The sequence below is a fragment of the Poecilia mexicana genome, unplaced genomic scaffold, assembly GCF_051168715.1.
Source record: "Poecilia mexicana isolate PSO_F unplaced genomic scaffold, ASM5116871v1 scaffold_22, whole genome shotgun sequence".
NCBI lineage: Eukaryota > Metazoa > Chordata > Actinopteri > Cyprinodontiformes > Poeciliidae > Poecilia > Poecilia mexicana.
Genome location: NW_028263391.1, coordinates 10,882,323 through 11,170,680, shown reverse-complemented (window position 1 = coordinate 11,170,680; position 288,358 = coordinate 10,882,323). Strand labels below are relative to the sequence as shown.

The 288,358-nt window shown below is 39.3% G+C and overlaps 5 protein-coding genes and 1 long non-coding RNA gene across 8 annotated transcripts in view; 5 read left to right on the top strand and 1 right to left on the bottom strand.

Moving 5' to 3' along the window:
- The window catches only part of cdin1 (CDAN1 interacting nuclease 1), a 66,648-nt gene extending 37,237 nt beyond the window's left edge, over positions 1-29,411 (bottom strand). For 2 of the 3 annotated variants that reach the window (XR_015761918.1, XM_088002391.1), the window contains exons 1-8: positions 29,312-29,411; positions 28,940-29,050; positions 16,361-16,406; positions 14,563-14,627; positions 13,710-13,770; positions 9,704-9,776; positions 400-479; positions 1-36 (exon numbers count right to left, since the gene is read on the bottom strand). The exon at positions 1-36 is cut by the window's left edge and continues 14 nt beyond it. Coding sequence is in view for 2 of the 3 variants with exons in the window: in XM_088002391.1 (XP_087858517.1) it covers positions 1-36; positions 400-479; positions 9,704-9,776; positions 13,710-13,770; positions 14,563-14,627; positions 16,361-16,406; positions 28,940-29,040 (462 nt within the window). In the remaining variant the exon portion in view is untranslated. The remainder of the gene's footprint in view (positions 37-399; positions 480-9,703; positions 9,777-13,709; positions 13,771-14,562; positions 14,628-16,360; positions 16,407-28,939; positions 29,051-29,311) is intronic. The other variant, XM_088002392.1, reaches the window with a different exon arrangement.
- Positions 29,412-138,164: 108,753 nt separating this feature from the next.
- dph6 (diphthamine biosynthesis 6) lies at positions 138,165-205,249 on the top strand. Its single transcript, XM_088002394.1, has 15 exons — positions 138,165-138,339; positions 138,593-138,684; positions 140,701-140,885; positions 156,265-156,338; positions 157,650-157,768; positions 165,895-165,956; positions 167,013-167,107; positions 167,190-167,283; positions 169,125-169,275; positions 169,625-169,750; positions 171,124-171,253; positions 171,329-171,503; positions 189,560-189,808; positions 196,073-196,460; positions 202,774-205,249. The coding sequence occupies exons 1-15, from the start codon at positions 138,317-138,319 to the stop codon at positions 202,890-202,892; spliced, it is 2,082 nt and encodes a 693-aa protein (XP_087858520.1). The 5' UTR covers positions 138,165-138,316; the 3' UTR covers positions 202,893-205,249.
- A 2,966-nt stretch (positions 205,250-208,215) lies between these two features.
- Positions 208,216-253,882, top strand: aqr (aquarius intron-binding spliceosomal factor). The gene is made up of 36 exons (XM_014971710.2): positions 208,216-208,316; positions 208,571-208,663; positions 208,876-208,932; positions 209,319-209,359; positions 209,464-209,499; positions 209,594-209,714; positions 209,865-210,005; positions 211,349-211,417; positions 211,548-211,648; positions 211,755-211,831; positions 213,231-213,295; positions 214,690-214,806; positions 215,487-215,600; positions 215,757-215,860; positions 219,206-219,308; positions 220,221-220,341; positions 220,596-220,737; positions 221,049-221,227; positions 221,630-221,797; positions 224,068-224,237; positions 224,631-224,872; positions 225,025-225,174; positions 226,248-226,317; positions 227,749-227,859; positions 228,232-228,341; positions 230,919-231,054; positions 233,519-233,728; positions 236,030-236,167; positions 236,260-236,331; positions 236,573-236,760; positions 236,849-237,020; positions 239,639-239,809; positions 247,142-247,227; positions 251,800-251,974; positions 253,108-253,212; positions 253,421-253,882. Exons 2-36 carry the CDS (start codon positions 208,580-208,582, stop codon positions 253,682-253,684), a joined length of 4,410 nt encoding a protein of 1,469 aa, XP_014827196.2. The 5' UTR covers positions 208,216-208,316; positions 208,571-208,579; the 3' UTR covers positions 253,685-253,882.
- A 1,156-nt stretch (positions 253,883-255,038) lies between these two features.
- On the top strand, positions 255,039-258,309 carry LOC106906438 (uncharacterized). Its single transcript, XR_001415362.2, has 2 exons — positions 255,039-255,562; positions 257,678-258,309. It is a non-coding gene; the product is annotated as an uncharacterized LOC106906438 (long non-coding RNA).
- Positions 258,310-264,893: 6,584 nt separating this feature from the next.
- On the top strand, positions 264,894-269,341 carry LOC106906445 (actin alpha cardiac muscle 1). Its single transcript, XM_014971727.2, has 7 exons — positions 264,894-265,093; positions 265,790-265,928; positions 266,137-266,461; positions 266,955-267,116; positions 267,404-267,595; positions 268,796-268,977; positions 269,059-269,341. Exons 2-7 carry the CDS (start codon positions 265,800-265,802, stop codon positions 269,200-269,202), a joined length of 1,134 nt encoding a protein of 377 aa, XP_014827213.2. The 5' UTR covers positions 264,894-265,093; positions 265,790-265,799; the 3' UTR covers positions 269,203-269,341.
- A 2,595-nt stretch (positions 269,342-271,936) lies between these two features.
- gjd2b (gap junction protein delta 2b) lies at positions 271,937-276,126 on the top strand. Its single transcript, XM_014971736.2, has 2 exons — positions 271,937-272,427; positions 273,894-276,126. Exons 1-2 carry the CDS (start codon positions 272,357-272,359, stop codon positions 274,735-274,737), a joined length of 915 nt encoding a protein of 304 aa, XP_014827222.1. The 5' UTR covers positions 271,937-272,356; the 3' UTR covers positions 274,738-276,126.
- Positions 276,127-288,358: the final 12,232 nt, after the last annotated feature.

The following is a 288,358-nucleotide window of genomic DNA, read 5'->3' as shown; positions in this document are numbered from 1 at the left end:
TACCAGCGGTCCATAACAGCAGTCATTTATTGTGCACTGAAAAAGAGGGGAAAAATATTACGGCACACCAAAAGACAGAAAAAAAAAAAGTGATGGTATAAGGGAAGTAAGGAAAAGCCCATACAGTGCTGAGAAGAGAGGGAAAATAAAATAAAGTAGATGCTGGCAGATTGGCACACGTGACCGCTGGCTGCCAAGTGAGTTCATCAGAAAACATCAACAACTGAGTGTTTCTTGATCAGGTGCAGAAGTAACATTTAAAACCCCTTTGTTTATGAGCGAAACGGTTAAATAATGGGGCAACAAACATAAATGTACTCTAAACAAATATGTATTCTTTACATTAAGATGAATTAAACTAATCTATTAGGATTTGTTGAAGAAATGTACAAGCCTTACTTGGTAGATGTTATTTGCCAGAATGTGGTCCTGGATGAGTGACGGCTCCTTCAGCATGCTGTTTAAGACGGTTTTGGAAGCTGAAATCAAGATGAGAAGGATAATTAGGAGAAAGTAAACATAACTCTTCATTTGAGATGCACCAAATCTCACAACTTCCTATCTCAGAAATCGACATTTTTTCTTTTTTAGTCAGTGCAATAAAACAGATTTCTTCAGTGGGGCTGTGTGGCGTAGCGGTTGTGCAAAGGTCCCATTTACAAAGGCCACCGTTTCTTGACCTCGTCGTGCATGGTTCAACTTTTGACATTCCTGTCTGATCACCATGAATAACAAGGTCAGCAGTGCCTAAGAAAATTCAAAACTACCACCATTTTCAGTCTACGAACATGTACGTCAACTAAATGCACTTTGATGTATTTTTTGATGTAGCATAAATTGTGATTATTTTAAAGGACTACAAACTACACCCAAGGGATCTACAGGACATTTGTCATCTAATACACCAAAAAAAAACGGACAAAATTGGTGGTCAGGTTAGAAAACTTTAAATCTGTATCAGTAGAGAAAAAATTATCTTTGCATCTTTATCCCATCTATTGCGTCACAAAATACGCTTGCAAAAAACAAAAGAAAAGAAAAACTCTCATTGTTGCCTTAAATAGAGAAAAGAAAAAGTCCATATTCCATCACACTGAGCAAATATAGACCGCAAAAGCAGCCTGAACACAGTGCATGCAGTTAGTGTCGTATATCTCCCCTTGTCTATTAGAGAGCTCATGCAGATTTTCCGTAGATAAATGTTTCAGTCCACAGCACAGCCGCTTCATGTAGTTTATCTTTGTTATGAACGCGCAGTATTCTGCATCTCTCATCCCATTCTTGCTTGACTAACATTATAAATCAGGAAAAGAGAACATGCTGGATTGACTTGGCGCTACAGCAAACGCTAAAAAATTCCTTAAATCACTTCTTAAAAAGACCTGAATTAAATGGATTGTATCATTGTGTGACGAAACGGCTGAGGCGTGCCATTTCAGTGATATATCTATGGAGGAATCTGACAGATGTGCAGCTTTGCAGACAATGTGATGGGATGTTTCTATTCACATTTCAGGCATGGATGGTGTAGGCACCAATACGGTAGAGATTCTCTGTATCCACCGGAGAAATGAAAACACCATGAAAGCGCTTAAAATGTTATGGTAAAAAAGAGGTAAATTATATAATTATTTAGTGTGCTAAAAAATAAATAAAAATTATACATAACTAACCAATGTCAAATCATTTTTTGCCATCAGTTTTTACGATAAATGGACAGGGGGTCATAGTAAGTTATTTTTTGTAAACTGCTATCCAAATGCTGTCATACTATAATTTTTTAAGTCGGTCTCAGCTATTATTATGATCCCCAGATATGAAGGCAATTGCTTTAAGCTCGACAGCTTGTACCTATGTCCGAGACTCTTATTTTGAAGTAAAACAGGAAATCGATCTAACATCAACTAAAGATTTTGCTGCTAGCTGGCTGTGAGCATTTGGCAACAACAGCAGTGAAGAAGCCTCAACCACTTTTGACTCGTTTGTAAGTCTGACTAACTGTTACCTACTAACAAGGCTACAGTCGGCATCCGTTTGGTAGTTTCCAGTTTAATAGGCTATTTAGCTGTTTTAGTCCTCTCTACACTAAAGTCCAGAATACATAGATCGATCAAATACCTCAATAGTAAGACACAAAAAATATCCAGTATCCAGTAATATCCAGTAGTAGAGCTGCACAATCAGGATTTTTTTTTTTTTTTTATTTATGTTGTGCCATTTGTTCTGATTACAACAGAAGCGATGATAAAAACTAATTTGAAATCCCAAGTTATTGGTAAAACAAATCCATCACTACTTAGATTAAAAAAATAAAAATAAAAACCTCATCAATCATCAAAAAGTCTACTTCATGACACCATTTATGTTCAATTGTGCAACTGTGCTGCTAAACAATCCACAGTAGCTATACTCCATCATACTTTATTTTAACATTTATCTGAGTAATAAGGCAGTTTGATCAGGAAAGGTAACAATCCCAAACTTACCATAAGTTTTTTGGGTGGGTTTGCAAACATATTCTATTGAAGTTTGTTGTTAAAGACACAGGATGATTAGCTCTTACGATATATTTCCCACTCCGATTATAAGTAATACGATAACCATCTCTAATATAAGAGCATAACCATGGCTAGAATATTCTACACACATTACATATTCCTTAAAACTGTTAGATCTTGTAACCTCTGGGCTCCCCCAAAAAGTAGGTTCTTAATTTTACCCAAATTATTGCTAAAGTCTCATCTTGTTCTCATGAGTTCAAAACCGTGCATCGTTTTGACTGGTGAGCTGGGTGTATCGTTAGCACCCCCCACAGAGTGAACAAAGACAGATGTGATCCCTTCCTTCAAATAAAAAGTATGGAGGGAGGAATGAGAACAAAGCCTATTTAGCACATCTCTCTTCTGTTTCATCTGCGTCTTTGTCTCTCCATTTTCCTGCCAAAGCTTTATCGGGGTTTTTTTTTTCTTCTTCCTATTGCAACCTGTTTTCTATCTCTTCCAGCCACGACGCTCCACCAACTCACCCCGTCTCCCCACACTCCCCTCTAAGAGCTGCAAGGCACAGGGGCTGTGCTTTATTTCGCTGCTCATTTTTCTCAGAGATTGGTACCTTCACACTCGGATCCATACCGCGCTCGTGTGCAGTGCAGGCCGCGGTGAAGAGGGTTATATTTTCCCCTTGAGTTAGGACACCTCTTGACAAATGATAATGGATAATCAATAAAGTGGGAAATATGAGGCAGCAAACTTTATGAAGCCAGGAGACATATTACTCCCCAACAACACTGGTTTCCCTTAACAAAGTCACTACTCGACTGTGCCTAATAATCTGAAGGAAAATCAAAGGACCTGCAACCACATCAGCAATATTGGCAACTTATTCCACTTTAATGGCATTTTGATTGATTTTTTTCCCCCCTCTTCCTAATGGTCGTTTTATAGATTTGACGCTGCTTCTGCAAAACAGTAGCGTGTAATAAACCTCCCTGAAGGCAAGCCTTGGCCATTACAGCTCTTGTCTTACCAGCACTCATAATTGGAGGTTGACCACCGCCACATTTTGGTCTCTCGCATAACGCCTACACACGTCTACAACTAGACCTCCAGATCTCGTGTCTTTATAGCTCTTTGGTATTTTTCGTTGATGGCCACAATAAGTGATCCGAAATTTTTTTTGAGCGACGGGGTTAAAAATAGCCATTGATAGGTGACCTTGGCTCTGACATTGTGGGATTTCAGCCAAGCATTGACCTGATGAAAATGGAAGGCCAGGCTGCTAATAAATCAGGATGCTTTTAAAATGAGTTTACCCTAATGCTCATTCATCACAGGCTGTAATGCCATTTGCAGGCCGGGGATTCGCTGCTGCGCACAAACACAGCAGTAAATAACAACAGGGCCCTTCGCATCCTTCGCATCGTTGCAGCCTCCGACATCAGCATACATTTATTAAAGACGCCCCCGCCTCGCACAGCAGCACACCTCCATGACACCCGGAGCTCCTCTCTACTGCTATACACACACACACGCACGCACGCGCGAGCGTACACACATTCATTCCTTTTCAAACACGTGCATAAAAAATGCGCTGGAAAATAAGAAAAGGATAATCCTCAGGAACAGCAGGCACAGAGAACAAAGCCCTGCAGCACAACTTTGCACCTTGTAAACATTCACCAAATTTACTGTAATTGTCCCATGTTGGTATAAATTCTTACTAAGGCACGGTATCACACCGTCAACATCTGAGCAGGAAAAGAACAGAGGAGAGGAGAATAATAGATGTGAAACGCTACGCCTCCATTGGGATTTGCTAAAGAAAACAACCAGTGTAAACAAATCACAAGTCTGTTGTCATGTGCAACTCCAAAGCAAGATAAGCCATACACTGTGAGGTAAGAGTCACACAACAATGATGTTGGATTCCACTGCCTACTTATGTGCAAGCTTCTTTTCTGAAGAAAGTCATTATCTGGAAATCTAAAAATAAATAAATAATAAAACATAGGGAAACCTCATTAAATGGCAACATTTGTTGAGGGAGGACCCTGATAAACAGTAACGGATGGCAGTTGTTATTGCCCTCGACACTGATGAGCTCCTCTGGAAGTTTGTTTATTAATTAAAAAACCCACTTCTTTCCATCGGGCGGGGCAGGTGGGGGGCAGCTACCCATGTTCGTTATATACCCCCCCACGCTCTCCCCCCTCCAAGCACAACCCACTGAGCTGTGGAGGGGCGCTCGTTCATCAAACTTCACGGAGCAAGGGGAGAGACAGGTTCTGATAATGTGCGCCGCTGAAGCTGATTTTCCATGATGAATCTCGGAGCATATAAATTGGCTAATATCTGAAAACATTTACAGATACTAGAGGAATTGACTACTTGTGGGACATGATGGATGAGGCTCTCCAACACTGGCCGACAGCTCCGCAAATCTCTGCGGCTGCCTAAAGCCCTCATTTGATTTTCCAATTTACTCCTTTTAAATTTATCCTCCCGCACTGAAAAAAAAAAAAAAAGCCCTGAAGATTGGAAGGAGGAAGAGAGTCAGAGATGCACAGGAAGGGGGGGGGGGCATGCTTTTTATTTTTTATTTTTTTTAAACTGGTGGTGTGTGGGTGTTAGATGATAATATGAGGTAGTATTCTCCTGTGCAGGAGGAACCCAGTCCCTGAAGAGGTTACTGGGGCAGAACTGATCTCCTTCCACCTGATTCTGCTTGATAGCAGTGAGATGAAACTTTACATTTCAATGTGTGTGTGGGTGTGTGTGTGTGTGTGCGTGTGTGCATGTGCAGTTGTAGTAATATTAGACCTAGGGAGGCTGTGCTACGAAGAGAGGCTTCCCAGGTCAGGCCATTAGACTGTGGCAAAGGCTGACTGGAGCTCCTATACAGAAAAGGAGTAATTAGTATACTTGTCAAGTGAAGTGCCATGGTGCTGCTTACCTCCCTCGCTCACACACGAGCGCATCCACACAGAGTTGCATTTGTGCCGACCGCTTCCCATTCTCACTAATGAAGAGCCCTTGCTCTCATTATTTGAAAAAAAGGCTGCAATTACACAAACACCAGCTCCCCACAGCGGAGGGGTGCGAGAGAGAAGAAAGGAGAGGTGCACTCGAAGAACAATAACAATCATGGTGAACGCTAAGAGATTTTCACTGGATAAAGCGGGAGTGCAATATTCAGCTCTCGGTGTGCTTTTTTTTTTTATCAGCAAAACACTGGAGCCATTATGAATTCTGTCAAGGAACTAAAAAGATCATGGCAGACACTAACATTCTCACAGTGTTAACATCAAACACGGGACATTTATAATGCTGCGTACAAGGCTTCTGTAAAGGAATGTGACAATAAATCTTAAAGGCAGCCGAATCACATAGTTACAAAACATGGAGTAGCAATCTAATCTGGAACTGGGCCTTGGGAAAATGGAAAAGGTCAAATAGCTCGCAAAATTGCCTCCTCAAAAAAAAAAGAAGAAAAAAAAAGTCTAAATCCAAAGGCACATCAGCTCCTGTCAAAAGAGGAATAGAAAGAAAGATGGAAAGATAGCAAGAGGAGGAAAAGGAGAGCATGAGCTCCCCCAGTTTGTCTGCTGGTGACTTAAGGGTTTTCTACAAATCCAGAAATACAATGTCAATAATGTGGTTAATGGGGTATTTCTGTTGCACAAAACAAAGTAAGCCGAGACGAGATATAACGATTATAACGTTTAAAAGATGTTCTGTCATCATTCTGCTCAATGGCATGCTTATTATATTTATATACCTAAATACATTATTAAAACTGTACCACAATATATCCTGATATTTATTACTATGACAACACAACTGATGATAAAAATATTAAAATGTATTCTTTCTGGCCAAAAACACTATCAGTTCACACAGTGTAAACGCTCATAAATATTGCTCTGAAAGTTATTAATGCATGCTGTGCTTCTTCACAACATACATTTGGTAGTGCTGCTGTTCGTTTAAGACGTACACAAAAATGACAATGTTTGATGATACTGTGGAGTATAAATCTGTCATTTGTTTGTGTCACGCAGAACTGATGATAAAAATAGCAGAAGTAACAACGCAGAGCAGTTTATGGGTTATTCAAATGTCAAAGTTGTCACCGGATGATGAGTTATGATCTAAATTTTTGGTTAACCATAAATTATAGACTGCAGTCTATCCATAGAGCCAATATTATTTCCTTTACTTAAGATTTTTTTTCTTCACATTGTTCAACTGATTCTAACATAACACAAATGTAGTATTAAAAAGGATTTAAAATGGCAATAAAAACATAAATTTTAAATAAAGCATTGCGTATTTTGCTCACTTTGAACTGCTCTGCACATTTTTAACCTGTTAAACTATAAACACAATCAGATTATTTTAATTCCCAAAATCAGAACGAAATAATGTCGCAATCATTGCTGATCTAATTTATTTTAAAGAATAAAAAAAAAAAAAAAAAGTTGAAGCGTCATCAATTTATTCCCCCAAATGTTTTTGCAACGAAACCCCACGAGGAGTTTTCAGGCATTCACTGGGATTTTCTCGACTGAGTGCACATGACCTTTCTCAGCCCAGGTGTCCAGTCCATTTTTGTGAGCCAAAAACATTATGGATGCTGATATTATATTCAATACACAATAAATCTGTTTTGAATATATTGATTCAGTCACGAGCGACATCAGATAGACTTTCATTCTGCGTGACTGATGCCCTTTCCAATACCTTGAGCTGCGAGGGGAAGGAGAGGCAGATTGTTGGTGGTGTCATCATGTTGAGGTGTGGTGGCATCTGCAGCTACTAGGCAGGAGGGGAGTGAGGGGGGCGCGGCAACAGCAGCCAGCAAGCAAAAACAAAACAAGGACGGTACAGAAAACAATTTAAAACTCTCTATTGATCCACTGCTGGTGATTGTACATATATTCTATAGTCCCAGAGGCCCCATTCCTGTTTCTCTTAAATGCAAGAGAAAAGAGTAAGGGAATAAAAACAACAACGGTGCTAGGCAAAGGCAAGCCACTCACCCAGTCGGGGGTAATGTCCCTTATATAGAAGTCTATTGATCTTTGCAGTGAGCCTGCCTGCCCTCCCTGCAGACTTCCACTAAAACGCAACACACACAAGCATATGCACGGTGAAATGCGGTCTGGGGATGGAGGGGGCATGACAGATATGCCTGCCAATAGCACTGAACCAACCTGTTAGCTAATCGCCAGCAAAGACAATTATCCTTGCATTGTTTCATGGTGGAAACACATTACTGGGGCCTAATATACTCAGAGGGAGATTCGACGATTTGGCCGCAGCCTATGTGGGAAGCAATTCATGTGGAAAGGCCGAGTGGGTCAAAGGGAGACTGCAGTGAAACTCAGTCAAAACAGAACCCCCTCCTGCATAGTCACTAGGTTAAAGAAGGCGACTGGGAAAAGGACGACATGAAAATATAAACTTTCCTAAATCGTTAATATCTATGCTCTAGGCAATAATAACAGAGGACAAAGTATTAAGCATAAACAAATTAAAAAGAATATACTGTTTGACAACCATCTAGTCCTACAAGAGACGCTCATTTATAACCTGCATAAGGTGAGTTTTACATTTCTTCATGTTCCTACCACAAACTTTTACACTGTGTATTGGGATTTCATGTGATAAACCAACATACAGTAAGTGTGTATAATTGTCAAGTAAAAAGAAAAGAGTACATTGTTTTGAACAAGTATGGCATGCATTCATATTCAAGTCAACACTTAGAACAAGCGTTTATGACAACGGCAGCAGAAAGTCTTTTGGAATATGTAGTAGGTTCGCATACTCTTTCCATTTTTGAGTAATGCTTAAGCGACGCTCCACATGATGTTCAAATCATGGGATTTCGTTCTGCAGATTAACTCCATAAACCTCTCTACCCAATTAAATTAAGCTACAAACACACACACTCCATTTATTCTTTAGGTAGTAACTGAAGGGAAATTTGGTTGTGCTACATTTTATTTAGATGTATTAAAACTTATCAGATTTTTACAGATTTTATTGAATATTATTAATTTTTTTCCCTCCCCCATCACAAAAAAAAACCAAACAAAAAACTCCAAATAAAATTTCTGTAAGTTGCACTTACTCCGAAAGACAGGTTTGGATACTTTTGCTAAACTCTGTGCTTCTATAAATAAACTACCATCCAGGATGTTTTATAAGCTCCATCATCCTCAGCAATTAAAGTATGCTTTTACAATATGGAGATGGACTGATGCAGAATGCCATTATGTGCGGCGACTAGCTCTCCTGGACGAACGCCCTGTTCTACAAGCTGCTCAGACTGGTATTTTGACAGGCAGTGGATAACATCGGGTCCAAAGCAATCACATCTTTGACTTTGACAAATGGCTGTGCTGCGGTGAAGTTGAAAATAACACACATCCAGTTTAATCTCTTTCTTGATTTAAATTGGAAGCACGACTTTTTTTGACATCACGCGGTTCTCTCAAAAGTATTGACTGCCCCGCAGACAAATGCAGCTAGTTGACGGAAAAACTGAAACAACGAGGAACTATATCGACATCATATTTTTAAGTTAGTAAAATAAAAGGAGAACGGGAAAAGGTTTTTATTTTTGCGCGACAAAAATTAGAGAAAAGCGGCAGAAACGACTATCAAGGAGATGAACAAACTTTACATCTGTATACGCATTTCTGGAAATTCTCTTCGACAAATTCAACAAAACATTTGCTCCTGGAGCTCTGCTCTCCTGTGGTGCTCCATCAGCACTGGCGGGCAACAGTTCGCCTTTTCTGTCACGGTTTTCTTCAACTCAAATTCCTAGGCGCACAGCGGTAGATACAGAAACAGGAAAGAGACGGTCCAGAATAAAAGGATGCAATCGGAGGTTAGGGTGAACAGAGAAATAATTCAGAAGTGTTAAAAAGAACACAGATGAGGCGAGGAAGCATTAATCCACGCGGCCGTGGAAAGCAGAGTGATTCTCCAAAGACTTAACTGCCATTCATGTGCCCCTGGACACGGCCACCACTAAATGTTGTCCATCTCTTATTAGAGTTGGACAGACTGAATATACGGCTGATAGACTGCACCTCTGACTCAAATGAAGAGAGGTTCAACAGACAAAGTCCTACAATCAAGACTAGACAGAAGACTGCCGGAGTGACAAATGGAAAGGTGTTACTCACGCATTCCGCCGTCCATGTCCTTAAGGAACCGATCCAGGATAATACGAGCCATCAGAGCAGGAGACAGATCCACCTTTGGACAAATTGCACAGCAAGAAAAAAAGAATGGAATAGATTTAGAAAGATTATGGTCTCAAAGGTGATTTATTACTATTTTAAAATAAAGGCAAACAGTATCTCATCATGCACCTTCAACTTGTTCCCATTTTACCAAATTACATATACAAACATTAGTTTTTTATTGGAATTTTCTATGGACAGCCCAACACAAAGTTGAGAGAAAACAATGTTTTTTTTATTTTAAATAAAAACCTAAAAAAAGTGGTGTGAATTTGGATTTGATTTAGGTCTTCACCAGCTCTGCACATCTGGACATTGACATTTTTGCCCGTTCCTAACAAAAAATAGCTTATGTTGCCATGACTACCAATTTCAAGTCATGTCATTGATTACAAATCATTTATTAATCAAAACTTGGAGCAAGTCTAAAACATGTTTATGCTTTGACTCAAATCAATACCAAGTTTTTATTTTTTCATAATGTCGTTTGTGCATCATTGTTCTCCCACAAACCTCTAAGGCCTTCCCAGTACAGATGGATTGATACTGGAATTAGGTCACACAGAAATTAACTTCATTTAGTTGTTAAGATGACTTCTGAAGGTCTCATTTGTGTTGGTATGTCACACACAACCTAAATAAAATAAACTGAAATTTGTCACAACAAACGTAAAAATGTTAAGGGGGTATGAATACTTTTGCGAGCCACTTTGAAGAAACTGCTAAACCTCAACGAAGATCTGGTTTGTGTGAAAAACATCAAAGTTGCACACATTCTGAAGTGCAAGGTTTTGTCAAAGAGGTTAAAAATTTCAGCGCTGACCTGACACCAGCTGTCTGTGTTTTAGTGATGTCATACATTATAATGATCTTAATGGCTCTAAATTATATTATTGTATTGCTAACCTTTGACCTAACTTTTGACAATCCCCTTGCAATCTGGTTTTTGAAACCCTTGCTTTGCAATAACCTTTCGAAAAAGAACAATAGCTTGACTGTTAGACAGCCGAGGCAGCTGCCTGAATCGCCTTAGCCTCCGTCAGAGACACATTCCCAGCCTCTCATCTTGTAAGGGAAAAAGCCGCACATGCTACATCCAGGCAAGAAAAACAACAGAGAGCTTTAATCATAGAATGATCACCGAGGCAAAACAGCAGCAACTAATAGGACACACCTCAGGGACAATGCGAATTGAGTCCCTAATGGGAAGAATAAAATCTATGGCTCTAGCACTCTTTGAACACGAAGACACCTTATAGGTGAGCGGTGTTTTGGTTTGAGTGATGAGAAGCCCCGACAGGTAGGAGAACACTAATGATTGATGCTGAAGGTCTCTACCAGACCATATTTTTATCTGCACACTGCATTCCATCAAATTTCAAACATTATCATTGCAGTGATCTGTTCACAAGAAAGAAGCATGTTGTTAAGGCAAACTTAATTAGACAAATACAGTTGAATGAATGAATAAAACATATATATATGAAATAGAGATGTCGGCTTTCCTTAAGCTGCAGTTGACCTTTATTTAAACATCGTATAGAGTACATACAAGTACAAACGCATTCAGTCTCCCCAGTGTGGAGGGAATTAAAACACTGCTTGGAGACCAGCTTGTTATAAAGCAACATTCTTACAGCCACTGAACATTTTTCCTCTTGTTAGCATAATTGGAGACCAAAAGTGAATTTGCACTCAGCTTGCTGCAGTGAACGGAGTGTTTCATCTTTCCTCAGATGCATTATGATAATGCTAGAGGCAGAGATCCTTCTGTCTAAACAATGTCTTTATACCCACTATGGCATTTGGTAACATTTCCATAATATTGCAAATAGGAGCTTGTAAAAATTCCTAACATGTCTGTTATAATTAGGGTGTGGCTTTGCGTCTTTATTAGGTCCCCTGATAAATTTTCTGCCTCTGTGTTTGCCACCCTAAACTGCAGCAGCCCTTTTTCTGGTGTTATTCGGATCATCTCTGCTTTGCTTCTCACCAGCCTTTCTTCCTTTTATTGGCCCTCCTGACCCCTCACACCGTTGGATAACAAGAAAGTTGCAGATTCTATGAAACTGACACATGAAAAATGGCAGCATTACTTCTGCCGGTTCAGCCTGAATAAGTACCACCTGATTAGTTCAGGTACTTGCATCTCCTTAATTTTCATATTAATCACAAGTCCGTCTCCATTCTCAAGCCAGTATTCTCCAGTTTAGGAGTTTAACATGTGTATAAGATTAACAGAACTCAAGAATCCAGCAAATAAAATAAAGATAGTTTAAAAAAAATACTCTCATCATTTATCCAAAAAAGCTAATGGCTGTCACATGAAGTCCTCCGCGAGTGCACCTGTACTAGAGCCTACGTGTAACATTTGCATAAAGATCCCCATAAAGCTTGAAAAACAGTGAGTTAAGATTCCCTTATTCATAGACTCTCTTCTGGAGACAAAATACCCATAAATAGCTTTCATCTCAGTTAATCTTTTTCCTCTTTTGAAGATATATTATCTCATAAAGACATGAAACTACATCAATTAGCAGTCTGGGAGGGTATGAGTGCTTGGTTTAAATGTTAAGTAGCATATTAAAATGACAGTTAAATGGTTCATAGACTGCTATCTATGTGCTTTCCAGGAGAAAAAAAATAATATTTCAATTAAGAAGAAAGAGACTAATAGCTGTTAACTTTCAGGGCTCCGATTAAAAAAAAAAAAAAAAAAAAAAAAAAAAAAAAAAGAAACCTCTACGTTGGAAGAACTAATAACATTAAGTTCTAAATTTAAATGATAAAATTGATTATATGGTTTATTTCAATGCAAAAATAAGAGGAGACTGAAAAAGGAAATGTACATTTAAGTTAGGCATGTGCTTTTATGAGTTTCTCATATTCTGGCCCTATTGAAATTCAGTAAAATACTATTTAAATACAACCTTGTATAAATAAAGTGGCTGCTTTAATCAAAAACCACAAAGTCAACAGTTATTCATATTGAAACAAAACGTAACAACTTAACAAAACAAAGAATTAACAACCACTAAATTTAAATGTTTATAGGTGCTTATTGTGCAGATTATTATACTGGGATATCACACCTTTTTGCTCCCCTACTATCTGTAAAATTATAGCCACCCCAACTACCCATTAGAAATCAGCTTCCAGAACTGTGGTTGTCCCCATTTTCTACCAAATACTTAAATTTGAAAATTAAGACTGGAAAGTAGCTTTCTTCAAGCCAGCTGGTTGGAAGTGTGCAGCAAAATGTGTGAAAGCGGAAATGCTGTGACAAAAATGTTAGCATTTTAAGCTACTAAATATTTAAAACACTGGTTCACAATGACACAATCATAAATGCAAGAATTAAAAACTGAAAATGCATAAAGTGTTTAATTCTTCTTCTTTAGTAACACTTTCACCAAAATGCTGCAACTGTTGCAACAACCCAACACTCCAGTGCAGAAATATATGTAGAATAAAAAGCTACTTAGAGTACTAATCTCTCCTAAAGGACAAAGTAAAAAATAAATTATATAGCCTAAGTAGAAGCCTATCCCACATCTACCATACAAATAACTTACAAATACTATTTTAAATGTGCAGACAACACTCAGCTTCTAAAGTAAACTACTACGTGATAAAGAGAGGGATGAACCACTGACCCTTTTCCTCACCTATCCACACTTTGTGGCACCTCTGTGTGAACTGCAATTTGGAAAATTACAAAATAAAACAAAACACTATTTTTACATCTGCCTAATGGAGCTTGAAGCTAATTACATTAGATAATTGGTAATGGAGAGAACCATTTTCCCAATTTTGATAATGACTAACAGACAAGGGGAGAAAATCTAAAAAGTGAATCAAAGACATCTTTATCCATTCATGCCAAGAGTATTAACTGAGTTTGTGTTTTAAAGATGCGTAAATAAGTTAAACTAAGTGTTGTTACCTCATTTGCCAACTCCAGCAGGACAGGAGCAGTGGGGCGAACCTTGGTTTCACTCAGATACCTTCATTATAACAAAAGAACAGCAGAAGTGGTTAAAAAAGGGAGAAAAAAAAACAGCTCACAAAGAAAGACAGCAGGGTAGAGGGGGCTAGATCAGGCTAGCCAAGACATGCTAATGTCCCTGATGACATTGCCCTGGGTGGCATATGGCAGGCTCAGTGCGGTTAAAACAGCACTGCTCAGAGGGCTTCAAATTTCCTTCAAGCCAGACAAGCATTTGATAGTTAGTTAACCCCTGCCGCCCAGAAAGCCTTTTTTCCCTTGCCAGCTAAAGCAGAAACTCCCCTCAGATCTCACCAAGATCATCTCTGAGGTTTGCTCCTCTAAGTGGATTAGAAGTGCATTATCCAGGCTTATTTTCTCCAGAACAATGGCTTAATAAGCTAGATAAAAGGCTAATTGCAATATGCAAAGAGGCTTTTCCTGTTGGAGACTTTTTTGTTGTTTTTTCAATTTAGCTACATTCATTGAATTACACATAATCATCCCATCATAAGCCTGCGTAAGGCAAATCTCTAATGTTTTTTCTCTGTTCTTAATATGACAGTGAGAACAGAACTGTGGCTTAGCAGGTGCAAGTAAGAGCAGGGAACGGATTCAGTGTAGCGATTTGTTTGGTTGGCTCATGATCCTGCATGTAACTGTGGCCAGATCTTTTCTCAGTCATAGAATGTCTGGATAAAGATAAACCCACAATTAGGAGAGAGAGAGAAAAAAATAAAGTAAATACAAATGGCAGAAACAAAAATAGGAAAGGAAGGCTTAGAATCAATTGAAATGTGTAGAATAATACCTTTGGTAGTATCGTTCCATAACATCTGGCACATGATGTCTTGACATTGTTCTTTTAGTTCGTTTCTGCCACAATAGAAATAAATCCAAGTTAATGTATTAATAAAACATAAATAAAATTTAAACATTGAAAAACGTTTTTTTTTTCTCCTCTGGTACAACTTACCCCATCAGCAACTAATTTATTTAATATTTGCATGTCAAGATTTACTCAGCACTATGGTTATTCACCAGCTATTTGATTTTTTTCCCCCACTGGTGGATAAATTATCTTTGGTATTAAGCTCCAGTTGTTTTTTTTTTTTTTTAGTTGGAAGGTCTCCTTACCATCACCCTCATCTTTTGCTCCATGCACATATTCTCTAGCTGGGTAAAGTAAGGACTCTGGCTGGGCCACTAACATTACCTATAGTGTGGAGACTCATATCTACTATCTCATATCTTGATCCAATTAAAATATTACTTTAAGCCTAAATCTGCCAGGAATATAATATTTGGTTTTAAATGTAGTTAAGTATTTCTGACTAATTGTGGAGATAAATAGTCCAAAATTCTCAAGTCCATGCTAATTAAAAATGATATTAGTTTCTGAACATTGTCTGTCAATCCATGCAATTTGGGGCTGGTCTAATTTGGTCCTGTTGACGATTTGTCAAAACTGGCTGTTGTTGGTAGACCACAGCATAAAATAAGTAGACAATAGAAAATTACATAAAATCTGAAGTTGTCACAGCAGCTTTGAAATATCCCTGCCTTTCAAACTGATGCAATGTCCTGTGGCGGATGGTTAAATTTCCATCCTAGCTATAAAAGTCACATACAAAATGGAGAAAGGATGAAATGACCAGATCTTTAATAATACATATTATCATTATTATTGGTAGTAGACATAATTCAACCCAACCAAAGCACCCCCACGTTAAGCCATACTCTTGCACTCTCTTCTGTGGGAGCAGTAATTTAATTTCAATAGGTTTACTGGAGGTCAAGGTGTGCCAAAGCAGCCTTGTTCAAACCTACGCCCTCCCTCCTCCTCCTCCTCCTCCTCTACCTGCTTCGCCCGAACCTTGTATTCATTTCCTCTTTTTCGATCAATCCCTGACATTATACACATACCGCACTCTGACATTTTCATGCAATTCAATTGCCATCCTTTGCGGAGAGGCACGAGGACAGGGGATAAAAGAGGAAGAGCATTGGTTAAAAACAACTTATTTAAAAGCTACCACACACGAAAAAAAAAAAAAATGTAATTCCACAGAGACGGGCAATGTGACTGACACCTGTCAGTGGGATGATAAATGACTCCATTTTCTGCCTGTGCTGCCTTCTGCCACTGGCGGCAGTGGCCATTTATCATCATCCGCTGTCAGCCGTGGAAAGCAGCAGTGACAGTGCGAGTCAGCAAACATTTAGCACACACAGCCGCACTACACAGGGAAATTATTATTGTCAGAATAATAATGGTTTAGCATAATTTATTACAGGTCCACCAAATAAGCAGGGGCTAGATGTTATTAGACAGATGGATGGGAAGGTTTGGCAGACATCCACCGAGGCTCAGGCAGGAAAAGGACCTCAACGTGAACGTGAAGTAGGAGAGGACAGAGGTGTGCGTGCGTGTGTGTGCGTGCATGTGTGTGTGTATGTTGGGGGGAATAAATGGGGTAGTGAGTGAGGGGAGGTGGGGGTCTTCCAAACCAATCAGAAAGCTGGCAGTTCAATTACAAAGAAATAAAGGGACATTCATCATTCAATTAGGCACCTGTCAGGGCTCACAAAGGAAGAAAACTTCTAACCTGGTACTCCAGGGAGAAGATGCTCAGAAGAGTGGACTGCGAGTGACTGGAACAAATAAAAGAAGGACAAAGTTAATTACCAGAGTGCATTGCACAGAGACAAAGGGAGAGGGGAGCTTCAAAGCTGGGGCCAGCTGCCCTGTAATCTAAAAGAACATGAAAACAAGTGTGGCAAAGTTGTTCCAGATGAACACCTCTGACAAAGAGTTCCTGCCATCATGACGTGGGGGGAGCTTGTGTGTGGTATGAGAGATGAGAGACACGAAGCCTGATTTTTGTTTCTATGCAAGTCCATCCTACACTCTTGTTTGGTTCTGTCATCAATATATGCAAAGCTGCACCCATATTAATCAGCTTATGTTGTTATAAATTGGACATCCACTCAGAGCCCATCTAAACACGCCTAATGTTGAGAGACATTTATCATATTTATGCAAATCATGTGAAGGGTTCTACAGCAGTTGTTGATAACAATCACACTCTCCCAGTTTACCCAATTTGCAAATTGGATGACCACAATGAGATTCTGTATTTGACTGCTGTGGCAGTGCATGCAGAGGCAGAAAATGTTCTTTTTTTAATATACAGTGTTAACATATGGACAACTCGGGAGTCATTCCCTGGAAACTGTTGGGCTTTGAGAACAGAAACTTTCACAGCAGGAAGCTGTGGATCTCAGGAGCCAGTCAGATCCATAACATTCATCTTCAGCTTCAGTCAATGTCAAACACCTGGCAAAGAGGCAAACCTGGGGAAAAAAAAGGAGCTGCAACTGGGACGCAGAGTCCCTCCAAAATCCCTTCACAACCCCCACAGCATCCGCTGAGTTGATGTTATTTACATGCATGGAAGATGCTCTTCTAATTGGCTGGTGCACACCTTCTCTGTGCATGTGCACAAAAGCAATTAATAATTTTACACATACATGTAAACAGCTTTGCAATTGTCCCCAGTGGTTTTTGGTAGCTGTGCAGTTTGGCTGAATTTAAAATGGCTTTATTTACCACTGATCATATTTAGACTGGACCCATCACACAGAGAACCCTCATCAGATACCAAGTTATGGAAAATCGCCAGGGACCGAAAAGTTTCATCTCAAGTACAAGATGGGAAAGCTCTCAGTAAAAGAACCTTCCAACTCAGTTTTAATTTCCAGTGACACTCAGGGATGCAGGGGCCACTGCAATTAAGTAGGCCATTAAATGGTCAACCGTCAACATGTGGACACTAACTGCAGCAAAAAAAAAAAAAAAAAAAAAAAAAAAACACACAACTCTCCCACATTCAAGCCTTGCACCTGAGTATTTCAGCAACATTACATTCCTTATTGTTGGCAGGGGACCAACCCGATTCCCCTGTCAGAATGCACATCTGTTAGGTTTTAAATGGATTACTCTTTTTAATGAGCATGATTACTGCTTAATTGCTAAATCTTTAACTTGAAAGGGACATTAACTGCTCTTAATATCCATGAAAACATATCCGTTCTAAAAACAATGAACTTTTTTGAAACATTAAATTGTTTTTGATAAAAAAAAAAAAAATGGTCCACAGGTGGGTCAAAAGAACCAAAAGCATTGTGCTACAACATAGAAATGGTGTGATGAAAATGTTCTGTTTCCTGTTTTCAAACCATTACTCTTCAAAATCTTAGCATACCTTAATACCAAAAATAAATAAACTAAACCCCACTGAAGTCAAATTGTTTCCTCAGTTTGACAAACATCATTCTGATTTGTTCACCTCCTTTCCTTATAACTCAAGATTACTGCATAAAAAACAGCAAAAACTTAAGATGATGCTAAATAATTTCCAAATGTTTTTCCTGATTAATTTAAAAAAAAAAATCTTACATAATTTTCAGGTGAAGTAATTCATAAGATTTTTGAGATGCTGAAAAATGAAATCCCTTTTAATATTAAGCTTTCTAGAAGACACCTAGAGGTTTTAGTTAAAAGCTGACAAGATGTGGAATTTCATTCTCCATTTTTTCTTTTCTTTACAAAAGAAAAGAAAAAAAAAACATCTGAGTAAAGAAAAAACTCACCACATGATGCTGCCACCTCCATGTTTTCCTGTTTTAGTGATGCACAGAACATTGAGCTAAAGGTTTCATGTTTTAGTCTAACCATGTTTCAATATTTTTTTAAGTCTCAAAAACCTGACTTTTATTTATTTATTTATTTATTTATTTATTTTTTACCAGTGGTGCATGCACTTGAGAGGCACAGTTTGTTATCTTCATTACACATGGCAAGAACAATCTGTAACACCCGTGAAGAATAGAAGACAATATTATTTCAGAGTTTGCTTAAAATATTTCTTATGGCAACACTTCATCAAATTCATTCAAATGAAAATTGACATTGCGAACGCTCTCTCTATCTTGTTAAATAATAAAACGGACAGAAACGGTTTTAAAAAGTCTTGAGACTTGCAGCGCATCCTCCCTATATTTTCAAGAAGGAAAATTTAGGATATAATGTGAACGTGGAAGAACAGAAGGTTGGTAGACAGAAGAGCAGTTAGGGAATCATTCACTTTCAACCTAATTACCCATCCTTACAACAGAAGACAGAGCATTAATATGCACTGGCACCAAAAATAGTGAAGCTGCAGATTAAATTAAAAACAATTAGGGACTTTCACTCTGTCATTGAGCCAGTGTGGGTGTCTGGTCAGTGCTTCAGGCTCTTTTAAGCTAGAACATCCACTAGTGAATCTGAAAAATTCCAAGTTAAAGCAATAGCTTAGTAGTATTTCCCTCTGCATTCACAGCGTAATAGACTCTCAAGCATAACAGGAGAAAAAATAAATAAATAAAAACACTGAAAAGCCTTGAAAATCCCATCAAGCTAATTAATAGGAGATGAGGGAAATTCAAGCCATCAATTATATTCAGAATCTTCCTATTTACAAATAATTAATTATAAACAATAGCTGTAATTTGGGTAATGAAAGCCACCTGGCTAATGGCATTGGTATCATATGCTGTGACAGTACTTAGCATTTGGTGGATCCGCATGCAGGGAGTGTGATACGGAGCAGCTCTTCAGGGCATGCAACTGTCTAATTGAGGCATTGTACATATTTTTTAAAATGGCACCGAAACAATTTTCAGAAGGCATAAACACGGACGAGAAGGTTAACTTATATGAAATACAAAATATTCTAATTTCACATTAATTGCTTTACTCATCTCCACATCTACATCTATTTTTTTTTAATTATAGTAAAGCTTTAATAAGCATTTAGGAGTCTCATTCAAGAAGTCCATGAAGCACTTACTTGCTTATAGATTAATATTTTATAAAGTGAAAACCAGCTTTATGGGGGTTAAAAAAAAAAAGTAAATATGCAAATGCTACTAATTACACATGCTGACAGGCAAAATGCTAACATCTGTTTCTCAGCAAAGTCGACAATCAGTAGCAGTGGAAAAAAATGTTGGCAAAAAAAATAAGAAAAATCTTTATGGATTAATGTATAACTGGGATATATTTTGACAAGAAACGACCACAAATCTCAGTGTGTGCTCCAAAGCTCCAAACAAATACTTGCACAATAGTCATGCTTGTTTACACTTCAAATTAGTTTTATATTTTGTTTTTCTAAAACAAATGTAAATTATCCTATGTATGAAAAAGGACTCAAAAATGACAGCAGATGTGCTTTTTGAAATCCTTAGTCGTTTATTTTTCATTCCTGAAGGAATAAAAAAATATCAGCAAAAGACATTCCTTACATTTTTGGCACTCGAGGTCAAATAAAGGCAACAGCATCATTTTAGATTGGAAAAACAAACAAAAAACTTTAACTGTACCACATTTATTTAGTGAGAAGGAAAAACTTCAAAGTTAAAACTGGTTGATACAAAATCACCAACACCACGATTAAACTGCTGTAAAATTACGCATAATTTACTTTTTATAAAGATTAGAGTATTCAGGAACTTTATTGTTAACTCAGCACTTCTTTACCTTAGCTACTCTTCAAAATAGGGAAGACAGAGAGCATGCAATTCAGGTAAGGCTGGACATAAATTGCACTATTTTTTTCAGTTGTGATCAGCTGCAGCTCAAACTGTATGATTACATTGGAGGTTTCAATAATTTACAGCTTATGAATTATGTTCTCACACTGTACGTGCGTTTACGTCATGTCATAGCTGAAAACGGCCAAAAAGAAAACAAACTGCACAGTTTAAGCCCAGCTTGAGGCAGATGTGTGTCGACCTTCATCACTTAATGGCAGCAATAAAACAGATACTTATCTAAAGATAATGCAAAACTACTTTCAAAAAGTTTAAAATAACTAGAACTGTGAGAAATAAAAACATTTGAAAAAGACCCAGGTTTATCTTTCCACTATGCACAATGAAGGAAACTACTTAGTAAAAATAAATGTCTTTTTAATGCTGTTCAACTGGGATGATGCAGCAATACAAGATAGATTTACTTTAGGCTTTTGCAAAATTTTTCCCCAGTAAGGCACTATAAGCTCACCTCAATACTACAATACAACCTTGTTCATCATCTTTCTCCAGAAAGTTACACAAACCTAAAGTCCTGAAGGGGACAAAGGATAGAAACAGTTTAAACACAGCTAGACAGAAGCATCTAATTGGCAAAAAAAAAAAAAAACACCCACCCAACCCAGACCTCTTCACTTCATTACGATCTTTAAAAATTCTGTCTGCTTCGGTGTCTGAGATGTCAGGATTGTTTAGTAATGGTGGTACAAAGAACGAAAAACATCCCCACAATCACCGCTGTAATTGTGATACCAAATGAAAGCTGCAGATATTCACAGCTCTTTCTGCGAGAAACATGCTAAATGTATTAGGGTTTGAAGTCGTTGCCATAATGCGATTGCTGTCAATGCTACTCCCGCAAAACTGGGGTGAGTGTCTATATTATCCATCAAGTCGACTTGCAAGTGTCCAATGGTCTGGCAAAGACGACTGCGCTGGCCAACCTCCTTTATTCTCCTTAAGCATATTAGCAGAACTTCGACAGTTCTGCGCAATTTATTATATTTTCTCACACCACTAAGATTCCTCTGGTAGAAGAACCTCACCACTGGTGTGAAAATGTCTGATTTAAAAATCAGGTTTTCCTGAATGACTGATCTATTTTGAGGATTTGGAATGAGAACTGCAAAGTTAAAGTGCTCAACATATATGCTGATATTATTTAAAGTTCACATTTCTCAAGTAAAAATTTATTTTTATTTTTACGTTACAGAGATGATAGGGTCCCCATCATCTCTGCAAACCACATCACATTTGACGAGGAGCTTCTTATCCCATTGTTTTCAGCTCAATGAGCCAAAAAGGCTTTACAATCTTTACGGTGTGCTTAGACAACATCCCAACGATATGAGAAGGAAGTGGCTGTTCCTGAACTTCCTAATCAAGTAATTGATTGCATCTATTATTCATGACCTCCTTAGCCTGACATGAAGTTGTAAACTCAGCACAGCTTCTCTCCTTTCTACATCCCTCCTCTTTGCTTACACTTCATCCTTCCCTCCACCCTTCCAACACTCATCTAACTACGTAAGGCTTTCGAATTAGTTTGCCAGCCTCTCAGGCTTCAAGGCTTGTGCCCCTCAGCCCCAACTGCCAGTTTGTGTTTTGTTCAACGTGAGCAGCCAGAAGTGTAGGGGCCACGCACTGCGAGCCGTAGAGCCTGGCCCCTGCAGGCTCTGCACTTGATCAGTGTCTGGGTAATGTTGTCGCCACTTCCAGCCAGCAAAATAGCAACGCGTCTCTACTTTTGTGAAGATTTAAAACGCAGAAGCAAGAAATAAATCAATTCCTGAGCAAGCACAATGATATGATGTTTAAAATCTTATAAGCTTATTTTCTGGGGTGATTAATAAGTTCCAAGTGAGTGAATGAAATGTAAAGATTTACATCCATCGTTGTGGAAATTGTACGAAAAAAAAGTCATACACGAATGTGATCGAATAAAGCTAATTTTAAAGACTCAATCAATTGGGAGTGAGAGAAAAAAGGTAATATTTCTGACAAGTGACATGTGAGTCATAAAGAAGAAAAAACTTGTAAGTTAAACATCAAAGAAAACCACATATGTCAGCAGTCAAGAAAAATTTGAAGTTTCTCTACTAGTTTTTCAGACATGGTTGAGAACCTGGCTATCGCTGGGTTAATTTACACAAAGTGTTTAAAGATAATGTGAACAAATAAACGTTTAAAACTGAAACTGCTTCATCAACTTCTACTTTTTAAGGGACTTTTTTTTCCCAGAGCTATAAATGCTTTTTTCCCCCCATAAAATATGGATAATCTATTGGATTTAAAACTACTATCAAAAAAAGAATAGAAAAGAAATATCCCTTAATCTCCCACAGTGGGAAAAGTCAGGTGTTACAGCAGCCGAAAGTCTGGATCTTGCAGCACTTTTTTTTCCTCTTTTAGGTGTTATGAAAATAATAATAAAAAAAAAAATCATTCGACCAATGGAAATTGGTATTGACCAGGGAAACTGATCGGTGCATCTCCAGTCAAAGTTACAGGTTTTATCCAGAAAACATGTAATCACGATAGTATTAATATTGTCATTTCAATATACAGGAACTAAGTTTGTTCATACTCTTCTTTCACCACACTCTCCACACCACTCTTCATTGAAAAATGTACACCAAGTGAGGCCATAAAGAGCAGAAAAAGCCTGTCCAAGAGGCCACATGCATTACTGGCATCCAGGATTTGCATGCACTTTAAATACATCTGACATAATATCTCTCCTAAGCAGTCCTTCACAATTGTCATACTGCAACATTAAGATGACGACAGCAGTCTAGTTCAAGTCGAAATGATGGAATAAACATTCCAGGGTTCTCTTCAGGCTTTAAATTAAACTGATTATGTATAAGTCTTGTGAATTTTAACAAACTCTGGTGGTTACTAAATCCTCAGATTCGATATGCATGTAAAAGGCATGAGACGTAATCAGAGATGAAAAAGTCTGATTTTCACTTTGTCTCTGAACAATAATCGGCAATCGGTCTTTAATAGAAAAAAATTCCTCTTATTGTATTTGTAATGGTTTACCATTCAATCGAAGATCAAACAGCACCTTTTCCCCCATGTTTTTTAGTTAAAATTTTTTTTAAATAATAATTAGCAAGTCACACCTCAAAGATAACAAAAAAAAAATCAGTATTAACCAGGAGAAGCCTGATCAGTACAACTCCAGACTGTATCACAGATTATGCAATCCAGACTTTTGTCAGGATTTATAGTAAACTAGATATGTACAGATCTTGCCAGATTAACACACCACCCCTTTTACTATACCTACAGATTTCGCCTGAATTAAATGGACAAAGAAATTCTACTTCCATTCAAAATAACCAAGTGACTAAGCCCCTCTATGGCTGCGATATTACCATCAAAACAGTGTCTGCAGCCAAGAAATCAACATATCAATGGCACATGCCAAAACAACCCTGCCCCGCACTTTCCCTCCAAAGATCATGGCAGATAAACCCCGAATCAGGGAGAAATTAACAAATGCTTGACATTTGCTCAACATCCATTATTCTGACACTTCTTCAGAATTTCAAAAGGCTGAACGCATGCTTAATCAACATTCATATTCCCAGAGCGAGCTCCAGCACCATATTGCAGCCCGCCTCAGCGCTGATGAAAACGGCACATTAGGGCCCGATTCGAAAAGCGTTCAGGGCCTCCTCACTGGGGAGCTGTGTGTAAATGTGTGTGTGTGTGTGAGCGAGAACGTTTGGAGGGGAGGGATGCTTCACTTTACTGTTTAAGCCTTTTTTCCAAAAACAGGGAAATCTGCAATGTTTTTCACTTCTGTTACCGTGAAAGGAAAATTTAAAAAGGTGTTTGTGCGTGAATTGTGAGTGCTTGTGTGCGGAGGTGAGGGTGGAAGGGGGGGGGGGGTAATCATTACGTCCAAATTCATTCATAATAGCACAGAAGGACACAGAGGACTCTCACTTACCCTCCCTCTCCATCTTACCCTCCTTGCACTGACGCTCTCTGGGGACAAGTGGTGGAAGGACTGGGGGTCCCCTCTGGACCTGAGGGAAGTCAGGCAAAGCCTCAGAGGGAGGCTCATCATTTCCAATTCTAATATGAGGACCTGATGGGACTGATGTCACAGCACTGCGTTCACCGGCCTGCTGCCTAGCCACAGTCCAGAAACTAGACAGGACATCAGGGCTGGCTACGAGGAGGGCAGGAAAGACGGAGTGAGAACGGGAGGGGTTGATATTTGCATGCCCCACCATTGTGAGTGGGGGTAAAAAGTGACAGCACCGTGTCCAATTGTTTTCCCCTCAGAGCAGCTCGGCCCCAGCAAGAGAGGCCGGGCTGACAGATGACTCCCAACATCTGTGTTATGCAGCCGTTACAGATGAGGGACTCCACATCGCAGTCGTCCTCTCTCTGTCTGTCTATGGGACACTCCCTCTCTCCTCCCACTATCGCTTTTCAGGGAAGAGCTAAAAGACTGGCAGACCATCCATGGAAATTACCTTGAAATGGTCTATAACAATCATCTTGTTCAAAGTTTAAATTTTCTTCCCTTTGAGCCTCCAATCAAAAGCAATGACTGTGAAATGGGTTTGAACTCAACTTGAGCATAATAAGAAGAACCGTTATTATTATTCTTTTATGCCAAGGGACACTTCACTAGATTTATTTCAATACAAAAAAAATCCAATTAAGAGTTACATTTTTCAAACAAAATAAATGTATACAGATTGCAACATCTCAAATACAAAGATGTTATACAGCACTCCATTTAAATGTGTGAGTTGCAGGAGGAAAGTACACAGAAGTTAATTCCAGCGGAGTAACACTGGTGCACATTTTTAGGCTTCGGCGAGATCCAAGTTTTACATCAAAGTTTTAAAAACTTGCTCTACAACTTTGTTTTTACAGCTGAAATTACTTTTACACTCGTTGCAGCATATAGCTTGTTGGCTAGCCGCAAGGTGCCTACTGCATCTTCTCCATCGCCAAAATGCAATGAAATGTAGTTGTTAAAGCAGGTAATAGCTGTAATACATTGTCATAGCAGCAGTTAGAAATACTACTGCTGCTTTGTTTCAAATAAATGCAATTACATCATGTTAAACTCTTATAAAGTGTTATGTTAATAAGACTAATTTATGTGTATTGATGCAAAAAAAAGTCTGGATCTGAAAAATATAAAACCCTGCACTACATAGGATGGGACGGTGATATTATTTCTCACCAACAAAAAAACACCTTAACTGACTGGACACATTTTTTCTCCTACTCTTTAATTTAATCATACTGTAATCATCATATCCTTTCAATTCCGGCTTGCCAGAATCCTAATAAGAAACAAACAATTTGCTGATACTGTTATTTCTTACACTGCATTATCACATTTTTTGTATTGCAAATCACTGAATGCCATGATTTAATGCCTTAATACCTGCCCACTATAACCAAACTATTCTTTTGCCCATCATTTTATTGCAGGGTTGTCCACAACAAACCGCCAGCTCACTCCCCTCATCCCCCCCGGCCAATATTTACGCAGTGGCAGGGCTCCCACACGGTCCGAAGGGACAGGAGGGGGTGTGGGGCGCGGGGCGGCTGACTGCTGTGCCTGAGCGCATGCTAAGAGATGATGGATGGCCTAGTCGATATGTTGTGTCTTAAGAGCCTGATTTCCTGCCAGTCCAATCACTAACCCTCCAGAGCCCGGCTCAGCTGATTGGACAACCAGAATAATTTCGCAGGCTGTGAAAACACTGCTGCCGTGCCTGTCTGTCAGGCCCGGTGACGAGACTCAGGGATTTTACGGAGCAAGGGCCTCCCAAGGATTGGTTATGGTGAACGAAATAATAACAATAACCAGCAAGACTAAACAAAGAGGCAAGCACCTCTGGGAGAAAAAGACTGCGCAGAATTACTGTAGCCAAAACTGTCCAATATTTTACTTTCATCATTGCACCCAGCAGCAATGCAGTTATAAAAAAAAAAAAAAAAAAAGGTATTTGGACAGTTAAATGGCTCAGGAAATAAAATGAAAAAGCAGAAAAACAATAAGAAGTCTCCAACTGTTGTTGCCTAAACAAGCACAATGCTGGATGCACTTTATACACATGACATTCTGTAAAACGCTGACAGAGAGGGAACAAAGGCAGAGTGAAGCTGCGCCGAATCCCCTTTGGGGAGCTGATACTTTCTTCTAGATTGGTGATTAGGACACAATGGAAGTAGGAAGCTCCAAATACATGCGACTTTGTAAGTGACCTCAACGGGATCAGCCGTGGTGTCCTGGTGGCCTTGGGGGATTACACATGTTACATTCAATAAAGTGAGGGCCCTCAGTGTCAAGGAGAAAGGCAAACACAACCATTAACCTCTCTCTTCGATTTCTGGATGCACAAGCGCTGCATGGCAAAACACCGCCTAATGCTAGGGCGGAAGCTAAAGCAGAAACCTGCGTGGAATTAAAGAGTGATCATAGAGACTACATTTAATGGGATTATAAATGTTTAACGGGTCTAAATTAGACATATAAAAGGGTGTGTAAACAAAATACAGACATGCAGCATGATCTCACACCAAAAAAAAAAAAAATGAATCCAACCTTTAACCCGAGTGCATTTATTCAGTCATAATAAATTTGCAAGAGAAAAAAAAAAATTCTCTCCATAATTATTGGTTCCCCCGCTGTCAATGATGTAACTCCTCCCCTCTTAGATAGGACACCACCTCCTCTTCTATGCAATTTCTCAAAGATGGAGCAAACAGATCTTTGATCGTTCCTCTTTACATAATCACATAATCTCCTTCAGCTCTCCTAACAGATTTTCTTGAGGATTTTCACCATACCTTACACTGCGCATGAGATGGGTTTTTTTTTTTAAACATGTTTATCTTTTTTGCCTATTGCAAACCTATATAAAGTATATGACGAAACCACACAGTTCCAGTGAAAGGCCCACTCAGTTGGCAAGCAGATAGCGTGGCATGGCAGTGTTTACAGCTAAATTGCACTGAGGAAAATGGTTGGTGACCAGAGTTGGCCAGGAACCATTTTTTATTTAGAATGAATACGGGAAATGGGAAGATCATTCATGTTCTAAACTATAGGATAGAAAAGGGGGTATGATTACATAAGTCAAATTTCGTCATACTCCTTTTCAGGAGTCATAGTCACCGAACAAGTAGTGTATTTGCATGTATTTGAGTTGGCATCTTTGGTAATAGGGTACTGTGTTTACACTTAGAAAATATGAAAGTTTTATTTTTATTATGTTTTGTTGACGAAATGTCTGTCTGAATAAATAAATAAATAAAACGTCATCGTCATCATAATATGTAGCTATTTGAGCTCCAATTAAATCCAAGCCAGATCTCAAAAGTCAATCGTTAAACATACTAAGCAACCAGGTCACAACACACTGTGTGGATGTTTATACTCAAGTGAGATGTAGCAAATTTAACCATTATTAGTAGCTTTAAGGTTTTTAAAAAATAAAGTCTAGGAGAGATGTAGGAAAGTATTAAAATTTTAACTTTACAAATCTTAGGATATGCCAAGACAAATCTGAATTTTATCCAAGGCTTAGAGAGCCTTGGATATGCAGAACACTGTTACCTGCAGGTAACAGGAAGGCTTTCGTAGCACAGCAAAGTTTTTTTGTCTTTAGAGAGTTCTGTGAAATACTGCTGTATTTTTTTCTGTGCTTGTAGGCTGACAACAGTTCCCAGTTAGAAATCCAGCAAAAAGAGTTTAAACACAGAACAATCAATGGCAGAAATGCCTGCAGCATCTATGAAGCGATGGGAAAATTGCATGTATAAACTACTTCTGACTAATTCTGTCATAGAGTACTGTACAATCTCTATTTGTAAATATGTTCCTTTAGAAATTAAACCCATATAATGCAAAGAAATAAATTGTTTTTGGGCTATACTTTGCAAATTGTAGTCATAACGACAACAGTTAATACATTTCTGTGTTTTTCTAGACTTGAAGTTAGAAAAACTAAAAATGATAGTTGTGGTGAACTACACGTGACCCAAGGAAATTCTTCTTTGGGTCTCATACAATCTTGATCTGACCCTAGACTAAGATGCTGCTCTGTGTTGTTTACCTGCCAGTGAGTTTTGCAGATTTTTTATTTTTATTAAAACCTTTAACGTCATGTTGTTTATCTAGTCTAGATCCCCCCGAGTCTTATCATTTCTATAGTTGCTTATAACCTAAGAGCTTATAAGAAAGTTCCTATAAACTCTGTTGAACTTTAAAAACACGATAAAAACATTTACAAAGGCATTGCTCCAGCTAACATGATTTATCCCTAATAAATATACTCAAATTAAAGGCCTGGGCTATACAGTGTGAGAGAAAGCTGCTGCAACAAACTACATTTGAATTACTTATGTCATGGCTGTCAATCGATTTGACTGTTTCCTCAGTGTGTAAAGGTATGTGGTTTTAATTTAATCATTATTTGTATGTCAAAGGAAACACAAAAGCAATAATAAAAGAAAAAAAAATGAAATATAGCATAGCGTGTACTCACTGAGGATATCTGTCTTTCAGCATCTTCATACATTGCCGAGTAGGTCTCAGCTGTTCAGTCCACCTCGCTATTTCTTTATACTCTGCACGGGACAGCCTCATCCTTCGCCTTCTACCATATGTATAAACACAAAGAACAGAGAAATTAGATTTATTCAGTCGGGAGCCTGGTGTTAGGAGGAAAACAGACACTTGTCAGACCCAGCTGAGCTGCTAACCGCAGTTAGCTTCATACTTTCGTCACGCACCAAAGTAAATGCCTCCCTCAGACATTTCCTGCCATCTGTGTAGAGTTATCACACTTCTCATGAATACGGCATGCAAGAAACAAAACTACCCCAGCAGTTTAGTAACAGGTAAAGTGTTTATTTACCTTCAATTCCTGCTGCCTGGGGGACAACCTCGAATAGCTTCTTCCCGCTAGGAAGTTGAAGCAAATGCGTTTTTGTGAAAAGTGAGCTGATTGGCTCATCCGTCCCGGATCCCAGTAAACCGCTGGATGATTGGCTACTTCACAGTAATGGGCGGTGTAAATCTTAATGGATTCAGAGTCTCTCTGCAGTTGCATTCGTGGGGCAATAATACTCCCATTTAATAAACCAGGGAAAGATCCTATCAGTCCAAATAACTACAGACCAATAGCTTTAACTTCGCACCTAAGTAAATGGATGGAGAAAATAATAGTCAGTAGACTAGGATATGTTCTTGAGCATAAAAAACTAATAAATGAATACCAGTGTGGCTTTAGAACAGGGAGATCAACAATGGATGCTCTAACTAGAGTATGTAATGATATAGAGAAAGCTTTAAAAATGAAGGAGGTAATGATTATAGTATTTTTTGATATTGAAAAAGCATATGATTCATTATGGAGAGAAGGATTACTTATAAAAATTAATCAAATGGGGATAAAGGGGAAAATGTATAATTGGATAGCAAATTTTTTGCTAAATAGAAAAATAAGAGTTAAGGTTGGAAATGATTACTCAAAAGAGTTCAATGTGGAAAATGGGATACCTCAAGGTAGTGCAATCAGTCCAATATTATTTAATATAATGATTAATGATATTTTTTCTGATACCGATAAAGGTATAAAATCTGCACTGTATGCAGATGATGGAGCCATATGGATAAGGGGGAAAAATGTAAAATATGTAGTTGAAAAAATTAAAAAGGCAATTAATAAAGTGGAAAAATGGTCATATGAATGGGGTTTTAAATTATCAGCAAGCAAATCTTGTTTTATGGTTGTTACAAACAAAAGAAATATTGATACAGGAACAATAACGTTATACGGACAGCCTTTGGAAAGGGTTAAAGAATTTAAATACCTAGGATTATGGTTAGATAGTTCTTATACATGGAAAACACATATAGGAAACTTGGAAACTAAATGTAAGAAAGTTATAAACTTACTAAAGGCTGTGGCTGGAAATAACTGGGGTGCAGACAGACAGTCATTATTAAACATATATAGGGGTCTTATGAGATCAATAATTGACTATGGCAGTTTTATATATGGAGCAGCAGCTAAAACAACACTGCAAAAGATGGATAGACTACAGAGTAGGGCGTTACGTATATGTACAGGAGTAGTGAAAACAACACCTATTAATGCTCTCTTAATAGAGACTGGAGAGACCCCACTGGAAATGAGAAGAATAAAATTAGCTTTAGTTTATTGGATGAAAATTAAAAGTAATGAAGAAGAAAAAGTAACATCAATTATATTACAAAACTGTTGGGAATATGCAAAGTTCAAAAGTAATGGATTTGGATGGATGATAAGTAAATGGACCAAATTGTATGGATTAGAGGATAAGAAAATAGCCCAGATTAATCCAATTAGTGTTATTCCTCCATGGCTATTTCCTGAGGTAAATGTAGACATGATACTTCTTAAAATGAAAAACGAATGGAGGTTAAGTGAAATAGGGGTAAAGACTGATGTATATTTAAGAAAATCATATCACAACTACCTCAAAATATACTCAGATGGTTCTAAAAATCTTAAAGGATGTGTGGGAATAGGAATAAATATTCCAGAGTTTGAAATTCACATCTCCAAAAGACTTTCAGATCACTTATCAGTATTCACAGCAGAAATGATGGCAGTTATAATAAGCTTACAGTGGGTAGAGGAGGTTCGACCAGACAGGGTGGTGATATGTACAGATTCGAAAGCAGTGTTAGAAAGTATCCAGGGAGAAGGAAATAATAGGAAAGAGTTAGTATTAGAAATTATGCATAGCTTATTTAGATTATATAGAGGTGGCATTAATGTCTGGTTCTGCTGGGTCCCAGCTCATGAAGGGGTTAAAGGAAATGAAAAAGCTGATAAATTAGCAAAAAGGGCGTTAGAAATGACAACGACGATGATAATTCCATTCGGGAAAGGAGAAGGGAAATCATGTATTAAAAAGAAAGAAATAGAAGAATGGCAAAAAAGGTGGAATGAGGATAAGAAAGGGAGAAAATTATACAAAGTGCAAAAATCAATAATTAGAAATATTGATGAGAGAAACAGAAGGGAAGAAATAATTATGACTAGATTAAGAGTAGGACACGCCTATCTAAATGACACTTTATATTTAGTAGGGAAGAAAAGTAATGATAAATGTGAAGGATGTGGAGAGAAAGAAAATGTAGAACATATATTAATGAACTGTAGAACATATGAATCTGAAAGAGAGAATCTGAAAAGAATTGTTGGAAGGACAGGAAAAGAATGGAGTCTTAAAGGAATATTAGGAAATGAAGGAAACATAATGGATATTTATAGAGTAAGAAAAGCAGTATTTACTTTTCTTCAAAACACAAGATTAATAAGTAGAATTTAATAAATGTAGAGAAAATGTTGCTACACACTCGTGTACAGTAGGTGGCGGTATGCACCTAAAAGTTACTTGCAATCCGCCATTAACGAAAAGAAGAAGAAGAAGAAGAAGTTGCATTCGTGCCGTGCTCAAGTGTGGAAGCCCATTTCGTTACAAAAGTGCTGTCTCACGTCACTTGCCAAGTATATTGTAGCCCTGAAGTCCAACAACTCTCGATATTCAATAACTTGAAAGGTAGGCTGTCATGGAGAATTGGAGGAGACACAGCGATTATTGTAATCTATCCAAAAAAAAATGTATCTGCTTCATAGCAAATCAAAACGTCCATTCCTGTTCCGGTAAGATTCGGAAATAATTTCACTAATAAATAATTTTTAATTATTTTAATTTTAACCATGCATACATTTCAAAGAGATTTAAGCAGTAAGTATTTCACCTAGGGGAATTGCTCTCAAAGAAATTGTGTTCTCATAATGAAAACTAAAACTGTGCAGTTTTATTTATTTATTTATTTAGTATAGACAGGATGTTCTGCTCATTTGTACTGATTAAACAAACTGTTAAATTTTAAAACATAATATTGGTGCAACAATTTGAATACAGTATTCGGTACATTTTATTAAATATTTCTGAGCAGATATAGTGAACTACTAAGAAGGGTTCTGGGGATATTGTGTAAGATTAACTCCTAAGAATGGTTGTAAACATCATTGTGGAGCATTGTGTGCAGAAGGTGGAGAGCTGGAAAGAATAGGAGCTTCTTAAAAAAAAACATGCCAATTTCAATGTATCAAATTGCGAAGTCAATTTTATTCTAAGTTATTTTAACTTAAGGCAACTTGATTGTGGTATAAAATGGGACAATGTGCCAGATAAGCAGATACATTTTTTATGCTTTCAATGGCTAATATTTAAAACCCTCCAAAATTACTTTTTATAGTGTTGCTTTTAATTTTCTAAAGCTCTGTGGGCTGTCACAATTCACACTTTTCACCTAACTAGTTATAGCTGCAGTAAGTAACTGTTTTAAAAATATATTTTTACACATTAGTTAAATGTTACTATGTTGTGACTCGTGACAGTACAATATGAGACAGATCATCTATGAAAATTGGAGTTTCTCTGCTTCCTCCCAGTGATCCTATTATGGAGTGCAAATGGCATATCCTACTGCCATTTGCAAAAATGTGGCTCTGATTAGAAAAAAACTAATCAGAGCCAGTGGGAAGGTCTTTGTAGTGTCAATCATGCTTGAGTACACCTTCCCTCTACATAGTACGTACAAGCTCAAGATTCCTGGTTTGCTACATCTTCCAATGGCAGAGAAACAGCCTAACGTTGCTGGAAAACAGTTTATTTGCCATCATTGATGGCTGTGCCTTCTAGCCTTTGTATCCCCTTTGGAGGAGGAGCTGCAGCGCAGGAGACAGCAAGAGCAAGGGAGGTACATATCTGAGCACAACTGACAGTGCTATAACCTTACACCTGGCTCTGATTGGTTAATTCTGACTGAGTGTGTTGTATTTCTGCAGATGGCAGTAAGACCACAAACAGAAAGATTTTCTTTCACAGGTTATGTCTCCCACTGTCAGGTCATAGTAACAGTTTTAACAAATATTTAAAAACAGATTTTTAAAAAAGTTACCTACCGCACCTTTAAGATCTGACTTATGTGCGGATGCAGAGTAACAGCATGTCTGAATAATACAAAAGAAAACATTTTTAGCTTAACTAATCAACATGTGCTTTACAATCAGTTGAAAAAATTTGTTAGCCTTTTTTTTTCTTCTTTAAAACGATTGTGTAGCTATGATGTAAATGTTTTCATTTCTTTGAAATGTCACATTTCTTCTAGCTGTGCATTTTAGGTGACGATGGGGTTAATTCATCCAGACCAATTCGTCTAATATATCCCTTGAGATCAGTATAATGTAAAAATGTCTCTCAGCAGCACTAAATTAGACTCTAATTAGGATTTCATATCAAGAATTGAAATTTATGGATTTTTAAACGCATGGACAAAGCTTCTTTTTGGACAGATAACTGAGGGATTTTAAACTTTAATTGACAGGATCGTGTGTGTGTGTGTGTAAGTCAAACGCTCTTTCACTTTCCTACGTTGTGGGTGGACAATGCACAGAAAGCTGCCATCTGACCTGTGTCACGTCAGAAAATAGAGTGCATTGTTGATGGGCAGTGTACTATGATGTCTGAGATGAGCTTGAGGTCTCGAGCAGCATGTTCACCGGCACAATCCGTGGGTCTGAAAGGGCTCAGCGCTCCATGGTTGCTACAAAAGGGGAGCTGTGTAGCGGGATTGCTGCGGCCAGATAAGATCAGGGCCTCTGAGGAAGTCTGCTCTGATTGCTACAAAGGGCTGAGGTCAGGGGCTGGAGAAGCAGTTTATTCATCTAGGTATCAGAGGATCAGGGGGCTTTGGTGGGGAGCCGCGTGTTTAATAGGTATAAAAGAATCCATGTAATGCAATGGTATAAAAAGATAAAAATCAGAGAGGGGGGTTTGAAGGCTGTGCACTGTAATAGCTCCAAAAGCCAGGGGATCAGAGATTTTGTTGCAGCGATGTCTACTCCATTTCTCGTGTGCAACGCTGTGCACTTTAGTGCACGGCCGCGTGTGTTTGCGTGCATCTTTGACTGCTTTAAGAGCCGTCCTGGACTGTGTTTGAAGCTGCGGTGATTGAGGGGAGGCAGTGAAATGATGAGAGCTTCGGAGGCTGAGAGTAAACAGGGCAGCGGCACACCCAGTGTCGCTAACCAGCTGTGAAGCCTGCTCACAGTAGGAGATGAATTTACAAAGGATGTGTCCCTCTGATATCCAAGCAGGGCTGCACTGATCTCTGCTTCACGGCTCTTGGCGCACTATTGTAGTGCCAGGCACTGAGCCGCTAATGGTACTTAGGTACCTTAATGGCAGAAAAACATTTACATTTTGCTTGTGGCAGAGGGGAATGTGGCTGCGGACGTGTGTATGGGATGAAAAAAAAAACAATTAAAAAAGCGTTTTCTTACCATTCTTTTATTTTGTTCACCAGTATATGCAGAGAAATGTTTAAATATGTAACAATGTATAATTTACTTTTCACACAACTGGGCACGGGCTGGGTTAAGATTCTCACAGTTTGATAACTGGTATTTAAGGAAAGATTTAAAACAAAATGTAATTTTATCAACATGATCTAACTAATTTCAATTTAACCAAAAACTATGTCCCTTTGTCTCCTAAAATGATACATACAGCACCTGTCTTTCATACACTGGCTTAAGCAAAAAGCCAGTGTATGAAAGACACTGGCTTTCATACACTGAAAGCCAGTGCATGGCTTTTAAATGCTTTTTATGCATTTAAAAATGCATAAAAAACATTAGCTGATTGGCTAGTTTATTAGCCAAGTAGCTGTTGTAGTTAGCTTTTTGACAGCCATGCCAATTCCAGTTTGCTATTTGTTATATGAAAACAGAAATATCTTTAATAAGAGTTTTGTGTGTGTTTGTGAAATGGGTAGTAGTTTTCTGTCAGTACAGCTGACCACCATTGTGCAGCAATGGGGAGGTTTTTGTCACCCTGTGCTTCATACAGCGAAAGAGAAAAAAATCTCTTTTATATCCTGAAATGGCTTTGAAAAGCAGGAATGATATGATTTAAACATAAGCAATTTTTTTAAAATCAAAACTGCCTAACCTTGGTTATCTTGGTACCTGTAGCCAGCCCATGCCTAAAAGAGCCAGACCTTTATCAGGGATATTACTCACCATGTACATATGATGAGCATTTAAAAATTCGGTAGTACCTCAAACTTCCTTTGTAATATTGCACTAATTTAAAAGTCGCACATCAGAAATCTGGCAATTTTGCAGGCAAGAAATGCTTTCCTGTATTAAGGTATCAAATTCACACTCCTTACTTCCTGCTCCCCCCCCCCCCCATAGAGGACGTTAACCCATGAAAAGCTCACATCCATATTTCATATCACAGTAGAAAAAAGATACTGTTCACCCCAGCTGTACAATCACAATTCTATCATCCTGTGTCTAAATTCAATTAAAGGGGCACACAATTAAATATAACTGTGCTTACCCTCTTAGCATAAGCATGCACACATTTTTAGTTGTAAACTGTTCAAGTCAAACGCATGCAGAAGGTGAGCAAATGCAGCTCGTTATTAGGGCGATTGATAATATTTTGAAACTGTATTTCTGTCCAAGTGGCTAGATGCAGAAACAAAGGCTGCAGCCTGAAGCTCATTAATCATAGTCAACGGGCTGTCCGGGAGCAATTTGCATGACCGAGGTGGCTGCACATGCTGCTGTTCAGATAGGCTGCTGGATCTGCCTCAGTTTGGCCAGGCCGTTAACTCTATGTCAATCACGGATAGCCCAGTAACAGTATGACGGAGGAAGAGGAAAAAAACATTTTCTTCTCATTACCCAACACTTCTTCTGTTCTCTCTCTTTCTTTCTTTCTTTCTCTCTCTCTCTTTCTGCTTTTATTTCAGCTCAATTTCCTATTCTGAGCTGGGGCTGACTTCGTTGTGCTGCACAGAAGATTGTCAAAGATGTGCATTTCTAAGGCAACAAACTTTCTCATGCACTCATTTGTCTTAACATTTAGCATGACTGTATTTTGTATTGTACGTGTCTGGTTTTTCTCATAACGGCTGTCGACGATCTTATCCTTTTTGTCGATGAGGAAAAGCTATTTCTACCATGATTTTTGTCGTCTTTGATCAATTTTAACTGCAGATAATTGAGTTGAGGTGCGATGCGGAAAAGTTCAAAAATGAAGCACAGTTTTACAAAGCTGTAACCTCCACGCTGGGTCGATGCTGTGAATGCTTCTAATTATCTCACTGTGAACTTTCAAAAAAGAGGGGCTAATTTTAATTCTTTTTTATTTATTTATTTTTTTTACTTCCTAAATGTGTGCTTTCAAGCCTGTATCGGCAGACAGACATTGAGGTGTATTTTTGTGTGTCACCCATCCACCATCACCACACACAGACATGTGAGCGCAGCCCACGTCTGGCCCCTCACCGCTTGCTGGGGATCATGCTGTACCCCCCCAACATCACCCTCCTCCCCTCCTACCCCCAATCCCCTAATATCCCGGAGGCATTTTTCTCATTATCAAATATTGTTTGATGTCTTTGTTTCTTGATGATTAACCACGGTCACCAAACACCGGTCTGGATTGTTTAAAATTTAATTTTGGGAGGAGAGGTGGGGGGGGGCTCTCAAGTACCTGCAGCGGGGCCGAATGACTGGGGAGGGAACACCCGTGTTTTATGCATTCCATTTTCCACGCGGACATGCAAGAGGACTCGTTTTGAAAAAAAAAAAATGAAAAAAAAAAACACAATAAATCCTGGAGAATCATTAATGGAGTTGTAGTCCTTTTTTATTACCATTGTTATTCAATGTTGTATTGAGACGCAATAAATTAAAGCGGTACACATTGAGTCAGGTTTTTAGAATAATTATGAGATTGAATATTACTGCTTGCCTGGATATACGTGTAAAACAAATATTAAGGTTGCACACATTTATTTATTTATTTATTTTTTTCCAAATTATGCTTATTGGAGCATCCTCTGACGTTCTTGACCATGCTTTTCAATGTAATTCTCGCATCATGAAGACAAACAGCCTGAATCGGGAATCAAAGATTTATGATGGAATAAACTTTGTGAGCAAACAAATAGGGAAACAATGCTCTCCCCCTAATGCCAGCATGTCAAAACTATATTGAATACTTGAAATATCTGTGTATCTGAAGCCTGAATAGCAACCATTATATTGGTGTAATGATATTATCCCCTGAAATTTGGAGTGAAAGAAAAATGGCAGAAATGAGCAGTACCATTGTCTCCCCCGTTTTATTTAAACAAATTGCACGGGCAGAGAGAGACGGAGAGAGAGAGAGAGAGAGAGACACAGGCTGACGGAGGCAAAGAGAGACAAAAAGAGAGAAAGTGCTCTGTGAATGAAAGGTTATGCGTCGTCCCTTGTGTTTGTGTTGTCAATAACTGGAGAAGGCTGTCAAGAAAGTGGGGAGATAAAGGTCAATAACTCAGGCAAATGTGTTCGTGTTTGTTCGCTCCTGCTGATAGTGCAGCCAACGTCAGAGCCTGTGTCTGACACCGCACAATAACACAAATAGTGGGGCTATAGCAGCAGAATAGTCATTATTAGTAGTATTATTATTGCTGCTGCTGGGAGTGAGAAGGGAAACCTCAGCACATGGCTGTGACAGCCGGCTCGGTGTCACTCAAACATCACTCCGTAATGAAACATGCCAGAGATCTGAAACAACGATGATAAAGTGTAAACATGCAGAGATTAAGCTTCCGCATTGCTTTGACGTTTGCCATGCGATCTTAACCCCTTACAGCCAGAAATAAGAAACAATAAGTCAGGAAATTGCATATTTAAAACACTCCACTGCTTATTGGATGCTTTTAGCAAGGCAGTCTTTAAAAAAAAAAAAAAAAAAATCCCATCTGGCTCGTAACCGATACACAGAAACAACAATGATAAATTATAAACGTGCAGCGATTACGCTCCCGATTCAGTTTGACATCTTAACCATTTAAAGCTCGATGCTGAGCTGATGGATGGTTTACACAAAGCATTTATTCTAATCTGCTGGCTTTCTGATTCTTTGTTTCATAACTGATTTTTTTTATTTTTTTTATGGCCAAAACGATACAGATTGAATGCCTCAAAAACGCATGGCAGAAATAAAATATACACTTATAAAAAAAAAGAAGACAATTTTTAAAACGATTAAGTCATGTATGCCTGAAATCACATGCTTTCACCTCAGTTTTACAATGAAAAATGAAGTATTAGATTTTTATTTTTGTTGTTGTATGCCTTTTGCTGTATCTACCACAAAATAATTTTTTTTCACCTTATTTTCTGTAACTATTTCATGAGAACATTTACTTAATGAAAATTCTGCTTCTTTAGGAGGTGATTATAAAGCCACCCTGGACTTAGATCTCGTACCAGAGAGCAGAGGACGAGTGGAGGATTTGCTACAGCAGCAACAGAGTTTTCTGAATTATACAAAAATTATTATTTGGCATTTTTGGCTTAAATGTAAACTTTTGAAGGAAATGGAATATATAAATAGAAGTGATTTATTAATTTGGCACCTCTTTTTATAATTTTTTATGTTCTATTTTACATTGGAATATGATGTATTTATATCATTTTTACTACTTTCAACAGACACCATTTTTATTACTTTTAGTGTAGAAAATAATTTTGCTCTTGTTAGTCTAGCCATTTTAGAAAGGTCTTTAGTATTTTCAAGAGAGAATACAACTTTAAATAATATCCTATTTATGCAACATATTGTTTAGTAGTTTTGCTTCTTGTTTTCATTCTGTTCCTATTTAGTGCATTTTCGTTGCTTTGAGAGCAATAAACGCACAATTAACAGACTTAACTAATTCATGAGGAACATTGTAAAACTAACAAAAGGCGTAAGTACTGTACAGACACCACTGTCACTGGTGAATATTGTTATTGTGTTGCTTTTAATTGCAGACTGAGGAGGTGGCAGAGGAGGAGGAGGCCATGTGTTTTGAATATAGGTCTTTGGTTACCATAGCAAAAAAGAAACGCAAGCTTCCCACTTATATTTAACGTCAGAGGGTACGTGGAGGTGTTAAATTTTCTACTTTAAGCCAGTTGCAAAACTAATGACCCTTTTTAAAACACAAAGACAGCAGATAGTGAGCAGTAATTCCTCAAGCAGCAGCGTGAAATCCTCTGGCCATTCAGCTTGATCTGTGGTCAAAGAAAAGGCCCCACTAGTTTAGTTTCCCATTATCACACAAGCTTCCTCCTTCTAGTTATATTCCTTTCTGTCTATTTTCCACTTGTGTCACTTTGAAATCAGCTCTGAACGAGCTCGTTCTCTGTATGAATCTGTAGTAATTAAACCTATAAATCATTTTAAGTGTATTGCCCGAAAATGCAGATTAAAGTCACTGCCTCACATTCCCAGCTTTTTGTGTAAACTTGAGAGGTTTTACTCGCCACCGTCCACAAAATTTGCAAACGTGTCCCAGTGTTTTCCGCAGATGAAGCAGAAATGTACCTGTAGGAGGTGAATAAAGTCCATAGGGGAAAGCGGATCCCTGTGCCTTTTGTCACCCGCTCCCCAGTCAGTTTGTTTGTTGTTTGTGGAGGCTCGTAGTGGTTTACATTACATATGATTATGTAAATCTGGAGCTGTTCTTGTGCATTAAGGGTCGATGCATTTTCAAGATCTTTTCTATGGCAGTCAAGTTGTTATTTCGGAATGCTTTTATTATTTGAGAGTCCAACAAAGAAAGTCTTTTGTTTGCTCTTTGCCACACACACACACACACACACACACACACACGCACACACACACACACACACACACACACTCACTCACTTACAAGCATAGGCAAACACACACACTCAGAAATGTGCACTCTTCTGCTTCTGTCCATGACTTACTACTGTCCCCTAGTGGCGCTATCTTCCACAGCCTCCATATCCGTTTCCAACAACTTTCCATACTTCCATTCACCTGACTTCCCCCTGTCCACGTCATGCTTCCCATCATCCCCCTCCCTATCTTATCATACTCAAACATTTAAAGGGCTGATTTGTTGTATTGTATGACGGAAAGCTCCAATTATGCATTGCTGTGTCCACAGTGACTTTGCTTTCAATGGAGGGTTCAAACAAAGTCAACAAAAACAGGAACCCTGATGTTTTGTGGCTATTGTGAGGCCAGGGCTCATGTCAATAAGGTATTGTTTGGTCAGAGTGCCACTCCGAAAACTGCAGGGAGAATGTTATCAGACCTGTAGAAATTGGCTGTGTGTAATAGTGTTAAAATGCAAGCAGGATTGTTTGAGCAAGCACAACACAAGTGTACACAAGAAATAGACCTCAATTATGTGGTTTAAAAAATCGGAATTTTTTCTTCTTCTTTTTTTTTCTCAGAACAAAAATCACAATGACAAAACAAAGTGTTTAACCAGTAAAGTAATACATTTTATTTATGCAAGTTTAAAGATGCAGATACAATCATTTTTACTCTAATCTGATTTAAATTGTAGTACACCACTGTTTTCTCAAATCATGTTCTCTCTGTTCTGTAGACTTAAAAGTAAATGGACAGTATTTATTTGTGTATACTTTATCAAATAGCTATTTTTGCACAAATATAGATAGCAGCCAGCAGAATCACCTTCCTTAAACATTTTAAACCTATGGCTTGATGTGAATTGTTGTTTTTTTTTTAAATATATTAACACAGTAAAATTTTAAAATGTATTTATTTATATACTCTGTTCGAGAAAGAATGTTTTCTTGGTAGCTACATCTACGTCCATTCAAACACCATATTTGTAATTATTTTTACATTTTCTTCATTAGCTCATTTGTTTATTTTATTTTATTTTATTTTTTTTTGGGGGGGGTCACATTTAAATTTTTACTCCCAGCCTGTAATTTTTATCTCTGAAAAGTGGTATATTAATAAATTTGAACTTTTAAAATATATTTATATATTTTCTAAATTTTAGCATTATATATATATATATATATATATATATATATATATATATATATATATATATATATATATATATAGGACCTATCTTCATTTCTAACATTGAACAGATTTCATCTGTATATGTTTTACAATCTGTTTTTCTTTCCTGATTGCTGCTATTCCATATTCAATTGGCAAGATAACCTGGAACAGAGCTAATAAATAAATAGGTCAGCCTCCACAGGCAGAGTGCAGATACACACAGTCCAGTCAGTCATGTCAAAAGTCCAATTACACAGGTTATAGTGGATGGCACCTCTGTCTCCAGTGCCCCGTCCCTCCTGGGATAGCTTTTCAACGAGAGGGCTATCACTCAAACCCAAACCACATTCATTCATTAGTCTGTTAAGATGGGCATCAATTATTCATCAAGAAGGTGGCCAGTGGATTATTACTGTCAGCAGCAGGCTTATTGTATCAAAGGTTGATTATGGCTTGCTTGATTTAGCATGATCTACTGTTTGGGTCATCAAATATAAAAGACAACTTAAAATGCAAGGCGTAAAATCTTAAGGTGAAGTTTTGCTAAGAAGTTGTTTGTCCTGGTTTACTGACTTGATTTGGAGCTTAACATCTTTTCGTTTTGATTCTTTCGTAAAATAACCTTAACACATTCCTTTCACCTTTCTCCATTTTTTTTATTGTGCTCACAACTCCTTGTCCTTCTTTTTGTCCATGGCATCGTCCAAAAAATTTATACTCTGTTAAAAGGTTTTATTAGAATGTTAAGCAGTCCTGTGGGGATTTTTCTGTAAAACTATATGGGGTTAGCAGTTAAATAGTTGTTCCAGACCTAAGCATAGACAAAGGCCAGAGACGGCTGATTAGGGTATTGTTTCTTATTTTATCATTAAATGTAGTTATTTTTGTACTTATTAGATGTTTTGTAAAAACTTTAACTTCATTCGCACTTGGTTTTAGTTGCAAATCTAAATTAAACATGTCAAAGCATTTAAAGATTTTCTATTTCATTGTACATGATGATTACTTTTTCACCTTGGTTTTTCATCATACAACTCACAGAAAATACCTACAATAAGGTGTTAATATATTATCTTTCCATCAGTGAAGTCTGAATATTAACCTACTTTTCCCTTTCATTTCCCCACAGAACGCCTTTTGCAAACATACCCGATTTGAGTTTTTCTTTTAAGCAAACAGGCTGCAAGTGAAGCAATGTTTTAGCAAATACAGACCAAAGAGCTCTTTGAAACGAGCATCCTGTTACAACATTGCATTTTGGTTGCATGTTAGAAGGCCTTTTCCATGAGAAATTTCAGCTGGTTCAAAAAAGGTTTTTGGATTTAACAAACCACATTGAATATTGTCTGTGAATATACACCAAGGAAAAAAAAAATTCTCATCTACTTTTATGTGCTTGAACAATGCAAAGTAGTGCAACAAAGTGGAATGGTAAAGAGAAATGGGATCCCAAACAATCTTAAAAGTATGCATTTTTTTATCCAAATTAGTTGAATATGATCTAAATCATTTTATGGTAGATTTTTAACACTCAATTTTCTCTGAGCATCTCTTTTTTTCTATCATCTATGCACAAACTCCTTGTTGTGGATGGCTATCTCTATAGCATGATACTACCTCTGCCATGTTACACAGTGTGGGTGTTTCAGTTGATTCAAAGCTTTGACTTGGTTTATCCTATAAAATCCCTACTAAATACTGTGAAATTTATCATAAAGCAGACACTGGACTTGCTGCTCAGTTTGTAGCCACAGCCGACACTTTCCACATGGACATCTGTTTGAGACGGTCTAAAAATTAGTTCAGTCCTGCCCAGTGGAAAGACACTCGTCACAATAACAAATAAGCAACTTTCCATACGGATCAAAGTCGCCAGCTGGTTTATCTCTTCCAGACTGCAGGCTGTGCATCCACCCTGTTTGCAACTCTCTGGGGACTGCCTTAATGTTGCGTCCTCCCTTTTTACCTTGTCTCTGTACTGCACCTCCACGCTGGGACTCTTTCAAGAAGGTGTCTGATTTAGTGGCTAAGAGGCGAAGTTATACCTGGGCTAGTTATGAACAAGGCTGCTCCCTCGAGAAGCACAATGACTGTTTACGGGCGCCCTGACAATGCCTCAGCAGATGATGAAGCACCTGCCGGTCTTTCTACCATGTCTGCTCCATCCCTCTCTGCCTGTTAGCTCACCTTCATATACTCCGCTTTTGTTTCTTCTTTCACTCTCCCTTCCCTCCACTTCTTGTCGTGTCCTTCCTCTCTTTTGCCGTTTGTCTTGCTTTTTGCTTCGCCCTCCGCGAAGCCACACATTCCCTACTCGGGTTTGCATTTTACAACCGCCCTCACTGCCCTCTCTGTAAAGCAGGCCTGTCTACACACTACGTCCGCTCCTGAGAGTAAGAGAGCTTTCCTCGTTGTGTACCTTTGCGATACTTCTCCTCTTACACCATGCATCTGGGTGCACACACACACACAAACACAGATGTACAAACCCGCAAACAGACCTGTGGTCAGTTTTTGTTTATGATGGGGAAAGGCAATATCGAGATTGTTTCAGAGTAGTGTCATCAGGTGAAATGTATCACTGTCAGGAGTATGTTTTATGCGTCTGAGTCCTCAGCCGAAGCCATTTTGGGAAACAGAAAATAAAATATCATATGACCTGCTCTGGTATAAAAGTAAACTATCAGCTGTAAATCCGATACACAACCACAGTTGCCTGTGTGTGAGCAGGAGCGGAAATGAGCTCTCCTTGACAGAGAACTCATACTTGCTTCTCATGTGTTTTAAAAACTGTTAATCTTGTACACATGTTAAAATTTAGGGGGGTGGGGGGGAAACCACAGATTTTATTATTTTCTTCAATTTGGCGACAATAATAATAAGTTCTCTGTGATCATTTTTAGACTTGAGTAATGATTGAAACATATCTTTCTATTCTCTTTTTCATAATATTCTAAATTTTTTTTTTTACATATGTACATGTTTTATAAAACCTCTAATTTACTCATACATACAAAACAAAAAATCCGAATCGAAGGCACTGCCTCGCAGCTTGTTAATCTGGTGTGCTGTATGATTTTTGCACCTGTAATTAAATGTCGGTTTATGTAACAGACAAACACTAATAATAGCCAGAGCTTTTCTGGGGGAACCCAGTGGCAGCTAAAGCCCATCCATCAATGTCCCTAATGAGGCCACATCCTGACTAGCCAGTCGAGCCTCCCTGGACTGCTCTGTCTAATTTCCAATGCGTTATTATATGCTATATGATAAACACTGAAAAACACACAAATATGAGCCAGGGCAGTGTGTTGGACTAAGATTTTACTGAGTTTGTGCAAGAAATAGGATGATAATAATAATAATAATAATAAAAATAATAATAATAATAACAAAAAGACATGCAACTCAAATATCTTATGCTCCAAAAATCGTCCTTATAAGACAAAGGAAGGCCCTGAGTCTGATACAGTTTGCTTCTGGGACACAGTAGAGGAGCAAGAAGGCCACTTTTCCTCTCTTTGATTATTATTATTATTATTATTATTATTATTAATTTTAATTCCAATAACATTGATTTCTTTTTTTCCAATAATTTGCATACAACCTTAAATTGTTAAAAAGGGCTCTACTATCTTTACGCGCCTAAAATTCCTGTCTGCTACAAAAATGATTTGGACGCATCTCTAAGAAGATTATCATTGGAATGGGAATAGGATTCAGCAATAAATTGTTGTTTATTATATATTTTTCCACATTCCAGGTTTTGTTGGAGCAGGAGCCTCTTTTGTGTATCGATTTACAAAACCTTCCAGAAAGATTTGCCGCAATAAGCTACGTTTGGAGGGTAACAAACACTACGTGTCCCACCTGCGAGGGACAATCTCCACAGTGAGGTGTGGAGATCTTTTTGTGGCTTCTACGTAAAAGCCACAAAAAGGTGAAATAAAAAGGCAACGTGGCATATTCTTGTGTTGCCAATTGTCTTTCTCTTTGCCTCAGCTCCATATGAACATTGTAGCCCCGTTTAGCCGAATACTTGTAGGTGGTCTGAGATCCAGGCTGAATTTGAAGTGTTCCCCTTCACCTAGTGATTAGTGTGCGTTAATGTAACAATACCAAGAGCCCACTCCTAAATCACTTGATATTTTTTGCTGTTTGTCAGCATGAAAGCCACAGCAGTCAGTGTGTCAGCAAGTAATGACATAGGAAGTGACGTCTGACAACTACAGCCTGCCACTGTGGTTGTTTCCTTAAGAGCAAAAGGAGGTGGCCACGTCTCGATGCTAATGGAGGAGGAGAAAATGGCCGTGTCACTCCTGTCAACGTATTATGCTTTTAATCTAGACAGTTGTTGTCGCTCTTTCAGGCCCATAATTTTACGCCATTAAAAGTGCCAGGGGGTTTGCGGGGGACGTAACGAGGGAGGTGGTCTGTAAAGTGGAAGCAGTTGTTGGTTGGGGGGGGGGGGGGGGGTTTCTTTACCTCTTGCTCCTTGTTTTTTTTTTGTGCTGAAAACTTTTTGGCATTTCTTGAAAGCATAAAGAGCAGTTGGCGCTTTAAAGTGTTCATAAAGTCAATCATGTTGGCTTGAATTACCCAGCAATCTCTGTCAAGTTAGTCCTCCTTTAGCTGCCACGCCACACGGATGTGTGGGAGGGAGTGTGAACGCGCATTCATACATGCGTGATACGGTGTACGTTAATGTGCCAGCTGAGTGGGAGACGGGGAAAGTGAAAGTCTCAAACTTAAATTGAAAAGAGTGTGGCAGAGAAGAGCACGTTTCTCTGCTTTTGCTGCGAACACCAAAAACTCTGGGGCTGAATTTCAAAACCCTGCAGGCCGGAGCAACTCTCGACACCTCTACTTGAATCGCAAGTAATCGAAAAATGTTCTCAGCCATTACTGTCACTTGCCTGATTTGTATGCGTGACAACCTTTTTTTTTTTTTTTTTTTCTCGTCTCAAATAATACCAGACCCACAAGGTCTTTACATTATGTGCAAACATTTGCAATTATGATGAACTGTAGTAGCTTATCTAAAAAGAAACAGCTTCTTACTGATGGACAAGGAGACATTTTAATGAAATAAGCTGCTTTGAGCTGATGACATAAAGATTGCTTCACCTCGGGGCACACTCAAATGAAATGATCAAGATGACTGTGTGCCCGCTGCTCCCATTAACGCAGGTAGCAGCCAAATCAAACTGCACTTGTTACATATAGCATTTATGAACAACCTACTCTGAAGCATTTCTGGTTCTCGTCCTTTCCGCAAACGCCACAATCCTCTCTCGCTCTCTTGCACTTCATTCGGAGGGATGCACTAATGTTAAAACCATGTGTCGTCTCCAGAGGCCCAAGTGAGTAGACACTGCAGTTCATGCAGTTTTATGCGTTCAGATAAACATGACTCTGATGCCTCTGGAAGGAGTCCTCAGCTTTAAAACAATGTTGGTGTTGAGGCGACAGACTGACGGGCAATGGGAAACACCTGTGCGAGGGCGAGCAGCTTGGGCAGCACAGGGCAAAGGGGGGAGTGTGTGTGAGTGTGTGTGTGTGTGGGGTGGGGGGAGGAGGTTTGCACCATTGCTGGAGGAAGAAGGGAAGACATGAGGGAGATATAAAGCCGGTTTGAAAGGCCACTACATCCTCCACATTTGCTGCTGTGCCGAGAAGTGGATGTCTGAGGGAATTAGTTACACTCATGTCTTGGTTGTTGCTGCTTAAATTTTAACAGACTTGTGCCAGAATGGAAACTTTAGCCTGAAGGGCTGCAAGTGCAGCAGGCAACTGTAATGTCCTACAAAATTATTCATACCCCTTGAAATTCCCTGTTTTGTCAAAGTGGAAGGAAAATAATAATGCTGTTTGCACATAAACCCCCCCCCCCCCCCCATAAAATGTTGTTTTTTCTTACTCGTCTTTACTCTGAACGTTCTTTATAAACTCCAGTGCAACTAATTACCTCAAGAAGCCAAGCATTAGCAAACAAAGTGCACCTGAGTGCCATTTTTTTAAATATATAAATCCAGATCTCGGATAAGACCAAAAAGGAAGTTTGTGGCCTATCTATTGTGCGGAAGAAAAAAAGCACAATGCACAATTTAAGTCTGCAACTACTAGAATGCTCAAAATTGCCAATTTTAACAGTTCAAAAAAACCAAACATACTTTATTATGCAACACACTGCATGCAGTATGTGTCGGTCTGTTACATAAAACCCCAGCAGGATATGCTGATGCTTGAATTTGTAAAGGAGACAAAATGTGGAAAGGTTCAACAAGTATGAGCATATGTTCCTGTACTAATGAAGTACAGTGAAAAATTACAAGAAAAAATAATGACTCAGAAATATATATATATATATACACTGCTCAAAAAAATAAAAATAAAGGGAACACTCAAATAACACATCCTAGATCTGAATGAATGAAATATTCTCATTGAATACTTTGTTCTGTACAAAGTTGAATGTGCACACAAAAATCATCAATGGAAATCAAATTCATTAACCAATGGAGGCCTGGATTTGGAGCCACACACAAAATTAAAGTGAAATGTTCCCTTTATTTTTTTGAGCAGTATATATATATATATATATATATATATATATATATATATATATATATATATATATATATATATATATATGTTGTTTGGGATTTCTTATTTGAATCTATTGTGGTATGTATTTCAGTTTTAACTTTTCCTTATAAATTGCAGACAAATTTACATTAGAAGTCAATTAAGGTGATAAAAAAACATATAAATTGAGATCAGAAACAAACAAAACAAAGTCATACCATTAATACTGAAACAAAGATCACACATTTTTATGTTGTTTTTTTTCAACCACACACACACAAAAAATAAAAATAAAAACACATTTTCCCCTGCTGTACATCCATCAGTCTCCTCAGCGTTCCACCCTCAAGTTGGGATGATCATTCCATCTCCATCTTCTTTATCCTGAGGTGCCTGCTGCCAGTTTATAACACTCTTCCTTTTAATTTTGCACTTTCCACTGTGTAAGCATCCATCTCCGCTGTCTGCAGCAGCGTCGTCGGGGGCTTCACAGCATCCTGACGTGCGAAACAGGCTGACATGGAGTCTGCAACTGACAAGAAAAGCTAGCTGCAGCATCTATTGAAAAAGAAAACAAAAAAGAAAAGTGTGTATACTACAATTTTATTGATGATTTTACATCCAGGGAATTTTTTTTTATTTTTCCTCACAAAATCTGGAAAAAAGAAAAGCAAAAAAGAAAGTGTGAATTGATGTTTCGCTTAGACGTTTGCTTCAGTCAGTTTATAAAGTTCAGTTTTGGTAGTTTTAAACAACATATTGAAACAGTGCTCTGATGTGACATAATACATCTTATCTTAACCAGATATCCAGTTACTAACAAGGCGTTTCATGTGCAGTATTATAGTGAATATCACAGTTTCTGCACATTTACATTCATCTCTGGCTAAATCTGGCAGTCGTGTGCTCCTGTAATATCAGGGCTTCATGCTGATAAATGGGGATCGAGGTGAATTTCAAGACTCAAGTGTAAAATCGGTAGATCATCCTCTTGTTCGACTCCATTAGCTTCATTGCTCTTTCTCTCAAGATTCCAAAATAGTTTTTGTGCTGGATGTGACACATGAAATATCGCAAATTTAATCTTAATTTTGGACTCCGGGACCTTGTCTCCAGGAGCATCTTCCCATCACCCTCTCCTCTGCCTCTCTCTTTCTCTGCATCTAACAAAATTAATTACTGTATGTTTTATTTTATGAAGGTGTCAGGATGAAATGATGAATGGCTTGTAATATCAACAGATTAAAGGCACAATGTGGATGAAGGATGCTCAGTGATAGTGCTTACATGCAGACACGCGCACAGCATCCACACACTATCTCCGGGGCTATTGATATCAGGTTTCATATTTGATATTAACTACATGGGGGAGCGATTATGGCCACAATGTCATTACCAGTGGTACAGAGGCATAATGGGAGTGAACTTTTCAAAAAGGTCCTTATAATTGCTGCCAGGATCTTTCTTGATAAAATCCAATATTGATATGTACACTGGTCCCCTCATTATGGCCACAGATGAAAAAGAGCATTTCAGCATTCTTTAATGAGCATTGGTACCAGTGAAGGTCATCTTAATGGGGTTCAACTTGCTTTTGGGAGCCAGAGGTAAAATTGTAATGAGAAATAGGCACAGCTACACAGCTCTTGTAATTTTAGCTGCAGCCGCAGATGCCATTTTAGCGTGGAGCGTCACAGGAGTCCTCTGTTGTCGTTTGCAACATTTCACGTCAACTCGAGCCTGTTTTTTTTTTTTTTTTTTTTGACGCGCGCCATGCAGATGAGCGCTCATTATCATATTTCAAATCCACTTGAAGCTCAGTGCGGTGTTTATTAGAAAGTGCAGTTTATTCATTGCTTACTTCTGGATGGAAGGGCATCCGAACCACCTCGCAGAAACGATAAAAGTTAAATCCCAGACTGTTGCAGAAAACGAGGAGAGGCAGCGGTGTTTGCACATGCATGATTGGTTATTCATGTGTTGATTTCGAATTTGCACAAGCAGGGTTAGAAAAATGCTTCAAGCCAGAGGGTCCTCCTTTAAACTTGGACCTTTCCTTACTGCAATACAATGATGTTAAACTATTTACTTCCTACTATAATATTGCATCTGTTTATTTTTATTTTTATTTTTTTATTAGAAATAATGAATTTAGTTTTATGAGGTGACAAAGTTTTGACTGGATTTTTCCAAGGACGTTATTTTTATTTGTCAGTAACAGATTTTAGTGACTGGTGAATTTTTATGTATCATGACATAAAATTGTCATGATACAAGTGGAGATTTGCTTTGAACAAATTTGCAAGTTAAATTACAGAATATAAATTATATTCAGTCTACAAAACTGAATTACAGTATTTAGAAGAAATTTAAAGTTATAAAGTGCTGATCAAGGACAGAACTGCTGCTTTCCATTGTAAATGTCTTTTTGTAATTTCAAAGCTGCAACTTTGCTTCTACGGCAACAGGTGAAAATTGTTTCTCATCTACCAAGTGTAAAGAATTTGAACCGAACTTGGACCAAAGATTGAACTCCGAGGTCCAACCGCAGTGAGGTGGGAGTCCAAAGTGGAGCAAACATTTAAGTCATGCTCAAAAGTGTAGACTTATCGTTTTTAACATGCACATGATGGAGATATCTCTGCTCAGCCCACCATGATTTCAGGGCCAAAAATATAATATTATAGGTATACTGATCCGAGAAGTCATTGAAAAAAAGATGCTTACCAATTAGCTGCTTACATTTTTTGCAGCTGAAAAAGAAAAAAAAAAAAAAAGCCTGAATTGGACTGGAAGTTCATTTTTCTCCTGGGAAACTCATTGGTTTGACTTGACACTTATGACAGAATAAAGCCTCTAATTTGCGTCAAGTTTTATTTTGACATTTGATATTCACAATGCTTTATTATGATTTGACTTACTTTGCTTTGATTTCTTTTTTTTTTCTTCTTTTTTTTTTGCACTTCTGAGTTTTATCCTCCAAGAATGCTGATTGAAAAGAACTTAGAATAGAATTCAAGAAAATATATCAGCATTCTGAGCAAAAACTAACCTTGATACTACACATAATACAGAATGTTTTATTTTTTAACATTGTTGTGGGTAATTGTAGGTGCAGCTCCTGCCTCTTTGTTTCTAAGTACGGCCATGAAAAACCACACTTGACAACAGAACAGAGATTCTGCACCACAAAAAACAAACAAACAAACAAACAATTAGAACAACATACCCCTTAAAGATATAGGGGTAAACCCCACGGATGAGGGGACTGGGAGATGTAAGTTTGGAAAACAGAAAAATACCCCTGAAAATAGAAAACTCCTATTTTTATAGCTCCGACATAAACTAAATTAGCTGTCATGCTTTCTGCCCCTCCTTTCCTCTTTGCACTATTATTAACATTTTGTAGGTCATGTCAGTTTAAACAGGATCCTCAGATATTTTCACCATGACTTGTATGCATAAGGGAGATGAGCTCAAGGTTAAGAGTCACGCAGCTCTTTTCCCTTTTTGGCCACCAGAATAATTTTCAAAGTCACGAATCATCAACATTCAACTTCCTATTCAAAACAGTTTCGACTCGAGACGACGATGAAAAAAAGATTTAACCCAAACCGGCACAGGGGAGCTTAGGGGCATATAACCTTTGGGGAATTGAAATGAGCAATTTGTCAAATTTCATTCAAGGCAGTGAGGTGTTTAAAAGTGTAGATAAATTTCACTCAGTTTCCTTTGACTCAAACGGGAGAGAAGGAGAGCTGCTCCATCTGATTTAGGCAGCTATGTGAAAATATGGGGGAGTTTTAGAGGTGATAAAAAAATCCGAGGCAGTGAATATTATCTTGTAGATAAGACAGGCACCCCTTTTTTTCCACAGGCTACATCCATTTTATTACATCTGGCAGCAAATTAAGGTACGCGTAGAAAAAAAAAAAAAAAAAAAACGACTGAAAATGAAACCTGCAGCAAAGATTCAGCCCGATTTCTTTCTATTCTCCACACCGACATCAGACGGCACTTCTCACATGGGATCGGCAGAAGATGACAATGAACCATAAAAAATGATATAGCTCAATAAAAGTACAAAAAGCCATGAGTTCATAAAGCAGACCTGGGAGCCATGTTAGGTTTGGTCCCTCACAATTCTTTTCGTCTCCCTCGGCTGACTTTTAGAGATGATTACCTCGAATATTTATAGATGAAACACATTCAGGTTTGATGGAGTTAGTGTATCTGGATGCTTATGTTTACTGGCTCCTGATAGGCTGGTAGGATCTCTCTTTTTTTCCTTTACAAAAGACATGCAAAAGCTTTCTGAAAGCATTTATGCTCCCCTGGACTTTTTCACATTTGTTTCTAGTACAGCCACGAGCCTCAACGTGTTTTGTTGGGATTTTCTCGTGATAGATCAGCTCAAAGTATTATATGCAACTGTTTATGGGAAGGAAAAGGATATGTGGTTTTAATTAATAATTTTTCTGAAGAGTGGCATGCTTTTATTTTGTATTTGCAGACCCATTTTCTTTTCAAATATCCAAAGAGGGCATCTTTTGGGGTTCCTCTCTGCTGACTCCAGCTGTGTGTTTTGTGCTGCTGGAAGGTGAATCTTTGTTCTATTCTGAAATCCATATATTTGCCCATCAACAATGGAGAGCTTTACTGTGCCTGCTAAGGAAAAAAAAAAAAAAGCACCATGCATCTGGGCATCTGGGCATGTTGAGTTTATGTTGATGCAATACATCAATAATAGCAAATGCTCAGCATCATGGGCTGGAGCTCTCTCCAGCAGTCATTGGGTGAGAGGCGGGGAGCATCTTTGACCTGTCCGTCACAGGACAAACCACCAGGGACACACACAGTTTGGCACAATTTAGAGAAAGAAAATAGCTTAACAGTTGTGATTTTGGGCTGCAGCTTGGATGAATGCTCTCCTTGACTTTCTGTTTTGAACTTCCCCACAACTGACCTGTCTGGTCTAACAAACCCTCTGAGTCCTTCAAAGAGCATCTGGATTTATACTGAGATTAAACTAGACTGTGTTTCTTGGATTTTGGCAGGTCTATTACATAAAATGCCAATGAAAACACTCAAGATTGTAGCAAAGATTGAAAAATGTGAGGTCAGGAATACATTTGCAAGGCAGTGTATGGCATATTATCAATTTAAAATAAAGGCTCAGAAAACATAATTGCCATTACTAATAGCACTGGAAAATGTTGGACATAGGTTTATGATGAAAATGGGACATTTTTTGAGGTTTTGTGGTCATCTCAAAAGCCAAGCGGGATCCAGGTAAACACAAATGCCGGTTCATGTCGCAGAGGGACCATGCAAATAAATGAAGTTTTAGTACTAAACTCAAATCAAATTGAGCAAGCTGGTGAAGGCAGGCGCTGTGGAGCACCAACTCCTTCTCGCTTCAAGCCTCAGCGTACGACTTGAGCCGTGTGATCTCGGCGAAGAGAAAACCCTGATGCACACAGGAAATAATCAGGGCAGCGCAGGCAGGGCTCAGAGGAATGCTAATATTTTCAGAGTGCTTAAAAAACAATGCCACACACACAGACACCACCAAACACAGACCACCTCTCTACCCCACTCCTCATCCACAGTCTTCACACTTTAAACCACAATACATAGCCACGCATGTATCACACAACAGAGAAAGGAGAAACACACACGCGCACTCATAACCCCCTGACAAAACTCTCCCCCAAGTGCATTTGCATAAAACATTAAGCTTAACAAAATGATTACACCTGACAAGTTGAGTTGGAGGAAGAACATCGCCCGTGGCAGCCGGTTACTTGCAGATCCTGCAATCATTCTCTCGTCAAGCAACTGTTTCATGGCTGCCTTTGTAGGTGCTGTCATGCCACCGCATCGAGATTAATCCTTCCCTTTTGTTTTTCTTTTCTCCCTTCCACCCCTCTCTGTCCCTCCCACAAATCCAATAAGTTGCCCTTAAATCAGGTTACCCTGCACCTTGCAGATAGCGGCATTGTGATGGATATACCGCAACGCATGCCAGGCAGCATGTTTTTATGTGGAAGTACTGTGAAATTGCGCTGCTGTGATTTAGCATTATGGCGCTAAGTGTTTTTCTTGTAATGCAATTAAATGTGCATGTAAGCCACCCCCACACTCCCCAAACTATTGTGTACTCTATTTAATAATTTTATACGCGCTCTTTTGTGACGCTGCCATTTAACCTGGGGTAAAGTAGAATAATTTAGAGGAGTATTAAAAGAATAACTTTAGAGTGTTTGCTATGGAGAACACAAGCCGGATCATTTTGGGAAAAAAAGAAAAAAAAAAAAAGATGACAATCAAAACATTAATATCCTTCTCTGTCATATAAGCCTGCTGAAAATTCCGAGCTCAGAATACTTTGCTGAAGGATAGCTTGCAGATAAAGAAAGAGAGATTATTGCCTCCTTTCATTTCTGCCCTCCTGGCAGCGGTAGGTATGGTAATATGGGTTTTGAATATTTGCAAGCGTAAACTTAAGAAATGAGTGCTGATAAGGAGTGACAGCAACAGAGGCAGAAGATATCTTCAGCATGACAGGCGATGTCAAAAACCCCGGTGACGCTGTCACTGTGACAAACTTTTCAAAAGAACAATGCACACACGCACGCCGTCATTGAAGTGCGCTGCTGCGAGCCTCCCTGACAGTGTTGTCCCAGCAGTTAAAAAATGGAAACATCACCTAATTATGCATGCTATATTTTAAGCCAACGTATGTCAACATTCTGCCGACACACTGGGAAAATGAGAGATTAATATTGTAATGCAAACAAGTTTTATTTACATTTGGACTAACATGTTGGCTCGAACCTTCTTTTTCCATTTTTATTACAAATTTCAATGTCTTTTAATGGGATTTTGACAATTTAAAACTTTTCACATAAAAAAATAAAACTTAAAAAAAAAAATGTATTCCGAAAATCTATTCTGAAGACAAGCGTCCCCACATTCTGCCACTTCCACTATGGGAGTAATGTGTTTATGGTGATGTGTGGTGTAAGTTTTCCACCAAACAAGCGTTTTACACATAGGCCAAAAAAAGCCAGACATGCAGCAAAGGTCAACGGGCATCAAGAGTCCTCCGTATGTGGGTCGCGCACTTTACCCCTACGCCACCCCAGTGACCTCCAGATCTCTCTTTTATGTTTATTTTTGAGTCACTAGTGATCTTTATTTACAATTGCGAGACAGAAGAGAGGGGAAGACATGCAGGACCAAATTTAAGGGTGGAGATTCAGATCCAGGTGGGTAGTTATTTCTTTGTAGGTGTGCAGTTGTACCATATTATTTTCCCTTTTTTCAGATGATGCTTCCTGAGATGGTTTGAATATTTAATTTGTTTTATTACCGAACTCTTCTTTAAACTTCTCCTCAGCTTTATCTATGGTTTGTGTGGCTATATTTCTTGGTCTTCTGTCACTAATGTTCTCTGATGGATCTCTGAGGCCCTCGCAGAAAATGTGAATTTATTCCAAGATCAGTGTTATACGTAAAACATTTTTTTTAAATCATGTTTTTTTTTTTTCCCCCCAATTCACAATTCTGCACCACTTTGTGCCAACCTGTCATATGAAAAGGCAACAAAATGCAAGTTTTGTGGACAATTTTGAAAAAAACATTTGCAAAGGTGTCTGTTGAGAAGGGACAGTACTGCAGAATCCTCAGCATGAACTGCTCACACCCTACACCCAGTGTTAACCTCCTCCAAAACAGGTGCTTGCCAAAAAAAAAAAAAAACGCAGGCAATTTTATTGGCTTCTCCTTGTCTTTTAATGTTAGCCCTTTTGCTGACATTGTCACAGACCCTCATCACACCTCTGAGGGAGGCTGTGTGACGATCATTGACTTCTGAAAGAACCAGCTGGCCCATTGTTACGGCTCCGGCAGCTGTGTCTATTTTCATAACTCGATCTTCTTTTGTTCTGCTGCACCTTCGTATTTAAGTGCGGAGACAGGAAGACTGAGTTGTATTTCACAATTTTCATGAACTCTTACCCTCGCTCAGAAACTTTGCTGCGCGGCGCGTGCGCCTGCACGAATACGTGAGGTCGTGCGTGCTTTGCGCGTCGCTGTGCACGTCTGAGTGACTGAAAGGAGGAAGCTAAAGTCTGTAATCACCTAATCCAAACATACACCCGGGGAATCTCATTACTGGACGAAGCAGTTCCATTTGAACCCTATCTGGTTTCAATCAGCCGGTTCTGCTTTGTAGGAAAGTGCCGAAACTTGATTCCTTTTGTCTAGAAGTCTGCGCTATCATTGCTCTCTTGTTTGTCTTGTCCATCACTGTGCTTTATAGCTCACAAGGTTTTTAATTTGTTATTAGACCAAGTTTAACTTGTAACAAAGAGTGGATTCTTGCAAGTGGCTGTGTGTGACATTAGGAGTTTTCCATCTGCAGAATGGATGTGCTGCCACAGGGAACTCCCGCTCACCCCACACCCTTCTGCGCTAACCCCAGTACAGCTCCCCCCATCGACATTCAAACGGACATTAAAACGAAACCTGACCCCGGCCCTGGAATCTGTAAGGTGCTGTGTTCCCCCCCTCCCCCCCCCCCACACACACTTTCCATGATTTTTTGCCTCAAACAGGGAATCCTGTTCAGTGTGTGCGAGCGTGAGTATGTGCGCTGCGGCAGCGTGGATGTGGTCGGAGCGGGAGGTCATACAGAGGTGAGCGCAAAGCGACGTCAGAGGCTGCAAGTGAACTGTCGCAGGAATCCCCAGATTAAAAAACTCCAGAAGGTTGAGAGTCGGAGATAATCACAGGATCTGGAATTCACAATAACAAACCGACCATATATCTACCTGTCTCCGGCCTTCCTCCGTGAGACGGCCAAAGGGTCAAACAAATGGCTGCATTCCATCAACAGCTCCATTTAAAAAAAAAAAAAAAAAAAAAGTAACAAAAAACTCCTGCCTGGGTCCAAAAGAAGTGTTCAGTAGGAGCGAATATTACTCCTAGAGCTAAACTTTCTTATGCCTCTCGGCCTCTTTTTTTTTTCTTCTTCTTTCTTGAGGCAGGGGAGAAGAACATTAAAGGGATCGTTCAGGATTTTTGGAGGGAGGTTCAGTTAAAACATCATAACTCTTTAAATGTTTTTCAAAGCGCTTGTATTTTCTGACTTTTTACTTGCCGATATTTTTTATTGTTTTTATTGTGTTCTGGATTTATTTGTTTTACTTTGTAAAGCACTTCTCTCAATGCAAGGTATTTCCAGAAAGTACTATATAAATGAAGTTTGACTAGTTAATTCACTTGGTCTGAAACCAGATTAGTTACCGTATACAACCCAACCCCTGAAGCCTATTAGTTCTTTCTTTTGACCGTTTATTGATCAATAACTGTTGTGTGTATGTGTGTGAACAAGTTAAAAAAAGGTTTTGCTCTGTGTATGAAAGTTTGTGTTTTCCCTGGAATAGAAAACTCTTAGCATCATAGCCAAAGCTAGTAGCAACCAAAACTGAGTAATCCCTATTGACTTCCTCTATTAAATACACTGAAAGTGAGAGTAACTTTACATGCTCAGTTCTCAGTTTGTATTTTAAACCATAAGACCATTGTTGGCATCTGACTTAAATAATTACTAGCTTTTGTGTAAATTACAGCCTAATGTGAACATGAGTTTAAAACAGATGTCTTCAACTCCAGTCCACAAAGGTTGGTGTCCTCCAACGTTTAGATGTGTCCCTGGTCCAACACGCTCATATTAAACGGCTGAATCATCTCCATGGCATATTCTCCAGAGTCCGGAGAATGACCCAATCATTGTACTAAAGTGTGTTGAAGAAGAGACACATCTGAAAGTTGCAGGACACCTTCCCCCGAGGGCTGGAGTTGAAGATCCCTAGTTTATTTTTTGGATCAGAGTTGTTTTAAGGGGATCCGTGAGTCGGAGGTGTCATACTGGCTAACTTGTGATTGGTAGAGCAGTACTGCGGCACAAACGTGTAACATGCTGGTAAATAATAAAACATGCCATTTAATTTTACAAGACAACATATTCCACAACCAAAGAATTCAACTTTGTGGAGTGGTGACATGTACGAGTGTGGTTTTCACTATGCGGGATCCCAACTGTAAATATATGTATCGGAGACTTTCGTGGCCCGGGTTAAAATGCTTCCTTTGAGACAGAGGAATGGACTGCAGTGATTTCTGGGTTGAATTAACAATTGAGCTGTGGGAGCTGTGACTTTTGTCTGAAGGCTGGAGGGCTGAGGAGCCTAAGGCTGCGAGAATGATTTACATAGCTGTGAGAAAGTCCAGGATCTAACTCGCCCCAGATTTCGTCCTTGGGGAGATGTGTTGAAGGAGTCACAGCACTGTGATATTCTTTTGGATTTATGTTCCCCACTGAACCCTTCCGCTACTCCCTGACAACTTTGTTATTTATTTCTGACTGTTGTGATTATTTGCTTTAGCACGGTTACAAACAGGGTGTATTCCATTGCTATTCCGCACCGGTTTGCATCTCTGGGATTATCCTCTGTGCCCGTCTTAACTTTAGATGTCCTTGTTGTTGCCCATCCAGACACTGTTGAGGATAAATTGTCCTTTTGGTTCCTGCTCTGGTTCTCAGCGAGGGATATTACCTTACAAAGAGGGCACGAGTTGCCAATCGAAAGTAAGTTATTTCGTCAGAGAAAAGTGTTGTAAATAGCCCGAGGGCAGGATAAAATAATGATATACTGTTTTATCCGGAGGGAAACTCCATCATGAGGCAGAATCAAACCCTTGCAGAAAAAAAAAGAAAAAAAAATTCAAAAATGCTTTCAGAGGATGTATTTCATCATGCTGTATTACCACCGTGGATTGTACCACTACTGGATGGTTTTCATATTCACATGCTTCACATAGCGGACACTCTGTACCGATATTCCTTGAGGATGGCGCAGGAGGTTTAGGACTGCAGGGCATATCTAAATTCAGCTATTGATTAATGCTGCTGCATGGGAAAACAACCCCCGCCCCTTTAAAGACATCATCGTCTGCAGATCTACAGCAGAAAGTTTAATTCCCTTCCCCGCTGCTGCATTCAAATTATTTGCTTTCGCAGTCAGGAATCGAAAGGTTGTAAAAATTGACTTCCTTTTACAGGCAAAGGGAAATAAATTTCAATAGTATTGACAGCGGCCACGCAGAGAAGCTATTGCGCGGCATTTAATTATTGAAGAGATTGATCAAGAAAGTGATTTGTTTGCTGTGGTTTGGTTAAAAGACCTAATTGAGTCGCTATGTTCTGTAAAAGGTCCTTATTTGTCCATTTGGTCTTGATCAGAATGCATGATAGAGAGGAATTAAGCAGTTAAGTTGGGAATGATTTGACTTTATATAGTTATTTGTGAACAAAATGAACTCCTACAAAATTAACACAATATGGTTAAAATTTGAACAGTCACTCAATTGCTTTCAAAGTCCTTGAAAGTTTTTCTTTAGGAAAACAAGCAGAAGCCAAAAAGATTATGCTGAAAATCAAAAAGGCAAGAATCTAACTATGGCTTAATTTGCTGCTGATACTTATTGAAATAAATATGACATGTTTATTCATTACGTAGTTGGAATGAAAGCTGAAATATATTTGGTGAATTAGGTTCATTGTCTGTCTCAGATATGATTACACTTTAACGTTTGGAGATTACATGACATCGTATGAGCATTTTAAGAGAGTTTTAGTTTGTGTTCTGTGATTGTTCTGTTTTCTGGCATGTTTAGTTTCTGCTCTGCCATTTCTTCCGGTCTTCTGTCTTCCTTCTCAGGTTTCTCACTCAGCCACTGTCACTCGGTTAGTTAATCTCCCACCTGTCTCTTGTTCCATTGATCACCTGTCCTCAGTATATCTCTCCCCCCACCACCCTCAGATTTATGCTCATTGATTCATGTTTTGGATTATGAACTCTGTATTTTAAAGGTGTTCTTTTTCCTATTTAATTGGCCTTCTGTCTTGCCAGTAAGTCCTACAGACACAGAAACTGAAAAAATATATAAAGCCAATCAATCTCAGACAGAAACCAGGAGCTTCAAATTGCAGACACCAGTCAAAGTGTCTATGATGCATCATCCTACTGAAGGTGGTGCTGCGGTGTTGCCATTGAATGACTGTGCCTATTAAGGCGATTTTGGCTGGTGGTACATGTTAACTAACAACCATGTGAATGTGAGGACTCACGGTTTCCCAGAAAAATGTTGATAATTGATGTTCTTCACCTTTGCCCAGAGATGGGGACTCAAGTTGCTCTTAAGTCACAGGTGCTTGATCCATTGTGCCGTTAAGCTCCTTGTTAGAGAACAGCAAGTTGTCCAAAACGTACTGAAACTTTGAACAGTTGGACATTTGCATTCAAAAGTTTATAGATAAGAGTGAATTTTAGGTTCATCCTGAAATTTCGCCTGAAATAAGAACATCCCTAATTTTTTGTGAGAATTGACTATGCTCAGTTTCCTTTCTTTACATTCTAAGCTAAATCCTCATGTTACACAAAAGCACAAATAGAGGGCAGAAGTAAGGCAAGCAGATATTTTCAACAGAAAGTAGGTCTTAAATCTTCAACTTGGTCTGATTGTCCAACTTTTTGGGATTAATCGCATTCCAAAAGAAAAGCTGGAGCTCTACGTTTTTTTCTTCTTCCATAGAATAAGTCTGGAAGGAAGAATCAGACAGTGCAACTGGAAGAAATTATAAGATAAAGAGCAGAGGGAGATAAAAATAGCGGTGAACTATGGGGGAAATAGAAGTGAAGAGGAGTGTCAGTGAAGTGCACCACAGGGGGAAAAAAAGAGGGGGTTGTGTTCATTTTCTGGATAGATAGGTCAGATGGAATGGAACCATGCGTCACAATGAAGGCAGCTGTGCTTTTGGCAAGGACTTTGTTAGCGCACATGAGCCCAGCCATTTCTTCATCCAAAAGCCACATACACACCTTTCCTCACACACACACACACACACACACACACACACACGAAAAAAGACAATCTAAATAGTAGGAGTTTTCATGGACAGGTGATTGCTAGCTTTACTTTTAGCTTTTTGCTGCAGGCCTGGATGAGCTCAGTCAGTGGTTTCTTTTTCCTTAGCAGGGATTTAGGAAGGGGAGTCATGCTTAGCAGAACCTCAAGGCACGGGGCCATATAAGCAGCACAAAGTCCTGGAAATGGTTCAGATTAGCCGTGATGTTCTTTTCCAGATAACACTGTTGGCCTCTGCTTGTGTATTTCTGTGCACTGTAGGTCCACAGCAGGTTGTCTTTCACTTAAGGCTTTCACAACAAAACGCTTTTCACAAATTGTGTTCCCCATAGAGGTCAGATGGATTTGGGTTAGCTTTGGTTTATTTAGATTTAGCATAAATTTAACCACTCAAATCAGTTAAAAACATGCAGAAGTTGATTGCTGTTGATTGCGTGTTATTTTCAAAGAGCACTGTTAAGCTGACAAATGAGCCTCATTGGGAGATATATAATATTTTAATGACCGTGACTGTGGTTTGCATGTAGGTCAGAAGGTTAAACTTTGGTCTCATCAAACCCGATCACCTTCTAACCATCTTCTGAGGTTTACACAGCACAATTGTATTTGTGTCAAGGTTAAAATATACACAATTTGACTGTTTGTAAATTAGGCAATTGGTTTCATTGTGCTTTATTTGGTAGAGTTACATAAAAGGGGGCTGAAACAAGTCTTTGAAAACCAAGTAGAACCTTCTTCCAACTTCACAATTCTCCAATTCTTTGTTTTTGGCCTGTCTCTAAAGAGCCCAACACAATGCAAAATTGGGAAAACAGAACAAAAAATTCCCATGCGTTGCAAAACGGAACACTTTTGCAATCCACTCAAAAACTTGTGTTTGTCGCATGTTATTCTAAACAGTTAACATTTGAGTTCATGGAGTACTCAGTGTTGGCCGGTACACTGACAAAAACAAACTGTTATCTTTGGAAGTGTCTTTATTGCACTTAGTCACATGTGCATTTATCATGAGGCAATAAATCTTTGCAAGTGAAGGATGTTTAATGACTCCGAGAGACAGTGGTGTAAGTGCTCTGTCCTCTTCGTTAGGCGGGCTGTGAGTCTAGTTGCCGAAGACAGAGCTGCGGCTGGTATTTTACTTTACCGGGCCCAACGCTCCCCTGGGCTCGCTATAATGGAATGCTCTGCATGATTGCAGGCCCCGGCCTCCTCTGGGCCTGTCTGCGTCCAGCGGTTTATGGAGCTGCCGCATATAGACTGACTCTGACTGACAGCGCGATGTCTGCCTGTTGCCTCGTACCTTCCTGTTTGAGACTGTTTAATCTTTCTCTATGCAACGCACGTTTTGTCAAAGTTTATGCTGCTCTTTGTCATTCTGTGTAAATATAGACTTAAAAGATACATGGAGCATGCTCTGTTACTATTATGTTTCCTGGATCTGTGTGACTTAAGTCAGAAAATACATCATTCAGCAGAAACATCAATGGTCGGCGGAGTTGTTTAATATTTCCTTTCCTCTGTAGACATAGACACGAAGGAAATATCCATCTCCTGGGATCCTGACCCAGAAGGAACTATCCATATTTCAGTCGGAACCCTAACAATGACATTTGGACAGGGGCGAGGGGGGCTGCTATTTGTAGAGTCAGTTCACTTCCAAGGCATTGGCCCCAGATTTTAGTCCATTTTTAAATAATCATCACTAACAGTTTATATCTTTAGAACCTTACATCATTTCCTGACTCCCACTTTTTTTTTTTTTTGCTTTTGATCATGCTCTCCCAATCTGCACAAACACAAGCTCACGCCACACTGCGACTCCTCCATTTTTCTCTATCCTACTAACACTAATGAGTCTTTCAGCTAAGCGATGATTGACCTGTATTTATTCTCCAGGCTGACAACTTTAGGGAGTGGATATCTGCTCTCAGTGCCTGGGGCCCATGCCAGGGACACATCAGCCATAGATCCGTGCAGCTAGAGAGGAATGGCGTAAAATTGTTTTCCAGCATCCCGGCTTCCTGTCCAATTTTACTTTAAATATCCACACCACGCATAACTTCAATTTCCCTGTAGGCACTGTCACTACTTGATTTCCCCCCCTCCATCACCCCCACCCAAAACAATTACCCTACGTTTACAGTTATGCCCATCCTCAAATGTATACACACGCAAAACTAATCCGGTTTGCTCATAACACACAAACAATGGAAAATCTCTGCGCATGACCCCTCCCCAGGGGTACCACTTACCTCCTGCTTTGGTAAACAGGGGAAAAACTGCCAAAATTCAGACAAAAGCATCACAGAGTTGAATTTTTTCTTTTTTCTTTTTTTTTTTCTTTCTGTTTTGCTTGAGATATATGTTGTTGAGAAACCTATGGTATGATATGCTAAGTGCTGGGCTGAAGAGGCGAAGCAGCAAAGTGAGACACATAAATCTGACATGCAGCATGTGAGCCCATTAATTCAACTTTGCAGGCCATGTAGATGAGAGAGCTGGGGGCCTATCCAAACACTGTCCCTCTGCAGCGGGGCTCCGAGCCCTCCGAAGCACTCACTATTTACTGTGGGCCTGTGTTTGGACTTGTGCCATGTAACACTTTGACCTAGCAAGAGGAGATTGCTCAGACTTGTACGCGAGAAGGAAAACAGTGAGCTATTGTGAGGCTCTGCACAGCAGGGTTTGGTTTTCTTAGACTTTATCAGCTTCTCAGCTTACTGACTTGTGTGATTAGTTGTTTTTCCAAATCTTAATCCTACTTTCCTGCTTGACCTTCTTCCATTATTTTTCAGGAAAACACCATAAATATATCAAATGGAAAAGTCTACGGGGATGAAGCAGAAGTTAGATATGGACTGATAAAACTTCTAATATTTGCTTTTTACTTATTAAGCGGCTGAAGGATGAAACAGTAAATTCCTGACACAAGAGTCCCTGGAGTGAAGGCCATCTGGGAGGGCATGAATGGTGACCTGTGTGGCTCAGTTTGTGCAAGAACATGCAGGACAAATTGAAGCAAATTGAAGCTTTGCATAGCATATGAATTGGCTGGGGCAAACATCACCATCCTCATTTAAGGCTATATGTCTCTAATTACTTTGGACATCTTGAACATCTAGTTCTTCATTAAGCTGTTTGCTCACCAATGTTCTCTGAGGTCTTCACTGCAGGGAATGGATTTTGATTTTATTTAGGGCTGTCAGGGTAGGGGTGGGGAGATACAAATGCACGTCACATTGTTCAAATTTTTATTTGTCCTTAGTCCTCCGCATCGAGGATCAAGGCCTCCTTATCTGGGGTTGTGCTTAACCCCTACGCCACCCAAAAGAAGCACATTTTTGATACCATTTTACAATAAGGCTCCTCGTATGGATAGCTAATAAACAATCTATAGATATGTTATCCATTCGACTACAAACAGTTTATAAATTAATAACTGTTTATTATGCATTAGTTAAGGATGAGAAGGAGACTAAATGCCAAACGGTTATGTTTACAAATGCTTATTTTGCTTACAAGGTAGATAAAATATAAAGATGAACATTCTTGGCTCACTGTTTGGCAAGAAACCAGTAGATTTGGTCTTCTTCTCATCCTCATTGTCTCCACAATAAACAGTTATCAATGATTTATAAAGTGTTGAGATTAATTAATAACACAAACTATTTATTAGCTGTCTATAAGGGCAGCCTAATTGTAAAGTGCTACTTAATATTCCTTTGACTCCACAAGTCTGTGTTGCTGTCATATAATTCCAGTAAAATACTTTGAAATTAAACAAAAAGTGTAAAACATTTTTACAATGCACTGTATGCTGTTACTATAAAAATATATATATATATACATATAAGAAATAGAATAGCCCGGGCCATGAGAAACAGCAATAACTTGATTTTTGTCCAGCAGTTTTACTTTTAGGCTAAAGTTTAATGTTATCTGCTTGTGGATGGTTCATGACCTACAACTTCCAAAGTATTTTCTCACAATTTGTGGCTTTATTAAAAGAAAACATTACATTTCAAAGTTTTCATTTCATTAGGGTGTAATGTACAGTTGTCCTTTGGCTTTGCTCCTCTCTGCTGTCACAATGGATGACAGGTAAATGACCTCTGAAAGTGCAAATACTGTCACTCCACTGTCATAAATGCCCCTGTACCACATAACGCAACATGCATATTTATGATGCTGCATAAACATGGCCCTTACGTCACACCAGAAGCCAAATGTGTGCCTTGCCATGCCACTCATCTCACTCCCTTCAGATCCCCCATGGCACGCTGCCCCAAATGAAAAGATGTTAAAGAGAGAACGCCAGCCTTTGTCAAACTCTTCAAGGTGAAACTGCACCAAGACAAAAAAAAAAACAAAAGAAAAAAAGAAAACGACAAGGAAAAAAAAAATTGTAATAACCCCACAGGCGATCTATTCCCCAAACATGTCATGAGTATGTGGCCATTCCATCCTGTTTTGATTTTGAGCAAATTCAGGTACATGTTTAGACACTGCTGCTGGAAGGTATCAGTCATCCCTACCTGTCAGGTGAGGGACTTCTATAAACTCTGATGATGAACGGAGGACGAGTCCAAACATGTCGGTGACTGACAGCTTCATTGAACTGCCAAGCCCTTAATTCCGGCGGAATGGCAGTAGGCGAGGCCGGTGCATTCATCTTGTGAGTGTTAACACCAATGGCATTCGAGTCTTTTCGCAAAAACTGTATCTTCTATTTTTCTACTGGAAGCAACAACAAAGATTAACAATTTTAACCTTTCTTGCTTGATGCTGACCTGCTGCTTTTTCAGCGAGGTGGGGTTCTTTAAACCACGGGACAAAGTTTGTGCTGAGCCTAAACAACTGGCCACAAGTGGTGTGAAATCCTTTCTGGTCTCCTGTGAGGTGCCCCGACCACTGCACCACACCTCTGTCCATCTTTCCTCTCACTACGGGTGTCGAGCTTCCCCTGGTAACGAAGCCAGACTTCCTGTAGTTTGAAGCCAGTAGATGTTACATAAAGCATGTGAGGTTGTTGGCAGACAGATCATCCAACCCTGCAATAAATTCAAGCAGCCGTCTAGCTGTTAAATGGTTTATGCCAGATTTGTTTTCCTTGTGGCTACTGTAGTAAGGGGGAAATCACATCCTTTTAATCTGATGGATTAGTATCAGTGTTGTTCAAATATACATAGACACAAAGTTCAGCCAAAACAAAATTGGCAAAGAGAGTGTTTAGTTCAGAGAGATAATGCTTCCCTATCTGGCTCGTCCTCATCCCAAAGGCGACGATCCCACCTCCAACATGAGCTGAAATTCATTCAGCAGCTTCCCACAGGTCAGACAATAGCTGAGCCATTTATGAAAGATACTTCCTACAAACTAATGTATTGAAAAATGTGTTTCCTCCCCGCTTCACATTTCACTTCACCTCTGTTCTTGCCGGTGCTTTTACAGTGGCCAAACAGAACAGGCCGCCAAGAGGATCCTCCTGTGCCGGCGGTGCCGTCTGGACAGAAAGTCACATGGTTATGACTCATGTCAACATCCGCTGCAGCTGCTTTTCTCAAGGTCCAAAATGGGGGAGCGAAGCCTTGATGGAAGAGGGTTTGATTTTTGAATTCTTAATATCCGTCTCAATATGTGTAAGTGGGAAAGTTAACAGTTTTCAGTTAACACCTCTCTTAGCATATTAGTTAGCTGAAGCTAATGGCTAGTTGGAGAGAGACAAAGACCAACTGCAATCTTAAAATTGTCATGGTAGTTGTGAGTCTATAAAACAGTTTTCAGGTTTGTACTGGATAGTTTAAGTATACAAAGAAGCCAATATTTATATTTTTTCACAGTGGAGATGAAAGTCGGAGGCGGTGCGCCACTGGTGATTGTCCTGCTTGAAATGTACTGAGAACAGAATATGTGAAGTGTTCCTGAGCAGACCAACTGTCTAGTATTTAAGTAAAGCTGTGTAAGAAAAAGCTAGTTTGCTCTGCCCTACTTTTATTTTAGAAAGTTTACCTATTCAGCTCATCTTACAAACTCAATGGATTTCCTATAGGAATAATCATTGTTTTTTTTTTCTGCCAATAACCACATTATTTTTGTAGAAATCAATATACTTGAAGTTATTTTGTTTTTTTAAGTTGGACATTTTAACCATCCCTCAGGACAATAAGATAGTGTCTGCAGAAGTTAAAATACCAACCTTTTAATAGAAGCTAACTTCGACAATCCTGAACTCTCCCTTCAAAGCAAACCATAATCCTCCAGTCTGTTCCCTGCAGGTAACTCAGTGGGTCAATTTGTCAGTGATGTTGATGTTTGTACGTCACAGTGTCAGCGGCGAAACAACACTCAGACGTGCAGCCAATAACGTATTTCAAAACATGTGCCTGGTGTGACTAAAGCAGCAACACTGCACTCATTGTAAAATGCGTTTGAAAGCGCCGCCCCTGCAGATGGATATTTATCCTCGTAGGTGTGAGCTGACTGACAGGTGCTTTGGAACGTTCCATGAAGCTGTTTCACAGTTCAGTGTCAAGGTTACGGTGCATCACACAAATCCGCGCTAATCGTAGCCCCTAGTAAGCTCCACCTGACAGCGAGGAACTCGCGCTGACGGGGGATTGTTGACATGTTTTCCTTAACCAGCATGCCCAGCACATTATTTTCCCTTAAGCCCATTGACAGTAATGGGGAGTGCTGAAAGGATTTTGATTGCCTGCTAAAGTATTTAATGCACACCAAATATTTGAGACACTGCTCATGGTGCGGAAACAATACACACAGTTTCTTGCATTCTTGATTAATCAAGCATAACAAAACAAACCAAGCCAGTGGGAAGAAACGAGACAGAAAAACGTTAGTTTTTTGGGGGGGGGGGTTTTCTGTGGATGGCTTGATTCTGATTCTGGAGAAATTGCTTTACTTCTTTCTAAGAGTCAGGCTTTCTAAAAGCACACTTTTTTTTTTTTTTGCACGAGACTATGAGCTTTTAGGCATTTAATAAATGATTAATAGAATCTTTCATCAATGAAACTCAACAGCATTACTGTGAAATGAAGTGTATGATTCTGCCCTGTGGTGTTTAAAAGGATTACTGGAAAAATACAATATCTTCTTTGTCAGCACTTAAGGTCTATATAGCCATGCCTCAGGATATCCCTTTCCCAAAAGGAAGGATTGCCCCATTTTTTTTTCCAAGCTTCACGCTGCTCATCATGTTAAAACCTCAGTTTTCCTGCAAAGCAGCCTCCCCTCTCATAATGGGATTAGTCAGAGAAAAGTTTCCACTTTCTAACATGATACAGACCTTGCCTTTTTCTCAAGCATATTTAGTCATTTTCAATCATGTGTAATAAAGTTTAAAGTAATGGTAAAAGACATTTTTCACCAATAGAAGCAGAATTCTCTGAATGTTTTTTTTTTTCCCCCTCTGAAATTCTGCTACTCTTCTGACACAAACCCAGACTTCAAAAGGATTATCTGCAGCACAATCCTTCTGTATCATCTATCATCTGAGGCCCTTCACGCACCCTTGTCCCCTTCCAGATGTTCTCTTTTGACTTCCACTCCATCTGCCATTCTCTCTTTCTCTGACAAAATCAATAGTAAGTCCATTTGCCGTATCATACGGCAGCGTCTCTGCAAACTCCGGATGGTAATGATGCGATGATAACCCAGGGGTGAGGTGCACGGAGGGGAGAGAGGAGGGGGTGGGGGGGATTTTGCTCTGATCAATACAGCTGGTTTACAAGGTAGTTTCTTGGAACATACCATAGTTTTGCAGCTTCCACAAATAACTTTATGTGATAACAATAGGATAATTTGCTGCTTTGGTAGAAGTAGCACTTATTGTGAGACTTCTTTATTTTTTATTAAGTCTCGTCAATCATAATTCACCAGTTAGCAGACACTTCAAAGAACTTAAATTGTCTCCCTGTCCCTGGACAGCAGCAGTCATACGAGCCACCATGACATCACTCCATTAATGTGCTCCTCAGCCAAAGAAGAGCCTGAGAGTCATGGCCTTTCCTTCGGGGAGATTGCAGCTAAAGGTCTTTTGTGCAAGCTAAAAAAAACCCTGCTCAAAGCCTGCCTTCTGCTTCCTAAACATGGATTTAATACCCTCATTAATGATATATGACAAGGGAAATCGATGCAGACTGCACGTTAGGGCCCCTTTCGCATGTGAGTTTGGGCTTATAAGTTCATGTTACTACAATTGTGCAGCTCTTAGTGCTTTGCCTTTAATGAGTACTTGGTGTTGAACATCATATACTAGGCTTACCTCTGGATACCTTACAATTCATGTGGAAGTTGGAGCATTGTGGATGTCCGAGGAGTTCCACAGGTGGATTCCTGAAAAGGCTCAGAAAGGGCAAATGCATGTATCTAATCCTCTTTGCAAATGTTTTTTTTTTTTTTTTGAATTTGCTTTGTTGTACTCCTGCATATTGTTCACATGCATGCTTCTCCACAGCCCAAAAACATGACTGTTTGATTAAATGGTCTCTCCTAATTGTCCTCGTGTGTGCTTGTGTTCTTGTTGTCCTCATCTCGACCCAATTACTTCTGCAGAAGAGTAACCCGGTAATCCTACAGGGACGACTAGTATTAACGGAGGGTTCTGTATAGGATGGGATTCATGCCATTGATGAGATCATGCAAATGTCAGAGCTGCACCGAGGAGGAAAGAGCAAAAGTAGTATAGTGAAACAGCTGAAACCACTTAGAGGCTAGAACGTATCAGTTAGAGTTCGTCCATCTGTAAAACTTTGTCTCCGACTTGCTGTTTTATTAAGATCAATATCTGCATCAACATTTCAATGTGTGAAGCACAGAAACTGCTGCTGGCCGAACTTCAACTATAGGATTGGATTCCTATTTACAGAACATCAAAGTTAAAGCCCCATGCTTTAAAATGTAAAACTAAAGTACTATGACCCTGCAACACTCTGTTTGAAGGAACTCACAGCTGAGGTGATAAACCCCCAAGATCAAAGTTTGTACTTGATATGCAGCCAGCATTGTCTAGTGGACAGCATCCCAACAAGCCCATCCCACAGCTATGCCAACCATTCAGTGCTTTATTTTCTTATTAGATTGCTCTCCCAGAATTCCATTTTTATCCACACAGATCTGGCCAGTGAATCACCATTAAAGGCCCCATCAAGCTGTCAGGCTACCCAGAGTCCAGGTGCGGCCAGGCCGACTGCGCTGTAAACAAGCAGCGCGAGCCCCTTGAATAATGGAAGCCCGGTTTGTTTTATGTTGTTCAGAGGACCTAAACAGATTCATCTCCTGCTGCTTTTGAGTGGGTTTGCTTCACAACTTTGGGCTGAACTGAACTGAGAGTGGGTTTTCAGGAGGAGAAAGGCTGAAGGTGCGTAGGAAAAATGACTTTCTACATTCATAGATGGTCTATATGACTGTCGTTGAGAGCTGGCATTAAACAAAATAAAAAAGCTCAGTGTTCCTCACTTTTGACAAATTTTCTTTCATTATAATGTCTCTGCAATTTCTTCAGTAGTTAAAGGGGCTGTAGTTTGTTGCAGAATGGCAAAATGACTGACTTAACTATTCTAGACACCAGACAATTGCCCAGTGGTCCTTGTTCCCTCAAGGTCAGGGAGACAGAATGGGAGGGCCCACGAAAAACAAACGCAGACCATAGTGTAGTTGTCACATGCTTCACTAACACATATGAAGGCTGGCTCCTCTTTTATCCTCAAATAAATTGCCCTGAAGAAGTGCTCACACATAAACGTGTCTCACATAAACTGGGCTGAGAGCCGCATTTTTCATAATTTGCGAAAATGGGCCTCAGATTTTGATCTTGTGTTGCTGACTTTGAGTGACATTGTTCCTTTTATTGTGTTATTAAATGTCTGAAGTGAGCAATGTCTTTTTTTTTTTTCACCTGCACTGATAGACAAATTTGTTGGTTTTATTTCTTTATTCATTATAGTGGCACAATCTCACTCAAAAAAAAAAAAAAAAAAAGATCCAGCTTCTAATTTGAGAAGATCTATTTAATGATAGAAAAGACCCTGTTCTGAAATGATTGTTCTTAATGCACAACCGATTTCCTGGGTGTCTGACCAATAGGCTTGAAGTATGACCTAACCATGACTGGTTGTCATGGAGGCATGGTGATCTGAAGGTGCTACTCTAAAGATTTCTTGTACTTTCCTTACCATTCTGATCATGGTGGCAAGATGGTGATGGGTGCTTCTGCAGTCTATGCTCTCTAATAGCTATAAAATAACTATAAATCCTATGTGTCATGTCACATTTGCATTCTAGGGAAATAGAATCCCACAGATTGCTAACTATATGGTCCAAAAAAAATTCTGATCAATTGAAAATCACAATGTAAAAATGTAAAAAAAAATCCTTCTGTCCCATTAATATCAGTGTGATTTTAGGGGCACCAATTTATAGCATCTATGTCTTAACATAGGTATTATGTTAAGACATTAACACAATAACATAATTGTTGGCACAACGGGTGTGTCTGAATATGAAATCTGACTAATCCAGTGGCAAAATCTTACAGGATGATTTCCAGTTACCTCGAAACATTCTTGAAAATCTGCCCCTTTTCTTTCTAGGTGGAAAACATGGCGAGGTAAATGTGTGCTAAACACAGCTCTGTGGGGTAGTTAACACCTTCGTCCCCCTGTCTTAGAGGGTGTCTGGTTGTCATTAAGGGTGATGGGCAATGGGGCTGCCAGGTGGAGATCAGCGCTTTTGGTGTGCTGACAGTTTTGCGAAACTGTAAGAGAAATTACCCAAGAGGAATGAAAACAGCACTCAGCCGCTCTGACAGAGAAGACAGACAAGCTAAAACAGATGATGCACGTCCCGATGATTTCCCCCCGTCTTTTAGTACCTTGCTGCACATGCAGCTGTAAGAAGCTGCCCGGGGTTGCCACATCTGGCCGGTCTTACCTCAAGGTGGAAGAAGGCTCGGGGGCCTTGAGGGACGGAGTGCTGAGACTAAGGGAGACCTGTCAGGACACACCAAACAAAAGCTTACTGGCTACTGACAGGTTACACACAAAGAGAGAGCCGAGTGCGCGGTTTCTGCTTGCGCCGTTAAAGATGACACCTCCGGCGAAATGGAAGGCTTTCGTTTCACTGTGTACAATAAGTGGGTTGCCTGTGTTTACAGTAACTAAGGGGTGATTTGATGGTCTGAGATACCTAACGGGGAGATCAAATGTAAGATATTAACATTGTAGCTAACAAAGCACACCTTTCATCCAGAAGAACTGCATTCATTTCTGGACTTTTTATATTGGCTAAACTCTCCAGAGGCTTTAATGTTTTCAGAAGTGTCTTGCTTATAGAGTTGCTGTAATTCTGTTAGCAGGTGTCAGATTATCTCTTCTTTTGTAAAATAATAATAATAATAATAATAATAATAATAATAATGGATTCAATTGATCCTATTAGCTTTAGAGATGGTCTAAAAAGTCCGTACATGTCCAAAAAAAAATCTACATGTTGTTGCGTTCTCTGTTAGGACGGTTTTCTGGTTCTGGAAACTAACATGTTCAGTGTGTGTGGGAAGTTAAGTTGCCTCCTCCGTTCTTCTCCAATAAGCTCAGATTTGCACTCTGTGGAAATGCACGTTTAAACTTCTGGGAGAAATCTGTAAAACTTTATTGTAAAATTATTCATATGTTTCCTTAACTAAATTTAAATGGATATTAACTAGGAAATATAGCTTAGTGTTAATAATAAATAGAATAAAGTATTTTATTACATTTAATTAATTTTGTTTATGCTAAATATTAATAATAATGTAAATATCAATCTGAGAAATATACAGAGGCTCTTTGCTTCTTACAAAGGTGAATACAACTTAACTGGGTAAAGAATATATCCTTTAGAAACAGTTTTTGATAGATTATGTGACTGATTATTTACGTACGCCAAGTTTAATGCGCATCATCTTCCACAACTTTTTGGCATTCGTTGCTTGACTTCCTTTCCAAATTGAATGATGCAGAATGTTACACACCATTGACATACTGTAAACAGTGTAGTGTTTCCAGTCCATCAAGCCGCTAAATTTTGCTTTCCACTCTGTTTAGGTCCAGGCTTGTGGCCTTTGGCATGTGGGGCTTTAGAGGAGAAGAGACCCGGGCCAAAGAGGGTGAAGGGCAACACGGGGTGACCAAAGGACGCAGCGTGGGGTCACGCTGGGGCTCTTCCTTCTCTGTGTGCTGCGTGCCCCAGTGCTCTGGAGGCCAGAGCCTGATTACTGCTCTGGGATCCAGGCGCAGAGCGTTTTCATTAGGGAGAGGGCCAAGATCATCCAGGAAGGTTCCGGCCCATTAATACATTTGAAACAGCGAATGAAAGGAGGGGGCTGTTGAGAGGGTTTTTCGGGGCGGGGGGCTGTATGGAGTTATTTTGAAAGAGGAGAACTCTGTGGAACAACGATGAGAGCTTTGGTGAATAAATACCCTGTGGATCTTCTTAACCCCGCTGTACTCTTTTTTTATTTCTTTTCACCCCCCCCCGCTCTTCTCTCTAAGATCTGTGGCCAATTTTCCTGTAATTTGGAATAAATTGTTTGTGAAATCCATGTCGATGCTTCCACTGGGAATCCATTCACAAAAGGTGGAGAGAGGAGGAGGAGGCGGAGGAATTGGCTGGTTGGGTAACTGCAGAGAAAATGAGAACAATGTATGGAGAATCCGGTTAATGACATCATCTGCTCCCTTCTTCCCAAATTTTCATACAACACGACACGGACACAGGCTTTTTTCATTCGATCTCTGAGGTAGCTCGGAGTGATCAAAGTATCTGCGTTCAAGTGAAACCAGAAGACGACACGGACAGATGTTTGCGCAAAACCATGTTATAATTCTGATAAATGTTTTGAAGTCTGGGGTCAGTTCAAGATTACAAGTGCAGGATCCAAACTTCCCAGGGTTTCTATTACTGGTCACTGAAGCACCTTTTTGCCTCTAATTGACTGACATAACATACAAGACAGCAGTTTGATCTAGTTATAACAGAGGTTAACTGGGTGTCTTCCATCTCCTTTGGTACACGTGATATTTCCCCAGCTAACTGTTGGACCACTGTAGGTGTTTATTACCCACAACCACATGAAGCCTCCACTGCAGGAGGAAAAGTAATCTCTTCAGGTCAGTTTCCAGACTAGTTAATATTTTATTCTGCACATGACAACTATTGATTCGTCATCATCACTTATTAATGGAGTCCGACGTTGCAGCAAATGTTAATCATACACAATTCTGCATTTTTCTCATGTATACCGCCCCAACCATATTTATATACGATGTGTAAATAAAATGTTTATTGCTGTAGCATAATCCCGCAATAATTTTTGATTTTATGAAAAAAAAAAACATCTGTGCATTTGTCTATTCGTCTATCCACAAAAAAACACTTTTTCTATTTTTCTTTTACCTACCACGACAAACGAAAACATATGTACATGCTAAACTCTGCTGGAACTTCAACTAGAAACTTGTGCTTTGACCAAAAGAGACTAAGGGTGGAAGTGCTGGACAATATCACTCTTACCTATGGTTTGATTCATCTTTCAGCTGCTCTTTGGAATGACTGAACATCACAGTTTCAAAAGTTGCTTTATTTGGGATGCTAGGTAGCCACCGAGTATGCTCAACAGGTCAGGCAGTGAGCCATCCTGCATTTTTTTGTCCGTATGCTTAAGATGAATGAGAGTGCAAGAGACTGTGACATGTTTGGTACACAGACGAAAAACATGGCAATGAAAGAATTTAAGTGTTTTCAGATCTCATCTATGTTCATAAATCATACACTTATGCCACTTCCTTCATATGTTTTGGTTAATTTTTCCTGCTGTAAACAACTCAGACCAGGGTTCCCTTTCTCCAGTTTTCCTCAGCATCACCTTTCAGATGAAGTTTCATACCTGCCCAATAACACAAAGATTGTCAGAAGAGACAAATTAGTTTCCAATTGAAGCAGACCAAGTAGCTCTGAAGTGAAAGTCCCCTAAAAACCCAGATTTAAACTTCCTGAATGCTGCAGATGAAGGCTAATTGGTGTCCTAAATGTAAAAGAGGGTTTAACTGTATAGCAGTTTACCAGTATCTGCACCAATAGTGATTTTGTTAAAAACAATTGTTTCTTAAAATTAAGTTTTAAAGAAATAAAAAGCTTTACGTAATAGATTTTTTTAACTGTCTGTACCATACAGGTGATAAAGACGTGTATAATGCAACCCATTTAAGTTGCTATGCTGTGATGTTTCTCTTCTTGGAAACACATAAAAGCAAACCAGCTCCAACCGGTGAAGGAACTTGCAGTGAAAGTTTTTGACTCCGATGATAATCCTGGTAGTCTAATAAATCAAGCTGAACAACAAATATGACCTTGTGTGCTCCTCTGGCCTGCCACTCACTTACAGATAACAATCCTAAGCGGGAACTGGGACCTCCGCGCCAGTGCAAAGTGAGCTGTTAATGCCTGTTTTGTCACTGCAGCGCGACGGGGGGGAGGGGGGGGGGAGACTGAAGGTAAGCACCAACCTCAGAGAGCAGCAGGGGTAAAAAGGCTCTGCAACTTGGCAGCAAGCATCTCTTTGCGTGCCAGCACAGCTGTCCGGCAGGCGTCTCGTTGAGGGCTGCTCCCAACATGCAAGCGACGACCAATCTATCACTACAACGGCCAGACGCACAAGGACACAAAGGTGTTAACCCAGCATGCAGTACTGATAGAGGGCAAGCGTTTTACACGTCGTAATTTTCAGTCTCAGGCTTGCATAACATGAGTTAAGTAGTTTGCACAGCTTGTTGCATGAAAAAAAAAAAATATATATATATATATATATATATATATATATATATATATATATATATATATATGCCTTGACAATTATATATTTTCAGTTTTTTTTGTTACAGCATGTTCCATACTTTACACAGCGTCTGTGTCATCTGCCAAAAGAAACATTAGAGACAAACTGACTCAAGTTCTAAAATAATAGGTAATTTCAGTCAGCTGTTGTTAACATGTACGGCAACACCTTTTATCAGACAGACAACAGTGAGAGGAGATTTTATGAGCAGGCGTTGTCTTGTGCCAGGGTTTTGTTGACACTTCTTACTCTTCTATCTCTGCTGTATTATCTGATGCCTACATCCTGACTTCAGCCTCATGGTTAGGTTTTAGTCTCCTGACGCACTCGGCTCTCTCTCTCTCTCTCTCTCTCTCTCTCTCTCTCTCTCTCGTTCGCCGTCCTATGACACACAGCGAGTCAGAGAGGGCTTATGTTACAGCACATGAATCAAAGCAAAATGAAATGCACTCCAGACGCTTTCAGATGGTTTTAATTTATGGCAGAAGCCTTTGGATACCAAAAAAAAAAATGCATTAAATGTAATCTGATCACTTTGTTCGATGCCGAATCTCGGAGCAATCAGGGTCTACTGGGCCGAATGACTGATTTAAAAATAGACATGGTGATGGATAATACAAACTTACCAGTGATGACTTTAACATGTGTTTATCCCCACATGTGATGACAATAATTTCTACTATGGTAGGAAAAAATGTAAACTGCTTACAGCCTCAGGTAGAAAAGAATGTAAACTGCTTACAGCCTCAGGTAAACACTCTTATTTGATGAGCAGATCTTCTGAGTTATAAAGTAAAATTAAAACTCGTTTGTACCAACAGCTGGCAGCATCCTCTTAATTTATTCAGCGTCAGATTCAGCGGGGATTGACTTTCTCCATCCCCTCGCTTGTGGTTTGTGTTCCATCGATGCCTCAATTGTTAAAATTATCCCTCATTCCACGTCCTCTGAGATCAAATCAATTTGTGAGAGCAGGATATCTGTCATTGGACCAAACCCATTAAGGTCAATCCAACCCGGCAAGACGTTTGTAGGCTCGTACATTAAGAGGTTCTCAGGCGTTTACAGTGAAGTGAGGAGAAGCATCAAGTTTTAATGCTCGAAGCCACAGAAACCAGTGAGGGATTAGTCATTACTTGCCACAGATGCCTTGTGGCGTTCAAGGAGAAGTGCAAAATGCTGTCAAACAAATCTTTTTTTTTTTCCCCACCCTTCCAAACAGAAGTGATCTGAGGTTGTTTTCTAATCTTTTGCTCTGTTGAGCACATAATACTTGGCCACGAGCAAAAGCATTAGCATACGGTCGCACCATTTGTTCTGGCATGTGTGTGGACGCAAAAGACTCAGGAAGTGCATCCATCAGCAGTTTTGGGTACATGATGAAAAACAAAATGGCCTCTTCCTTCCTTCAACTTTGGCCTCTTCCCTCAACTGGTGACACCTGGTTAGCGAGAATGTTCCCGTGAACCCAAAAGAACATGTCATTCAAACGCTCTTTCACTTGTGAAAGTTCAAAACGACTGGTTAGTTGCGTTTTCGACATTGCGCAGGGTGTTTTCATTTGGAGAGAAAGATGTTAATGATTTCGTGGAGGAAGCAAACATCTGCAAGAGGACGACTTTCTCATGCTTCCTCGAGCAATTGTGAAATTCATGTTGACATTAAATCTGGTGCTTGTTTCTATCTGTCTGTTTCTGTCCTGCAGCCGAGAGGGTCAAGCCTCCAGCAAAGGGCTTTGATGGAAGTAACATTTGTAGTGTAACATAGCTGAACGGCGAGTACAAGCCAAACTGATTTTGCATTTGATGCACAAGGGGTTGAAACTCTTTTGCCTTTTTAGCTTCATCATCTTTTACCATATAAGCATCCCCTCAGTTCTATGTAATCCCATTCTACTTCCATTCCAAATTCCTAAATTATTTATTTCTCTTAGTAGTAGTAATGTAAAGAATGTGACATCTGTTTTTTTTTTTTAAAGTACAGGAAGTTGGCATGCTAAGAGGCTTGAGTGACATCTGTTAAGCAACAGACTGCAGGCTAGCGAACCAACCAAAGGTCAGGCCCGCTTTACCAGCAAAGACCAGCTTGTCAGAGTCCCAGTATCATTCTATAAATAAATTTATATGCAATAAACACCGTTACAATTAAGCCGATTTTAATTATAAATATTTTGTGTTTTACCTTAGTTTTCCACCAGCGTGCCCATATGTTTTATGTAAAACGATCTTTAAAAACACGTGTCTGTGGCCACCGACTAAAAATGTAACACATTTCTTTTAACTTGTGCAGAATAGTACTCTTCTGTTATGTGTAAATTGTTGCCATTAGTCCAGTAAACAGCTGACTTAATTTAAACACTGACTCTTACACATTTTCTGTAAAAAATAAAAGAAGTCTGGGTCTTCCTTACGCAGGCTGCTGTCCCAGCAACCCAACACCAGATCAGAGGAGGACAACGGACGGACGGTCGGTCGGACGGACATTCTCACCTCTCCAAACGAACTGAATTTTTTAGGCAAACAGACTGGAATTCAATTAAAGCGGACTAAACAGGACTGGTGCAAAAGCACACCGAGTCTGGGGTTTGCTATTTCCTTTACGGAAGTTCACTTAAGAGTCCAAATTTTGCAAACTGTAATTATAATCCATTTTCTCAGCATACGTGCGCGCTGCTTGACTTTGACAAGTTTCTTCCTCCTCATGAAATACCTCACACTAAGTGATACAGCTAAGCAAATGAGCAGACAAAAGAAAAGTTTCAGCTTTCACCGTTAAAACCGCAGTGGAAAAAGTGAATATCTACAAATCTTCTTTTTCGGGGATGACGCACAAAGAAATAAAAATAAAGCCCAACGATGATGCAATAATTGTAAGGGGTGCTTGGGATAAATCTTTTCATGCTGTTGTTTCTCCAGCTGCACAGCACCTTTCTGAGAGTAATTGCTACAATTGTACCCTCAAACTGGTCTCACAAAAGGACCGTCTGGATGCAAACAGAACCGCGGCAGAGCAGAATCACAGGCAGCCATGTTTTGACAAGTGCATGATGAGTGTCCACACACTTTTGTGCTGGCTTACAATTAGATAAGCTAACTCTTTCCCAGAGTTCCTTTCACAGCCCGCCGCCTTGACATCCCGTCTGGCTCACTGCTCATATATGCTCTTTCTTTTAACGTCAAGTTCTAAAGCGCAGTTTTGCAAACTTTCTGGAGTTAAACAAAGAGAGACTACTACTGTATTCCATCTCTTTGCTTTCTCCTTTGCGAGTGTTGAAATGGTTACAGTGACTTGGCTCTGTAAAGAGAAAGATTGGAGAGAAAAAGAAAAAAAAAGAGAGAGGGAGAAAGAGAGACTTTTGGATCTCGGAGAAATTATTCACGGCTGTAGTTCAGAGGAGCTCTCATATCACGCGCTGTGACAAGTGTGCGGCTCTAAGCACATCCCTGCCAGCCTGGAACTCGATGCCGCGCGCCTTCCGCAGACACCATTAAGGCTGTGAAGAGGGAGAGCGGCCCGTCATCACGCTCACAGAGGAACAGAGGAAGCCTGGTAATGTTTCAGAGAGTTTGGCGGCAGCAAAGTTTGTTTTGAAAGCTCACCAAAGTGATCTGACAATTGAGTTTTGAGAGTTTTTCTTCCTTTTTTTGTTTTGTATATTTTTGAAATACTTACAGCTGAGGGAGGAAAAAGAAAAAAAAAAAACAACAGCTTTTGATGTTTGCTTGTTTGCGAGAAGATTTTGTTTAACAGTCACCTTGGAGTATTTGTTTTAATTTTTATTGCTTTGAATAGAGTGCGCTCTTTTGAGTAATAATAAATGTACCGTAACATCCATCGGCGTACCGGTTCCTCCGAGTTAGTTCAGCGTATTTTTAGGACATCTTCGAATGAGAAACTGAGAACCGAGGACAAAAAAAAAAGAAAAAGTATTTTTAAGGCACTGTGTTTTTTTTTTTTTGTTTTTTTTTTTTTTGTTTTTTGTATAATTGCCCCGTCCTCTGTTCTGAGGTCCAGACAAGAAAGGTTCATGCAGTCAGAGACAATAACAAAGGAGCTTTGCTTTAGGCTGGGCATGAGGACAATGACATGTCACCCTTTTACACACACATCAGAGAAAGTGTTGGGGCTGGGGCCAACCCAGGCTACCATAACGACCCTGCACTTCCCTCTCATACATTTGCCGGGGTGTGTGTGTGTGTGTGTGTGTGCCTTTGTACCTTTGGTCTATTATCTGTGTCTGACTTGGCCTCCAGCTATCCACATGAGCTGGGGTGCCTACGTCGTGCAGACCTACTGCTGTCTGACGGGGAGAAGAGGGGTTCAAACAAGCTTTACCCAGTAATTCAGAGGCTTGTGAATTACGGGGTAAAGCTCGCTCAGAGCATTGTCTAAATTAGCCTGGTTACATATGCAGAGTCCTCCTCGTGCCCAGAGGTCACACACCAATCTAAAGACACTGGTAACATCTCTGTAAAAAACAAAACAAAAAAACTCTGTTTTCGTTTTTTTTCCAGCGTAACAAACTTTACACAAATATAGTGTTATATTTGTGTAAAGTGTAAAGTGTAAAGTATATATATATATATATATATATATATATATATATATATATATCACTTGTGTCATCTATGTGCTTCAACTCATCAAACTCAAACTCACCTTTATCTCTAAATGAGGGAGAGCGGGTGCTGCTTCCTGACAGACTACTATTGATCCTTTTCAATGGGCTGTCAAATCCATATCTGGGAAATTGTGGGGTTAGTCTTTGCATGTTCTCCAGCCATGCGGTAGTGGCGCGGCAGGTCACCAGCTGACGAGTCAAACGCTCATCTTAAAGGGCAATTCAATTCTGACAGTGACGGCATCAGGGGAGAGCGGCCAGGGTCAAAAGCAAACAAGTCAGTCTGACAGGACTGCAACTGCTGCACCTGATTCCCCCTTTTAACGAAAGAGGTGCCAGTTTTAACTGCTGTTTTAACTTTGCGTTGGTATGTTATTAGGCTATTATGAACTATAAGCAAACCCTGTGCACAAGTCTATATATTGCCCATTTTATTAGAAACTGACCATGAGCTAATTTAGCTTTTTGTTAGTGGAAAAAAATTGCTTTGCTGATTGCTGATTTGTTCAGCTAGCTCTATATTTGTGTGTCGGTAGCTATGATCTAAAGAGCAGATAGGCATCTTACCTGATTCACATTTTATTTAATTCATTTTCTGAATATTTTCACTCCTTTTCCCTTTGGAGGTTGACACTAGAAGTTATGCTCTCTGCAATCAGGCAGTTTTTTTTGTGTGTGTGTGTGTGTGTGTGATGGAGAGCTGTGCAGAGAGCAGCTGTAGCACTCTTCTGTAAGTTTCGTCCTCACATGATTAACTGAAACTACACTTACAAATGTTACAAACAAACTGATCAAAGAGTTACATCACAACTGAGGGTAAAAAGGAAATTATTATCTCTGTGCAGGAGAATGGAGAAAAGCAAAAAAAAAAAAAAAAAGATAGTCCTCCAATGCAATGCATGGAGCCAAAGCCAAACATACTTTACCTGGAACAAAAAAAAAAAAAAAAGCCCAATGTAAACATGTGAACTGCAGGATTTAGAGGTTTCCTTACAGATGATAAATATTTGCATTTATTCCTTCAATAAGTCATAAAATTATGAAAATACACTTTATTTCTATGGACTAAACATGCACTTTATAGAGTTTTATCATTGTTTTAGAAAAAATAGGGCATGGTTACTGATAAAACATTTTGTCAGCCTAAGTTGTATTTTTTTTCTCTGCTATTTTTTATGACTATTGCAACCTTTTCAGGAAATATTATTATTATTATTATTATTTTTTAAAGAACTGAAATCAGAACCTATGCCATTTATGTTGCACTTATTAACTTCAGTTTATGAATTTCCCTCAACATTTTTCCATGGACTTTGTGTTTAGGGTAAAAAAAAAATAAAATACTTTCACAGGCGTTGATTTCAGACAAGCTGCCCAACAGAAGCTGGTGAACCCATAAACCTTCAAACCTTGAAATGCAGATCTAAGACCTGCTGAGGAGTGATGGCAGCTGTCATCTCTGTGATAAAGTCAAACAAAAGAATGGAGAGAAGAAAAAGAGAAGAAGAAGCAACTTCAACACTTTTTGCGCTCAAGACACGAGAGCATAGGGTTTTTTTTGTTTTGTTTTTTTTTTCCTCCCCAACCCTTTTCAACGCAGGGGTAAAGGGTGCGGAGATGTGCGCAGAATTTTACCAGTCAGCATAAAATGTGTTGGATTGAGAAATAAATAAAGGCAGCAAGTGACCACATGAAACGCTGCCACGCTGCAGGGGATTCTGCTTCTTTTGTTTACATGCTAATATGTTGCTGTGATAGCAATATGGAATGAAGGGGTCCTCCTTTGCCTTTGATAAACATTATCCCTTTGCATCTTTTTTCACTAGCCTGACACAACAAGAATAGTATCCCTTGGAGAGTAAATGAGGCCCTTTTTGTTGCAGGCTGACCTGCAGGCACTGAGCTGCTTTCACTATAAGCATGTGGTTAATATCTGAAATTCCTGCTTTCTTCTCCTCTCTGCAAGAAGTGATGATTTCTCACTAATATGTCTGTGCTGCTTGTGGATGATTGTGCACCTTCAAAGGGCCCGAAAGCATGCCCACATGCATACCCAGCATACGTATTGATGCCTATTGAACTTTTTCACACTCTGCAGAATTAAGACAATGGACTGTAATATATTTTTGCTGGTATTTGAGGTGGTAAACCAACACAAAGAAACACAAACAATTCATAAATTATTTCTTTTTTTTTTAAATAAAGTCTGAAAAGTGTAGCAGTGCTTCTCTTCAGTCTTCTTCCTCTGATATCCCTAAATGAAATCCGGTGACACGGACTTCCTTCAGAAGTCACTGATTTAACAATTTCACCTGTAAGGTGAACTCAGCATACACACAGCTGCTCAATGAAGGCACTGAAGGTTTGTTGGAGAACATTCGTAAGCAAACAGCACGACCAATGAAAATTTAGAAAGATAAGTGGAAAAGTTTGAAGGTTACAAAACAATATTCAAATATTCAAGATGGCACCTAGCACTACACTGTCCATCAAACGAAAATGTCAAGGAAGGCATTAATTAGAAGCACATGGTGACTCCGGAGGAGCTCCAGCAATCTACAGCTCAGGTGGGAGATCTGTTAACAGGATGCAGTGCGCTTCATCAATTTGGCAGGGATGAGAATTTGGCAAGAGTTAAAGGCTCTTCTGAAAGAGAACTGTGTCAAGACAACGCAAAATATGTGGAAGAAGTTCAGACCAAAACTAGACTTCTTGCCTAAAATTGGACTTTGGTGAAAGGCTCTGAGCACATCAATACCAAAATGAAACACAGGAGCAGCATCTTGTCCTGACGCTTTTCCTCAGCAGGGTCAAGGGCATCATCAAAGCCACAAAATGATATAAGCTGCATAAGATGTGAACAAGGTGGAAATTGGCCCAGTTCATCCCAACTGGATAGAACTGCAACCATTTGGGAATTATAAAAAATAAATATGACATTGATTGTTGTTCTCCATCAAGTCTAACTGAGATGAATTCCAGAACTAAAGCTGGTAGAGCGATACCAAAAACAAACAAAAAAACTTTAGGGTGTAACTGAGCAGTACTGACCCACGGGAGCTGAATGGAAATTATTTGCAGAAAATGTTCACATTTTTATCCATGAAATATTTTGAACATATTTTTTCTTCTCAGCTCACCATATGTTCCACTTTGTGCTCGTTTATCAGGTAAGATCCCAACCAAACACATGACAAAACATGAATAGGTTTACGGGTTATGGACACTTTTACATGGCAGTGTATGCTGTTTAATGCAATACTAAGGTTATTCACAGAGGCTTTTCTTTTGCCCAGGTTCACACTGTCCCATACGTCACCTGGTCTCCCAGCCTTTGTGAAACTGGCCCGCCTGCTGCACGCAGAGTCATGGCATCCTGCTACGCTGAGGGTGGGTGAGAAAACCTAAAAGAGACCCTGGACAGGAAACGGACAGGAGGGGATCAGAATGAGTGATGGAGAGACAGATTTTGACCAGGGGAAAAAAGAAAACACCTAACCAAGAGCAAAGACCTTCTCAGGTTTCATTTTAATAGCACCAGACCATTTTTCTCCCTTTACTCTAAGAACACGCCAGGCCATTAGGGCCTCCCGGTAGAATGTGTAAACCTCCTGCTATTAAAACCGCAGTTTGCACTGTCAGCTCCTGCGAGCCAAATCTGTGACCACACTCCCCCCCACTGTCCCTCCCCTGTACAACTCGGACCCCCTTTTTCTTCCTCCTTTTGCAACAACTTTCAAGCCACAATAAGCATCATCAGTTAAAGGCAGCGGGTCCATTACACTTCCCCTGTTCACACAGCCTGCATTAAGCTAATATTGTCTATTCCCAGAGTGGCCCAGCCCTTCACACACCCCATCAATTATTAATCTCCCTGCTCACAGCTAATGTTTGGCTTGAATTATTTAAACCTATCTTCATTTATCAATAAACATAAATGTTAAACAAAGAATGCTGATGAGCACTGTAAAAAAAAAAAAAAAAAAAAGAAGAAGAAGTTTATGAGATTATTTCCAAGGGAGGTGATTTATGGATGTCATATTCAGTGATAATGTTTTAAGGAAAGGAAGCGATGATTACAAAGGCAGGCAGAGGCAGAGAGGGATGCACCAGGGCTCGGTCATTTTGTTTCCACACAACACAACGCTGTCAGCACTTCGGCACGGGAAAACACCACATCCAAGGGACGTTTAAAATGAGCAGTTTGGTTTTCATCCTTTCCAAACGAATGGATTCCCCCCCACCTCCCCTGAAATAAGTGAATCCAAATATGCGTCTCTGATATTCGCTCTTGTTGAAAGCTCTCACATATTAGTCCAGTCCTCCCCAGGGTGCCATTACCGCTCGATACCCCTGCAGTGAGAACAAAATGAACCAGTCTCTGAGATGTCCAACCTGTTAAAAGGAGAATCGAGCCGACATGAGCGCAACCTCTCTGGTGTTTTTTTTTTTTTTTTTTTTCTCGTTGTTGCTGTACAAAAGAGAATCTGAGTCCAGTCGCGGCTGCTTTTGACTAATGAGGGAAGATCGGCGAACGGTGCAAGCTCTTCCAGAGCAAACACGTTTGGATATCATAGACGCCCTACGGAGGCAGGAATAATAGAGCATCTGAACGGTGTGAAAGATCACAGCTTGGGTCCTGGCTGCCTGGCAAACAGATATCACCCAAGAAGTCCGTTCCAAATTTCCTTTGGAATGCCGGGAATTTGGTGCCATCGTGCCCTGCAGCGGAGAGAACAGCTCCAGAGATACCATTTATGTCAGACAAAGAGACCCCGGGTGCTTGAGTGCTCCAGTAGGATGTTGGTGGAGTGGGTGAGATTGATTCATCTCCAAAATACCTAAAGCTTTCACATGAAATCCACCTGTTCTTATTCAAACAGTTTGAATCAACAGATTATGTTACCAAGAGCACAATGAACATCAGTCTGCAGTCATGGTGATATGAGACAGAGAGGACATTTATTGCAATCCCTCCCGGTTTTATTCCTGCATACAGTCTCAGACTTACCACGTGTAAAAATTCGACGCCCCTCCTGCAGCACCTATCCCCGTAAATCAGCCCCCTCTTCCCCCCACCCCCAACGAGCACACGGGCATCTCCCGCATTGGGTAAACAAGGCGAAGCCTTCGTCGACGTGGTTAAGCCAGTGGCTCATGACAAGAAGGCTGAACGAGTGATTTAAGGTTTCAAGTGAGCGGCTTTCACAGCTAATTAACCCGCTGATGGCTGTGCATGTGCGGAGAGGAGCGAGGGATTCCTCCTCAAACGGGGCGCCACTTCAAGTTAAGACAGCCGCACACATTTACTGTGACACGGAGGCTGAATGTCTTCCAGGGGAGCAGTCACTCATTCGTATTTTTGGAAAGCTGCTGGTTGAGGATTTTCTAGTTCCTCCGCCTTCTTGAGCATGTTCCAGCGCATGGAGTTTGCTGTTTTAACCACAGGCCTCTGGGGCTCAGGGAGGAGAGGCAAAAGGTATCGGATCTCTGTAAGCCCGCAGCACCGCCGTATTGGTGGACAGATTGCCAAATTTGGAGTAAATATGTGAAAAATCTCATGTATTTAATTAAGCCTAAAACTGAGTTCATGAAAACGTCGTCTAGTTGTGAAATGAGCTGCTGGACATCCTGTTTTGGCTAAATACCAGCAACTACTTCACTGCTGAAACTACAATTATCGACTTGGAAACACCCTCTCACTTTGAACTTGAAACATTAAGAGTGAAGAATGCAGTGACGCTGTTTTGCAGGCTTTTTTTTTTTTTTTCTTCCAGAAACTCAATCTGTGGTGTGCTGAAAGCTCGTTCCTCACCTGTTAGCAGATCACCCACTGCTCCCCAGGGTCACCGCTTGTTTTTTTCCTCTGCTCTACCACCCAGACAGCAACGCTATTTAGTCACAGGATATTGTTTGTGATTCATGCCTTTGTAATTACAGTTTATGTGCCCCTATTATTAGCAGCTGACTATTTGAACAGATGGTAGAAAACTGTCCCATAACCCCTTTCCTTTTGCAGATAGACTTTTCACTAGCTGCATAAATAAAATAAAAAAAGATAAAGTACAGCATTTTGTACATTTCTGCCCCGTTCTGTTAACCTGTTGTCCACATTAAAGCCCCGTACTCGAATTTTGGGATTTTTTTTTTATGGCAGACCAATACAAAGTTGTGCTTAATTCTCAAGAAGTGAAATGGTGCATGCTTTTTGAAATGTTTTAGTCAGTTCTTTGTAGGACCACCACTAGATACAGCTGCGAGTCTTTTCCTACTTTGAACATCTACCAAATGGAAGTTTTGCAAGTTTTGCTGAAGCTCAGTCAGTTTTGATGGGAACTATGGTCAAAACAAATTCACCTTTTAAAAATAACAATCTTTTGATAAGGTACTACATATATATATATATATATATATATATATATATATATATATATATATATATATATATATCCCAGTATATATACACTCTAAAAAGAAAAAAGTTGAACCAACTTAATTGAATTGCTTCTGTAGGTAACAAGCAATTCAATTAAGTTTATCCAACTAAATTTATTAAGTTTAACCAATTCAATATATTATAATCACCCAACTCAATTTGTTAAGTCAGTCTTACTCAAATCATTTAGTTTACTTCAAAAATGGTAAATAAACTTAAATAACACTTTTGACCACTGAAAGCACATATTAACACATTTATTTAATGCTCAGATTGGTTGGCAACTTGAGATTAAGTACCCAGGGGACACATTAACATATGGCAGGAGGAAGCTGGAGTCGAACCGTCAACCTTCTGATTACAAGGCAACTGCTCTATCCACAGAGCCACGGTCGCTTACTGGGAATGTGTCCCTGTAAGCGTAAGAGTCATGGTGTCAGACGTGGGACACTGAATTATTTCAAGTAAAGTCAGTGAAAAAGGTCATTTAAGGAAAAGATTTGTGTATTTAGATGACACTGTAAAAAGATTATTTAAATTTAGTTTGGAACTTCTTAAAAGTTTGAGTTGACTTTCTGTAGAATTAAATCAAAGAGATTTTAAATGTTTATTAGAACAAAATAAATGATTTGAGTAAGAATGACTTAAATTTGTCATGTTAAACCCCCTTATGAATTAAGTTATAAAAACTTAGCAAATTGAGTTGGAAGAACTTAGTGAATTGAGTTGGATGATCATAATAAATTGAGTTGGTCAGACTTAGGATACAAAACTGGCGTTGAACTCAATTGTTTTAAGTAAAGTCAAAGTGAAAAGTTCCTTCAGGTTAAAGATTTGTAAGTTTTGAGTTAAATGAACAAAAAAAAGTAAGTTGTCATAGCAAAAGCAAAAGAATTAAGTTAAATTAATGTAAATAAGTCCATAAGATGAACTACAGCCAAAAACACTTTTTAGAGTGTACTACATAAGTCCACATTTCTGTATTATTATAATAATTTTTCATTGGCCTGTTGTAATAATATAATCCTACATATTGCTTTTTTTTAATGAAATGTAAGATGAAAATCATTGTAAACAACACACTTGTGTCGTCCCAAATCTGTATGAAATATATCTATAATTGTGGCTGTCATATGACCAAATGTTGAATTATTCAACTGGTCTGGACACTTCTACAAGGCACTGTGACATAGACAACTCTTGTTTTGTTTTTCCTCCCTCTAATGGCTTAAAAAATACCTTTCACCAGTTAATGTGAGGATGAATAGACGCAGTAGCAACAATCTACATCAGTTGAGTAATTGTTTTCTAGGATGAAGCGTTTTCATTCGAGCAGCAGTAATAGCTCGTTTTCATCATCCTCGAGGCTGTTCAGAAAAAAAAACAAACAAAAAGAAGATAAACAAAAACAAATAAGACCATGTAAGTCATTACAGACCCTTAGCCTCTTAACTACTCTCCTAAAAATGGCATTATTATCTATTTGTGTGTGCAGCTCCAGGTTATTTTAAATTGCTCTGTGATGAGTGCATGTAAGCCTTCTAAGAAAATTCTGTTATCATTGGGTTGCACTGACATGGAAACCTTTTTTTTCCCGCTCTTTTTGTGCATTTAACTTACGTTCCACTTGATAAATTGAAAAGGTGCATCAACTGTCAGTTGTGTGCAACAATAATAAAACTACAACAGTTTTAACTATGAAACCAGAACAGTAAGGCAGCAGGACTCTGTTGTGCACTGTTCTTCTGATGCATTCTGGGACTTGCCAAGAAGCTGCAAGAAGCGAACAAAGGTGTGTGTACGACCAGAAAGAGATAAATCAGTCTCATTAATCCCGTCTTCTTATTCTCCCAGGCCGGGGAGGCAGAGCAGCACTGCATGGATCTGTAACACAGATGGGCAGAGAGGAGGAGCAGGAAGGGGGGAGGAGCTGTGTTATCAATCTGAGCGTCATTAGACATTACAGTGAGCGTGTGAGCAAAAGAGGAATTATGAGAAATGTGACTCCCGCAGCAAACCAACCAATAATGTGCTGAGGTGAAGTGTACTCGATTCATCCAGAGTGACGCAATAAACCTAATTCACTCTCCTTTCAGTACAAAAGATCTCAAAATATGTAGTTTTGCATTTTGATGCTTCAATCCAAAGCATAACCTAATTTATTATTATTATTATTACTATTTTTTTTTTCACCAGGTTGCAGTTGCTCACTCAGAGATAGTTTTGCTGTTTCACCGTTCTGTTGAATTTATCATATTATCTCCACTAAATTCAATAGATTTTTGACTTTTTCTCATTCAATTGATTCAATTGAGTCAAAAATGCCATTGATTTTTACCCATCTGCTATCGCCAGGGAGTCCATAAAACAGATAAAGAGGTCATAACCGTTTTACCAGCCTGTAGAAATCCACAGAAAGATTTAAAGGGTCGTGAAAGTCGGCTGGTTCACAATGAGGCCAAGAAAATTCCACAAGAAGGCCGCGTTGCAAAAATACTGAATCTCAAAGTAAGTTTTGAGGATGATTGCTGTTACAACAGTGGTCCTTAGGGGGAAAAAAAAGATTCACTGGAAATATGGGTTTAAAAAACTATTTATGTATTTATTTATTTATTTTTGGCAGTTTCGCCGTTGAGTTAGTTTTAAACAACGAGCAGTTTATGTTTAAAAGTTGACAGGGCACAGAGGGAAGAAAAGTCCTAAGACTGTATTTGTACTTAAATTGCACTTTAGAATATTTTCTCCAAAGTGAAAATAAAACAGATTTACTTTCTTCCACACGTTTTTGGCACATTGCTAACTTTTACAATGAGGAAATGGTGTTTGAGACACTCGGTCCTGTGACATTGACAGATAAAGAACCTACAGCTAATTTATAATGCACATGTCCAGGGACCTAAGTTGGATCTCAGTCCTGTCAACATTTCATTTCACTTGCCATCACCCTAACTGATTTACAAGATCGGGTTTGCACCTCCATCACCTTCAGCCGTATTGACCGAGGCAGTGAAGACTTTGGAGAACCCCCACATCCTTATTGTTTACCTGTGCTTTCTGTGAGACTCCGGGATTTGAAAAATGGGATAGCTCTTCCTTGCTTTCCTCCTATTGGGATATTTTTTAAAACCGCAGAGAAAGAAACAGGAAGAGAATATGACGGGTGAAAGAAGGCGTGAGAAACTTGGGTCGGAAGGAATTCACTTATTTAATGAAAGATGAGACGTTATATTAGAAAAGCCTTAAACTTATCTTTTTCATAAGGTCCTAATAACATCTAATACTGCAACAAATGTGTTAAATGGGAAAAAAAAAATGAACCTGAAAAACATTATTATCACCAAAAAAAAAAGATGTCATGGGAGTCATTAGATCTTTCCAAGTAGATGACATTAGTCTGTTTCATGTTATTTTCTTCTTGTTTCAGAACTACAGCCCTTCCTCTGTGATGCAGATGTGCAGCTAAGCCAAATCCACATAATAGAGTTAAATTATACCTCTCAAAACCATGAAAATAAATACATCCCTCTACAGTGCTGCCTTTGAGGCTGTGTTTTGGATGTGCATGAAAGATTTTGTCTTTATTTCAGTGATTTTAGTGGAAGTGGTGAGGCTTTCTCTGTGTAAATCACTCAAGTTATAATGATACATTTGTCGGAAACCGAGAAGACAGTGGAGCAGGACCCGTGTGCCGAGTTACGAACAAAAGTTCCAATTTCAATCACACTTACGTGGAAATCATCCTGTTTAATTTGAATTCAGAAATCTCTGAAAGAGTCGGACTTTTTATCGGATAAATCTTACATATGCCTGACAAACTTAATAAAGTGCATGTTTTGTTTCAGGGTGGAATACACTTTTTTTTACCAATAAATCTTCTTACAATAAAATCTTCCATATATATATATATATATATATATATATATATATATATATATATATATATATATATATATATATATATATATATATATATAGCATTCAAGCTTGCTTAAACATGGATAAATCCCTGTTCTGGGAAACACATGTGGACCTGCACAGCTAGAAAAATGTCTGATTCTGATCATCTGAATACATAGATCATAAGTGTAGAACCAAAAGCCTATGCTCATGAAAATGCCAGCATCTACTGTGACTTTTGCTTTGACTTCCTGGTGTTACAAATCAACAAAGCTAACCCCAGTAGCACCACTGAAATATTAACCCCCCCCACCCCCCCCAAAAAAAGAAGAAGCTTAATTATCAAACCATACTGTTTTCCTGACCTTAGATTGAAGGAAATTATAGTTTCCAACGATAACAAACACATGCAATTAATTCAGATATCTGTCTGCTAAGTTAAACTGTGAATTAAACATGCAAACAGAATCAACAATGTAAATAAACAAGTATCTTGTTCATCAGGAGTGCGATGAACACCATGGATTTATGTCTATCTTGTGCGTTCATAACTGAGAACTCCAGAATAACGTTTGTTTTCAGTGTTTAATGTCACCCAGAGTGATGCATTGTGGTGCCAAAGATGCATTGTAAAACAACAGAATCTGATGTCCTCCGAATGGGGAAAAAGCTGAAATCTATTATGAGAGCAGCGGGAAAGGAATCTGTTGCTTGAGAGAGCGAGAGAGAGAGAGAGAAAACATAAGTACTGATGCAAAGCAATTATTACAAGTGGATTTCTAATAGATTAATGTCTACATTTTTGCTGATGTTAAATTTCAGATGCAGGGATGGCTGTCAGGCTCAGTACATACATGATTTTATATGTAAGCAATGCTCTTTTGTTTAAATGATGAATTCGTAGTCCTATCCTGGTATATTTCTTTCACCTCATTTTAGAAGTAAATACACAGCTGACTTGCCTTTTCACATCAAATTGCACACAGATGGATTATTTACTCTAATTAGGTGATTTAGGTGGAGGCAAAGAATTGCACTGGGATTATTTAGGTACATCACAGTAAAAGGATCTAAATAAATGCATTCCTCTTTACTTCAACTTTGTGTGGGTTAATGATTTTAAATCCAAGTGAAATGCATTTCAATGGATTTTTTTCTTTTATTTTTTTTGTACTTATTAAAAAAAAAAGTGAAAAGTTCAAGCAGTCCGAATACCTATCCAGGGTACTGTATGCGCAGCATCCAGGTGAATCGTATAACAGAGCCTCATTTGTTGTCTGTGATGTGTCCACTGATAGAAACGAGCACTGCCTGAGGGGTGGAGTCCATGTCTCTCCCTCTCTGTCAAACGCCAAGGAACCCTGCACAGGGGAACTTTAGAACGAGTCTTTGTTTTGGTCGGCTCTCCTCCTCTTGCTCTTCTGTCATCCTTTGATCATTTCTGTCTTCCTCACTGTCTGTCAAGCCTCATGGGGCTCATGGGGGAGAGGATTCATTGAGGACTGCGCCAGGAGAGAGACAAAAGTGTGCCGTCCTTTTTCTCCCCGCCGGGCCATTCCTGGCCTTGGCTCTAAGCTTCCACCTCCTCAAGCTCTCAAGTCGGGTGACAAGAGAAGGAAAGTAATAAGATTAGAGTTCTTGTGCAAAGGCCTGTGGTAGATACCTGTGCTTTTCCTTAAACCAGTCAAGGAGTAACTATGAAAGGATGCAATGCCTTGTGGCCAGTGAAAGACTTTAAAATGTGCTGACATATTACTTAGATCTATGGTTATTAAGCTGGTACTTGGGCTGCCTGATACTCAGAACACATTTTATTAATATTAATTATTTGCATGGCAGTTACGAACAAATGAACGGTGATGTACAGCTTTTAATTTAAACCGTAAACGACGAGCTGCTTATTTAGTTGGCAGAAAATCAGTGACAACAGCTCATGACGTGTTTCATTTACCTCTGATTTAACAACCTGGAGGATCTGTGAATAACATCCATCCCAGCTTGATCGTGATCCAGTTTCCAGATCAAAAACCATTGGGATTTGCTGATCAACATGCTGGTGTTTTAAGGCTAGCAGGAAAATAACATGTTCTCACAGGATCATTCTCAAAGAGTCACAAAGATGCATGGTGGTCTTGTTAGGTTCTGAGACCCCAGCTGGTGAGAAACCTTAGACCCAAATGCTTGATCATTTATAAAACTTAAAGTTTTGGAATTTTAACTCCTAAAAAGAAGAGATTTTTATTTTGTTTTAATTTTCAAATATTATTTCAGTTTATCTATCAATCCTTAGTCTATTACTAATGACCTCAGAACCCTTCAGCTTTTCTTCTTCCCGCTATTTTATGCCTTTGCAGTTGTTTTAAAATCTAGTTTGGGTTGATCTATCATATCCCGAGTCTCACTACTAAGCCAGTCATGTGGTTTAATTTGTTGTTTTGATTCAAAGTATCAGTAAAAGGAATAAACCTAAAAGTGAAAATGTAAGTTTTGCATAAAAAGAAACAGCAACAGCTCACAGTGCATCTCTTTGTTCCTCCTTTTTATTTTAAGCAGTGCATTGATTTTTACATCTATCTTGGACATGTCCATACATCTTTCCAACTCCTGTCTTCTCCCCGGCCAGCTTTAAAGCTCCGGTCCGAACACAGGAAGTGTCAGCTCTCTGCTCTGCGATTGGCCACCACTGCTGCACCCCGACTTTAAATGCCCCCAAACTCTGTCAATACTATCGATGTACTCCACAGGCATTTTTGAGTGATCCTGCTGTCACTGAGATGTAATGACAGCCAGCGGAGGTCTGATTGGATCTGCACTACTGCAAGGTTGGTCGGCATGCAGCCAAGCATTGATAAAGTGTCACGGACTTCAGTGCTTTGATTAGCCCTTCGACTAATGCCACGCTAAGCAGAAACATTACTCTGCCCCTGCTGGCTGCACAGCTAGAGGAGGGGAGGGCTGACTGAGGGAAAGAGAAAATATACTCTACAGGGAAATTAACCAATGTGGATGAAATGGTGTACCAAGGAAATTCTTGGATAAATTAACAACGCAATTACATTACATGACACACTGCAAGATGGATGAGGAAAACTTGGCCGGTATTGTGTTCTGTTTTCCAAATTGCAATTTATTTGAGGGCTCTAATGGATGCCGCATTAAAACATGTTGGGCTGCGGTCAGATTTCATTGTGTGTCACCCAGATGTGATTGATGACCCTCTCCTCCACGCCTATCGACCCCCACTCCCAGCCGTGTCCTCTCCTGGAACCCTTCGCTTCTCCCGTGTTTCTCTTCCCAGTCTGCATTCCCTGCACATTCGCGGAGAATTTTAAACATTTGCAAAGGATCCAGGAGGATTCAATTGATTTTCTTATCACTTAATTTCCTTGCTTGCTCCTGCAACGAGGCGATAAATTCTGGGTCGCTTGCGAACTGAAAGCTGCCCTCCGTCTCTCCTCTCAAGCCGTAGTAAAATTCTATCAAATGCTTTTTTTCCTCAAATTCCAACCTCTCATCATACCCCTCTGATCTTCCCTTGCCTTTTCATCTGCTTTTGTTCCAGCTGCAATGAGAGCTCCAGCTATTCTTTGAGGGGGAAAAAATGTAATCAAAAGTATTTTTATTACTGTAGCAAATGCATTAGTGTATAAGGAACATCTGGAAATCATCCATAGCAAGTATGCTCAGTTATGACAGTATCACAGCGACTTTATCTTCATAGTTACTTAAAGGACAAGGGGAAAATAAAATAAAATCACGACATCTACTTTGAACGTGGATATGCAGAGTTTTCCTACATTAACCTGAATAAATGGGTTGCAGTCTTTGATTATTTCCCCCCCTTCCAATCAAAACAACATCCCACTTGACGTTTCTGGAGTCATCTGAGCAGGAATGCATTAAGAATATTTAGAACAGATCAGAACGCAAGCACAACTTTTGCATGACATCAGCAAATGCTCCTCCGAAATAAAGGCCCATAAACAGCTTTTCTTTTTTTTTTTTTTCTTCCAGGTTCGTTTCATATGTGAGCAAACAGATTAATAATGAATGAGCAGCACTGACAGGACACATATTTCACTTAGTGGAAATGGCTTAACGCAGTCGGCCTGCATTACACCCCAATCACTGGAATAGAGAAGAGAGCTGCACGGAGGGGTGGAAGGGGGGGGGATTCAAAGTAAGTACAAAGAATGTTGAACTCTTCCATGTCTGCAACAGCAGTGACCTAGTTTGTAACAACTACCAACTAGTTTGAAACTTAAGCTGATGGTGGAGTTTTAATCTAAATTAGTTTGAATCGGCGTAGTTGACTGCCTTCCTTCTGTGCGAGACCATGTTGGCACCAGCCACATCGAATGCAGATGTGAAGCTTTCTAAGGTTTAAGGTTATAGACTTTTGCCACAAAATCACCTTAACCTGCTGAAGAGTGCAGAAAATGCCGATTGATGCTTTTTCCACACATACCAAGAATCGTATTGGAAACATGTTGGTTACCATTTTATGTACGAATGAAATCTTGCTGCTTACAGTAGGTGGTATTTGACCTTCTGTGATGATGGACCAGATGGACCAATGGGATCAATAAATGAATCAACTTACCAAAAACTGGGAAATGTGTTTTCCTACTGTTAAAAACATTTTTAGTCAATTTTACTCTTGCATGATAACCTCCGTCTAAAAGAGACGAACAAAAACAGGAAAATTGTAACGTCATCACAGGGAATCTCCTGATCTGATCCAGATGATTGCATTGGTGTACCTGACAAACTCCCAATAGCTATAATTGGGAGTTTATATTTTTTTCAATTGTTTTATTTATTCATATGTCCTTGATTGTAAAACTGTGTATCTGAAAAGGTTCAAGTGCTCCTTCAGCTCAGGGTCACTGTCTTGTGATCTGCTCTTTGCTGTTCTTAGATCTTCCCTGCTCTACCAGGGGAGCTACAGAGAACAGCTGGAGCACAGGTCAAAGTTCAAAGCAAAGTGCTAACTTTCCTAAACAAGTTAATTTAGTTTTGAATATAGATAATAATCTGGAACTACCGTGACATACGTTACAAACCAGGGAATTGTTGAGTCACATTAAAATAGAAAGGAAATAAGATCATGTCTGGGAAATATTACAGCAAACTGCTCTACACAGAAACATCTGCAGCAGGACAAAATCATAATTTTATTGAAAACTCACTGTGTGTGTTGAGTAGAATATACCTTTAGAAACAAATACTAAAACCTTGTGTGTCAAACAACACATTGTCAGTACATTTATACTAGCTTTCTTAGCCAAATTACATCTTTGCCGGAGCGGCATACTGATACTAGCTTGCAAGAAAACACAGTCTGGGACAAAGTATCTGTCACTGTCAGGACAAAAAAAAAAAAAAAAAAAAAAAAACAGACAGAAGAGATTGCAGAGTCATGAACATTATGTGTAAGTGAGGTGAGTGGAACACAATACTAATGTAAAGCATGTAATACCGATGAAATGTAATGTGTTCTTTTCCATATTTAGTATTGATTTTAAAGAAGGATCAGATCAAGATCAGGAAGTTGATATTCTTAGCTGACCTGGATCATATTCTCGCTGGGAGGAGGGTGGAGGGCGGGGTGGAGGGCTGAAGTGTTGCCCACACCTTTTTACTTTTGGTTACCACCGTTTTGTGTCTGGAGCATTTCGGATGCAAAGCATCCTACCGTGAACCATTTTGAACCATTTTGACATTTTAAACAACCAATGATTTACCGTAATCCCCTGTCGTTTAGTACTCTTTGTTGCTTTAAGGAATGGTGGTTTTGTTAGTAAAAATGAATAAAACTCACCTGGAGAGGGATGCTTAGACTCAAAATTGATCATTTTCATAAATCTGTTGGCATGATCAGGAATCATAAAAATAAAAAAAAAATAGATACAATATAAAGTTTTCAGAAAATAACACTTAAACAAAGGTAACCAAATCATCCATAACTCATCAACACTTCAGAAATGCAAAGATACAAGAAAAATACAAAGATATGCAATTATGTACATGGGTGAAACATTTACAGGTTTGAGATTAATGTGCAATTTTGTGAAGAGGTGAATTGACCATGTTAGTGGGAAAAAAGGCCTGTTTGCTGCATCTCCAGCAATTCCTTTGCTTTTATTTATTTTTTATTTTTATTTTTTTTCTGAGCGTATGTCCTCAAAACTGTAATGTGCAGTTATCGCAGCGTTTCCGCTGAACGTTTTGAGCTCTGTGATCTTTACATTCTGGTATGCAAAATATCTGCAAAGCAACAGCCCAATTTTTTTCTAATGCTATATTTATTGACTTGTAATTCTTTGTGGCTTTTGGGGGGAAATTCAGCATGACATTCTTCCCCCCCCCCCCTCGGTTCTCAGTGGTTAAAAACAACAGCGAGCCTGGTGTTTCTTTTGGCCATCACATGGCTTTTAGAGGGTTTGTCTAAACAAAGTTTGGGGTTTGTAAATAGCAAAGCTTATCTTGCCATCGAGGCCTCCACATGGCTGCTGAGCCAGACCACCTGTTATGGAAATGTCTTTCCTGGGTTGAAATTATTCAGACCTCAGCTCTCCTTCTCGCTCTCAGGGCTTCCTTTCCATACGTGAAAGCACATCTTCACAGCTGACATGGCTGAAGGAAGTATGACCGAAGCCCTCTTCACATTTTCCCCTTTGAGTTCTCTGCCAAGGGGACTTCCCATCTTTCTCCTCCTCCCCGTCTCCTTTCCGAACCCCCCCCTCAATAACTCTCCCTATGCTTTGTCTGCTGAACAAATCACTGGACAGGGAGGGCTTTCCTGCAGGTCCAGATCTATCATGTAAAAAGATGACACGTCTTTTGAGGGAAAACGGGGCAAAAGGGAGAAGAGGCGGTTTCATGAGGGAAAACATAAACAGAAATGTTTTGCTGTGATGGTCGCCAGTGGCAAGCGGGAAATGAGGAAGAGAAGTAGAAAGGGGCATAAAGAATAAGTGCTTAAAATACAAAAAAAAAAGAAAAAAAAAAGAAAAGAAAAATCAGCCTGGAGAACCGAATCGGGAAACATTCTAATTCCTGTTTTGAAAAGTGGAATCCAAAGATGTAAAAATATACAAGTGTACAAAAATGAAAGAACCCTATGCAGCTTAACACCCGACGGTCTGTTTTGACACTTGACTTTGATAAATAGAGTCTCAGCACTGCGGTTGAACACATTCCCAAGTCTCCACAACCCTGTTAAAAAATGTCCCACTGCACATCAAAACAACCAACATAGCCCCCGCCACGTCATCCGACGTGACACGGTGCTGACCGCAACAATGCTTTGTCCTCTTTGATGGTAAAAACCCTCAAGCTTTTGTTTCCATCGGGCATCCTCTTCGCCTGCCTGTCAGTCGTGCACGGCGTGCCGGGGTCTTTTGAAGTCGCCGGGGGGCAATGGTGGAGTGTCCCACCCAGGGAGCGTGAAGAGAGGTGGCCATATTGGCTACACTTGTTGTTGGGAGACACATGGGCAGGATCAGACACAGTGTTTGATCGGGGGAAAGTTTTTTTGGCCTCAATGGTGAGGGAGGATGAGAATGCAGCTGCAGAGGACTTTTGATCGGTCTGATTAAAAAAGTGGAGCAAAGCTGTTTGAAGTGAAGTGACTATGGATCAGAACCATTCTTTGGCTGTCAGAGAGACGTGAAGATATCTACAATTTAATTGCCCAGTTTATCAATACAGGGTGAAAAATGCGAAGGAAATGCATGTCTATCAACTTGCCAGAACATAAGCAAGGTTAATGGTGATTTAAATAAAAAGAGATATTGCAACTATTGTATTTCAGCTTTTTCTTCAACTTAAGCCAATATAAGGTGATTTACTTGTTGTGTTGTCATGTATAGTACATTGTGCAACTAAGTGACAAAGGCCGGATTAGGGGTTGATTTAGAATTGGGGCTATGACATCATTGTTTTCAGATAAACATAATCATAAGTAAGCCATCGACTGACAGCACGCCAAAACCCACAATCGCTCAATGGAGTTGAGAACAGAACTGCAGACAGACAACTCCACCCTCTTCACTTCTGGTGGTGGTCTCTAAAAAAAACAAAAAAAAAAACATATATCTGTTTGGATCATTGGCACCTTTGAAAGATGGAGTTCAGCCCCCACAGAGTAGAGTTATGGGATTGCCCCATTGCAAAATCTTATCTCAAAGTATGCCTGAACTGAGATTTTTTTCGTTGACATTTTTTACATGGATGAAAACCCTTCTAGAAATTCTGCCAGGTTTAAGCAAGGAAAGATGCAGAGATCATTTCTGTGGAGGCCTATAGAACTTGAAGTTGATGTGTACTTAACTATCTAGCCATTATTTACTCCACAACGTTATTTTCAAGAACAATGACGCACGCTACATCCATAGAAATCTGTGTCCTTTGCACCAGCCAACCTCTTTCCTCACTGTATTAATTAAAGCTGAGAGGATACAAAAGATCTGAGCCAATAACAAGGCCACATATTACAATTAAGTTGCCTCTTTTTCTTACACTCACTCAATAATTCATGCTATCACAGTGTCTACAAGGAGGTAAGGCTCCCCCCCCCCAGGAAACCTCAGACAGGGATCGTTCTGTGGGCAGCAATGCATACCAAGCTAGCCTCGGGTTCATAAATAAATATGGTGATTGTTAATGGGGTTTAAAATTACTGATGCCCTGCTCTGTCAACTGCTAGTGTGACCACTCCGGCTATACGAGCACATGGAGGCAACGTGGCCCTGAAGATAGAATATCTGGCACCACTGATACCACAAAATGGCCACAATGCCTCCACTTCCACTTTGTCCTTGTCGTCGTTTTTATCGCAAGGCGCATCGTCTTCCTCACCCTTTCCCTGGAGTTTCAAGGTGGCTGCGTTCTTCACACTTCTTTTCCTCCGATTACATAGTGATGCACCAAACAAGGCATTTTCTTTTCTTTCAATGCACTATAATTAGTTTGAGCCGCTCTTTGGGAAATGATCTTCAAAAGATGCCTCGCTATAGGTGTGCTTTGTTGGCCTTCTTTGTGAATCGATCCCACTTTCGTTCACCGTGTGCGTCCAGCAGACCGACGGGCCTGCTGGAGTCGTGTAAGGAAATACAGTTTCAAGCACGCGAGAGATATAGAAGGACGCTCCGCGTTGCTGGTTCGCTTTGTGAGGCTGTCGGGCTCTGGCAGGTGGTGTTGTGGTCTGTACAGTAATGTTTTCACAAATGAAATATAACACACAAGTGTCGTCCTCTGTTTCGGCCCTCGCGTACTTGAAGATATATTTTTCTTTTAATACTGAGAGAGCGCAGAGCATGCTCTCTAATAGAAATGTAAACTGTCTGTGCTCTGTGTTTATATGAGATTTGATAAACATCATGAATTAGGGCAGCATCTGGTCTTAAGGACAGTGTTTATTTTTTCTACTGTTCGCGAGGGATGATGTATTTTGTCCAGATTCCCCTGCTTCAGTTGCAATCCTGGATGCTGAAGTTCACTCACCAACCACTCTGTCTTGTGGAGCACACTGTGTGAACGCACCCCAATAGCTTGCATTAGATATTAACAACAACAACAACAATAATAATAATAATAATAATAATAATAATAATAATGTTTGTTATATTATCATTAATGTTAATGTTACTATTATATCATCTACCTGTACTAATATTAACTTGAGTAAAAGCTGTTGTTTTACCTTTTTAAATAATAAGCATTAATTTCTGAATAGTCATTCATTTTCATTAATACTTCTACCGATAATAATAACAACAACAATAATAATATCCTTTATTGTGCTCAGCTGTAGATCTTTTCTCTTTTTCTCTAAACATACTGTGATGTGTCTTTTTGCACCAGCTTGTCTGCATGCCTGTATCTCCCCCTCCAGGACAACTTGGATTATGGTTTCATTCTCCCTTAACACCATGGCTTGAGCAGGCAGCAGTTTCAGGGCCACGTCTCCATCTGTAGCATCACATTCGGAACGCAATCCTTTAAAAGAAATCAAATAAAATACCAGAATGGTGTCCAGGTGGTGAGAAAGGATCAGACAGCGTCTGAACTAACGTTTACAGCCAAATGATGCCTCTGTGATAAAACTGTAAAAAAAAAAAAAATCCTTGCGGTTCGCCTGAATTCTGTTATCCTCGGCTCCCTTCCCCTGCACCAGCCTGAGCTGATAACAAGTGAATGCACTCCCTAGAATGATGGATGGGCCTTAGCCATGGGCTTGTCAGAAGAGGGTGCAGGGCCATATGGAAGTGGCATATGGAAGCTCATAGTGGAAGATGGGGCAAAAGGAGGGGAGTGACAGAGATATACATTAAAAGCACTGTTTTGCTCTTAAAAATGCAAGGTTCATCAGTTTGGAGGGTAGTATCAGTCAGTGGTGCTTCCTTCCGTGGGACTGGAGGCAAGGAAACATAGCCAGATGCAAGAGGTTGTTGTTTTTGAGCTCGTAGCAAGTTTTCTTCTTGATTTATTTCACAATATCAGCGGTGCAATTTGCTTTTATGTTAGCAGAAATTTCTGCAAAACATTAAAAAGATCCGAAAGAGATGTTCCGGAACATTCAGTTTCATACCCTCATCTAGTGTTTGTTGTTTTTTTTTTTTTGTATATATGCTCTTCAGTCACATTTAATTTTAGGTTCAGTTTGGAGGAATGTATAATGCACAAGTTATTCCCAACTTCCCTGTGACAAACCATTAATTATGTCTTCAGATCAAGTCCTCATCAGTCTATTTTTACCTTTCTATCTTTGCCTCCCTGCATGTGTACCATCATCCATGAAAATATGTGTGCATATCTTTGTCTGTCTGTCTTTTCTCAGTACCCTGTGGAGTGTCTGCAGGCCCCGAGGAACTCTGTTTGATTGTTTAAAGCCCTTCTTAATTGGCGCTTTGTCTGCACACTCCTAAATGAGGCGGGACACCCACGGTGGGGGGTTCCCGTGGAGACCGTGGGCCGTTTGACAGCCCCCACGGTGGGGCCTGTCCCACAACCCCTCAAACTGCCAGCCACATGACAGCGGCCCGTGCTGCAGCACCCTGGCCAATTAAAACTCAGCTGTCAGGACCAGACACTGTACCAACACTGGGTGACTGAGTGTGACTGGGAGATAGCAGAGTGACTGGAAAAGTAGGTGTGCGTGTGCATGCGTATGTGTGTATGTGTGTGTGTGTGTGTGCAGTTCATATGTAATCACAAGCTGATTAAAGATATATATATATATATATATATATATATATATATATATATATATATATCATGAAACACAATGACATGCTTTAATTTCATCACAAGTTGACTTTAGCTACACTCCTTCGCTCCTCATAGGCCTAATAAAATGTTAGCCCCTACTTATTACTATACTATGAGTATTGACTTTGGCCTCGAGTCATGACCAGATAAAATGGCATGAGGGCTTGTCCTAAGTGATTACTCTGAATTAAAAGTCTGTCCACATGTAATCCGACACTGCATGTCCACACTTCCAGACAGCCCTGAACACTCACAAGTTAAAGCCGGCTCGCTGTGGGGATACAGGAAAATATGAATGGGCATTACTGTTGTATGTTCTGCTGAAACATGACTGCTGCATGTTGAAAGTTTCACAATCTGCACAGATGCTTTTTGGTTGACATTAATTAGAGAAGAAGTTGTACAAGTTCAAAGAGTAAATACACTTAAATAAATTTGTTTATCTCAAACTATTTTCGATGTACTTAATGTTGTGAAATTCAAATGCTGAATCGTTTTTAACAAAAGCAATTTAATTAAATGTCACGTCAGCTTACGTGCATTAGACTGGTGTCTTGAAGAGCATCCGCGACACAACGGATCACAATAACTTAGAGAGTTATTGTAGTATTTGTAGAGTTGTCACTTCTAAAAATAGGGTGACTAATTGCTGAGATTTGACGTGTCGCTGGTGCAGTTTGCGTAGTAGAAAATATCGAGCCATATTTTATTATGCCGTTTGTTTAACAGAAAGTAATTTAGCCATTTTTTTTTTTAATGCGCAGTGGCCTCAAAAATGTTCTGAAATATTTGCGTAGACTTAAATACCCATGTTTCTACTAGAAATATTTTAAGTTTAGCAGCTTACGGATTTCTAAGTTAATTAAGTTACAAAACAAATGAATCACTTTAATTGTGTATTTATTTACTTATTTGCTTCCAAATAAAAAAAAAAATCTTATTCATTGACATAGTCAGCAAAATGATTGTATTTTGAAAGAAACTTCAATTTTTAAGGGTCAGACTTTAAAAACTTTAAATTCAGCTTCAACTTAAGACGAAATGTTTCTGTTTTATGATGTAAAATTGTCTACTAAAATATTTGTCTTGCTTTATGTTCACTAGTGATTCGTGTGTATCCTCACAGCATTCACGGAACTGGCATAGACATACTGTGGTTTGTAGAAATTTCCTTAGAGCAAAATTGCATCATAATTTGCTCAGCCATGAGTTCCTCTAATTCAGTTATGAATAATACATTCAGCAGCACTGCTTCCAATCCACAATCCTTACCAATTTATATCCTGTTTATTGGAAACCATTGTTTAAGTATTTTTGTGGGACTAATGGCCTTTAAGTAACTGTACAGGAAGCAGGCAGAGAGAGAAGGAGGTCAGACATGCAGCAAAGTTAATTTTGGGAATTGAACCCTTGATGGTTGTGTTGAGGACTAATAACCTGCTCATGCAGTATGCCCAAAATATCCCTATGTCACTTGTATCCCCAGAAAACTCTTTTTAAGCTTTCCAACTGTCTTCGTAATTACTTTGTGCAGCCTTATTTCACTTATACACATATATGATATATTTTCATTTGTTTGCATATCCACTGTTGTGATGGGATGCTTGTCGGCGTGTTGTTGGTGACCACAATGCATATCTTAGCGTTATGCTTAGTCTTAAGGAATAGTGTTATTTCCCTCCAAAATTCCTTTTTTACAATGTAGCAGCACTCTCGCAAATCCCAAATATATTTCAGAAAGATTTGAAGCTTTGATTAAAAAAAAAAAGAAGAAAAAAAATCCCATCCATGTGCTGAAGACATTAAATCATTGCAAAAACAGGAGTTTTGCCAGCAGATTCAGAAGTGACAAAGATGAGTTAAACACCCCTTTGGCAGGGAGTGGATTTGTAATCCAAGATTCCTTCATTGGGCAAAGATTCACTTTAATCCCAGCTGAAGGCAAAATACAGTTATTGGAAACTTTTCACCTCATCATCACCATGTTCAAGGAACACATAAAAGCTCCACTCGGCAATACAGACTCCTCAGCATTCCTCCTCAACAAAAGGGGCTCGTCTTACCTTATGGTCTACTTATTGAATCCTTTGCCTCTCTGTGGTAGATATGCTATATGTAGTGAACAATGTAACATTGTTGTGAAGGTGCGCAGGTACTCTACCCTTGGGCTACTCTGTGAAGGAGCCTGATTTGATTGACAGACAGTTTCTGTGGGGGTAAGTAATAAAGTCAGTTTCAGAAGCAGCGCAGCAGCCTATCTGCCTTTCACCTCCTGCGTGGCTGCACAGAAACACAAGACATTCTCTTTCATTGTTGTCTGTGAGGCGGAAATCAATCTTTCTGGCTATAAGAGCATTTTATTAACAATAGATTGCAGTTAAGGTAGAAAGTAGGACCATAACAGTAATTTTCTTGCAGTTTCAACCAAAATAATAAGAAAAAAATATATATTAGTTGTCAATTAAAAGTGCGTCGATTATGGTCTTCTGCTTTCTTTCTTCGGGAGGATGGGCATAGACTCTGCTTGATGCGATACAGTAATGGCATGCATGTGGAAAAATACACGCACACACGCTCTGACACACAGATGTACTCATCTCATCTTCGGTGTCCTGCATCTGGAAGTTGCTCCATGAAAAGTGGCTTCTTCCTGCTGCTCTCGCTGGAAACATTTTCCAAGCAGTGGTGTACGCTTCTTCTGGGAGCTGGCCTACATCCAGGAACACTCAGGCTTCACAGCTGTCTTACAGCACTTAAAGGCAGCATATGGTACCCAAGTACCATTGTTTCACCACTAAAGACCATGTTTTTTTATCAAGGATGTGAGCCCATTTAATGTCAGCTTTACTTGGAGAGACGAAAGAAGTTCTGAAAAACAAGCTGGACCGCTGTGTGAAAGAGTGAAGCTGTTTTTTTTTGTTGTTGTTTTTTTTTTTTTTTTTTCTCAGACCATCACTAATTCTGGCAGTGATGACATTTTGATTCTCAGTCTGTGAGTTTGTGAAACAACACCATCTGTGCGCTTTCCTCTAATTAGGGTAATAGCCACAAATATTGCTGCAACAGTTCCTCATGACAAGCTGTTACATGCCAATGTGTGAAGACTTTTCCGGGTTTGATAGACGCAAGTTAGCAATTACACTGATGTAACTGGACAGCAATGTTGCATTTTGATGGCAAACAGGAGACCTCGTATCAGTCTCATTTGGCTTTTCTTTCCCCCTCGAAGCAAATCATGTTGTTACACTTTAATTGAGTTTTTATCTTTTATTTCTATACTTTCTGCGTCCATTTCTTCAGGGTCACGTGTCATAAAAACATTTAAAAAAAAAAAAGAGAAAGAATTTTCTGAAAACAATAAAACCTTCGTGCTTTCTTTGATGAGTGCATGACTGCAATTATCGTGCTTCACCTGAAGTGCGGCATGCTTCACACTGCATCAAAAGCAGAATCGTCTTCATCAAGCGAAAGCTGACAAAACGTTTCATTTCGGGACGTGCGGCGCATATCGTTATCTTCTCAATCTCCTCACTCCATTTTCTTTCGTACCATTTGAACCCAAAATCTGACATTAACAAATGGAAGTTAATTTGCCTCCCTCCGAAGCCGTTCTAATCAGTCTAAAGGTTAATGTTTCTGCTAATTTATAAATGCAGGATTGCTGTCAGCGTGAGGGGGGAAATGGTTTTGAAAGGGCTGACATTGTAAATTAAGCCTGTCAGATTGTCTCTCTGCGCCGACGGATCACAAGATGCCGCAGTCTATGATGTCAGACAGGCAGGCAAACAGCCCAGGGGGACAGACCTTGCTCCTTCGCTTCCAAACACTGGGATCCCAGGAAATGTGCAGCTCTGGAAAGTTGGATGGATGAACAGCCGTGGAGATTCTGGTCTAATCTCTGGGGGCTTCGCTTGATGGTCAGGGCTGTGTGTGATGTCGGTGTGTGACGGCATCGCTGTTAATTTGGCGAGACAAACAGAGGCGGATCATTCAGATGAAGATGTCATGCTCTGCCAGTGCAGGGCATCTTCGAAGTCAGTCAGTGTGTCCATGCTTGACGTTTACCTGCGTTCTTTTTGCCGTGTCGTTGAAATCGATGCCACCTTTTGGGGTTCTTGTTCAACTCAACCTCAAATCGCACTTATTGCCTGAATAATCTGTTGATTTTGTGTAAGCAGGAAAAAAAAAAAAAAAATTACAAAAGCTCAGACGTTTACCGCTTAACAATTTAATTTTTTGTGCTAAATGTGGTGGGAAGGGGTTTAAGCTCATTACGTCCAAACTCAGTACTCCAAAATCTAAGCTACTCTTGTTTCATCATGTCTTGGATCCATCAGTATCCATTGACATTAGTCGTCTTTAACGTATGTCTTCCTCCAAAGTTAGCACCTGTGTTTTTTGTTTGTTTTTTTTAAATCGATGTACTACGGTTTTACCTTTCTGTGTACTTTTTAGCAGCTATTTGGATGTGTTGGATTTACTACATTTACTATTTGGATGTACTTGTTAAGTTGTTCTTCTTGATTTCTGGAATATTTAGCACAGATGACACATAGATGTCACCCTGATTCCTTTGTGACCTGTAGGGTGGCTGCATTTATGTCTTCTTCTTGGAGTCAACTAACACTGCGAAGATTAAAATTTGCACATTACCAGTCTCAACGTGAAATCAAGACTTTTACACAAGTTAAATCTCCTTTCTTTTGGTTATGAAACTGTTCATTTATATCACTTACAACCCATCACTCATTTTTGCTTTAATATTCCTCTGATTGCCTGCAATTACCCAAGCTCCTTTTCTGTGAAATCTCTTTTATCGGTGGTGAGGATCACAGAGCGTTTAAGGATAAGCGCACCTGAGCAAATCAGATATTAGAGGCTTGTAACAAAGTTACCAGAAAACATGCAAGCGTCATTTGAGTCCTGTTGGTACGTTATAGCCTTTAAATCATGGATTATCATGTGCTGGAGTGTACAAACCCAGAAAAGAAAAGAAAAAAAAAAAAAAAAAAACTTTCTTCCCCACTGAAGGAGATTTTACTCAATTAAAATCCCTAAATCAATTGATATAGCACAAATGGCCAAAAGCAACCCTAAAACGGACTTTTGTGCTCATATATTTCAAGCAATTGCAGCAGCTGCAAAGTCACCTACCCTACATTAAATAATGTACAGTGGTAGTGATTTCTAGAGACTGCCATATGGACTAAAATGGTACAACACCTGACAGTTTCTCAATTTTGCACCAAATGAAAAGCAAAAACAGCCGATACAGAGGACTCTTCTTCTGTCATTTGCGACTGAGTCATTTCTCGAGGTTTCTGCTGTCCCTACACACACTTTCCTTGTACAGTTTTGAAACAAATGAGTCATCAGTCTCTCCCTATTGCAAGTTTTAGGTTTGCTTGAGGTATTCATGCTCCTCTTAACAATCAACTACATACTTTTAGTTCATTTTTTTTTTCTCTCCGACAACCTACACTTGTCTAATTGTGTCTTTGAGATGACATTCTGGGCTGTCTGTCTGTCCCTGACGGGCTTGGCTGTAATGACCCCATGCTGAGGCTCCCAGGCTTCACTATTACAGCCCGAGGTGCTTCACCAGGGTGACCTATAGCTGTTCGGAAGAGGAAAAAAATGTTTATGCATTCAGACACACTCGTCCAGTTTCATGCACGCTCGATCCCATGCGTTCTTTACATTGTGCCACTGGTCAACTTATTGTTCAGAACTCATGCCGCAGATGAAAGTTCAACGAAAAGGAGCTCGGAAATAAAATACGACACGAAAGTTTTTTTTTGTTTTTCTTCTCTAATCATAATGAAATGATCATAACCGTAAGATGTAATAAGCGCGACCTGATTAAACAAGAAGATCATGAAGTTCAGCGCGGATGGCGTACTCCTCTTAATAAATCATTTTCTCCACAACAGCAAGCACGCACACCTGCGTACACACACCTGGTCGGCCATTTACTCGGCTCCACTCTCGCGGCTCCACCCGGTGTAGAACAAGAAGTGCATGACGGTGCTCTCTTGGACATGAGGATTTAATAGGTGACCCTGTGCTGCACGCTGGGTCCCCCGCTGCCTGGGCTCATCCAGCCATAAAATGAGGCGCAGGCAGGGCCCGGCTGGTAATGAGAACTGGCATTTTGCTCAGGATAACCTCGGGAAAATCGCTTCTATAAATACCTACTATAAATAAAGGTGCACCTCGGCCCAAGACTGCGTAAAAGCTCCTCTCTCTGAAAAGGTCATCTGTTGCCCCAACTCTGCCACAACTCACCGCACTCTTGTTTTCCTCTTTCTGTCTAAAATCCTGATTGTCTTCATTCTTGCTGCCTTTGAAAACTTTTTTGTGGGTTTGGCCGCAAGAACCCTCTTTTTGTCATTAAACAATTTGAATTCTTATTATCTGAAAATGAACAAAGAAGGTAGTAGTAGCCAAGAAGCTTGTGGTAATTGTGGAGGAGCTGCTGAAATCCACAGCTCAGGTGGGGGATTTACATTTTCTAGGCCCTGTGTACAGTGTACCTTTTTTTATAAAACATGTTAGAAGCTCATATGTCAAAACATGCATCCTTTACTGAGCAAAAAGAAAGAAAGTAAAAGAAGAAAAAAAGACATTGCAGGTAAAAGTGATACCTGGCAAACAAACTCATGAAATTTTGCAAAAAAAAAAAAAAAACATGCTGGAGACTGAACAGGTTCCTGGGTTTGATACACTTGCACTGTGTTAATTACCCCCCTAAAGGCTTGTGTGAGTCTCTTTGTGTGTGTCGACACCACGGCCATGTCTCATTTGTCAGTGCCACGCCTAATCTGCTGGCTTTAATTGTACCCACTGTGCTCCCTGCTACCCGCATTGAGCTGAAAACGTGTGCCATGTTTTCCAATGTAAATGTGATCTGCTTACTGACGATGAACTAAAATACTGAAAAATTTAAATGCACGTCGTTTTGGCAGCAGTAAATTACGCCCGTTTTATTGAAGGAGGTTTAAAATCAAGAAGATCACTCTATCTTAGTAGGGGGGCGGGGGGGGGGTTGTCTTTAAAACGTAATCATAAACCCTAGAGATGGGTAGGACTGGTAAAAAAAAAAATTCTCGGTTACGCCTAAGTGAGGGTATAACTACACAAATATATACTTTGCTGTATAATTAAACTCAAAAATCTGACACATTAAACAAAACAAAACATTAAATGAAAATTAAATTTTCATTCCTTGCTTCCCTTCGCTGTGGGCGCTTTCGCTGCACACAGGGAGCCACGTACCCTCTGCAGGCCAGGTCACCACTTAAACTTCGCTTAGCCCCAATCCTGCTGCTTGTGGGTAACTTAAACCGATTAGCCTCGACCTTAAAGGACCAACTGACCTCCCAAAGCATCCTGCACCACTCATTGATCAATGTTCATATTGATCCGAATCCCCCCCCTACCCCCAATGCTGGATCAAGAGCCAATGTTTTCATTGATTTTACCAAATTAGGGAAGACTAAAGGTTTCCAAATCAGTTTAGATCCAACCTGCCAATGGGATATGACAGTAAGCTGCATGAGGATTAGCTCTGATGAGTGTTAACTGTGGAAATGATACAGCATGACTGTAGCGATCAGTAGCTAATCAAGTAATGCAGTATGTTAATGGAGTCATGCATGCCCTTTCAATGCATAAGGTTATACCAATTGATCCAACAGGCTAAACTCAACTTTAGAACAAAGGCCTTTCAATTCACTTTGAGTTACATAAACTGCAAATCCCAACGCTTTGACAAGTGTGGAATCTTGGGAATACGTCCTTCAGGCAAATATTCAAAATAAATTTATTAAATTCATCTTCTTCAAATTAATTTATGATATAGATTATTTAAAAATTTCTTTAAAATGTGCTTTTTTGTGCAAAAAGTCACTAAAATTTTTACCCTTTACAGTTTTGTCTTTTCACATCAAAAGCGTTTTTAAATATCACTTGAGGGATCTGAACACAGTTAATCTTCGTCATATCAAAAAATGTATTTGGCATGTTCAGAATCCTCTGAAAAATATTCATAAACACATTCATTCTAAAGTAGACATGCATGGCACTGCCTAGCACTTAAACTTTGGAATGCTAAAACAAAACCCTGATTTAATTAGTTTACTTACGCTCCATCATTTATAATAAAACAATACAGCAAAATTCTATTTAAACAAGACTGGCATAATTCATTTGTTAATGTGTGAAGTTTTTTTTTCACTTTACGCCAATTGCAACCTATTCCTTGTTTCAAATTCAGTTGTTTTAGTTGCTGAACTTGTGTCTGACAACATCTGCTTCACTGCATTTAGAGTTTGCACACGCTGTATTTTCAATGCACACCATATCTTTTGTTAAGCCAAGGCGAAGCATGCTTCCATCCCCATTAAATATTGATGTCCTGAGTGGGACAAAATGAGTGAATAAGTCATGAAAGGCTGACAACACAACACCAAAGGAAACAGAGACCGGTACGTACATTTGCAATGTGTGATGTGTGAATGTTACCACAGAGAGTACAAAGCAAGGGAGACGGAGGCACAGAATGAATGGAACGGATTGTAAGGTAAAATTATTTGTTGTCCAAATAAAAGCAGGTTTTAGGAAGGAGAAGTGGCACTAAGGTCTTCAAGCCGTAGCGAACTAAGTGCCGGGCAAGCACTTCCTTTCTTGACGCTTTTTTTTTTTTTTATCAAATATTTCTCAAAGGGCTATAAAAATGGTTGCTTCTTTTCCGGAGTTTCTGAGGATGTCACTTCGTCGACATCATTCTTTTGGGTCAATGAGTTAATCCAAAAAATATGTGCTGCCAGAACCTTGCTGGTTATCTGGATGGGCGTTATCTGTTAAGCTCAGCATGACTAATTCTGTCCGGGATGACCCTCTGCCATGAAAGGGAGGTCTGATTGGCGAACTCACACATTATCGCCGCAGTCATCTAATCCCCCTCTCTCTCTTATCCTTCCACATTATAATTCCAGGATTTCTTCGCAAGATCTAAAATTTGTAAGGCTTTAACTACTGCATGCTTTCAAGATAAATTTGCACAGATGCACTGAACGAGTATTTATAACTGTTAAATTTTGTGACTATGTCTTGTAGCCAGTGATGACTCAAAATTCAACTTGTTTGAAAAATAAAACAATAAGGATTCTGTGCAGGGTTTGGGTCAGGTGACTCTGCTGGCTAATCAGGTGAAGTGATCCGTCAGCCATTAACCAGCAAAAATAATTGGTGGTTTTTGCAGTGTGGTCAGGTGCTAAATGCAGCTGGAAAATTAATTAAGCATCTAAAGATTTTCAACAGAGAATATAACAAAGTACTCTAAAAGTTTCCAGGTAGAGAGTAGCGCTGACTTTGAACTTATAAATACTTGATCAACACGAGTAGATGACATGGTTCTCAAATAATCACTGAGAATGGAAAATTGATGCTGTATATCCTTTTTTTTTCTACCACAGTGTTTCCTTCCACCCAACCTTCCAGCTTCTTCTAGCTTTTTTTTGTAGTCTACTGGGCTTGTTGAAGGTGGCAGTGACCAACATTTCTCAGCTTAAAATCTATTGAAATATTCAAATTTTCTGACAAAAAAAACCTGAATTTGTGGTGTTATCTGTAAGCCAGTGAATGCTTCATGTGCTCTTTCATGTCACAAGTCATTTAAAATGCTATCAGCTGCTTTAATTAATAACACACAATGTCATGATGTTTTGGCCTCTCCTCAGTATCCCTCCACATTTTCCAATTTGACCATTTTCAGCTCTTCTTGACACCCAGAAGAGAACTAAGCTGAAAGCCATTTAAGGCGTTCATACAAGGTCTATACGTCCACACAATAACCTGCCCAAAGCAAAAGTGTTTGTGCCTTTTTAGACCTTTTTGGAAGAAGAATTCATGGACCTGTCAAGAATACCACAAGGGTCGAATGTGGTCATTTATACAAAGCCGACTGAAGCACAAAAAAAAACACGTAAGAGAAGTCATTTTGGTGCTGTCAGAGGGTTTTGTGGCTCTAAAAGGCTGTAGTGATGTGCTCTGACACTTAGGGTCTTGTATGGTGCTTTTAACAGCTCTGCATGGGCACTCTCAGCATCACACACTGCGGAGCAAGACAAAAACATACCTGTCACTTACCTGCACTGAACCATATTCCTGCATGCCAACAGAGTTTTTTTCTGCGACTTTGTGAAATTTTTTGATTTATGCTTTTTTTTTTTTTTTTTTTTTCTGTGGAGCAAAAAAAAAAAAAGTTCTATTATTTTATGTTTTGCAGAGAGGTTGGGCTTCGTTCTAAAAACAAACAAAAAAAAAACTGCAATTGCAAAAGCCTTGTATATGTTGTGTTTAACTTAAAAGAAACAAACAAACAAAAACACCCTGAGATTTTTTTACTCCAATCGGGTTTGCTTTCTCTTCTGTCGCAGTGACGTGTCCTTCGTGTGAAGCCTCTGCCTTGCAGGAAGGTCGTAGTGTGCAAAACAAACAAGGCAGAGGACAAAAGAGAGAGAGACAATCCTCCATTATGCCCCCATGATTTCCTTTCCTCTTGCTTTCCCTTCCCCTCATCCTCCTTCTACCTTTATTTTCTGCCCTATTAACAACTGTTACTACAGCTTTAATTATGCCCCTGTGATCTCCGAGAGTGGCGGGCACGTGTCATCCCCTTCCCAGGGGAGCCTGGGTAATTACCAGCATCCATCCGAGAGCCGCGGCTCCTGCTCCTTGGCTCACCGCGGTGATAATCACGCCGCCTCTTCAAACATCTGCTCCTCGGGCGAGAAGTCCGAGGGCCCTAAGCCTGTCACGCCGTTCCTTCCTGTGTCAGACTTGACCTCTGCCCCCACTCGCGGTTCAATAGGGCTAAATTGTTTACTCCTAGAGACAGAGAAATAATCAACTAAAATCCCATCAGATAGCATAACAGTGAAGGATTTTTATTTTTTTAGCACTACCGCTCTGTTTCGACAAGTCTTGTTTGATTGTGTGTAGAAACGGCTGGGGTAATCTTTTTAGCTGTCGTTGTCCTTCAAGTAAAGAACAACTTTACGTGATTAGGGAAGCTCCAAGAGATGTTTCCGGAAGGGAAGTTGTTTCTAAGAAAAGAACATGCATTCAAAACAAAGCTGGTCTCAACTCAGATTGCTAGAACAGGCCACGCATATCAGATGAACGGAATGAATTTGTTGGGTTCTTGATGCAGAGAGAGACCAATGGAACCAAAGATTGTACAGTGTTTTCTTTGGTGATGACATATTTGTGCAATAACATTTTCCCATTGTGTGACCTCTCTCCAGCATATGGAATTATCTAAAGGGTGAGAATGAGCAAATACTAGAAAATCCTATGAAGGCGCCTGAAATGCATTGCCGGTTAATCAGATTCTCTATAATCGATAGGAGCTCTAAAGTAAGAGGACCAAAACTGCATCAAAAGGTGCTTCAGCAGAAGATTAGCTAACGGGTGAGCACAACTTTAAAGTTAGATTATTGAATCTTTTTTTTATATATATATATAAAAAAAAAAAAAAAAATTCCCCTCTCACCCTCCGTGGGTGGTCTCTTTCATCCTCTGAGCTCGGGTCCTCTACCAGAGGCCTGGGAGCTTGAGGGTTCTGCGCAGTATCTTGGCTGTGCCTAGAACTGCACATTTCTGGACTGAGATGTCTGATGTTGTTCCTGGGATCTGTTTGAGCCACTGCTCCAGTTTGGGGGTGACTGCCCCGAGGGCCCCGATGACCACAGGCACCACTGTGGTCTTCACCTTCCAGGCCTTTTCCAGTTCCTCTCTGAGGCCCTGGTATTTCTCCAGTTTGTCATGCTCCTTCTTCCTGATGTTGTGGTCACTTGGTATTGCTACATCCACCACAACGGCTTTCCTCTGTTCTTTGTCCACCACCACAATGTCCGGTTGGTTCGCCATTACCATCTTGTCTGTCTGGATCTGGAAGTCCCACAGGATCTTAGCTCGGTCATTCTCCACCACCTTTGGGGGTGTCCCCCATTTTGACCTCGGGGCTTCCAGTCCATATTCTGCACAGATGTTCCTGTACACTATGCCCGCCACTTGGTTATGTCGTTCCATGTACGCTTTCCCTGCCAGCATCTTGCACCCTGCTGTTATGTGCTGGACTGTCTCAGAGGCCTCCTTGCACAACCTACACCTTGGGTCTTGTCTGGTGTGGTAGATCTGAGCTTCTATTGCTCTGGTGTTTAGGGCCTGTTCCTGGGCGGCCAGGATGAGGGCCTCCGTGCTGTCCTTGAGTCCAGCTTTCTCCAGCCATTGGTAGGATTTCCTGATATCAGCCACTTCAGTTATTTGTCGGTGGTACATCCCATGTAGGGGCTTGTCCTCCCATGATGGTTCCTCCAGCACCTTGTCCTCTGTTCCCCATTGCCTGAGACATTCGTTGAGCACATCGTCCGTTGAGGCTTTGTCCTTGATGTATTTATGGATCTTGGATGTCTCATCCTGGACAGTGGCTCTCACACTCACTAGTCCTCTGCCTCCTTCCTTACGGCTCGTGTACAGTCTCAGGGTGCTGGATTTGGGGTGGAACCCTCCATGCATGGTTAGTAGCTTCCGAGTCTTAACATCCGTGGCCTTCATCTCTTCCATTGGCCAGCTAATTATTCCGGCAGGGTATCTGATTACTGGCAAGGCATAGCTGTTTATTGCACGGATCTTGTTCTTGCCATTGAGCTGGCTTCTCAGGACTTGCCTTATTCGTTGGAGGTATTTGGCTGTGGCTCCTTTCCTTGTGACCTCATCGATGTTGCCATTTGCTTGCTGTATTCCCAGGTACCTGTAGCTGTGCTCTATGTCTGCTATTGTTCCTTCTGGGAGTGATACCCCTTCTGTGTGGACGACCTTCCCTCTCTTTGTAACCATCCGGCCACATTTCTCTAGTCCGAATGACATCCCAATGTCAGTGCTGTAGATCCTGGTGGTGTGGATCAGTGAGTCGATGTCTCGCTCGCTCTTGGCGTACAGCTTGATGTCATCCATGTAGAGGAGGTGACTGATTGTGGCCCCATTCTTAAGTCGGTATCCGTAGCCAGTCTTGTTGATGATTTGGCTGAGGGGGTTCAGACCTATGCAGAACAGCAGTGGGGACAGAGCATCTCCTTGGTATATGCCACATTTGATGGACACTTGTGCAAGCGGTTTGCAGTTGGCTTCAAGGGTGGTTTTCCACAGCCCCATCAAGTTTGCAATGAAGGCTCTTATAGTCCTATTGATGTTGTACATCTCTAAGCATTCAGTGATCCAGGTGTGTGGCATTGAGTCATAGGCTTTCTTGTAATCAATCCAAGCGGTGCACAGGTTGGTGTGTCGGGTTTTGCAGTCTCGGGCGACTGTGTGGTCTACAAGGAGTTGGTGTTTGGCTCCTCTACTATTTATGCCGATGCCCTTCTGTGCCGTGCTCATGTATTTATCCATGTGTCCGCTTATCTTAGCCGCTATGATGCCTGACATGAGCTTCCATGTTGTAGAACATATATATATATATATATATATATATATATATATATATATATATATATATATATATATATACTTTCACTCTAACAGGTGTGTTTGTTTTGAGTTGAATGGTACAGGATGCAGGACAAATTAAAGGTGGAGAAAAAGTGTTCAACTTGTTCTCATCAACCAAACCTGAGTTTCTAACAGTGGTGTGTATAGTTTTTTTTGTTTTTCTTTTCACTACCTGTAAACTAAAAGTATAAAAGGCTGAGGTAACATGAATTTCACATTCTAGGCTTCTTTGATACAACTGAAACACACATAGACAAAAAAAAAAGAGAAAATTGTTGAGTTGTGGTTTTGATTGTTGCTGTTCAGTCTCTTTTTCGCTTTGCATCAGCCTCTCAGTAAGTCCAATGACAATATTTTGCATTAGAAAAATAGCGTCTAATTCCAGGTATATCTTCTCATAACACTTTCTCTGATCAGCGGCGGTTTGCAGTTTTCTGCCAAGTTTTCATGGGAATAGAAAAGGCCCACTCACAGAGCAGGAGTCAAAGTTAAGGAGCAATCAGGACACAAATCCTCAGGGAATACAAAACCATTTCCACCCCCTTTTCACTGAGGAAACCCTGCAGAAAGTTCCCCCTCTTCCAACAAACTTTTTTCCATAATAGCAGCTCTTAGACATTTCTGACCACACTACTGCAGAAGGAAAAGTGGAAGGATTAGCCAGCGTTGCCTCAGGTAAATGTAGCTACCAACTCCAAATGAAGATACATTGCATTCTTGCAGCAGATGGGGTGGCAAAATATAAAGAAGCGAGGAGGCTTAAATAATGAAAAGCTTTCTGATCAAAGGGACGGGAAAAGTGATGTATTTAAGCAGGTCAGACTCTTTAAAAGCTGTTTTATTTATGCACTTTTTAAAAGAAAGTCATAGTCAATATTTGGCAGCTGTGACATTAACGAGCACCGTTTTATAAGGGAGGGGGATTCATAAATATGCATAAAGATATTAGTGGGGTGTTAACAGTAAGCACCTGTCTACTTAAGCATGACAGAAGCTCTGTGAGTGACTTTACAGACCCCCCCACTCCTTAGGAAGCCACATGTGTCCTTTGCTTAACGTCGCCCCTCTCTGCCTGTGACAGTGCTGCACACAATCCACATAGAAGAAAAAGAAAAAAAAAATATGTAAAAAGAGTGCATTTTCTGAGATGACAACCAGAGATGGTGAAAGCTCAAGGTTAGAGTTACCGGCTGGCACATGCACCAGCCTGCCCGCCTGTTTTCCCTTTGCTTTCTGTGAATAATGACTGTATGCACAGGGTGAAATTAATAAAGCCTTTTTTTCGTATCTTTTCCCTCATCTCAACATAGTATAGCATCTGTCAAATTGACTTCTAAATCCAAAGTGCCACGAGTCAAAGGGCTTTTGAATTTCTTTTTCATGTTCTGGCAGCAAGAGGTGAAGAGCTGTCAGGGTTTTAGTTTGACAAGCAAGTTGCTCTCTGCAGATAAAATCAGAAAGAGCTTTGTTGGCTAAGTTTGTGCCCACAAACAATAAATTGGTATGAATTCAGTTCAACTTTGCCATACAGGCTAAATAAAAAAGTCTCTCTCTCTCTCTCTCTCTCTCTCTCTCTCTCTCTGTCTCTCTCTCTCTCTCTCTCTCTTTTTCTCTCTCTCTCTCTCTCTCTATATATATATATATATATATATATATATATATATTTGCTGATCAGTGTTGTTACAGTGCCTCTGATTGGTCTGGCATGCATATAACAGTGTTTTCTTTAATTGCTCGTTAAAGTTCACCGTGTTCGTCTTCATGTGGACAAGGCCTTGGATTAATGTGCTAGTTGGCCATCAGGCTGAGAATTCAAATCTACCTTTTGAATCAAGCTACTATTTAATTCTGTTTGTGTTACTTAACCCGACATCTGTGTACTGACATCGCATGTGTTTGATTTTGATTAATTTGAGGTCATAAATATTTAACAAGTAGATTCTCCTTGTGCCATTGTTTCGCAGCTTTTGATTTTGCTAAAGTTCATTGGAAAATAGATTTGAACAGCAAACAACATAGCTCTTTAATGTTCATTTTTGACACAGTTCAGCATCTTTTAGACATGTTCTTTTTTTTTTTTTTTTTTTTTTTACATTTGTGTTGGGTATGTTAGAAAGGAGCAAGACAATTATTGAGATAATTGTTATACCACTATGATGTGCTATAACATCATAGTGGTATAATGTTATACCACTAATGCTTTACTTTTACATTGGATAGTTATTCTGACTAGAAATGTTTGACATGTTCTGGTTCTCAAAAAGTGTTTCACCCAATGCAACTTTGAAGACAGCTTTGCTTAAAGACTCATAAAAGTCTCTTTGCATATATCAATGTAATGTTTTTGACATTGGGGTTGGGATTAGTCCTGTAGGACAAACTAATCTTCATTTATAATGAAGACAGGTGACAAGAGTCATACTGTAGGTTAGTCACAAACTGTTGAAAAACAAACTGAACTGTTCATTTAAAGAGACTAACCTGTTGACAAGAAATAGTGAAAGCAAAAAAAAAGAAAAAAGAAAGTGAAGGAGGAACACAAACAGAGGAGGTGATGACCATCTGGGATGACTCAACATCTGTGTCAGAACCTGCTGAAAGCACCTCATGCATCTCTAACTGTCATACGCTGTAGGACGCCAGCCTCAGACAGCGGCAGGACAAAAGGTGCTGTTGTTTACCACTTTGCTTCTTCCCTCCTGCTCTCCTTTTACCCTCCCATACTCTATTTGCCTCAACAGGAGGCAGAACTCCCCCCCTCCTGCGTCAGTCAGGCAGGTGCTGCGCCGCTGATCTGAATGTGACGGCAGGGAGATGTGAGTGTGGGTGGGTTTTCGTGGAGCATGAGGGTTGCGGTGGGTCAGAACCCAACAAGCTGTGCAGGGAGGCTGTGCTATGTCTGTCTCTTCTTTCTTTCTTTTTTTTTTTTTTTTTTTGTTTTCCAGGGCACCAGGTGGTTCAATGCCTGCTTCCACCTGCTCACCTAAAATGCCACTCCACCTCTCCTGGACAACGATATCTTGCCAAGAAAATTATTTACTGAGGGTAGGCGCTGAGGCGGACATGTTGGGGACAAACAAGCTTGGTAAACATGCTTCATCTCGCTTGCCACCTGACCTTACAGCTGATTTCTAATGTGCCTTTAAGATAACTTTGAAGATCCAAATTTAAAGGTGTCCAATGTTATACTTGTTTTCCCCCTTTCACTTCTTCTTTCCTTCCTCTTCAGCTATCCGCTTTATTTGCTTTTTCCTGTGTTTTGTGCGCTTAAAGGCAGAAGGATTCGAACCTTGTGAACCACCTGGGACCGCTAAGAAACAACTTTTTTCCAACTTCTGGCCTAACCTTCATGTTTGATCAATAATCCTCAGTGGAGGTTTCCTTTTTGCAGTTTGTTTCTGTTCTCCTGCTTGGCTTTCTGCTTACATCACAGCTAAGATGATGAAACTGATCAAACTTGAAGCTCTAAAACCCAACAAGCGCTACATCAATTCAGCTAGGAAAACAGTATCAAACCGAAAAGAGATTTCTTTTTGGTAGTAAACTACCAATCCACACTAAATTTGTGCGTTAAAATATAAATCTGTGTACGGTTGCGTAAATGTAGCGCCTCTTATGTTGCTCCATTTCTCTTTTAATTATCTCTGATTACTGATGAAGACCAACATACCCATGCTATGATGTTAAGCACCTCCATCCACCCATAGAAGGCCGAGTTGAGTGTAGGCTAGAAAGTGACATTTTGGTGTCACTGAGCCAAAATATCTTTTTCCAAATATTTACTGTCCAGATTTATCTTTTGTTCCAAAATGTCTTTCTTTTTCCCACTCTTCCATGCAGGCCAGATCTGTCACATATACATAACTACTGGGAGATTTAGGGGCACCAGGAAAAGCAAACGCATTCCACATTTGAAATATTTTTTTTTTTATCTGTAACCAAATTTATAAACCGTCTATAATTTTAGTTTTTTAGTTTGTGATTACACACAGCTTTATCTTTGTCGTCCATACAAAATCCCGGTGAAATGCATAGAAATTGTTGGTTGTGACAAAACATGAAATATCTACGGACCTATGAACACCCTAAGTATGTTACTTTGTTGGACCCCCTCTTTACTGCCAGCTATTTGATACCTAGCAAAAAAAAAAAAAACATTTTCCTGGATGATGGATGGACCCCGGCTGCTTTGACAGAGGTCAATGATTTCCCTTCCCGTGTCCGCTGAGAAGTAAACACCAGGACACAGGCAGCCATTTCAGCTCAGTGTCTGGACCCCACGAAGCACTGTTGCTCGGCTCAAGATCCCTATCTTGGTGAAGAAGAATGAACAACTCCCCTCCTCCTCAGCAGCCCGTCCTCTGTCCTGTTACTTTCATTATGCGTTTTTTTTGTTTATGCTTGGGCGCAACCGTGGCTGCTCCTGATGGTTTGAGGTCAGGCGTGACTGGCCACGGGTTACTCTAAATAAATACACAAGGACTAGCCAGGAAGGAGCGGGTAGGCTCCGCTTGCTGCCGAATCACCCTTGATTAATCAGCTGGTAGATTCAGGGTGACTTTTTGTGTACACTCGCCACCGCCACCATTCCTTCCCCCCCACCGGCGCACCGGCTCCAAAGCCATGAAAGGTGATGGAATCGGGGCAGAGCACGCTGTGGCAATCCAGACAGCCGAGCAGATGGAGCGTTGCAGCAGGGCCTTGCTCTGCAAAACACATACATATCTAATTTAGTCACACATGCTGGATATATGCACAAATGCACAACACAGTCCAGCAACCTTTCTGACCAACTTGTGCTCTCTGAACCAGCTGACATAGTAGTTTAGTTTTAAGGCCTCAGTGGCGCCTGAGACACATGGCCTGCCATCACGCATTACGGTGCAGACACAGTATTACTTAAATCGTTATTTTTAGTCCTTGCACAACTATTCATACTTGTTGATTTTTTTTTTTTTTTTTTTTTTTTTTGTTAAATTATAACCCTCAGCTTAAATATGCATTTTGGGGTATTGGGTGTGCTAGTCTGACACAAAGCAACACATAATTGAGAGATGAGAGGAAAATTATACAAGATTTTTACAATATTTTTTTGCAAATACAACTTTGGAAACTGTTGTATGCATGCATTCGGGTCCTTGAATCAATGCTTTTGCATAACTACATTTTCCTGTGTCCTTGGATATCTGAAGACTGATAGTTATGTCGGGTCTATGTACATTTGCTCTGTCTGATTCAATGGATTGAACTGCAATTTTCAAGTCTTGCCATAGATTCTCACCCAAATATTGGTCTGAACTTTGAACATGATATTCGAACTTGTGGCTGTATTTTCATCTGCAGTTCTGCTAAAAAATATAAAAATAATAAAGGAGACACAGTAAAGAGGTATTTTTATCCTGGGTAATGTTTACTGTGTATCTGGTATGATAAAACCTCCATCTTTTCTCTTTGCAGATTTGAAGACTCATAGCAGGCCATGAGATCAACCATAAAAGAATCACTTATTTTATAAGCTTGAGATTAATAAAATGAGATCAGCGGATATTGTTGTTTATAATTTTTTGCTTAAATTAATACTTGAAGATCTTCATTTGGACATATGATGGAGCAAGGAATTCTGCGAGAGAGGACAGCAGCTTAATTGGCAGCTAATCCAGAGTAATGTTATCCTGGCTTCATAGTCTTGATCATCAAAAAACTCATTTAAACTAAACTCCAGGAAGATTAAATAGTGGCGGTTTCTTGGCCTGCACTGCTCTCAGGGAGCTACTAGTACATTTCATTATACTAGAAAACGTTCACCTTTGGCTACTTTTTGTTGAAGAGCTTCTATCGAAAAGTGGAAGCAAATCCATGCAAATGTATTCCTAAAAAAAAGATCTCAGAAAAATGCGCCTTGTTTTCTTTTCCCTCTACAGCTATGCAGTGCTTTGTGTTAGTCTATCACATAAAAATCCCCATAAAACACGTTGAAGTTTAGGCTGTAACATGATAAAATGTGGAAAAAGTTCACGGCGCAAGAAATAATGATGTGCTGTTTGCTCAGCAAATAATGACTTTACAGCAGAAACAGTGAGAGGGTTTCCCCGGAGTTGATCTGATTTGAAACACCAGTGTAAACAAAAGCTTTACACACACAGCTGGCTACGAGCTATAACGCATCAATCTCCACAGCTCCCTGTCCAACTCGCGCCTCGTTTTCACCTCGCCATCCTTCTACTCCATCAAACCCACCTCGCAACGTACGCGCCATCTCCTGCTAACCCTCACCTTGGCTGCCATCATTAGGGGTGGAGCTGTTCTCTCACCTGTCAGCTCCACTACACCATGGATCAGTAGAGCTTCAGGCAGACTGAGCAGACCCCTGTCACGAATGTTGACCCTCTACCCTCGCCTTGGCACCGCTGCTTTGCCCCTCGCTGCTCTTAGCGCCCCTCTTCCCCCCTCTTTCCACTGCCCTGGCCTTCAGGCTCACACATCTGACGTCCAAGCATCCGCCCTCCTTCCCCCGCGCTCCCACCACGGTTCAAGCTCTCAGCCCTGACTTAAGACCTAGCCCCCGGCCTTAGCCCCCCAGTTCCTGTGCCTTTCTTGCCCCCAGCATGGATCGACCTATCCTCAGGCAAGGTGTGGCCCCATGTGGGCCCGCCTGTCCAGAATACAGGTTATAAGCTCTGATCCCCACAATATACTTCTAGCCGAACCTGCTGCCCTGAGGGGGTGAGGAGATGGAGAATCTAAGAAGTGAGAGTAGTCTGAACACAGGAGGCAAGTGATGAGTGAGGAGAGGAGGAGAGGAAAAAAAAAAGAAGAGAGAATAGAGGAAGTAGAAATGGGGTGAAGTTTTGCCTGAAGGCAGGGACGAGGCAATGAGTACCCCTCAAAAACTAGCGGGCAGTTGGAGACCACCACAGGCATTTTTTTTTTTTTTTTACAGAGGAAGAACATGGGGGCTTTCAGGTGTGTGTCAGACACTAAGCACCATTCCCTCTGTTCTCTGCTTCCTCTCCATGATGACAACCTGCAAAACATGCTCAAAAATTAATTCAGAGAAAAACTGTTGCTGGGTTCTTTCTGTTCCTTTTTTTTTTGTTAATCTTTTCTTTCATATCATCATGGTCTCTTAATCACTCCTTTTCGCTTAGTTTTCACATTTATTTATCCAGTCATTCTAAATTACACCGAATGGATCTAAATATGTGCGGCCAGTCTAACAGATTTCATATCTGTTGCTGGACATGAAGTGTAAAACCCAAACCATATGCCACCAATTGGTGCAAATTACCCCAGATTCAGATTATCAGTAGTAACAAAAAAGAAAAAACAAAACAAAACAAAACAAAACAAAAAAAAACCTGTGCGAGTTTAAAGCGTCATTAATCCACCAGCCGTTTTTGTTTTGCGCAGCGCTTGCCAACCGCTCATTGAGGCTCGGTTTGTTATCGTGGTCGCAGACATTGTAATCAGGCCTCAATAATCACACTTCCAGAAGCGGAATGTGCCTGGGGCCCACGCCAAGAGAGTCTAATGCGGGGCGCCACGGGCCGCTTGCCTGCAGACACACAGCGCTGGCAGATGGAGGTTGCTATTAAACACGGACAATCAGAGAACACAATCACTGAGCAATATGCTGCTTGTGCATGAAGAGGAAAAAGATGTGAAGGCTTACTCTGAATTTGGAGTAATTTAAGGGAATCCGAGGGATTTTTGATCATAGATAATAATAGAAGTTGGCTGGTTTATGATAAGTAATGCCAGATTTCTTTCTTTTAATCTGCAGTGGAATATCCTTTGATTAGGCAAGTTAGTAGACAAATTTTTAGTAGAAATTTTCATTTGGGGTTCCTCTTTTAGCTAAACCCATTTCAGTTATTATAAACTTGGGAAGGAAGGACGGGACAGTGGACGTGAGGGTTTAGCTAAAACAATTAATTCACTGGTAATTAGATGCTTTTATAGATTTTTTAAAAAATCACAACATATTATTTGTAAATGATTGCTGTTTTTCTGTGATCTAAAGCCTAAGAAGAGAAATGAAATCCTGGTTCTATAACACTAAAGCAAACACAATATGAGGGTAAAAAAGCTTCCTGACCGATGCAGGCCAGTCCAGCTCTGTATTGGCAGTCAGGAGATTTTTTTTTTTTTGTACTCGGCAACACTTCTCATTCATTTGTTTTGTCTCCAAGTATATTCCTTCACTTTTTTTGTCTGTTTTCCCTTCTGTCTCTCATTTCCTGTCCCTACGTTTCAGAACTTCAGGTTCCCGGAGTCTTGGAACATGAGGACCCTACAAGTGTTTCCCGTTTCACTTCCGTAGTGGAAAGACATACAGAGATGCCGGTGGAAGCGGTGTTCATGCTGGAAGCCTGTTCATTGCCAGGAAAACTCTGCCAACATGGTCTAAATCAAATTGTGTGACTTCTATTAGATCAGCTAGCGCCATTGGAAGGTTGCTACGGCGAACAAACAGAGAAGGACACGTCGGTCTCAGCACGGGATCAAAGAAGAAGTCAGGATAGGATCAGGCAAACAGCTGGATGACGCCTGGGTGAACCTGACTTTGTGCAGGCAACAGACTCCTCTTCCACAATGCACAGTCAGCACTTTTGAACCAGACTTTCAATTTCAAAATTAGCATCTTTTGAGCTGTAAACGTTCCTCTCGAGAGCTGCGGGCTTTTCGTGCTTCCTTGTCTCTTTTTGCCTCCGAATCGTAAACCTCTCGGGGAAGAGCTGGGAAGGATGTTGCCTAAGAGACCTGGCAGCAGAGAGGTTGTCCAGATACCACGAAGTAAACACAATATAGTCCAGTCAATGAGGTCAGATGAGACAATGTCTGGGTTGGCAGATCTGCCTCTTTGTGTCCACAGAAACAGCTTTTTGGAATCTCTCGGGTCGTTTTCTCCTTCGATTTCAAAAAGGATTTATTTTAAACAAGAATCGCTGACCGTCACTGCGTTCGACTCTGTTTTATACTTTACAATCCAGTCTGCTTCCTGTTCTCATTTGCTTGATGCAGCGTGTTTCAGCACAATAAATATGACACATGACTAATTCAGCTCATTGTGGAAAAGAACAATGGCATCAAACCACATCTTATCAGATCTATTTCTAGCAACCTGCAGGTCTTTATCATTTTTTTTAACCATATAAATAATGTTGCGAGGTTGTTTGTTTCATATGTTTAGATCTAAAGCCGCAGTGACAACCAGCTGTGGGAATGGGGAACAGAAAAAAAAAAAAAAGACCTCTCACAATTAAATATCCTGTCTTAAGTGTTTTCAGGGAGTTTGTGTAAATACAGCTCAGTCAGTACAGCAGTAAAGACCATTTCCTCCCACAGGCACAGAGGTGCACTGATGAACATAAAGCGGAACTGCATCATATGCATCATTCCTTTGGGACGGCGACTCTGGCTTAACTGTGATTCTTTCCATCAAGTGTTGAAGTCTATTTTTGAAAAAAAAAAAAAAAGAGAGAGAAATGTCTGAGTTTAACAAAGCCTTTAAATAGATTTACTGTGAGTGTTCTGAAGTGGACGGTAATATCATCTTTAAATTTTAATCTCTTCAGGAAAAAAGAAACATCTTTGCGACTTGCATTTAATTTTGTGGAACAAGAGAGAATTTATGACTAATCTATATAAGCGTACCTTATTATTACTGTAAATCATCTAGGAGCCCCGTAAAGGAGACATAAATGATCTTAACTATTTCATTTAATCTAATTAAACTGAATGGACATTAAAAGTAATCATTTCTGTCTCTCTTTTTTTTATAAGTCTGAATAGATATGAGCCATGCTAGTGTTAAACACATACTGCGTACAGTATTGCAGAGTTAATGGGACAGATAATTGATAGTGAACCATAGGAGGTTAATAATAGATGCTTAATTGACTCCTATCAATTTGTTACATTTACCATCACTGTCTAAAGATGCTGTTCATTTTCCCAGTAAAGACTTGCTTTTGGTTTCTTTTTGTTTGTTTTTTTTTTTTTTTTTACTTGGCCGCACATTTGGAACATGCAAAGCTACTAAAGAAACGCATTTTTCAAAAAGAATGTGAGGGTTTAAAATAACATATTGGTAATTATCATATATACAGTTAGCTACAGCTAAGATATCAGAGATGAACAGGACTTTATTTGAAAGTTATTTATTTGAAAAGGTTTTAATTGAAATTGTAGGAGTTTTTGAATCAATTAAATAGGAATTACATTGTTTCCATTCCTTCAACAACCTCTTTGATTCAGAGCATTTTTTATGCTCCAGAGGCTCATCAACTCATAATCTGAATGGATGTAAATGGAGTGCATTGGAAAGCAGGATCTGCAGTATGCCATGCATCACTCAGAGAGTTTGAGCAAATTGGGAGCAGACTGATAGATGAACCTTGGTGAAGATATGTAGCCAAATGAAGAAGGGAAGGTGATGGAAGGTTGGGAGTATTAATCATAGCAATTATTGGAAGTGTTTTACTCTGACATCATCTTGTGGACCCATATATCAGTCGGGACCAGCAGTCTTATGACTTAGTGACACGGCCTAAGTGGAGGACACCAAGCAGTAAAAGTTAGCAAGTTATATGAAGTGAAAAATGGAGCCATCAGACGGCCATAAGCAGCTGGAGTCTGTTATTCCAAAGATCTAATTTCAGAAAAGCAGCTTATTAGATGGCTTCCATGTTCTTTTTCTCTTTTTCTTAAATGCACCTTAAATGAACTCTGTTGGTTGCATTAGATTTTATTTAGTGGGATCAGAATACAAATATGTGCAACAATTTAAAATTTTTGTTCAGAAATTGTTTTTTGTATCTTGTTCATTTAGTGCACTACTTTGTCTTGGCTTAATCAAATACAATCCAAAATATATTGATGTTTGAAGACATAACCAAAGCAAATAAATTCCTACTAACATTTCACATACTGTTCAGAAAATTGAAAGTTTTTCTTCACTTATTCATTTTCATATGCAAATTAGTGTTAGGATTGATTAAAAGTGGGGCAAATGATAAGTTCTGTATATTTTAATAGTGTCATATAATTATGGGTCTCTGAACTTCATCTGTGTCACTTCCAGATGTATGAAAGCTTTTTCAAGGCACAGTACACTTAATTGTGTGACATATGAAAGGGATGCACTGGATTTTATTTAGGTGGATCAAAGTAAGACAGCGTATTACAAACTGACGCCAAGCATTTTATATTTTTCTGAAATAATGCAAAGTTTTTCTTTCACTTCAAACAACATTGTTTTTTATCTATCACATCAAATCCTAAAACAGACTTAAGTTGAGGTTAACAAAATGAAGAAAAAAAAATAAAAAAGTTCAAAGGGGACAAGTGCTTTGGCAAGGCGCTATATTTTGGCCCACTGTGCAAGCATTGTTGCTTGGAGAATAAGTAGGCCACAAAGAAAGAACAGCTAAACAGGAAGGACAAGAAGTACAGACATAAATTGATAATGTCTAAGAATCACACATAAGCAGGACTAAGGAATGCAAAAAGTGTGAGTGTTTGTGTTCTCCTTGTTCTGCAGCAGAAACACATCCAGGAACTGTTCTCCAAGCCGAAATGAACTTTCTTCAGGGGAGTGGCTTTTCTATGGACACTGCCGAAGTTATAACTCTTAGAACAACTTGCACTCTGATGTAAGACATTCCTTTTAGCATTTTTCACTTTTCCCTCTGTAAGCTCTCTCTTTATTTAGTCGTTCTTCATTTCTTTGTCAAAATGAATCTCCTCAAACTGGCTGCTAGTTTTAAGGAAAGTCATTTCTGCGTTCATCACTGTGATCATTTCTATTTGTTTGGATCTAACAAACAATAAAATTAGATTGGACCAACCATAAGTGTGCCAATTCTATAAAAAAAATGCAATTTACTGTCTGCATTGAAGAACTTTTGCCGAACTAAATGTGTACATCATTGTTCTATCTACTGTGAAAAGGTCATACATTTCCTGACCTGACACTTATTTATACACTGCATCGCTCTTTCCTCATGCTCTGTATAATCCCGTGTGGCACTCCTTCCCTCCCTAAATTTAAGATGTTGTAAACACACTCGAGCCTTTCCCTCTTTGGAAACTCTCAGGAAGATCAGAGGGGTTCCTGGATCTCTTACGTCTCTTGGCTGTATCATTCCTCTGGGCAGTCACCCAATTGGCTCCCAGTCCGCTGCCCTGACCCTGAACCTTGAGCAAGAGAGGTTAGCCAAGGGCCAGCACCAAGGCTGAGATTGGGTGTGGTGGTAGAGGTCAGGGTGGTGGAGGTTTGGGGAATGGGGGGGGAGCACAGACAGCTATTAAGCACAACAGAGGAAGGCAGACCAGGATATGTCTTTTGTAGCTGGCTGCTACTTGAAGGTAGCGCACGTCACTCCCACAGATGAGAGACAAGGGTCCAGCCAACAGATGAATCCTGTAAGGGTTGAAAGGGTCGGGTCAGGGTATTTATGAGGTCGGGACTAGGTTAGGGAAGTGTCACGGGTTTACTTTTGACTTCTCTTAGATTTACTTCGGAAAGGCTTTTTGTAGTGCTGGTATAGTATTATTACCCTCTCAAAATGTGTTGGTGTTCTTTCCCCTGTTCCTTCTTTGAGCCCTAGTTCAACCTTTAAGTGTTTAACGTTTACTTACTCTCAGCCTGCCTGTCTGTTCTCTTTCTCAGCTGTTACCAATCGCCTGATCTCCTCACCTGCATCTGCATCCATTACCATTCTCCACTCCCTCCTCAATGTACATTTATCTGTGTGGCTTTATTGTGCTTCACCGGCTCCTTCCGTGACGTGATCCGTTTTCCTTGCCTTTCTACTGTCAGTTCCTAGACCTGTAAGGTTTACATTATTGTTAACTAAAGAAAACACAAAGTGATCAACCATATTTTGCATATAACAGTTGTTTCATATTGTAACCATTTTTTTTGAAGATGGATTACATGACACTTTTTTAGATTTTCAAAACCTGAATTATATTTTTATAACTCATCTCTGCTTAAGCTATGTCCACAACTTTACTCCTGACCTTTCTGTTATGTTCCTCAGTCTTCAGCGACCCGTTTGCTTGCTAATGTGCTCTGACAAATGTCAGTAGCTTTCACTCTCACTTCATATAAATCATAAAACAGATTAAATACAATACATAAAAGTTCTTGTTTTGTCTTAATATCTTAAGGAGTGAAAACTTCTGCATGGCACTTTATACAGAATAGCATGAAAGTTGAGGCATCGCGATTATTGTACCCTCCATATGACCCCATGCCTCCTACCGACACCTCCTACCTTCTACCCTTCCAGCCATCCAACCTCTCCACTGTAGCTTCCCTTGTTTCATTTTCATTACAACCCTCCTGTGGGGACTTGAACTTGTTGCCCTGTCTGAACTGAGGTGACAGCTCAGTAAATCACAACCTTTTAGTGGTTCTTTTTTTTTTTTTATACACTTTAATCACTAGACTCCAGTTACCAGGAATATTAAGCCCAGTATGTGGAATTCTCCTCGTAAAAGAAAAGGAGCGGGACACTGATGTGTATCCATTGGCACGATCGCTGCTAGAATTCATCTTGCTCCTGCTGAGACGGTGGGTCATGGTAGTAGCGGTGTGGAGTGGGGGGCCCACCGGGTGGGAGAACGGTTGTTGGGGAGAGTGGGCTGGTTGATTCCAGTATGGGTGACAATCAATCGTTCAGCAGCAACAAGTTTTAGGCCATAAACATGAGGTCATCTCCCATCTTGGTGACAGTTTCTCATCTCCGGATGCATGTTTTGATGGTGGTGGTAGACCTTGGATTTTGTTTGTTATTTATGGTTAGTCACAGCTTCAGGAATGGCTTGGAATGATTGGAGGCTATCTTTCACACCCAGCCTGTCACAGCTCGAAAGTATACACACGCAGGCTTGGAAGAGCAAGAAAACAGTGAAAATACGGGTTCTTGAAACATTTTATCCCTTGACTTTTTTTTAATCCATGTTACATTGAAGTTTTATGTATTTTATTGGGATTTTATGTTGTTGACCAACATAAAGTAGTGCTTGATTGTGAAGTCGAGGGGAAAAGCATACATTGGTAACATTTTTCAAGAATAGAAATTCCACTCTATGTGTGAAAACTGGTGGTAACACAGCAACATGCATGTTTTTTCCTGGACATGGACAAGGAAGCTGGCAGAATTCTTGGGACTTGGGTGAAGGTTCTCCTTTTTTGAATAACAGTAAACCCTCAACAAGAAATTGATTTAACGGTTTAGGTCAAAAGCATCTTGTGTTGGATTGATTAGTTCAAAGTCAAAACCTAAATTCAAAAAGGAAATCTTTGGCAAGACTTGAAAATTAATGTTCAATTAACATAGCTGGCAGAGACAAGAACTGCAACTATATTTGGGAAAAAGTTCTACAAAGTGACATCAGGGGAGACTTCTTGCCACACTTTTGAGATTAACACATGTCAAGAGTTGGGGTTTTTTAATGTGGCCTTGTCGTTTTACTTCAGAATGACTAGTTTGTATTGACCCATTTCATAACACCATGAAACCTATAAAAGTTTATTATAATATGACGCAATGAGAAACAGTTTAATGATATAAAAATGTTAGCCAGGAACTGTAGAGTACTTTCAATAAGAGAGGATCTGTTTTTACTTGTTTGCTACTTTATACTCCAATAAGTGAGATGGATCTAAACTTGAACCAAATTATTTTTTTTTCTTTAGCTCATTCTCCCATCTATATATTACTTACCTTCTTTGATCTATCACTCTTCTCAACACTCATCCTGACTCTGTCCTTTTTCTTCCTCCCCTTCTCCTTTTATTTCATCTCCAACTAAACATTAATCCTTATCCTCCCTGCGGAAGCCCACTCCGTGCAGCAGTGAGGGTATTTAGAGCCTGTGTTGACATTGGACAGCGAGTTAGATAAATATCCCCAACTCAAAACCACATGACAAATGGCAGACCTAAGCTCTCTGTGTTCTGGCAGAGGGTTCGCCGGTGTGGCTCAGCTGTGGCCAGCTCTCCAGCAATGGTGACGTCTTAGTATTTGAGTCAGTGACAGAAAATATGGGAGCAGAAGGAAGGCAAAGGGCAATGAAGAAAATGGGGCATCCTGCTGGTTGTTTTTTTCCCCCCCAAGGATGTATTAAAATAGTTTCTCTATAAGAATTATTTAAATAAATTAAGCAAAGCAAGAAAAAACAAAACAAAACAAACAAAAAAAAACTCCCAGTAACAACCAGGTGGTAGCTTTAATTATCGGCCCTCATGACATCATGCTGAAGTGGAAGCACACAGGCAGCCATCTCAACCAGTCAAGGCCACCTGACCTTGACAAGTTATCTACCCTCAATCAACACAAAAACCACATGTATACACACATACACACACAAAGATACTGGCCCACTCTGACAACCACCAAGTTGCTTTGGCATTGGTCGGACTTAAGCGGTCCAAGAAAAGCAAAGCAGACCCACGAGAGGGCTGGGGCTTTTGTGTTTGTGGAGTGTCACACTTCATCACGAGGGAAACCCATAACAGGCCCAGGAAGATCTTTGAAGCTCTGGGAGGGGTGTGTGGGAATCGCCTCTGTGGCTACCTCTGATGTCAGCTTCAATATTCTGATTGCATGCCATTTCCTGGATTAGGATTGTGTTTGTCGTCTGAAAGGGAAACTGTCGGGGGGATTGTATATCAGAGAGCAGACGAGCTAATCACCGAATCCCACCAGACAATTTGCAAATTATAAACTATTTTCCCAACACTTGCCTCTGTTTGTATTTTCCAGTGGGATCCACGTAGGGTGAAGCTTTGATACAGGTTTTTATTTATTTATTTTTTTCAATCTTTAGATAAACTTTTTTTTTTTTTTTTTTTTTTGCTGACTTTCTAAAAGTGTTCATATTTTTAAAACTTAAAGAGCTCAACAGACTGGAAGATGTGTGGTTTCTTTTGAGGATATATTTCATTTGGATTTGGATGAAACTACAAGTAAGCCATATATCCAAAGAGTTTGGGTTTCTGAGAGTAGAATATCTTTGTAAACACATATGAAGAGCTGTTTTAGACAGCAGGGTCAGGTGAAAGCAGTGTGCGCAGTTTGCTTTGGCTCCTTGGTAATTAGAGGAATGGTGGCACTCCATAATAGACCACATCCTTTTGGCTCGAACTTCACAAGCTTCAACCACTAAGGCCCTGATTTCACTCTATGAGGCTAGAAGAAGGGAAGGACAATCAAATCAATTTGTACTCAGACTGTAAGGGATGGTTGGCTGGCTTGGGTGATGGAAAGTTCCCATTTGTACTGCACTGCATGGATGAGAAAGGAGTGGTTTCTTTTAGATTTATTTTTAAAGTCCTGGTTAATGCTCAGATTCGCCATTAGACTCCTAAAAAATACTTTGTTTATTTTTATACAAGCAGATAGAAACTTTGATGAAATCTACCAGTCCATTAGAGCAGGACTATTTTTTTCCCTCAACCTCACCAATCCTTTTTACAGCATATTTATTTTGCTTCTGCTGGATTTCTGACAACATGACTCATTCTCTCAGATTCTGGTCATGCAGAAATAGTTTCAGTGATCATGTGCTTTCTCCCATCTTCCATATTAAAGAGAAAAAAAATATCCAGATGTTACACTACCTTTACATCTTAAGTTGCATCTTTCATAGGTAGTTAATGAAACAAGTTTCAAATAATTTCAGTTTATTTTGTGGCTGCTGAATTCTGCCTAAAAAAAAAAAATTGCATCACGCAAACCCATGCAATCCAAGTTCTAAAGCAGTTTTCTCTTTTTACTGGGCAACAAAGTGATTCCTGTTTAAATAATCATAATACAAACATGTTACAGATAGATTTAAAATATATATATTGTGCACCATGTTGGTGTTAGCTTTTCTTAGTGCTTAGAGCTGCACAACTCCACCTACAGTGTCTTGCAAAAGCTTTAAACTGAAACTGCACATTCCTCAGACCGCGCCATGTCCACTGGGAGACAGTGGCAGAAGAATCATGCTGTGGGAAATCATTTTCTTCGGCAGGAACAAGGAAGCTAGTCACAGTTGATGGGAAGATGGATCAAACTAAACACACGGGAATCGTTGAACAAGAAGAGGTCAGACGCTGGAAAAAATGCTCTACTGGGGCATCCATTAGGTTTAACTTGCAGCAGGATGGCAGGATGGATTGATTACTGAACAGGATCACAAAACTACACACCTGTTAGGTTGTGACCCAATCCTATCTTTTTGAAACATTTTTCTAGCTACAAACTGGTAGAGGCATCTGTCTTCACTTCTCATGTTTTTGTTATGATCTATTACACCGTAAACACAAAATAAGTCAATTCTCAGCAAGAATTATGGAAAAATTCTGAATTTGACAGGTGTTTTGGAATGCCAGTAGTTGGTTACAAAATTGTAACCAACATCCAACAAAAAAAAAAATAAAATAAAAATACAACATTGCCTCTGTTCTTCGAAGCTCTCATATATGATCATCTATATTTTAACTGTTATTAAATATGAAAAATTGTAACCTTCATTACTAAGCTGGTGCCAAATACAAGTGCTGTCGATCAAATCAGAACTGGAAGATAAATGAAAGCAGCATTCATTCAGTGTCACTTTAATAGTTCTTCTCTAAGTGATCAGGCACTTTCCTTGCAAATACATTCTGAACACCCAACAAAAGTTATACTACCAGTAAATTATCTTATGGCTTTCACGTAACAGCAGCAGCTTATGAAGCAAAGCATTTTTCATCCGGTTTATTGCTTTTTCTTTGTTTATAAGCCAACTGAAACAGAAATACAAGCCAGATTTTCATTGGGCAATTTAGAAAGAGCAAGAAAAAAAAAAAAAATCTCCCCTCAGTTACAGTTTGCAGGCTGGGGCTGCTGTTAAGGACGGTGTCATGATCAAACACAATTTGGATCAAACCACGATCTTATTTCACATTCTCTCACATTTGCAATCAAGGACCGATTAGCCTCAGACATTAATGAGCCTACTAATCCATTTGGGCCCTCATGATAACAGTTAATTGTCTGTAAAAATGTGTACAGATCCCCGTTTGGGTTGTTTACTAACTGATTTGGATGTGGTTGGGGCCCTAAAGAGGTATCATTATGCTGATAGTTCTTTGGAAAATGAGCCCCTGATGGAGAAAACACCAGAGTGAAGTAGAGTTAAGAATACTCAGCGCTGCATTGAGCCATCACTCACTTGAGTGCAAATATATCACTCCTTCAGGATAACATTTGGCTGTCATCAGTGCTCATTCAGCTTCATCTATGGTAAAAGGAAGTTTTCTGTCCTGCCCGTTACACTTTAGAGGACAAAGTTAAGGAGCCGTTTCTTTTCTGTGACATTTTGTTAATTCACTATAAACAGTCTGAATAAGACGGGAAGAAATTGAACAACCAGATGTTTCAGAGCAAGGGATTGAAAAGTGTGACTTCTTTGCCGCCTGATTTGTGATTGTGGCTTCTTTGAAGAATATTTTTAAATTGCCAGACCATTCAAACATGGTTAGTTACTCAAAATGCAACTTGTAGATTGATTTTGACTGATCATACAAGGTTCTTGCCTACAACAGTTCCTGATGTTTTCTTAAATTAGATACCAGTCATCAGCATATAGCATGGCTAAGTAGCATAAAGGCCCACTTTGCACAAAGCCAAAGAAACAATCCACTCCTGCTGTGATTTAACTCAGGTTCTGGATTATGTAAAAATATTATGTTCCAGTCTGGTGGACGAAAGAATAATGATCCATATACTAAAAAAAAAAAATAATAATAATAATAATAATCAACACCCAATTTAGATTGTTTCACGAATCAATTCCTGAGTAAAATATGGACTGAGATAACCAAGAGTTATTTGAGCACAACCATGTCGGGTGATGGGTTTAACCCAGCATTTGGGGTTTGGTTTCTAATAGAAAAGGTTGGTTAACATGATAAAAACAGATGTTAAGACAACCAGACAGACAGAAGAGTGACTTTTGAAGAATAATCCACAAGTAGGTTACTTGATAAGACTTTTACTGGCAAGCAATTTAATCTGGATGGAAAATATATAACTATGTAAAGCATATTGCCTCTCTATATTGTCTTTATGAACAGTTCTTTGGTAAAGGTGTTAATGTTGCACATTGCTAGTTTTGGCTTGTTCCAGCTACTGGGCTGGTAAAATGAGAATTATCTGGCTGTAGACATTGTTCTACAGTCCCACCCTTCCAGTGACCTATGGAGCTAGAACATTTTTACTTTCATGCTCTAATGCCTAAATCCAGCTCTAACCCTCTCTTCTTTTCCACTAAACCTAACATGACCAATAACTTAACGTTACAAACCTGACAACGAGAGCAGTAATCAGAGAATCTGCCAGGAGGACCGAGGTATCTCTGTGGAGATGCACAACTCAGGTAGAAAACACATGGAAACCCAAAGGAATACAAGAAAGTGTGAGGTTGCAATGTGAAAAACAAAAAAACAGATTTATGCAAGCCATGCAGTCATTGACCAAGTTTTGTTTGTTTTACAGGCTTGCTGTATGTGAAATCCCCACACTTTAATACAAGTTTAATTGAACCAAAAAGCACCTTTATATTCATATCGAAGGGGGTAAAAAATAAATTTTTGTTACTGTGTTTTATTTATGTAATTATTTTTCTTTCTACAAATACTTGCAGAGCCCACTTATGTAGAATGCATGATGCACCAGAAACTATTTACTTGCTTTGTTGTTTTCTTGAAGGCACTGCTACCACGTTCGTGAGTTTGTATTCCGGCCACTCAGCCTGCAACCTTGGCCGGCGTGTTCTGACACTCAATTTATCGTCTTGTGATTTCAGGCCTTTGTTTCTCATTACACCAAAGTTTTTGTGTCCTTGTGTGGCAAAAATTAGCTCGTGTCTCTGTGTAAATCACCTGTCGTATGTACATGCTCCTTTAAGGAAAGGCCAAGGGTGTCATTTGATTCCCGCTGCCTTGCTTTCATATTTATGCGTCTCATATTCACGTCTGCTGGCTGTGTCTCTGCTGAGCTATCCATCAACACTTTTTATCCCCATCCCGCAAACAATGTAGACATAAAACGTTCCTTTACGTCAGCAGAAAATGCTGCCACAAATAAAAGTGTGAACAACACACCTCTTTATTTGTCTTGGTAATAAACGAGGTAGATTAAAAGTGATAAGTGACACAATTTGCATTAGTCAAATATTTTAGGCTTGGGCTTTAATGGATGTTACCTGTGGGAAAAGAGGCTGTAAAGTAAAGCATGACTCAAGAATCGGAAGACATAGATGATATATTAACGAGTTCAGAAAACTGAAGGACAACCAGGCCCAGGGGGATGTGTCCTGCTTTCTTCTTGGGACAGGGATATTTTTCAAACTGATATGTCGAAGTAACATTTTGAAAACTATATCACTCATTGTATCGAAATAAATCTGTAAGTGAGGTAAAATAAATTTATTTGCAGTTGTTTTGCTTTCATCGTGATGAATCAGATGTACTTTGGTTCACCTGAAATACTGTATCAAAGTAAACTACATGTGAGATGTTCATTGTGGAACAGGAATATGCTATTAGAGTTTGTTAGGGAAACAATGTATTCACTTCAAAGAGATAAAAAAAAAATTATAATTGAATTTAATAAATGAATTTTAGAAAGGTCAAGTGCAAATTCTTAACCAAAACTGGTATCTAGCTAAAAATCTACACTTGGAAACAGTTTTTTTGTGTTTACTTAGGTTATCTCTTGGGTGATATCAAAATTTGTCTGATGGTCTGAAGCAGAAGAAAATGGTAATCGGGAAAATACTGTTTTCACAGCGCTGTACTTTACAGCTTTTTCTTTTGATAAAGAAAGCTCTACTTTCAGCTGGTTCTGGTTGTATCACAACTAAAATGATGTTCGTCTGCAGGTTGTTGATTTTGTCAATTATTCTACAAGAAAAAAAATAAAAATAAAAACGCAAAAAGAAACAAAACAACAGCAAAAAAGGGAATTTAGTTAAAAGCAATGGGATGAAAAGACGTCTCTCTCAATTTTGTACTCTCAGACGGAATCAGTTGCCTTTGGCCTGCTTAGGGGTAGAAGGTGAGGGAAGCGCACAAAAAGCAGTGCAATTATTCTGCTCTGGCACAACAACAGAGAGCAAAAGGAGCATCAAAGGCTTTCCTCTGAGCAAAATAGGGCTCCCTCAGAGGAAAAGCACAACCTGCGTGTGAATACCACTGCCTGGACTTTTTTGTCCTCTTTAAAAAAAAAAGAGAGAAATACAGTATCCACAACTGTAGTAGCTTTAGTTTATATTAAACTTTGAAAATGTTTTTTTCCCCTTGGTTGAACCATGTGTTTGTAAAGATGTCAGACTACAGAATTTTCTATAGTCCTCTTCCTGATTGGACCAGTGATGACATATAAAGCTGCATGCTGCTATTCAACAGCTGGTTGCCTTCGTGGATTCATTGATAATTGTTAAGCATTTTTGGGAAAACCTGGTCTGAGCATCCATCCCAATTTGGACAAAGCAGCTCCTCTTTTATGGAATTTGGCTGAATTTATCAGTCCTCCAATGCACTAACAATCCAGAGTCATAGCACACTTCTCAGTAACTTAGTTACTCACCCATTACCCCATCGAGACAGTGTCTTGCCCATAGCCAAAGTCAAATGGATTAAATATTAAGCTTAAACAAACAAATCATAAAAATCCAAAAGAAAAATATTATACTGGCAGAATGGAAAAATAAAACACAATTATTAGTTAATGACTTGATTTCTGATAATCCGATTTATCCAGATTTGTTTTTATTTCCCGGTAACATGGCTGCAGCAAGAGGATTACATATATGAGTGAATTCCTTCTAATTCTTAAAATGTTCACATTTAATGAATAATAGGGGTGAGGTGGAGGAGTAGCAACCACTTTTTATCCAGACTTAATATTAAGCCCAGATCTATAGCTGCTATTCTTTTAAACATCTAATCCTTACTTTTCCTCATCAAAATTGCACTAAAACCACTTCTGTTTGACCAACAGGTCCTTACACATTTTTTTAACTTAGATATTTTTAGCTAATTTAGTGTTAAATATTGATAAAATTAATATGGTGGGGGATTTATTTCATTGATGTTGGCACACATAAGTTATCACACATAGAAAGTGATAACATGTATACTTTAATACCAGCTTAGATTCAATTAGCTTTACTCAAAGAATCCACAGACCTGTCTACTCCTGTAGTGATACTAAAGACCTTGTGTTGAAAAATGGCGTTGAAGGTGAAGCAACAACAGAACTTCCCCATAAATATATTTCAGACCCTTACACATTTCTATACATTTTTTTATACAGCAGATATTTCTTTGTCTGATATTACTATGTCTACATTAACCTTATACAGCCCCGAAACCTTTGGTGATCTGCAAAAAGTTAAAATAAACCCCTTTTTTTTCAACCGTTAAAAAGAAACAAGTTTTCATTCAGGCACATTGAAGGCCGTCTAATGTTTCCAACGGGGTCCTCGGTAACCCGGAAGCTTCCTCTCACATGGTTTTGTGTACATTTACCGGTTGCTAAGAGCACTTATCACACTGTCACAGTAGTTTCTGCTTCCCTTTTATAGCAACAGACTAAAAGACGGGTTATAAGAAGATGAAAGTGGTTGCGTTAATCAGGTAATAACAGCTCTCTGTTTTTTTGTTTGCAGAACGTCAAAACCAGCATCTTAAAGAGGCTGCCTTCATTCAAACTTCGACTATTTGCAACACACACCGCTTAGAATAATTTAGAAGTTGTCATAAATGCCTATAGAAAAGTATAAATTAATTCAAGCGTGATAGTTGCAACTCAGTCCTTATAATAATAGATTCACTCTTACTGCTGTAACTCTGCCTTTACCTTTTTGCCTGTTTGTGATGCTGTGTGCAGTGGGGGCAAAGACAGCTGCTACAACATGATGCAGTGTGTTGCTGCTGGACACAAGATTGTTGCTCTGGCCAACCTGCGCCCTGCTCACACAGGTGAGGAAAATATTCTGACATAGCTTAATTGGATCCATAATGATCCTCAGAGGCTACATATTGTGTTTGGGACAGCCAGTACGCTTGTCGACATGCATTTGTATATGTCACAGAAGTATTACACTTTGCCCTTCTCTGTAATTAATAGGTTGTGTTAATTTTGCTTTTTTATATATATGTATTTTTTAGTTGCATTGTTTTAGGGAATTTCCATTATTTATCATTCATCTCTTTCAAATATAAATATTTTATGATAAGTAAAGTTATCATTTTTATCAAGAAATAAAATGTAAAACATATTTTGCATAAAATATAGATATTTCAGTACAACTTTGGAAGTTTTTGTTTGCTGTACTGAGAAAATTGGTTCAATTTACAGATATAACAACAATACTCTTTTCCTTTTTTATGCATAGTATTATCTGTACCCAGATAAAAGGTAAAAGGATGGCTAGTCATTAAAGGCTGACAGGCAGGATACACCTTTGCATATTGTCAGAACATTGCAGGGCAACACAGAGACACACTGGACCAACAAGCATGCATTTACACCCTCACCGTGTAATAACTGCATGTTTTTGGACTATGGGAGGAAGCCGGAATACCCAGAAAGTAACTTCACACACCAGGTGAACATGGCAACAAATGTAACTATTGTAAAATGGGATACACACTCTGGACATTTATTATTTTTATTTATTTATTATTATTTTTTTATTGACCATCATCTGCTTTGTTCTTCACCCAATTCACTAGGAAGATTTCATTAAGTACAATGTAAATATGCCAATCAAAACCAGCAGATGCTTTAATTTACATCCAGCCTCATACAAAGCATGTGCCAAATAATCGGAGAAATGGTGAAAATTTTTTTATGAAACGAGGGTATTATGTAAGTTTGACTTTTTGAGCTTTATATAATGTTATAATGTTATTCCCTCATCAAACATACCTGGACTATCACTTTGATTCTGTCATGGAAGGCTAATTCTCCTGCGGTCTTAGCAAGACAGTCAATTTCCACAAAAATCCACTGTAAAAGTTCATACAGGGTCAGTGTGACCCCACCAGACTGCACACAGAGTAAAATGACTCTGGCTCGGTTAAGGAATCCTTGACTATCCTGTGGCAGCCACTTGACTAAACATGACTAAATGTTTGCTCCCACAAAGGTTTCACCTATTTCCACAAAGATTCTCCTCAGAGCTACATTCGCCAGCAGTGCTATTGCCTCACTGAGGACCCCTCTCCTGTTTCTCCACTACTAAGCTCCACCAGACTAGCAGCAGCAGCAATTAGTTGGAGTTTCTTAAAGAGACAGAGGCCCAATTTCAAGCCACCAAATTATGAAGTAAAATTTCTTTTACATTTTTTTTTTGATATGTATGTATTTTTATATCATCTGAAGATAACTCGGTTGCTTGATTGTGCTAAAAAATGGCACTGTGCTTGAAAAATACATTGTACTACTCAGAAAGCAAATCTCAGATTTGTAATAACAACATGTGACTGCATCAGGGTGGAATCATGTCTAAGAATAGGGATTCAGAAGTAATTACTCACCAAATATAATTATCTTTAAATTATTTTTTTTTATATTGTGGTTTTCTGTAATAATGTTTACAGTAAGCCATGTCAAAGTGGTATATTGCTAATTTACAGTAACTTAGCAATATACAATGGTCCTTAACTAAATTGGTAATTTTACAGTGAATGGCTCCATTGTTGATTTCAGATTTTGATGCACTTCTGCTAGCATCCTTTTTTTTAATTTCCAAACACATCTTATACACATTGGGGTGACAGAGTTTTAGTTTGTCCTGCAATCTGTGTCCATCGTTGTGGAGCTACAATCCATTAGCTTGCCATCATCAGCATGTGAATGGGAATGCCTGATATCATTGTAAAGCATCTTTGAGTGTCCTGACAATGTACCATATAAGTCCGATGTCATTTCATTCCATATATGCACTGCCGTCAGATTTTGACTTCAAAACACTTTCCCTTATGCTATAGATGAATTGGACAGCTACATGTACCAGACGGTGGGTCATCAGGCAATAGAGCTGTACGCTGATGCGATGGAGTTGCCTCTTTATAGACGTACCATACAAGGTTCCAGCCTGGACACGAGCAGAAATTACAGTGAGACAGAAGGGGATGAGGTGGAAGACCTGTATCAGCTGCTGTACCTCGTTAAGGTAGGTTTTATCTCAAGAAGAATTTATGGATTTTTTTTTCCTCTTTGTTTTTCTTACCTCATCATCTCACAGTAAACTACTTTACAAAGAATTGAAACTACTGAAAAAAAAACGGTTTAGAAATATTTTGTGTTGTACAATGGCAGTAAAAAAAAATGGTGTTACATGCTAACTGCAGCCCAATCAGTTTTAAATTTTTGGAAGAGGAAACCAGGCACAGCCACCTGAAACCTGCAGCCTATACTGGAATCTGAAAATGTTGATGAAGGTTTCAATTAAACACATCTTTTTCCTTTAGAACCCCTTTTCATAACGACTGGTGTCTGTATGGCCTTGGTGGAGGCTACTGTGGGACATCATTCTGCATGACGGAGCTGGACAGGTCCTTGATCTTTTTGCACAAGCACAAAACCTCTGTAGTGACATGGCTGCAGCATGTTAAGTGCTGTGTGGAAGAATCCTCACACCCAAACTTGATAGTGCTACGAATAATTAAATGTCAACAGGTGACGTTCACGTCACTGCTAATTAAATGGTTTCCTGGGGTCTTGGTGCTACTGTACTTTCAGCCATAGAGAGACACACACACCTCCAAATTGCGCATGTAAACTGGTTGAGTGAAGAGACCCTTTCAGAAGCAGAAATACATTGCAGTATTTTGGAGTATTTCATGCAGTATTGAAATATATTACAATATATTTCAAGGGTGACATTGGTGAATATTATTTCCTTTCGTGAGAGGAGTTGTACATTTTTCGTGTTGCAGTTTTTTTAATTTAAATTTATTTTTACAAATCTTTTGCGCAGGATCAGATGGCATACAGCGCTTTTTTGCAGAAACTATCCTAATCTGCATTGCTGATAATATAACCAAACCTTTTATTGGTTTATTCCTCCACAACAAAGCTAGAACTGGCAATGGACATGCAAAAACCTCTTAAATGTAGGACAAATATCAAGATTTTAAAGAAAAATTACAGTGCATATGGGATGCCTACGGTGGTAGCATTATGGTTCAATCAAATGCGAAGGGAGCCCTATTGAATGGTTCAAAAGATCTGAGAAAAAGAAGTCTACATTTTTTGCAAATATCCATACTTAGTTTAGTGAAACTGAACTGCGAAGCAGGATTTGTGGCTTACGAAGTAACTTCTGTCTCAGCTTGAGGTTTGTTCAGTTTTATGAGCTACATTCACTTCTTATCTGGGTCTGTAGCCCAGGCCCCGCAGGTCTTGACCCCAACATGTCTGATCTAGGATGTGCGGGATGGTCTGCTTCCAGATGTCTCTTCAAGTTGCTGTGTTTTGCCAGGTATTGTTGCTCCACATGCTTCGCAAAATGCCTTTTTTAAGATTTGAAACGATTCCATATGTTCACCCTTTTCCTTCTTCTTGGTGACGGACGCTTACTTCCTGCTGCTCAAGAAGATTCAGTCTCACATGCTTTTTTTCCAAACCCTTTCCATCCAGTTTTACGCTTTTCTCATTGTATTTGTTCTCCAAAAGGTCAAATTACTTTGGCAAGTAGACATTTTCACTATACTTATCATAATTCCAAATGAGCCTTTTATTTACCTTTAGTCTGGTTTTGCTAAGAAAAGGTGGTTGATAAATGTATGCAACGTATGAATGATGTATGATGGAGTCTAACCATCTGTTTCCTCATACTGCCGTAAGGAGCTGCTACTTATGTTGTAGCATCAGCTGAGCTGCTGCACTCTTCATAACACCTGTTATCATCTGCATCTAATCTGCTCAGAAGAGTAAAAAGTCGTGTTTGTGCTTTTAGTCTGTCTCATTTAGTATGCCATAACTTCACTTGTAAGTGTGGTACGTTGCCTCTCCGTCTCACTCCGGAACAATAGTATGCATGCTGCATCAGTTCATCAAAGTTTTATGTGCAAAGTTGGAGAGAGGTGCCCTTCAACAATGGCTTCACAGGAAAAGTTCAAAAATTTTTTTTTATCTCAGTTGACAGAAGATCAGATGCAAAAATTAATCACCGAATGAATATTTCATCAAATAGCCCGTTTGCTAGGACGCTGAGAAAATATTCATTTGATGGCAAATTATGTATGAGGACCTCGGTGGTCCGGTGCGGTGCAGGGGTGGCTGACTGACAGCTTTGAGATAAGTGCATGTGTGGTTAACTCAGCGCTGCCTATCTGACCGCCTGCAGCCATGAGGAAGCTACCTGGACAGAAACTTCAACCGCGGCAAAAGCTCTTCCTGCTGTCAGCGCAAACAGTGTGCGGGGATTGATCCTGTGCAGTGTAACGCATTATTCCCGCCGCACCCCTACACAACCTCCTATTTTAGCCAGATACATCAAAATTTAAACGCCTCTTTTGGGAGTGTGGAGTTTGTTTTTCAGATGAGAGCTGGCTCGATGTGCTGGAAATAAGACAGATAGCGTTTTCTCATGGTCCTTTCTAAAGAGCTGATGTGGAGACATGTTTATCTGGAACGCAGGGCTGCTCTGGGGTTTCTGCATGTTCACACATTCAGACCTAGTGGCAAGGGCCAGTCAGACTGCCCGGGGGCATTTCAAACCTTCAGCCTGCCCTTTTTTTTTAATTTTTTTTTTTATCATCTTCTAAATAAATCGCCCAGTTTTACACACACTTTTAAACCGAAAACCTCTTGATGTAGTCTTCGTGCTGTGATTATATGCAACTTCACACAGCCTGCTTTCTGTTTTTATGCCGTCTCGTAATCATTTACATTTAAATATTTCTGTTGCATGTGAGGCAACACCATCCTCGCCTGTGGCCATTTCTCTAATTGCAAAAGCCTGCTAATTTCCCATTTCCAGGGCTCTTCTGGCCTGACCTCTTCAGTCTGACTGGCCATAGATCAGGGCAGTTGGACTCCCATGGGGCCCTTGTAGGCCTGCAGAAACTCCAGTCATGTCCCCATTTACCCTTCTCACCGTCATCAACAATCCTTCACCATAAACAACAGGCTTCCTCTTTTGCTTACTGAGTGATGGCAACCATAAGAGTACAACTTGATGGCTCAGATTTCAGTTTCAGCTGCTGCTCTCTGAGTTTCCTAGTTGGATCTTGTGCTCTGCATACATATTGTGGTCAGTTTTATTTATATTGTCAACTTTCCTACAAAATTCAACTTTAACAAATTATTTACATGTCTTAAGGTCATTTTTAGTGTTTTAAGGTTCACTGTTTTTCTTATAAAAACAAACAGAAACAATGATTTTTGGGGTTTACAAAAATTCTAGATATTGCTGAGAGAATAGATTTTGATAAAACTAATAGTAAAAACATTTTTGCTATAAAATAAAAACAATATAACAATTAAAATGATAACTTAAAAGCAATCAATTACTTTTTATTATGATTCATAGAACACCTTTTATAGAGGAATGTGATAAAGTGCTGTGCAGAGGTTGAAAGGGACATAAAACTAAGAAAATGCCACTTTGAGCAAACAGTAACAAATAATAAAAAGTATTGAAGAAACACTCGAAACAAATGTCAAATAGAAAGAAATAAATGGAATAAATAAATAATGAACATTTTAAAGTTACTCCTTAGAAGGTTGAATTATTTTCAAGTTACAAGCTTACATCTGGCAAAGAACACTTGCATGTAGATGAAAGATTATTTTTTTCCCCTCTTCCCAGATCCAAAGTTGATGACTTTTAAAAGCGGATATTCTTCCCCCCTCCTCCTCCTCTGTTTGCGAGGCTGGCAGCGCAAACTTGTAGCATTAGCCAACAGTGCCATCTATGGATCATTCCCATTCTCTGCTCAAGCAAAGTTGTCTGAGAATGTTTTAAGCCATTCAGAAAATTCAAAGGAAGAGATCATATTCTTCAGAACCTTTGTTGATAGAGGGGGAAAAAAACCCTCCAATTATATTAGAAAAAAAATGAGCTACCTTTCCCTGGCAGTGGCAATATTGGCAGAATGACAATGTGGCTCTTTAGTTGGCCTCTTTGCTCTCATCGCTGGCTGTGCATGGCAGCGCTTCTTTGAAGTGTGTAACCTGATCAACATGCAAGCCACGCCGTACCCTGTCTCATCCTGCTAGGTGCTGATCTTTGAACTCTTCCTTTGAGAAGCTGAAATAACAGTTTGGGTGAAGAAGTTTTTGACGTTTTTTTTTTTTTTTTCTGTTTTTTTTTTTTGCTTGAGGCTGCATTTTCACAGAATAAATTGCATCTTTGTGTCATCTGGGAAATAAATCTAAGACACTTGAATGCAGAAAGATTTTTATTTATTTTTTTTGTTGTGGTTTAGGGTTTAAATACTCATATTTGCTTTCAAATGGAAGCGCTGTCACCGCAGAGGCGCATGAGTTACAAAATGTTATTTTGCGAGTTGTGTGCCCATACTTGACTGTGAGGTTGGTCTGCTCTGCTTTGTGTGATCCGCTCTGATGTGTGATACAGATCAACAGTGTCAGTCACCCCTGGCTGTAACGCCAGTCTCCCCACTGCCCAAAGCTTGCAAAACCCCTCATATTAGTCATATCGCATCCCTCAAATCTTATATCCTTCTCTCTGTGTTCTGTGACCTGACACAGTGGCTCTTTGTGCCCCGTGACCCCTGTTGTGCGTGTCCGTGTGTGTGTGCGCGTTCCATGCACCCTTGTCTGTTCAAGGTCATTTCTAATCGGGGCCCCTGTTACATGATAACAGGTCTATCTCTGTTCTCACTGCACACCTTTCCACAAGCTCGGCCTCTTTCAGCACTCCATGTTAGACGGAGGTGTTCTCACTCCTCTCAGTAATCCATGCACTCTGTTTCTCTTCCCTAGATCCAACTCCAAACAGGGCAGATGCCATGGATTAGTAGCTATTAGCTGCATTTCTTTTTAGAGACATAAACAATGTTTTTGGAAGGACGTCAACGTGTACAGCACATTGCAAAAGTATTCAGTTTTTTTTTGTAGAAACCCTGTTTGCTGCAACTGCAGCTGCAAGTCAGTCAATTTTGCTTTGCACAACAAGAGAGTAACATTTTTGCCTGTTCTTCGCAAAATAGCTCAGACTAAGTCAGTTTAGGCTGCCCCAGTCTGAAGGTCTTTGCAGCCTTTAGCATGTTTTCTTCCAGAATTGTCCCGTCTTTAGCCCTGTTAAAGAACTGCATCCCCACAGCAAAATGCTGCCATCACCGTGTTTTAAATTGGATGGGTAGTCGTAGTTTTCCACCACGCACAGTTGAATTTTGATCTAATATTACCAGAGAGTCTTCCACCTCATAATGTCTCACCTTTACGGCTTGAGACAGACTGCAAACATAAATTCAAATAGCTTCATACCAACAATGACTTTTTCTTAACCCTCTTCCATAGATTCCCAGAGTTCAAAACTACTTGGCATACTGAAATACTCTTCCACCTGAACAATTAATCTTTGCTGCTCCACTAGACTTATCATAGGTCTTTTGGATGCTTCTCTTATTAATATTCTCCTTGTCTGACATGTCGGTTTAGGTAGATTGCTGTATCTTGGTAAATTTTCAGCGGCACCACGCTTCAAACGATGTTCACTCTTAACCCTTCTTTAAAACGCTCTTCAACTTTCTCCCCGACTTTTCTGCTGTGTCTATTTACCTTCATTTTTCACTGATGTTCTTATCAAACCTCTAAGGCTTTCACAGAATAGTTTAATTTTTGCTCAGCCTTACTCTGTTTACAAGTGAGGCACCTTCTGAAGATAATTGATCGCAGTGGATTTTATGTGAAGCTTTTATATTAGAGGGTGTTGAATTGATATCCAGTCCACACTTTTCAAACTACATTAGGTGAAAATGTTTGATATTATGCATCATTTCACCCTAAAGTTTGCGGTTGCAACATGACAAAATGTGACACAGTTTGAGGGGTATGAATACTTTGAGATGTAGGAAATGAAAATGACGCCATCGCATCGACTCTGCAACCTTTGAGCTGATGAATAAAGACAAAGACATTTAAGCTCATTAGAGTGATGAGGAACAATACATGATATCTATGCACATGTTCTATTCCGCCAGCTCTAATTAGCCGGCCTGTAACGTCTCTGTCACAGCGAGACCCCGCTTACAGGAAGACGGAAATGTTACTTTCAAATCTAATTTTTTTTTTAATCGTTTAATGTCCGACTTCTCAGAAATACAACTTTTAAAATAGTTTGTTCTGTTTTAATGGGTGATCTTTTTTCTCTTTCCAGAGGTGGAGGGGTGAGATGAGTTGGGAAAAATCTTGAAGAGGCAGACTGAGACCTTTGGCCTTTGTAGATTAAAAAATTCCCTCCCTCTCATGTGGGTTAAAACATCTTGTGTTTAGTGAGATAATCCTTCTGTTGAACTCACACACACTCTTTCCTCCTCTTCTCCATGTTTCCCCTGACCTTTATTAAATACACACTCCACTTCCCCCCACTGACGGTATGTTATTGACATCCGCACACAGGAGCGGGGCCCTTGGAGATTGTCGAGGCAGCCCATCCACAAGTCCAAAGAATTATCTTCTTTTAGCCTTCCCTCTTTCTTTCTCTCTACCTTTCCTCAACTTTTTCTTCCTTGCATTGTTGTCGCACTTTCATCCGGACTCTTCAGAAGCCGAGACGCGTGCGTCCTGATTGAGGTGCCTCCTGCTGTGAAGAGAGAAGGCAGAAGAACCGAAGGTAGAGGAGAATAATGGAGAACGGTGGTGAAGGGAGGTGGAGGCGTCTTTGGTTGAACCAGGAGCCAAGCGGTATTGATTAGGCAGCCGAGGTGTTGCGAGACAAGATGTTGAGGTGCAGTGTTAACCATGAAAGGTGGAGGAGGGGGGCCAGGTCAGAATCAAACACCCGACTCTTCTCTGATTACCAGCATGGTGCCGCATTAGACGTACATCGGGGGCTCAACAGGAAAATGGATTTCTTTAAAAAGCTGGTTAATACATAAATCATGACCTCTGGGGTCACCGTGAGGGTTTAGAAGATCTGATCGATAATAAAGCTAATGCAGGCTTATTGTAGGTGGTTTGTGGTGCAAAGAGACATCTAAATGGTGTTATTAGAAGTCGCTCGCAAGCTGTTTTGGGCCAACAGGCAATTGTTTGTGCAAAGTTTTTATTGTTAGCGATGCAGCTTAAGAAATCTTAAAATCATGAAAAAGTTTGAGTGTTTTAGTTTGTAAAGTGAAACAGGGAATCTATCATACATTATTGCAAGCATTTATTTCAGCTCATTTCGATTATTATGACTTCAGACTAATGAAAAATCACAAAACATATGTCCACAGAATATTTAAATATTGTCTCAGATTACTGAAAAACATCATTTTAAATGTAGAAATGTCAGTGTACTGAAAATAATGTCTATGTATTTTAAAATACATTCACTCAATACTTAGTTTTGTCTCTTTTTGCATAAATTACTGAATCAGTGCATTGTGGCATGGAGATAATCTGCCAGTGGTTGCTTTTATTATAGACTTCAGTTCATTTACATTGTTGGATTTTTGTTGTCTTCTTCTAGACAATACTCCATAGATGTTCTGTGGACTTAATGTCAGCCCAGTTTGCTGGCCCATCTAGTAAAATGACCATGGTCATTCAAGCAGGAATTGGTGCTTTTGGCAGTTTCTGTAAGGGTTTTGCCTTCATAATCTTCTCAAAGCTGTAGCCATAAATGTTGATTTTCTACCACAGTTATTTCTGCCACTACATTTCTTACTAATACCATCTTTTATTTGATCAGTTTCAATTTGTCTAATTGAACCATATAAAAATAGCACTCCTTATACTGAATTTCAGAAATAAATAAACTTTTTTTGTGGCATTCAGGTAAGTTTAAGAATGTATTACAGTTTCCTCTCACGAAGGTTCCTTCAAGCAGCTGGATCTCCGGTGCCGCCTCTCTGTGATAATCCTTGTTATCTTTTCCTCAGCTCTAAGATTCTTGTATTTGTGTTGGTCGACAGGCTTGTTTTGCACTTGAGGAAGGATAGCATTAGCAGTGAGATAATGGCGCTGTGTATTGTTCGCTTGGCCGTGTGGAAATGGTGGGACAGGATCTATTAGATGCAGGCCCATTTCCCACCAGCTGACGCTACCGGTTAGCCGCAAACATTAGATAAAGAGCCGAGCCTCCCAGAGCCTTTGTAATTTGTTTGTGTTTTTCTGCTTAATGTACTTTGCTCAATCTTGTTTAGCGATGATGGAAGCTGATAGTCTTATCTTGCCTTGCCAAGGGCATGAGCCACCACAAACTGCTAGGTTTGAGCATTGTCCCATTGAGGAACAGCATGTTTTTTTTATCTTTGTTTTCTGGTGCTATTTTGATGTTAAAGACATCATGGAGCTTGTTTGCACTGAAGTTTTTGGGATTGAATTGACCCTGGAAGAAAATTACGGTGATCAAAATGATATTCTCAAATTTCCCTTTTCTCCCTCTCTAGGAATTTCATCTTTTAAATCTTTTAAACTTATGAGGTACGCACAGCTAGCTTAATGCTATCTGCCTCACACCATGCAATAAGTGAAGTCTTTCACCTCCCTGCCAATAATCTTCCCACATTTTAGAGGGCTTTTGTTCTGTTAACCACTCTCCCCTCAAAAATATTTGTTGGAGGCTTCATCATCTTCCGCAGTTAAAACCATCTATGAAAAAAAAAAAATACAGTCTGGAGCTTGAAGAGTAAGTTAAACCAGTATCAGTGCTGTGATTTCTTCTCTCCCTCTCTCTCTGGGGATCAGAGGAGGGGTCTTTGAGATCTTTGAAGGATGCAGGACAGGAGAGTTACAACGCTAAAAGCTGGGAATATAAGCTCAATCGGGAAAAAAAAGAAAGATTTTTACAATTTGGAGCTTTTGTGTGTAAATGGACATGAACACATGACCGTGTGTACACCCTGTGGACCAGGCGTTTGCTTTGGGCCATAAAAAAACAACTGACATAGTTTGCCTCTCTGTGGCGCTGGATTTTGCTCTTTGATTCTGTCCCTCTCACTTTCTGAAAGCAACTTCCTGTATCAAATGCCTTTTTTCCTCCCTCCAGCCAAACGGGAATGTTGATATACAACAGCTCTGGGATCATAACTTTGTTTTTGTCTCCCAGAGAAAGCTCTTGCTGCAATGTTTACGACTTTACCAAAAATTATGAGTTGATTAAGAGCAAACCTTTAGTGACAGTTTGATTGAAACCTGGTAAGATGTAAGTTTTTTTTTTTTTTTGCTAAAGCTGCATAGATTCAACCATCCATAACTGTCTTCTGCTTCTCCATTTAGTTTTCACTGTGTGTTGATAAGGAAAGCCTCCTTCTCCTTGGCCAGCTGAAACAAAGACGCAGTGCTTGCTTTGGCCAAATACTCGTTCCTCCCTGCCTGACAACTGTCTGGGCGTGTGTTTACGTAGACTTATATATCTTAAGAGGAAACCCAGCAAATGTTAATCTCACTACATTTCCAACCCCTGATGAATTTCTACATTTTCCTGTGATGCGTGGAAAATGTATTAGTCAAAAACAGAATTGTTTTTGTCAAAAACAATTCTGTCTCTGTTAATTCTGTCATTTGAAATGAATGCTGTAGTAAACTGTTTACATTCATATAAATTACATATGATAACAAAGTTGAACACAGTTTGCAGGTATCAAAATAAGGCTGGTACCTCCAAGTGGAGGCTGAAAGTCCCTTTCTGCTTTGCTTTGTGATGTTAGATAAAGTCTCAGTAAATTACCCCTTGTCTTAACATGCCCAAATACAAACTCAATAGAACAGAATGCCACCGTTGCACCTCCATGAATAAATTCAATATTTTTCCTTCTTTGTCAGCGCACACTTGCCTGTCACTCCTCACATTTCTGGTTGATGAGCAGAGCTCATTCATCGGCCTGAAGAGACAACATGTCATGTCATATCCTCTGTTGGCTGGTCACACCTGCATCGCAGCCTAAGCGGAGGATTATGCTCTTCTGTGGTCTGCTTCTTCCTTCCACGTCCTCATGCTACATCATCTTTGGAAGTTTATGTGCAGCTGGCTTAGTGGGAACTTTGTTTTTCTTGCTTCAGCAGTGTGCATGGTTGAGACCTGACACATGTTGAGTCATCTAGCCAGCCTGTCTGCAAGCGCAAAGGAAGAGCCCATCATTCAACAGCTACTTCAAACACACAGCAACACCAGTGTACCGTAGGGAATGTGTTTTTGAAAAGCTATTTGAACAAGATTATGCCTAATATGCGTTTTAAATAGCCACCTGCTAAGCCTCCATGTCCTTTTACTGTTTTGTTGTAACTGAAACCCTCAGTACATACTCTTGTATCCGGATGGAAATGGTTAAACTTTAAATGTTAACCACTGCAACATAATTATAAACACTCTCAAATATTTCTTGTATATGGTTTTCCATATGCTGTAACCTGCCTCTTTCTGAACTCAGGTTGTCACTTTGGATCGTACAGAAAGGTAAAGAGAATCAAACAGCTGTCTTCTTCGTTGCTCAGACTCAGCTTCCTGTCATTTTACTATGTCTAAGCTGTCAGGGCACCTTATCACGCCCCGGGACTTTGTCAGTATTCCATTAAACGAGATCGCTTGACCCCAACAGGCCCCAACTCTGCACTGCATCCACTTTAGATGCAACAGCAACCCCCATCCCAATATTCCCACAGTGGGGGCAAGCACAGGAGGACAATCCCATTAGATTAAAACGGGTCCAGAGTGCATCTAATGCAGGCAACATTAAAACTGTGTCACATCCAGTCACTTACATGATGGATGCAGGGAAGGTGGGGCAAAGAGGAGGCCGGATGGAGTAGAATGTTGAAGACAAGGCGGTGTAGGATTTAAAGCTATGGGGTCAGACGTGCTGATAATATGACATTGTGATTGCAGCTTTGAAGAGCAGCAGACAGGATTTCTGTGCCCTTGTGCAAACTGTCATTCAATGCACTTTAATTGAATTCCTCCACCTTCTTCAGTTTTCCACCAAACTGATATTACAGATAGAACACTACATACATTCATGTAAAGCATTATGCCGTATATGTTCACCAATTTGCAATTTACAAAGAGGATTTATAATCAGGACATTCTGGAAAGGTTTGGAATTATATTTAGGTATTTTCCAGTATGAGGAAAAAGCATTAAAAAAGGTTTAGATTTCCTGATTTTAAGTCCTATGCCATTGTTTACAGGATCTGTCCGTGCTTCTGCAGGTTCCATGTTTAAAGCGTGATACCTGTAGAACTTTCTGCCATGAATTCAAAGTCATCTTTTCTGTTATTGAGAAATAAGCTATTCTTATACGTGTTTTATTTCAAAATGTCATTTTCTAGACTAAATTTTTGACATGAAAAATGCATAGGAACCCTGGGTGATAATTTGTTACTTTGCGTTTGTAATAGGTACAATCTGGCAGCTCTGGGCTCAGACTGAATCTGGCATTTTGGAAACCCACCATTCTGCAAATTGGAGCTTTGTATTGTTGGGGTGTATAATTAGAAGCTCATTGTGACAGCCATTGAGAGAGCATTAATGAGGGTTCTGATGTATTCCATATGAATATGAATATTGAATTTTTAATATTTTATGGCTTTCTAATTGCCTTGGTTGCTGTTAATGGCTTTGGCTGTTAAACATTTCCCTGACTGAATATCTACCCAAGTGAGGAAAGAATTGCAGCTTCCTTCAGCTAAATTTTTGTATGTATCTTTAGTGCAGATAGATTTCGTGACTGAAGGCATGTCTGTGACTGTGAATACATTTGAACCAGTCTTTTACTCCTTTCCAAAGATAAATGTACATATAATTACAAAATACATCACACGCTACCTGATATAGAGTTTAATGGCCGTATCGTTTCTTTGTGGAGCGTGTCTGCTGGTCTTAATCTTTTCCACAGCTGACATCTTAATAACTCAGGCCTCTCCATCTATTTCCACAGGAGACATCCGGATGTGGGGGAAGGATTAGTTTAATGAATTTGACAATTAGTAACAGAAGTTAATGACTGCATGGGGCTAAGTATCCTGATGGACATAGCTAGAGGGACTAAGGGCCTCCATTGCTGTGGGCCATAGATCCTCATTAATAGCTTCTCTGGCTGCTGGAGAAGACATGGGAAGTCAGGTCATGCCTTTGTTTAGCCTGCCTTTGATGGAGCTTCTAGGGGTTTGGACTGTTGCACAACACCATGCCAGAATAGGCCTGGGCAGGAGCTGGATAAAAACCCCAATGTCTGAACAAGGTTAGGGTCATTTCATGTCAAAAATAACAAATTAAGAACAAAGTACAGGGACTTTCAAAAGTTTTCATACCCCATCATATTTTATCACACTTCAACCACAAATGTTTTTGTATTTTTTTTTTATGCAATAGAACAACAACATTTTATCAATGTGTTAGCATGGCCCAGTCAAAGTTCATAACTAAATCCAATTAGAAGAGCATTTCCAGTTTGACCGTACTTGAACTATTTTGCTCTTTACAATTGTTCACTAGCTTGTGATGCTTTTTATCATATGAACTCACAGTAACTACAAGGAAGATTTTGGTTTGAATGTGGCAAAAGAAAAGATCTTTTGCAAATTGGGTTCTGACCCTCCTGAGAACCTTTGCGTTGATTATTAATATTACTTAGGTTTCACCTCTAACGGTCAAAGTATTGTTTTGTCAGAGAAGCTCTGGAAAAGATTCTATTTCATTCAGTGTTTTACTGAGCTACCTTGTTTTTATAATATCTTTACTTTTAACTATACATTTCAGCTTTTCTAAAAACTACAAATTTGTTTTCATAGTAGTGTGAATACCCAAAACATCAATCATTCCTAATCTATGGCTTATTCAGAAATAATTCACCCTGAGTCTTGGACTAGATTTTGAAAAATAATCTCCAGAGCAGCGCTATCCCTCCTCATTCCAGCCTGTCTCCTGGCAATTCTGTAATGGCGACAAAAACACAGCCTCATCCAAAAATAATCATTTCCCAAAGCCACTGCCAAATGCTCCAGTAGCAAAAGTCTCCACTGCAAACAGAAAGGGATGTGTGAGAAATTCATCTCATGTTATAATTAGTGGCGAGTAGGCTGTAAGGCTGTGCGATGGGATGTAATGAGAGCCAGGGAAAAAAAAAAAAAAAAAGAGGTGCCATTTAATTAGACGAGGCAGAGTTGAACCTTTGAGGTCCAAGTACCCACAACCGCCTGCCTCCTGAGAGAGGCTAGATAGAGGGAGACAGACAGACTAAAATACACAAAGAAGCTGTTATTTGTTGTTGCTCTGGCGCTCTGATGCTCTTGTCAGGTCCTGCCAAGTTTAAAGCCGAGGGACTAAATTGGTGTTGATGTTGCACGCTCCTTTACAAACTCTCTCCTTTGTGAATCTTCTCAGCTTTCTGTCTGTCCTCCCTAATTCCACTCTGTGGCTCCTAATTTGCCTCTTTAGAGAGTGACAGTTGCATTTAGGCAAAAGGTTATCATTGTATTAGAGTGGTGTTTTCCTCGAGGCTTACCTAGAATTACATGACACCGCCTGCAGCCACCTTTCCCTCTATGCTGGCCTGAAATGTTATCAGTCTGACTTAATTACTGTCACCAGGCAATGGGATTGACTCTAATGTATGTTCTGGTCCTGGACTCTCTGGAGAGATTTTAGAACTTGAGGAAAATCCCTTCTTAAGATATCTCTGTGTTGGACTGCATGTCTGCAGTTTAATACCTCTCTTCCTCTGCTGCACAGTTAGCACATGCACGGAGCGCATCCTTTATCTGATTAGCCGGCGTGCCTATGTGGAGCTGTGCATGCGGGTTTGCTTGTGTGTCTGAGCTCAGCATCAAGCCCCAGGCAGGGCATGGATTTCATTTAGGAAAGTATCAAAGGTTTACACCGTGTTCGCTTTAATCAGCATGTTTATCAGGCAGAGAAAAATTGCAGGAAGGGACCACAGGGAGAGGGAGGGGCAGTGGCGGATGAGGGGGGTTATCTTAAGGACCAGTAGCCAGGGAAATTGATAATGGCTACAAGGTAATTTACTGGAGACTTGGGCATCCCTCCACTGCTCCTACCCTTGCCTCTCATTCTAATTACAGCCCATGTAATGTTCTAATGAATCTGCAGGTGTGTGTGGGAAGAGGAGGGAGGAGGGGGGCATGGAGGCATTTATGAGGATGTATAACCATCAGCATGTGGCTCTTGCTCGTGATCGTGTGTGTATTTGTGCATGTTTGAGTGTGTCACTCTAGATCAAGCCTGTTTTCCTGTAAGAAGATTGAATGCATCTCAAGGCTGCGCCAGCATCTCTCAAGTGCATTGTTGTCCCACAGTTTTTGAAGTATGAATATGATATGAAGAGCAATTAGATACGCCGTTAGCAATATTAAAGATACATGCCACTCACAGATGGAAAGTTGCGCTGGTGCTTCAAGTCGTCAGTGTGGCTCCATCTTTTGGCTGGATGTGCAGAGGGTAGAAAATCTGGACCAGATGTCGATACAGTTGTTTCTCAGTAAATTAGAACGTTAACAAAAATGTTATTATTTCAGAAATTCTCCTGGACTTCATTCTGGTTTAACACAAGGAATGACACAATTTTAGCCAATGTCCCAGATAAATTTGTGTGGAGTGAGTCTTGAATCTCTGACCCCAGTTTCTCTCTACTATTTGTCAATGTCCCCAAACTTTTGAATTGGATTTGCTTCTCGATCTTCTCAAAGCTGTGATTATGGTTGCTGCTTGTGGACAATTTTCTGCCACACCTTATCTCTCCATTAATAAACTGGGATACAGCATTATGCATACCCAGCTTTACATGAATGAATTGTAGTGGCTTACCGTCGTCTTGGCACACACTTACGTTTTTAAGACACAACCTCCCAGGGCGACCATTGCCTTCCTTTGAAAGTCCACTCAGTTCTCTGTCTGGGATTTGTGCCTTTGAGCTCAATTTCTCAGGATGCATTTAATCTGAGCCAGGATGCATTTAATCTGAGCCATTCAGCAAATAGAAGCCAGACCTGTGAACGACAACATTGAGTTTCTGCATTGTTTTTGAACTGTAGTATATATGGTTGTAGTTTGACAACAGGAATTGAACAAAGCCATTCAGTCCATGTTAGCCACGCTTCCGCAGTTAAAGTTGGAGCAAGAGGAAAGTTAAAGACGTTTTATTGGGATGGTTGTTTAAAGTGCATGCAATTTACAATATGCTTCATGTGTAGCTCCCTTCATCGGCAGTACTAAGGATACCTTAATAAGCCCAAAGTCTGAACAGTAAGGGAAATTTAGGTGCCCTTTGTCATTTGGATTCCATTACAAGTTCGAAAAGAATAGTTTACTCTTGGAGAATGCGACACCCCTGTTCTGTTACCAAGCAAGTTTTTGTCTTTCCTTTATAATAAAAAACAAACAAACAATGAACTATTATTGTTTCTTGTCCTCACAGGAAAAGGAGGCCATTGAGGCAGTGTCTGTAGGAGCTATTCTGTCCGATTACCAGAGGGTCCGTGTGGAAAATGTGTAAGTCAACAGCAAAGCTTACTTGCTCCTCTGAACTCAAGTAAGGCACAATCTGTGGTTCACCAAAGGAAAATGCTACATCCAGTTTTTCCCTCACTTGTGTGACTAAACTAAACTAAGACAGGGTTCTGTGTACTCGTACACAGTCACATGTACACACATTTTGTTTTGCTTATGCCGTTTGTATTCAGGCTTGTTTTATGTTTCTCATCATTTTCAATATTTTTCTGAACAAATCTTTAAACATAAAAGAATTTTAACAATAGAAAAGCATTAGTTCTCCTTACATTTTTCTTTCCTTCAAGTTTCCACCAGCTTGGCCTCGTTTTGTTCTGCAGACAGCGCAGCAGTAAAGCTGTTGATTTAACAACACATACTAAATTTACTCACATGTATATGAAATAGAGACACAACCACATTTATTGGCACCACTGATAAAAGATTATTTCAATAGCAAAAGTGTAAACTAAAAATCCAGCCCTTGAGACCCATTATTTAATAGAATAAGAAATCTAACATTAAGATACATCTTTTATAAACGTGAAATTACATTGCACAGTTACTAGCCTTTGTACGTTGTTCTTTAGAAAGGACTTATGTTTTCTTTCATAACATTATAAAATGTAGGAGCAAACATTCATTGACCATTCCTCTTTGCACAATCTCTTGAGGCCACCAGATTACAGTCTTATTTAAAATGATCTGGTTCAAGATGCTATGCTTTATAACAAAGTCCCTGGGGTTCTTTGGCGAAGACGTGGGCCCATCGCATCATAGTATTTCACCATACTTGATAGTTTGCATGAAACAATTCCCATTTTGATCAAATCAAACTGGATCTTCCTTGTTGCAAAACAGCTCAATTTTGGCCTAGAGTTTAGCAAACAAGATTACGATTTCTCACGGAGTATATTCAAATTAATAGTTGTATTTTTTCACATTTATTTTTCACTGTGAGATTATCCTACTGCTGCCACAATATGAGCTGAATTTCAGCACATTTTATAACAGAGATACCAACAAATATTTGTGCATGTGTAATAGATGCAATGCTCCCCACCAGTTCTTTGAGGAGTGGACATTTGTGAATATACAGTTTGACTCATGTTACCTCTGACTGCATGATGTAATACAACTCTTTAAATGGGGCTTTTTGTTTCCCATTAATAAGCCGTGAACTGTGGGCCTATCTGGGTGACAGATTTCATGTAAATAGATAAGGTGCTGGGCCAATATGGGGGTGTGACAATGTTCGGAAGTGGGCAGATATTCAATAATAACTACTTTGCATCTCTTTCACTTGTTTCATAGATGTCTGCGGCTTGGTCTGCAGCCCCTGGCCTACCTGTGGCGCCGAGACCAAGAGTCGCTGCTCTCTGAGATGATATCATCCGACCTACAGGCCATCCTCATCAAAGTTGCTGCTTTTGGTGAGATTTTTGCTTGTCTTTTGTTTGTGCCCCAGCCAGTTAACCTCTGTTCTAGTTGCCTGTTTCCCTCCTTTCATTTCCTTCTTCTTGAGGTGCCAAGCTGTTCAGAAACGCAAACTTTTTATAATGAAAGTTGGTGGAAAGAAGCGGTGTATCTAAAGGAAGACAAGGAGACGAGTGAAGTACTACCCAACCCATTAATCTGCGGCTTAGCGGCGGTGTTAAGACTTGCGCCAGCGGCAATGAATTGAACCAGAGAACAATATGAAAAGATAAGAAGCACAAAGGAGGCGGAGGGAGGTATTATTGTGGCGTTGTGTTAGGAGGGGTGGGTGGAGAGATGGTTGGCAGTTGAGAAATACTCACAGGTGATTGCCCCGCACATTAATGCAAGCTGTCAATAACCAGCGCATGTCTGCACCGTGCAGGAGAGGCTCACCTATGCGTAGCTCCATTTATGCGGTCCGTGAAGTGAAGATTAAAATCTCGGTTCTCTCATTTGCAGTCTTCAACTGCTTCAGCTCTGAAGGAAGAGGGTTACTATGGAGTCACATGCTCTCCTCTCGCCTGTTTTGGAGCCTGAGGACAGAAAGATCAGGTTACTGTAAAACAGTAGGGATAGAACAAAAGTTTTCCTTTTTTCTTCTCTCGAGTACATGATGTCAGGATCCGTACCTGTATCTGCTTGACAGTGCAGCTGGATTCTTTTGGGCTGTTCCAGTGATAAATGAATATTGTGGCTACAAATGGTTCTTTTTACTCTTAAATTACTTGCAGGGGGAGGTCATTATATACACACTGTTTACGTCCTGTTAAGTGCTTGTTGTCACCTTTGGAAGCAATCAGTCGGATCGGAGTCTGCAGCTGAGTGATGACCTGTGGAGCTGAGTATGTTTAGGATATTCTGCCTACCTTTCAACACTGCTTAGATAACCCCTCATGGCATGCACTTACAAAACCATTTATTGTTGGTACTTAAGTTGCTGCAGCCGACACTCATTTTTTATGTTAATAATAAATAAAAGGGGTTTGACAATAAAAATGATGGCCATCAAAGGAGAGCTGTTTTCAAGATTTTATTTTCTCGCTAAATTAACCAAGCAGGAGAGATTTTGCTTTAAAATCAATTAAAGACATGATAAATTTAGTTTGTCTTCTTTAGAATCAAATAGTACCGACTGATGAGGGCTTCAGTAGAACTGTCAAATGTGCTTCTGTTCAAATACAAAAGTAGTTCTTCGTCTTCCATTTATGGGCTAATCGTGAAATTAAATGAAAGAAATGTTTTTAAGAGAACAACTCACTGAAGACGTGTCGCCTTGTAACTCTCCTACCCTGCCAAGCTTTGTAAACCAAACACAACTTGATCTGAAAGCAAATTCCTCAAATTTTTTTGAAAGATTATAATTAGAATAGAAGATCACCTCAGGTGCCTTATGCGTATGTTTTGGCGTCCGGGCTGAAGATGTTTGTGTGCGTACGTGTCCGTGTGTGTTTTGGCTACAGGTAAAGCGAGCAGATCGTATCAGGCCTGACTTCTCACCTGTCCCAAGGCAGTAGTAATTAGAAAGGAGAGAATTGAATAGAGGGGCAAGCGCCAAAGGCATTTTAGGCAGCCCCCCATAATTGCAGCTTTGGAGGGAGCAGGTCTGAGCAGTGAGGTGTGCTGCTTAGGGGAGATTGGATAACAGAAGGGCGTACCTGGTGGGCTTCGGTTTTTGTGTGTGGCAGAGAAAGAAAATGAGTCTTTGAGGGATTTACTTGTGCAGACCTTTAAAAAAAGATGGGGGGAAAAAAAAAAAAAAAAAACTTTCCTGGGGCAAAGGTTAAATTTACGTCTCAAATCCCAACCGCAACAGCTTATGATATTCTGTAGAAGTCTGAAATGTTTTTTTTTTCTTTTCCTCTGTTTGATTCTCAGAAATGAGAAGTCATTCAAGATTTATTTTCCATCATTAGTTTTTCTAGTCGACCAAAATTCCACCAAGACTAGAAATCCTTGAAGCGCATCTCTCTGAATGCTCAAAGTCAGTCTTCTTCTTGAAAGTGTGTTTGCATGCTGATGACTGCCTAAAACCTTTTTTTATTTTTTTAAAGATGCCAACTGTCATAGAGGGGAGTAAGTTCAATCACCCAAGTTTATGCAAATGAATGCCAGGAAACGCTTCTAATTAAAGAAAAACGTGTTGTGTGGTTCTGAAGCTGTCTCTTTAAAATGCAATATCTCCTGAGCTGACCATGCTAATTGGCATTTCTAAAAGCTAGTATAAAATATTCATGTAATTAGATAATTGATTGATTAGTGCAGGTATGTATCAGGGCACAGGTTCAGCAGTTAATTGGTCCTGCCAGGAGTAATTGGCACGTGCGAAATCGAGGTCTGTCTGCATGAACTGGAATGCAGCCTTTAAGCTACCACAAAAATAATTTAATTTATCTTTCAGGACAATTAATAGTCGTGATAATGACTAGTAAAAGGTTTTCATGTTGAATAATTGAGTTCTTTTCCCCTCAGACATTGGGAGTCTTATGTTTTCTGATTATTAGATACGAGCTTCAACTTGTATCTAATAAAGCTTAATTTTTAGAAGATAATTAAATTGACATTGATGTTATATGTCACGTATTACAGTTTTTTTATTGTCTTTTGATTTATTCCTAATGAAATTGCTGTCACAGTAAGAAAAAAGTTGTCAGTCTCTTTCTCAAAGCTCAGAAATAGTTGCAAAATCTTTTAACAAGTATATAAAAATACCAAAATTTGGCAGTGTAGGCAGGTGCCAAGTGGAGAAACACCCTGCGGTTCCAGGAAAACCGTCTATCCACTGTCGTAGAGGACCATGCTGACTAGCCTGAGCATTCATGGTAGGCTCTGCTGTGTGGAAGGTGTTGCAGTGCTGCAGAGCTAAAGGAAGGGTGTGAGCAGCTTATACGCTAGCATGATTGACAGTGCTAAGACCTTCCTCCATTGCTCCGACTGGTTGTTCTGTGAAAGACTGATCTATGAAAGATGTAGATCGGGTAAGTATGTGTGATATATTTTTGCCATATATCTTGTATCTGGTCGGTATAGCATATTACCGACCAGATAAGAGTAACAATGGTGCCCACTTCACTGAAGGTTATTTCTTTTATTTTACTTTTCTTTCTGAAAATAAGATTACACCCTGATGGGATTGTAGCAAAGTTTATGCTGCCTATTATGCTTCTCACACCAACAGAATTTCAGATAAGAGCTTGACAAATTTCACATATCCTGTTAATCCTACCATGCTTTGTGCCATACCACTTCCCTCTCCTTCCTTATTTCATTTCTGTAATCATCTGTCTGCCTTGCAAAGATTAGGTGATAGTGAACAGCTTTTGTTTTGGCGAAGGATCTTTAAAAACGGTGTTTAATGGCTGATGCGGCTCACCTACGAGGGAGGAGATGCTTATTTCACCCATTTAAAGGCTAAAATGTTACACATCATGAATCCAATTTTCTCTGCTTTTTCTCTCTAAAGGCAGGGATTAAAGCGGAGCTGTCAGCTCGCTCACCGGATCTTAAGACAGCCCACGGATGTCGGCAATACTGTGCTCAGCTCAGTTTAGACAGTATCTTGAATCTCGCAGCTTTTTAATTTGGCATTAGGCTCAGTAAGCAAAATCACAAGAAGTTTTAATTAAATAGGTAACCCAGCGCTGCTGGGCAGCAAAAATCTACCTTCTCAAGGGTTGAAAGACTAATCGTGGTTTCTCAAAAGATATAGAGGAAGATAGAGGATAGAGGCCTGGAGATAATTGTGTCTGACTTTAAGAAGGATAGAAGTGAGAGGAGCCTTTTCTCCTGAGTGAACTTCTGTTGAGTAAACAAAAGTTGCTTTTCCATTGTTTCCATCGGACCCAAGTTTTTTTTCTTCAAAAGCCTTTCATGCATAAAGAGAAAGTTTTGTATCTTAGTTTTTGACATTATTAACTTCTCTCTTTCTTGATCCTAGAGAACATTCCTGACCTATTGGATCACAGACAAAAGATCTCTTGTGACATAATTAAGGTTGTGAAGCCAGATTTTATGGATTCTTTGGGTTTGGCCAGACTGCAAGTGCAAGTTTGAACCAGTTTTAATGAACATTAATGGTTTTTTACATAGGGGCAGTCTAATGATAGACTTCTTATGTCTACCATAAGATGATAAATTGAATTGCAATTAATATATATTTTTAAGAATTTTCCTTAAATTATTTTTATTATTTTCTCTGAGTGTATTAACAAGTGCCAATAAATTTGAAAATATGATTAAATGCAGTTAATGTATGCATTTTAGTGATTCAAAAGCTTTTTTTACTTAACTGTTGTCCTAAAGAACCGTATTACAAATCTTTAAGGCTGCTGTCGACGATTATTTTATTGCTATGATTGCTTTTCCAATCAGATAGTCATTATTATCTAAAAATATGTAATAAATAGTTCCCATAGTGCATTTTATTCTTATTAAAATAGTATCGCAAAATATCACAATACAGCTTTAAATCAATATTGGTACATAATTGGTTAGTACTGGAATTATATGCCTTTTTGGTATTTGACTCACAATTCCTCAACGACCCATTGTATTTCTGTCACCTGTCTTGTTTTTAATGTTGTTTTATTCAAGCTCAGTTTAAGGAAACCTCAGTTTTCATCTGGTTTCCTTGTAAACCTTGTCGTCTTCTTGAATATTGCCCCCTAAATGCCATCTCCGTGCTTCTAAAAAATGCATTTAGTCATTACTGGACACTGAAGTTTTAAAGTTCACTGAATTTAACTGGACTTTTATGGGATAATAAGATGTAAAAGGCCCTTTTAAAAGAGAGTCATTCCTTTCAGTCTCTCTCAGGAAAGCTCGTGTCTCTCCAAAGAGTGGTCTTACTGTCTCTGGTGGCAGACTAATGGCAGCTTCTAGTGGGCTTATTTGGGTTTAATGTGGCATAATGAGGTTAGGTAATTGGGTTTAGGTCAAGTTGTAAAACAGGTTTAGAGGAGACAGAGATGTGGAGATCATGCAAATGAGTGGTGTTAGATCGCCAGTAGCCTGCGCTGATGGCTTCTTTAGGAGTTTGCAAAGCATATATTGTACAAGTGCAGCCTCGTTCCAGCTTCCTTCATGTACAAATGGTTTCAGTAACCTTAATTCCAACTGGAACATCAATTAGGAAAACACTCACACAAGTGCTAAGTGGTCTTTGGAGAAATAGTTCCACATTAATGCCATCTTGGTATGGTTTTATCACTCACTCCTGTCGTCGTAGGTTTCAGTCATCCCGTTCTCTCCTTGTAAATATCAAATTATGTGTCATATATTATTTAAGAGCTGGGAAGTTAATGAACACATTAAAAAACGCTGCACCCACCCTTAGGAGCTCGGAGCCAATTTTCAAAATTTGTTAAAAGGCATGACTAATTAAAGAGGATATTTTAATTGGATTGAATTTTAATGCTTTTCTTCACCCTCCTTATTACCTTTGTGGCGGGGTTAAGATGAGAGGATGTTGAGATTAGATATTCTCACACTAATTAAGACTACAGATCCCCTGGGAGGAGAATAAGGGCCTGCTCATTCTATCCTTCCACACCCTGTCTACTCTCCTTCTTTCCCCTCCTTCCTCACTACCATGGCCCTCCGTCTCTCCTCCCTGAAGCGCTGGACCACGGAGACCCACAGCAGACACGCAGCTGGGATTAAGATGAACGCGGGATGGGATGCGACATCCCTCCTTCACATCTCCTTTCCATTTTCCTCTCGTCTTCCGGCCGTCGCTCCTCATGGGGCCTGAAGATGACACATTAACCTTTGAGGTTGTCAGGCCATGAGAGACGAGAGATTCTCACATTAGGATTAACTTCATTTGTCTAATTAAACACATGACCATGCCAATGAGCAGGACCACGTGATCTGCGCTAGCGGAGGAGCTATATTCGATTTTCGGTGGAAATTATGTGGCCATTTTCCACAACTATCTTTATTACCGTGGCGTCACTGTCACCACTCTACGATTCACCCATATAGGTCATCAGTTACTTGTTAATGATCATGCCAGTCACAGGAAAACCATGTGGATAATGTACAGGTGCATTGAAGTAAATTGAAATATCACTGAAATGTCATAAAAATGAAACTCATATACTATAACGATTAGTCACACATGCAAGCGCTCAAGACTTTATTCCTTTTAATTTTGGTAAACTTTGCTCTGATGACCTGACTCAGAGTGGTTAGGCACCAAGATGAAGGTGAGCCACAAAACACAGCTGTACCCTTTTTACAATGACTTACATTATGTTTTTTTTTTTTTTTTTTTTTTTTTTTTTTCAGATTTCAACACTGAAAAGGTGCTAGGTGCAGGTTCAGCGTGGACTTCTGCCAAAACACGGAACGACTTGTCTAAAATATTAAATAAACATACCGATAACACATAGACTCCTCACAATCATGTACAGCATTGAATGAGTTCTCAGAGGTGCTTCACAGAAAAGGTGTGGCAGGTTGGGATGAGCAAAGAATGAAAACGGGGCGATCTGCATCATCCGCCATCTCCTCCTGGGAAGCCAGCCCAAATCTGCCCATCTTTTGGCTCCACCAATCAGGAGAGACACCTGACACCTGCAAACTCAAAATTACATATTCAGAACAAAACAGCACCTTAAGATAGCAGCTGTAACTGTATTGAAAACCCAACATGGTATATATTATAAAGGGCCAATTTTAATGAAGAGTTATCAGCAAAGTGATGTTCGTAATATACGCTCGACTTGTCCTCTCAACATTGCTGTTATTCCCGATTCTTGTGAAATGTTTTCTACAACACATTTTCCTTCCCTTCTTTCCATTCAAAATGCCCTTTTTTTGGGGCTGATGCAGTACTCTAATCCTCTGAGAAGCAGAACTTTGGGTTTTCATTCTCTGTCAGCAATTATCATTAGAAGTTAGAGAATTAAATCCTTGGAAAAAAATGACTCTGTGTTTAAACAATCTATTCAAAAATGAGTTTCACTTTTACAATTTAATTCTAGAAATATATTATCTAGAACATTATTTTAATTCATTGAGATACTTCTGTAGAAAAAATAAGAAAAGCCATAATGAAAGACCATCAGCTGCACTTGTGTGACTTTACAATTGTACTGCTATTTTTTTAACTGTAAAAGTAGGAAAAAGGGCAAATACTTAGTTTGGAATTTCCTTAAATTTAGCATTTTATGTTCATGTCCTGTTATGTTTTTATTGTTCTATTCTTTGTCGTAAGCACCTGGTACTGCGAGCTTTGTTTTGTGTCTGAGCGGTGAAGAATGTGCTGTAGGAAATTGAGGGCTGCACTTTCTTTCTGGGTGAGATGAAGTTCAACGCTGAGGCCTCGAACTCCGGAGCCGAGAAGGCAAAATCAGGACTTCACCGTCTCAAAGGAGCAAAACCCCTCCAGGGGTTTAGGGAGTTGTTGATTGATTTATTCTACCTTTCATTCCTAAATTAAACCAGTCAGGCTGTTAATCTGAATCCGAAGCAGCAGATTTTTATTGCTATAAACAGGAAGAGCGCATTTGTTTTTGTAAATGGTAAATTAAACGCTTTTGTCTTATTGTCTGGGGAGTGTGGGGGAGTGAGCCAGAGCATGCCACCACTCGGTATGCAGGCAAAACTGACCGGCACCTCTTTCTTTTCTCTTCTTCTTTTCTCTCCCATGCCTGTGAGTCACTTCCATGCACCATTTCAGGGGAAGAGGAGAAAAAAGGCAAATAAACACAATTTCTTTCCAGAGTTTATATTCTCAAAGGGAACTACATGTGCAGGGGGCAGGAGAGGGTGCACTGGGGGAGTTTGCGGCTTGCAATTGAAAATTGTTGCCTTTACAGAGAGAGATCTGTGTACACTACTTGCAAAGTCAAACAAATAGATCCAGGGTGCAGGTTTAGGAGTGTTTTTGTGAGACTGCCCGTAAACCTCCCTGCCTGTCATCTTCAATCACTAAGTCCGTTTCTGATCAGACCTTTTTTTTCTCTCTCTCTCCCTCTCTCTTCTTGTCTGTGTGCATGGTGTGTGTATTGTGTGTATTGGTCTCTGTTTGTATTGCTTTGTTAATGTTATCCTGCATTTTCCATGCGGATGCCAGGCCTGGATCCAGAGAAGCACTTAGGAAAATCCCTGGCCGATATGCAGCCCTATTTGAAACAGGTCATACACTCTTAGATACCTTTCCAACAATCTGACCTCAGTACTTTGTGATATCTTAGTGTGCACATCATTTTTTTATTAGATACACATGTACTGTTCCAGTCAGAAGTTTACATACATTATCAGCAGCCTAAATTTGAACACATTTTGAGTATTGGAGAGATATTGGAACTTTTCCTCTTTTCATCTTCAATGATTTCTAAAAACAAGCAAACATCCTGCCATTGTGGCCAAACAGCTCAAGCTTTGTCTTGCCTGAACATTTATCTACCAAAGGAATTTAGTTTGGCCTTGTGGACAGTTTCAAATTCAATCGTTTACATGGTGATTAGGAACAGATGGCTCTTAGTCAGCAACTTCTCAGTCTGTTGATGTCAAGCTTTCTTCAAAGTGGACAGTGACACTGGTGTCTTCCAGCTTATGACAGATTTGGACCTTGCTGTTCTTGACCGTCCTAATAAATATCCTTCCACTTGATGTTGACAGACGGTTGCACATTGACTATATCGGAATTTCCACAAGGTTTGATTTTATACTGATTCTAAAATTGTGAATTAAGCTTAAGTCAGGTCCAAGGCAGAAAAATAACCCATTTAATACAACTAATTCAGTTGTTCAATTTATAATGGAAATTATACCAGAAGCTTGTTGAAGGCTACAAAAGCGTGATAAAGGTGCAACTTGCTACGGGAGATTTGTTCAAATGGGGATACACGTTTGTATTTGTGTAATTTCAATTTTGTGTGGACCAGAGAAAAACAACTATTTTAAACTCACCCAATCCTTGCTATCAGAATATCAATACATTAATATGACATTCATGCCCATGTTGAGGTTTTAGAAATTTCTGACTGGAACTGTAAGTTACATAAACTTTTGTTTTCCTATTGGTTTGGATATTGTCGTGTAAAGTTGTCAGCACTGAATCGTTATTGTATGTATTGTTCGACAGCACAAATGCTAAAATATCTGTAAGCTGATTAGCATCCTTTTGCAGAAAGTTTTCCATACTGTGGCGTATTCCTAAAATAAAATATTTTGCTTTGCTTTGAGCAGCTCTCCCACAAGTACGGAGTCCATATTTGTGGTGAGGGAGGTGAATATGAAACCTTCACACTCGATTGTCCGCTCTTCAAAAAGAAGATAGTGATGTGAGTAAACCAGCACAACGCTCAGTCGACAAAATGATTTTCCTCCTCCAGGTGTCTGGATGTTTTCTGGTTGTTTGCGCAGAGACGAAGCCGAGACGGTGATTCACTCCGCCGATGCTTTTGCTCCAGTTGGCTACCTGCACTTCACCAAAATGCACGCAGAGGACAAACACAGCGTGAGTCTGATTTCTGTTCATTGAAGTTGATTCACATACAAAGTCAATACCGTATCAATGGCTTTGCATGGAGCAGTTTGACTCTGTGGGGTTGATTACGTTCAAGCAGCTCTCAGGGCCAAACGGTATACCAGAACACAACCCTTTGGTGCTTGGTAACTTTGTCGAGGAGAGGGGAAAAACGCAGCTCTGCAGGGTAGGATCCAGATCAGCCTCCAGAAGGCCTTTCTAACTCTACTTCCACACATTCTAGCTCTTGGTCTCTCCTTTCATCTCCCGCTCTTGCTCCTCCAGCCCCACGTGGCCTAGTTTGACGTCTGCAATATTCGCCGCAGCCTGAAACGAGGCCCAGCTTAATAAACATGTCTGCTCGCATTAAGGCGCTTTGCATTCAGGTAGCTGGCTGAGCGGACACAAGCAAAGGGTTGTGGGGAAGGAGAAGAAATTGGCTTTTGGTAAATTGAAGGCTGAATTGGGCCTCAAAGGCTCGAGGAGGACGACACATTTCCCTCTCCCTGCAGGAGTGGACGGCAAATTCTAACATTTCTTAAATTGTTCTTGAAAAGATTCAGTGAAGATAGATTTTTTATGTTTTGTTTTTTTTCTTTGTTTGAAGTTCCCGTGTTTATTTAAAAATCATACTGGAGGTTCAGTTTGCATTTTCTGTGTTTACTTGAGTATTTTGTTGTCACACAGAAGGATCGAGTATGTGATTTGAAGACGCACACTGTGACATACACATGTCCCCTCGAATTTATATGCAGACATTTTTACATATGTACTGTATGTCTTTATTTTAGATGGGGGAGGGCACTGTTATAGACAGAAAACATCCCCCCATCCAGCAACCCCTGCGACCCTCCAGCCTCACCCCCTTAAGCTATATATTTTTTTCCCTGCTCCCCTTGCAGCCACTTCCACCCCCAACATGCAAATAGACACTGCATGCTCCTGCGGCCCCTCTAGCCCCCCCTAGGTCGCTGGAGAAAGAGCAGGGAAAACCAGAGCCTGCAAGAGTAAGAAAGGGGAGGGAGAGCGAGAGGGGCAGTGGCGGTGGGGTGGGGGAGAGACAACCAGGGGAGAACCTGCCCTGGTTCAGCTTTCTGAAGCTCTTCTCGTCAGGGTGACAGATCTGCGGTGACACCAGCACTAGAGGAAACTGCACCAAGCTCAGGGGGTGGGGATGGACCACCATCATTTGCCCTCAGTTAATGCTAGTCAAGCTATTTTTCATGCTGGCCAGGAGAGAGGGGCTGAAGTATAATTAATTTGATTATCATATGGCCTAATGCGGCTGACAGGAGACAAGGGGGCGGGGGGGTGAACGAGTATCAGGCGGCGTGAGGGTTGCGCCGAGGAAATATGAAATATGTATTTAAACGCGTGGCACCCTTGCAGGATTTGGCAGGTAATATGTATGCCTTAGAGAATGATAACGATTTGTTATTTAAAGAAGTCGCAGGGAGCGGAGGCAAAGTATAAGCAAACAGCTGCAAAAAAAAAAAATAAAAAAAATATGGTGCAATCCAAAACATGTCTCACTGATCTAGTGTTGAGTCTTGACTGACAGCCACTATGATTGGATCTACAGTATCAGAAAACACCACACCCTGTTCGCCTGAACCACGAATATGTTAGCAAGTTGTTTCATATTCATTCACCTTGAAGTTATGCGCGTCTGGGTCCTTGTCATGTAAGACTGACGTGCACACACAGCCTGCTCGGCGGCGTACGTGGTGAGGTTGGTTAATTATACGGCGTTTTGTCTGCCATCGCAAACGGCTCTGCGCTCTTTGGTGGGCACTTGGCCTGATGTATTCCCCCGTGGTGCTTTATTGCAGGATGCGGTGGCGAGAGCTTTGCCCCATGGTAGTTGTCCTTGCCAGAGCGCCATTGACAAGATGACTGAGGAGGTGGAATATGCTGATCAAGCTGAAGACAACCAGCACAAATTTACATCAAACTGTGACCTTAGTTGTCACTGGGGCCACGGTGAGATTCATTTGTTGTGAGACGTGTGCACGCAGACATGCATGCATGAGTGTGTATTTATGTCTGGGTGTGTCAAATGATATCTCTGTGCGGTGTGTGTTGCTGTGGATCGGTGTCGTGTGTGACCAGCATCATAATGCCGGAGCTTTTTGCATGGCGGTTTGACAAGAGTTGTCATTTGAGTAGCTTATTTGTGACGGCATCTGAATTAATTTCTTTGATGACATGAAATGAATATTTATGGCTTGTTTACGAAGGAACAAATATTTAAAGGTGTTTCAAACATTATGATGAACCAAAACCTACTTAGTGGTGGGAATCCTAACTTCTTAGCTGCCTCTCCCCCCAGACAAGCCTCCATCCTGCTCCAAAAGGTGTTCAAGGGGCTATCAGTGGATCTCAGGCATCAATGGACTTTGGAGCCAAGATCTTGGGATTGAGGGCCAGACACTGGCAGCTTTAGCTATGCTTCAAGGTAAAGGAAATGTCGACAAGAACCCAAAAAAAAAAATATATCCTTCACACTCCTTGAACTTATTAAACACCTCAGTCTGCTGATGCCCCTAAATAAAATCCAACATAGCCATTTGCCACATCTGTGTGATTTAACGTCATTTGTTGAAAATTGAGGTTCACAGATGCTCACTGTCGGATCTGATGAGTCTTGAACTATTTTGCGAATAAGAATGGACAAAAATGTATGCTGTGCACATCTGATGTACTGCTCCACTGGACATTCCCACTATAATTGTAGCAAAAAGTCGTTCTACAAAACATTCAGTCAGGCAGGCTTAATAGAAATACACTGCATATTTTTCAAAACAACCAACTTTTTTTATTCCTGCTTTCCAATTTTGGACTGATTAGTATTGGTCTATCACTTGAAATCCCAGACCAATATTTACTTAATGTACTAAAAATTCAGATTTTGATATCTAAAAAAAAAAAAAAAAAAAAACGTTACTGTTCTGGTGAGCTCTAAATAAAGGTGTGCTTGTGTTGTGTTAACTGGACACAAAACAAGATAAACAGCAGACCTTTAAAACTTCATCTTGACTCAGCAGCACTTCTTAACTCCTCAGACAAACTCAGTGTGTCACAGATTCTGTCAGTCAGATGAATGGGAGATGTAGCTGGCCGCTGTACAAGGACAAGCGTTTTAATCCAACACAGAACCAACTGTTTTTCAGACACACAGTGCAACCATTTTTGCCCTGCAGAAGTTTTTATAGTGCACACTTTTCCCCCCGCTGCATCTCTATTTTTTTCTCTTTCTTTTTTTTTTTTTTTTTTTTTTTGATGGAGATGGAAGAGCAAAAGATGAAAAGCATATTTAATGTTTATGGTGGTGCTTGGCTGATCAGCCCCTTCACAGAGACAATATTAAACAAGTTAATATTTAATGAACAGCTTCTTTGTATGGGGGCAAAGTAGTGTGAGATGCTAGTGTTGGCAAAGGAAAAACAAACTTGAAGCTCTTTCAGATGATTGTTGGGAGAGAGGGAGGCCTTGCTTTGAGCCAAGGAGCTTGTATTTGTATCCAAAGCCTCCAATATGCACACCGGATTGGTTTCAGTGGAGGGGGCCACCAGTACTGCTGCTTTATACTTAAAGCCAGTACTTTAGTTTGAGCATGTGTGACTCAGAAATGTATTAAAATAAGAGCAGGAGGTAAAACAAAGAATGTTTTACAAAAAAAAATATGTTGAGACCGAGCATAAAAGCTAAGTACAAGACTTTAGAGATTTTGCCAGATGTTTATAGACTTAGTTTGTTCAGTCCAGGCAAGATTTTCTGACTTTGTACTGTGCTGTTGGTAATGTCTAAAAATCTTATGCATTTTATCAGATGAGTTGCAAAACAAAGCTTGGAAAATGAAGGACATCGTCTTGGTTCATCTCTATGTGAGGAACATGGAGGATTTTGTTTCTCTCAATGCAGTTTACAGGAAATACTTCAACATAAATCCTCCAGCCAGGTAAAAGCTTCCCTTTCTTGCTTTATATGTTTACATTCTTCAATTTTGTCATATTGCTTTTGTTTTGTTATGTAGGGTTTGTGTCCAGGCGCCTCTGCCTGCCGGACAGCTGCTGCAGATGGACTGTCTCCTCCATGACTGGACCGAACCCCTGGAGGAAGGTTGTTTCCGCCACAGAGAAGCCCTTCACGTCCAGAGCCTCTCCCACTGGGCCCCCGCTAACATCGGGCCGTACAGCCAGGCCTTCAAGGTGAGGTTCAGGGACCTCCACTGAGGATACAAGGGTGCAGTGGTGACAGAATACTTTTGAGGGTAACAAGAAAGAAGAGTTTAGGATAAAGTTTTTATGGTTGATTCACAGTTTTGATGCACAGTGGACAATAATTCATAGTCCTGCCATATTTAGATAGAAACTAATTTTCATAGTGATTTAGCTTGATTGAGATTTTTTTCTGACAAAGACAACATTAAAATTGAGGACCTGCGGCTCCTTCTCGCATATGAAAAAGTGCAAAATAAAAAAAAGAGAGAGATCTGCACCTACCAACGTGGAACGCTGATGTAGATTTCCTATTGAAATCTTTTTTCCTGCCTTTTTATTCTTCCTCTATTCATATTTTAAACCCTCACTGATACTGAAAACAGCTCGCTTCATATCTTCTTCCCTCAGTAAAAACTTTCCTACCAAAGAGTGTTCTGGGAAGTGCAACCTGGTAGTGCTCAGGTTACCATCTGCTGTTTGGGAAACAAAAAAAAAAGACTTTATTTGGGGATAGCGATGCTGAAGATCGGATAATTTTCAGCTTTTTATTTTTATTTTTTAATGCTAGTTGCCTTTATTGGAATCCTCAGGAAATGAGCGAGGAGAGAAATGGAAAAGAAATGCAGCGACGGTCTCATTCACACAAGTATTCCAAGCTCTACCTCTATGCCACACACCACCCCGCATTTCACTTATTGTGTGATGGATTTTTTACTTGAGTAGTTTTGTCTTTATCTTTTACCATGTGTCCTTTCTAAAATGGCTAATGTGCACCTACCCTTTGCACTTGTTTATAAAGCAGCATGTCTTTGTCTCTCATATTGTTTCAAACCTTTAAAGAATGTGAAATTCAAAGGCCAAGCAGAGGAAGTGTGGGCCGCGGTTGCATGGTTGGCTTGGTATTGTGTTTACCCAGTGTGTATTATATAGGATTACACTTGTCAAGGTACTGTCAACAAGGATAGTGTCCATCTCCTCCACACGTCCTTGATCCTTCAACCAAATCCATCTGTGAGTGAGAACATGTGTGGATTAGCCATTCGCTCGGGTCCTGACGGGCGTATCTCAGCGGTCTGTTGCTGAAGCCGAGTTTGGATTCCTGAGATCTAACCTAAAGAGTTTGGTTTGTTTTTAGCATGCCAGCAGTGCTTGAAATCTTCAATGAAGCCTCATCGAGACATAAAATTGAAGTCAGCTGCGTGCAAGTACTTTTGCCACAAGAAAAAAAGAGTTTAATCTCTCATTCATTTGATTACAATTAAAATTCGCTATAATTTGAGCAAACCACAAAGAGGAGTGCTTACTCAGAGCTCTGCGTGGCTCTTCACACAACCCCTGCACGGTCTCTCAATGTGTCTACTCCCCTTTACGCAACAATGGCTTAATTTGATCAAAAATGTATTAACAACTCTTCAGTGCAGCAGAGAGTTTTACATATTGATACAATTAGCCTCTTGCTGTGAGCAAGCACGCAGCTCACCCACCCCCACTGTCTCATCACGGCTCTGCTGTGATTGTCTCAATCTTAACGACAATGTTCCTCGTTGCTCAGAGGAGCACAGGGACAGAAAAACCTGCGGCCACATGAAACAGAAAGTGCCTCCAGTCCACATATCTTATTTAGGACGTAAAGGTTTCAACTGTACTCAAAAATGAATCTGTAATCTTAAGCACGTCTTCGTAGTGCGTTATGTGGAGTTGAGTGAAACCTTAATGGAGGAACAAATTGAGCTCCAGATTCCTTAGCTTGGCAAGTTCTGGGTAATTGTTTACTTTATTGTTTACCAGTCGGGGGATGAGGGGGGGTAACCAGTTGATTCAGCTAAGTAGGGCTTTAAGCACTATGTTTATTGTCCTGCTATATTGGGACCAGTCCGTTCCTCTGCTTCTAATGATCTGAGAGCGAGCACATGGCTAGTGACAGAAAATGGCCCTGCAGAGTCTAACCACGGAGGACCGCCGCTGGTGGAGGGATAGAGGAAGTGCATATCGGATTGGCATGTGATGGATGCTGGACCTTCAAACCCCATCCATCCGTTCGTCTGTCTGCTTGGCTTGTCATGTCTCTCAGCGTCAGCTCTCGGAAATGGCAAGCTGACTCAACGTCGACTTGGTCTGGCAGTATGACAGATTCGGATCTGACTTGATTTAGGGAATTAGTTAACCTTTTTAATGTCAGAGCTGGGGGGGGTCTCTTGGTGTATTGGGCACTGATATATTGGAGCCCATCAGTTTACTTTAAAGCCGCAAGCGGCAAAGATAAAAACTGTAATTTAATTTATGATTTGATTTTCACTCTGTCATATTGTTCTTCACATGACTGACAGTTGTTTTTGTGCATCCCAGTGTAATTATATGAAATTATTTGTGAGTGTGATGTTACTGAAGTTCTTGGCATAAATTGTTTTGTTTTAGCAATAATTTATGTTATCTAAGTATCTTTTTAAAATTAATGTATTAGTCATAAAAAGTTCTGAGAATGTTAAATGTTTTCAAGTTAGTTATCAAGCAGTACAGTAATTAATCATTCAAAATAGTTTAAAAACTTTTTATACATGGGAACTTAGCATCATCATTGACTTGCAACTTTCACTCTTCCTGCATGAAGACATAGTGACAATCGCTTGCCAGATCCTTAACAATTATTTAATACTTTAAATTATTTATATTTAAAGTCATCTTGACACAATCCATATTGTGGGATTCTTTCAAAGGAAAGTTTTGTGTTAGATTTAATGTTTGTGACTGAAGCCAGCTTTTGTTTTTTGTTTTGCCACCAGTACTCTGCTTTTTAATTTAAATTTAGAGTAATTAGGAATGATTGCTCCTATAAGTAGGCAGATTAATTAAATTGGTTTTATCACAGAGTTGACAACAAGAATCTCAAGCTGCACACCTCCCTCCATGTCTATTTAAATTGATTCTGCCTATTTGGTCACATTCCCTTTGGAGGCACATTTACAGAGGTGAACACAATAGCCCAGACAGGACTGAATAGAAGGACTATCAGTTGAATGGTTGTTAAACATCTCCTCTTTCCTGTTAAGGCAAGTGGCTCACCCTTGGGATATTTGCTGGGAAATTATACTCACTGATCACATTCTGCGGGGTGCGTTTAGGGAGCTGCCTCAGGTTGCTATGGTGCCTGCCGATGCTTTTGCCGGGGTCTCCTAATTGTGAGTGACAGTCAATACTGTGGGATATTGTCTTGAGCAAGCCGCTGATGGGATTTGCATTGGGTTTTGAAAATTGTCAAAATGGACCGCGAGGCATCAGCAGTTATGTGGATCTGACGCTGCCTGTTAACGTCAAAGGGAGGGGCGCGTTGAGGGAGGTGGTGGGATTTGAATAGTCTTCTCATAGCAGTCTAAATATCCGAACACAAATTAATTAAACTTTGTCTGGCCTTGTGGAAGTTGAGAGGTCAACCTGAGTGATGGTGGGCCAGCCGTTATGGAGAGGAGAGCATGCTTGAAAAGGAATGATGTGTGGAGGTTTCTGTCCCGGTTAAAGCCCAAGGGTTATTTACATAAAGACAGGGACAAATTAAATGGGAAAGAGGCCTAATGATCCTTAAAATAAATAAACATTTTACGTAGCATAATGTCACACTGAAAAATGCTAAAAATCCAACCTTTAATTTGAGTGCAACATACAAGTATTAATATCCCTAACATTATCCTTCAAAATAAGTGCAATATTTTAATTTATACTTTAATTTTTTGAGTCGGGCAGATTGTCCAAGAACTTGTAATTAGTAATCCAGGACTTTTTTTGTCCCTGGAGTATAATTATGACATGACACAGAGGCCTCTTTTTTTTTTAGCCTCCAGCAACAAGACTGCATGAAAACCCATGTCTGTCGTATAAGCATGCATAGTAAGGAAGTGAGGAAAACCGTAAATTGCAACAAAGCACATTGGGGTTACCAAGTCTCCATAGCAACCATCAGATGCTGTCTACATGCCCACCAGTGTTTTGGAAGTGTCACTAACATAATTTTGCGACTTTTTCCAAACTCTGCTGGAACTCTAACTTGAACCATGAGTTGGGTTGTTTTGGAAGAGAAACAGACCCATGGCATGAAGATTCTTCATCATACCTAACGGTGAACATAAGGGACTTTTCCCGCATGTTTATGTTTGACTGATTTGGTCAGAAAAGGCTTTTTATTGGCATCATTTCCAAAGAAATGGTTGGCATGTAGATAATGGTTATTGTGATTTTTTTTTTTTTTTTTTTTTGCCAGTCTTTGCTGCAATTCTCTAACAGTGAGCTTTAGAGACTTTGTTGTTTTTACACCTGTGTCCATTTTTCTCTCTGAGATGAAAATGTGAAAAATCCCATGTGCTGCCTGTTAAGTACGGTGAAAGATCTGTGATGCTCTGGGTCTGTTTATCCTCCAAAGGTCTTGGGAACCTGGAAATACCCAGAAGTTTTACAAAAAAAAAAATGCTGGTCACAGATGCTTTTCTTTATGTTTCAACCTTGTGAAATGCTACATGAGAAAACAAAGTGCTGTTCTATTTGCAAAAAAAATAGTCGCACTTTATTAACCCTATGAGTTTCCCTAATTGAAGCATCACATATTTTCTTAAGGCAATTAACTTCCACTAAGGAAATTTTCTCAAATTAAATTCTCTAAAATGTTCAGTGTCAGATACTGCAATATATTTTAAAGCATGTTATACATCTTTACAAGGGGTTCAACGAATAAAATGTATCTGTGCCTGTAATCTTAAGGGACGAAATGTACCAAAGTAGCACCTAAATTTAGTGAGTCAGTACTTACAACAATTCAGCATTTTCAAGTTTAATTGTACGCACAAAAGAACAACAATGAATAGCAGAAGTTTAATGTATTACTTTAGATTGATGGTTTGAATGTTCTGCTGAAAAACAGCTAGCTTGCATAAAACAGCAACACTTTTTCTACCACCAGCTCATCAAACACGCACACACACGCACGCACACACACACACCTTTTCCCCTTCTCCCCAAACTTCCTTAACCCACATCTAAAGTCTACATCTACTTCAATTATCACAGAAGAGTAATTAGCTAAAAAACTGCGTGTGCATGCATCTGCGTTCAGGGAGGTATTCATGCAGCACGAACAGATTAATTAGGACGTTTAACTTCATTTCTAATACAACAAAATTAATCCAATAAAGTATGAGGCATCTCAGAGGAGGTGCCTGTCAGCATCTGATGCCTCTCCCCTGTTTGCCATAATCTATTAAAACCTTGCTTTTATCTCACCTCTCCCTTGTCATATTTTATGGATTTTTTTTTTTCATAAACCCGACCCATACTTTATAAATGTCTCAATTTTCTAGTCTATTAACATTACTTCAAATGCGCTTGATAAAAGAGGAGGGCATGCGTGAAATAATGCACCAATAATACGAAATGCTGGAGGCTAAAAAACAGTAGGGGCGGCTCTCCGGCAAGCACGCTCAGACAATGCAAGGGGATGTTATCAGGTTTAATAAAAGAACAAATGATCACTTCCAACTGAGGAGGAGGGGAGATACGGCAGGGGAAGAAGGGGTGGGCAGAGGAGGAGAACAGTTGTCGAGTAATTGAGCTGATGAAAAATGAGGTCTTGAAGGCTCAGCGGTTTGAGAAGTTGGGAGATTGAAGGCTACTCAAAGCTGCGGTGTTCTTTAGCACGTGTAGTCACTTGCTCCAATTCGCAGCAGAGGAAGTAACCCAAATTTGTTTTTCCCCCTTTTCTCTTCATTGGAAACATAAGCAGAATAGGCTCGTTGTTTCATTCCTGAGTGCCTGAATTGTGCGCTGCTCCGTCTGGGGAGAGCCCGGAGAAGTTTTGACTGACAGTCAGGCTTCACCTCAAAGCTTTTCCACAGCGAGCATTGATTTTGTTTCTTTCGCTGCGCATCACCTCTGTAGTATCTCTGTAAGTTTGTTCCCAAACAACAGGGTCAGCTGTCTTTACTTGAATTAGACAAATAGGAAACAGTCTGATCAAACCAGTTAGACCCGAGCACAGAGACTTGAGTCTGCTTCAAGGCCTCTGGCAAAATGTTTCAGAGACAGTCGGACACACACCCATGTGTGACAAGCTGTATGTTGTTTTGTTTTTTTTACTGTTAAAATTGTGTACCTATTGGAAAAATGTGTTTTTATTTTCACAAAACAAATAGTTTTCCAACATCTCAAGTTGTGTTTTTAACAATAACTATTCTCTGTAGAATTATCTGGTTTAGATTTGATCAGTTTAAAGGGCAACACATGCCACAAGCAATATTAATTTCTTTTTAAGCAACCCACTAGCTTTGCTTCCATTTTGTGGCCGGTTCCTCATGGTGCTGTGCCCAGTTTGTTATTCCTTTAGAAGCAATACATTTTCTCATAATCCAGCTAGGAAGTAAAGAGCTTCATATGATGCATTAGAGGCCAGTGTGTTTTCCCTTTAAGTGTCTTACATTTTGAACTAAATATAATCAAAGCATCCTAGACTGATTAAAAAAACTGAGAACCAGTTCTTTAGGTTAGTGTCATTAGGAGGCTCAAAGCAGATACCGTAGGATCGTAAGCAGCTAGCGGCTGTGTGGTCTTTGTCACTATCTTACTTTTTTTTTTTTTTTTTTTTCTGGGTACCACAATTGCTGCAAGGTAAATAGCTTAAACATTTTTAAGGCTTCTTTAATTCTAAAGCAACTAAAAGTGGGCAGCCAACCCAACAAAAAGTTTTTATTATTGGACTCTGTCAGCACAACAGATACTTCAAAATAAGAGTCTGAAAGAAATATACAACCGGGTGTCTGACTTAAATCTCTCACCTTCACGTCCGGGGCTGATAATAGAAATGTTTGCCTGAGACTTATTTCTCCAGAAGAAATCACCTGCTGACATCAGCTGGATAGTACTTTGTGAGACGGGCGTTAACAAGAATTATCGTGACATTTTAATATCACGAGATGTTGTCACACCCTAGCGTAATCCATGCAGTCACATCACTCCAAACAAAAACAGGCACAGCATAAGTTTTTTATATTAATTTACACGTAAATATTTGGAGTAATTGAAACCTTTATACGACGTACCGTCACAAATGTTCCCCTCTCTCTTTTGGTACGTCTTAAGAAATGTTTATCTGTTTAAACACCTGGTCTTTGCCTTGAAATAGTTCTGGATCAGTTTAACTTGGATTTGGGATATCGTGCCTCAAAATGCAGAGACATCTATGAAACAAGTCAAACCACCCCGCCTTTTTAATCTGATGAGGGGGCAGTTTTATGTGAAGTGGTAGACAGCAGCAAGGATAATTATTTTGCTGCTATCCAACCAATATCCTCTGAGCCTCCCAGCCCGCATCTCTCTTTCCTCTCCTGCTGTGACGGCATGAAGGCTGACCCGGCTTGGCAGTCATCATTTTCAGAAAACATTGCCTCCTTTTTTTTTTTTTTTCCTTGTTTTTGGTACAATATCCTGCCACTGCTGCAGCTCCATCATGGGCGCAGGCTGGTATCAGCTTGTACCAGGCGAGGACAGGGGAAGGACTGGATCTGTCAGAGCGCATCGGCTCTCAGGCGGCGGCGTTCGCCTGTGCTGTGCCTCCGCCTCGGCCCCTGCCACACTCCGACTCATTAATGGGTCTGGCCTTGACAACTGATCCTAATTGTCTTTGAACAGCTCTTCATGTATTATTGGTGCCTGACTGCCTTGGTTCATGTCAACAGACCATCGGAAGTTGGGACAGGATAGCTATCGTGCCTCTTTCTCTTTTGCACGTAGAGTACAGACAAAAACAAACGAGATGCACGCTGTGTATGTGTGGACATGTAGGCTTCTTGCAAGTGGGAATTGGATGGCACCTACATAAGGATTGTGCCCGGGAACAATTACCGGTGTGGATGTATTGAAGGTCTTAATAAGTTTGGATTTTAAAACCACTTGATTGTTCCAACAGTTTAAGCTAATTTTAGTAAGATATCAATCAATCAATCAATCAATCAATCAATCTGTTTGTTCGCCCGATTTAACATATTTCATCATTATTTTACAAACGTGTTCTCTTATAGCACTTACTATAGAAGGAAAAAGAAAAATAATAAGAAAAAAAATGATAGGGTCGCGAGATTTTTTTTCCAGTTCTGCCCCTCCCTCACCTGTTACTGTGGACTGCAAGTCAGCTGACTAAAACGTAGACATAATTGTGTGTTTGGGGAATATTTTTACCCCCGACTTGTTGCTGGGGGCTGCCTGTCAGCTGGGTGAATGAAGGTATGTTCCTCTTGCTTGCAAGAAAGACATTTTTCTTTTTTTTAGGAATAATTCTGAAAAGAAAAAAAAAGCATGGATAGTCGTGGTTTCAAAACTAAATTAGCACCATCCATCAATTAAAGTAGCATATTGAGAAATTAATTGATTAATTTTGTAACCCTATTAAGAGCAGAACATCAAGATAAGAATTACCTTTTAGAAATGACATAATATTAAATATGCTATGTTTTGCAAAAGTAGAAATAATTATTTATTTTCTATCTTAAATGAAAGCAAACAAATCAATTTTGTCTTTACATTTTTCTGACAAGTCTACATATGTATGTAGGCATTTTTACTTAAGATTATGATGCTTTGATAATCACCTTCTCCTAAATACCCACAGTTTGTGTAAAAGGGATTATGTTGTTCTTGTCTTCATTCATGAAGAGATTGCACCAAAACATTCAATTATATTTTGATTAATGCAATCAATTACAGTGTTTGAATATAATTACATTTGATAAATGATCGACACTGCTTTTTAATCTGAGGAGAGCGCATGTCGCATTGGTGTGTATGAGAGTGTGTGTTTGAGAAGATCCTTGTTTGCTTCTCACTTTGTCACTGCTGATGAGCTGTGGGGAGGGGAGGGGTGGGGGGCAATGGTTCAGAGACATCAAGAAGGCATCTGAAAAGCATCATGTAAAGATCCCACCACCGCAGACATCTGCCAAGACACTCACGCTATTACAATTGCAATCGCAAACACTCAGTCAAAACACATCAATTATTTGTAGTCCCGTTTGTGAATTATTGCCCCTTACCCAACTATTTACTTCCCATTTCAACCCTGTGATTCGGATCCAGTAAAAGGAGCGGTGGGATGGCTCTGCATTTTTTTTTTATTATTATTTTTTTATTTGTACAATGTAATAACCGAATACCAGATGCATAGATAAAAAGCATAGCAGCGTGTCCTGTCCACTCCCATCAATGTCTCAGAATGGAGAGATGTATGACCATCCCATTACTATGGTAACTAGCCACTATATTCAGAGCTGCCCGGGTGTGTTTCTTCCCCCTGCAGTGACGAGAGGGCATAGCTGACAGGGCCTGCCTACACGCATACACATGCACACACACACGCACATACGCAGTAACAAACAAATGAAGACGATCTGCAAGAGCTTTCAACATGTTTGCCACATAGAGACGAAACAATATATCAACCCCTACACAAATAATTTTGCAGACATATAGACTTTAATCTGTGGTAGCAATGGAAATGTTTTATTTTTATTGTCTTGAAAAAACATAGCTTGAACTAAAAGCAGATGCCAAATGTTTTTTATTTTTAGTAGTTTATTAATGTACTGTTGATTTTTAATCAAAAATAAAACTTGGTAAATGGTTATGAGAAAAAAAACTAGAGCTGCATACAATCATTACTTTAAACTAAAGAATGTTTCCTGTTGCTGGTGCATTCAGTGTCTTTTTCTCAGTCTCAAGCGCTGTTATGGATAACTCCTGTAATTACTGTAACAGCACTTCGACAAATTATAAATTTTAACCATCTACTGGCATTTTGCTCCAACATATTACTACCAAAAATTACAGTATCAAATTGCCACCTTCAGAAATTTATATATATATATATATATATATATATATATATATATATATATATATATATATATATATATATATATATATGTTATTTTATCTCGACTACAGATGATTCAGGAGAACGTAAGTGTTGATGTTTCACTGAGCCTCTCGCTTCACAATGAATTTCATGTGAAGCAGTTCGTCAGAGTATTAAATTTTAACTTGGGCTATTCACGTTTCAAATGCTGTTGTCATCAAAGCATGCCTTGCTGCGGTAAAAAAAAAATGCTGCAGATGAATGATTTGCTGCCTGCTATTTTTTTTCCTCCCAATATACCAGCGCATTCACTTTTAACATAAATGTATCATTCATGCTGTACATTTGTAATAAACAGGAAGTTTATTGTGGCCTGGAATGTTATGCAGTAGAGATGTTAAGGGCAAGGGCTCATCCTCCCGATATGGACTAGACAATATTTACTACATGTCAAAATTTATTGAGCTGAATCTGATGCACTGAGGCAAATGTTAATATTTGCTGTATTTTTCATATGGGATTCAGTGCATTATAGGGACTCTACTATATCACTTTGCTGTTGTTGGAATATTGTTAGATTTTATTATATTATAAATTATATATTACAGGAAAAATATACAAATTAAATTTATAAATTATTGTTTAAGTCTTATCTTTCTTTACTTATTTTTTTTTTTTTTACAAAAAAATATGTTTTTTAATTATCACCCCTGCCAGTGTTTCTTTTCCATATGGATTTACAAAGAAAAAAAAAAGAAAAATACATATCCTGTATGTATATTTTACCAGATTCACCAAGGTATTATTAGTCATTACATTTTTTATATGGTTTTCAGCGTACTTTATAATGTCTCATTTCTTTTTAGGATGTTATATATTTATGTAGTTTAGGATTTTCCCTCAAAAAAAAAAAAAGATCAAACAAAAAAAAAAAAAAAAAATGGAAGTGAATCCAAAGGGATTGTCGATGCTCTCTGGTCGGCCTCTCCTATGTTACGCTGTATTCTGTCAGGCTTTTTAATGTAGTCATACTGCCATCTGTTGATCAGAAAATGAAATGCATGTCTCTACCGACACTGTATTTACTGTATTGTTGTAATTGCATTATTGATCATGTTTTTAGGCTGTTAATCTTTTCCTTGTGAGTTTTGGACTAAACACTTTGTCCACAAAAATGGTGTGAGAAAGGGACACTGGGACAGGGTTAGAGAATGTGTTTGTCTATGTCTTAATTTATTTTAGATGCAGGCCTGAACAAATTAATTTATTAGATGAATATATATATATATATATATATATATATATATATATATATATATATATATATATATATATATATATATATATATATATATATGTTGGATGTACATTTTCCAGAATCTCATATTGTCCCTCACATGCAATTTAGCTTTTGAACATTCTTCAATCAGGCTGTTATGGTTTTACTTCTCTGATTTTGTTTGAGGTTATTTATTTGTGTCCAGATCAAATTGACATTTTTTTCTTCCTACTGGTCAGGCAAAGAGACGGAGCCCTCACAAAAAAGGGGGGAAAAGAATCAGAAAAGACAGAAGAGATGAGATGGTCACAGCTGGGAAGGGGAGACAGAACGGGGGATGAGGGTTGCAGTTTCAGCATCATTCAGTCAGACAACATGCCCCTCAGCTGAAACAGCGAGAGACCCTCCCCGATTCTCTCGAATTAGGGAGATTAGCGGGGGAAAGCGCATAATGCAGGATGATGGAATTTGTCATAATTTGCATTGTCCTGGAAAGATTCGGCTTGATAGAGCGATGCGTGGAGGGGGCTTGTCATGTCCCACGGGCAGGTCATAGAGGAAGCTTGGCAGAACTGATTTTTGCGATATGTGCATCAGTCGTAAAAGCCTCACAACCAATTTGTCAAAAAATGTGCGGCCAGGACAGTTGAAGGCAGCGGGGCATTTTGCCTAACCCGATGAAAAAGCGTGCCCCTCCATCACTCTTCGTTCACAGCCCCGACTCTGTTGTGGCACTGTGCTGCAATGCAAAAGCCAATTTCATTACGTCCGCCTCGGGTAGCTCGAGTTTCATTTTGCTATTTGCTAAATGTTGTATATGCACAGCAAAATGCAGAAACAAATATTGTTTCAAACCTAGTTGCTTTTATTTTATTTTTTATCTATCAAAGCAGAAAATGTGTTTTTTTTTTCTGTTTATTTATGCTGTATTCCTTGCAGACACATCTCTGAGCATTCAGTAGGCAGCTCCCCTCTGACCTTGGCTATAGTACTGAATGGCAGCTTCTGACCAGCATAAAGTTGACCAGAGCTGACAGTGCAGTGTTACAGCTCTGCACAGTTCAATGTCTACAGAGTGGACATGTCGAGGCCAAACATAGGAAGCAGAAAAAAAACATGCAAGCTTTAAAAACTGGGGGGGGGGGGGGGGTAGGTTCTGTCCACCACACTGACCACACATTGTCTCTACTACAGCTCCTTAAATCTCTTGACTTTTATGTACTTCTAAATTTGCCAGATTTGTCCTTTCTTTTTTTCTTTTTTTTTTACTTATTAATGTGTGCTTCTGGTTTGTTTCCTGAACATTTGTGCAATTTTAGACAAGCAAAAATCAGCTGAGAAATGTCTTATATTTATCTTTTTTCTTGTGCACTTTATACGGCTATTTATGTCACCGTTTAAAGAACGCTAATGTTTTGTGACAGATGAGCATACAGGGGTTAGACTCAAACTAGAGCACGAGCAGGAAGAAGTAGAAGAGGGAGTGAGAGAGAGAAAACGGGGGACGAAGAGGAGGGAATAATAAGAAAAGGGCTAATATATTTCCCCTTTCCAATCCAAATGTACAAAGTTAAAGGTTCTGTAGGAGAGAGGAAGGTTGTGCCTCTCCTGAAAGGTTTGCATTTGTAGAAATGAGGTGTCAGAGGAGGCAGGATTTCCTCAGGGCGCGGCACAACAAGAGCCCGTTTCTTATCACTTCCCAGTCCCAGACGTGATCTGCTTTGAATTCGCTAATGCTGAAAGAACCCCACAGACTCGAAGCCGGTTCAAGATGGAATCACGGCACACGTCCCTGACAAACTGCCATCCATTGCATAAGGATTAAACAGCGACTGCTTTTCAAATCCCTACCAGAAGGAACTAATATATGCACTTAAATGCATGCAACAAAACTTTAGCCTCAGTTTTTTTGATCCTCACATTTTGGGGTGTTTTGAGCCGTTTGTCAAGCCTGAAATATTCAGGTAACAGGAGGAGATTGCGAAAGCGGAATCTAGAAAGACATCTTGAAAATGGAAGTAATTTTATTCCTTAAATGTTGATTATGACATATTCATACCCCTTGCACTTTTTCAAACTTTGACAATTTTGTATCTTATTGGGATTCTATATGACAGAGCAATACAAAGTAGTTATAAATGTGACATGGTAGGAAAATGATACAGGATGATTTCAGGGTTAAAAATCAGTACAGTGTGATTGGCCGTTTTTTCTCAATCTCCTTCAGTCTGATGCCCCCAAATAAAATCAATTGTGACCTATACATCATGAAACTGCATGATGAAAACCAACAAGTACAACAGTTTGGTTTTAAAATGGGATTAAATAATGAACCTGAAAATGTGAAGCACAGCTACAAGCCTACCGATAGACGGAAATACCGGAGAAGCTGCACAGCTCTGGTCAGATGTGAACAAAATCAAACACTTTGACCTTCATGCAAAATGCTGTCCTATTAAAACTGCACCACAATGAAGTGGTGGCAGCATCATGCTGTTGGAATGCTTTTCTTTCTGCAAGGCAGGGAAGCTGGTCAGAGCTGATATGGTATTATAAATGGAATTAAAACTCGTTATATTAACTGTCCAGTAAAACCCTTTGCTGCCAGTGGGACAGAGAGCAGACATATAACCAGAGCTACAATGGAGTGTGTTGATCAAAGCATATTTGTGTCTTAGGATGACCTAAATCTAGACTTAACTCCAGCGTTGAGTCTTAAAAATTACTCTTCACAGTTTCAACGTGACAACGTATGAAAATGTGAAAGAGGTATGAATACTGCAAGGCACTGTGAAAGTGTAATATAGACCTTGTGAAAGGCTTTACATTTTGTAACATATAAATAGTGCTCACACATCAGAATAGGTCCCTTTAAAGATACTTTTTCCTCTTACTTCTATTGTGCATTTATTTGCCATTTAGACATTTTGTAACATTAAAATAAATAGATTAATTACAAACAACAAATTAGTTTTGATTTTAGGTGTTGCTTTGCATTAATAATCCTTTTAAAGTCATATTAATCCAAATAGTTTTACACACATTTTCCTTGCTGAATTATGTATAAGGTCTCAACGGGGAGAAATGTGACCATTAGCATATCTGATAGGAATGGTGGAGCCATTTTCCACCTCTCTCTGTCCTTGGAACTAGGCAGGGGGAAAAAAAAAACCTGACTGTTCGTCAATACCAGGTCATTTTATCCAAGCCCAGCTAGTTAATCTACACCATTCTAAAGTTTTGCTAATGACACTCTGAGGCGTCCTTGGTGTGATGGGAGGACCCAGAGGGCTCCAGCACCAATATGAATATAGTCTGGCACTGTATGGTCAACCCAGGAATCCTTTTAATAAAAAAAAAAAAAAAAAACTGTAATTAGTAACACCTCAGACGAACCAATCTGAAATGAGACACCAGCAAGTTCCCTTTGAAAGCATTTAATTATGTTACCGTCTACACCTCAAGAATAGAAGAAATGTCATTAGGGCATTGGCCTTTTGGCACTAACCGCTCTTCAAAGTTTGTTCGAAAAATAATGCAGTTTTTAACTACGCTGTAAAGAAATATGAGTTGTAATGTAACATTGAAAAATCTTGAAAATGGAACATTGTTTTAACTGTAAGCCTGTTTTGTGTAAAGGAGAGTAACATGGCTGTTCAAAAATGTTTGCTGCTCTGTTGCATTCTATTCAAACGGTGTGGATAAAACATATACTATTCTGAAATTATCTTTCAATCAGCTAAATGACAAATATAACCCAACAGGAACACGTTGCATTCATTTCCTATCCCCCAAATAAAGTCCTTTTCTCTCAGGGCCATTTGGAGAGCTAAGGCCACCATTTGAAAAATACTTACCTTGTTAAAAGAAAGTTAATGTCATATGCAATTATTTGACCCTTATGAATATTAAAGGTTCCCATCTCTGGCCTATTAAAAATGCATGTGGCATTGTGGTTGTTGATCACATTTAGAACGGCCATGCAAATTGGACTGTCTTTGCTGTCAAGGCCTCAGATGAATAATGTAGTTGTGTTGTATATTCAGGGACACACCATTGACAGTCAATTAACAAGTTTGATTGGTGTGTGAACTCATTCTTTTGAACTGTTAATTTTATGTAAATAGTATTCGCTCTTCCCTTCCGCGGTCCCTCCCACCCCCCCATCCACGACCTGCATGGAAACGGCAAAACCCAAGATCCCCAATTCCACCTCCCACTAAGAGTAACCAGAGTGGGATCCTTAATAATTGATTATCACACACCTGCTCGGTAGACGCTATGGGAATCTACCTTTAACAGTCAAGAGGCCCCCATGCTTTCACCTTTTGATATTCAAATTGACAAATGATAGTTGGTCTTTATGAATTCAAAATGCAGCAAGCACTTTTTCATAGAAGAGGTTGTTAAAAGACTCTAGCCACACGTCCAACTTGATGGACCTCCTCTTTGTTGGAGTGGATATGATGGCATTTGATGGCTCATAAATGGAATGCCAATTGACAATGTGTTGTTGATGTGTGGGAGTCTGGCTTTCATGTTAGGCAGTCTCCGTAATGCAGGTTCCTGGGCAGATCGCGCTAGCAGGTAAATGATCCGGTGATTGATCCAAATGGTTGAAAGCAGCGAGGGCCCTATCTTCCCTTTCACTCACACGTGCTTCTCTAATTCAGCTTCCCTCCATCTCCTGTCTCGTATACTGTCCCAGTAATTTGCAGCAGCAGAGATGGAAACTAAAGCTTCATCAAAGCTGACAAGTGAACCCAAGAGCTGAGGATAATGGTTAACCCATTCAATTATGGAAATACCAATGACATTGTCTGCTCTTTAACAAAACAATTGTGTTGCTAACATCTTGTTCTGTAAGTATTTTATAGGGGAAAAAAGAAGCAAAAAACGACTTGTATCACTACATTTCAGAGTGATAAATCAGAGCATCTTGAAAGTATTAAATAATTAGCTTTAACCTTGTAAGTAATTGTACAACACTGTTTTCTGAAGTAAAAGGAAGCACGGCTCCATAAATGGATGATGATGTGTCTGCAATGCTACCGTCTGGAAATCTCTCGATGCTCTTTAGTCTTCTTGACAAAAATTCTCTTTTTAATAGGAATATGTGGGATGGATGTTGATCTGCTTATTGACAAAACAGAAAAAGGGTAATACTGAGGATTTTGCAACCAAACAAGACAACAGAGTGGCATGCTATAGGTATGTTAAGAGATGATTTCAGTACAAGAACACAAAATACAAGATTGGATCGCATTGGACTTTACTACAAACTCACGTTGGTGATGAGATAAAATTCCAAGGTCTGGAATAACGGGAGTATCACAAAATGATATTAATTGACTTATCATTTTGGTATTAATCTTGGTAAATAGCCTGCAGTCAGTTGCTTAACAGACATAGATTAAGCATCTGATTGTTTGTTAAACCGCTTCGCGTCTACTTTTTTGTCTTTTAACTGTCTAATAAATGCCACTAGTGTGACAAAATAAAGAAAAACATTAAAGCAAAGAAAAACTTCCTCTTTATTTGCCCAAACGTTTAATCAATCCATGCCCTAAATTTAAAAGTATTTTTTTTTAATATATGCTAACCCTACTAATACCACTTAAAAGTCTAACCTCCTTGGTGGGATCTGACATCCTACTTGTTCAAGCAGAGGAAGGTAATCGGTAAATAGCCTTGTTCATGCATCAGTTTATCCCTTCTAGAAATTTGCATGTCCTTGGCAGTCTCTGCAACTCTACCTATAGCATCCATTTGCATTGTCCAGTACCCAGTGTCCAGCCGTAACGCTGTCCAACCTCAAATGCTGCCGATCTACTGTGTCTCTAAAGACCTGACCTCCTAATGCCACCCCTTACGCCGACTCGTCTGTCTGCATTAAGCAGATAGATTTTTTTCAGCTTCCATTATTCAGGGAGCTTAATTCTAACAGAGGCATTTAATGGGGAATTGAGCTTATTATCACATGGTTAATTATGCTTATGAATAACAGCGGCACCACTGAGGTATACTAGCAAGCATCTAACAGAATACTTGCTTGTGTTAGACTTGTGAAATATGAGTTGTTGGTGATAAGATGCTGACAAATGAGAGAAGGAACCTGATAATTAATGTACTGCTAATGAAACATAGGTTTATAATTAATGTTAATTCCATTATGCCACATCTGTGAATGGTGTATTTTTGTTTTCTAAAACAAAGACTTTTTTTTTCAGTTTCCAGGTTAAATTGTATGTTAATTAGAAAAAAAAAAGGAATACTACTCTGACATCTTACTTGTTCAAGCGGAGGAAAGAAGTTTGAATTTTTTACTTGAATTGAATTTCTTCTGAAAATAACACATATTTACCTCAGTGGTTAACAAAAAAGATAACTTTTTATGTTTTTATTTACATTAGCAATGTTATCATACTCCAACCAGCGATTGTTGGCTCAACAATTTTTATAATTTTCCAAACAATCTTGAAAAGTTTCGATCCAGGTTTTGTGGCTGATTTTCCAATTTCCCTCCAGCTTTTTGAAAGGGTTATAAATCTGCTCATTAGCAGATTTCAACTTTGCTTTAAGAACTTTAATTAGCAATGTTCAAAATATTCAGCCTTCTTCCTATGAAATATTATTTATGTTTTGTATTTGAATTTAAAATTTGACGCTGTCAATAGGGTTAGACTTAAAATATAAAGTGTAAAGCCTTTATCTCATTTGTCCCAATAAAAATGAAGCAATAAATAAATCAAACTGGAAAAAAAACCTTTGATTCCAGTCACAAGCCGATTTCTCATTGTGTCTCTAGGCATTTGTTTATCTCCGCTCAGTTTTATGGGTTCAATGTCGGCTGTTCCACTTCTTCTTTTCATTTTTCTTGTCCAGGTAGATGAGCTGGTGTTCTGTGCAGGACAAATCCCTTTGGTCCCCTGCACCATGTCTTTGGTGAAAGCTGCCACCTCCGTAGAAGCTCAGCTGTCCTTCAGCCACGTGAAGAAGGTGCTGGAAGCTGTGATCCCCAACTTGACTCTGGCCCACGTTGTCCAGGCCCACTGCTACATCACCAGACACCGAGACGTTGCGACCGTCAGAGCCGTGTGGGAGAGCATGCTGAAGGCTACAGAGGAAGAGAAGGTCAGTCGCTGCCAATTGAAGGTTTTCACCATCAAATGCACAACTGTGGCTAAGCAGGGGATAAACGACTGTTTTATTATAGATGCAGAGGAAATATTGATCATACTGATGCACTCATATCGGATGAAGTTCATGTTTAAAAGATAGAAAAATAAAACCATTCATCAAATAATAAATAAAAGAAGATAAACTTGCTGTGAAAACCAAGTTTTTCCAGAGACGCCTTTCAGAATTGTGTTTTATAGCGGGGGCACGTTTGACGCCCCTCTCTGCTCCCGCGAGACCCAAGCCATTGCTACTGATATTTACCAGTGAGTGCGCTCATGAAAAGTTGATGATGTGGGAAACACTGGTGTCTTTGATAATGCAGAGCTTGGCACAGAAGCAGATGTCTTCCTCAGAGCCCTGCTAATCCTTTGCCCCCACACACCATTTTGGAGCAGCGTTCAAGTCTCAGAGCAGCTTATCCCCCCCCCTCCTCCTTCGTTCGTCTCCTCTGCCACCACCCTCCACCCTTTGCTCCGTTCTCCCGCGCTGGCTTACAACCCTTGCTCCGTACTTCTAATAGGGGCTTCAGTCTCCCTTGGCAGCCGTTCTCCTCCCACAGTAATCTGTCTAACCATGGGAATAGGACCTCTGGGAGAGATGCAGGAGCCCACCTCCAACATGTGGTTTGTTGCAGCGCAGAACACTGCTAAAGACCGGGGAGAGAATGTCAACTTTATGTCACTTCTTAGCACATAATCAAGTTAAACTATATGTAAAACTGTAATCATACTTAAAGTTAGTAATCACGTTCACACAGCTTTGACATGTTTGATGGAAATTTCTACGTTTCAAAACATGTGCATGCGCTTCATATGCTGGTATGGTTAGGGGATTTGACAAAGTTTGCCACACTGCAAATTGCAGTTGCATAAAGAAAAAAAATATATATATATATATCGAAAGCCTCGTTGGTGCAGATCAGATTTAACATATAAATGCAAAAATATTCATACTTTGTGAACTGTTTCATAATGTTTTCACATTTCAAACTAAATCTGAGTGTATTTTGCAGAGATTGAGTGATATAGACCAATAGAAACTAGTTCATAATTTTGAAGTGGAAGGAAATTTTATTTTTTTTAAACAAATAAAAATTAGAAATGTCTCTTTGAGATTTACACATGTAGACACTTTGCAGTTTTTGAGTAGAGCTGAGTAGCAACTAAGTGAGATTAGGTGGATGGTGTCATTGAACAGCAAGTCCAACCACAGATTCTCTATTGTATTTAGGTCTAGATCTTGATTGGACCATTCAGACACATGGATATTGCTTCATTTAGATCATGTCGTTGTAACTCATGCAATGAGGTTTTGTGCAGCAAAATGTTTTGCATGTAGTCTAAACAGTTTGGTCTTATCAGACCAAAGGTCCTTTTTCCATATGGTATACTTTAAATAGGACTTTTTGGGACTTGAGTACTGCAGTTTGTGGATGGGATGTGATAAAGTGGGGTAAGAGGTCAGTGGGTGTGAATACTGTCTGACTTATTCTATAGGAAAGAAGAACTCAGCTTAAGCTTTGGAAATTCAACTTCATGCCAGAGGCCAAATATAATGGCAACAATGTCCGTCTGTTGGGCTTCCCTGCAGTCTGTCACAACAGTTTAAAATATTTATTTAAATGACCCTGGATTGCTACCAAGAGACCATGTCTGAGGAAGTAGTTCTAATTGACAGCTCAGAGTCTGACCTGTAATCAAGCTTCTGGACAAGTTAGGACATTTTTTTCTTCTTCTTCTTGGGTCTAAAACTTTGGCGCATCGTCTCGTTCAAGGGCACATTAAATGCGAGAGCAGCCACTGTTTCACGGCAGCTTTTCACAAAGCTTTGTTCCAGCTTTAGGCGTTAGTTATCCCGTACATTTTTTATTGTGTTTAGGTCAAGTAATTCCAAAAGGGTATCATTAGCCTGCTTCATCAACTCCAAAATCAATCCTGATATAAAAGTCAGGATCATTCTCCTACTGGAACAATTAATTGTGTTTAAGTTTTAAACGTCTTACTCAAACTGTGCACCGTCAGATATAATGAAGGCGGCTTTGATGTTCAGGAAAAAATTTAAAGAGCACCAAGACACAAGCTGGTTATAAACTGAAAAAATGTATATTTTTGTTAATTCTGTCTCCTTGTTTTGTATATATGATGTGTGCTGCTGGCTGTCTTGGCTAGGTCACCATTGTGAAAGAGGACTTTATCTGGTTAATAAAAGCTTTAATTAAAAAAAAGATAAATAAAAATAAATAAATGAAAGTCAAATCAGTATCAGCAGAATTGATTCATCACAGTTAATCTGAACTAAGAAAAGTGGTCAAATATTCAACCAGGATACGTCAGAAGTAGTCAAGTATTACAACATATGAACTTCTTTGTAAAATATTCACAATTAGACAACATCCACAAATAATTCAAAATCTCACGCCTCATTTTCTTTATGAAATGCATTAAACATTATTATTTTCTAATTATTGTACCGTAAAAAGAAGAATTATTCAAATAAATAAATCCAAATAGAAAATTAATTTGACATTCATGGCTAGTATATTTAAACTTCTGAGCGGAACTGGCAATGCATCAAGTTATTTGGGTCATTGAGACCAAATTGAAAAAAAACTATGGCCTGTGCATGTAACACTTACTTAGAATATCAGAAAGCAAACATATTCCAGACAGCGTCTCTGTGCGGATGATGATTGGAACAGAAACGCCTGGCTTGTCTTTGAAGCCACAGGGTTCCATAGTTGTTGTGCGTTGATAATTTCTCTAATCAGGTGGATGAAGACGCTTGCAGGGTTAATTGGGAGCATACTGGAGTCGCTACATGTGTGAAATTGTATTTACGCCGCATTAAACCATAAAGAGCCTGTTTTGTCAGCATGCATGCAAGAACGTTCGATGAAACGGGGGATATGCATGTATGTAAAGGCTAATAAATGTTTTTACCTCCATCCCTTTTTGAAGGTCTAAATCAGGTGTTTAAAAATACCACATTCTTTTTATCCAAAACAAATCCCCCTTTTCTCTATGGGTCCGCGCTGAAATTAAGTATGAAGCCTCTTCTCTGAATAGACGGCGAAACTAGTTATTTCTGCAATATAAAAAATGGCCACATAATTATAAACTCTTTTACACCCCACTGGCATCTGTGCGTTTCATTTACACAAACAATCTAACAAGCCTCAGAGTGGAATCTGAGAAAAGCCAGTGAATAAAAGAGTGAGTTGGGGAGCGAGGGTGGGGGGGGTTGTATTATAGCAGACTGACAGCACTACAGTAAGTGCTGAGACATAAGAAGCACATGCTGAAGGCATCCTGCTGGGCAGGAAATGTAGGGGAACTGGCTAAGCTGTGCAGCCCCATCAGCTCCCTGCTGTTCCCCTCCTTTACACCACTTCCTTATTACCGTGTTTACCGTTCGGCTTTCATGCCTATCGGCCCTCCAACCCACCACACGCTCCAGGCACATGGGCACAAGTTGGAGGGAAGGATCGGGGAGGTGGGAGGGGGCGAGGAAAAAGGAAAACAAACATAAAGAGAAGCAGGTCACGCCCCATCAGGGTAGGGAGCTGAACACAGCAGATTCAGACTGTATGTGCTTTTACCTTGCTACCTACAGAGTGAGGCAGAGCACAGGGGGAATGGTGCATGCCCTGGAACTGAAGTGGCATGAAGTAATGAGATGGATTGTGTTAAGTGGCTGGCGAGGAGTAGAACAGAGCGCTTTGAATACACACACACACATACACACGCAAACGCACACACTCTTGCCACCTGCCAGCCTTCGCAACTTGCCTCTCCAGCACTCAGGCTCCATCATATATCAAACTCCGCGTTCTGTCAGATTATTTAATTAATGATGTCCGATCGGGTAGGAATGAAAGTTTTTTTTTTTTTCTCCTCTTTCATAAACTTTGATACGTAGAGTAACAGAACTGTGTTCACCGATCCATGGGCACACACAGAAACACGCATAAGGTGTATGATAGTAATTCTGGAAATTGTTCCTTCAAACATTTAAACTCTTATTGATTCATCACAGATAGTGATGCAGTTCAAAAAGTTTATTTTTTTCCTTTTAATGTTTGTGATAACAGCTTATAGCAATTTAAAAACCTAAATTTTAGTTTTTCAGTAAATTTCTTTATTACATAGGACCATTAAAACCTTTTATTTAATTCAGAAATATTATATCATGGCCTACACAATCACAGGATAGAATGGTGGTGTGACAGTTTCCCACCAGACAGTCATCAACACCCTTCACAAACTAACTGACCCTTCAGTGTGCTGCAGCAAATCATATAAATGGAAAGTTATGTGGTAGGAAAAAATGCAGTATAAAAATATGCAAAATCAAGGATAAACACATTCTTGACAGAGTCAATAGAGTCAGTTCTCTAATAGGCACTACACACAAATGAATCCAGGAGATGGACTACATTCATTTCTTATGTCAAGTCACTCTTGGACTAGAGATAATGTCAGAAGGATCTTACCTGTACAAAAGGCAGAACAGACTAGAGAGAGTATATTACATAGTTTAAGAAGAAGCTTTTTAGTCAGCCGAGTTTTCTGTATTATGTAGTATTCTAGTTATCTTACTCTTGCGCTTTTGTATCAAACAATCTAACTTTTTGATGATATTCCGATTCACTGAGATGCTCCTGGTACATTTTGATTCACAGAAATGTTGGGTGAACTTCCCACCTCATGTTGAATCGCGGTAGGTAGGGGGTAAAAAAAAAAAAAAAAGAAAGAAAGAAACGAGAACTGATGTAAGCTTATCCGACAGCTCTTATAAAAAGTCAGCAACTGTGCTGTGGCAATAAAATCCTGCCAGAGGCTGAAGCACTATGCTGAAGTCCTCAAATCCCCCTCACAGGCTGCCGGTCGGGTATAGTACCCTGGCACTCAAGGCCTGCAGGGTGGCCTTTAAGCCTGGCTGAGCAAGAACTCCCCGTCCTGTCACTTCTCTCACTACTTTGCACTCTGTTCCATGTTCAATCACTATTGACAAGTGCTGGAGCTGTTCCCTCCAGGAGAATACCTAGCCGGTGCCAGAAGTGCTAATATAACATTTATCAAAGCGCTGGACACGTATATGTGCTGTCACTCTGCTTGACACGCAGACCGGTCGGTGCTGACATGGCTATTGTTGTGGGCTTCTTTGATTCCACTACAAACAAGCTCTCTTCAAAAAAAAAAAAAAAAACAGCCAAGTACAGATAGTCCTCAGCAAGCCCACTCTTACATGCTCATTAAAAAAAACACACTGATTTCTGTTTTTGTTCTTTTAGTTTTTGCCAGGGTTTGCTTAAGTTTAATCTGAAGTTAAGTGCTGCTTCGGCAACAGATTGGGTCATGACGAGACGAGCCGCCGTCTCGTGAAGGGACAAAGGGCCCATCATCTGGTCTTGTTAATGATTTCTTTATGTTTTTTTTTTGTGTGTGTGCGTGTGTGTGTGTGTGTGTGTGTGTGCGTGCGTGCGAGTATCAAAATAAAATGTAAGTAACCTGTTATTATTCTGCACTTACGAAGTAGGGTGTAAGTGGATGAAAATTGATCCAGCAAATTGAAAAGGGGGTTAAGTGTTTTTGCCCTATCGACTCCGATTGGAATGACGGTTACATAAAACACTCATTTCTCTCCCATTAGCAGATGAAGCCGCAGCCAAGTATCATTAGAAGGCCACGTTGTAGCACTGCTCCAAGACATTTTGTTTTTGATAATGGCTCTTCCATCCAGAGGAGAAGAAAGAAAATAAAGATATTTCACCCCCAATTGATAAAATTGAGCGTCTAAATGTGCGCGATGAAACATGTTGTGAATGATCTCCTCAGAAAGGTGAGAAGTCATCTCGGGGAATCTGTCATTTTGCCAAATGCACCTAAAAAGAGAATTGCGTTTTGTTTGCGGTTGCAGACGCGGGATTCTTTTTGAATTGTTTGCACACTATCATTACCAACGGTCATTTCACAGTCTCACGTTAATTGATAGGCTGTCAATCTGTCAAGCAAAAAGCCCGTCTTAGTGCTGTGTGGCAGTGTTTTTTTTCTGATGGGCTTTATAATAACGCTGATGGGTTAGTGCTTATGTTCAGAAACTGCAACATGCGTCTCAGCAGGAGGGCCGTGCATTTGATTGATTGTAGTCTGCGGTAAAACACACAGTATGTAATTTCCCATGAGGTTAATTTGAATACCATCTGTCGACTTGCAGGAGTTGCAGTGGGAATCTGAGATCAAACTTGCGCCACTGCTGATCGTCGTGATACCTGCCCTGCCCAAGGACGCCGCTGTGGAGCTTCATGTGACTGCAGTGAATGACGATCCCGCCAGAAGAACTTCCCGGCATGTTGCAACAAAGACGGCGTGCGGATCCATACGGTGCCACACCGTGTTGTCTGCTGACGGTAGCAGCGCTTCGCTATCACTTTCGATGGTCGCCTGCGGGGGCGACCTGGGAATCGCTGATGTGAAAAGCATCACAGAAGAGCTTGGCACGGCTTTCATGAAGGCCACAAAGGCGATGGAGGCCGAGCTGGTACCGCAGTGTGCAAGGGTGTTCTACAAGTGCGGCCCCTCACCAATTCAGCAGATAGTTCAAGGTATGCCTCTAACGACACTACCGCCACTCAGCCATAACATAAAAGGTGCAGTCATGGTGGGGAAACTACAGGGCCACCACCCGTCAGCGTTTCTAAAGTTAGGGCTTTTGCAATATGGCATAAAATAAAAATCTCAGATTTAAATTTATTTTTCTGTCACTTTTTTCCCTTAAAAAAAATACAAAATTACAGAAAATAGCTTAAAAAAATTACTTTGAACTATAGAAACCTGAGAAGTGCTTTGGTGAAGGAAATTCAATTAATCAATAAACCTGTAGGACAATTTGATTTCTTCAATTTATTTTTTGTTTGATGGAGTAGGGGCAACACTTCTTGACTACACGCTCCATACAGTCAGGAGAAAAACTTCAATGAAATGAGACGTTTCTTTGTGCTCTTATTAAAAAGGTTGAAACCATAACTTATAAAACCTCAACATACCTTCATACAAGCATCTGGCCCATTATGTTGACCTTTTGCTGTCAAAATATTTTTATGTCTGAGCCTTAAGCTTTCGGTCAGTGGGTCTCAAACCTCATAGGGATAGCCCCACTGTTTTATGAATTCAAGAAAAAAGTTTAATAAAGTTTAAGAGTTTAATTTTAAATAAAGAAAAAAAAAAAGACAAATGAAATATATATAATAATAACAATATATTGCCATAAATGTTTTGATTTCATGCACATAAATTAATTTTTATCACATTCTATTGTTAGCACAAAGATTTTTACAGTGGTAATTCTGGTGAATTCTCTGGTAAGATTTAGGAGTGTGTTTACGTACATTTTTTTATTGTTCTTCTAGGAGAACATTTGTGAGGTCAGACACTGATGTTGGACAAAAAAAGCTTGGCCCAAAGTCTCAATCCTAATTCATCCCATTGTATTCTATTGGATTGATTTTGTGCAAACTAGTCAAGTTTCTAAACTCCAAACTTGCTCATTCATGTCCTTGGACAACTTGTATTGTTCACATGTTTCTGCTGGAGGTGGCACGATTGCTTATTGGTTACAGTTCAGTTATCTGAGTCACCCTAAACGTCCATTGTGTGTCATAAAGCCTTAAAGGCTGAATGAGATTTGATTAATTTTAAGATCCCTATTTATTGCTGGAAACTGTCCGTTTGAAGAAATCACCTTGAAACAAAGCAACTTTTATGCAGAGTCGGATCAAGCCAACTTTGAAGGGAAGTAGAGTGCGGCTGTAATTTAGCACTTTTAATCTTTATGCTTTGGTTGGTAGTTTAAAAAGTACAATGACAGAGACTTTGTAAACTTGAACCACAGGGAGTGATCGGATTTCCTTGGGTCAAGAACGGAGAACCAGACATACCAGTTTGCACCTCAACTTTTAAAAATGGTGCAGCAGCTGTTCCACTTGCAACCCATTGTTTCACAAATATTTGCAGCATGATGAGGTGCTTGACTTCAAACACTGATGAAAGTGTTTGGAAAACCTGCATTCACTTTTGATAATAGGTTGTATATAGATCTAGTTTCTTCAACTCATCCCTACAGATTTCGGGTCACATCAGCAAGTTACACTTCCATCTGTTGGATTTCCACTGTGACATGCTAAACCACCAACAAGATACATGTAAACAGATATATATGTATTGTTCTTCGTTAAACACAAACACATGTCTGAATACAAGAACAGAAGGTTTTCCAGTTGAGCCTTAAATTGCAACATCATTATTCTCTTCACCTGTTGGTGATTTATTATCTATCTCTGATTGTTGTTCATGCCAGATTTAAAGTGATCTAATGCTTTCACTTACAGAGAGAATTAATCCCATAGAAGCCTTCCTGTTAAGTATAACACTCAAGACACGTTCTGGTTTTGCAAGTTGAGCTCCACAACACTTTTAATGGAAGCGACGTGACAGCCTCTCTTGCTCTGCGTTCTGTTTTCAGAAAAAGTTTGAGCCGACATTAGTTAAGCCATATCATAAAGTATTCAAGGAAACAGCCTCCCCAGAGGATCTCCTCTTCTTCCCGTGTTTAATTATCGTAAGCCATTTGTTGTGTCGTCGGTGTGTACAGTAACCCAGGCAGCTGGCACGGTCTTTTGTCATCATTACACTTTTATACGCCGCCGTCTCCGGCTCCCAGGATTCTAGGATCTCGTCGAGGCGAAAACGCAGAGCGGTGTTTGTTTTATCCTGAAAGATGTTCTCTGTGAGAGGAAAGGGCGACGAGCACATCGATCACATGAGCTCGGCTGTCAGGCCGTCACCGGAGCAGTCAATTAGCATTTCTGAATCCTTGCCAAACCAGTCGTCTTTCAGTCATTTTTTTAACTTTGACGCAACTTATCATTCTCGCAACGGCGAGTTATGGTAACCAGTAGTGAATAGAAGAAGGTCAGCGTGCTCAGAATGCGTCTTAAAATGCATGACAGTGAGCCGGTGCTATTTATGTTGTCGACTAATTATATTCCTGCTACTGAGTATTTATGATGCTTGTCAATCTTTTTCATTCACAGACATTCACAACAGGAGATATTCAGCAAACATATTATTACAATGTTTCCTTTTTAAATCCATATTTGTACATTATACTGCAATAAAAGTAGGGCTTAGCTTTAAGTCAGTTTTTTTTTTTTTCTTACAGCCATATCCTAATTCTTCACATGTGTGTTTCTTGGATTACGGACGGCACAGAAAGCTCCCCTAAAACCATTTATTGACTCATTGCCGAGATGAAATCGGTTACCTTCTGATGCTTACACAGCCAGGCCCTGCGAGCTTACCCGCTGGCACCTTCATGGGTCAAAGCTGATGCTCATTGGGTGATAAATCCAAAAAAGTCAAGGGGGGAAAAGTAACACCTCTGGCGCCAGCAGTCACTGCCTTGCTATTGTCGCTGTCACTGCAGGGACGTACAGCGGAGCGAAATGTGACTGCACAACCCCTCCTTGTTTTGCTCGCTGTAGGATTCACAGTTGATGGACGTGGCATATGGCTCAAATGAAACCTTTAAACATCTTGTCTCAACTTGTTACTTACGATAGAAAGGTTTTTTTTTTGTTTGGTTTTTTTTCCCAAGATACGACCCCACAGCTTAATAAAATTTTCAGCATTTTAAAAAAAATAAATAATCAAAATAATACCTTGTAATTATTATAGAAGCTTATATATAATAATAGAAAATAATTTTGTGTTCTAAAAGATTTAACAACTACATATCCTTGCAAAACTTCAGTATATCTTATTGGGAGTTTATGTGATAGGTGAAAAGTGAAACATCAGTCAGTATGAAGGCCTGAGAGGTTTTTAGAGGAGCATAACCAGATATATGTCAAGCATAAACAACTGGAGAGACCTGAAGGAGGGTGAAGTTATAACACAATACCAGTAACTCTGGAGGAGCTACTTAGGTCGACAGCCTAGGTGGAAGCATGTGTCGGCAGGATATTTATTAGTCAGACATTAAGCGAATCTGGCTTTTATTGAAAAGTGGTACGAATTAAACCTTCATTGAAAGAAAGTCGTAAAAATCTTGTTTTGACTTTGCCACGAGCTGCATAGGGGACACAGCAAGCATGGAAGAACGTAATCTGGTCAAAGGAGACCAAAACTGAACTTTTACAGCTACATATATCAGAGTTTATAGAAAAACTCTCACCAGTTAAATACTGGACAATCCTGAACGAAAGCCAGTTAACGGCTGCAAGAGACTTGAGCCTGGAGATTCATACCTGTTGGACAACGACACTGAGCTTACAGCCAGAGCGCTAGAAGCGTTACTTAGAAATGAAAGGAAATTTGCAGATGAGATTATAGTGAGAGGTGGTTCTGTGAATTATTCACTCAAGGGAGCTAAATAAAAATGCATACCACACTTTTCAGATCTTTGATTTTAAAACAGAAACTTTTGCTTTGAACTGCTTTTCCTTCCACTGTTGCTAAATCCAAATAAAATTGCTGGCTAGCTTTTAACACATAAGGTGTATAACCTAAACCCTTTAAACCTCTAATTTTTGTGCAGAATATCTATACAAAATGGTTACATTGTAAGTCCCAGACAATATTAGTACAGAAAACATCAGTAGAAATCAATGGATAATATATGTAATTGTTGGTTTCAGACTGATTAGAAAAGATAAAATGATAAAGAACAAAGACAAGCTGTTCTTTGCATGTTTATGCTTACATTAATTTGGGATATTTTTTTATTTTATTTTGTCTCCTAACCATACCCCCTAGTAAAAGATCACATAGAGTACATTTGAGTGAAATTCGAGCACGTCATTGCGAGAGGTTTTAAAAAGAGAGCTGCCGTTGCTCTGATTTCACTAATAAAGATTTTTAAAAAAGGAAACAATAACACAAAATTGCATGGTCACTCATGTCACCTTCACCCCCCTCGTCGTCTCCCTTTTATAAACACGGACCTGCCGGTGAGTACAGTCACTGAAAGTACCTCAAAGAGAGAGAGAGCAATTATTTCCCATCCGGTAGTACAAAGATTAAAACATTCAGACATTAAACAGGCTCAGTGTTGCAAGGTGTGATAAAGGGTTTGTTTCTTCTCCTAATAAAACCGTCCTCAGTCTGTGATCTCTGCGGCCCTCTCAGTTGTCAGCCAACTTTCTAAAGAGGACCCCCCCCCCCCTTCCCATGGCGCTCTGATAACACATATTTAGGCTTTTTATACCTTCCAAAAAGGCCCATGTTCAGTGGGGGCATTTTAAGCCGTGGTGCGTATTAGCTAATTAGGGTTTGGGGTTCTTTGTGAGGGAATTCGCCGTGCTGTGTGTGCATCAAATGAGAGAGAATGAGGCTTATTAACAGCCCAACTGCTCCTGTAACCTCCGTGTGCTGACTTTACTTTCTGCAAGTTCACACAAATGTCATAAAGTAGGACAGAGTAACAAAGGATGGCATTAGAAATGTGTTGCTTCTTTGCCTTTTAAGATTATAATGGAGATTATGCAGCTTGATGTTACTTGCAACGTAAGCGTCACATCCGAGTCTCGTCCAGCGTGTTAGAAGAGAAGAAAGGAGGCTGGACAGGAGACGGCGAGGCTCTTGTGACCAATTAGAGCAACATCCCAGCTGCCTGCTGCTAAACAGACAGACTGTCATCAGGCTTGGCTCTGATGTGCTCAGTGAATTCTCAAAAGTCCACAGCCCAATAGTCCGGCTGCAGACACAATAACATGTTAACAAACAGAGGATCAGCTGCACTGGCTTCCCCCAACGTTCACTACAGAGAGACGGTTTAGTGGAGAGTAAAAGGCAGCCATCGGCCTTTTAAACCTCTCTGGTTGAAGGTTACACTGCCTTGAACATTTTCATATTTTGTCACTTTGCTCCAGAACATTACTAGCTTTTATGTACAGACCAACAGAAGGTACATTAATTTGAAATGTTATAGCGTGATTTTTTTTTTTTTTTTTTTTTTTACAAATAAAGCCTGAAAAGTGTGTTACATTCAGCCCTCCTGAGTTAATAGTTTGTGGAAAAAACCTTTTACTGCAATTAAAGACATAAGTTGTGAGGTATCTACCGGATGGACTGCGATAGACCATCTTTCTACTCTAACAGGATTTCCCATTCCGACTGATAAAAAAAAAAAGCCTTCCCACTGAATGATGTTGTCTCTGACAGGATGATGTGTTCAAGGTGACGTGTCAGTATTGTTTCACATTTAATGCTTTGCGTCAATCAAAAACATTCAGTATTAGTCTCATTTGACCGGAGTGCCATTCTCCACACGTTTGCTGAGGGATTTCTTAGGGGGTTCGTTGAACAGCGGCTGGAATGCGTGACTAACGGTGGTCCTGTTGACGGATTCTCCCACCTGAGAAGTGGATCTCAGCTCCTCTTCAAGAGTCACCATGGGCCTCTTTACCACTTCTCTAAATATTCTTCTCCTCAGCTAGTCTGTCAATTTAGGTTGGCTTGCATGTCCTGTGTCATACTCTTTATTTTTGAAAAAGAGATGAGCAGTTCTCTATAAAATGTTCAAAGCTTGGGATGTTAAATAAAAACAAACCCGTCTTTAAGCTTCTTCACTAGTGCATCCTTGTCTGCTGTGTTCTTTGGCCTTCATGATCCTCTTTCTTTACTGATGTTTAAGAAAAGTAGTGACATATTGGCTTGAGTGGATTCTGTGAACTAATTAAGTGACTTCTGAATATAACTGACTTTCCTGGATCTTATTTAGGGGTGTCAAATTCAATACAAATGTCAACATAAATTGGCTTTTGTTTCCCTTCCATTTAACAATAATGCAGGTTTAGGTTAGGTTCCCGTGATTTCTGTCTTTCACCTTCTCTCTTCTGTGCTATTTATATCTTACAGGACTTGAAGAAAGTTTACGGAGCAGCTTAGGAGAATCCAGTCCATCTGTGGCCTTGGTTCCTGTCCTGGATCTGCCCGACTCCCAGATCCTCCACTTGTCCTGCTGGCTCAGTTTATAAAAACACATCTGTAGTCAAGGGGAGGATTCCCCCCAGTCCACATATGATTCAGAGACACTTTTCTGGAAAAGCTACTGGATAACTTTAGACTTAAAGAAGAACATAAATGAAGTGGGGTGGGGGGTGGAAATTTCCCTTTGGTCTTGACGGTGTTGACAAATGGAAAATGTCCAAGAGTGCAGCTGTAGGGATGTATTTACTGCACCCTTTGGAGTGTCTTTAATCTAATGGTGCATACCAGAAAACTTCTTTCATTCCAGCAGGCAATAAACTCTCCCATGATATCTTTCTGTTTCTGGTGGAGTTTCCTCTGACACCGCTCATCACAGCTGAGCTTCACCTCTGACACCTCTGACACCGCCTGTGTCGGCTGCAGACCTACAGATTTACTGTGTCATAGCTTCGGAGCCGTGCGTAATGTATTTGTATGAGGTGAGCGAGTTTCTCCCTCGTGCTCCACGGTGCACCGGGTGTGTTATTATTGTGTAATAGGCAATCAGTGCCAAGCACCTGAAAAGATTAAGCCTCTTTATGTTTTCTATTGATTCCAAGGCAGCCTGGTTAATAGAAGAAGGACACTAGGACACAAAGCTGCAGGGCAAGTGTGTGTCCTCTGCGTGTTGAGGGGGATGTCAACGGATGAGTTGCAACCATGTTGAAAGAAAATAACACCATTAACTATTGCGTCTGAAGCTTTTTTTTTCTTCTTCTTCTTCTTGAAGATCATGAATTGTATTGATAATCTAAGTTTGAATGAATCTTCACTCTGGCAATTCGCTCCAATGTGCTCTCAAAGTGGAGCAGGCTATTGATCTTTACCCACTACAGTGTTGCTTTGATTGTTGTCATCAAAAATTGAACAATAGAGGTAGCCAATAGAGCCTTCAGACTTTTATTGAGGGCTAGAAAAATACAAACAAGCAATTATTTATGGGAGCAAGCATTCTAGTCCTATATGCATCCCACCACTTTACTATTTATGTTTAAATTGTCGGTGCGTTCTAAGCAAAGTCAAATTCCTTGTGCACCAACTTAGCCAAGTAAAAGTTATTGTGATTGTGTTTGTTCTATGATGTTTTATAGTTCCAGAGTAGAATCAGGTTTTGTATTCTTGACTTAACTGATGCTTCCATTAATTCCATGCAAATATACATAAAGAAAACAGAAATATGTCTGCTTACTTTTAGGAGATTTTACTTAACGTTGCGCCTAAACATCCCAACAAATAGACCTCAACACACTCTTCACATGTTAGCATTGTTTACCTAGTCCACAAAATTACATTTTTGAATTATTGCCTTTTTGGAACCTCGATCGTTGTTCAATTTCAATGTTCTTTATATTAATTTGGATGACGTTTAAATTTACAGCATTGGAGTCCATATGATTTCCAGTGTCCTACGTGTTTTGCCAATGACATCTGATGGAAATGGCTTTGATATACCTCCTTATCATGGCTTCAAGTTCTGCAGAGGTTCTGCCAAGGCTTGGTTTCTGAACCACTACATAAAGAAAGTGTTGGAAAATATATGAAATATAGAATATATGAAACCTGTAGAACACCATATCAAGGGCTGAACAGGAGACACAACTGCTGCCACCACCATATTTAACATTTGGCAAAAATTACTTCTAGTTTGTCCGTGTGATCGGCTGCGTGTTTTATTTCTGCCTGAACGTGTTGTTTTTGCAACAGTACCTTCTTTTTTTGGGTCGTTGCAAACAGTGCGTCTGATGTTCTAGGAGTTTCTTGTCCTTGCTTTGCTCCTGAACAGCTAGTGTATTTTTTCTGTCGTTGGAGAGACATGCACCAGTTGATCGAACATTGTAGGATGTTGAAACAGAACAATCTCTCAAACATTCATTGAAAGTAATTGTGGAATGGACAAAACCAGGCTTGCCTTAAACCCAACTCACCAGTTTAGATAAACTCTGCCCTTCAAGCAATGATGCCAGGACTATGTTGATGGCCTAGAAACAGGTGTTTGGGGTGCATTTAAACAGATAAACCAAATAAGTGTAAGGATATATCTATAAATTTTAACTTTTATGTGGAATTTTAATTATGTAGATTAGAAAAAAAATCCTTACTTTATTTAAATGTATGCATCCAGTTGCAAAAAAAAAAAAACTCGGAACACAAAATGAACATAAGGTTATGAAGAATAGATGTGCATATCTGATTAGAGCTCTGCAAAGAAAACAAACAGGATTTTATTGTCCTTTTAAAAACCTGGTTTTAATTGTTTGCTAGTTCAGATCCTTTGCACAATCCCAGTCATGATGTGTCAAGAAAGTGCAAACATGCATGTAAGAAATATTTTCAATATTCCTCATTAAATATTTTTTAACTCCAAGTTTGTTTTTGTGTTTTTTTTTTTTGTTTTGTTTTTTTCTAATAAAGTTTGAGAGTAAATATCACTTCTTGGAGATCTGAAGCAAAATTAATTGGTTATTCCTTTAATTAATCTTTTAACTTTAAATCTGAGTAGAATCAAAAGTCACAGATCTTTACAAATAGGCTTTTTTATTATAGCACAGCAGCAGTAGCAGATTCTAGATTTTTTTTCTTTTCTTTTTTTTTTTTACCATACACAGATCTCAAAATAATCACTCTTCACATACTCACCCTTCTAATCTGTCTTTTATTAGATGTGTTTTCAGACACACACACGGGAAAAACCACGGCTACGTCTTCACATCCTCATCTCCACCAATGTGACGGCCCGTGGCAGACGTGCGTTTTTGTGTCCTCACCACTGGGCTGCTTTACAAAATGAATAAAGACAGGGTGACATTTATCCCTTTTTTTCATGTGTTTTGTCAAACGTACATTTTCTACCACGCTGACCTGCAACCACTCCACAATGAAACAGACTTTTGTAGCTAATACTGTCCTTTGTGTGGAGTGTACCAGCCTGCGGCCCTTGTCATTGTGGCCTTGCACATGGACTTTAACTGTGTTTCTACCTCCAGGCAAACCATGCTGATGTCTGTGACTTTTTTTTTCCCCCTTCCCCTACACCAGTGGGCTGCAATAGGGTTCCCTAGCTCTGGAGTGGCCTTGTCACAGCATGAAATGCCTTCTCCTCACATTGTGGTCCTCTTGCCTCAGTGATTGCGGTTTTGTTTGTTTTCAAGTTGGAATCCTTTGTGTTTCGTAATCGTTGTTTTCCAAGCTAGAACTGTTGTACGGCATGTCTTAACAGTCACAGCGTTCGCTTGATGAAACTTTGCTGAACCCGCTGGCAACCTCATGCTGTTTGGTGGCGTATGCTTCCCTCATGTGGCCATTTGAAGTACTGCGGTTGTAACACACTAGCAAACGGTTTTTAATCTTTTTCAGAAAAAATGATTGAATAAAAAAAAAAAATTCTTGAAGATTTAGATTGTATATTTTTTTGATGTCTCCAAAGACACAGAAAAACAGGTTTGCGTTCTATTTCTTTATTATCATTATTTTTTTTCAACCTTCTAAAAGACTAAAAGTAGGTAGATAAAAGAAAAGGGACAATAAGTTGAACTTGTGCACCTATTTCTTGTTTATAAAACATACTTATCTGCTGTTTGATTATCTCACTGGAAGAAGAACAATTTGGATAAAATTATTACAATTATGAGTAAATGCATCAGAATATGTATGCCACTTAAATAAACAATGATAAACTTTTTCTCTCTCTCTCTGGCATTACATCCATTCCTTTGGTTTAATGATTTTTTAAGTGAATATTTAGCTTTCATGTTGCATATTTATTTATTTTTCTCTGTTTTTGGTATAACAAGCTATTTTTATTTAGGTTTTCTCACATTTTTTACAACCATTACCTCTATCTAGTTCATGTTATATTTGGTAGATTTATTTTCTGTGAATTTGTGACCTGTAACTGCTCCAATAAGGAGCATATGTATATTTGACAATATATATCCATTAAAATCAGTACTGGCGGTTGTTAGTCATTTTTCACGTAAAACTGGACTTATAAAATAACCACTATGTATTCCTCTTTTTATCATTTGCATGTGTTTGGAGGGAGTTGGCCGTATGGTAGGGAAATGTACATTATATAAGTAATATTGTTAGATATAGGTTATTGGCCAAAACATAACATAATGACTGTTAGTCTAAATTTTCATTTGAATGTCACATAATAATCTAACTTCTAATGACAATGCCACTGAATAGAATGACAATGATTTTCACTTACAAGTATTGTTGTGTAGCTTCCAGTTAAATTGTTCCTAATCTAATCTGTGTTTGATAACTGCTCCCTGAGTTTTTATATGATTTCTAAAAGTTGTCAGCATTGTAGTATATGCAAGTCAAGATTTTATGACAATTTAAGAACATAGATTGAAAAGAGCCTTGAAGCAAGAATAATGGTTATGTTTCTCTTCAACAAATCAAATAAGCCAGAAAGATATATTTACTGTTTGACCAGGTCTTTGTATTTCCAATTCATGATCTTTATTTGCACAATGATATATCAACTAAACGCTTCACATTGTCAGTCTTACATACACATGTATATGTTAAACTTGTTTAAAATCAGTACTTCACGTTGGTTAACTCAGCATCTGAATATTATATCAATGTTGAAAAAGCAAAGCAAGCCTTTACAGGTGCAGTTGTTTCAGAGAAAAGCACTGTGCTAAATCATTCATTAATAATTAAACACACAATATCCAAAGATGAAAAGAAACATTGAAGATGTTTTTGTTATAAATCTCTAGGCTGCTAATTTACATTTTCAGTCCACCTTTAGTGATGTATTTTCTTTGAGATTAATATCTTATTGGTCTGTAAACCTTGTGTTGTCTTCTAATCATTAGCTTAAACTAAATTTGACCTTACTAAAAGTGTCGTGCAATTTTAAAAGGCCATTGTATATTGACACACTCATTGCATTTCTGAAAGTTATTTTTTAATTCTTAAAATTATATTTGCAGGAATTTTGCCTTTAAAGTACAGAATTGTGTTTATTAGAAATTATGTTTTGCTCTCCCGACCCACTCCTCTAAATACCAGTTTAGTTCTTTCTGTCATTATATTTTGAATTGCTTTGAATTAAAAATGACAACCAAGAAAAATGTGTAATTTGTAAAGTTGTGACTTTTAAGAAAACAAGAAAGCATCCAAGCCAAATCCCGAAAAACGAGGGCTATTTTTGGCTATCAATATACGCTGAATACTGCCGAATAAAATGATGAAAGACTTGATAAAGGCAGTAAAATGTGGATTGAAGAAGAGACGTGGTGAAACTGGTTTTAACTCGTATATTCTACTGTATTGAATAAACAACTTGCTTAGCGGAACAAAAGAGCGGATTGTTTGTAGTTGGGGACGACTATCTGGAAGTACTCATTCAGGAAGTCAGAGGCTTTCAGCGCGTTTTGTCACGCTCATGTTGATTAAACATATTAAAGGTTAGTAAGCTTACTTCGGTATTTATTTCCATGACGTTTTTCTATTTCATTTACTTTAAATAATTTTACTTCTGGTCCGGACTTACAATCTCTTTCTGCCTCCCTTTCTTTATTTTACAGCATTATTGCTTTTAACGTTACACCTCTGTAGTGTCCACACCAGGAGCATAGTTCTGCTGTATTGTTTACAGCTACAAGTATTACGCCAATAGCTATTTTATAATATTTTGCTTCCCTCTTATTTCAAATGGCAGCCTTTTGAGATGGCCACCACGGAGAAAGAGACTCCAGCTAAAAAGGTTGCAGCGCCTTCAGTGTCCCAAATAAATGCTGAATATGTCACGCAGGTAACCACGTACACCAACGCGTTATGTCGTCTTAAGTCTCAGCTTTTAATATCTGCCCTTATTCTAACAGGCAGATATTAGAAGCTGTAGAGAATTAAATGGAAGGACCGATAAGATCCGTACCTCAGTAAACAACATTGTCTTCCATCTTGTATATGAATGTGTACTTATAATTGGTATTACATGTTTTATGTCTTGTTTCTTGTTATCAGCTGGCTAATAAATATTGGGCTCCCCATGTAAAGGAAAAGCTGCCTTTTGACCCTCAGGTGAGTCATATGCGGCATCTTAAAGATCATTATGTGATTTATGTTTATTGGAAAGATGTTGAAAGTACCGGTTAGCCACGACTTTAGTCCTTTTGCATAAACGTTTTCCGTCATATGGTATGATAAAGGGCTACATTGAATTAGAAAATCGCGGAACGACGACCTTGGTGGTAAATATGGCGACAATGCAATACATTTATATTTTCCCCGCTCCTCCTTTATTTTGTAACTAGCGACCTGTTTTTTTTTTTTTTTTTTTTTTTTGGAAAGAGACTCAATTTAGCAAGTTGAATGACATTTGGATTCCAGTTTAAACTTATGTAACTTTGGCCAAAAAGAATGTGTTAAGTTCCTTCATTCCATGACATATTATTTGTTATATTTAGGTGATGGAAGATGTCTATGAAAAAGAGATTTTCTCATCAAAGTAAGTAAATATATTTCTTGTTTTATTTTTTTTATTTAAATTCCAGTTAAATATCTGATGAAGAAAAAAAATGACTCCTTATTGCCTTCTTTAATTGTGTACAGATTCGCCATCAGAAAAATTATGCTACTTGAATTCAGGTTGATGCATTTCCATTTTATCTCCTTACTTCACACATTAAGCATCCATCAGTGTGTTGTATATTTACTGTATTTTATTTTCTCCTCCCCGTAGTCAATACCTTGAAAATTATCTGTGGGTGAATTACACACCTGAGGTCTCCAGCAAAGCCTTTATCATGTCCATTTGTTGCATCGTCAATGAGAAGTTCAGAGAAAACGTTCCAGCTTGGGAGGTAAGAGAATCGTTCTATCCATGTTGTGCCAAATTCTCATTTGATCTGCATCCTTCTTTAAACACTATATTTACACAATTAAAAAAAAAAACTTTCAAAGAGATTGTCTTTCTACAACTTTCTCCTTGTCTTTTCTTTGGTGTTTATCAGGTGTTCAAAAAGGAGCCTGCACACTTCCCGTTTTTCTTCAAATGTGTGATGGAAGCTGTGCTGGCAGGCGAGGAGGCTGGTCTCACCTTAAAGGAGCAAACCATACTTCTGGTCTTCCTGGACCACTGCTTCAACAGTTTGGTGTGTATTATTATTATAACACCTTACAGTTCATGGATGACCTGCCAAAGGATGGAAAAGACAGTTTCTGTATTTATATATGAGCATTCCAGATCGCACGTTTATTCTTTAGTTCATATAAACGTGGTCTGAAATTAGGAAGAACCTCCATAAAAAAATAAATTAAAAAAAAACAATGTCTGAATTTATAACAAAAAGTTCAGGTAAATCACAATGAAATTCAGAAGGAAGTGTGGTGATTTGTTTGGCACAGAAATATTATTTCCTTTACAAAAAAAACCTCATTCCACATATCTCAGAAGTGAGATCTGTCTACATTATTAAACTGCAGTAAACCAACCACCCTCACAACTATAGACATGAATATGAAATTAGTTGATGTGATCTTTAGATTAGCTCATCTGTTGATGTATTTTTAGACATAACATTCATAAATATTCAAACTCTGTCTTTATTTTAAGTGAATCAAAGATGTTTAGCCTCCTGTCAGAAAACTGGATGGCAGTGAGCAGCAACAAGTAGGGAAGAGAGTGAGGTTGCTTTCACGCTGCTATTTTCTCTGGCATCATTAAATGGACTTCAGCCCACGGAAACAATATGATGGAACATTTTTAGCAGTTTTAAAACTTTTTAAAAGTTTTGTATATGACTCTGGGAAATGGACCATGCCTTTTTTACATTATTTTTAGGTGATTCAGAGTAGTGGGCCTTCAGACAGTGTTCCTTGATTTTTTTTATTTTATTTTTCAATATAGTCAGCAGTCAGGCCTTTTTCTAAATTATTACGGAAATTACAACATTGTTGTAGTTTTAAAGCTGATTAAATTGAGACTTAAGTTCAGTAAGATTTCTGTAAACCTCAAGATTTTTGTTGTGTGCATATTGATGACAAACTTATTATTATTAATTTGATTTATTGAGGGTTAGGGTTAAAAAAAATGTATTGTTTAAAACGGAACTAAAAAGCCTTTCAGTTTAAAGACAGGTAGATAAAACCTGATAAACATCAAGCAGTGTAAATTTGCCATATTAAAGATGCAGTAAGATTTGATGCAGTTACTTCTAATGCCCACTAAGTGGCAGTAACAGATAAAGTACTACTAGCACTCTTTGTCATTTTCCCAAATAACTGCATGGGACCACAGGGAAACACTGCAGATGTCTCACCTCAGAATCTGCTGTGATAGCTTGCTAGCCTGCAATCACATCCTATAAAGGCTTGTAAATATTTTATTTGGAGACTTTTATTAAGGGTCCAGATGCAATAAAAATCTGTCATGCATTGTGCATTCTGACAACTCCTTCCCCCTTTTCTGTCTCTTTGTATCCCCCTTTTTTCCCAGGAGGTGGATCTGATCAGAGAACAGGTGCAGCAGCTCATCTCTCTGCCTATGTGGATGTGCCTCCTACCAGTAAGATCAAAATCATAGCCATAATTACATTTTGGCGGTTAATATTGACTAAGTAATTGTGCCTTTTTTTATTTCAGTTTTACCCCATGCAGACTCATTTTTATTTGTATGTGTGTGTGTGTGTTTATAGTCCAGACTCCTACAAGAGCTGAAGAAAGTTCCCAAGCTGCAGAAGTTTTGGAATCTAATCAAGAAAAAATTTGATAAGATGGATGCCGAAGCAGTCGAGCAGTAATATAATTTTCTTTGCTAAGCACGTTCAGAAGATCTATAGTTATTACGACATTATAATTCATGATTTGCAGCTACTGATTTGTTTTCTTTCTGTCTTCCCCAGAGCAACCAAGGAAAGGACTTTCCTTTCGTCTCTCATTAAAAAGTTTCGGGTCGTTCTGATGTCAGTTCCAGCTGAGGGTAATTGGAAGAAATGCTTTTAGCTCCTTGGGGAAATGGTTCTTATTGGGTAGAATAAAATAGGATGGAATCAAATTAGAAAAAAAAAAAAACTGCATCTCTGTTATTGATCACTGCATTTTAAATTATTAATAACATGGCACAGGCTTCCATCTTTTTAACTATTTAGGGGAACCTTCACGTTGTTCTACACCTGCAGTCAAGTTAATAATCTTTTAGAGATTGTCATAGGAATATTGTGCATCAATATATTTTATGTGTGAACATCATTTTTAACGTCAGGTTTCATCAGCTGTAGCAATATTCATACAGTTTTATTGTTTTTGAACCCTAACATAAAATATTTAGTGATTAAATGTTGTGTAGCGACTTTTGGTTTGATTTTTCAGAAGTGTAATTTTAACTTCAGTTGAACTTTTCATGACAAATTTTTTTTTTTTTTTCGCAAAAGGAAATGTTATTTTCTTCTATATATATATATATATATATATATATATATATATATATATATATATATATATATATATATATATATATATATATATATTACATGCAGATTGGTAGATAAACAGTAGATAAAAAATATCTTCACCAAATGAAAAACACTACTAAATAGTAGCATTCTGAAGGGATTTGAACTCCATAAAGTAGAAAGAAACAGAAATCAAATTGCAGTGATAGTGTATTTAAAAATATTGTATTCAATGTATCCATTTGATTTAATAGGCAATACAACAACTTGGAGGGAGGGGGCATATTGAAAATTTAAATGAACTGTACAGTTTTCGACTTGAACACATTTTATGCCATTTGGATCAATGTTGCCAAAGCTATGCAACAATTAAAAAAGCTCCACAAGTATCACGATACACACCAGATAAACTCTGCGGAGCTGAAAACATCGTTTTTTTTTAATGCATGCTTTGAGTTGCACTGCCTTCTACTTTCCTTCTGAGTGCTGGCGAAGAAGCATTCACTCAGCCGCCGTACACCCACGGGCACCAACCACGGTGTGTGGTAATGCACGCTGACACACAGACCCCCTACCTGAATGCTAAAAACAGAATCTGTGTTTAGGTAGAATTCAACGCTGACATACTAGATTATGATCTAAAGGCCAGTGGGATACGCTTCACTCTGATCCTTGCTGCATTCATCGGCTATAATGAGGAGCTGGGTCCCAGCATGCCGCTCTGCTGAACATGCAGCATCTTATGGGAAGGTCCGTTCGGACAGCATGACACCTTCATTGTTGTCCACGTGCATCTCTTTAATGAAAATATGAAAATATGGGTCCTTTACAGCACTGCAACATCCAGTGTTTCATATCTTTCTTAAAAGTGTGTCGTTAGATCTAAGCTGCAGTTGCATTCAACACAATGTCTTTTATTGTTCACAGGGCCTGTTCCCATGGAAAAAGTGCATTACTGCGAAAGATTCATTGAGCTGCTGATTGATTTAGAGGTAAGACGCATCATTTATTCACATTCTGTCTCAGACAGTCTTACAAAATGTCTCTATTCAAGCATTTCTGTCATGTTTTATTTAACATTTACAGTGTAACAGCTTATCACTCACAAATTAATAAGATTTTTACAGCTGAAACTTGATGGTCTGATATCAGTTTTTAGCTCCTCCAAGTGAATACTTTGTAGAATCACCTTCCACTGCAGTTGCAGCCAATCATCTGTTGGTTTTCTGCCAGTTTTTAACATGTTGAGTTGGAAAAACATTTGTAAAAAAAAATTTCCTCCAGTATTTGAAGCAGGAGTGTTTCATTCGAGTAAGGGAAGAGTTACTTTCAGGCTCATCATTTTTTGAATTTGTAGCATCTGCTGAATATGGTGGTATTACGATTAATGTTACAGTTCTGTTCGCTGGTGTTTTTTCTTATCATTATTATGCAATTTTGAGATCTTCTTTTCTTTAATTTTATTTGGTTTGATGAGCTGTTTGGAAATTTGATAAAGAGCTGCCAGTGACAAAATCACTTTGTTTTGTCATGTCATTTGTGAAATTTAATTGCATTTGTTTGCATAAAAAGAAACTGGCCTGGGAATGCAAATTTGCCAATGAGGCTGGTGATGACACATCATCCCATAAGACCGATATTAGTGCTGCCGTTAGCGGTGAATAGAGTTTTGCTGACAGGCTGGCCTTGCAGTTCCTGGCAGCGTCGAGTGGCCGCCCAGCTGACTGTCTCCGCAGACTTCCCCTGTCCTTCAGCAATATCACTTTACAAAGACTCGGTTGCCTGGAGTCCCATACTTCCTTTGCACAACGATGACCTGGAAATGAGAGCCCAGGAAAAAAGATCTGTGTGGATTTTGTTATGCTGGCTCCAAGGACCGTGTTGAGATCAAAGACGGTGCTGGATATCAAAGTATCTGTTCAGCTCATGTTTTGGGTGTAACTCGCTGCACCTGCTACCTCTGAAGAACAGTCTTAAATGAATAAAGGATGATTCCATTTTAGTTTTGTTTCTTTTGAATTTCACGTTTCTAATGTATTTACCTTTATTTCTTCCTTGCTTGGGTATTTTTTTTTTCAGTTAGTTGTAGTTTGATTCTGTATGTATCAGCCATGCTTTTCCTCTGAGTTGCCCTAAAGCATTTTCAGAGTTTTCACAAAGCATAGCGTCGTATTATTTCCTCTCTTCCTGCAACAACAAGCTTTATTTATCCCTCTATTCTAATGAGAGTAAAGGGAGTTGACAGTGTATGTTGTTGTCTTACTGTCAGTGTTGATATTTTTTTCATTTCTGTCAACCTTAAAACAAAAAAGAAGCATTAGCCCATCTTGCTAATCCTAACTCGACAACCATTTTAATGACTACGTACATGAACTTGTCTGTCTAGGCGCTCCTTCCTACGCGGCGTTGGTTCAATACCGTGCTGGACGACTCCCACTTGCTGGTCAACTGCCAGCTTTCTGGTCTCACCAAAAGAGAAAAGGAGGGCCACCTTTTCTGTCAGGTACAAAACTTGAAAAGATTTGAGCTCTACAGACATGGGGGGAGAATGCAAAGATGTGTAAAAAGCCTTAAATGTAATTAAACTTTTATTTCTTTAGCATGACCTGATTCAGAACATTTTGGAAACAGATATGATTAAATAGTTATTATGTACTGATTTGGAGAAAATGCACTACTTGATGTAATGGGAGTCATAAGTAGCCTTCTTAGCTTTTTTTTTTTTTTAATCATTATTTGTGTTGCAGTCGGGCTTCGGCTCCAGTGAAGTCGAGACGCTGCCATTAAATCCATTACCAATGAAACTGCAATGGATGTTTCAATACTTTTTATTCTAACTTTTATTTGTATTGTAATATCACTTTAAATCATCACAAACCCGTGTGCACCTTATCCATCAATATGAACAACAAAATCCATGTTGGCACACCCATTAATTTCCTCAGCAATTATTGAAAAATGAATGCAATAAATGTGTTGACCTTAGGTCTGGACATCTCCACAGCTGAATCGTTAGCTCTTTGTTGGAGACCTAGAGCAAAGGGTGACATTTTATAGTCACAGAGTATTCGTAGCTTTTTATTTTAAGGGCTTTGTACACATCTTTACCAAAAACAGGTGGGGGGCTCAAACAAACTACCAAAACAGAGTATTTCAGTGTTTCATCCTCTCTTTTGATTGTAGCTTCTTGACATGCTGAAATTCTACACTGGCTTTGAGATCAATGACCAGACAGGAAATGCTTTGACTGAGAAAGAGATGACCACTTTGCACTATGACAGAATCACTTCACTCCAGGTAATAACTCTAAAAAGGGCAGTTGCATGCTTTTGCTGATAATTTCATGGGTCATTCCTCCTGGTAGTATATTTCACAATATGTTACATCTGCTCACTGATGATGTGTAATTATGCAACATTTTATTACTTTTTCACAACTTCATTTTCCTTTCAGAGAGCTGCCTTTGCTCATTTCCCGGAGCTGCATGACTTTGCATTGTCCAGTGTTGCTTCTGTGGACACGAGAGAGTCTTTGACCAAACTCTTTGGTCATCTCAGGTAAAGAAAGAAGAGTGACTCAGACTTAGAATTTGTAAGATAAGATCAAAGACGTTTAAGTCATTTTTTTTTTTTTTTTTTTGTGTCTGTTTTCAAAAAGTTTCTCCAACAACATTTTTCATCTTTGTAAAAAATTTTGTTTTTTTTCTATATAACTGCTTAAAGAAAGCATTGCCAAATAATGCAGTAGATTTGGGAGTTGATCTTCAGTTTGAAAAGGTGTAATTAGCTCATCTCTATTAACATAAGCAGATATTAGTTCCCTACCCCCACCTTGCTCCCTTATCTCACCGGTCTCAATGTGGGATGTTGTTTAGTGTTGAGCTGGTTTGAATCTTCCCTGCACTGGCCATATCTCTGAGAACTGAACACACTTTTCTCCTTGGAAGTCCAGATAGCTTGTAGTTCTGGAACATGACAGTTCCACGTTTGATTTTTCTCAAATGTTTGGCACTTAATTTCTAGCTTTTCTCAACACGTTTCTTGCAACAAACCAGTCTGTGAGGATCCCCCCCCCCCCCGTTTTGTGGTTCTTTGATCACGGCAAAACATTTTGGCAATTTAAAAAGGTTGCGTCTCTCTGAACAGCTTTTTTCATGGTCTGTTAGATATGATTTATGGCCCCTTTTGCCTGTGCAATTTAAGCTTACTTTAAATTATTTACACTTTGAAAGAGAGGTGATCTCTTTACACCACACTCTTCCTCATTATACAAATTCACATCACCTAATATGCTTAAAACTGCTTTTTAGTTTATACAATTTTGAGTTTGAAAATATGGTTTAAATGCTTACTTGCCTAATAATTGTACATATAGTGTATAAATGCTTGACACATTGTTAAAATTGATCAAATCAGCTAATTACACCTAGTATCTTTTTTGTGGCCAAATTTAGGCCAGACATTTAGACTACAAAAAAAGAAGTTTTTAACACATTTTCCAGATTAAATGAAGACAAGGACTTGACAATCCATAAAAGCCTGTGTTTCCGGGAACATTACCTCATCAGAATATCACAGAAGTCGCAGTCAAAATTCAGGCCTTACATTTACAGTTAAGTTACCGCTGTGTTGTAATATAGCCAAGCTGCCATTGCTGCTTGACTTCTTGCTAAAAGGCGGCTAGTGAACCCTTGAACAGGCAGCTGGTACAAGCCAGAGAGGCACGCCTCATTAATTTAATCGATTTGCAGCGGCTTGAGAATAAACTCTTTGAACAGCTGTGTTTGTCAGATCATATTAGCTTGCCAAATAGCCAAAGACCACCCTCACTTTGATGAACAGTCCTTTGTCTGAGAGGCTGTGAGAATCTAGATTAACTTCAGGTATACATAACTGCATAATCATATGCTGCTGATCTGCAAAAGCTCATTAGATGTATGTGTTTTGACATTGTAAGTTCCCTGAGTGCATGTTGTCACTGTACTTTAACCCTATAATATCATTAAACAGGGGGAACCATTTCACATGTTAGTAAAAACTTTTTTTTTCCTCCTCCCAGAATTTGGGTTTTGAAAATTGAACAGGCTGCATTTTCCACGGCTTTCCTAGCTGCCACTGAAGAAACCGTTGAGTAACTCTAAATGTGGCGATCACATTTAGCCATGCAGTTTTCGCCCAAACGTCTCATCCAAATGCCAGTTTATTCCAGCTGTGCTAATCACAGGCTAAGCTCCCAGTCAACCACCACTCTGAATTTATCCGCTAAGTGCCTCACACACAACAAATGCATCATTATTGCACCGCCTGCCCACACTTTTAATCACTCCCACCAGTCTGTCTGCATGAAGACGCACTGTCAGTTCTTTCAAATATGGCAAATGCATCGTAGGCAAAGAAGAGAAGTTAACTACATGATGAAATACAGTGGCAGCAGTATTTGTTCTCAAAGGAATACGTCTGTACTTGTGATTGTTTTCCTCAAACTGGTGTATTTACTGAATCCTAACCCTCCTTTGCTAGCTAAATACAACATTGTCTTAGTAAAGTGACAAAATACTGAGACATTTATTTTACTCAACTCAAAAAAAATTATCAAACTTACAAGGCCTTGCAAAGTAGTCATACACTTTTAAACCTTTTCGCATTTTGCCTCATCACAATAACAAACCTTGTTGCATTTTATAGAACAACTCAAAGTAGAAGAATCAGGAAAGTGTTTGGTGCATTTGTATTAAAGCGTAGAGCTACCACCCGAGCAAAAGAAAAACACATGAACATGAACATTTTATTACACCGAAAATGCTTTCTGATGTTATTACAGTATATTTTCACATTTAAACAATATTAAGTTAATATTAAGTTAATACAACATGCATATTTCCCAGGTTTGTACAGGTTAGTGATTGTATCGTAATAACGTGATATCTTCTACAGATGTGAAAATGACATGATAATTAGATTAAAGGGAGGTCATCAAATACTTTTCCAGTTTACTATTGAAAACTTCCTGATTTGTCCCCACTCTACCTTGTTCTTAAAATGTCCCCACTCTACCCTGTCAGAGTCTCCGCTGTCAGTCGGGACCTGATCCAGTCATCTCTCTTACCCCGAATGACTTATTGTACCAACGTTATCTTGTTGCTGAGGGAAGGAACTTCCAGACTAGCCATGCCAGGTCATTCAATGGGCCACCAAAGTGCAACATTGGCAAAATTGCCACCCTGCTGCTCAAGAGTGGGGGGTGCGCACACACGGTCGCAGTTGCTTAGTGCCACGTGTGGCTGTCCAGGCCTGTCACAACGTGTCCAGGTCCTGTCCTTCGCTGTTCACCAGAGTCTGCCTGTGTCACAGTGTGGAAGGCTGATTAAAACGGGTCTGCATGCAAAGAGCCGCGCCTCAGCTTTCTGAGACTGAGATGGGCTGTGGTTTTCCTAATCCTGTCTCTGAGTGCGCCCTCGGCCCTTAGCGCACATGCTGACGGTGCAGAAAGGCTGTCTCAAACCAAACAGAGAAATTGCTTTGTGCCGCAGTGCTAATAAGCATGAGTTATTTGATAAGGCTGTGTATTGTCACACATACATTTTAAACGTTTGTCTATCAGGAATGTAGTTTCAAAAAGTGCTAGAGAGACTGATTTTTCTTCATAGATATGCAGAAGCATCAAATTGTTTTATATCTATCGGATGTGGGTAAAAACCATGTTGTCCCTGTCGTTCCTCTGAATCGTCATCATTTCAGTCATTGCCAAAAACCGTTATCTCAATACTCCAGTCAGCTAATATCTGATTTCAATCCTGCATACTCTGGATGAGTGTCGGCTAAATTAATACCACAGGAATATTTTCTTTTTTCTGGTTTTCATTTTTTCACTGAGTAACCAATTGTTTTTCTGTTTCTCTGCAGTCCCAATATGCTCCACCGGGTGGCCTCATACCTGTGTCTGCTGCCTGAGCTGCCTGAAGGCCAAGATACAACCATTGAGAAAGAATTTCTCCTGGAGATGATGGTAGGTTTCAGTGTTTTAAGATGTTGTCTGAGTGAGAACATCATCATTTGAACTGCTGTAGTAAATGTGTGTTACTTTAAATATTTAAAACTGAAGAGAAAAATGTCACTTTTGCAAGAAGTAGGTCTTTTTTTTTCCTGAAAAGCATCTATTTAGTTTATTTTATGATTTTAAGTTAATTACACTTTTAAGTTGATATTATCAGTGTTGGTTGCCTAACTAACTGATCGGATGGCAATAGTTTTTTTAACACATTGTATTTCAATTCATGGTGTAAAATTTTGGAACAAGTTAAATGAGGAGTTAAGACAAAGTTAAAATTTAATACAATTTAAAAGGAAATATAAGAAGATAATTTTCTCAAGATATAGAAATATGGGTGAGAAATAGCACTAATGTGTATGTAAATTGAGGCTAACGCATATGAGTGTGTGTGTACTGATGCATATATTTAGACATATTTAAACCCAGATAAATTGGAAAATTAATTAACCTAGGTTTATTTTTTTTATTTGATTTAATAATGAGGGTCCATCTGAGAATATGGTGCCAGTTTGTGGAGTAGGAGTTCATAAGTTTCTTACCTCTTCCTACTCTTTTTCAAACATGTTAAGATTATTGTGGTAGACAAATATGTGTCTTTTGCATTCCTTGTTCATGTGTGTGATTTTTATACTTCTATCATGTTCGAAATAAATAAATAGATAAAAATAACATGGAAAAAAATGTTATTTTCATGTATCTTTGTTTAATCTACCACCTTTGCACCTTAAAAGTGAAATATCACCAGGTGTTTTCTAAGTTTTCTAGATATAATGAAGGTAATACACATGGAGCTAAGGCAGCAGCAGAATTTTTTCTTACATTAGTAACCTTGACTTTCTGTCTACGTTTTATCTCAATCACCCATAGGTGTCTCGCCATGAGCGCAGAATCTCTCAGATTGAGCAGTTGAACCAGATGCCCCTTTATCCCACAGAGAAGATAATCTGGGATGAAAACATCGTCCCAACGGAGTATTACTCAGGCGAAGGTAGGAAAAATATGTGTGAACTGGGATTTCATTAATGCGCTATGTACGGTTAGTGTCTTTACACCCACATATTGTATTGTGCTTTATGTGAAGTGCTGTGCCTGCAGGGCTTTGGCACCTTTTTCTGTTTTAATCCTGTTTATTTAGAGGTGACACAATAAAAAATAAAAAAAAATCGGCATAATTTACTCAAAATCCTTGCTAAATCCCTTGTTTTTGCTCATGTTTATTGTTTGACTTGTTGACCTTCATAGGTTGCTTGGCGCTACCGAAGCTGAATCTCCAGTTCCTGACGCTTCACGACTACCTTTTGAGGAACTTTAACCTCTTTCGTCTGGAGTCCACATATGAGATCAGACAGGACATTGAAGACGTGGTGTGGAGAATGAAACCATGGTGGGTAAACTGATTCAGAACAGCAGGTAAAACACGGATCGATACTAGCATGTCTGTTCCTGTCTGTAGATGCCATAACATTGAAACATAGTGGCAGATCATAATTTCTTTTCCACATTGAGGCATTTAGAAACCCAGTGCCTAACTTTAAAAGTAATTGAAGTACGTAAAGTGATGCAGCAACCTGCTCTGTGTTTTACCAGAACTAAAGAAGTAAGCTGTAGAGTCATGAGTTGCCTTAGATCAAACTGATTTCCAATTCTAACCAGCCTTCAGCACCTGTGGTGACCCCTGTCTTTCTGTTCACACAGGCAGTCAGAATATGGCGGTGTGGTGTTTGGGGGCTGGGCTCGGATGGCTCAGACTATCACTACTTTTTCCATCGTTGAAGTTGCCAAGCCCAACATTGGAGAGAGCTGGCCCGCTCGTGTACGGGCTGACGTCACAATCAACCTCAATGTCCAAGATCACATCAAACAAGAATGGGAAGGTAAAAACTGACTGTGATCCAACTTAAGTGCTTTTTACATTTTTTATGGAAAATTTCTGCCATGTGTTTCTTAAGCATTTTAAGCATTTCTTAAAATAAATAGATAACAGGTGTATTGTATTGTTTGATTTTATTAAAGCGGTTCTCTTCCAGAGGTGTTAATTCTGCAGAAGGTATTCTTATAACTTCGAGGTAATTTTTGGAACAATGTACTTAGATGAGTGAAATGGTTGTATGAACATGTACGTATTAGATTAAGTCTCTAGACCCACATAAACTTCATCTTTTATTTGTTGCTGTAAACCTAAAAAAAAAACAAAACAAAAAAAACATGTTTAAATTTAAGTTTTAATTTTCCCGTTCTCTCTAATAATTCTCCTTCTCTGTTTTCCCTCTTTGCAGGTCTGCGAAAGCACGACGTTTGCTTTCTGATCACGGTGCGCCCCATGTTGCTCTACGGCACTCGCTTCGACCGACGTCAGCCCTTTTTGGACCAGACTGGCCTGGTGTACGTGAGAGGCTGCGAGGTCCAGGGTATGCTGGATGAAAAGGGCCGTGTCATTGAAGAAGGTAAAGTTGCAATAATCTGTGAAAACACACCCGAAAGCCATGAGACATTTAACCAGGTTACCCACAGTGTTTATTGCTACAAGCAAATCCCCAGGACCGGTCAGATGTGTGTTTTTATGGTAGAATTTTAATTTAGACGTTGTATGTTACTGTTTACATTTCATCAACTTTAGATCAATAACAACCCTCAGTTCTGCCTAATTTTTCAGGAGCTTTTACTGCAGAAAGTAATCAGTAAGCTCTTCTTAGATCTGCAACGCTTTTCCCAGTTGTAATATATTTTACCATAGATTGTTTTCTCAGCTGTAGGACCAGCTTGCGGGTGATAAAGTCTTTATTTTATGCTGCTTAGTTTTATTTCAGTGCAACTGGTGCAACTGAATCACCCTTTATTCTCTAAATTAAACATATTAAAGTTTTTTAGCTTTTTTTCCTGTTTTTCATTGTTTATAAAAAAACATTTCTGTAATGTTCTTACATAAGTGCTGCACATTTAAGTTTTACAAATCAGTAAATTGTTGTTCTGACAAATGTTTTTCTAAATTAGAGTATAAATGTGTTGCAATAAGAAGTTGGTGCCATTAAAATACCCGTTTTGAAATGCATTCCCTGCATGCTTTCTGACCACTCCCAAACATCATTATCAGTACAGTCTACAAATTCATCCCTCCTTCATCTGAAATTGAAACATGTCATTAGTAAAACAAATTTTACAACACTAAATATAATCTGAATCATTTCGATTTCTTTGTGCTTTTTGAAATATGAAAAGCGCCAATAAATTCTTAAATGGCTGCCATTTAAGAAGTACAAGTATTTAGTACTGAAAGTACCTAAAAGTAAGGTGAGGTAATTTTATTTATATAGCACATTTTCAGCAACTAGGCAATTCAAAGTGCTTTACATGAGTTAAAAGGAAATACAATAAAATAACAAACCAAAGGAAAGAAAAAAGAGGAAAGAAAACTAATCTAATGTTGTTCTAAAGTATGTAAACTAGGTGCTCCTGTTCAGGGTTGCTAAGTATCTAATTCTATTTCTAAATAGTGAGTACTCTACAGTTTCTGATAACATAAGCTAAAGAGTGATTGATCTAATTCCTTTTCTGGGTTAAAGTGAGTACTCCACAATTCTAAGTTTGTTCTAAATCCTTTTCTGTGTTTAAAGTAAAGTATAAACTAAACAGTGACTGTTCCTGTTAAGTATTTCTGGATTCCAAGTTCGTAGTTATTCTAATTTTAATTCTGATTCCATTTCTGGGCTGTATAATGTTGATCTAAATTGTGTACTCCACAATTTCTGATATTACTCATAAACTAAAATAATCATTTTCTGGGTTAAATAGGGAGTACTCCAAGTAATGGTAACCCAGAAAAGTTAAAGAAAATTAGCTTATTTGTGTTTTTAACCTGTTGGTATAAAGCATAAAAACATAAAATAGTGAAAACATTCTACATAATTATGAATAAAGCATATTTCCAAAAAAAAAAAAGTAATACTTATTGACAGATCTAACAATTACTTGAGTAGTAAATTGCTACCTGCTGTACTCCTCTTTGAAGTGGTTTGCTTCTGCAGCTTCACCCAACTTGCCCTCCAAGCATCTTCTTAGTCTTCCCTTGGAGCATGTGTTCCTTTGTCGAAGCACCCTTTTCCCTATCCTGTCTCATCTGCTTTGATCAAATATGGAGAAGGAAGGGTTTTCTAAGTAGACACAATGCCAGGAGACATGTCCTGCCGGAGTGGGCTTGCTTAAACTTTCAGATCCCCACCAGGGGTAAGTGGCTCTGTGGTTAGCTGCATAGTGTGTCCATGTCACATAAATCACTGAGCATTTGCTGAAGGGTTAAGTTAGGTATGAGTAAACAAAATAAGATCTGCTTTTTTTTAAGTTATCATTGACTGTCCTGTCCAGTTGAAGATGTTATACTGTTTTGAGAGAAACGTGAGAAGCATGTTTTTTGTGTTGATGAATAATTGACCGGTTTTTATTCTGATCATTTTAATAACTGCAAATAAAAGTTCATATTTATAACATTATTTCAATCCTGTACTGTGCGTAGATTTTGGTACATTAAAAGCACATATTTAAAGATATTTTAATAGGGTTTTTGTGGTAAACACAAAGTAGTACATAATTGTCACATGGAAGTAAAATGGTGCATGGGTTTCATTTTTTATTTTTTTTTCTGATAAGGATGTGCAAAATGTAGCATGCATTTGTATTAATTGTGAAAAACATGATTTCTTCTTTCTCCCTCTTGAACCAGGACCTGAACCCAAACCCAAGCTACGTGGGGACAGCAGAACTTTTCGTGTTTGGCTCGACCCGAACCAGTATCAGCAGGACATGACCAGCAGCATTCAGAGTGGAACTGAAGACCCATATGAGACCTTCAACATCATCATGAGACGCAAACCCAAAGAGAACAATTTCAAGGTAAAGACTAAAAAGCTGAAGATAATTTTGCTTTTGAATTTTGCCATTAGTCTCTGACTCACTTTATACTAGTAGTCATGCAAAGAGCCATTTTATTTTTATTTATATCAGATCAATGCAAGCTTTTCTATATATACTTTAAAAATTGTCCAAAAAGAATTGAGAAATTGGGAAATTTAGATAAAAATGAGAACAAATCTACTGTTTGTATTTAATGGTCACATTTTTAGAAAATTAGTAGCTTGTCAAAACATAATTTGCTGCCTTAAAATTACCTCATGTTAACTTAGCCCTCGTCAGATATCATTATTCTGCTAAACCACCTCTAGAGAGATGACTGTTTTTTGTTTTTTCTTTCTGATTTGCTTCAATCTGTTTTAATTTGTGTTTCAGGCGGTTCTGGAGACAATCAGGCACCTGATGAACACAGAATGTGTTGTGCCTGACTGGCTTCATGACATTATCCTTGGCTACGGTGACCCGGGCAGCGCCCACTACTCCAAGATGCCCAATCAGATCTCCACATTGGACTTCAACGACACCTTCCTGTCTCTGGACCACTTGCGGTCGTGTTTTCCTGGCTACACCATAAAGGTTCTGGAGGAGAATCCTGAACTCCAAGTTCCTCCTTTCAGGTAGAAATAAAAAAAAATAATAATTTAATGCATGTTTATATAACTATTACCATTATTTACCTTCTAAATACATCTGATTTAGTTTATGGAATTCTACATTATATATAATTTATTTACAATTTATGATAATAACCTCTGCCATTGCTTCCCAGAATCAAGTTTCCCATCTCAACCACAAAAGACAAAGGAAAGAAGAGAAAGGCTGATGAAGAAGAGAAGGACAGTGAGGAAGATAAAACCTTAAATGTGGAGCCATATGTCGCCCCCAACCGTGGGCCATATCCCTACAACCAGCCCAAAAGGTGCTTGATGTCTTTTTGCATGGCTTCTTGTAGCCCAATTGGTTTTGATAATATCAGAAATGGCTGGTTCACTGCTGATGCACTGTGCTTTTTACAGATGAAAATAAGGTAACTTTGAGCTCATGTAACAGTCAAAAACAATCTGAAACAATCGAGCATGATTGGTTTGACGGTGGGTCACTCATGGTCTGGGGTGACACATTCATGGATCCGTTATAAAGAAGAAATCCCATGTCTGACCTTATGATGGTAGAGTTAGGTCCAGGGTTCCTCTTGGTTCCAGAACTATGCCCAGCCTCACGCGGTAACAATGGAGGGAGTTTCTGGAGGATATCATTGACCAGAACCCGTGTTTGCCTGACCTAAATCCCCTGGAACACCTCTAGTCCATCTGATTGCCAGGTTGCTCCTCGGACTTTCCAGGAACTCATTAATGCCCTGATCCAGATCTGGAAGTCCATTATCCAGGACACCAGCTGTAGTCTCATTCGCAGCACACCCGGTTTTGACGAAAGTTTTCAAGCACATTGGGTTTGTTCTCATTGCTGAGGACCACTCTAAATTTCTGCAAATACAATTTGGCAAAATAAACTAGCTCACTTCATCTTTTCCTCAGAAGGATTTCTGAGTTATCTTTGAGTTCTGTAGGTTAAGTTTAATTTTGTGGTTACCATATGTTCCTAACACATAAGCCAGTCCATATCAGTATAAATATGACATGATGTTTTCCCCAAGAACATCTGATGTGTTTTCAATATGTTTCTTTAATTGTTTTTAAGCCTTGTATATATGTTTTAACTGGTTTATTGAATGTGACATATATACATCTTCAAATAGATATAAATATGTTCAAATTATTATGGACTTTTTTTTTTTTTTTTTACATTTCTACAAAATGACTACTGCAGCCATAAGACACTTGCCATTGTGAGCTATGTCATGCAGGCTTCTCTCTGCAGCATAGTTTTTTTGTAGTGATACTTTAATGTGATCTTGAAAATTGACAGATGAAGCATAAAACATATAAACATGTCATCAGGATTATTAACATCCGAACTGTAAAATTCTTACAGGAATACGATTCAGTTCACACCGACTCAGATTGAAGCCATTCGAGCCGGGATGCAGCCAGGACTAACAATGGTAAGAATTGTTTTTTTTTGTTTTTTTGTTTTTTTTTTTTGTTGTTTTGTTTTTTTTGCTGAGATTTCTTGTCTATGATGCATAAGATAAAGTTTAGCACAAATATATGGTGAATAATGGTAATAAGGTTGTCTTTGCAGGAACAAACATAAATAAATAAAAATACAAATTTCTGCAGTGAGAATTCTCGGGTAATAAAATGGTCAACATAAAACAAAATAACAATGAAACTATGGATTCCTCAACTTATTCCCATACTCACCAGTGTTTAACCCCAGCCTGGTGTTTAGATATGAAGAGTGGTGTACCATGTTCCTCTGTGGTGACTGAAAGCTCTCATCAGGGTCATAAGGCAGCTTTGGTGCATGCCATTATCTTGATCTGTCCTCTTCTAACCTTCCTTCTTGGTTTACACCATATTCATTAGAACAAGCACCCTATACCACCTTGTTTCACTGGCTTTCATGTAGGGAAACCAACCAGCTGATTATGTGCAGATTTATGTATGCACATGTAATTGTGCTTACTATTTTTAGCAGAGCTTACTCACCTGAGAGACTCATGCTAAAACCAACCTGTTTCATGAATATGCATTTAGTGCATTAGATATAACCACATCGCCCTCTTCTTGTTAGTTGAGTAAATAGAGCTCGGGGTTATTATCATGTTAGCTTGAGCTCAGTAGTGAAGTGGCAGCAGTATTTACATAGTAAGTATAACAGAAAGACTGGAAGTGTAATTTATTCCCCCCACTGGCTCTCTGTCCTTACCTGCATGTGCGTTCAAAATAACTTGTTTCCACCGTAATGCACTGCCTCCATTCGAGCTTCACTTCATTGAACCACAAATCTTGTTGTTGTAAAATGCTTAAAAATCAAGTTGTCAAAATATATTTTTGGATCTAACTGAGGATTCCCTACACAATATGGACAGGTCAGGGGAAATGTTGAATTTGACCTCAGTGTTTTCCAGGTATCAATAAGTATGGAAGAATCTTTTACATTTCCCCAATCTATACTGCATCCCATTGTCCATCCGTCTGTTTAGTCGTCTAAATGTCTGGTCATCCATTTGTCCATTCATTATCTCCAAATGTCTATTTGTCCATCCGTCTAACCGTGCATCCATTTGTCTATTTGTTCAACAATCCCTTTCTCCATTTATCCGTTCGTTCCTTTTAATAGCGTATTGATCTGTCCATCCACCTATTTGTCCAAAGATTCAGGCCTGACATCTGTAGAAAGATAGAAAGATGCTTCTATTTAGTCCTTGTTAATTTTGTGTGCATATCGTAGAAAAGGACTGAAAACTTATGAGTCCCATTATGGAAATGCATACTCTGCTTTTTCCCTATTGTACCTTTTTATGTCTTCTTGTCTGCCCGTTATTAATTCCTTTCTACATAACTGCCTTATTCCTGTTTGCCCGCAGGTTGTGGGACCGCCGGGCACTGGAAAGACTGACGTGGCTGTTCAGATCATCTCAAACCTCTATCACAATTTTCCTGAGCAAAGGACTCTCATAGTGACTCACTCCAATCAGGTCAGCACACTCAAACTCAGAGACACGGAAAAACGGTTTTGCAAACACTGCTGAAATAAGTGTCTGGAGAATTCGCAGCTTAATAAGGCAACAGTCACATTTATACCATGAAGGAAAAACTTAAGCTCCTTTGTGCCACAGCCCTCCCCTTAAGTATTAAATCATAAAGTAATCTGCTCTTGTTTTACACCAGTGAATGCTTACCAGAAGGAACCTTATCCGTCAGAAACATAGCTCGATAATAATCCTCCTCCTGTATTTATTCCCTGTAGAACCCAACTTTATACCAATGTTAATATATATCTAATTAGCTTAAAATGAACATCAAATACTTACAAAATGAACCTTCTTGCATGTTTTCTTCTACACCAGGCTTTGAACCAGCTCTTTGAAAAGATCATGGCTCTAGACATTGATGAGCGCCACCTTCTGCGTCTGGGCCACGGAGAGGAGGAACTGGAGACGGAGAAAGACTTCAGCAGGTGAGGACAACAAGAAACCAGTGGAAAAAACACACACACACGCACACACACACACACACACACACACACACACAGAGATGGTGTATAGACATGAATGTGTATAAACTCACATTCATGTCCCTCACAGTCCAGAAAACAGCAGCCCATGTCCTTAATAATTTATCCACAGTGACTGGAGTTTCTAATAACCTCATGTGCCAAACTGGAGACATTGTTTTAATTTATTAGGCTTTACTGCATACATTGGCCTTTTCACTAATCAAAAAATATTGTTCCTCCACTCTCTGTTTGATTAGTCCATTGCATTCTGTCGCTGGAGAGCAAGAAACATCATATGATAAAAGCTGCTTTGATAATTATCTTTTTTTTTTAAAATAGCCCAAGTTGTGTCACTGCACAGAACTGGAGCAGGACTCCAGGTTTAAGTTATAAACCCTTTTTTGTAGCTTCATAATTGTTTATCTAAAAATGTGTTCATGCTGATCTATATTTCAGAGATTGTAGCACAATATTAACAGATGGTTCATATTAATTGAGATTAAATGGATTAATAATTTATTAAATAATCAGAAATTGCTCTGAGTGAATTTTGCCTTTAAAAATCACTTAATATATTGTAGTTTTTTGCAAAAAAAAAAAAAGATAAATAAATTATAAAGCACTGTGTCAAACAAACTGCAATTTGTGTTGATTGTTATTTATTAAAGGTTGGATATTGCTGACAGGGTATTTCATTTATATTTATTTGCTAGGTAATTAAAGAGTTTGATGGGATAATGAAATAAATACATTCACAAGTGACTGCGTGAATAAATGCACCTAATTTTCTTTAAAAAATCATTAAAATGGTTATTAGGTTGAGATGAGGAAGCATGTTTTAAATTAAACATGTTTTAATTCTAACATGCAGAGTGCAGCTCTTCTTACATAACTGAGCGCCAGCATTTTATATATAAAAGAAAAAAAAAAAATATATATATATATAGAGAGAGAGAGATGTTATTATGCTATTGTTATAGTTCTGTTGTTTGCATTTTTATGTCTTAATGAGTCTTGTTTTTTTGTATGCAGTCATTATAAAGATCATCTGTTGTTTTTTTTTTTTTTTTCTTTTTTGTCCAAAAGCTAAACTAGAGATGTGCCTCAGGCTTAAGGCTGAAATGTACTTTATCTTGTTGATACCTAACCATTGTCTCCAGTGCAAATAACACAACATACTCGTCCAAACTTCTTGCTTTGCCAATAACTAACAACTGAAGTTCGGTTTAGAAAGCCCACTACTGCTTGCAGCTCTGTAAAGACTAATTTTGTGTGTGAATTGCCTTGAAGGTCAGTGAGTCATATCCTCGGTGAAATAGAGAATGATCTATTATGAAGTCTCATGACTGACTTGTGGAAGACTTGGCTCAAGATACTCAAAGCATTTAGAGCTCATTATGACTGCTGCTATATTTAACACCATCAGTGAACAAATAAGAACCTGTCTCTTTTTTTTTTCTTTTAGCAATTTCTTTTGTATATAAATAGTCCCATATCACAGAATATTAGTTCCTATAGTGTTACTATTTAAAGCGTCCTTACTGGCTTTATTGTAAATTACCCAAGTAATTATGTTCCGTTAGAGTTCCTATGAAGAACGGTGGGGGGATTTCTGTGTCTCTCATGCATGTCCCTGGTATTTCTGCTTGTTGTACTCAGTCCTGTATGTGAACTGGGATCTTGCCACGAAAGCAGTCACTAGCATTTTTTAAATTATGCAAAAACATAAATGCTAAAGAAAGAGCTATAGTGAGCCACATCCAACATGTTCCCTGTGCCTTGCTGCCTCCCAACATGCAGACTCCACACTTCTTCCACTCCGCTGACACCAGCTAGAGAGAGCCAGAGGGTTTTAATTAACACTTTCTACAAGGTAAAATAAAAAATGGATGGCAAAGCTACACTTAGTGCCTGCCAAAGGGGAAACTACAAACTCTTGCAATCCATGGTAAATATTCTTGGTTTTATTGAGATTTAAAGGCAGATAAAAGCAAATAATGTTTGGGGTTTTTAAGATCTAGAAAATAGGTCTGATTTGTCACATTTATCTTCACTTTCCTTTTTTTATTTTATTTAATTCTTCCCAAACAGGCAGGTCTGTATGATCCTCTTTGTGTCATTTGCTGACTGATGATCTTTGAAGATGGTCTAAAAATAGCGCTCACCTCTAATCTCACCCTAACGACCCTGCCGTTTTCCTCTGTGTGTGTCTGAGATGGCTCATTGCTTTTCAGAAAAGTCTAGCTGCACAAAAAGATGCATGGATTAATCAAATAGAAATGAATGCTGTAATATCTTAATCACGTTAACATATAATTAACATATCCAGCATTTTAACAGATCCTTACAAAGAAGTCGGTAATAACAACAGAACCAAATATTTGCTTAAAGGCTGATTATTCTGTACATTTCGGAATAATTTTACATGTTAATTTTGATTTCAAATTAACAAGGCCCTTGCTTTATTCTGTTAAAATAGAACAGTCTAATACAATTCTGAAAATCAACAAATATTAATCATGTTGCATTTTTCTACAGATATGGCAGAGTCAACTATGTCCTCGCTAGAAGACTGGAGCTCCTCAGAGAGGTGGGAAGATTACAGGAGAGCTTGGACGTCCCAGGAGACGTGTCATACACCTGTGAGACTGCAGGGCACTTCTACCTCTATCAGGTAAAAATAACCTTAGGAATGAGTGCTTGTGGCATCTCAAAGAGAAACATTAACTCATTTGGCACTAATTGTCCAAGCAGCTGAATAGTTTCGTTTCCCAAACGATATTTATTTTTGACTACAAGTTTAGCAATCTTTTTCAGAGGTCCAAATTTATTTATTTATTTATTTACTTTTGTTTGTTTTCAGTTTCTTTCTTCTGTTCTCCAGCAACCAGCTAAATATCTTTCAAATTTGTGTTGGATTATGTTATTGAGCTACAGAGCAACAAAGACTCCAGAGAGATTTTTGATGAATTTATTTGAATGCACCTTTGTCCTTTTTCTCAGAAATCTTATAACAATTGACTCCTAACATAATAGAAGCTTTATTTCTCTCAACTCTATGGAGTTGTAAATATTGTAGAGTTATTGAGCTGTACTCCCTGTGCTGTGCTGCACATACTCAGACTCCAAAATAACTGGAATTTTAAACTATTTATTTTCACTCATATTTTGTACAAGATAAGTTCTGGCATAGACATGATTTATTTTGAACTGTGAGTGCAGTTTTTATTGGGAACTTGTAAACTTCATTTCGGTTTATTCTAAAACCAAAATATTCAGTTTGCCTTACTTGTCCTATCATGTCACAGTAATGTTGAGCCCTTGCTTTAGGAGAAAGTATTTTTTATTTTGATAATTTAATTTCTACCTATATTATATAAGCCGCTGCACACCAGACTAACGCCGTACTCTGACATTTGTAAATAAGCTGGAACTTGGATGTTCTCTGCAGAGAGAGTGTGAAATCACAGAGATCATGAGGAAACATCTCAGTCCCACCATGATACTCAGAGCTGTGGCCTTATGCTGTTGGATGCCTGGAAAAGCAAACGTGAAATAACTATTTGCAGAGCACTGAGAGTACAGAACTTTTATGATTGCCTTCACACTCGTGTTAGGGCCTCAAGATTGGCCAGAATCCAGCTGGGCTCAAACAGTCATGGAGGTCATGAGAGGGTCAATCTTAGTCAAGTCTGAGAATGCCTTGCTATTAAATTTTGTATTTGATCCCTCAGCTCTTGTTTTATTTTTCTGGTGTTATTTTCACCAAGTCACAATGATTTCCCCTTGTACTTACGTATTTATACTAGGGCTGTTGTAAACGAATATTTTAGTAATCGAGTAATCTATCGATTATTCTTACGATTAATCGAGTAATCGGATAAAAAAAATTATAAAATGAAATACTGGTAAATCTGGCATAATACCGGTGTTACTATCAGATATCAATATCAGTCCAATTTTTCATATTTGAGCATCCCTAACAGTTGCTTTTTTGTAGTTTAGAAAACTAACCTGTAACAATAATAGCTCACTTTCTAAGTTAACCAGAAGAAAAGTTATAGAAAAATCTGAAATTATATTGAATTTAATAACAAAGAGGCAGGCTCACAAATATGCTTATAAAAAATGTCTACAATCCAGCTTTTAGTTTATGTATTCATCTTCAGTGAGTTTAATAGATTAATTAAACTCACCTTGCCACCTAACCTGTCACGCTTTGGGTTTGAATTCCCCCAGTCATTTTAAGGATGCTTATTGGTTCCCCAAAAACGATAAAAAGTCGGGCATTATCATCAATCAATAAAATCCCCACGGGCCAATCTTGAAGATTGGACTTTATGCCGCTGAGACTTAGCTTTTGTCAACAACTCAGAGGCGGAAGTGAGAGCTCCGCGCAACGCAAATGAAGTCCCGGCCGGAACACGGTGCGCTAACTAAAAAAACATAAATTAACGAAGCTTCGAGGCAGGTAAATTTTCCTCGAGGAATTTTAGTAATCGAGGTACTCGAATCATTCGAGGAATCGTTTCAGCCCTAATTTATACACTTGTTACAGTCCTGGTGTTTCTCTATTGTTTTGCTTCTGTAGTAATTAGTGCTAGTTAGAAAATGGTTTACTGTGCTTACACTTTCTTTGCTTTTAAAGTAAAAATAAAATAAAAGTGGCATTTCAGTAGATTGTAAACCATTCTCAATCAGCTCAGCACTTGTTTATAACCCCTAACAATATGGTGTGTATTTAGATGTTTCCATTGTGATCGCAATTATTTATACAGACAGATGCATCCAGTTAAATCACCAAGGTGCCTCTCTGAAGCAAAACTCTCTCCATTTTTATTTTTATTTTTTTATTTATCGGACTATTTATAGAACAGCCTGCTGTTAGGTTGAAGCTGCTTTATTAGTTTCTCAGCGGGAAAGCCTTGTTAAAAGGAGACTATCTGTTCTCATTTGTTCACTTTTGTGCTCTTTTATGCAACACCACGATGACTAAGAAAGGCAGAATCGTAGGCACTAATTTCCACAAACAAAAGCCCTGCAAGTGTCTGCACATTTGTGTGCTGGTGAGCATCAAAAAGTGATCAAACCTGGAGGCTTTTCAAAAAAAATGTTTCCAATTTTTCTCCTCTCTACAGGTGATATCACGCTGGGAGCAGTACATGAGCAAAGTCAAACCTAAACAGGGCAAGAAGGTGGAGGTGGAGGCTGTTGCTGCACACTTTCCCTTCCACAAGTACTTTTCCAACGCCCCGCAGCCTGTATTCAAGGGCCGATCGTACGAGGAGGACATGGACATTGCGGAGGGCTGCTATCGCCATATCAAGAAAATATTTACCCAGCTGGAGGTGAGGCGTTTTAAAAGAGTTTCCTGGTTTCATCACTGCTGAGCAAAACTCTGTGAGATATAGAGGTTATCTGAGAACAGTAATTCTATTTCTGGAGCACACATCACAGCTTGCATCTACAGTGCCTTGCAAAAGTATTCACACCTTTTCACATTTTGTTGCAATACAACCACAAACTTCAGTGCACATCTTTGAGATTTTGAGAGGTCAACACGAAGCGTCACATATTTGCAAAGTGGCATAATACTTATATATAGTTTATAAATGTATTTTACAAATAAAAATTGTAAGAGAGCAACTTGCATATGTGTTATGGTTCCTCTTGAAAAATACAGTATAAATTTGTGTTGTTTAGATCAAAGCATAATCATATGTCTAAGTGGCCCAGTCAAAGTCCAGATCTGATCAAAAGTGGTAGAGCCACGTAAAGACTTTTAGCCGTGACTGCTGTGAAGCGTGTATTCACGGAGGCTGCCTGAATACAAATGCATGCCGCACTTATCAGATTTTATGTGGAAAAGGTTTACAAAACTATCTATGATTTTTTTCCTATCTATGATGAAGCTGCACGATTGTACACTACTTTGTCTTTCATATCAAATTAAACTAAAATATATTCAAATCAGTGTTTGTAACGAAATATGTGTAAAAGTTCAGGGTGTACGAATACTTCTACTTGCTCCTGCACATATGTGACCAACATTTTTCTTTCTTGTTCTTTTTGTTCAAACGCAAAAGCTTTGCCAGCTGCATTTGGTTCTTTTCCTAAGCTATTAGCTGGGGGTCCAAATGCTGCACATTGTCCCATGCATAACGTGGTGATTTTCTTATCTGTATATGCTGTCGATTACTGGTGACTAGTAAGACAAAGCCTCTGCAGCGCTTTTGTGCTATAGTTCTGTTCATTGCTTCACTTATTCATGATTATCTAAGCAGATTGCTCAGCAATATTTTTGTACTTTGATAACTATGTTTGGGAATCTAAAAAAATAACCATCAAAACAATAATAATAATAATAATAATAATAATAATAATAATGGCTCCCTCAGTTGCTTTGCACTTGTTTTCATACTAATTCACACATTGCAACGCATACTGGAATAAGTGTTACCGTTCTCCCCCCCCCTAGCTTATCACCTACTTCCGTAGAATAACTGAAAACCTTTCTGATTTATTGGAACACCTAGATGGTTTCCAAAAAGCAATAAAGAAAGTTATTTGCCGGAGGTAATATCCCGACATGTGTCGTGCGGTGACCTTGATTTATCTGGCTGGCCTCTGTTTCACTGCATCGCAGCACTTCTCCCTCTTCTCTCGGCCTCACCCATGCTGCAGTGAAATCTGCTCGCCCATTAAGAGGCTCCCGTACGTGGCGCAAGGTAGCAAAAGTAACATCCTGCTGCGGTTGCTGATCTGTCTTCACTTCTGAATGGAAAAGCAGTTTTAAATAAGACTACTCTGTAATGTATCGTGATTTATTGTTCCTTAGGAGTTCATGTGTAGATGTGACCTCCTTTTTGATTCTTCCAGCTTTCTTTTTATTTCATTCTTTTTGCCCACTCATCAATTTCTGCAAATACTTATTATCTTGATTTTACTCCTCAGTCTGGAGGCATGATGGTTAAAAGTAGACCTCATCAATATTGCATGTTTTGATTGGTTTAATATTAATGCTAAAATAGTAACACATCAAATATTTATGCCACGGCGCTGTCCGAATGCCGCTCGCCCTCCCTTCCCTCCTCCCCTGTCTCCACAGCTTCTGGGGCTGCATGAAAACACAGCAAATTCTTCCAGCATTCCTTTAACCCCGCAGCGTTCTTGTAATATCAAAATATTGACACGTTAAAATAAACTGCTGTGGATTTTAGGGCAAACAACTTTTCTTTTGCATTCACAATACAATAGAATCCACCTGTAAAAGGGCTCTATAGGGCGCTTATATTGAGCGATTAATCACACAGATGAGCTTGTTGGATTAAATTTTTTTTATTTTTTATTAATGCACCACAATATGACCTCACTTCTAAAATGAATGCACTAGATAAAAATGTATGCAGCAGCACCCCTATAATCACTTTTTACTGCAGTTCTCTTTTTTTTTAATTAAGCCAATGAGATTTGATTTATGGAGCGCTTTTCAGCGCTTACGTGTTATACAAAGTACTTTTAATTGATTGGGCAACAATCACAAAAGTCAACGTTATACATATATCAGGAATTGACATTTATTACACCCACTTTTTAAAATACCACAATGAACAGTTGTTAAAGTCCTACTTTCGTTCTCATCTGACCAGGAGTTCAGGGCCTTTGAGCTGCTGAGGAGTGGACTGGACCGCTCCAAGTATCTCCTGGTGAAGGAAGCTAAAATCATCGCCATGACCTGCACACACGCTGCACTCAAACGTCATGACCTGGTGGAGCTAGGATTTAAGGTAGCGTTTCTAATTTTGACGGCAACCAGGAGGAATGTATATAGTTACCTACAATGTGGGTTGTAAAACCAGGTTTTTGTGCTATTTATTAGTACGACAACATCCTGATGGAGGAGTCTGCACAGATTCTTGAGATCGAGACGTTCATCCCTCTGCTGTTGCAGGTAACTTTCCTTTCTATTATCTGGAAAAAGACTGAATAGAGTTTGACAAAATGAGATGATTGAAATTCTGTTAAATGGTATGTGTTCGCACTGATTAGACTTTTTCAAGTCAGATGTTGATACATGGAGTGTTAACACTTACTTCTCTGTGTGCATTACCTATTCTTACAGTACATGTGTAAAAAGTGTATTTTTAAACTTGTGCAAATGCCTCCAACCTGTTATCTCCTGTTGTCTGTAGAACCCAGAGGATGGCTACAGCAGGCTGAAGCGTTGGATCATGATCGGAGACCACCACCAGCTGCCCCCCGTAATCAAGAACATGGCATTTCAGAAGTACTCCAACATGGAGCAGTCTTTGTTCACCAGATTTGTACGGTTGGGGGTTCCTACCGTAGATTTGGATGCACAGGGCCGTGCGCGCGCAAGGTAGGTCACAGTCAAAGAAAGAGCAGGAGGTAATTTGGCTTGATCTATTTTGGAATTTGAATCCTATTCATCTGTTTTCTGTCCTCAGCCTTTGTAACCTTTACAACTGGCGCTATAAACACCTTGGAAACCTGCCTCACGTTCAGCAGCTTCCTGAGTTCCAGGTACCCAACCCTGGCTTGACCTTTGACTTCCAGCTGATTAATGTGGAGGACTTTAATGGGGTGGGAGAATCTGAACCCAACCCTTACTTTTACCAGGTCAGTATGCAACACCCTCAAAACCTAATCAATGTGCACATTGCAAGCTGTATCAAAACAAATCTCTTAATTATTGGGGTTTGAAATGAGGTAAACAAAATGTTTGAGTATTTTTATCCTAACAGTACGAGTCCACATTGTTTTGTTTCTTCAGCTAGTAAAGTTTTAGTACAAGCATCTTTATCCCTAACATCTGCGGAGCATTGGAAACATAATGTCAAATCAAAATGTCTTGTGCTCCTCCAGAACAGAATTTACTGTCTTTTTACAAAGACAAACACACCTGGAGACTTAAAATTGATGTAGCATGAAATCACCTCCATCACTCCCCTTTAAGTGTGTCCTCTATATTGGTGGTTGGACAAGAGTTCATTAATTTTTATGTTCCAGTGGTTCTTCTATCAGTTTATATGCTATATTGATCACTGTGCCAAGTGTGCAGAGGGTCTGTCCTTTACGCCGGAGCCAGATTGCATTTCATCGTGACATTGCTAAGACTCGGAGGCAGAGTGTGGGCAGTGGGCTGGGTTCATAAGCTCTTCTTTCTTTTGCTCCAACCACTTCAGCATGTCAAACGTCATCCCTAAATATTATTCCCAAATATATTATTGCAATAAGATAAGCTTTACGAATGTGCGGACGGCAACAGCAATGTTTTAAACGACGAGACGCAAAACTACTTTTGATGAAAACAAAGACATATGGAACAGCTGCAGGGTCTTATTTTAGGGAAAAAACTGTTCTTAAAATAAAATAGAAAGAGTTTTCTTTAATATTTTACTTGTCTGTCCTATTAGTTTAATCATATTGCTCTGTGAGGAGTACAGCTTCCTTTTGTCCTTAAATCCGGAGCATGTGCACTTCTCAAGGCACCAGGTCACATGCAACTCAACTCCATTTGCTGTTGCCATTTCCAGGTTCCTCGAGGGAATTACTAGGATCGCTCTGAAGCACACACACGCACAAACACATTAACTTTGCTAGGAAACGGTGGGGAATATGGCTGACACAAGAGAAGCTGTTGTTTCCAGTCCCTGTTGAATACCTCCCACAGCTGAGCAAACACCGCTACAACCACTGCTGTGCGCTAACTCTGAGCAGATCATCTATTAAGAACGTGTAGCGCGTTACTCCTTCACCTCATTTGCTAAAGCACTTTCCATATTAGTTTTCAGTCTATTGATACTTCAGCAAGATTCTTATTTGTTTGAAAGTTTCTCTCCAAACAACATTTCTCTTGTAATTCAGTTTCACAGCCCATATCTGGTGCAGCTGGTGTGTTTAAAACACAGTAGGCTAAATGAAAACACTTGTTTAAAGCCTCCATGGCTCTTCCACCACTGTGACATTCTTTCATAATCTCCTGTCTTTATGTTCTCTCCGGGGGCCGATTTCAACTGTATGAAGTTACATTCGGACTGCTTGTTTTGGTTTCTAAGTGCTCCACACTTGGAGCGCAACCATTTTAATACTTAGTAATGTTTTTCATTTAACTATCTCAATTTTCAGCCATAAAGTCTGCAAAATGTGTCCTAATTGAGAAGTTTTCTGGCAGATTTATTTGTTCTGAGTTGTAATCCCCACCGTGTGATTCGGGTATCGTAGCTCTTTTGTGATACTGCAAGAACCAGAACAGGTGTAGCTGACTTTTTGTAGATTGCTCGAGGGAAATTAAAATAATTCTTTTTCAAGGGAAGGTGAATATTTAAGATTTTCTGAGAGATTTGGCTTGACTCAAACATCCCACCTGCTACAATCGTTCTTAATTCTAAAGGACGCCAAATTGATAGCGTACATAATTGCAAAATCCAAAATGTGCAAGATCCAACATGATTTTTGATTTTATAAATGCATGCATATGCTTCATTTGGTGGCAGGTAATGGGAGAAAATGAACAAAGGTTCCCATTGTTTTTGATGTGTTGATTCCACTGAAGCTGGATCAGAAGCTGTTAATGAAGCTGCATAAATTACTAGCAAAGATGTGAGGCTGCAGTCCACGTTTAATTGAAACTGAATGAATAATGCATATAGTTGGCTTGTTTTCTTTTTCTGGTCACATTTGAAAGGCAAAGAGCGATCTTGGAGCCAGAACACAGGAATGAGAAATGTGTCATTTGAAAAGTTGGTAAATGACCAACAACAATTCATTTTATGGACACTCTGTTCTTTCAAGAGCCATTTTAATTTGAATATGTTTACTTTAGCTGTTATTAAAATGTCTTTATTTTCAATTTCACCTGCTTTAAACCTCTGATTTTCCAGATCAAATTAGTTGTGTTCTGTCTCGGCTTTATCTGACTTAACAGCAGATGAGAAATCATAGCAGTATGTTGACAAAAAAATAACAACAACAAAAAAAAATCTATATCTGAAAAACTCTGCAGAAAGTAAATGACATGTGTGTAGTTGAGTTTATTCTCTGGAGCAAGATAAATTATCTGAAATTCGAATTTGCTGAAGCGTTAACAGACTCCAAAGTGATTTAGAAGACATGGAACAATCAATTTACCTCTTCACTCTTTATCTGAGTGCTGCTTTACTCAGCACTCAATCAAATGAATATGAATAATCGGATTTTAATCTTCTCCCTGTTACCTATTTTTCTTTTCTGTGTAGAACCTGGCTGAGGCGGAGTACTCTGTTGCTCTCTTTATGTACATGAGGCTGTTGGGCTACCCATCGGAGCGAATCAGCATCCTCACTACCTACAATGGACAAAAGCACCTGATCAGAGATGTCATTAACCAACGATGTGCTGGAAACCCTTACTTTGGGCAGCCTCACAAGGTAGGTCCCAATGGATGACTCATCATATGAATAAAAAAAACTACATCTTGACAAGTGTGAAGTAAAAAACAAAGACAGAAAGAATATGCGAGATCATTGGGAACTTGTCCTACACTGACTTTTCTTTTTACGGTGATTACAGATAATTCAAAACAAAGTTTGATGCGTCGACTATTTGTGGAATCACAAAAATGGGGGAAATAAATATTGCCTTGTCTTGCATGCTGCGTGCATTGTTACATCCCTACTGCTGAACCTGGTTTCAACAATACAGTTGAATCAAGTTATATTGACATGCAGTGCACTGTCATTTTTTAAGCAGTGCAAACAAAGCTGGTGTAACTACGTCAGGTCTGTAGGTGGCCTTTCTGACACATCTTTTCAGCTTTGACCACAAATGTTCGGAGCTGTGTGATTTCTACTCCAATACATATATTTTGTTGTCCTTAAGCCATTTTTATTATTTTGCCAGTGTGCTTCCTTTTGAACGACCAGTCTGTGTTAATTTCCTAACCTCCTGGTTGATGTCTTGAGACGTTTCTTTCCTTATTTTGTGAAGGTCTCTAGTCCCTCTAGAGCACCCATATAACATAATGCTTCTATTCTTACTCTATTCTTTGGGATGGTATTCTGAGACTTTTAAGTCTCTAAATGTACCAATTGTCACAACAGCTTTTATCTTCATGAAGTGTATTTTTGGATGTCTTTCACTTCTAATTGCCAGATGTTCAACAACCACTACTCGTTGTGTTGCAGTGTTTCAACTCTGCAACACATCCCACTCCTTGTGTAATATCACTTAAAGGTGACATGTTTTATGGCTTATGTTGAAGGAATCCTCAATACCAGAAGACATTTTTACACCTCATGTAAGCGTAGAACCATTTAAACGTACAAGATATGGTCACTGGCACTTACTTCACAACCTCATATATCAGATGAGGTCCATCCCCAATTATCCTAAAGCTCTTGGTGTTTGTTTTCAGCCATAGAAAATGAAATGTGCACACTGCTCTGTGTGCACGTTAAAGAATGTTTGTCAGCTGTACATTTTCACCTCCTTTCAGTCTTGATGTGTTGCACTGCGAGTCATCAAGAGAGAACATTTTGTTGATAAAAGTTTTTTTTTTTTTTGTTCAGTTGTATCAGATCATGAGACTCTGGGAACAGCTGCAGGTCATGAGACCAAATGAAGCAGAATCCTTCTTTTAACCACCTGACTGATTATGTGTGCAGGAATGTGAATTGTTCCCATTTTTTATCTCTAAAAAATACTCTTGGGATGTATTCGTCTAGCCTGTGTTAATCCGTTACTCTGCTGTTGTCTCCTTATTTTTATTTTTTTAACATGATTATTCAGCAAATTGCTTGCAGATTTTTGCCCCGCTATTCTAATTCTTTATATTATTAAGCTCAATTATAAGATTATGGTTTCCTCTTTGAGTTCTTTTAATCTACTGGCGGTGAATATTTTCACACACTCATTGATTCCTAACATTTGGAGAAAGGTCTGAAAATTACGATGGGGAATAGAGATATATTGACAGTAACATCGGTATTGATGGATGCTGGTCACCTTTTAAGCATATCGATATCGGCCCCATCGGTAAAACTGGGCTGGTATTAACAACCCAGTTTATTTCCATCTTGTTGCTGTTGGCGTATGTGTTTTGGGAGGTGTTGAGTTGACCGTGTGGTATTTGTTGAATGTGACCTTGTTGGTAATGTAATGCAGGATTGTGGGCTGTTTAACTGAAGCAGAGATGCAATGTCAGTTTTCAAGGTGTTGAAAGGTTGTGAAAATATAATGAATTGGCTGACGAGCTTTGTGCATTTTTCTGGTAGTATTTTTAACCATTTGCATTTTACGATGAGCTTGAAGTGTTTCAGGTTGGAAGACCTTGTCGCCATCACCCTAATCTCTACATAGCTTCTATATCCCCACATGTCAGTTTGGTGACCTTCAGTTGTCATTTTCAGTATAGGACAATGGCACAGTAGTTAGTGACATCACACAAAACAATGCATTGATTGCACACAAAACGTCACTGATTGCGACAAACATGAGACGTTCTAGTGCGTTACGCGAGTCATCGCACTAGTATAACTCAACATTATCCGTTTGGTTTTAGCTCCTCCTGCCCAGTGAAAGTCCAATTGGAGGTGGAAACGCTCTCCTAAATACACCGGACCAAAGCAGCAAACTGAACCGCATCGACCCATGCACTGCTGCTCAGTGGAAATTTTGCTTTTTTTTTTTTTTTTTCTATTTGATAATAGTTGGGTCTCTAGCTGGGTCAGAGACCTGCACCCTGTTTTTCCAGATCCAGGTTGAATTTCTACAATAGAATGGCACTACACGTAGCAGGAATAACGTCTTGCATCTTTTTTTCCCCTTATTAGAAACAGTACTTTTTTTTTAACATAATTTTTGTTAAATATCAACATACCATATAAGGAAATGTATTCATCATCCTTTGACTTTTCTGTTTTTCTCTTTTTTTAAAGCCTAAAAGTGGTTCTTTAAACTTAACCACAAATTTCCAGTGTTAGATATTTTTATCCATCCTTCTAGCCATACATGTGTATGGCCGCTGGTTCCTTCAGGGTCACCTGGGGCCTATTGCCTGCAGCCAATGGACGAAAGACAGGATACACTCTAAACATGTTGCCAGTCCTGCCTGAGAAGACCCACATATGCACAGAGAGAAGATCCAAACTCCATGCAGAAAGGTCCCAGTTGGGATTCAAGCCTTTTTGCTGCAAGGCAACAGTTCTACCAACTGTCCCACTATGGGCCAAAAATGTCCCTTTGGACACTGAAGTTGCAGACCCCTTGGCTAGGTCATTTTAACTTTCAGACAGAATAAACATGTTAGTAAAATTAACAGATTTTCTAAATATGTATCTGACCAAGGGTATGAATATATTTGGGCTTATCTGGATCTCTAGCTAAGTTTCAAGCAGTCTCTTAGCTATTTCTTAAAATGTGAAAATGGGTCGGTGGAAGTGGATCCCATTGAGTCACTTATGGTATCAGTTTGAGTGCCAGATTAATGGTGTGTTGGACACCTGCAGGGCAAAAGCGTTTACTTCCATTTCTTCTTAACTAAAGCTTCTGCTGTGCAACCATACCTCCATCCTTTCTCTTGAACTATATTCCTTGTTTTGACAGTGAGCCCAAAATTGTGCTTAGCCATGCAAGATGTCTTGCAAAGTTAAGACAAAGCATCAGTCAAAGTGCTCGCATCCTTAGTCAGTGTGCATACCCCGTGATACGGTGACAAGAGTGACAGGCTGCTAGATGTGCTGAAATGAAGGATGTCCAGACAGGACGCTTGATGAAAAGGAAAGAGGGACTCTTATGGGAAAAATGCTGAGCGGCTGAAAGGTCAGGCGCTGAGCACCAGGTCCACAGTGTGTCTGACAATGTGTCACAATTGCTAAAACCAAGCAAATGTCAGCAGCCTGCTTACTTTACTTTGATGGCTTTAATTAGACTCAGTAGGACGGGAAATCCTGGTTAGCACCAGTTGGAGTCTCAAAAGGAGACGCATTAGCCTACATTTCCATCTGAATGTCAATAAGCCAGTTTCTTATACTTTCAACAAAGATTTTATTTATTAATTTTTTTTTTTTACTTTTATATTTAAATGCTTAGTGTTAAATTGGATTTTCAGTATTAAAGTTTTACATAGAAATGCAACTAACAAATTTGTTCCTGACAAGAACTGGATGATTTTCAGAGCTTTCTGGTCGGATTGACCTCAAGACTCTTCAGCATAGATAATGGTATCGAGTGAAGAAAACAAAAAAATAAACTCAACATTAGCTATTTTCAAAAATGTCAAGGTGTTTCATTTGTTTCATGCGAAGGGAAGCAGAGAGGTATAGGAAGCTATTTGTATGAAAATATATTTTTTCAGGACAAGTCTAGTTGTGACTGTGGTTAATTTAGTTTAAGAGGAAGCAAGACCTAAAGAAGAGAACAGGAAGGCTGAGTGGAATACCAGAAAAAAATTATCTGATTTTCCCTGTATTTGAACACATTCCACATCTGGAAATGTCGGTAGCCCTTTTTTTAAAATCCTTAGTTAATCTAAGGGTTTACATTTATTGGGGAATACAAATCTGACTGACAGACGCACCTTTTAATAATGCTAAATGCAGTAATTGCTAATATTGTATCCTAAAGCCAGTGAGTTAAAACCAGTTTTAACTCACTGGCTTTTTCTGCTCCTTACATAAAAATAAAATAATGTTTCAAGCAAAACAAGCACTGTTGTTTTACTTAAGAACAATATTTTAATTCTCTTAAATTTCTTAAAGTGAAATTGGAAATGGCTAACATCTGTATCGTCGGGTCAAAGCTTGAATGGTGAATAGTGAGTCCTCTGTTTATTTTCTTACATATTACATGGGTAGAAGAGAAATGAAGGAGTGTTCTTACTTACGGTCTCTGTTCTCATTCTCTGTTCTCATTACCACAAACTATATTACTGGAGAGAGAGATAGAGTAAATGTAATAACATAAAGACAGCATAAAGCATGAATCAGGATGTCAAAGTGGTGCATAACAGTCATTAGAGGAAAATCTTCCTGCATTCTGTTTTTTTTTTTTTTTTTTTTAACTTTAAGTCATAAATAGTAAGTCATCAGGAGCCCACAAAAATAAGGCATTCTATTAATGTTGTTGCTCCTCGTGCCTCGTAAATAGTTAAAAAATCTAACTCAATCTGCACATTCCCAGCAGTGATTACAACAAATGCTACGTAGCAGAATGGATTAAATAACCAACAAGAGTGCAACACTCCATGGTTGTCTATTAGCTGAAAGACAGTGTGTCATTCTTGCTCTGACAATGAGGAGAAAGACAGGATGGTAGAAAATGATCCCCTGTAAATAGTTGTGTGTGTGTGTGTGTGGGGGTGTGTGTGTGTGTGTGTGTGTGTGTGTGTGTGTGTGTGTGCGCGTGCGTGTGTGTGTGTGTGTCTCACACAGTATCTTCTGTGTGCTCCTGCATGTCCACAGACGTGCGTGCGTGTGTCACATTGACATGACCTCTGTGATTCTCTCGCAGGAAGATTTCTCATAAATAACTAAACACCATGCAAAAAGCTGCACCTTGGGGAGAATGTCGATAGGCGCCCGTGTCTCCGGGCCAAGAATAACTACCTGTCAAAAGCCTCTCACATCTCGTGGTGTGAGAGGCATACGTTTATGCATGCCGGATATACAGTCCACGATTCCCCATGTGCTTAAAAACACAACATATTTTTTGCCAGTGGGTTTGCACCTGTTCTACATAGACATCAGGAAGACATAAATAAATACCTTTTAGCACACACACAGACACACTCAGCACATTACTTTTTACCGAAGATAGGGTGTTCTGTGGGAGTTCCAAGTTATTTTGGATTATGAGGTCGGAGGAAGTTCCAGCCACTGCATGATTTATATAACATGAGTGAGGGATCCAGTGCAGCACTGTGCAGCTTCTTGATGGAGGCCTATTGATCTGTTCTGATGTGAGCATCTATAGAGGACACACTAACCTCTTTGTGGTGGGCTTTAAATTCTTCTGAACATTGCTACTGTAAAGCCACGTATTACATACAGTAATGATTCCCAAGAGCAACTTGTACCTATGCACTTTTTTTCTTTCTTTGAGAAGTGTAAAAATCTCTTGGTTTTATATCTAGAAAGTTGACTGTGAACAACTATGGATTTAAAAAAATGTGATTAAGCACATTTCTTTCAAAACATGCCTTTAGCTCAATGGTTCGCTTTGTGATCTTGAGAAAACCCAGAGTCATAATATCTTTACTTTTATCCACAGGTTTCATACTTTAAAACTGACATTTAAAGAATCCACACATCATCTTCTGCTTAATCCGGGTTTTTCTTATGTTTGTTTTGTTTAAGGGCCTCTTCCTCTTTGAGTGGCTTTTCAGCTGAAATTTGTAACAATGGATAATTGTTTCTCACCTAAAGCAGAAAAGGTTTTTCCTTATTTTAGGCTAAGTCAGACAGTGAGAATAAATGTTATCTTATATTGTGTATCTCTGTATCTGGATTTATCCCCGTATTATCACACCTGTTTCACTCGGAGATGGTGCCAATACAAAAAGAGGCATAGAAAAATGTTGTTTTAGAAATATGTCCAGCGTTAGTTCAGTTTGTTTTTGTTTGTTTGTTTGTTTTAATCTCTCTCCAGCTCAGGTTTGAACAGGTTTTGTTTGAGGTTTGAACTGCTGTTCTCGGTTTTATCTCTAAGGACAGACTGTGCCACATCAATTTACAGAATTTTAGTTTTAAACCAACCATTAAATGTTAAAAAAATAAATGTACTACAAGTTTCTTGATAGAAGTACTACTATCAATTATCCATATAGTAACAATCTGACAAAGGTCCATGACTTTTGTCAGATTTTTTTTTTTTTAATGAACTTTTAAAAAAGAACATTAAAGTACATGCTTATTCATGGCTCACTTCTGTAAATCAGAAGTCTGTTGTTTTTTTCAGGGGTGTTTATCCAAAGAAATCTGGCTTTCATTTGTGGACCAATCAGAGCGCCAGAAATGAACATTTATCTAAAATTACACATCTTTGGTGGTTAACAAATTAAGTTGACCACCAACCTGATTTCTTTTTTTTTTTTTTTACTTTCATTAGATAATGCAACTGTGTTTGTCATGTGTATTAAATAATGTTTTTAGTTCCAAGGAAACCTGTAAGTTGACTACTTCAGAGTTTACAAGGAGCCATATCTTTACTTTGTAATGCATGAAAGCACAGGGACATTCATGTTCCTCACATGTTGAAGTCAGTACAGTTGCCAGCACCTTGAATTAAAGTGAAAAGTCTCACATAGAAGTACTTCTCAGGCATTTTCTCTCCTCTGAAAATAACCTTTGATTGAGGCTAACCGCATGGCCCCCTACTACCTTGGATCTGGCTCTCAGGAGGCCCCGCTAAGAGGCTAGTGATAGCAAATGCCCTTTAAGCCGCATTAACTCTTTTGGCTGCCCATGTGGCCCTCAGCGATAACAGCCCAACAAGAAGACGCCGGCTTCTTATCACTCTCCTCTCAAAAATAAAGAAAGAAACAAGAAAAGAAGAAGCGGAGAGGGAAAGTCGGCTCACTCTTTTTTTTTTTCTTTTTTTTTTTTTACATTTCAGGAAAAAAACTTTCCACCTGGCTCGAACGCATTTGTTCACTTTGAAAAGCATCTTAGCTGCTGAAGCTTGTTTAGCAAATCTTTCAAATTTATGCAGATGTATTTTGGGTTTATTGACTAATAAAAATGTGCTTGTGTGTGTGTGTGCAGATTACAACAGTGGACAGGTTCCAGGGTCAGCAGAATGACTACATCATCCTCTCGCTGGTCCGTACCAAAGCTGTGGGACACCTAAGGTGATTATTCCAGCGCATGCGAAGCAGAATAAATGTTCCTGATACAAAAAAAAAAAAATCTGTGTAAATGCAACTTCTATTTTTTGTAATGCTATGTCTTTATGGGAATGTTTATTTATACTTTTATTTAATAGATTTCATTTTTAATAGTATAGTTTAATAGTTTTTAATAGTAAAGACAGCTGCAAAAAGAATTATTTGCACAAGAAAGTTAGCCAAAATTGTCTCTAAAGCCATGACTGTCCCATTACGTGCCCCTCTTCTTAGGCCCAGACCCTCGTTTGCTCCTGACTTGCTCTCCCTTCATTCCTTATTCCGCTGATGTGTGGTCTAGTGGCCTTTCTGCTGCCATGAAATCTCAATGAGCTCCTTACACTTTATATGCCACATGGTTTATTATCAGGGAGCTGAGGCTGAACTCATCCACTGCACTTCAGTTAGCTCTGCTGGCTATTTGCTCTGATATACATTAGCTACTGTTGGAATTGCACAGCTCACAGCTTTATCGCTGTCTTGGACAACCAACAAATTGGTACTCCAGAGCACATAACAAGCCATTCCTTTTAGAGCTGAATACTATCTCTCTCTCTCTCTCTGCACATCAGCCCTCATCTTGGACCTGTTAGGTGGCAGAAACAAGACACTTAAAAGGCCATTTTTTATCTCACAGATAGGGAATTGACTTGATGTCCCTGACAATAAATATACTTTATCTTTTTTGGCAGTGCATGCTTCTCTCGTTCTCTCATCTATCTGATCTTGTCGCACACATTTCACACCCTACCATACCCACAGTCAGAGTGCTCCTGATTGGTCAGTGGATGGCATTGCTGCAGTTCTGTGGATGATTTCTGGCAGCACTGAACATCAAAGTCCTCAAAACCCAGTTTTCAGTCAGCTCCATACTATTGGTGATAACGCTCAACATGAGTGTGGCTTCTCCTGGAAATATTGAAGCATGTATTCTTATTTCATTTGGGAATATTGCAGAAAGTGTTGCTTTCCAAGCCTGCCAGATTTCATCACATTTCATCAACTTGGAGCCTGCATGAAATTATAAAAAAAAACTTTCTTATCCTCAGATTGCTACTTTTTGAGATTTAAGTAAACAAGGCAATACTGTAATTTTACCTCGGTTATCACTAATACACATGTGATGGGGTAACAGTGAAATAAAGAAAACTATCAGACTCAGCCAATCCCAAAGCAATAAGATCGTATTAGGAAATTGGGACTAACAGTTAGCTGACTCATCTTATGCAAATGATAACTCGAACGTTATTATTTCTTGTTCTTTTCATCCAAACCCAAATAATCCTTCTTAATGTTTGTCACAGACTATTTAATTAGCACTCAAATCAATCCAATACAAACCCAGTCAAATGCAGTTTGAGCCTCGTCATTATTCACCGCAGTCAAATTCAGCAATCTCTTCTCCTGAACACCACTGGGTGCAGCGTTGCATATAACTTGTGGATCAAAAATGTCTTTAAACAATGTCTGTCTGTCCACAAACACAATAAGCTCTTCTTGGAAATATTTGTGTTTGCCAGAAACAGTGATGTCTAGGAAGCTCCACAAGCTCCACCCATCACTGTTTTTAAGGTATATATCTACCTATTGTAATTGCATTCAGTGAGCTAAAAGCAACATGACAGTTAATTGCAAGCTTTTGTTTCAAATGTTCTCGCTAATGCCCTAAAAATGTGGTAGTTATACTCCAAACATGGGTTGGTATGAGATTGGCATGGTATAATAACCTTGTTTTATCCTGAAGAACAGGAGTCCTGTGGTTCTGGTAAACCAGCTTTATTTACGAACGCTTTAATGTGTGTGGAACACGACCATCTTGATTGGTGATTTATGAACAGCCAGAGGCGACGTGATGAGAGGTTCAGTTTCCAGTTTCATTAAGAAAGAAATTGTTGAAAATGACAGAAACTAGGGAGTAAATTTAAAAAAAAATATTTCTTAATTATATCTTTTTAATTTAAGTGACTTTTTTTGTTGATTTAGCTTTAGGAAATTATTTTAAAGGGCAATAAGAGTAATCACATTTTTTTAAATAAAAATGTATGCAGAAGTTATGCCTTATTCACCAGTTTTTATTACTAAGTCATTTTATCAGCTCATCATCCTTCATCTATTTAATATCCAACATTTCTTTATGATCACTAAGCATAAGTTGGTTATGATTACTTGCAAACATACTCTCATACTTACATTTTTTTAAATCTTAAAATATTTTTTCATAGGATTTCTTATCCATTTAAATCTGCCTCTCAAACAGTTGTCCTTTAATCGCAGTAATATAGATACAGCAAATACTTTTCACACTACTTTCCTTGCGGTTCGCTCATATGTTAGAGGTGCAGTTACCTCTAAAAGGATCACCGAGATATACCGAGATGACTGGTCTGCCACTGACTTCACCCTCACAAGCCACGCTCCTCTTCCTCTCTGCATCTCTCCTCCTGGCAGTTTGCTGCCATGACAACCAAAAGGCATACAGCCGACCATATGATGAACTGACCCTGGCTTTGACAGGAGAATCCGTCCTGCTGATACACACTGGCACACTCGCATACGGGATCACACACTTTGACAGGGAAGCGCACAGACGCACTCAAACACATGGACACACAAAGGGCAGCCATTCGTCCACTTTGCCCCATCGTGTCACAGCACAGCCCAGGTGGGCAACTATCAGCACCGCCATGTCCACAGGCTACAATGATTGGCTCATGACCTCCACAGTATGGTTCAGACTTTTTTCTTTTTTTTTGCATATGAAAAAATGATCATTTTGTTCTCCAGTTTGTAGCAGTGGACCTCTTTTTTAAACTATGCATTACTTTCTGCAATAATCTCGATATTAAAGTACTATATGCCACACAGCAGCTCCCTAAAGCATTTTTTTCCCTTTTTTGCATATTCATGAAATTCATCATGCATATTTAAAGGATTACTTCTCTTAATCTGCCAAGTTGTTCAGCTGGACTTATTTTACACTTTAGAATACATTTCCATATTCTAAAAAAAAAAAAAAAAAAAAAAAAGGTCCTTGATTTTATAAATGCTCCATCATAACTATGAGTTATATCCTTATTCTTCAGTGACTGAAAGTACAACCATTGTTTACCGTTTCTGCTTGGATTTGTATGATTTGCATTGAATTTATTGTAACGGTAGCACACAGTAGAGTAGGTGGATGCAGAGCACATTCAGTGTAGTTTTAGTGCATCTTGCCTTTTGGTTCATGATGTGTTCACAAGCAGCTCTGCCTGCTTTTCTTTCCAAACCTGCGTTGTCAAGGAGAAATTATAGAACAGTTCTTTGCCGCAGTATTCATAACCTCAAACTTTGTCACAAACTACAATGTAGGGACAATGGTGATGACTGGTAGGAGTTCATCCCTCTGCTGGTGCTTTGCTGATTCGATTCCCACTCTGTCCATTACTGATAAAATCAAAATTGCTCTGAGAGACTTTCTCTTGGTATTTCTTCTTAATTGGAGCAGTGTAGCATTTTTTTTTTTTTTTTTTTTTTTGGTAGAGTACGAGGACAATATAGAAAAAAATTACTGTGAATCACAAATACGACATGACAGTTACAGATTTACACATCCATATGTTTTGTCATCTTTTTTTCTAACCTCTGAAAAGCACTACCAGTGAAAATGTCAAGACTTATTCTTATTTTTTTAGAGCCTTTTGAATATTTGTTAAATATAAAATGTTACTTTTAGAGGAAATCCTCCCAAACCTTGAGATTTAGTGCGAAGCCTCTAGTTAGGTAGACGTAGTCAAGTTGACAGTAGTTTCCGACCAACATTGGCTCTGTGAGCTGCAGGAGAGCTCGTTCACAGCCAAAGGAGGTAATGATGTCATACAGAACCAGCCTCCTTTGAAGAAAAAAAAATTAAAGGTGACAGTAATCATAAAGGCTGGCTAAATATTAGCAGGAAGCCACCCTGAATTTTAAAAATTACTATCTGTAATAGAAAATTTGTGTCTGTCAGCATCTACGTAAAAGGGATTTTACTACAATTAACATTGGAAACAGGAATGTTAATACTCTTGTAGGGGGGCTGTATTTAGATTTTCTGTTGCGTTCCTTGACACCGAAGTACATTAACAAATGTGTTAGAACAAGCCAAGTGGGATTTTTGTTCTTCTTCATAGAGAAATTACTCCTCTGTCCTTTTTAATCTCTTAATTCTCTTAGATGGCAGGAAAAAGTAACCTAAATCTGCCCCTTCCTCTACTCTCCCACTTCCTCTGCTGATGTTCCCTCTTGCCTCCCTTTCCTTTATTTTTTTGCTTTCGTCTTCTATATTTGTCCCACTCACCTAGTCCCTCTCATCCTTTCTTAAACCTTCCCTCCTCCCACGCTACATTGCCTTTTTCCCCTCCATCTTTACTGTATCCTTTAACCCTGAACTAAGTTTTAGCTATTCCTCTGCACATTCTCTTCCCCTCCCACTCATGTCTCTTTGAATATCCCCCCCTCTTCATGTCAAACCAATTCTGAGCTGTTTTTTTTTTGTTTTTTTTTCTCCTCCCTCCACAGGGATGTGAGGCGTCTTGTGGTCGCCATGTCAAGAGCCAGATTGGGTCTGTACATCTTTGCTCGGGTGTCACTGTTCGAGAACTGCTTTGAGCTGACTCCCGCCTTCAAGCAACTGACTGCCAGACCACTGCAGCTACACATCAGACCGCACGAGTACTACAGCCAGGAACAGCCTGTATGTACATCAACATATGCATGCTCCGCGCTCTGGATCAATTATTCTCTCGTAATACGTTTACCTTCCTTATCGCGAGTCAGGCAAATGCACTGAGATCCATGCTAGTCTCCTCTTCCTTAAATTATTTCTCCATCCGGTTCTTCTGCTGCTTTACACAGAGAGATTGATCCGTTAACATCAGCGTGCAGGGGCCCTTTGTGAGCATGGGAAACACAGGCCTGGCTATTTTTAACTCCCAAAGAGCTAACAATAAAACCTTGGGCCAGACCAGCGTGACACGGCTGTTGTCTGGTCACTGCATCTCAGTGGCTGGCGCACTGTGGCAACAGGGCAGTCTAAAATACCCCACAGCCTCTGACACTTTCTCTGACTCTCGAGTGTTCATCCCCACGAGGGACAGCTCTTTTGGGTACACACATGCGGCCCCTGCTTAGCCTGTCCATCTACAGTCGGTAAACCTTTGCTGCTGACACGCTCATGCAGATTTTGTCTGACACCGCCCGACCAGAAGGATAACAAGCAATTTGGCCTGACTTGGTCCACAGGAGTATTTGCACACAGGGTTGCAGCAATGTGTTCACATTGTACAGATAAATAATTATGTTTTAAGAAGAGTCATATAAGGGAACAGTTAATCTTTCATGGCACTGCATGTTTAGTGAGTTGAATTACAGTAAAGCAACATGTTTCATTAACTTTTCGCTACAGAGAAATCTTCCACATGTAAGTTGTAATCAAGTGTCTCATTGACTTCGACGTGATGCCAGCAGGATTCCGGTGAGGTTCTTCTGTGTTAGCAAAGCAAAAGTCTGTCAGCATATAAAATATTCTGCTCATCTTTCTCCGCAGTTTAGGCTGCAAGAAGTGGTCTGCATGCTAATGTTGTGGAATTACTGACTCTGCATTCTGCACTTGGTTTCATTAGCCAGTGAGAAGTGGTAGCTGCAAGGAAAATTTGTGTTCAGGGGCTAAAATGTAATTTCCTCACTGATTTTGCTGTAAATCCATAAAACCTCCATTGGTAACTTAATGAACGATCCCTAACAAGATACAAGGAGTTTTTGATTTCATTACTATTCTGAATCATCAAATTGCCTTTTTCTCCTCCCCCCCCTCCTCCTCTCCTTTAGAGGGATGAGCAGCCTGACCGGATCATCAAGGACATGCCAGAGATGACAAACTTTGTGTACAACATGTACATGCACATGATCCAAACCTCCCACAAGTACAGACAGGTAAACGCCTTTCAGTGTCATTATCTTAGAATGTGTAAAAAAAAAAACACTGACACTACTATTCTAAAAAATAATGTTCACTTCCAATCAAGAAATAAATAGCATTTTTATTCACAAGTGAAGAGAACAACTATTTTCATTTTACCAAAATTACTATGTGAAAATATTTCATTTGTTAGGAATCCCTGTGTGTTTTTGGCTTTCTCAGCAGCAACAGCAGAAACTGGCTATGCCTCCACAACAATCTCAGGAAGACGCTGCGGTCGAGACAGAGCAGGGTAGCTCCGCAGAACCACAGCCAGAAACTCCCATGGAGCAGGAAACCCCAGGAGCTGCGAACCCCGAGCCAAACGCAGAGAAGGCCGCGGAGGAAGAGGGGGACCAGGAAACAGTCGACCACACGAAGATGCCAGAGCATCCAGGCCGAGACAGCGACAGTGAGGAGGAGGACGACGACGACGAAGAGCAGTAGCGGATCCGTTAGTGGACTGCTACACACGGACAAATTAGATTTCTCATTGAAAACGTGTGATGACATTGATACTGAACCTGTTTTCTACTTGTCAAAGATCCTTTTGATGTTTTCTTGCTTTCTTTTTTTTTTTTTTTTTTTTTAAAGCAGATGATTTTTGTAACCATTAGTACTTTATTAAAAAAAAAAAAACTAAAATCGTTTTATTTATACTGGCTTGTTTCTTCATGTGCAGAGCTACCAAAGCTGATAATGCACTTTGCCTCCAAACATAATCATTGTTGCGCTCTCACTCTTATCAGATAACCTGTGTCATGATACGCTCATCCATTCATGGTAATCTTAATTCTGCTGTGACTGGCTCAACCCAAACCAGCAGCGCAGGCTGCTACTAAGCTGCATTTATAGGTCAGTCACTTCACCCAGGAGCCCGTGTGCATGCCGGGGGATTTCACCCTGCCCTCGAGAAGCACAGTCACTCAACCAGCAACAGTAAATCTTCCACCATTCATACATCTTTGTGCAGTACCGAAGACACGCACGGTACTGTATGAGGTTCCTATGAGGGACGAGATTGGCTGAAAGATGACGTATTGGTGTTGAAATCAAGAGCGCTATCCATAATCCAGGTTTAAAGCAATGCTTGACCGTTTAGACATAAATGAATTATGATTAAGAGTTTAACGGGGTTCACAACCCTGCAGGCGAGAACGCAGACTGGAAATTTATTCATTATCATGCACGAGAGGTTGGTCGTTTTCACATCACACCTCAGGCTGCCTGTTAGCGCAGCAGGTCAGCTTGCACAGCTGCTTGTGCCTCGGCCAGTTCAGGGACCTGCTGGAGAACCGTGTGTTGATAGATGTGGAGAGACACATTTTCTGCAGTCGACTGTAAAGCCATGAAAATTCTTTTGTCTGTTCTTCCGCCGTATTGCGTTTAAAATTTAGGGCAGTTGAGGTGAAGGTTCACTGGACTTTGCTGGAGCAGTAGTGGGTAGGGCTTTCTGTTTCCTGGAGTAAGGATTGGAATGACGGTTGAGAAATATTTTGTGTGCTGAGTGACAGAAGGACTTTCATATAAGAGACTCATTTTTATTCAACTATTCATAAGATGAAGGGAAATCTGCCGAATTTTTTTCATATACTCACCCAACACAAAATAATACATAATTGTGAAGTGTTTTAAGAATCTGAAAATTCATGCATTTGAACTACTTGCCCCTCTGATGAACCTAAATGCAAGTTGAGTTTAATTCAGGGTTGGGTACTAAGTTCTCTTCAAAGCTGGTTACGGATAATAGGAAAAATGTTGAATTGTAAGCATATCTTTAATGGCCTAGTCAAAGCATGGATCTAAGTCCAATTGAGATATCTCAAAAGTTGATGTTCACGGTTCATCTCCACTCAGAGCGTGAGCTATTTAAGCAAAGAAGAAGTGGAAGTCAGGGAGGCTACATAAAAATGCACATCGATCTATTAAATATCCATGAATCATTTACTTTAAACCCCACAATCATCCGCTCTTTTGTCTTTGTCAGTCACATAAAACCTCAAGGTTCCCGACATCTCGCTATATCACCAAAGAGCTGAAATCTCATGACACCAGGCATATCCTTCCCCTGAGTCACATGAATAGCTTCATTGTGCAACGGCCTCCCTCCGATCAGACTTCCCGTTGTGCTTTTCGTTCAGCCGGCCTTAAGACAGTCCAGCTGCTGTGGCACCTCGTTGGAGCAAATTAGAGGCAAACTGGTGGGAAGTGACTACTGCTTACAAACATCTGCCCTGGAAGTCTGAGGAAGGATCTGGGAGAGTTTTGTCCGAGCGTGAGGAAAAGCAGCCGCTCAGTTCCTCCAGAACCTTGTCTGTGCTGAAGGTGAACATGTCTTTTATACTCACAGGACAGGTATTCTCTAGGTTATTAGCTATTTTTGCAAAGCTGACACTCCTAACATTTTTGCTTAGATGTAAAATTGCACTAACTGCATTTAACATGACAGAAGCAGATTGATTGTTGCTGCGCTTCCTGTGGAGTGATGTACAGCAAGAAGATTTATTATTATGAAATGTTTTGTGGAATATTTTCTTTTTTTGAAAAGGAAGATAAGAGTTTGCAGCTGTATAAATTTCAAAGTTTTAAATTGAATTTTTTTAATCTGACATCAGTAATATTCTTGTAATTTTATGCGCTATTCTTCTCCACTGTAAAAACTTGTAATTTTGTGGCTCATTTGTGTGTGTTTTCCCCCTCTTTTCAACGTGCTGGTGTTTACTAAGAGCACGGGATACACCATGAGACACGCTCGTGCGAGAACATGTAATTTATTGGCCAACCCTACATGACAGCGCTGTCAAAACAGGAAATTACACGTTGCACAGAGTTAAGGCAGCAGTGCCTGCAGGGAGTTGGTGGGGGAGAAATCTGACCGTTGTGTCTTAAAGCTTTAACAACCTTAAAGAATCAGCCTGACAGCACACAATACTTTCACACTCATAAAACCATCAGCTCTACTATCTTAACTTCAAGGCTGGGCCGCGGGCCAAGTTTTGTCTGGTGGATTTTATCGCGGGAAATATTTAAAGCCACACTCCGTATTTGAAACCCGTTCAAAGTGGTGAAAAAAAAAAAAAAAAAAAAAAAGGAAGTTGAGACCTGCACAGTTTACCAAGTGAAACTTTGTCTCTCTGCAGGTGATGCAGCAGGCTGAGAATAGCAGCACTTTACGACTCCTGGTCGCTGTTTATCTGTGCTGACAGTTCTGCTTATTATAAAGGTCCTGAATGATGTTTGCTGATCTGCTATTAGTGGGTGACTAACGTGCCTCTTCAACACCGTGTCATTCAATGGTCAGTTGACCTCGACAGTCAGACAGGCATGGTGGCTATCGCTCGGAGCTGTCAGCATATCGGGCTTTGTAAAAGCGACTGTCTGATCCTGACAAGCTCTTCTAGATCAACAACAATTCCCATCTCATACCGATAATCTCTCATCACAACAGAGGAACATTTACTTCTTGTCCTGTGTGATCTAAATAGTCAACCTTAATTATTTTTAAAGCCAGATGCGAGAATTCATAGTGATAGAGTCGCACACTGTTAAAATTAAACTCGTTGCAAAATATATAAGTATTGATGTTGTTAAATTGTTATGCTGGTAAGCTACATACAGTGGAAAAAGAAGTCTAGACACCCATATTACTGTACCATGTTCTTATGATGTTTTTATAATGTGGCGGCGTGCTCTCTCCTACACCACACAGGATGTGGCTGTGTTCAGAAACAACCACCACATTCTCACCCAGTGTCAAACAGGAATCAGTTCACACCTAAACCACAAACGACAAATGACGGTCAAATTGAATTCCATAGAAAAAGGAGCAGTCAGAGGGGATGTATCACAATGTATCAGCCAGGAAAAGGTTAGAAAACAATTTCCAAGCACGTGAAAAAAAAAGCATTTTAACAGAGGAACGTAGACTTTTTATATCTTCTGAATTAATGTTACACATTATGTGAAATTCTCATCAAAACATGTCCTCTGTAGTTCAGTCTAAATGACGTTTTAAATGCATGTTGTTACTTTTGTTGGGTTTTTGGTACAAAACTATTCATGCCACTGACCCATAAAATATATCTGTAAACAATACATTTCACAACTTATACACTCACTTTTTATTCAGTTTACTGTAAAAGATGTTATATTTAAGTTAAAGTAAAAGTATCTCTTTTAGGCAGAATTTGTGTATTACCATCTTCTATTTTTGAAGTCAAGCCCTCTCCACATGTTGTACTCAGATATAGGTGACATGAGACAAGTAAGGGATTCTCCCCTGCCAGTTTTTGAGAAAAGTAGTAATTTGTTAAAGAGGAAACGGTCTTAGAAATATGGTGCTACACTAGAACTGGATCAAAGCTGAAGCAGTTTATAAAAATTCCTGTCTATGTTTTAATTTGTATTCTAACCGATTTCTTTTTTTTTTTTCCCCTGTAGACCAGGATGGCGAGTTGTGGCTCGTGTTTCTGGTGCATCATTTGGCTGGTGGTACTGCTGTTCATTGGCTGGCCAATCAGCATCACCTTAGGCGGTCTCTATGGTCTCATCAGCCCCCTCACCACCTGCCTCGGCCTTGATCGACTTTCTGACTTACTGCTGGAGGGGGCCAACGTAGGCCGGACCTGTGCCAACAACATGAGGCACTGCAAGCCTTTGTGCTGAGAGTCACCCTGAGTGATCAGGACCTGATCACACAGGGGATCACACAGGGGGTCACTCCTGTTCTGTAGCGACAAAGCTTCTTCACAGAGATAGGAGCCGATGGTGTCTGTTTTATTTTGTAACGAGTGGCATTTGACAATCTGGCATTCTGTCTTGTAACCTCTGCGACCAAAAAAGTTTGAACGCTGGTTTCCACCTCTGCTGTTAACACCTAATTAACCTCGGATTTCAGTTTGGTGCGCAAGAAAATAGGCTTTGCATTCATGGTCCGTGCTCTCTGTATAATTCACGGTGACGCTGCATGCGGAAGATAAGAATGAAAATGGCATTTTAACAATAGAACTGTTTAGACTTGTAAAGCACTGCACTGAAACCTAGAATGCGATTAAAACTGCTTTAAGCTCGTCCTCTGTGGTTGCTGATTGACTCGTACTGTGTGCTGTTTAATTAGGAAGCAAACAGAAAAAGAGTGACAGTTTTAACTCTTATAACACACATGCTGTGTTTAAATAATTAATTTATTCAATTCAGTTCCAATACTAGAATACTTTACTAATCGAAAAGGAAAAATCATAGTTCTTGTAACATTGTTTGATACACATTTCTTAAGAGAGTTTTTATAGATAGACGGTAGTGAGAATCTTCTCTAGTGGTCAGTACTACATCAATTCTTAAAAAAGCTTCTGACTGAAAACCCCTTGTTGTTGCATCACGGCCTCATAAAGAACATACTCAGGGTTGACGTAATGTTCATTTCATGAAGGATTCATCTCTGCACAATTATCTCCAGAGGTTCTACAGCAGTCCTCAGAACAGAGCAATTCTTCTTTATCAGCTTGTTGAGCTTTTTGAGGTCACTGGCCCTGATGCTGCTACCGCAACAGATGATGATAGAGGAGAGAACACCACCCACAACAGTCTAATAGATCTGCAGCATCTTACTGAAAACACTGAAGGATCTAACCTTCTGGAAGATCACTACAGTCTGCTCTTCCCCTACTGCTACAGCAGCAGCACCAAAATAAAATGTTTTTAAGACCACTGAGGGAAAAGAAGTCTAACTCTGCTTTGCGTATATATGAGTTGATGGCATGCTATACATCCAAATATCTAACCAAGAATCAAGCTGATCAGATGGCACTACAAGACTCCCATTTTCACATAGATTATAGGTGTTAGGTGTTTATGCCAGACTTTGACCCTGATGACCCCATGACGGATGCTAAGGTGACAGCCAACGACGGAGCAAACTCTGATGATGAGTTTGCTCATCATCAGATGATGGTAGAAGCTACACTGAAATATCACCGTCTGCCTTAGCGGGTTCTTTGCTGGTGAAGGTCCAGCAATGAACCACATACACCGACACAGATGTCTGACATGAGCTGCAAAGTGGCTCTTCTAACATTCAGAAGCACAAACAAAGTAGCTGAAATCTCACTAACACAAAGGGGGAGAAAGCTATTAAGCTTGAAGAGTAAACTGAAGACTTTCCAGTAAAATTTCAAAGGGCAAGCTATAGAGTTGGGACCCAAACGGGATATCTTTCAAAGCACACACACATCATAACATCTTTTAATGTTATTTTAGGAATTAACTAATTCATACACAGTCCATGACTGTAACTAACTGTGATTTTACAGAAAAAAAAATGTTCTGAAAGCTCTGGCTAATGGTTTGGTTCACATATCCAAGCTTCCATCTTTTAAGGGGAAACTTCTTGAAAGCAAACTGAGAGCTTCCAATAAAACGAAAGCTTGAAAGCAGTTAAAAGTTCTTGGGCTTTTGGGACTAAAGTTTTGACAGTCTGGGTTCTTCTAAGTAAAAACTAATGTCCAGATAAATTCCTTGGAACTGTAACGTCAATTAATCCTCCGTCTGCTTCCGTCTGTCTCCTGTTTCTGCGTGTTCACATTCATCCAGTTTTAAGTGCTCACAAAAAATATTATATGCGAGTTATTGTAGTGGACGGGAGTGTGGGGACGGACGGTCGGATGGACCGACGGATCGATTGATTTGCTTGGTAGATTTTTTTTTTTATTATATTATTTTTTTTGCTACAGAATTGAGTTTATGAACATGTATAGACACCACCAAAATTCTTCATCACTTAGCAATGCGGATTCCTGTATTGATATTGCAAAAAGAAATATTAACATGGCTATCGCTAATATGTTGTTCCTAATTGCATCAGCAACATATTAGCCATTTACTTGATTGAAAGAGCTTCTTTAAAGTAAAGTTGGAACTGATCTGTTTTCTTATTGATAATAGCTCATGTGAGTGACGCTGACTGACTTTCATAACAGCTTTCCTGAAGCCAAGAAAGCTGCAAAATTGCCTCAGCAATATCATGAGAATTACAGATTTTCTTTTTTTCTTCTGCTGCAGAGGCTCACTCAAACACATTGACAGTATTGCTGCACATATTAGAGCAAAAGTCTGTTTAACTGTATTTGTCAAGGCGAGGTGTGAGGGTGCTTTGCTTAACAACTTAGAAGCTGTCTTAATATTTTGACTGGCATCACCACAGCCTGAGTCAGGACCAAAATAGCTCCGGATACCGTCCTCAGAAACCCCCATAAATACTCTCTCAAATAATCTTACTGAGCTGCCTACCTGCAAATCTGCCAGTGTTGTAGCTTATTCAAATGTACCCACATGAATATTTCATTTTCATTTCAAACTGCTTTTCATCATAATTTCAGATTCCTTATTGTTGACTGAAACACAGCGTCAGAACCTCACTCTTACTTCAAAATGCATGCTGAGATGAATTTACTAAAAAAAAAAAAAAAAAAAGGAGGTGAAGACCCTAGTGTGTGTTGTAATATTTACAGAAGTGCCATGTGAGACCTAATTAGATCGCATTTTTATATACTACCCGGATTTGCTCCTAAATATCCTGAAGTGAGAACCCCGCTCGCCAGAAAAAGTAAAAAAAAAAAGAATAAAATAAAATAGCCCAGTTTTTAAACTACTTTGTCTGTTTTTCCTCCCAAAAGCCTTTGCAGAGGGCACAGGAGGGAGGCCTTCGAGCCAAGATGACAGCGCCGAACTGAGAGAATTAAAGAGAGGCAAGCTGGTAAATTTTTCATCAAAGTCTGAAACTGACCATGAAAAAGGTTTGACGCTGTCCTGGCTGCGAGGAGACCTCAGAGGCAGAGCGAAGGAACGACAAGAGTAGATCTCCCCTTTCAATTAGCCACATGCTGCTCAGAAACCTCACCCCATTACATTCACAAGCCATCGCCAAAGAGTTTGGAGCAACACAAGTGTCACGGTCAGTAAATCTTACAGTTTCTGGCTGCTCAGATTGTTCTAGACTACTGTGCAAAGTTTATAGCAAGTGCCGATTTTGACAGTATTTTTTTTTTTCCCCGTCACCAAATTATCGTTTCAGTAAAGGCATGGGTAGGGCACAGATGAAACCATTCAGTTTAACGCAGTCAGCAGACTGTTTAGTTTATAACAAGGTAAATGTGCATGAAATGATCTTCTTTCTGAGGATGACAATCATCTGACTTACTTATAAAAAGTTGCTATGGTGAAAAAAATATTGCCTCATTGTTGAATTGTCAGCCTACTGGCATTAAGCTACATTTTATGTATGTTTTTATTTTTATTTAATTTATTTTTCTTAGAAAATGTAGCCCTATTTTACAAGTCAAATCCAGGTCTGAATATTTTCTAATCTGCAGATATGATAAATAGTCTCAATAGAATCTCTATGAAAATCTCAGAAATTGGAGTCATTGACATTCACCACACTGTCTCAAAGTCGTATCTAGGAGAAAGAGGGAGAACTCTGATGATATTCATTTGGCTAAAGTTCATTTCGGTTTTCCCAGAAGCTGGACAAGCCTGAACTCCTCTGGGTATTGGATTGTTGGAAGGTGAAAAAAAAGAAAGAAAAAAAGGTATTGGACTGGGAGTAGGAGTGGTCTTTTTTCCTGAAATGTATCTATGTCATAATTCCACACAGTATATCTAGGAGGGACTTAATACAAAATGCATGCTGCACTTTTCAGATTTTTAGTTTGTATGCTTTTCCTCTCGCTGTACAGTTGTTTCTGCCACGTAATCCCAATAAAATACTTTAAAAACTGTGTCTGCAATGTGACATCTCATCTAAAACCAGCTCTCCTTTACTCATGTGGACAACAAAAAATGTGTGTGGCACATCTGAATAAGCATCAAAACATAACCACCATGCATTCATTTGAAAACGAACCTCGCTTTCCCTGCAGTTAGCGATAGCATTACTGTACACGTCAATGTTTGCGGAGCGATGTCAGCCTCGTACTCCTTTGAGGTACCTCACGCAAGACTTTAGGAAAAACCAACAGCTTGTCACTCATTATTTATTGTAGCAACCAGAACAAGGGAGCCCAGTTTCCACAGAGCGTGTTCCATGCCTTCCATCTGCTCTGACCTTTAAATGCCCCCAAACCATCACAAATGAAGCAGACAAGTTGAAATAATCATAATAAAAAAAAAAGAAAATCCTTACAGAACATTAGTATTGAGTGAGTTTTTGATGGACAACGTAAATGCCACCGTCTGGTACAGGCACATTCCAATATGTCTGCATGTTATTGACTGGAGCACAAAGCCTTGCAAATGACTTCCCCTCGGGGTTCTTGGAATGGCTTTTTTTCCCTCTGATTAAGACGCGGAATTCCCATAGACAATCAATATGCTTTTTGTTTTCGACAGTTTGTTCCTTATTATCTCATCTCTTCTGCTGAGTAATGAAGCTGATCTCCCGAGGGCTCGTGAGCGGTAGAGCGATTGTGCCCACAGTGATTTAATCTCAGTAGCAAACGATAGAGTGAAAGTCACACTACGAGACGATCTGAGCAGCCCTCTAGAAACCTCCGAGCTTAACACAGGCAGTTTCACACCTGTGTTGTTCACTGGGAACAGAAAGACATTTTCTGACAATATGCCCTTTTTGTTTTCTTGTGTCTGTTATTGTTTTTATTGTGCAATTTGAATTTTAAAATCTGCAGAAAATGCCAAATCAATTGTCCTTTTTAGCTTTCACAATAAACACAATTACAAGTTAAAAGACAGTTACTCTCCATACGTAGCCCTAAATGATCTATGGTCAAAAAAAAAAAAGAAAAAAGTTAGGAATGTTTGAATACTGGGGCAAAAGGACGCTTAAAGCAGACCACTGCCTAAAATTCATTACATAAGAGCCAAACAAAGAGTCACACAGTGGAGGGTTATGGCTCGGGGTCGGTTGACAGCAGCATATGATTCATGGCTCGCTGTGCCCTTTTGTCGTGTCCTCCTTGTGGAGGGACCATCCACTGCTTTTAGCCAGTGTTATTTCACAGCCTTCAGAGTTTTGCTCTCTGTCTGATGCGAGTAAACCGGCAATGTCATTTTCAGTGTCTTCTCCTTTCCCGTCTGTGTGGGATTAAGGAAGAATATGCGCCGTGTCACTACAAGAGATGCTCCTTTTTTTTTCTTTTTTTTTTTTTTACTCAGACTTGGGAACTTGCAAGCAATAAACACTACCAAGGTTGCTGTTGATTCACCTGTGGAGGTCTGTCATGACAGAAAAGCTGTTATATTTACCCAGTGTCACATTAAAGCCATACTACAGTAAATTTCAGCTTGAGTTACATTATCTTGCAAAAATATAAACCCCTTGATTTTTCTTTTTCTTTTTTTTTTTTTTTTACAGATTTTGCCACAGTTACAGTGCAGCTTTGGAGCAACCTGTGGCTCCAAAGCTGCACATGACAGCTTTGGAGCCATGCACACATGGCATTTTAGCCCACATACATTTTTAGCCAAAAACAATCAATCAACAACAATGCTGGAACAAGTCTTTTTTTTTCAGAAAAAAAAGATTAGTTTTACCTATTTTGCTACTTTCTGGATTTTTTTTTGTTCTGATGTAAAATAAATGATTTTGATTTTTGTTTTTTTACAAAATTTTTAACTATTGTGAACAAATGTGTTTAGCCCCCTTGAATAAATATTTTTTTGTAGAACTGTCTTTTGTCTCAATTACATTTGTAAATGTTCATGGGTTTGTCTCTGGCACTTTTCACAGGTAGAGAATTAATTTTAGCAAAAACAAACAAACAAAAAAAAGATCAAGTTCAAGTACCCCTTCTGATTGTTTGGAGTGTCTTTGAAGAGAAATGTTGGCGTCTTTGTCCTCTTGCATAACTTAGTTTTCTCTGGGTACTAATATTACTACATAACCCTTTGAGGATAAGATATAAAGATGGATGGACGGGCAGATAAATAGATATATGGGAATTTTGAGCGTGTTACTTGCAACTTATATTAAGAGAAGCTCATAGTAAGGAAATCTATGATTTACTTTGTGAGTAAATTTCCTTGCAGAATCCCTATGGCATGTCCAGACATAGCCCATATAACCACGCACTTGCTTGTGGAATACATGCATGCACATTGATCTCGTTGTAGAACCAAAACTGTTCTGGGCTGAAGCTGAAATAACACTGCAGCAGAGAAGGGATGTTTTGTCTGCATGTAAGCTTCCCTGTCTTTGCAGAAAATCAAAATGGGCTCGGGCTGGCGGTTGGGGGGCAAGTCAATCGTCTGCTGACAGCAGCTGGAGGAACAAGTGGTCTCTCTGTTTGGCACTGTCAGCTCGCATGTGTCTTGTCAGACCAAAGACAAAAACTAAAAAAACAACAACAACAAAGCAACGGATTTACTACAGGTTTCATGTCAGAAGCTCCTTAGCTTGCTCTGGTAAGTTTATTCTCCCTGATTTATATAAAGACAAAAAGATAAAACAGCTTTTCTGGACTATTACAAAAATATGAAATGGAAATTAGAAACATGTGACTATAACTTACCTATCATGGAGACACTGAGGTTTCCCAGAAATGATACCATGACTCATCACAGTAGGTAAAAGATCAAAGGCGGGTTTGTCATTGTCTCGCCCACCTCATTGCCCTCTTCCATATATGGTTTGCAGGCGCAGATGTCCATTGGGGAGATCCCTTTCCTAGTGATGCCATTCATGGAGCGGTTGTTGACAATGGGGGCAATGGGCTTCCAAATATAGAGATGGGGGTCACACTACTTGGCCTCCAGGGCCTAACTTCGTGGTATAAATTGTCTGGCCATGACATCTCAACACCTCTTGTTTCCGTACTCAGGGTCCGGCCCCCGCTTACTAATCTGGTGAGTATCAACACGACTGGCTCGCACTAAATAATTATATACTTGTTTTGTGTTCTTTTTCATTTTCTTTTTTTTTTGTTACGATAAAGTGGGTGACGGATTTTAATGCAAAATAGCACTGGTTCCACTTTCAGTTAGCCTGTTTGCGATCTTCTGACTGCGTTGGATGATCTTGTTGTGCTAACCTGAGGGCTGCAGGCTTTAAACTTTTAAAAGACTGACAAATACCAGCCTTTTATACACTAGTCTTTTTTAAAGTAATCTACTACTGGTCCATCTCAACAAATCATTTTATCGTCAAGGGTGGATTTTGTAAGTAATCTTGAAAGAAACACTAACATATTATATAGCTTCATAAGACAAAGTCTGATCTTTTTAAGATGCTCAGTTCTATGCATTGTGATGAATATGTTTTACAGCTAATGAAAGCTAAAACAATTTCCCAAAATAAAATGTGAACGTTACATAAGATTTAAAAAAGATGTTCTGCTTTCTGTTATTCTGTTTGAATTTTCAGATCTGGATTCTGAACAAATATGTTAAATCCAACGTTTTCTTTTTTTTTTTTTTTTTTTACAACAATGACTCTTTGTGTCCTTTGATGGCTATCGCTGATGAAAGTAGAGCTATAAATCACAAGCATGGTTCCATTCCGGTTGGCTTAATTGTGGCTACATGCTGCCCTTTGTGTTTCAGAGCTGACAAGATGTGTGATGACGAAGAGACCACTGCTCTGGTGTGTGACAACGGGTCGGGTCTGGTGAAAGCCGGGTTTGCGGGAGACGATGCGCCACGAGCCGTGTTTCCTTCCATCGTTGGTCGCCCACGTCACCAGGTAAAGAAAACTACTCAACATACTTAAAGACAAAGAAAAAAAGTCATAACTTGAATAATTACACAGCAAAAACTAGTAAAGTTGTGCCAAACAAGTTCATAATCCACACAGTTCTCATTTCTGTGCTCACACAATGAAGCATGGCTTTGTTTCGCATCATGAGGACTCAAACACATCACTTCATATTTCTCACGTTTGTCATATTTAGGGAGTCATGGTTGGCATGGGCCAGAAGGACTCATATGTCGGAGATGAGGCCCAGAGCAAAAGAGGTATCCTGACCTTGAAGTATCCCATCGAGCACGGCATCATCACAAACTGGGACGACATGGAGAAGATCTGGCACCACGCGTTTTATAACGAGCTGCGGGTTGCCCCTGAGGAGCATCCCACCCTGCTCACAGAAGCCCCTCTCAACCCAAAGGCCAACAGAGAAAAGATGACTCAGATCATGTTTGAGACTTTCAACGTGCCCGCCATGTATGTGGCCATTCAGGCCGTGCTGTCGCTGTACGCATCTGGGCGAACCACAGGTATGACTGAATTTTCAGCTGTGCTTTTTATTCACAGAGATGGTGACACTTCTGACATGAGAAATTTGGCTCACCTCCCAGGGCAGCATAACCAGGGGGCCACTGTTGGCCCCCGAAGCTTTCCTCTGCTATTTGACATTTAATTGTTTATTTCCACATCTTGTTAGATTGAACTGGGTGCACTCTCGTGCTGTGCGCAGTATAAGCTCTGAAGGAATATGGATGTATGTCACAGCTGGTTAATAGTCCTGATGTTGGTATCCATTTTAAAACTTGTATTCAGTACTAAAAAAATCTAAAAAATTTAGTGTTTACATGGAATCACGGCAGAATTTGACAATTGCTGCTTCAATGTTTAAAATGTGTCCACTGAATAAACATGACATACATAAATGCAACAGATAAAGATGGGTAAGAGATTAACGATCCTTTAAAAGACAGATAGTGATTTGTGAAATGAAACATGACTATGAACTTTGGTCGTCGGTTGCAGGTATTGTCCTGGACTCTGGTGATGGCGTAACCCACAACGTGCCGGTTTATGAAGGTTACGCTCTTCCTCATGCCATCATGCGTCTGGACTTGGCTGGTCGTGACCTCACAGATTATCTCATGAAGATCCTAACAGAGCGAGGATACTCTTTTGTCACAACTGGTGAGCCTCAATTACGAAAAACTACAACAGATTTAGTGGATGACAACATGAGACATCGTATTTAAACAGTCTAGATGAACAAAAATGGCCAAATAAAATAAATTCAAAATAAAAAAAAAGCTTAACTGTTCAATGAATTATCTTAATAAAATGCCGTTTGCTCTTTGAAGAAAATTTAAAAATGATTAAATCTTTTCAGCTCTACTTGTTTAATAGCTAGAGTATTTAAATAATGACCAATAATTTTCTGACAACTTTTAAAACGATCAACGTCTGCATATCTGTAGCCGAGCGTGAGATTGTGCGCGACATCAAGGAGAAGCTTTGCTACGTGGCTCTGGACTTTGAAAACGAGATGGCCACCGCAGCCTCCTCTTCGTCTCTGGAGAAGAGCTACGAGCTGCCCGACGGCCAGGTCATCACCATCGGGAACGAACGTTTCCGTTGCCCAGAGACCCTCTTCCAGCCCTCCTTTATCGGTGCGTAAAGGTGCACTCAAACATCCAAACGCCCACATTAATATCACCTACATGTTCTGTGATCGGCTGAATAGTGAACAAAGTGAGTGGCTTAGCAATAATAATTTAGAAATTGTATAATTGTTTGTTGTATGAATTGGAAACCCCTTTACTTCTGCCCTATACACAACCAAACATACCCATTCCCATCACAAGGCGATGCCACCCCCCCCAGTCTCTCTCTCTCTCTACTCTATTTTTCTAAAAAAAAAAAAAAAAATTGCAAGTAATCTGAAAATAAAAATGAATGATGAATGGACACCTTGATTTCAATACAATTTTAGAAAAAAAATGGCTTTCTATCTAGAGATTTTACAAGTAACAAAATGTATTTAGAAACACCCATAATCTGTCTCTATCTGTGAAAAGCACGGATAGAGACATCTGTGATTCTCACAGATGTCTCTGTGATTCTCACGGATGTCTCTATCCGAGGTGACCCTCGTGGTCAAAAATAGTTGAAAATGTTCTTCGTTAGTTTTCACAAAAACGAAAAAAATCAGTCCTAAGCTGTAATGAGATATCTCTGGTTAGTATTCATTCGACAAGTCACATGTCTAATTATGTAAAAGTTTGCAAAAGAGATAATTTCATCCCACTGCTTTCAGAGACACTAAAGTAGCTCTTCAGCATGATCAACTTTTTTCTTTCTTTGCTTTCACCATGTGCACCACAGGGGAGTTCTTATTCCCACTGACTGAAATGCAGCTAACTCTTTTGCATTTCAGTCGTATGCATCCCAAACAATGGTGCTCTGAGTAGAAAACTATATTTTCTACATCAAGGATCAAGAAGGTTCAGAAGCAAAATGTTTTTCTTTTAATTCATGTAAAGTCTGAGCTGGTGTGAGATTTGCTTACATACCTAATTTTAAAGTGATTCTTCATTAGACACCTAGAGAAAGGAGGCATCTTCTGAATGAGATTTGAAGCAGTAATGCTAAATGCTAGTTTTTCAGAACTTTACACTCATAGGATTCAGAGCACGGCTGTTTTCATTAAAGATCACAGGTATTGTCTCGTGACAATACAAGCAGCCGTCTGATTTATGTTTGCAACTGCTAGTGGAGCTCTCCCACTCAGCGCCTGTTCCGACAGCTGATGGTGGCGCGCTTCTTGCTACAGATGATTCCAAAATACACTCATCTGTTTCCATTCACAGGCATGGAGTCCGCTGGTATTCATGAAACTACGTACAACTCCATCATGAAGTGCGACATCGACATTCGTAAGGACCTGTACGCCAACAACGTCCTCTCCGGTGGGACCACCATGTATCCTGGTATTGCTGACCGCATGCAGAAAGAGATCACTGCCCTGGCCCCCAGCACCATGAAAATCAAGGTAATTCAACTCTCTTCAAAATGTCTTGTTACATATTGTATGGGGCAGGTTCACACCATCATAAATGTGCCTTTGGTTTAGATTATTGCCCCCCCTGAGAGGAAGTACTCTGTCTGGATCGGCGGCTCCATCCTCGCGTCTCTGTCCACCTTCCAGCAGATGTGGATCAGTAAGGAGGAATATGACGAGGCCGGACCCTCTATAGTCCACAGGAAGTGCTTCTGAGGAACTTTATTTTCTTTCTCTAACCATCCTCTATTATCTTCCCAGCAATTTATATCTTGTTCAAGGCTATGTTTATGCATTTGGAATTTATAACAGGATATGTATATATATTTCAGAATAAATCATTTTTAAGAATTTGTTTGCTTGTTTCCTTGTTTCTTCCTTGACCCTGGACAGCAGTGGCTCTCTGAGCTCTGTCCTTTCCTCACGTGATGGCTGAGTAAAGGTTATTGAAGATTTGAATTAGAAAAGATTACAGTGAGAGAAGAGGATCAGCCACCTCATGAGAAACTTTCATTTAGCGACAACACCGGGTCACATGACCCCTAACCCCGGATTGAACAAAGCAAATAAGAAACCGAACAATGGCAGCAATAATAGCATTACTCTTAATATTCCGAAGAATAACACTGCTTAGAATTAAGATTACAGTTAATAATGCTGTTATTAATATGATAATATTAGCATTGTTATTACTTCTATTGTAATGATCATAGATAGGTTTCGAAATTTCAATTAAAGAATAATCTAATAATCTTAGATGTTCTAAGGTTTTAAAAATAAAACTAAAAAAATTGAATTATAAACAAAGTAGGTTTTATAGTGATCTGCAAGTTTGGACTTTCAAATTAAAGCCTGTCTTTAAAAAAGAAAAAGAAAGCCTCACTTTTCATAGATTCCACATTAGTAATAGAATTAAATCTGATATGAAAGTAAACTTTGCTGGCATTTCAAAACTTTATGCATGTGCCACAAAATACGGACATCATACGTCGTTTCAAATGGAGAGACGATGATACACGAGATTATGTTTTTCTTTTGAACTGAGTTTTAGGGGAACTCATCACATAAAATCTAACTTTTCCAGTTTAGGTTTATTTTCATACATCTGGCAGGCGCTTTAATCAAAAGCCCCTTACAAACAAAAGTTTAACAACACAGCTTTTTACGAAGGTAGGCTTTCGAATCTTGACGGGCTTCAAATACCAGAGCTGACGGATGGTCCAACTAAACCTGCAGTGAAAAGACAAGTGCACTGAATGCACACTTCATTAGAGTAAGCCCAGTGCAGCATGACAAGTTACAATCTCTGGGTGTTATATGGAGCAAAGTATCATATTTTGCTTCTATTTTCAGACTTCAGTGAGAGACGCAGAGAGGCAGACAGGCAGGCAGGCCGCTTCATAAAGCGATTAACAACTCGGATGGTACTTTCACTCTGTCACTGTATCCACAGCGTCATCTTCGCTCGAGGTGGAAACAACAGCTCTGCCATCCGGGCCAACAGCCTGTGACATAGGGAGGGATACCTCTGGGCAAAAGAGGGAGCTGTTTTCTCTACCAGAAAGAGAGGAGAGGCTCCATTTAGCCGAGAGCCGACTCCATGGGATACAAATGTTGAGTAAAAATAGAATATATATATATATATATATATATATATATATATATATATATATATATATATATATATATATATATATATATATATATATATATATATATATATATATATATATATATATATATACTTCCATATTTTAGTATGTATAGGTTGTCAGCTATAACTTATTGCAGCAGACATTTTTAATAGTGTATTTTGCTGCTTGAGTTACTTTTTTTTTGCACAAGTAACTCAAAATCTTGATAAACAATTTCCCATTTACAGAAAACTTTTAAAAGAACAATCCTCCTTCCTGACTGATGGACTTGGAACATTATTTATTTAGAGTTAAGGCCACATTAAATCCTGTGCCAGCGATGCGGTGCCTTGTACTGGCAGCCTATATGTCACGAGTATTCAACCAGTTTCAGTCTCACGATGAAATACAGTCCATCAGTTTATTAATGAAAATTAGACAACAATCCTGATCCTTATCCTGATCAAAGTTTGTTGCATGCCATGTAAGGGACACAGGTTGCAGAAGAGTCTGCTCTGGTCAGATGAAGTAACAATCAACATCATACTCCACAATGTGTGGTAGACAACTCCCACAGTACTAACCAATGGTGACACACGGTGGTGGCAGCATCATGCTGTGAACAAGTTTACCTTGAGTAGAGATAGAAAAGCTGGTTTAGCATTGATGGAAAGACTGATGGAGCTAAATATGGGGCAATACTGGCTGAGAACCCAGTTAGCAGTTGGGTCAAAGGTCAAAGATGAGTTCAATGCATTAGTTATGATGAAATAGTTAAGATTTAATTAAATGTATATGTTAAAGCGCAAGCAGCCTGGAATGGAAATTGGTGGAAGGATTTCAAAACTGAGTGGTTTAGTTTAGATGTGTAAAGCTTGCAGAGACACAGCCCCAAAAAACTGAGTTCTGGTTCATGTGAGCTGAATATAAATACAAAACAGTCTTCAGATTTTTATTGGTTAAAAAAAAAAAAAATTAAGCAATTTCTCTACCACTTCGCAATAAACAGCATGTTGATCAAGACAGAGTGGTTGCAGTTTCAGTAGCTCTGTGGAGACAATCGAGACTGTGCAACTCTTAACAAACCAGGCCAGAGCAGGATGTACAGAACCTGATCCAAAACCTTAAAAAACCTTGTGAAAAAAAAAAAAAAACAAAAGTCAGAACCCCTGGCACTCCAGGTGGAGCTACACCGACTTGTCTTTGTGTACGTGACGCAAAGGAGGGGGTTGTGTGTGCGCGTGTGTGTGTATGCGTGTGTGTGCGGGGGGGCGGGGGGGGTGCATACTACTTAAAGGAGGATTAACGGTGCAAGACATTAAATCCAACCTGCCTCCATCCAGACACAGCGCACAGCCAATCAACCTGATCTGAAGATCGAAAATAGGAGGGCTTACAGTAATCAGCCCTCGGAGTCTCATGACAAGGAACAGTGTGGCAGCGTTGTGGGAGCGCTCGGCACACACAGCAGGACGCTCACTGGCGCTGCGCTCTCAGCTCATAACCAACCAGATAGCGCGAAGAGAGACAGAAGGGGGGCGGGGGGGACGGGGACGGTATAGGAGCATCCAGTGACGGATGCGTTTTTTAGCTTGATTTTGGACGCTCTGGAGTGTAAGAACATCGGGAGACAGGGAGAGGCCGTGCGGGGAAATTAAGCCGGGTGCTTTTTTTTTTCCTTTGGAGGGATTTGACCAGAGTGCCCTTGTATCGTCGTCTCCTCCGGATGATCAGCAATGGGGGAATGGACTATACTAGAGAGGCTCCTGGAGGCTGCTGTCCAGCAGCACTCTACTATGATAGGAAGGTAAGATGATGTACAAAAAAAACAGACAAGAACAAACCGAAGAAACGCAGCAGCCTCCAGGATCGTCTTTAGCATGGCACCCCAGTCCCCCGTTTCTGTGTTGTGGCTCCAGGATCGTCTGTACCGTGGTGTTCAGTGGTGCTTCGTGTCTGTGTTGTGGATTTTTCTTGTCTTGTTCCCCAGATCTTCTTCTTGTTCTTCTTCTTCCATTTTTGTTGCTTCCTTTTTGTCTTCCTCCTAAACGAGACAGCTCAACTCAGATGACAGCTGTCTTTTAGGAACCTGGGATGGTGCTGCAAAGTCAAACAGCCTAAACTTAAAATTCATGTGTAGCCGTTTCGTGTGATCATTCATCCGTTCATTCATTTGGTGGCTGGTCGTTGGGTTTGAGTGGTGGTAATGCACTCAGAGGAGGGTGGCAAGAAAGAGACATCGCCTCACTTCATTAGCATGCTCACACACACAGGTACAATCACGGCAACGTCGATTGCTGACGTGTCATGATCATTAAATCACATTCGTCGTAAGAAACGCATTTCTCAGAGAGCGTCCAGTTTCAGCACTGGACAGCTCCTTAAAATTGCATAAGGGCGCTCCAACACTGAACAAATAGTTGAGATACATTTTCTCATTGCTCTGCTTGTATTCTTGTAAGAAACACATTCATTTATTTATTTATTTTTTCGCCGAGCGTCCGTTTCAGCACTGGACAGCTCCCTAAATTAAATCCGAGCGCTCGCTAAAGGACATCTGCTAGACGTGCACACAGTGGCACATGGTTATGTTTGTTTGTTTGATTGCTTTATAGGCTCACAAACACAAATATGAACTTAAAAGAAGCATTTTTTTTCTTTCTTTCTTTCTTTCTTTTTTTTTTTTTTTTTTGCATGACAATGTACCGTTTCAGCATTTGACAAAGTCCTAACTTAAAACCGGGCGCTCCTAACACGGAATGCCAACAAATTGCACAATTTTCCAAAAAAAAAAAAATGTTTTGTTTGCTTGGTTTCTAGGATCAAAAGACACATTACATTTTAAGAAACTCCTATCTTCTCTCGGAGGTGATCCTGCTTCGGCAGGGAACAGATCCCCAAATTAAAGTCGGGCTCTCTCGTTTTCCATCTTTGTGTTTGCTTTACGTTTTGCATTGTTGTAAAGACACATTTCATTAACCAGAGCGCCCTGTTTCAGCCATGGACAGCTCCTTAAGTTATATCCCAAACACCCATACACTGAACACATTATTTATTTATTTTATACACATTTTTTTTCTCCTTTTTGCATATCTTTGGTTTGCTTTCGACATTTATTGTATAGATCGTTTCTTTCTTTTTTTTTTTTTTTTTAAAAGCGCCCTGTTTCAGCACCGGGCAGCTTCTCTTGGGTCGTATTCCGAGCGCGTCCACACTAACGACGTTTATTGCACATATTTTCACATTGTTGTGTTTTGTTTTCTTGCTTTTTAGGATCCTACTAACAGTGGTGGTCATCTTCCGGATTCTAATCGTAGCGATAGTTGGAGAGACTGTCTATGATGACGAGCAGACCATGTTTGTTTGTAACACCTTACAGCCGGGCTGCAACCAGGCATGCTACGACAAGGCATTCCCCATTTCACACATTAGATATTGGGTTTTTCAGATCATCATGGTGTGCACGCCTAGCCTCTGCTTTATCACGTACTCTGTGCACCAGTCGGCCAAGCAGAAGGAGCGGCGGTACTCCACGGTCTACCTGACGCTGGATAAGGATCAAGATTCTCTGAAGCGAGACGAAAGCAAAAAGATTAAGAACACCATTGTGAACGGAGTACTCCAGAACACTGAGAACTCCACCAAAGAAGCCGAGCCGGACTGCTCGGAGGTGAAGGAGATCCTAAATTCGGCCATGAGGACTACAAAGTCCAAAATGAGGCGTCAGGAGGGCATCTCCAGGTTTTACATCATCCAGGTGGTGTTCAGAAACGCGCTGGAGATTGGCTTCTTGGTGGGCCAGTACTTCTTGTACGGGTTCAACGTCCCGTCCGTGTACGAATGTGACCGCTACCCCTGCATCAAAGAGGTCGAGTGCTACGTGTCCAGACCCACGGAGAAGACCGTGTTTCTGGTCTTCATGTTCGCGGTCAGCGGGTTCTGCGTGGTGCTGAACCTGGCCGAACTCAATCACCTGGGCTGGAGGAAAATCAAGACGGCCGTGCGGGGCGTGCAAGCCCGGCGGAAGTCCATTTATGAGATCAGAAACAAGGACTTGCCGAGGATGAGCGTGCCCAACTTTGGCCGCACGCAGTCCAGTGACTCTGCATACGTGTAAACAAAAAAAAAACAAAAAACAAAAAAAAAAAAAAAATCAACCCATGATGGACATGATGGACAGCTCCGCACGCCTAAAATTGTGTCATGATTTTAAAGAGTGGGCAGATTTATTTATTTACTTAATTTACTTTCTGTTTGATTTGGTGATACTTTATGGACTTCGAGACGAACGTGGATCACACGTTGGTTTACTTTTACTTATTTTATTAATGCACTGATGCAACTTTTTAAGTAACGTGTCTACTTAAAGCGTGGAGACCATGTTGAAGTGTTCGCAGATTTACTCTTTCTTGGGCTGAACTTGAAAAGAGCAAATGCAGAAGAAGAAGAAGAAGAAGGAGAATAAGAAGAAGAAGAAGAAGAAGAAGAAGGAGAAGAAAAAGAAGAAGAAGAAAAACACTTGCACTAAAAGAGGTGAACACATGAGAGCTTGATCGTATCCAAATGTGCTGACATTTTTTTTCTCCACCCATATTTCTTTTATATGGCACCATTAAACAGGGAAAATATAGCATATTCCTACCAGATTTATATATACCCATTATACATATATATATAAATATATATATAAATATATAAATCCTTACTGGTTAGCTAAAATACATCAGCTTGGTCAACTCTTTCTTCTTGTTTGTTTTTGTTGCCTGTGTTGCACCACTGACCTTAACATATGTAACCATTCCATTGCTTTCTAGCTATAACTTGCAAAATAGTATCTGGTAAATTTGCTGCAAAAAAAAAAACGCTAACGTCTGTGAATTCCTTAATTTAAGACACACCAAAGCGCCCACTGTTTTTATTTGTGAGTGTTTATTTTCTTGCTTTTCGTGTAATCAAGTGCCATACTTGTACATAGACATTATATAAATTATAAATATATGTATACATATGGATATATATATATAAATATAAATATATATAAATATATAAATATCTGATGATAGTAATAATCATGAAAGCTGATTCCTTGCTTGGATTATGCTCAATACTGGCCAATTTATTATTATTTTTTTTTGTTTGCTCCAAATGTATTTGATGTGGTTTGACTGAAGAAATTAAGATATTCAGATTCTTTTTTTCTTTTTCCTGTCTTTTATTTTTGGAAATGTCTGGGGAAAGAAATGAAGTGCTAGCTTTTTTTTTTAAGAAAAAAAAAATAATAATAATAACAAGACTCCCTCCAATCACAGCTGATCAAATCTGAAAAGAAAAAGCACAAAGTTGAATTTTTGTCAAAGAATGGGCAATTACAATCTGCTCTGGTGCTACAGTTTTTCATAGAATGGTTTTAAATGTAACCTTCTGAACCAGAAAGAAGAAGAAGAAGAAGAAAAAAACATCTTTTTTTTCTGTGGAAAATAAAAATGGGATTCGTGTACACCAGAAATGTGTGCGGTGCGGTACTTTGTGTTCCCTGCTGTGGCTTCTTTTCATCACAGAGGTATCCGGTGGAAGTTGTGTCTTGCTGCAGTGAAGATGTTAGCCACACCCACTACTGCAGGACACACCTGGTGCAGGATCTCATCACTCTGCAATGTGTTGCAATTCTAGTGCTGCTTCCTTGAGACACATCAATACTTTTGCTCTGAGATAACGCAGCGTGCATTAAACCAGCGCCAGCCCTTAAATGTGCATTCACAGGCTGTTAGTGTGACATTAATGTGCTCTACTCTACAGGGATAACAAACAGCTAATCATGCCTCTGAATACGTGCACTTTGCTCATCCCATCTTCTTTAATTTGACAAAGGAGGCAGCCAGAACAAAAGGAGGAGAGGGCATTGTGCTACTTGTGAAGGTCAGAAACAAAAGATGGGGAGAAATAATAAGACACAAAGTGTTCAGCTGTATAACCGCAACAAAACAAGGGAGGAGGGGTTAGGGGAGATATGAGAAAGAAATGAAGACCTTTGGAGATGAAATGAAAAATCTGAAGCTGTTGATAGTTGTTCTGGGGGAAGGACTCTACGCCCATCTCCCCTCCCTCCCGCCTCCACTGCCCACCCCTCCCCACCTGCCTCACAAAGATGACTCTGCAAAGCTGGGAGAAATCAAAGAGCAGCTGTACCTGCACATCCATCTCCAGCTCAGCAGGGACCAGAGATTTTGTCATGAACTCAAAAAGAAAAGAAGACGAAAGCAGTCCTATTAATCACTGTCAGTGTGAACCAGCACCCTGTCATCCTCATTAGCCATGAATTCAACAGCCTATGGTGGAACGCAGTAGAACAAAATTACAGTTTCCAGAATAGTACATTACTTTCACAAAATTAGGTTGTTTATCCGGAGCTCAACCAGAATGTTCTTGTTCTAGTTCTCGTATATTCTCAGCCTTTTTCTCTGAAACACTCAAACGGATTCGTACAGCAGGAAAATTGTTGGGACATTTTCTGAAACCAGTTATGCATGCATGAAAATCAAGAGACCAAACAAAGAATGTGATTGCACCATGCACATAGGAGTTATTTCAAAAATAAAACTTTTTTTTTTTTTTTTTTTTTCTGAATGCCTTGGAAACTTAAATCACTGCGGTACAAAAGGGCTGGAAACAATTTTGATATGACAAGATGAAAATGAGAGGCAAGAAGCCTACAGACCGTCTTCCCAGTTCGGGTTTTCTTAAATCGATTTATATTTTACAGGTCAAAAGAGGTAAAAAAAAATAAAAATAAAAAATCAACACATTAAAAGAGAGGTGTTCTCATTATTAGGTGGTGTACAACAGAAAAGTACCTTCTTCCATTGTTCACGTTCTGAATAAGAGTATTCAGAACATGAACAGTGGAACAAGCCCAGCTTTAGTTCATGTTAGTAAGAATAAATGTGCAGCACATGAAAGTCAGGCAACTCCAATTTCTGACCATTTAGTAAATCTGAAGGAGTGTTGTAGAATCAAATTACTTAAATACAAATGCAAACTATCACATTGGAATATTAAAACCTTTAAAGTACTCATATTGTGTTTTAAATGCATTGAAATTTAATTTGTTTTTTGATGGCACCAAAATAAGCATAAACAGGGACAAACCTTAAAAATGCCACCTAAGACACTCCAGATACCCTATCACTAAAAATAAAGGTCTCTTGTCTGACTTTCAGGAAGGTGTAAGGTTATTTTCCGGTCAGCAGAGATCAAAGCCAAGTAGGACTATTAGCTTTTAAGTTTCAAAAATATAATCTGACAGGTGTTGGTTTGAAGAGGCTGAAGCAGCAAAATAAGCAGAATTTTGAAAGATGAGGCACAGTAAGCAAAAAAAAAAAAAAAAAAAAAACACTAGACAGACTGCATCTGCATTTGAGTTTTATTTAAAATCCACTGTTTTCCTATTTTCTATTAAATGTGTGTATTTATGACAGTGCAGTAGCTTCCTTTTTTTTTTGTTTTAGCACTAATGTGACAAACAGGAAATACTTGAGAATACATTGAAGTTAAAACACTTGGAGTTTTATTAACTGATTCTACCACAGTAATGTCTATTGGCTGTTGAGCATGACTAGGTCAAAAATAAGATTCCTACCATATTAAGAGAAAAATGAATAAATACATAAAGTGCACAATGTATGACACAGCAAGCGTCCAGGAGTTTACCTCTCACATCTCGGGTTTCCAGAAGCAAGCCAAAATCACTTTGACTCCTCTAAGCCTCTTGGTAAATATTTTGGGAACTGCTTAAACTTTAAGTTTAAAATATCAGCCCAGTAGTGGAGAATGGTGGCAAGAGCGTAATGATTTAGAGCAGCTTCTGGGTCTTTACAGCTAGCCTTCGACGAGAGGGAAATAAATTCCAGACGTTGACAGAATGTCATCCGGACAGAAGTCTTGTGGGAGTTGGGTGGTGCCGCAGGACCACGGACCAGACACGTGAAAGTAAATCTGTCACAGATTGGCTTCAAACAAAGTCCAGGCCAACAGAAAAAAAAACAAAAAAAAAACTGTGAAATAAATTTAAACAACTGTTAATACAGAAAATGAAGCAAAAAGAGGTGCACTGAAGCACATTCAAGAAAGGCAAAACCAGTCGTATACACAGGAAACCTAAAAAAAATAAACCTAAGCTATCTGATCAATTTGGATATTTGTTATAGCAACTAGAAAGGTGGACGACTAAGCTTAACAAATAATATTGTGAGTCCCTTTTGTTGCTTTCAGGACAGTGTGGAGAGCAGGTCATGACACACTGGGATAAACTAGTCTTTTCTGTTGTGTAGCAGATGGAGGTGGGTGCCGCCTTTTTGTCCAGGGTGACAAATCTTATTTAGCGCACTAAAGTGGGAAGCTGGTCAGGATGCTTGCTTCACTGCTACAAGGTCATTGGTTGTACTTTCTGTGTGGAAAGTTTACATTTCCATTGTTCACATTGCATCACATTGCATTTTGTTTCCCTCAGGATACTCCAGATTCTTTTCTCAGGCCCAGATTCACTGGGGATTCAGTTGCCTTAAGGGTGTGAGCACAATTACGTGTCTGCATTCACTGATGACCTGTTCGGGCTTATGCACATTTTGTCAGAATATAATCACAAATTGCAATGTAATGCAAGGATAAAAATCTTGTTAAGAAGTTGTCATCAAAAGGCGTTGTGTTTGGCTGGTAAATGCAACGCCTTCTGACAAGAGAAATGTCAAGGTTTTCAACTGAGAACTACATTGAAAATAAATGTCCATGTCAGACACGACAATTTTAAAAATCAAGATTAAATTGATTTATTCTGTTCATTTCACTTGCTTCTAAATCGCATTATATTAAAATATTTTTTTTTTCTGCACAGAACCAAGCTTTTTTAAACTTCAACTGTTTTTTTTTGCACTTATTTTCTCCGTGAAACCTTCAGAATCTTCACCTGACAGTTCATCCAGCAATCCCTTTGCAGCACAGCAGGCAAATCATTCCCATTTTTCCTCTCTCACCTCCTCTCTAATCTTAACAGAGAGGGCTTCCTTCAGGGGGAGCCCCGCTTTAATTCAGCCTTTTGCACAGATTACAGCTTGAAAGGGGGAAAGCAAAAAAAAAGAGAGAGAGAAGAAAAAAACCCAGCAAACTATGGGTCTTTTTTGATCAACCCATCCGGAAGGAATGAAATTAGTCTGTTTATGGCAAGACGTATGCACAGAATGGCATGGCACAGAAAGATATGGCAAACACTGAAACAAAACACACTTGATGTTTGAGACCTTGTGGGGGAGGACATAGAAACGCATTTACACAGTGGGAGCAAGTTTCAACCTCGGTCTGCCAGGGCAGCTGGAAAATAGACCCTTTATCTGAAGCCACAATTACTCTCTTCCTCCTCACCACTGTGCTTCAAAGCAGCTCAGAGTCACAGAAGAGCTAACTTTTTTGTTTTGTTTGGTTTTGTTTATTTCATCTGTGCTCCAGCTGCATTGTTTTCAAAATTCATCAGCTTTTATGAAATCTCTCCGAGACAAGGACAAAAGGACAGAGAAGAGAACATTTGACAAAAGGGCGTCCTGAGGGATTTGGCAGGCTGATTTTTGGTCGGGTGTTTAGGTCGCATTGGCTCACCCAGAAGGAATCGGTTGAAAATAAGCACCAGCACTGACAGAATATACCTGACAGACCTGACAGCAGATTAATTTCTCATCCATTTTTTAATGTGCCCCCCCACTCCCCCCTGGATTAAGAACATTAGTGGATTATACTCAGATTTGTCAAACAGAGGTTCGCAGCGGGACAGTCAGCACCTGGTTGAGGACACAATGCACCCAAACCTAAAAAGTGATGAATGCGAATTCCTATTTTTATTTGCCAGGCAGGTTTCGGGAGATTAGGGATTGAGTCAGTCTGGGTGAATCTATTAGACCTTCAGAAACAGGAGCAGACGCTATTTCTCCTTCACACAGTTGAGAGCAGATATTCACATCCACTGTAAACAGACTCAGACGGATCATTGAACATTAGATTTGATTAAACTTTCACTTCTTTAGGTCACTTAGGTTGACCAAAAATATTTCTATTTGCTAAATCACAGAATAATCAGAGTTTTTCTGAATACTTTCTTCAAATTTACAAGTTTACAAAAAAAAAACTTGTCTCTTAATGCACACTGCAGCAAAGAGAGAGAGAGAAAAAACAGAATATTTTTGTTTTTCTTCCTTGGGACATTTTAATCTCCTACAGATTACAGTTTGTTTGAATATTCGCAGTTTGCTAAAACTTTTCACATTCGCTCACCTCCTCTGAGTCCCCTAATAGCTTGTAGCTGCTACATGTAGCCCATCGACCCTGATAAATGTTTAAGTTTTGCACCATTACACAGCCAATAAAAATCAGCGGCTGGCAAGTCCTAATTGGACACAGAGCTGTACACCGGCCAGTTGGACTTGCACTTGATGTACGAGGTGCAGTGCAGCAGAGTGCAAGACGGCTAAGGCAGACAAAAGATTTACTTTAATAACAGACATATACATTACCTGCACTAAAATGCTGTAGCACATGAAGAAGCTTGTGAATCACTACTGTGCAATACAGAAGCACTCAGGGACAAAAAGATGAGACTCGTATGGGAATTTTGTGGGTGCAAAATAAAAGACTAAGTTGCTTGAATAGGAGCCAGATGAGTGGGAAGGCTGCTGCTTTACAAAAATAAAAAATAAAAATAAAGCTTTTTCAGTGCAAACAAATGGAAAGCAAAAAACAAAGGAACATATACTATCTTTGTTTTGAAGGATGAATTCAAATTTATATGCCAGGGGAAACGTAGGATTTGACAACGTGGGTGGAACACACTCACTATGATACCCTCAGCCCTTTCTTCTGACACTTATCCTGGAAAGTGACGTTTTTGATAACCCAGGCAGGGGCGAATGTTGTCGTTTTAGGGCCAAGGGCAGAACAGAAGCAGGCAGCACTTCACCCACTTTCTTGTCTGTTGAGTGCTGTGAGTAAGTTTTATCTGCAAAGTGACTGCAAATTGCTTAAAACCTTGTATATTTGGAATATCCAGAAGAATAAGGAATGAAATCAAACACCTGCTACTGGTCTAAAATTCACATTTGTAACATTTTTCTTTCATCTAAAAACACTTACTATCCACTCATGCGCTTGCAAAATCTTTTGTAAGTCATATATCAGATTGAAACTTGTGGTTGTAACATGACAAAATATAACAAGGTTTTAAAATATTGAAAAACTTTAATTTAGAAGGTATTGTCAGGTACTGGAAAGTCTTTAGTATTTTTTTCCAACATCTCTTCTTGATGATGATTAAGATCCATCTTTAGCAGATGCCCAAACCGTTTCAGTTTTGATCATTTTTGCTCTTTTCTGTCACTTCTTTGTAAGTGAAACAACAAAGGTCAGTGAAGTCTTCTCCTTGAGGCAGAAGCACACCAGTAGCAAAGCTAACATGACTGAAAGATGTAAATCAGATCGAAAACTCTTCTTCCTGGGGTTCTGGGGTTGACCCATCTAATGTTGAAACTAGAGCTTTTTGTTTTTCCTCGTGCTGGTTTCCACATTTCTCTTGTGCTAACAAACAGTTTATCATATTCTTACAGTCTGAGTTGCTTTTCAAAGCTCACCCTTTTATTATTTGACATGTCTTGATGTCTTTCATGTGAACAGGAGTCATCCGTGAAGTGAAAACACACATGCAGCATCTGAATAACGACTTGGACCTTTGGATATGTCACATGATCACCGACCAAGACAGCAGCAACCTTCATACCGAAATATCCGATCATCCGTCCTGGAAATTGGCAACATGATGCTGGTGGTAGCGAAGAAGCCCCAGTTTGCATGTTGACATTTAACTACAAACACAATGCTGTGGCAGAATGCAGCACTCACATGCATGTGTTCCCTCATCTTCTAACGTCCCTTAAAGCGTGCATGCTGCGCTGTTTCCTTGTCAGCTTTTTTTCAAATGGGGGTGGAAAAAAAGAGCTGCTGGGAAAAATCTGTGCAGAAACGTATGCTGCTGTTGTTGCTGAGGCGTTAATTAGACTGAGAAATCCTATCTTCGACCCTCCCTTCAAGCCGTCCGGAGTCACACACCCACATAACACCTCCTCCCACACGCCAGAGATCCCACTCCGTGTGCCAGAAAGCGTCTTAGCTGTGAGCGACCTGAAATGCGTGTGGAAAATTTCACCTGATCATTAAAAATCAATCCCACTGCGCAAAGTGTCGGCCGTGTGAATCATTCTTGAGTTTTTCATGCCTGCTTGTAATTAGGATCAAATGTAATGTTGACAGGATTCCATGCGAGTTGTGTTTGAAAGCTGCTGAAGCAAATAAAACTGTGAATTAAACTGAAATGAATACAAATTTAAATCATGAAAGCAAATCGTTTTGTTTGAGGGATGACTTGAAGACACCTCTAGGCTGTGAACATTAGAGGAGGAGATACTGCACTGAAGCCTGAGGCGACTGATTGTGCAGAATGAAAAATGGCTTAATGGTAATCTAGAATCAATACTAACAGATGGAGTTTACATTGTGGAGGCCTGTTTCTAATGACTTTAGCTGATCTAATTACTATGCAAAAAAAAAAAAAGAAAAAAGAAAATGGCTTTGTATGTGCAACTCCTTACACCCCTTTTCTTAGCAAACATGATTAAACCTTTTAACATAGAATAGTAGAGAAGTAGTAACTTATACATAGGTAAACAACGTAATGTGCATAACATGGGAATGGTAGAGGTGTCCCAATCGGTTCAGGCTCAGATCACAGCATTTTTAAATTGCATATATTGGACTTTTTCACTACACTAAGATCCATGAAGCTGCTTTTAAGGCAGCTAAAATCAAAGTATGTCAATTTTGAAAAAAATAATTTTTGTTGTAAACCGTAGACATATGTAGATACTTTGTTCAAAAGTAATCTGAGTTTCTAACTCCAGATCTAATGGCAACTGAAGATAAAGAATGACATGAATGATAACGATAGGTAGCTTATTCTAATTATAATATAGTTATTAGGCAATGATCCAAGAGACGACGACCCGTCACGTGTTAATTTGGGAATCGACTGGTCCTGTTGTTTCTTTTTCTTTTTACACTATCACAAGTTTTAGTTTTGATTTTATCTTCACAATATGAATTTGCAACAACCGTGACCAAAACGTTGTCCCACATGTCCAATCTGGATCAAGTTAAGCAAAATTTAATTCAAACTTCAATTCAGATGAGTTAGGAAGCAAAAACCATAACATGATATGCAAACATACAACCAAACGTGGTGCTGCTGGTGCTTTCGCTACCATGTTTCAACACGGGGGTTGGTGTGTTCAACTTAGCACGTTCCAATCACGTATTTTAATGTACTTTCGCTGCATTGTTTGCCACATGGATGGGACAACAATAGCCGGTTTGAATTACACTGTTCTGTGGGAGAGGTTTTGCATAGAGCCTGTCGTTGTAGAGCTGCTCTGGCTCAGGCTGGACTGGGAGCTCTCTGATGGCCTTAGGAGGCACAACTGGAGACAAGCTGGTCTCTCTCCAAACAGAGATTTGGGTTCACATGACCTGAGCGAGCAGCTGTCCCCTTTAGTCCTCCGCCTGCAGCACCACACACTCCTCAGTGGGACTGTCCTCTATGCAGAAGCCAGTTGATTCACTGTAATTCAGTTCAGTTTTGATTTACGTAATTAGATATCGAATATCTAAGTACCTTCCACAATCATGTCTGCCCCTTCTAACCTTAACTTTGTTGTCGCTGTTATGAGAACAATGAAAGAGACAGTTTGGCACTTGTAAATGACAGCATAGCAAACTTAGAATAGGGAAAAGAATAACAAAGACACACACAAACAGAAAGTAGATAAATATACAGAATACAATTAAAAGTCAAGTTACGAAAGAAAATGTAAATATGAACTGCAGTCTGCTATGTTCAGGACCAAAGGTTATTGTTGCTCCTTACTTCTTGAGGGATAAAACTACCGCTTAGTCTAGTAGTTTTTGTGTGATTTATATCGTCTTCTGCAGGAAAGAAGGGGAAACAAAAGAGTGTCCTGGATGCAAGAGGTCATTTATGACCCTATTGCCCTTCTGATGAAGCCTTTTTGTGTAATGTGTTAAGACACCCACCAACAGAATCTCTCATGAATGTTAAACAACTTTTGGTTTGTAGTTTTCAAAGTCATAACAAGGTTTGCAGATGAGACACTTTTGGCCGGTATGTAAATTAAAACCACCCACACCGAATAATGTTGTGCTGCAAATTGATTAGATTCACAAAAGAAGAGTGGGGGGGAAAAAAAGAGCACCTTGCAACTTAGATCAGTGAGACATTAGGAAACTTGAGCGTAACGTTCTTTTGGGAAAAGCTGCAAACACCAACTGTTTCTGAACACAACATCTTTAGCAGACAAATAATTTGCCACTCCAACTCACTGCTGCTGCCGCATGGCTGATTCCAAACATCAGCTGCTGTCCCACCTCCTTGCCTCGACGCCACCTGGGAGAAACATTGACACCGTCTGGATCTGAGAGATGGTGGCCTTCAATTGCATTCTCATTGGTTACTGTACATCAGAGCTAAACGTGTGTCGTGTACGTTGTTGGTGTGTGAGTGTGCGGTGCAAATGAGAGGAGGGTTGAGTGTGGGGGGGACTGGAACTGGTTATACATCAAAGATGTCTCTCCATCATCTCCCTCGTTCTTTATCTCTTTGATTGCCAGGACATGAGGAAAGATTTTAATTATGTTTTCTTTTAATCAAACGATTAATCCTGCAGCACACAGCACCAAGGTTCCCCCTGGGGAGGCCTCACACATCTGGCCAAACTGTGCTGCTGCCATCACACTTTATGGGTTACATTTTGCAGCATTTTGTCTTTGTCGAGATCTAAACTTTTCCTACCCTTGCAGGTTTTACGTTTACACTAATCTATTAATTTCACCCACTTGTTTATCTGACTGGAAGTACTATTAATGCTGTGTTCTGGCCCAGCATGAATCCTGACTTGATAACGATGAAGAATCTGTGAAGGTAAATAATAGGATGATCCCAAGAAGTAATTGTAGAGTTTCTAATTTTTTAACCACAATTTAACATAATGTAACAACTTGATCCTTTTTTTCCCCCCAAAATGATACTCCTTTTGCATTTCTGCTAAATCATTCATGATACCAGACCTGCATTACGTCACCACTGAACTTTATCATGGCTACCATTAATCTGTACAAGGCAGGAACAAAACAGATCCAGTGGAAGATGTGTAAGTGGAAAGGAAAAAAGTACCTTTGAGAGAGTGCAAGGCAGGAAAAAAAAAGAAATGAGAACAAAAGAAACAAGAGGAACAGTGGATGAGGCCACTTGCATGCTTCGACATGACTTTGCCACAGCTTTCTTGTTTTGCACATATGACCACACTCATGTAGATATAGCATGCAACATCAGACATTAGTAAGAGGTGCCCAAAATGCTTTCATGCTGTCCTACGCTGCTCTGCTGGAATCTGTCACAGTTATACAAGCTGTTTTATAGCCTCTGTTAAATCATGCAGTGTTTACTACTACACTCGGTACAGGGTAATAAAAACCCCCAAACTCCACAAATTCATGTGGGCCATTCTTTTAGCTGCATAATTAATCAGAGCAGTGGTTGTCACTTCTCTAAACACGAAGACGTCTGGCAACAGATGTTTTTACACGTTCAGAGCAAAAATATCATTTAAATAACATTTTCCTGTTTCTGTAAAATTTCTTTAGAATTTTTTTTAACCAGAGTTGTGTCCACAGGTTTAGTAAATATTAAAAATTCATTCCAGTGTGCTGTGGTGGCGCAGAGGTTAAGCACAACTCATGTATGGAGGCCTTAGTCCTCAATGCAGCTGTCACAGGTTCGATTCCCGGTCTTGGTGATCTTTGCTGCATGTCTTCCCCCTTCTCTCATTACCCACTTTCCTGTCAATTAACTATCAAATAAAGGCCACTAGAGCAAAAAAAAAACAACAACATTCTAATCCATACAGACTAAAATATGCAATTAAACAACAAATAGGTATAACTCAAAAATTGCAGTCACCTTCAAGTTGGGAACATCTGAGCCAAACAGTAATCATCAGAGGAAAGGAAATTTATTACAATAAGCAGAAACTGCAAAGGCTCAAACCTATAAAGTGTGAGATTTAGTCTCACTGTCCACACCGAGGCAAATTTCACATAAACCTAGAAAGTTTTTATTTATTTTTTCAGAGGAGACCAAAATTGAGCGAACTGGTCACGGTGAGAGGAAGAACAGCTGGTACAGTCAAGGAAGGGCTTTCAAATCTGAGAACACTGAACCAAGGTAGAAATAGCATCATGATGAGAGTCAGTGATGCTGCTAGTGATACATTGAACAACATGTGTGTGGCAACCAATGTCATAATAGGTTTAAGCTATGTTTTTAGATGTAATAAACCCAGTTATGTGATCATTTGTCAAAAATATAAAAATGTTTTTGGGTCATAAACAATATGTTGCCAATAACGTAAAAGGGTTGTTACTCTTTTGGCAGGTTAAACTGAACAAACGCATGTGGGTTACATGATCACTGTCCTACATTGTGCTCCACAAAGTGATCAAAATGGTAAATGGAGGTCATGGCATCTCACTGAATAATTGAATTGAACTGAAGGCTTTTGAGTATGTACCAAACAATTATGACCCCCACTATGCCTTCTTTTTGATGAACAAACTGCATAAAAAGACTTTTAATTCAAAGAAGTGCAGTCCTGTGTATTATTATGCCATGGGTTTATTCATCACATTTTTAAAGGGTTTCAATATGGTAGCATATTGACACAATTGCAAGCTATTCACTAAAAAATATTAATTAGACTGACAGAAAGATTATGGGAGGTATTACAATATCAACCCTTGTTACATTACTGGTGCATTGGTGGGATAGCCATACCTACACAGCCTCTGACTTCACCTGAAGCCAACAGCTAGATCGTTGATCATTTCTAATCGTTTCATCCACTGAAACATCCAATAAAAGATTAATAAAAGCACTCATAAATGCAAGCATCACCTCAAACATCCCATTGCCCTTTAGAGTTTGGATGACAGTGACACAGTTTACATGACCTTGTTTGTTGTCCTCATTCTGGCACGTCATTCTGGCTCTTCCCACTCAGCCACCTCTGGGTGCCTGTGTCTGCCAGCAAAGCAAACACTAACTGTCAGTCATTTTCTCCGTCAAAAGGCTAAGAGTGTTCCCTCAGGGCTGACATCTCCAATCAGGCAACCGGCTTCTCCCTTCTCCCCTCTCCTATGTCCCAATGCTTGTGTCCCACTTTGGTCGTTCAAGTGGACGGGACACAATTGAAGGGAAGTTTGCAATGAAAAAAAAAAAATTGAGGAAGTTTGCTGATGTGGACAGACAACTGATGATGCAGGATGTCCCCAGGTCCATCTCCAGACAGATGGCTTTGGGTAGGAATGAGTGTCTGCCGTCAGGGAACCAATCACCTGGGTGTGCACTTACATACTCAATTTTCTTTTCCATTCTGTTCATTTTTGCCCTGTTTTATGTCTGAGAAAATCATGTGGTTTTATATTTTTGGTCAAAAGGTAATTTTAAAGAAATAGTAGTGTTAAATTTTATTCTACACCATGCAGTTGTGGCTAGAGGAAAAATATGTTAAACAGGGTGTGTGACA

Bases quoted from the DNA above. Each gene is read 5' to 3' on its own strand.
- dph6 (XM_088002394.1), top strand. From the start codon at position 138,317: ATGAAAGTGGTTGCGTTAATCAG. The intron at 138,685-140,700 runs GTGAGGAAAATA...CTTATGCTATAG, and splicing joins CCTGCGCCCTGCTCACACAG to ATGAATTGGACAGCTACATG. The intron at 167,284-169,124 runs GTGAGTCTGATT...GCTTTATTGCAG, and splicing joins ACGCAGAGGACAAACACAGC to GATGCGGTGGCGAGAGCTTT.
- aqr (XM_014971710.2), top strand. From the start codon at position 208,580: ATGGCCACCACGGAGAAAGAGACTCCAGCTAAAAAGGTTGCAGCGCCT. The intron at 209,360-209,463 runs GTAAGTAAATAT...AATTGTGTACAG, and splicing joins AAAGAGATTTTCTCATCAAA to ATTCGCCATCAGAAAAATTA. The intron at 236,168-236,259 runs GTAGCGTTTCTA...GCTATTTATTAG, and splicing joins TGGTGGAGCTAGGATTTAAG to TACGACAACATCCTGATGGA.
- LOC106906445 (XM_014971727.2), top strand. From the start codon at position 265,800: ATGTGTGATGACGAAGAGACCACTGCTCTGGTGTGTGACAACGGGTCG. The intron at 267,117-267,403 runs GTGAGCCTCAAT...GCATATCTGTAG, and splicing joins ATACTCTTTTGTCACAACTG to CCGAGCGTGAGATTGTGCGC. The intron at 268,978-269,058 runs GTAATTCAACTC...CCTTTGGTTTAG, and splicing joins CCAGCACCATGAAAATCAAG to ATTATTGCCCCCCCTGAGAG.
- gjd2b (XM_014971736.2), top strand. From the start codon at position 272,357: ATGGGGGAATGGACTATACTAGAGAGGCTCCTGGAGGCTGCTGTCCAG. The intron at 272,428-273,893 runs GTAAGATGATGT...CTTGCTTTTTAG, and splicing joins CACTCTACTATGATAGGAAG to GATCCTACTAACAGTGGTGG.